Source organism: Podarcis cretensis (assembly GCF_951804945.1).
Source record: "Podarcis cretensis genome assembly, chromosome: 3".
Classification (NCBI taxonomy): Eukaryota; Metazoa; Chordata; class Lepidosauria; order Squamata; family Lacertidae; genus Podarcis; species Podarcis cretensis.
Genome location: NC_137172.1, coordinates 24027920 through 24316277, shown reverse-complemented (window position 1 = coordinate 24316277; position 288358 = coordinate 24027920). Strand labels below are relative to the sequence as shown.

Genomic DNA, 288358 nt, shown 5'->3' with positions numbered 1-288358 from the left:
GAAAGTACAAAGGGAGGGGTGTTTGCCTGCTGCTTGACTTCCCCCACTGCATCAGAAGTGACAGGTGTCTCTCAAGCACAACCGATGAGGTTTGAAGCCAGCAGCCTCTGCACAGGCATGAATATTTATAGTGGTGCCAGAAACATATAGCAATTCTACACCTGGCATGGAATGAGGTGGTAGACTGTGTTGATAAAATTCTGGTGTGGTGGGCATCATATTTTCTCTGGGTAGGAAAACTCCTGAATGTAATAAACAAGCATATCAGGAAGAAAGGTCCATTCTTCTTCCACTTGCATCCTGCCCATCATTAACTATTTCTCTGCTATTAAAAACGTAAGCACTCTGCTGAATCAGACCAAAGACCTCTCTAGTTCAGCCTTTTCTCTCACGGTGGGCAAACAGATGGACATAGGAAACCCTCCAACATTGGAGATGGTCAACGCATTCTCACTCAGATTCTCAGATAGCAAACTCGTTCTCAAGAGATTGGATATTCATATAATCAGTGAACAAGAGGAGAGTATCAGCAGGCTTCGAGGAACTCCAAGGTTTCCAAAACTGCAAAAAACAAAACAAAAAAACACCCTTTAGGAAAAACATTAAATGGTGGGTGTAGGGCTCAAACTGCCCACAGAGGACTGAGTATGCACAGTGGGTCCAGGAAGCTGACTGACTGGCAGGGAGGAGGAATGGAATGGAATGCTTGGAAAGAAGGCATGGCTGGCTGGCTGGCTGTTTGAAATACTGAACAGGAAGAATCCACACTGCAACGTTTTGTTGCAGCCGCCCCCTTTTTACTAGCATAGCCATCAAACAGAGAATAGCTTGGCAAAGTGGTCAGCCTTTCCTCCTCCCTGTAAATGCCCCACTTTGCTGGACAGCTGCCACTGCTGTTTTTTTTTTGGGGGGGGGTTGAGGGGGGTGGAGAGACATTAAAATTTTCATGAGCAAACCAAGATATTGTACATCTTACAGCTCATAACACTGGCTTGCAAGGAGAAGAATCTTTAAAGGAAAATTCCCTTTGGATTTCTTTTTTAATTAACCAAGTACTTCTAATGATAATGAATTTGTTTTCCAAAAACAGAACAAAAACAAACCCTAACGCCTCAACCAACAAATGTTTGCCTTCTCCAAACTGAGCAACAGAGTCCCCAGAGTTTCACAAATCAATGAGCATTAATGTTACATAACCCCAAGAGAAGGCACCTCTCAGCTAAGACAGCGCACAGCTGCTTCTGTTTAATTAAAACATATAGGTCTGGGATGAGTTGCTTTGATTTTCTACTTCAGCATTTTTTCCTCCAGCTTTAAAACCATGTATCTATCAAAGTGTGAGAAAGAATGGAATGTTTGTCTTAATAAAAGGCATTTACCGGAGATGTTTCCGCAGCTTGTGGAGGAGAAGACAAATTGGGAACAGACTGTTGGTGATAGGTTTCTATCTTAGCTTTAGAAAACATTTGTAGAGGCTACCAGTTATTTGCTTCCACACTGAGCCCTGTAGCTTAAGTGACATAAATGTCACGCCATGCCAAGTGTTTTGAATGTTACACACCTCCCAATTTCTTGAGGCCACATTATACTCCCATGGAAGTAGGGAAGGGAAAATGTGTCAATTTTGATTCCTCTCCATTTTCTCCATCTTCTGTTCCATTCTCCACATTTCCACACCAGTTTACAATTTTTGTTAAAGGCCTTGTGAAAATTCATCAGCGTTATACAGTGGTACCTCAAGTTACATACGCTTCAGGCTACAGACTCCGCTAACCCAGAAATAGTGCTTCAGGTTAAGAACTTTGCTTCAGGATGAGAACAGAAATCGGGCTCTGGCGGCACGGCAGCAGCAAGAGGCCCCATTACTAAAGTGGTGCTTCAGGTTAAGAACAGTTTCAAGTTAAGTACGGACCTCCGGAACAAATTAAGTACTTAACCTGAGGTACCACTGTAGTATGAATTTATCCTAAAAGACACATTTACTATGCATTTTCCCCAACATGCATGTCTTTGCAAAGCAATTTCCCCTAATAAAATGCATGTCAAATGTCATTTTCACCAATATATGCATTTGTAGGCACACTTTAGCCTAGTATGTATATTTTTGTACACATTACACAGCTGGAGAATTGCCCTGCAAAATTCGGAGAAAAATTCACATTTCAAAGGACTGCTGTATTTCGGTTCAGAAATCACAGAAAGTTCAGATTAAGTAAATGTGCCTCTAAATGCAAACTGAATTGAATTTATGCTCCATCCCTACATGAAGCTGCTTTTCAATGTAACCACGTGTGAGATGCCATGATGCAGTTCCATCTAGCTGTGGCTCTGTATCATGTGAATGATAAGACCATGTTGCATGTTGGAATTCATAGCCCACGTGCAGCTTGGCAAGTGAGCAATCAGTGTCTTAGCTACAGGCTAGGGAGACAGAGCATAGAAGGAATCTGCCTAGAGATAAAGAGGACCCGATAACAGCTCGGTGATTGGCTGAGGTCTCTCATATAGGCAGCATGACCTATGACACTCATTTAGGTTGCTAGTTAGTTGTATTGTGAGTGCTTGGAGAGTGAAGAAGTCGTGTCTGTATATAGTAACTTGTATATAGTTTGTGAGTTTACTGCCGTATATAATAAACTACAAAAATCAAGTTACTAGTCGTCAGTCTTTGTTCCTGGTCATCTTCCTGACTGAGCAGTCTCGAGCGTTGCCTAAGAAAAGCTGCAATATTCTGCTAAGCTGTGCAGCAGGCGAAAGCGCTTCAAAAGTTCACAGGCTTTAAAGTTTTAATGTGTCACACTGCCTGTCACACTGCAGAGGCCTTTTGGACACAGCACTCTCTCTCTCTTGAGAGGGAGCCAATCTCATGGAACAGACCCATGTAATTTATTTACTAGCAGATACACAAAACCAAAAGTATATACTGCACCACCAATATTAAGGGTAAAATAATACCATGGCAGTCAACACTAAAATTACATTCGGGGGGTGAAATACAAAGCACATCACAAATGAGTAGATCAGCTTAATATATCTCACATCAGGGAAAGTTTGGGAGAGCAGGTGGGTTTTAAGCAGGTGCCTAAATGCCAATATTGTTGATGCCTGCCTGATGTTTTTTGGGAGGGCATTCCAAAAGGCTGGTGCCACCACACTAAATGTCCCAATTTTAGTGACGGTTATCTTCAGGAGAAAGGATTGAAATGACCAGACAGGGATATGCAAGGTAAGGTGTTAGTGGAGGTAACCTGGTTCAGGGCTTTTTCTGCCCTAGAGGACACAATGATTGTGTTATTCACCTGCAGAACCCAAATAATAATAATAATAATAATAATAATAATAATAATAATAATATATTATTTATACCCCGCCCATCTGGCTGGGTCTCCCAGCCACTCTGGGTGGCTTCCAACAAAATATTAAAGAACAATAGTCTGTCAAACAATAAAAGCTTCCCTAAACAGGGCAGCCTTCAGATGTCTTCTAAAAGTCTGGTAGTTGTTGTTCTCTTTGACATCTGGTGGGAGGATGTTCTACAGGGGAGGTGCCACTACCAAGAAGGCCCTCTGCCTATTTCCCTGTAACTTGGCTTCTCGCAGTGAGGGAACCACCAGAAGGCCCTCGGAGCTGGACCTCAGTGTCCGGGAATAACAATGGGGGTGGAGACGCTCCTTCAGGTATACTGGACCGAGGCCTTTTATGATATCATGTGTCCATATGGCTCCCGCATGGCTTCACCTGAATTGCAAAGGGCATTTCAAATAGACTGGCATAATCTTTCACAAACACGAAACTGCCTGCTTCACACTAAATAAAGTCTACGTGTTTCAGGAGACACAGATGTGGTGTCCCTCCAGTTCGCAAACAGTGCGAGATCTATCCTGGTCATCTGCCGTTTCCACAACATTAGAATCATGTTAGAGGGTAACTGTGCCTCAATAATAAATCTACCTTTTCTCCATCCCCTCTCCCTTCTCTGCTTATTAGTGCGCAGTTGACAATTATCCTTCAAGGTTATTTTAACATTCTGCGCAACAAAACAAAATAAAATGGGGAAAATGCTCATTATAGCCCCAGCGCTGATTGCTGCCTTTGTTCTGTGATGTCTTCAGCGGAGTGAAAAGCAGGTCATGCTGGTTTTGCCTCTGCATGTAAAAGCCAAAAAACAAAACAAAAAAAGCACGAAGAAATACGCCTCTCACAATGGCACCTTGCAGTCTGAGTGGTAAAGTAGTGTGCAGCTTGGGAGTGTAATTTTGCTAGCTTGAATCCCTCCGTCCCATAGGGTTTCTGACCAGTGGAGACAGAAGGGGTCCGGCTGTTGGTTTCATGATCTAAACAATTGCTGGAAAAGAAAGTGAAAGTTAATGCCCCTGTTCCCTATCCAGGTTCCACCCCTGCATCATTTGCTTCCTTCTTTATTTAAATATTTTAATTGTGTTTGTTTTGAGCATGTGCGTGCAAGACCATGTTTCTGTGCACGACACCGACACATAATAATAATAATAATAATAATAATAATAATAATAATTTTTTATTTATTTATACCCCGCCCTTCCCAGTTCAGAAAACTGGGCTCAGAGCGTCTAACAACAAATTTAAAACACTTAATTGATGCAACAAAAACCAGCATAAAATACAGTATGCAACGTGAATAACAATAAATTCAGAATTCAAAAATTTAGGGGGGAAATCCATCCAATAAACATTAGATGATCACCAGGGCTAGCTGGCTAAATTAGTCCTATTTGGGCCAGCAAGGAGACCAGGGGAGAATTAGCTGTGGGGTTCCATGCAAAATTTGAACTCTAGAATATAGGAAGTTGCCTCATACAGGGTCAGACTATTAGACTTAGGAGTTGTGGTGGCCATGTGTCCGGCTTTACAGAGGCCAGTTCTGCATTTTGAGGACCAACTGCTTCAAGCCCATACCCTTTAGGAATACCATTAAAGCACACTACTTCCCCCTAAGACCTAAGAACTGAAGTTTACCATCACAGAGCTATAATTCCCAGCACCCTTAACAAACTACAGTTCCCAGCTTTTGAGGGGGGAAGTCATGTGCATGTACATTCTTATGCCTTATTCAAATTCAGGCACATAGCTAACCTGACTCCTCACTAACCATGAGCTGCAGCCATCACCTTCCCTTCCCTTTTTTGTTTTTAAAGTAAAGCAATCAGACATCTATAAACGAAGTTAGAAAGCAAAACATGGAGGCAAGGCTTATTAGGCAGATACAGCGATGCTGCTGTTGCTAAGGATACTTAGCCTCTTATTCAGGGTTGCTAAGCAATCAGAAGGAAGGAATTTGAGGGGTTTCCTGTGTCTCCCCTCCTGAACAGATTCACTGTCCTCTAACAGGAGCAGCTAGCAGCAAGATGCACAGGCACAGTAACAAAGCAGAAGATGTTGTGTGTCTTTAACTGCTGTGTGGCTGGAAGAAATTTAAAAAGTGGAAGACTTCTGGTCGGCGCCAGCGCTTAATGGCGGCTCTCTCCCCGATCTCCAGAGAGAGGGCTGCTTCACGAGTTCGGGTCTGACCGCTACGGCGAAGCGGGGACCCCTAAAATCACAGGCGCGGAAGCCTGTGAACAAGGAGACTCGGTGGGCACCATTTGCTTTTTTGCTCTTTTGCCTTTACTGCAAAAGAGCCTTTTTAAAGGCTCCGGAGGAGCATCGGGGGATCGTGCGGTGCTGAGAGTCGCTACCCAGCCCGTGAAGTGAAGCCGCATCGCCATAGGCGGAGAGCGCCGATTCCTTCCTGAAATCTGGACTGAAATTGAAATACCCATAAGTAGGATTGGGAAACCTACTGGGATTAAAAAAAACAACATTTGAAATTTGGCTGAAAACGGGGATGGTAAATAAAGGAAGTCTGCCTCCCCCGGACTGCATGGCTTTTAAAGCAACGGAACTGGAAAGCTGCAATTGAAGGAAAAGTAACTGAACTTTTGAATTATTTAACTTTGGCATTGAACTCTAACTACCCCCCCAGCAAGCAGGAGCGGGGGGGGGGAGAAAAGGGAACTTGGCTTAACCTGCATGAGAGGAAATTTAAGTGATTAATTCCTGCTGTCTCTGTCTCTGGGAACAGACTGCCTGGGTGAAGCGCTTTGACAGGAACTGTCTGACAGAACCTGCTGCAAAGCGGAGAGCTTAAATAGATACAATTTTTGGAACTGTACAGAAATAATATTGTTGCAATTAGAAGATTGAAAGTTTTTTTTGTCAAAAAAACTCTTCCCCAAGAGGGCTTTTGGTTTCTTTGTTTCTTCTGCTTATTGGACATAATGTACTGCTCCCTCTAGAGGGCTGAAAGGCTACAGTTGTAACATAGACTGTCAAATAAAAACAAGTCACTGGATTTTTCCACTCAAGAGCTGTTCCTGTGGGAACGACCTTGGGACATGAGTGGCTCCGCAGAAGATATAACAACAAGATCTAAGGCTAAAGCTGCACAAAAGAAAAGAGGCTCAATATCAGGCTTACTGCCAACAGGCACAGCTGGACAGGAGAAAGGAATAAACGCATTCATGGATTCAATGACTCAAGCATTACTCAAAATAAATGAATCTTTAGAAAATTTGACTAAGCAAAGCACGGAGAATACCAAACAACTGACAGAACTTACAACAAAATTGGACTTAAATACCAAAAGCATTACATCTAATACAGAAACCATAAATAAATTGGTTCAAGAAAACGCCACAATTCGAAAAATTGCAGAAGAAGCTAAATTTACTGCAGAAACCACACAGGAAAGTTTAATACCAGTCTGTAAGAAGCTGGACCAGCATGAGGCGGCCTTGTCTTTGTGGGAGATGCAGAGGAAAGAGAAGAATTTGAGACTTAGGTTGGTCCCTGAAAGTGAAGGGGACAACCTAGTGGACTTTCTCACAAAAGAATTATCAGAATTTTGGCAGGTAAATTCAGAGGAAGAAGAATTTTAAGATAACAACCGCCTTCAGACTGGGCAGAAGGCAAGGCAGGAAGATCCCAAGGGATTGTCTGATAACTCTGAGATCTAAAGAGGAAAGAGATAAAATTTTAAATTTGCATTACCAGAGAACCCTTCAGATTGGAAATGCTTCTGTTCAAATTTACAAGGACATCCCAAAATACATTCTGGAGGTAAGAACCCATTTTAAGAACCTGGTTGACCTGCTGAAGAAGAATAACATACCTTTTAGGTGGGAATTTCCACAAGGCCTGTCCTTTAACTTCAAAGGAAATAAAGTCAAAATAAGAACAGTGCAAGATAAAGAACAATTCCTGGACAGAAACGAGGAGGACCTTCTGAAAGGAGTGCTAGACTCGACCTCTGACACAGACCTTGGAAATTTGACATTTGGACTGAAGTCACCAATGGAAGAAGAACAGCTGCAGGGAGCAGCTGGAGGTAACTAATCAACAATGTCTCTGCAATTTTTAACCTGGAACTGTAATGGACTGAACCTTCCCAGAAAAAGGCGTGAGGTTTTTCACATCTTGAAAAGAGAACAATTGGATTTGATATGTCTACAAGAAACCCACGTGACAAGGGCACATAGAAGATTACTTATAAATAAAAGATTAGGACAGGAATTTATTTCATCAGATAAAGTCAAGAAAAGAGGAGTGGTGATTTATGCAAAGGAAAAATTGGCTCCAAAATTGATCTTTAAAGATGAACATGGAAGAATTTTGGCAATTGAGATACAAATCCAAGGAGAAAAATTCCTGATAGTTGGCATCTACGCACCAAATGAAGGGAAGGCAGAATTCTACAAGAAATTGCATGAGACATTAATGGATCATCTGGATTACAAGGTGATTTTATTAGGAGATATGAATGGCGTGGTCTCTACAAATATGGATAAAGCACAAAGACAGGTGGTCTCTAAGGACGGGAGACTACCTAAGACCTTTTTCGAAATGACTGAAAACATGGACCTGATTGATATCTGGAGAACAAGAAACCCTCTTGAGAGAGAGGGACCATTCTTTTCAGAGGCACAAATGACATGGACAAGAATAGATCAAATATGGACTACTAGTGGAATGGCTCCAAGGATAAAAAAGGTGGAAATCTGCCCAAAGACATGCTCCGACCATAACGCAGTGAAGATGGAAATGAAACTAACAACTGCTGGATCCTTCAGATGGAGAATGAATGACACCCTATTCAGAGATGTGGAGATTTACAAAAAGGCCCAAAAAACCTTGAAGGACTATTTTGAGATAAATCTGAGGACAGATGTTGAGAAAAGAGTGATCTGGGACGCAAGCAAGGCCGTGATGCGAGGTTTTCTGATACAACAGAACTCTTTAAAGAGAAAGAAACAAAATGAAAGGAAGGATAAGATTTTGGAAAAAATAAAAGAAGGAGAAAAGAAACTGAGGTCTAAACCAAAGTCTCATGAGACTCTGAGAGAAATTAAGTTTTACCAGATGCAATATATGGAATTGATGAACCAGGAGATAGAATGGAAAATTAAGCAAATGAGACAGAGGACATTTGAATCAGCGGACAAATGTGGGAAACTTCTAGCATGGCAATTGAAGAAGAGACAGAAATTAAATACAGTCACAAGCCTGGAGGTGGACGGAAAGAACATCTTTAAACCAAATGAGATCAGCAACTGCTTTCAGAGCTATTTCAGGAGATTATATGCACAAGGGCCGGAAAACGAAGGAGACATAGAAGATTTTCTTAAGAAATATGGACTACAAAAAATTTCGCAACAAAGTATGTTGATTTTAAATGAGAAGATAACAGATCAAGAAATGGAGGGTGCCATTCAAAACATGCAATTAGGGAAATCTCCAGGACCAGATGGACTAACCTCCAGATATTATAAAGCATTGAAAGAATGGTTAATACAGCCGCTTAAGGAGGTTTGTAACGAAATATTAGAGGGGGAAAAGGCACCTGAATCGTGGAAAGAAGCATTTATTACACTTATACCAAAGACTGATACTGAAAAAAACCAGATCAAGAACTACCGCCCTACATCATTACTTAATGTGGATTATAAAATATTTGCTGACATTTTAGCAAAAAGACTGAAGAGGGTGTTAATGGAGGAGATTCATAAGGACCAGGCAGGCTTTCTCCCAGGAAGACACTTATCAGATAATGTAAGGAACATAATTGACATTATGGAACTGCTAACTGTAAATATTAATACGAAGGCAGTCCTAATCTTTGTGGACGCGGAGAAAGCCTTTGATAATATTTCTTGGAACTTCATGAAGAAGAATCTCCATGGGATGGGGGTAGGCCAAAGGTTTGAAAATGGTATAAGTGCAATATATTCTGAACAAAAGGCAAAGCTAATTGTAAATAACGTGGTTACTGATGAACTCTCCATAGAAAAAGGGACACGGCAGGGGTGCCCAATATCCCCATTACTTTTTATATCAGTCCTGGAGGTTTTGCTGAATATGATCGGGGGGACCAGCTGGTAAAAGGAGTTCAGGTCGGAGCTAAACACTACAAATTGAAGGCATTTGCAGATGACCTAGTATTGACTTTACAAGAGCCAGACACTAGTATAAAAAGAGTTTTAGAGTTAATTCAATTTTTTGGTCAGGTGGCAGGATTTAAGTTGAACAAACAAAAAACTAAAGTTTTGGAAAAAAAACTTAACAAATGTTGAAAGAGAGAGATTCCAAAATGAAACTGGGTTAATGGTGGCAAAGAAAGTAAAATATTTGGGGATTAACATGACATCTAAAAATGTGAATTTATTTAAAGACAATTATGATAAATGCTGGACAGAGGTAAAGAAAGATCTAGAAATATGGTCGAACTTGAAGCTTTCCTTGTTAGGCCGAATCGCAGTGATCAAAATGAATGTATTGCCTAGAATGTTATTTTTGTTTCAGACACTACAAATTGTGGATAAACTAGATTGTTTCAAGAAGTGGCAGAAAGATATATCTAAATTTATCTGGCAGGGCAAAAAGCCCAGAATAAAATTTAAGATACTTACTGATGCAAAAGAAAGAGGGGGGTTTGCCCTGCCGGACTTAAGACTGTACTATGAATCGGCAGCTTTCTGCTGGTTGAAAGATTGGCTACTTCTTGAGAATGCAGACATTCTGGACCTGGAAGGATTTGATAACAGGTTTGGCTGGCATGCATATTTATGGTATGACAAGGTTAAAGTTCACAAGGGTTTTAAAAACCATATTGTTAGGAAAGCACTATATAATGTCTGGATTCGATACAAGGATTTGTTGGAAAATAAAACTCCTAGGTGGTTATCACCTATGGAGGCTAAGGAGGTGAAGAAACTTAATATAGAATCCAAATGGCCAAAATATTCTGAAATTTTAGAACAAGAAAGTGGTGAATTTAAACTACAGAGTTTTGAGAAATTAAAGTCTAAGGTACGAGATTGGCTCCATTACTATCAATTAATGGAAACTTTTAAACAGGACAGGAAAATTGGCTTCCAGGTGGAGAAATCGAAATTGGAAACAGAATTGTTAGAACCCAATACTAAGAATGTATCAAGAATGTATAATTTGTTGCTGAAGTGGAATACAATAGATGAGACAGTTAAATCAGCCATGATTAAATGGGCACAGGACATTGGTCATGACATTATGTTTGCTGACTGGGAACAGTTATGGACCACCGGTATTAAATTCACGGCATGTAATGCCTTACATTTGGGACGCAGGTGGCGCTGTGGGTTAAAGCCTCAGCGCCTAGGACTTGCCGATCGAAAGGTCGGCGGTTCGAATCCCTGCGGCGGGGTGCGCTCCCGCTGCTCGGTCCCAGCGCCTGCCAACCTAGCAGTTCCAAAGCACCTCTGGGTGCAAGTAGATAAATAGGGACCGCTTACCAGCGGGAAGGTAAACGGCGTTTCCGTGTGCGGCTCTGGCTCGCCAGAGCAGCGATGTCACGCTGGCCACGTGACCCGGAAGTGTCTCCGGACAGCGCTGGCCCCTGGCCTCTTAAGTGAGATGGGCGCACAACCCCAGAGTCTGTCAAGACTGGCCCGTACGGGCAGGGGTACCTTTACCTTTACCTTTAATGCCTTAAGAGAAAATATTATGAAAATGATTTATAGGTGGTACATGACCCCAGCCAAGCTTGCGAAGATTTATCATCTGCCCAATAATAAATGCTGGAAATGTAATGAGACTGAAGGTACCTTCTTTCACCTTTGGTGGACCTGCCCAAAGATTAAAGCCTTTTGGGAAATGATCTATAATGAAATTAAGAAGGTACTTAAATGTACCTTTTACAAGAAACCAGAGGCATTTCTCTTGGGCATGGTCGGCCAATTGGTGCCAAGGAAGGATAGGACTTTTTTTATGTACGCCACTACAGCAGCAAGGATCCTTCTAGCAAAGTATTGGAAGACACAAGAACTCCCCACACTGGAAGAATGGCAGACGAAAGTGATTGACTTTATGGGATTGGCAGAAATGACTGGCAGAATCCGTGACCAAGAGAAAGAGACGGTGGAGGAAGACTGGAAGAAGTTTAAAGTTTATCTTAAGAACTGTTATAATATTGATGAGTGCTAAAATGTCAAGGGAAAGGAAGATACAGAATTGCAGCGGAAAATGTTTGTTGAATTAAGATGAAATTGAGAAAGATAATAAGTTTTAATTAATTGGAGTAAAGGGTTGCTGAAAAACTGTAAAATAAGGATGCAAAAAGGATGAGGTATGGGGAAGTCCGAGAAAGAAGGCTTATGAAAATGAGGTTATGAAACTATATCAGTGTGTTTGTTTTTGTTTGTTGATGTGTGTATGTTGTTTTGTCTTAAAATTGGAAAATTAATAAAAAATTATTTTTTAAAAAAAATGGAAGAAATTTAAAAAGTGTACACCTTTTCTTGTAGGGAAATGCAATAATGAGGAAAGTTTCACCTGTTGCCATTGGGGGACTCCCTGGTCCTGAATGGGGTAACTGTGCCCTTGAAGGACCAGGTGTGCAGCCTGGGAGTCATTTTGGACTCACAGCTGTCCATGGAGGCACAGGTTAATTCTGTGTCCAGTGCTGACCTTTAAAGCCCTAAATGGCCTCGGTCCTGTATACCTGAAGGAGCGTCTCCACCCCCATCGTTCAGCCCAGACACTGAGATCCAGAACCGAGGGCCTTCTGGCGGTTCCCTCATTGCAAGAAGTAAGGTTACAGGGAACCAGACAGAGGGCCTTCTCAGTAGTGGCGCCCACCCTGTGGAACACCCTCCCTTCAGATGTGAAGGAAATAAGCAGCTATCCTATCTTTAAAAGACCTCTGAAGGCAGCCCTGTTTAGGGAAGTTTTTTAATATTTAATGCTGTACTGTTTTTAACACTTGATTGGGAGCCGCCCAGAGTGGCTGGGGAGACTCAGCCAGATGGGCGGAGTATAAATAATAAATTATTATTATTATTATTATTATTATTATTATTATTATTATTACTACTACTACTACTACTACTACTACTATTATTATGTCTGACAGGCAATTTATTACTCATGTGTAGCCCCTGAATTACATTTGGACCCAGCAGAGCAGCTGAATGCTGGAGGAAATTGCCGAGATGAACTAAAGAACTCCTTTAGATGAATGGAACTAGCTTGTTTTGTAAAAAGACAAACTTGAATTAGAAATAGTTACTTTGTAAAATAAACCTTCCAAGCACTGGTTGGAGCCCAACTCCATCTAGAGGGCCCAGGTTTTACACTCCTGACATAAATAGAGTTTCAACATTCAATTAAAAACAGCAGCAACATACCCGCAGTATTGTTGTGCCATGTAAGATGAGGCTGAGGCAGTTCTGAATAAGGGCATCAAGAAATAATTTACAGCAATAGAACCAATCTGGGTATTTCAGGGACAAGAAGGAGCTGTAGTTGCCTCGTCCCTAAAGGCTAAATGGAGGCGCATCATTAAAAATAAACATTAAGTGAATAGTTCCACAGTTGAACCATTTCCCAGTTAACACAGCAAGAGACTAATCACACACAGCCAGGCAAGAGTGGTTGGGGAAAATCCAGCATCATAAGCGAAGGAGACCAGGAGGCCTTGCATATTAGAGGATCTCCCCCCATTTAATATTCTTGCTTCATGAGCAGAGAGGATATTTACTTGATTGACGATCCGAAGATTATACAGTTCAAAAAAGGAACAGATATTTGACATTTTGCAGAATGCCTTTGCAAGGGGTGAGCCTGCAGCTCAAAACGATTAATTCTGACAAGGATCAGGGAGCGAGAGAGCTGGAAAATGTTCGTGTGGAAATTGGCTGTGTCATCGCAGAGTTTCTCCCCACGTCTAAAAGCAGTTTAGATCATTTTATAACTGCGTTCTGCATATGGAAGCCAAAGAGCGTGTTAGAAGACGGTCAGTGGGAGGGAGCAGAACAATTTTACAGCTGCAGAAAGCAACGGAGAATGTGAATAACTGGAGCCACACCCATACGATACATTTAAAGCAGTCCCCTGCATCCCAAAACATGGGAACTATAGTTTACCTCTCATGGAGCTACAAGTCCCAGCACCCGCAGTTCCCAGGATTATTTTGAGGAAAACCATGTGCTTCAAATGTATGGTGTGAATGTTACCTCCCTCGGCATGCCTTTATGACAGGGGTGGGAGATCTGTGGCCCTTGAGACATTGTTGGACTCCAACTCCCATCAGCCTCAGCCATCATGACCAAGAATGATGACCGATGTTAGACTAGGACCTCGGAGATGGCCAGTCACAATCTCTCCACCTAACCTCCCCTGCAAGGTTGTTGTGAAGATGAAATGGGGAAGGGGGTGATATAAATGTAATAATTCATAAACAAATTATGGGAACTGCAGTCCAACAACACCCAGATGGCCAGAGCTTCCCCAGGTCCAACATGGGATATCTGTACAGTGGTACCTTGGGTTACATACACTTCAGGTTACAGACGCTTCAGGTGACAGAGTCCGCTAACCCAGAAATAGTACCTCGGGTTAAGAACTTTGCTTCAGAATGCGAACAGAAATCGTGTGGCTGTGGCACAGCGGCAGTGGGAGGCCCCATTAGCTAAAGTGGTACCTCAGGTTAAGAACAGTTTCAGGTTAAGAACGGACCTCCAGAACGAATTAAGTTCCTAACCTGAGTTACCACTGTAGTTACAAAACTATAAAGGCAACCATGCTCTCCGCAGACCAACAAGGGAGGTGTTTGAATATCGACGCAGACTTCCCTACACACCGCAGATGTGGGCATACCTGCACATTTCCATCCTGAGGTTCTGTGAGCTGCTTGGCTGGACGCACCTTTGAATACCGATGTACTTACCTTGCACATCACTTTTAATTATTTAATTTTTCACATATTGCTTTGTGCATTATGGATACTTTTCCATTCCATTTGGAACGGTTCTACACACTTTGTCATTGCGATGGATTCATTTGCTTTTATAATTGTAGGTTCAGTTGCTGTAACTCACTCTGGAACCTTAAGATGAAGGGTGGGTAAGAAATCTAATAAAACAAATCCATTTTATTACTATTCTTCTCTAGTTGCTTTGAGGTGCTTGGGGAGGCAGTCTCAGCGATACCTCTGAACAGGTGGGGAAGGACGGTCACTCAGTGGTAGAGAGCATCTGCTTTGAATGCACAAGGTTCCAGGTTCCATCATCTCCAAGTAGGGTTGGGAACAAATGCTGCTCAAAACTCTGCCAGTCAGTCTAGAGAATATGGATGGACCAATGATCTGACTCTGCGGAAGACAGCTTTCTATGTTCTCACTTCCTGTTTCATAGCCTGTCTCTTAGCCAATCTTAGAACTTCCTTTTTACGGAGCAATTACAGCATCAAGAGAATCTCTATAGCTTCTTCTAGTCTCCAACCTCCCTTTACAAGCAGATCTTTTTAGATACAACCCCGCAACCCAAAAAACCTCTCAGAACATTAATTTTCTGTGACCAAGACAGGAAATTATGTATTTGATTGATAGTGGGCGTCCTTGGATAAAGCCTTTTGCTGCTGCCAATCAGTTGTTGGAATTTGATGGGAAAGATGCAGCTTCCCTCGCTAGACATTACGTCCATCTGGGAGTATTCAGCTTAATTACACAGAACATTTAAATGTTCCTACTTCCCTCATTTTCTCAGAGACGGTTAATATAAGGTTGACACGAAGTTTTAAAATAGACAATGGCTCATTTCTTAAAAATGAGCTGAAAGGCTTGTCGTCTTCGCAGCAAACCTCTTCTCTTCCCCTCTCCTGGTTGTATCTCCCCCTCCTCTATTTTTAGATTGCAAACTCCATGGAACATAGACCTGTCTTTTCAATTATGTAAACCACAATGCATATTAATGGGCCTGGATAAATAAGTAAGACTAAAACTCTAATTCACGTAGCAGGGAAGACAACAATTGCTCTTGCAAACGTTTCTCAGAACAGGTTGATAACTTGGAGACCAGAATATTTTTGAAGTGGGTACTTTTCCTTATTTTGTGATGCAGCACTCCAGCTAAATAATCTGTGTAAAATTGTACCTGTTAGAGGGAAGTGTACATAAAGATGCATGTGTCAGTGAAAATAGCATAGAGAGATGCATGATATTGAGGCATCTAATCATAGCCTGCATTTTTATTAAGGCTTGATCAGGGCCTGTATTTAAAATGAGCTTAAAGATTTTCAAATGTTCATGCCAGGCAGAAGACCAGCTGCCTAAGAACCTTGGCAAGATGTTTATTCTCCTGGACAAGGGGGCCCCCTGATTTATAGCAGAAAACAATTCTCAAAGTCGTAAAAAGGGAATTACAGGCTGACAGCCAAGGTTACACTGACCCTACATATTACAGAAGATAAAAAAGCAGAGATAAACATAATTAAGAGTTGATAAATAGTAAAATAAAACCATGTGCCTCCCATTAAACTTGAGCCATATTTTCCTAAGGTTGAAAGGTCAAGAGCAGTGAAAAAGACAACTGGCTTGGCTGGAGAAGATAGGTTTCTTCCTATCTTATTTTGAGGCTGGAAACTGTTCCTTCCTTTTTTACTTTGAAAAGGTTTATTCTTCTAAAAAGCTATCTATGTTATGTATTAAATATATTGGCTTAAATGTAATTATGCAAAGGAATTAGAAGCTAAGAAATGTTAAATCCTTATGCTAGATTCTTATTTCATATAGTTGGAAGAGATCACAGGGGCCATCAGCCACCAGCCCAGCCCCCCTGCCAAGCAGGAAACATCATTAGAGCACACATATGGTTGTCAGGCCTTTGTTTAAAAGACCTTCAAGAGAAGGAGATCTTTCAATGATGATGTGAACGCAAGATCCTTGACATCTGTTTAAGATAAAAATTTAAGATTAAACCATTTGTTTTGGAGGGCAATAGGGCGAGGTGAGCTGGTAATTAAGGTTCCTTGTTGAGACACATGTAAGATATATTACTACTTATTTGTCATTTATAGATAGAAGAATATATATCTTTTTGTTTCCCATAAAAGGACAAGAGGAAATGGGTGTATCTTTTGTGATTGGTTCTAGCAAACAGCCAATAGGAATTTCAACCAGGCTGATTGGACAGAGGCAGCCACAGGAGGAGCAAGGGGGCTGGATTAAGGAAATATAAGTGCTGGCCAGAATGGCAGGAGGCCAGGCCAGAGCTTGGTAACCATATACCACTGTGCCTCATATTTATTTGTCCGACAAATAAATTATTATTTTAATTTCTCTATTGCTGCGTTGAATATTTCATTCCAGCTAAGCGTTAACCACAAGCAGGGTGCTACAATATTGCTTGCAAAAATATTAGATAGTATTAGACAAATTGTATAAAAGTTCCCATTAGGGAACGCTGACAAAATTTTGTTTGCAAGGAAACTGTAAACTGATACAGAAATAGGGTGAATGGAACGTAAGATTGGACAAGTGCTTGTTTCATTTGCTCTTTCACACTGTGCCTTAAGGAGAAGCTGTCTGGGATTCTCTGAACTTAACTCACAAATCTATTTCCTAGACAGCATGTAGCAGTTTCTTTCCACTTAGCAGGTATTTCTTTTGGGTGGGGGGCATAAATCACTGGATTTTCTATGCCTCACTATTCTAAATTTATTTCCAGTTTGAACAACCATTCCCCCATCTATAATTAGGCAAAGTACAGGAAAGTCTTAAAACTTTCCCCTTTGGCCACATTATTTTTCATTAATTAGCTCCCTTCATGTCGGCAGCATTACTGATTTCATGGGTTTTGCCACCAAACTCTCTGACCTCTCTGAGCAAACCACTAAACCTAGCTGTGCCTCTAGTTCCCTCCTGTTAACGTGCTGCTAATGGTGTTCTGTTAAAATCAAGTAACTGCATGAAATGGAAACTATAACAACACAACCAAAGTAGCTGCAGAAATCTGGACTTTGACTGACGGTTGTAACTGTTCGTGAACAATGGTGAACAGTTCTTCACGAATATGTCCGAATTGGCTCAGACCTCAGCGGAATGTGCTATACATGAATCCAGCAAGAGCACTCGGTGGTTCTTAAGCCCTGAGAGTCATTCATTCTACTGGCTGGATAAGAAACCTAGAATAAACCATCAAGGACTGGAACTGGCTGAAATGGAAGAATAGATCTATTGCAAATATGAAGGGTGCCTCCAAATGGGGAGGTGAATATTGCAAATAGGTTATTGAGTTATTTCAAATGGGCTTTTGGCAACGGTTTTGATTTGGTTTATAATTACCAGATTCTGCCCTTGGAAAGGAAAAATCCAGATTAAGCAGAGAGAAAATACAGGTTGGCATTTTGAGCCCACACCATCTGGGAGTACATTAAAGCAATGTTCAACTATGGGAATACATTCACCATTAACACATATAGAACTTAGAGTACATTCAGATGGGGGGGGGGGGGATTGTGTTGGTTTTCATTATTATAATGCTAGTGCTTCTGTCCCACTGCCTAATGTTCTTTCCACACTGCAGTACCTGCTCGGTTATGGAACTGTGGCTTTCTGACATATATACCAGCAGGTCACACTAAATTTCATTCATGCCAATGGACATAGTGTAACAGAACAATAAATGTCATTGAAAAACGCCACTACTCCTCCACCCTTTCCACAAAGGCATGTTTCTGCTCCCCCATGAAAACACCAGGATAGAACTGTCCCCAAATTCTATCACTTCACTCCCACAATTTTCCATGTAAGGGGGCTGCAAAGAGATTTTTCCTGGAATCAAAGAACACAGAAATGAGTGGTAAACATGCCCTGTATTCCATTAGTGGCTTTTACAATGGGTGAATGCTGAACTATAATGTGGAAATTAACAATTAATGTTGGGGAAATGGAATAAACTGCTGTGTGGATGCAGCCATGCTGTTCCAACTGTTTCACATAGTAATATATAATTCTGCCTACAAGTAAAGTGGACAGACTGGAGGAACAAATGGATCAAGAGAGAAGGCCCAAACGTGTCCCTGCAGCCTGAGAGGAACTCAAGACTCAACTCTGTGAGGTAGTTTAGGCTGAAAGACAGTGACTGGCCCAAGGTCACGCAGTGAGTTTCACAGCTAGTCTCCCAAGTCCTAATCCACTTAATATCCCTCCACCTTATTCCACATTCTGGAAAAAAGATGTAGAAGTGATTAAGCTGGGGGAGGGAAAATAATCTTTTCCCATAGGGGTAGAAATTTGTGGAGGTCCCTTGTTAACAGTCCTGGGTGACACCTTTAACCAATTTAGGCTGCAGTCCTGTACATACTTAGGGAGCAATCCCCATGGAATTCAGTGGGGCTTACTTCTGAGTAACTTACAGCTTCTTGGGCATTAACCCACACAAACAATTGTGACAAAAGGGACCCCTTCTGAACCAAAGTAGGGCACTTTTCAGTTTAATTGATGCTATTTCTATAACAGCAACACTTAAATTGCCCACCATAGCTTTGCAAGGGAGAAGGATAGGGAGAAAACCAAAGCAACTTGGCCACGCCCCTTTCACCTTTCATTGGCCACGCCCTCGTGACCTCCGAGCTGTCCAACCAGGTCTAGTGGACACGAGTCACCACTGGTGCCATCTTCTTTTTCAATTGCATTTTCTCCTTATATCCTACTTCTCCATTCCAGGCACAGTTTGCGTTTCACATAGCCTTCGGGTATTCATCAAACTTATTTCTCTCTCTCCCTGTCTTTTGAACTACAAACTGTTCCCATCAACGTATCTGCTGGTGTCAATGTAATTTGTGTTAAATTAACATCAGGTATTTCTGAAATTCAAATGAAGCTCTTTCAGCCAGGCTTAAAAATTCAATAAGAAATGCATCACGTGCTGACTGAAGCAGAAATCACGGGTCACCAACAAGGGAAAGCGAGACCTGTCTCCCCTGCATGTGAAAATTCATTACACATGCTAGAACAGGAAGAGGTCAAGGAATTAAAACTTTCTAATTTGCTTTAATAGTTAGAAGTGGCAGTATGCTTTTTTATATATATGGGGGAGGGAGTTTCTCCTTCAACAGTTTAATAATCGTAGCTCTGAAAACCTGAGAGGTTTATTAATACATCCGACAGCTTCTGGTGTTCTAGTGCTTTATAGGCACAAATCAAATGGGAACAACTGCGATCAATTCAAAAGTTTGGTGTCGTATTATTTGAAAATGGGCCTCTGTATCTTTGACACACTGTCCTTTTAGGTAGCTGCTACCAATTCAAAATTACCTTTATTTCTGGTGCTCTTGCCACAGGAGGCTTTATGCAGTAGGCTGACTCCTAAAGGAAGGCTAACAGTTGTGAAGCCGGATGCTTGTGCAGTCAAGCGTTTGAGGGAACTCTTCCCTCTCCTTCAACCCACTGACTGAGACTTGTGGACCAGAAAGCCCTTGATTCAGTTCCTGGTCTCTCAGGCTTGGCCACCCCACCTGGAGAATAATAATAATAATAATAATAATAATAATAATAATAATAATAATAATTTATTTATATCCCGCCCATCTGGCTGGGCCTTCCCAGCCACTCTGGGCAGCTTCCATAAAAACCAAAAATACAGTAAAATCACACGTTAAAAACTTCCCTGAACAGGGCTGCCTTAAGATGTCTTCTGAATGTCAGGTAGTTGTTTATCGCTTTGACATCTGCTGGAAGGGCGTTCCACAGGGTGGGCGCCACTACCGAGAAGGCCCTCTGCCTGGTTCCCTGTAGCTTTGCTTCTCGCAATGAGGGAACCGCCAGAAGGCCCTCGGCGCTGGACCTCAGCGTCTGGGCAGAATGATGGGGGTGGAGACGCTCCTTCAGGTATACTGGACCGAGGCCGTTTAGGGCTTTAAAGGTCAGCACCAACACTTTGAATTGTGCTCGGAAACATACTGGGAGCCAATGTAGGTCTTTCAAGACCGGTGTTATATGGTCTCGGCGGCCGCTCCCAGTCACCAGTCTAGCTGCCGCATTCTGGATTAGTTGTAGTTTCCGAGTCACCTTCAAAGGTAGCCCCACGTAGAGTGCATTGCAGTAGTCCAAGCGGGAGATAACCAGAGCATGCACCACTCTGGCGAGACAGTCCGCAGGCAGATAGGGTCTCAGCCTACGTACCAGATGGAGCTGGTAAACAGCTGCCCTGGACACAGATTTGACCTGTGCCTCCATGGACAGCTGTGAGTCCAAAATGACTCCCAGGCTGCGCACCTGGTCCTTCAGGGGCACAGTTACCCCATTCAGGACCAGGGAATCCTCCACACCTGCCCGCCTCCTGTCCCCCAGAAACAGTACTTCTGTCTTGTCAGGATTCAACCTCAATCCGTTAGCCGCCATCCATCCTCCAACCGCCTCCAGACACTCACACAGGACCTTCACTGCCCTCACTGGTTCTGATTTAAAAGAGAGGTAGAGCTGGGTATCATCTGCATACTGATGAACACCCAGCCCAAACCTCCTGATGATCTCTCCCAGCGGCTGCATGTAGATGTTGAAAAGCATGGGGGAGAGGACAGAACCCTGAGGCACCCCACAAATGAGAGCCCAGGGGTCTGAACACTCATCCCCCACCACCACTTTCTGAACACGGCCCAGGAGGAAGGAGCGGAACCACTGTAGGACAGTGCCCCCAGCTCCCAGCCCCTCAAGACGGTCCAGAAGGATGTTATGGTCGATGGTATCAAACGCCGCTGAGAGATCCAGCAGAACTAGGAAACAGCTCTCACCTTTGTCCCTAGCCCGCCGGAGATCATCAACCAGTGCGACCAAGGCAGTTTCAGTCCCATGATGAGGCCTGAATCCCGACTGGAAGGGATCAAAATGGTCCGCTTCTTCCAGGCGTGCCTGGAGTTGTTCGGCAACCGCTCGCTCTATCACCTTGCCCAAGAATGGAAGATTTGAGACTGGGCGATAGTTGGCCATTGTGGCCGCATCTAAAGATGGTTTTTTAAGAAGCGGTTTAATAACTGCCTCTTTCAGCGGGTCTGGGAAGGCTCCCTCACGGAGGGAAGCATTCACCACCCCACGAAGCCCATCGCCCAGTCCTTCCCGGCTAGCTTTTATAAGCCAGGATGGGCAAGGATCCAGGAGACAGGTGGTTGGTTTCACTCGTCCAAGCAGCCTGTCCACATCCTCGGAGGTAACAGATTGGAATTGATCCCACTCAACTTGACTAGACAGAACTCTAGCACTCTCCCGCCCTGGCCCTGCTCCCATGGTGGAGTCTACTTCTTCCCGAATCTGAGCGATTTTATCTGCAAAAAACTTTGCAAAATCATTGCAGGAGAACATGTGGCCCATACTGGGCCCCGATGTTACAGGTGGTTCCGCTAAATTGTGAACCACCTGAAAAAGTCTCCTGCTGCTGTTTTCTGCAGAGGCAATAGAGGCGGTGAAGAAATTCTTCTTCGCCGTCGCTATCGCCACTTGGTAGGCTCGACGTTGAGCTTTAACCTGTGTCCAATCAGATTCGGAATGAGTTATCCGCCACCGGCGCTCTAGCCGTCTCAAAGATTGTTTCATTGCCCTCAGATCCGTGGAAAACCACGGGGCTCTCCGGGCTCCATGCAATCGGAGAGGACGCTTCGGAGCCAAACAGTCAATAGCCCTGGTTAACTCCGCATTCCAGCGGGCCACCAGGGAATCAGCTGAAAGGCCATCAACATGGGATAAAGCATCCCCTACCACTCTCTGGAAACCATTTGGATCCATTAAGTGGAGAAATAAGCATGAGTCCTGGGGAGGCCTACTGAGATAATGTGAACAGGCTTTGAGCACTCCAAAACGGAGACTTGGGCCCAGGCTACCTAAAGGACCATTGCCTCCTATGTCACCATGTCCACTCCCTAAGATCTATGTGTTATGACTATGGCAGAAGCTCAATTGGTTGGGACATATGAGATAAGCTTCTTGGTAGCATGACCCATACTGGAGAACTTCCTTTCAGAGGAGGCCCATTTAACTCCCTCATTACTTATCCTTCACTGCTAAGTTTATTATTAGTTCATTGATCATCATCATCATCTAGTTAAGTTTCAGATTGCATAGTTTGGTTTTAATGATAGACCCTGATAGTTTAGTTCAAGGGTAGCTAATGTGGTGCCTTCCAGATGTTTTTCGGCTCCCATCATCCCTGACCAAGGGCCATCCTGGCTGAGGCTGATTAGAGTTCTGAAGACATCTGAAGACATTGTCCACATTGACTAGCCATGATTTAGCTGGCTTTAATCTTCTGCTATTGTTTATTACCATATTTTTCGCCCAATAGGACGCACCTTTTCCCCTCCAAAAATGAAGGGGAAATGTGTGTGCGTCCTATGGGGCGAATGCAGGCTTTCGCTGAAGCCTGGAGAGCGAGAGGGGTCGGTGCGCACCGACCCCTCTCACTCTCCAGGCTTCAGGAAGCTATCCGCAAGCCTTGGGAGCCCGGCAAGAGTTCCCGCCGGGCTCCCAAGGCTTGCGGATAGCAGCCTGCATCCCGAAGCCCGGCAGGAACTCCTGCGCTCCGGGCTGGGCTGGCTTCAGTCGGCAGTGGGATGGAGAGCGGCGGATGTTGAGGTTCTCCTGGCTGATCCTTCGACAGAGACGCACAGTGTGTTTTGCACGGACAGTGTGTTTTGCTCCCACTTGTGTTCACTTTGGGTAGCGAGCGGCTCACAGCGCCGCCCCTCCTAGCCCTGAGCACCGGGACGAGGCATCCCGTCAGGCATGGAATGAAAGCTGGAGGCGTTTCCAGCTTCCTCCTTTCCTCCCTTCCTTTCCAGCTTCGTCTTTCCTCCCTCGCCTCCGTTTTTCCTGCAGCCGGCGGTGCTGCCTTCAGAGCGCAGGGCTCCCCCATCGCCACGGAACCTCACGCCGGATTGGAAAGCTGGCGCGGCGCTGCTGTGGCGGCTGCTCTTCTTCAATGGGGGATACCGGCAAGCAGCTGGCCGAGGCTCCCTCTCCGCCCTGCTGCCCCAGGAAGCGGGGCGCCGCTGCGCAATGAGGCGAGGGCTCCGCAGCGCACCCCGGGCTTCAGGCAGATGTCCACAAGCCTTGGGAGCCCGCAGTCTGCAGCCCAAAACCCTGGGGGGGGGGGGAATAATTTTTTTCTTTATTCCCCCCCAAAAAAACAACTAGGTGCGCCCTATAGGGTGAAAAATATGGTACTTGGTGTGTGTGTGTGTCAAACACACCAAGTGTTTGATGTTTTTAAATAATGCAAGCTGCTCTGAGCACCATCGTTAGAAAATTCCAGGGTAGTAGGGTTTTATTTTTACATACTACTTTGAACTAATCTTTGACTACATATCCTTACTAAATATTTATGGTACAGCAGTAAAAGAATTAGCACCTGGGTCACTCTGCTTCAACTTTCTTTGCAGGAAAGAAAAAGTAGCATCAATACATTTCTAACTGCTGCAATAAGCAGGTATGAGTCAAAGAAAACACAGAGCAACAGATCTCATGAATACTTAACATCATTTTACTATCATGACATTGTGGAGCAGTAATTTCCTTTAAGGAAGTACCATCTCCCTGTTAAACTAAATGTTCGGCTTCCCAACAGAGCACACAACTGGGGCATTGGCACTAAATGTGGAAATTAATTGATGCCAGAGCGAGCTTTAAAATATTTAAAACCAGCATGCAACTGTAGGACAAAATAGAATTCAGGAGTTCAAATGTGGAGGGTTGCTGTTAAGGTTATTGTTTTTTAGCCTTTCAGGGATGCTTTTAATGTTTGATGTATCATAGTATTTTAATATTCTTTTGGAAGCCGCCCAGAGTGGCTGGGGAGGCCCAGCCAGATGGGCGGGGTATAAATAAATTATTATTATTATTATTATTATTATTATTATTATTATTATTATTATTATTATATAGTCTACTTACTGCACTGGTGAGGCACAGCAAATACTACATCAAGGCACTAGTCATGAGCAAGTGTAGTCTTTTGACAGTTGTTTCTCCATCCCTTGCCTCTGTTGTCTCCAAAATGCTCCCTGCCTTACACAGCTGTGTTACGTAGACGAGGTGGGAAAGTCCTGGGAGAGCATTGCCAATAGCTGCTATTACAAAAATAGTTGGGGCTTGGGTTGCATCCCTGGACTGGAGTGGGAGGGGGGTCCCTCCCCCTTTCCGCCAATGTTACAGCTTCTTATGCACCTGATCCTTTGCAGAGCTCTATGTATTTTGCAAGTTGATCCTATGCAGCCAGGGAAGTCAACAGACCTTTCTCCTAGGAAACTACTACGCACAGGATGATAAGTCATGCTGATCTTAATAAACTGGATATTAAGATTATATAGAGTAAGCGCTGGGCTTTGGGAAGAAGGGAGGGCTCTGACAGGATCCTGGAGTCTTCCTCCTCCTCCTTCCCAAAGCCTAGTTAGCACTTGCTCAACTTTGGGAAGGAGACGGGAGGAGCCTGGGACCCTGCCAGAGTCTCATGCCTTCTTCCCCAAACCCAGCATCTCCTTTAACCAGCTTTTGGGAAGGTGGTGTTGTGCTGGGAGGGACGGGACATCAATAATAATAATAATAATAATAATAATAATAATAATAATAAATTTATTTATACCCTTCGTATCTGGCTGGGCTTCCCCAGCCACTCTGGGCTGCTTCCAACAAAATATTAAATTACAGTAATGCATCGAACATTAAAAGCTTCCCTAAACAGGGCAGCCTTCAGATGTCTTCTAAAAGTCTGGTGATAATTGTTCTCTTTGACATCTGGTGGGAGGGCATTCCACAGGGTGGGCGCCACTACCAAGAAGGCCCTCTGCCTGGTTCTTGTAACTTGGCTTTTTGCAGTGAGGGAACTGCCAGAAGGCCCTTGGTAGAATGATGGGGATGGAGACGCTCCTTCAGGTATACTGGACCAAGGCCGTTTAGGGCTTTAAAGGTCAGCACCAACACTTTGAATTGTGCTCATATCATACTACAATCATGCTACAGAAATAAATTTCAAAGCTAACTAAAGAGCTCCTGTGAGCACAAAATGATAGGTGAGTCTGAGACTTTTGTACATTAGATGAGGTACCAGATTAAAACCTCCTTGTCTCATAACTAGGTAACAGGAACAGGAAAGACCATGGATATCTGCAACCAATCAAAGCAGGCAGTACTGGATTGGAAGGATCTGTGATCTGAGTCCATATAAGGCAGATTCTTTTGTACATCTCCGACCTCATTTTGTATGATCATACTACTGTTGAGGCAAAGCGTTCACGGAACTACCCAGTGCCAAAGAACTACCCAGCATTATGTTGTACAATTAATCTCTCCCGTCACTTTCCAGAGAGGTAACCTTGCCTCCTTCCAATAAGGGGACATGTGGCAATCGGTGCCATTTGCAGAAACCCAAGTAGCAGTGAACCCAGAGAAGCTAGTTCAAAAACAAAACTCTTGGGGGTATAAGAGAGTGGAGTGTGTCAGATTTTAATCCAGAAGATATGTGCGCTTCACTCAGTCATAAATTTGTGTTTGTTATGTTCAAAGTAGTTCACTGGCTTTGTACCACTGCTGAAACAAAAAACAACAGTAAATCTTATTCCATATTACCCATAAAACAGACACATCATATAGAAGTGCAGCATTTGTACTGCTGTATTTATTCCTGGGTTAAAACAAACAGAATTTTATTTTAGAGAGATGGGGAGTGGGAGGGGGGAACCATGGTGGAGACAAGTGTTTCTACACAGAACCTGTCTTTGAACGCAACGCTCCGCTTCCAAGAGATGGGTCACAGAAATGGAATGAAGTTTACAGATCATCAGAAGAAAATGTCAGGAGCTAATCAAAACAACATAGCCCTGCTGAAACAACTCCACAGAAATCACAGTCAGGCTCGTAACATAATTTGAGAAGGGGCCTAAATGGTAAATTCCAGTGAGAATTATCAAGCCAAATCATTTCAGGTTGCCATTTTGAATCAGCCTAGAAGTTCAGTCCATAAACTTTTCTTCTGCAAGTCAAATGCACTTTCAACAAGATTTCCAAATGCCCTTGTCCCTAAAACGAGGTCATCAATCAACGTAACAACTTCATTTCTAGTTTGCACTGTCAACCTAGCCTGCCCTACTGTCAGGAATGCCTGCTGCATGACCCCTCTTATTTTCAAGTCAAGGGTGTGAAGACTAATCTGCAAAACTACACAGGAGATAATGGCTTTCTTCTCAACTTCTGGTATTAATTTTGCTCTTCTTCTCCTAAGCATTAGAAGGTCACCATTTCCCGAATTTTCTTAAACCCCAAATCGAATCTCTAGAATTTGCAACGTACAATCACATGATTGAAGTGTAACGGCAGAAGGTTAAGTGCAAGTCTTCCTTCCAGTGGATAACCATTAGTCTCTATTAATCAGGGATCATTCATTTCATCTTTTTTGGGTTGGCCGCCATGTAGAGCGCTATCAGACAGTAGATGGTCCCTCCTATTGTTAGTGCCATCGTGGTCCGGTAAAGAAGCTTATCAGGAAGGCCCCGTTTCAGGTGCACTGGCAAACCATCAGGCTTCTGTTATCAATAAAATATAAACATAAGAATTAATAAAAGCATGTACATTACCATCCCCCAAGCTAAAGTCTATTTGTACAAAATGTGAATGAAAGCTAAACCAAGATAGCAGCTAGCAGCGAGCAGAGACTATGGCTTTGGTGACCTGCGTAAGTTCCTGACCTTTCTCATGACAGCAATGAGAGATTACTCAAAGCAAATATGCACATTTGTATTATTTATACAAGTTCTCGAAAATTAAGTGTAGCCCACCCAAATCCATCCAGTTTAAGGGCAGAACACACCTACACACAGCCCAGCAAATGAGTTCCACAATAACGTCTAAAGCCCTGGGAACCTTTAGCAGAGGTCCATGCACGTTAGCTACGTATATTAGCCTGTGTCACAGGGCAGGTACATGCAGCTCAGTTGTGGCATGAATGGCCGGTGGAGGGAAACAGATCTGACTTCTATGGGCTGTGCTCAATATTTAAGCAGCTGCATATGTAGGTCCTTCCTCTCCTTTCTTAACACTTGGTCCTCCTGTCTTGACATCAGAGAGGGGACACAGCTCAGCCACAGAGCAAACAGCTGCAGGCAGGAAACTCCTGGTACAGTAACTGGCATCTTTAGCCAAAAGGGTATCTTTAGCCAAATGGGGTAACTGTGCCCCTGAAAGACCAAGTGCACAGCCTGGGAGTCATTTTGGACTCACAGCTGTCCATGGAGGCACAGGTCAAATCTGTGTCCAGGGCAGCTGTTTACCAGCTCCATCTGGTACGTAGGCTGAGACCCTATCTGCCTGCGGACTGCCTCGCCAGAGTGGTGCATGCTCTGGTAATCTCCCGCTTGGACTACTGCAATGCGCTCTACGTGGGGCTACCTTTGAAGGTGACCCAGAAACTACAACTAATCCAGAATGCGGCAGCTAGACTGGTGACTGGGAGCGGCCGCCAAGACCATATAACACCGATCTTGAAAGACCTACATTGGCTCCCAATACGTTTCCGAGCACAATTCAAAGTGTTGGTGCTGACCTTTAAAGCCCTAAACGCCCTCGGTCCAGTATATCTGAAGGAGCGTCTCCACCTCCATCGTTCTACCCTGACACTGAGGTCCAGCACCGAGGGCCTTCTGGCGGTTCCCTCACTGTGAGAACCCAAGTTACAGGGAACCAGGCAGAGGGCCTTCTTGGTAGTGGCGCCCTCCCTGTGGAATGCCCTCCCACCAGATGTCAAAGAGAACAACAACTACCAGACTATTAGAAGACATCTGAAGGCGGCCCTGTTTAGGGAGGCTTTTCATGTTTGATGTAGTACAGTATTTTAATATTTTTTTTTGGAAGCCGCCCAGAGTGGCTGGGGAAGCCCAGCCAGATGGGCGGGGTATAAATAATAAATTATTATTATTATTATTATTATTATTATTATTATTATTATTGGATCAAGTAAGGGATGATGGGAAAGACCTCTGCCTGAAACCCTGGAAAGCCTCTGCCCACTGCAGAAGGTGATGCTGGAACAGATGGACGCAGAGTCTGAGTTGTTAAATGGCAACTTCTTAGGTTTCTGACACTGTGACATTTCATGTTTCCTGTCATTGGTAGCCTATCAGGGAGCACAGCGTTGTGAAATCACAGGGAAGTTCACCACATCCAGACTTTATGGGAGGGGAAAGGGAAACTAAGGGAGGAACTCAATGTCACACTACTACAAACACTCCATCTGAGCAGACATATCAGATTGCCAGATGGAACGATCCCCCTCTCCCCAAGGATTGTTCTAGGGATTCTCCCAACCTCCACCTAGAGCCAATTTTGGGGGCGCACAGAGGGAGGAGATGGGGAAAAGGAAAGCCATATGGCACAAACAGAAGCCCACACATAGGGCTTACACTGATGAGGATCGTTACATGACTCCCACATCACATCTGCACTATTCACTTACACACAGTATAAAAGAATACGGCAGAATATTCCTTTAAGTGGCTAATCACACAAGATGCTTCCTGGCAAAGCATCACTAACTTGCGAGTCCTGAGGTTTCAAGGGAAAAGGAAATAACACCAATTAAGAGCAGGAGCGTTTTCCGAATAAAAACAGAATGCGAGAAAAAGTGAGCTTCTTAAAGAGCTGTTATCCCATCAGAACAAGGGAGTTTTGCAGATTCCATGCAAGGTGCTCCAGTGGTTTACTCTGATCTCAACTGCTAAACCCACTGCATTTATTAGTAGTTGCATAACGTTAATAGCAATGTTTAACTGTTGGGTTTTAACCTGACTGTGTAACTGCCCATGGGCAAGACTGACCTGAATATAGCAAGCATCTGCAACAGACTGGAGAAGCAAAAAAAAAGGATTAGCGCTGAGTTTATTCCTATCAGCAGATGTTGTCCGAAATGCTGCTGTTATAGAAGTGGAACACGTAACTTGCAAGCAGAACTCTGCATGTAGGACTCAAAAGCAAAAAATGGGCTGCCAAGTTTTGGGGGATGATTCTTAAATGTTCTCAACAGCTCCTTTTCTCCATAATCTCCACAGTTATCACTACTTGTGTACAAGCCTGTGTGCCCCCTTCAGATCTCCATGTCTTTTCCCAGGTTCCAGTCTTTACCCTCTCAGGGAGGAATTCAACGTTGCACCAAGGTGGCTGTTCTGTCACAGCAAGCATTTTGGCCTGCCAGACAGAACAATTCCCACTCTCCTCCTCCCATATGATGTTCTGGGGTCTCTCCCAAGCCAGTTTTTGGGGGGAGGCATGCAAAGAAGAGAAGGAACCAAAGCCCCAATACACAAGCGGAAGCCCTCACTCAGGGCTTCCATGGACAGAAATCATTAGTTGAATCCCACACTTGGTCTTTGTTCCTGCCAAAGACCTTCCATTTCATTGAAAGCTTCAACCTTGTTAAGAATAATCAAGCAAAGGACAAACAGGATAATTTTCAGATACGGCATGGTTGAAGATTGGGCAGGGGGAAAGAGAACAGGAGAGAGAGAGAGAGAGGTGAGGAGGAGGCAAAAATCATGCAGAGTGCACCTAGCGCTGAACTTACATTTAGCCTGCTGTAAAATTTGTTTCAAGGGACGCAGGTGGCGCTGTGGGTTAAAGCCTCAGCGCCTAGGACTTGCCGATCGAGAGGTCGGCGGTTCGAATCCCTGCGGCGGGGTGCGCTCCCGCTGCTCGGTCCCAGCGCCTGCCAACCTAGCAGTTCGAAAGCACCTCCGGGTGCAAGTAGATAAATAGGGACCGCTTACCAGCGGGAAGGTAAACGGCGTTTCCGTGTGCGGCTCTGGCTCGCCAGAGCAGCGATGTCACGCTGGCCACGTGACCCGGAAGTGTCTCTGGACAGCGCTGGCCCCTGGCCTCTTAAGTGAGATGGGCGCACAACCCCAGAGTCTGTCAAGACTGGCCCGTACGGGCAGGGGTACCTTTACCTTTACCTAAAATTTGTTTCAAGTTCTTTTTAAAATACTGTTGACCTCTAATGTAAACACAGAAACATAGATATTAGCAGCATTTTATCTACACTTCTGAAAGCCTCAAGCATTCAGCATCTCCAGCGATCAGACATAAATTCAACTAAGATTATTGACTGAATATTGTTTCTTCCCACCTGAAAAAACTTCTGCAGCTCCGGTACCCGGTTTTTACCAAAATACTCGATGGTGGACGGTCCTTCTGAGGCAATTTTAGTTGGCGTTGCAAATATTAGAGTTGGTGATTCTGTAGATACAACTGGCTTGAATCCCTGCATAAAATGAGACGATTAAAACTTTGTTTGCAGTGAGCAGAGTTACCAGATACATTATCAGCTATATAAACAAGTGACCAGACAGTAAGAGACTACAAAGCAAGAGCGTCTCTGGCTTAACCTTGAACACTGTACTCCACAGGACCATCCAGAAGAGACACTTAGAGAATTACGGTCAAGAGCATATTTACAGTCTGGAAGTTTGCCTGCAAATGGCAAGTCATGTGCCTGCTATAAAGGGAAAGGGGAGAAAACAGAATCTCCTCCATCAGCTCAGTTGGGTTCAAGTACCACTGACTTCTCTGCCCTCAGAATTAAATGGTGAGAACCTGAATTTATTTGTTCCATCCCTCCCTCCCTTGATACTTCTTTTGAATTGCATTAACTGTAAGCTGTTGCAGCATGGACCTGTGTATTTCAGAAATAGATTCCGTTTTGCAACCATTACAATGGTGGCCAATTCATTTCTGGGACCAAGTGCTGGATTTTATCTTTAAGCATTTCTTCCAAGGTCTGGTAGGAACCCATATAGCTCAGAGACAGCCTTTCCCACACAAGCTCCCCTGTTTATATTCTGCAGAGTGGGGGTAGTTGACTGTGTGCCCCATATCACATGAGGAGAGGACACATGGGATAGGAGACTGCCCCACAGTTGTGGAAGAACTGTCACAAAATGGTCTGCAGCTCTAATGTTTTGCAGCAATCCAGGGAGCAGGCAAAACCTTCCTCTGCTGCAAGACATTTAAGTGGGCATTTCTGCTTGTAAAATACTACCGCCATAGGATGCACAGTTTAGTGACTTTATGGGACTTTGGCTTTATTGCATTAGTGGACGCTTTGTTAGAAGCATCTTCACACATTGAAAAGGCAAGTTATAAATGTTTTAAATCAATAAATTGCCCTTTCTGTTTCACAATACAAGCTGAATCAAGTCTTTTTTCTTAAAATTTTCCAAATGAAGTCACCAGGACATATTGAAAAGAATCTGTCAAGAAGCCAACCCAAAGCAGCGAGAAAACCAAATTAGACTGGCAAAGTCTGCCTCTTCCAGATGCAGAAGCAAATGTTTCTCGACCAAGGGTAGCCAATGAGGTGCTCTCTACTAGCCATGGGGGCTATGTTCTCCCTCCACTGTTAGGAGGCAATGTGCCTCTGAATATCAGTTACTGGAATCACAAGTAAGGGAGAGTGCTATTGCACTCAGGTCCTGCTTGCAGGCATCCCCTGGGCATCTGGCAGGCCAATGCAAGAACAGCATGCTGGAGTAGATGGGCCTTCAGCAGGGCTCTTACGTTCCAACTCTCATCAGCCCCAGACAGAATGTGGAGAGATCATGGTTCAAATCTCCAGCAAATCATGAAGCTTAGCGAGTGACTTTGGGACAGCCACACTCTCCTGCCATAACCTAGCTCAGAGGTAATCCCTACCAGAGAGAAAGGACAAATCAAGCTGTCAGACTATGCTGAAATGGCTAAACTCAGAGACCAAGAAGAAAAGAAATTCAAAAAAGAATGGGGAAAGTTTATAATTTATTTAGGAGACCACTGTGAGCGGATGAAAACATTAGCAGGATTTTAATCCTACTTGTAATGTAACAAATACTACGGACAATATGGATAGATACAAACCATAACTATGAAATGATATGCAGTCGGAAACGTTAACAATAGGACCCATGGGGGAAGTCTTGGGATTCAGAGTTATCTCATTCTATAAAAATAAATAAATAACCTAGCTCAGAGGGCTGTTGTCAGATGGAGTTGGGTGGGGTAATCAATGAATGCTGCCCTGAGCTTTTTCCAGAAAGAGTAGTGTATAAATGAAATAAAATTTGGTAAATGACCCTAATCATCTTCTTTGGGAAGCAAAGAAGGCCTCTGGCTAGGAATGGGCTCTGGAAATTCGTAACTATTTTAACTCACTTTAAAAAAAAAACTACTCTCAAATTAATGGCAAAAAAAAATATGCTATTGGAAATGTATTGCTTTCTCAAAACAACAACCTTCCAACACCATGACCTCAGGGTGTCTACCAATGTCCATGAATAGGGGAGGGCAAACAGTCATTGCTTACTGCTTCTGTACAAATTTTCTTGGTTCTTACAACAAGAAGAAATGAGATACCAACAAGTGAGGAAGAGTAAAAGTTGGGTAGCTTCACAGTAGGGCACACTGCAAAGCTGGAGGGTGGCTGAATGCTACTCTTGTCCCACTGTCCTTCCCTGGGCTTTTCAGTATAACCCCCTGCAAGTCAGTCCCAGTATGTTAGAACATAAGGAATACATAAGATGAGCCCTGCTGGATCAGGCAAGTGGCTGACCTAATTGAGCATCCTGTTCCCATGGGGAGCCAACTAGATACCAACCATGAAGCCCACAAACAAGACCTGAGTGCAGCAGTATTGTCCCTTCTTGTGATTCCTTGCAACTGGTATTTAGAGGCATACCGCCTCTAACAATGGAGCCATCATGGATAAGAACCATTGTTCAGTCAGGCTTAGTTTCAGGATATGAGTGTATAGGATTGCAGCCTCAGTCTAGTCAGCTGAACAGATGTGGGAGCTGACCCCTCAATACCAAGAGGAATAGGAGTTACATTCATAACAAGTCATTCATTTAGTCTTTCTTCCCCTTGAGTTTTGAATGCATTCGTGAACACCCGTTTAAAAAGAAAGTCAATTAAGAGATGAGCGTGCCACCTTCACAATGCAGTGTGTGTTCATTTGGGCATTCAAGCATTGCTGATGAAGAACCAAAACGCAGCTAATTCTGGAATGCTTTGCTTCTTACATGCAAGCATTTAACAGAGCTACACTCAAGTAAAAAAGGCTGTGCAGCACAGCCAACAATTACCTACATACAGATTCCCTACTTTATTATTCCAGACAGTGAGTGTGAACACAATATGCTTGACATTAAATTTGCATTTTAACAAGGCTAATAAGTACATGATTGAAATGAATGTCTACTAATTAGTTTTTGTTTGTTCATCTATCAAGCTGTCTGCCAATCACATACATTTTCAGAAAATAATGTTCACTTGTCAGGTTAACTTTATGTAAAACTATTTATATTTGCTTTTAAAAAGCATGCATTAGGGAACTCACTCAGCTCTATGGAATGCATCAGAAATCTATCGAAAGACAGACCACACTGCTATTCTGCATATCTGTGAATGTATTCATAAAATACAAAAAATCTAAGAAATATAGCCTATCCTAAGCTACAGCTGAGAGGTATATTTCCGATATGCACAGTGTGATCCCCATCTGGCCATTTTGAAATATGACATGGTATCAAGGAATGACCATAAATATTCTCTTTGGTGAGGAGGAACAGAACATTGGTGAACAATGGTTTTTCTACAAGGGAAGTTAGCAGCTATTTTGGATGGGAGAAAACCCATGGCTTAGCAAAAGGGATGTGCTGTGCTGGCAGCAATAGGTAGGGAGAGTGCAGAGGATATAGGGCAAGAAGGACAAGTAGGAAGTGAGTCCAGGAGATAAGAGTAACTAGAAGGCTGGGATACCTGAGAAACAAGATTTTTAAAATAAGAGGAGCACAATCGCTGTCGGTGGAAAGGAAAGTAAGGAGAAAGGGTAACAGAGGCATGCGGACTGCTAGCAAGGAGACGAGAGAAAGGGAGCTGTATAGAGGTTAGTGTACTGTAGTCTAGGCAATCAAGGGTGCTGAATGTCACTTTGTAATATGAACTATTTGTCTAAAATATTCCAGGCTGCATTAATTAATTGATGGGTTAAAGTATTTACAGGCCGCCCCCTTACAAAAGAATGAATAAATTGTGCTGTCAACACATAAAACATCATAAAATGAACACCAAAAAAATCATTAAAACTGGCTCATCTAATAAGTTTGAACAGCGGAACAGGCCTGTCGGCATAAAAAAGACCCAGGAGATGCCTGAAATGCCGACACTAAATGCCATACTTCTAGTTGAAGCTACTCAGGCTTCTGGGAAACAGGCATTAAATAACAGCGCTCCGCAACATGTTTTCTAAATGTATGAAGTAGTAAGCCCCATTTTATTTTAAAAGATAAAGTTGTAAAACAAAAAGCAAGCTAAACCAATTATGATAAAAGTGGACAAAAGACAAATAAAAATGCCTGCTGAATCGACTAGTGCAGCAGCCTTTAGGGGGAAACAGCGGAGGTAAGTGGCTTCTCACATCTAAAGACAGGTTGTTCCAAAGCGGAGAAACCATCCAAGAAAGAGCCACGTGTCCCCCTGTCATTCTTCCAGCCTCTCCCTGTGAGGGTAGGCAGAGAAGAGCCTGATTGTGTGACTGCAGCAAGTTCACTGTCTGATTTCTGGTAGAGCAGGTTCCTTAGGAATCCAGGACCCAGGCCATAAAAGGCTGTATAGGTCAAAAACAGCCAGACAAACATCAGTGGACACTGCAATTTAAATCGAGGCTATAAATTGCTTGATGCATTCCCCAACCTCCCTGCCCATTGCATTTAAAGTACTGTACTGTACTTGACTTCCTCCCAAGAATCCTGGGAAATACTATAGAATCATAGAACAGTAGAGTTGGAAGAGACCCCAAGGTCATACAATCCAACTTCCTGTAATGCATGAATCTCAACAACAGCACCCACAACAGGCGGCCATCCAACCTCTGCTTAAAAGCCTCCTGTAGTTCACTAAAGGGCGCTAGGAACTGCAGCTCTGTGGAGAGTAAACTACAGCTTCTACAATTATTCAGAGCTGTCCAGGTGGTGCAAACGTGCTTCCAAAGGTGTGGTGCGGATGCAACCTCTGCTTTTGTTGCAATGGGTCATGCCCCCCGCCCCAACTAATTTCTCCCGATTTTTATTGCTCACTGTTCGTTTCATTTACCATATACTGCATTCTCTGTACAGTGAAGCCTTTTAATGTGTAATGTTTTATTATGATTTTATGTATCTTGGAAGCCGCGCAGGGTGACTGGGGCAACCCAGTCACATGGGCAGGGTACAAAGAACAACAACAACTATTATATTTCAAATATTCTGCTACAACGCTTATTGACAGCAGCTATTATACATATTTCAAATACTCTGCTGTGACGCTTATTGACAACAACTATATTTCAAATACTCTCTGCCGCAACGCTTATTGACAACAACTATTGTATTTCAAATACTCTGCTGCAACGCTTATTGACAACTACTATTATATTTCAAATACTCTGCTGCAACGCTTATTGGCAACTACTATTATATTTCAAATACTGTGCTGCAACGCTTATTGACAGCAACTATTATAACACTTATTGCTGACAACTACTATATTTCAAATACTCTCCCCAGGGAGGTTTGCCTGGCACCTTCATTATGCACCTGTAGGCGCCAGGCAAAAATGTTCCTCTTTAACCAGGCATTTGGTTGATCTTATATACAACCTATGCCCTTTTAAAATGTGTGTGGGTTTTGGGGGGGTATTGAGTTGCTGTTTTTATTTTTATTAGGTATTTTGTGGTTTTATATCTTGATTTTATTCTATGAACCACCCTGAGACCCCCAGGTATAGGGCAGTATAGAAATTCAATAAATTATCTTTCAAATCAGAACCAGTGAAGGCGGTGAAGGTCCTGTGTGAGTGTCTGGAGGCGGTTGAAGGATGGATGGCAGCTAGCAGATTGAGGCTGAATCCTGACAAGACAGAAGTACTGTTTTGGGGGGACAGGAGGCGGGCAGGTGTGGAGGACTCCCTGGTACTCACCAGGGGGAGGACTCACCAGGGGTAACTGTGCCCCTGAAGGACCAGGTGCACAGCCTGGGAGTCATTCTGGACTCACAGCTGTCCATGGAGGTGCAGGTCAATTCTGTGTCCAGGGCAGCTGTGTACCAGCTCCATCTGGTACGCAGGCTGAGACCCTATCTGCCTGCAGACTGTCTCGCCAGAGTGGTGCATGCTCTGGTTATCTCTCGCTTGGACTACTGCAATGCGCTCTATGTGAGGCTACCTTTGAAGGTGACCCGGAAAGTACAACTAATCCAGAATGTGGCAGCTAGACTAGTGACTGGAAGCAGCCGCCGAGACCAGCCTTGAAAGACCTACACTGGCTCCCAGTACATTTCCAAGCACAAGTCAAAGAGTTGGTCTGACCTTTAAAGCCCTAAACGGCCTCAGTCCACTATACCTGGCGGAGCGTATCCACCCCCATTGTTCTGCCCGGACACTGAGGTCCAGCGCCGAGGGCCTTCTGGCAGTTCCCTCACTGCAAGAAGGGAGGTTACAGGGAACCAGGCAGAGGGCCTTCTCGGTAGTAGCACCCGCCCTGTGGAACTTCCTCCCACCAGATGTCAAATAGAAAAACAACTACCAGACTTTTAGAAGACATCTGAAGGCAGCCCTGTTTAGGGAAGCTTTTAATGTTTAACTGACTATTGTATTTTAATATTCTATTGGAAGCCGCCAGACTGGCTGGGGAGACCCAGCCAATGGGCAGGGATTTATTTATTTATTTATTTACTTACTTACTTACTTATTTTTGACACCAACCATATTATATTTCAAATATTCTCTGCTGCAACGCTTCCTTGCAAGCCGCCCTAGGGAACACCTGGTGGGCAGCCACAGAAGCACGTGGAATACATGAAGCCCGCTTCTCCATTCCGCCTTCCCCGCTTCTCAATGAATAATAATAATAATAATAATAATTTATTTATACCCCGCCCATCTGGCTGGGCTTCCCCACTGGGGAGGGTTAGAGAGAGTTCTCTCTTTAGGCCATTGCGAGAACTGGACCTCATGGGGCCCCGTAGGGAAGTCTCTCCTCTACGTGAAGCGCAGCTGTGAAGGTCAAGCTCCCGGCGGCCCGAGAGCGCGGCTGCCTCCGTTACCTGCGGGGCGTAGGCGGCGGAAGCGCCGGCCCCCACCAGCCTCTGCGTGAAGCCGCTGAACTTGTAATACATCCCGGCGCCCGGGGGCGGCTGCCTCGCTCCGCCACGCGCGCAGCTCCGCTTCCCCAGCGTTACGAGCCGGCAGCTGCCCGCAGTGCTGCCCGCCGAGAGGAAGGGGTAGGCGAGAAAGGACCTCCTGTGCGACCGGGTCGTTCTTGGACCTCTTCCCCGAGAGGGGTGACCCGAGCGAGTGCCTGAGGAAGTCGGTCCGAACGACGAAAGCGCGAGCGCCATTTAAGCGCCATTGAAGACCCTAAGGCGACCCCGCCCTGGAGTGGATATTTTACTATTTTCGCGCTGTGGTTTCGTTTGGCCGGCTTCGGAAGGAAGTAGCTTTCTAATCGGGCAGTGAGATAGACAACCTCAAAGCCTACCTCGGTGTACTTCTTGGTCTTCACTGCCAAAGAGATGGGAAAGGGGTAGAGCCGCACTGCAGTTATCCGGAGGCGAAACTTCCTGGTTCCTTTCTGTAGTTTCCCCATCCACGCACCCTTTCCTCCCCCGGGACAAGAGTGACAGTGGAAGAAACCCGCCATCTGAGCAGCAGAACTCGAAAGGCAGGGTTTAAGTATTCCAGGCGGAAATATTCTGCACAATTTCCTGAAAGCGAGCCCCAACTGGCAGGCAGTTCTGAGTCAATAAAATAAATCCGTAATAAATTCAGATGTCATCTCAAAGCAGTAAATGCAGGTTAGTGTTTTTCTTTTTAAGTTTTCACCTTAAGACCTGGTGCAAAAATACCAGACCTTCCAGATGTTACGGGACTCCAAATCCCATCATCCCAGACCATTGGCCATGCTGACTGCAGCTGATGGGAGCTGGAGTCCACTAACAGCTGGAGGGCAACAGGCTCCTCGTTCTTTCTCCTTTTGCTTTAGTGTGGATGTGCTGATGCCCAATTGTGCATCTGTTCTAAAATGCTGGTCTCTTCCATTGCTTCCTAGGAGCATAAGAATATACTTAAGACTCTACCAAAAATACATAGCAATCATGCAGTCTTCTTCATATTTCTGTATATCATGATGGGATCCACATCCCTCCTAAGAACATAAAACGAAACTGCTTAATCAAGGCAACAGGTTACTGTATACATAGCACAAGAGCCCTGCGGGATCAGTCTAGCCCAGCTTCTAGCCGTGCCTGCCGTTTGAAGAGTGTGATCTACCTTTTGGAGAGTACCAAAAATTGCAGCTAAAATCAACCCGGAAGCTGGAGTCGAAGTGTAATTCTACCCTTTAAAAAAATGAAGTCTGTATGTTTATAGGTTGTTGGTGTTTTTTTAAAAAAGAAAGCCAAGAGCCCGAAATCTACCAATCCGCGGTAGGGAGGAGCATCACGTGTAGGACAGTCGCCGTGCAACCGTTGTTAGGGAGAGAAGCTTTTGATGCTCCTGCATCCAAGAGAAAGACGGTCAAGAGCTGGAGGAAGGTGATGTGCGAGAGGATGGAAGGCTGAAGAGGAGAGAGGCGGAGCAACAACAACAACAACAAATAGCCAGTGCTTGGAAACTTAGCTTTTAAAAAAGGGATTAGTTCCAGTTCATAATTTAAAAACTCACACTTAATAGTTTTGCTTTGTTTAATTTGTTTCATAAAAAATATATATGTCTTGATTGTAAAAAGAAGAAGCCTCAAAGCAGTTTACAAAAGAAAAACAATAAAAATCCAACAAAATTCACAGCCATTCTTTAAAACATACAAAATATATATCCTCTCCTAGCATCTGTATATACACTGTACATACACTGGGCAACCGGAAAACTATGAAATGGAGCAATTTTCTTTTGGGACACTGGGTAGCTTTGGATCTGGAGGTGCTGCAGCCAAAAAGGAAAGAAAAAACAACTGCCACATGCACCTTCCACCTTGGCTGGCATCAGGAGCAATGCTTGGGATGTGCTCATTGCTTTGTTCCTCTGGATTATTCTGGCTGTTTATAAAGTGCCATAAGACTCTCTTGCCTCCTCAAGCATGACATTTTAGGTAACACCTTATGGCATAAGTGTTAAACAGTCACACCACTGTACTTTTAATCAGCCTGCAAAGTTTTAATCAGCCTGCAAAGACAAAAATGTGTGGTAAAGAGCACACTTTGTACTGACAGATTAGCCCTCAAATGGCCCGAGGAAACCAACATCGCAAACAATGATGCTATGTCATTAACATAACCATGATTTTGAAAACTCTACAAGTTGAAATGAAACCATATGTTTAAAACAGCAGTTCATATGGTGGAGAGGAAATTAGCAAGAGTTATTTAAAGCAGGAACCGGAAGGACTCTGCTTGCAAAGTGGCATCTTGATAAATCATCAGCTCGAGTGGGTGATGACAGAATTAACGCCTCATTCCTAAACATTTAGCATTCACCACATCAGTCTGAAGTATTCCTGCCATGTTATACTACAATATGGCAGAATACCAGAGGTTGTTAACATTGCATTGACACAATTGTATAGGCAGTGAATTCTAACTTTTCATTTGTTGTTCACTGGGCTGTTGGGGGTGGGGATAAATGTAAGAATGCGACAGAATCGTATTCAGTCTAGATAATAGAATTCTAGACATAGAAGCATAGCCCTATGTATAGATACTCCAACTACTTTCAAGGGGCTTTACTCCCTACAAAGTGTCCAGACAATTCCACTAGTTAGCAATAACCCATCTCCAGTGCTCCCATGGCAGGGTATCTATCCAGATGTCCTTTTTATTGCACATTCATGATGATTTGTGCTCATGATGCTGTTGGGGCAGTCACACACAAACCTGCTATCAAGGCTGTTTCTACCTACAAAAGATTTGGAGTGTTCACATTGCCTTAATTCTGATCTGTACATATTGTTGCATGTCATTCCAGTCTCCAAGCAGTGCGAGGTTCTAGGCGCTTACCCAGAGTTTGTGTTTCCTTTTGGAAATGAGGCACAAAGGAGACTGTAGTGTCTTTATGATACATGGTGTATTTACATATATATATATATATATATATATATATATATATATACACACAAACAGCCTACAATGGGGGGCTTCACAGCATTGAAGAGGGTCTTTTGCTTCTCCCATAGGCACAGCCTTGGATTACAGCAGAAATCAGCCATAAAACACACACACACACACACAGGCTTTCTAGCCTACAGCTTTTCTTCCAACTTCTAGCTCATATAATTCTCCACTCCTAAACCCTGGTTTTTGTTCTTCTCACTATCTGTGAGTTGAGGGAGAGGCCTCACCCATTTTTAATCTGGCACAGAGCCCCCTTTCCTTTGTTCTCTTAATGGTCCATCACTCAGGCGATCAAATGAGCACAGGAAGCTAGTCTGGCTTGATTTTAAACACTTGCTGGATGCAGGGATTAAAGTGACTGGCACCCAGTTTAATACTCCAAGCCTTGATTAAATTCGAACCCTTACTGGATCCTGCTCTCTGACACCCCCAAACTCATAACAATATAATGTTGAAATCAAGGGTTGGGGAGACATCAAGGAAACGGAATAAACTGCCACGTGAATGCAGCCTTTGTTTATTTTGCGATGCTTCTCCAGTGCCACTACATGATTGCTATAGTGCAACAAAAGCGAGACAAAAATAAACCAGATCACCTGTGGTATTAAAAGTTGCAGGCTTTGAGCATGAAGAAAGTTGGTCCACATCCCCTTTCTAACCCAGCAATTCCAAAGCCGTCACTCTCTCTAGGTTGGTTAATGTTAATTGCAGGTAAGTCACAAGAAAACATGCCATTCAACCCTTTGCTCTGGCTTCCTGGGATCTGCAAAGCCTCATTAGAGCCAAGGGAAGTAGCAAATGGGCTTGAGAGAGTGATGAAAAGTTCAAGGAGCAAGCAGCATGATGTGAGGAGCAGACTGATGGTGCTTTCCCCTGAGGGTACAGAGAAATGCAAACTGGAGCCCTGGATTTGCATCCACCAATAACCTTGCCTCATAAATATATGAATAAGTAAACACACAAGAGACATTTCCCGGGGCCGATCTAAATGCAAACTACTCTTTGTTCTTTTGGGTGTACCATTGAGGCATGTTCGGGAGGAATAGGTGAGAGATGGTTCTGTGTTCGCTCTCATTAGGCAAAAATGACATTGAAACAGCAGCAGCAGCAGCAGCCTTCCAGGGCTCTGTGGCTTGTTCTTTCAGAAGAGCTTCATGTTCAGATTGTTTTTTAATGAAAGAAAAAGTACAGAATTCCTCTCCTCACACACACAAACACACAGTCTGCACAGCTGACAGCTCAAACGCCTTTGTATTTTCTTGCGGGGAATCATTTCTCAGTGCACCAAAACTTGCCTCGCAGGATCTTTTGTGCAGGACAGATGTCTGCTCCTCGAGCCCTGCGAATGTACCCAAGATGCAGTTCCATTCCCTCAGTCACAGAGAACAAGTGAGTGGGTGGATTTTGAATATGAAAATTGCTGTGTGTGTTCGTGGCTTGTTTATGCAGCAATCATTGGTAAAGAGCTTGAAATTGAAAGATGGGGTAGGAGGGCGGGAGGGAACCCACCTACCTGTGTTTGCTATTAATATGCGGAGCAAACAAATGGGGAGACACTGCTTACCTCGCTTCTGAAGCCTAAAGGAAGACTTTAGCAGCAAGGTGACACAATAAGTACAGTGGTACCTCAGGTTAAGTACTTAATTCGTTCTGGAGGTCCGTTCTTATCCTGAAACTGTTCTTAACCTGAAGCACCACTTTAGCTAATGGGGCCTCCTGCTGCTGCCGCGCTGCCGGAGCACGATTTCTGTTCTCATCCTGAAGCAAAGTTCTTAATCTGAGGTACTATTTCTGGGTTAGCGGAGTCTGTAACCTGAAGCGTACATAACCTGAGGTACCACTGTAGTTTGAAACCTTGCGGAAATTCTTTAAAAAGTGAGTTGTGTTGCTGGCATCCATCTGTCTCAAGTGACAATGGATTGTGCCTCTGGGAGTGTAGACGAACCGTCGCATTAGCAGCACTGAAGTGATCTCCCCAGGGCGCAAGCCTGGGCAGTGTGTATGGAGGTCGTAGGCTACTCAGATGGCAAGACACACACACACACACACACACACACACACACACACACACACACACACACTGCCTCACTGATGTGGTCCAAAGGAAAGCAGAGCAATGTGTTTGGCATCAGTTTGGCTGCAGGAATTGCCAGAAGGAAGCATACAACTGTCTTAGGGACTGCAGTCTGGATTTGTGTAGGGTTTACTCCTTAGCCTCCCCCCCCCCCCGAATATATCCCACAAGGCAGCCAAGGTTTAGTACAGTGGTACCTCTGGTTGCGAACGGGATCCATTCCAGAGCCCCGTTCGCAACATGAGCAGAATGCAACCCGTGTCTGCGTGGGTCATGATTCGCTGCTTCTGCGCATGCGTGTGACATCATTTTGCATGTCTGCGCATGTGCGAGTGGCAAAACCTGGAAGTAACCCTTTCCAGTACTTCTGGGTCACTGTGGGACATATCCTGAAACAATGTAACATGAAGCGGACGTAAGAAGAGGTATGACCGTACCAGAGTTTTCTTTCTCCTAGATCAGGCATCCCTAAACTCGGCCCTCCAGATGTTTTGGGACTACAGTTCCCATCATCCCTGACCACTGGTCCTGTTAGCTAGGGATGATGGGAGTTGTAGTCCCAAAACATCTGGAGGGCTGAGTTTGGGGATGCCTGTCCTAGATGGACTACCTTCCCAGGTTCATAAGCCCCATATACCCCTCGCTTCCCTCTACAGCACATGCAGAAACCCCCTCCTTGTCTATTGGACCCACTATTAGTCTCACCCAGAACCTGTCTTCACATGCAGAGGAAGTCCCTAACTCATCAAAGGTTTGAGATTCATCAGCTACCCTCACCTGGATTAGCCAGCCAATCTAAGCCGTTTCCTGGTGTGTGGCTGCTGTCACATGCTGACAGCTTCTAGGAGCCACAGGTGAGAGCTGAGTACAGGACGGGGACCAAACATGGGCAAACTAGCCCAGAAGGAGCATGACATGTCTCCCACCAGAGGTATCGTTCCACCCTTACCACCCCATACCTCCTCCTTCCAAATGAGTGTTTTTCTGGCATTTTAGGGCAAATTTGGTTTGTAGGTTGCTTGGCACCTGTTGTGATGGAAAAGCAAACTGAGAAGAGGTGATCTTCCTTGGGGTCGTGGGTTCGAGTCCCACATTGGGCAAAAGATTCCTGCACTGCAGGAGGTGGAAAAGACGGCCCTTGTGGCCCTTTATGATTCTACGATTCACCATCTTACATACTCCATTTTCCAATAATCAGTTCTTTCCATCTCAGGCTTCACCAATAGGATTTTGTGTAGGAATCACCTTAACTGAGTGGCTGAAGCATGTGCAGTGTTCCATTGTTTTCCTGGTTGAAATAAATCACTGGTTGAAATAAATCCATTTGTGTTTATTTTTAATCAGATTTGCGTTCCTCTAAGCAGTGCAAACCAGCATACAGGGAGCCCTCTCACGTTTATCATCGTAAGAATCCCAAGAGGTAGGTTAACCTGGGAATTAGTGACTAGCTCAAGGCCAGCCTGGGAAATTCATCCTCAGCTGAGGAAATGAAATGCACACATTCAGAGGAAATAACACACTGTGCTCCCACAAATATTTTCTTACCCAGGGATTGTTGTTAATCATTTCATTCTACAGATTTCAATAGTAAAGAATTATGCAAAGAGGAAATATAAATTTATATTCACAATAAAGTTACACAAGGTTAAATGCATGCATCTCTGTAATCAACTGCCCACCTGATGTTTACTTTAGAGAGAAACTAGCAGGGAATGTGTTTTGGCAGGCTTTGCACTCCAACACAGACACATGAAAAGAAACCCTAGGGTGAGACCCTTTTTGTTGAGACCCTGGTATCTGAAGAAGTGTGCATGCACACGAAAGCTAATACCAAGAACTGACTTAGTTGGTCTTTAAGGTGCTACTGGAAGGAATTTTTTTTGTTTTGACTATGGCAGACCAACACGGCTACCTATCTGTAACCCTTTTTGTTGGTTATGGGGAAATAAAAGGGACAGGAGAGCCATAGCTCAGCAGTAGTGCACATGCAAAAGACATGTTGTTGTTATTGCTGTTGCTGTTGTTTAGTTGTTTAGTCGTGTCCGACTCTTCGTGACCCCATGGACCAGAGCACGCCAGGCACTCCTCTCTTCCACTGCCTCCCGCAGTTTGGTCAGACTCATGTTTGTAGCTTCGAGAACACTGTCCAACCATCTTGTCCTCTGTCATCCCCTTCTCCTTGTGCCATCCATCTTTCCCAACATCAGGGTCTTTTCCAGGAAGTTTTCTCTTCTCATGAGGTGGCCAAAGTATTGGAGCCTCAGCTTCAGGATCTATTGTTTATTTATTATTTAAAGTTGTATGTCACCATCCCATATACGGTAGATGTGCTCAAAGCTAACAACAGCACAACCAAAATGCAAACCGACACATAATTCCAGTAGCAATCAGATACTAAATCACTTCAAAATATAACATGACAATCCAGTTTGATTATATGAACATTGTAACATTTTAAAGTCACAGCCTTCTGAATAGCTCAGTTGGTTATAGCGTGGTGCTGATAATGCCAAGGTTGCAGGTTCGATCCTGTATGGTGGCAGCTGCATATCCTGCACTGCAGGGGGTTGGACTAGATCAGGGGGGTCAGCAAACTTTTTCAGCAGGGGGCTGGTCCACTGTCCCTCAGACCTTGTGGGGGGCCTGGACTATATTGGGGGCGTGGAATGAACGAATTCCTATGCCCCACAAATAACCCAGAGATGATTTTAAATAAAAAGACGCATTCTACTCATGTAAAAACACACTGATTCCTGGGCTGTCTGCAGGCAGGATTTAGAAGACGATTGGGCCAGATCCGGCCTCCGGGCCTTAGTTTGCCTACCCATGGACTAGATTATCCTCAGGGTCCATTCCAACTCTACAATTCAATGATAAAACACACTATCAAACACCTAGGTCATGTGTGCAACAACAGAATAGCTAGGCATGCTTTTTTATAATAAGAATACAAAGCTGAAAATGAATGAACTGCAGCTAAAATATTATGTTCATTTTTCACATGGTCTAGTCCTTCCCCTCCCCACGCCCCTAATATTCTTAAGAGGGTCTCTTCTCCAATCTTCGGAGAGTAGCTGGAAATGGGGAGGCAGAAAAAGGTCCTCCTTTCCTTCCACTCTGCAGTTTTTTTTTAAAAAAAATTATTATTATTATTATTTTATTAATTTATTTACAACATAAATCCACAACAACTCATACATAGAAACAAACACACCACCACTGACAATTAAAACATATCAAAATTAAACTCCTATCCACTTACACAAAGAAAACATCACATAAAAATAAAATACTTCCTTTATCCTGTAAATGGCCTCCTTATTTACTTCTTGTATGCTGCTTCTTTTATATGTGATTATTACAATTTTTTCTAATTGTGACTTATAAAACTGCAAAATCTCCTGTAGAAATTAACCGAAACAAGTGCAGATGTATATTTTGGGGCACTGTTTGGTAAAGTATTCTCTGCATTTTTCCCATGCTTTTTGAAATTCTTCTCTAGGTTGTCTCCCAATTGTCTCTGTTAATCTGGCCAATTCAGTATAATCTAATAATTTATCCTGCCACTCCTTTTTTGTTGGCACTAATTCTTTTTTCCAATTTCTGGCAATTAAGGTCCTCGCCGTGCCTGTGGCATAAAGGAACATTTTCCGACCCTCTTTTGCTATACCTGTGTCTGCTATTCCTAATAGGAAAGCTTCTGTATTCTATTCTGCAGTTTTAATCTGAAATATTAGGTGCAGTAGTACTCACAGAGCTCAGAAACTGCTCACGCTAATGAAATTCCCTGTAGCAAAATGTCCCTAGAACAATGGGAGTTTCGAAAACTGGCATGTCCCCATGCTGCTGAATGCTGCTAGCTTGCCTGGCCACCTGTGAGGGAGTTAGAGCATTCTAGCTCTCAGGCAGGGTCAGTAGAGCAGAGTGGCCCTGAATGTATGGTGGTGGCCTATTCTTGTTGTAGATTGTCTTGTCACAACCCCATCAAGTTAGTTATCACCTGCAAGTCGTCCACCTATCTAGTGCTTGCCTATGAAAATTGTCTCCAAGGAAGCATGACTGTGACTAATACAGTGGTACCTCGGTTTACATATGCTTCAGGTTACATATGCTTCAGGTTACAGACTCTGCCAACCCAGAAATATTACCTCGGGTTAAGAACTTTGCTTCAGGATGAGAACAGAAATCGTGATCCGGCGGTGCGGCGGCAGCAGAAAGCCCCATTAGCTAAAGTGGTGCTTCAGGTTAAGAACAGTTTCAGGTTAAGTACGGACCACCGGAACGAATTAAGTACTTAACCTGAGGTACCACTGTGAGGGAACCGCCAGAAGGCCCTCGGTGCTGGACCTCAGTGTCCAGAACAATGGGAGTGGAGACGCTCCTTCAGGTATACTGGACCAAGACCGTTTAGGGCTTTAAAGGTCAGCACCAACATTATTGGTACCAATAACAGCACATTCAGACTGCCTCCTGAATGTACCAACAATATTTGCTTATCTGTTGTTGTTTAGTCGTTTAGTCGTGTCCGACTCTTCGTGACCCCGTGGACCAGAGCACGCCAGGCACTCCTGTCTTCCACTGCCTCCCGCAATTTGGTCAGACTCATGTTTGTAGCTTCGAGAACACTGTCCAACCATCTTGTCCTCTGTCGTCCCCTTCTCCTTGTGCCCTCAATCTTTCCCAACATCAGGGTCTTTTCCAGGGAGTCTTCTCTTCTCATGAGGTGGCCAAAGTATTGGAGCCTCAGCTTCAGGATCTGTCCTTCCAGTGAGCACTCAGGGCTGATTTCCTTAAGAATGGATGCGTTTGGGACTTCCGGGTTGGCGCCATCGCCGAATGGCGGACTCCCTCCGAGCTCCGGAGGGAGCCTGCTCGGCAGGGGCTGGGTCCTACCGCGCCGGCGACGCGGGGACCCTTAAAAACCATGGGCGCTGAAACCCATGGACATGGTGACTCGGCTGGCACCTTTTGCGCCCCCCCGACCCGCGAAGGAGCCTTTTTAAAGGCTGCGGAGCGGGTGACAGGGGGGGTTGGTGCTTTGAGTCCTTCGCTTCCCCTGCCGAGCGAAGCCGCATGCCATTCGACCGAGAGCGCTGACTTCTTCTATTGAAAATCTGGACTTAAAATAATAACCCGTGAGTAATCGGAACCTGGACTAAAAAGGGGGATAAAAATTTTTTAAAAAAATTCGGAGCGAGCGGGGGAGGCGCAAAAAGGAAGTCAGCCAGCCCCCCCCCCCGTTGTAGAAGAGTTAAAGCAAAGGATTTGACAACTAAGATCAAGTGCAACCCTACTTTGACAAAGTTATTAACTTTGCGAGGGAAAATCATAAGACTGAGCTGGAGGAGAAAGGTGGAATTGAATTGATTAAAAAGCAACCCCCCCCCCCCCCGGAACCCTGGGAGCGATTTGTGAGAGCACCGGGAGAAGAGAAATAGAGGTTTTGACAGCTGTCAAAGAGCTGTCAAAGCGGAAGAATAAAATAGAGAACTTTGTTACGAGGACTTTGCCGGTTACATTTGTTACAAATTGGATACAAATTGTTACAAACAAGGAATAACAAGTTATTTTGACTGGTGGACGTGATCTGGAAGGGAATTTAGTTATTGCAAACCACCTAGAGGAGCCGAGGGACATTACAAGTATTGTTGGCGTGGACTTTGACCAGAACTTTCTATCTCCTGGGAAACTGCAGAAATGGAATACTATTTTGTCTACAGAGGTCTACGCACTAAAGGAGACAATAGATTTATCTATTGAAGAATGAAAGGGACTTGACGTAATGTTTTGTTCTTGAATAACAAGCCTCTGCAGAGGAATTAGAAGCTTTTGGAATTGGAACATTTGTGCAGGAGAGCATGGAAAAAAAAAAAGGAGGAGTGAGATCAACAAGAACAACAAAAATAATAAGAACTGGACAAAGCTGGAAGTGGGAACATTTGGGACATCCAGATTTGACAGGTTTAAAGAAATAAAATTGGAGCTTTTACTCCCAGATATAAAAATCTGGATGGAAGAAATGGGCCTTTTTTGAGACAGACTCCTTCCAAGATTGGACATTCGAAACTAAAGAGGACTGGGAAAGGACTATGGTTTAGAGAGATGTGGGAACTCCAGGAAGACATCAGACGTCGAGGAACATTGGGAACGCAACCGGGAAAGGGGGGAGGGGAATTTGGAATCCAAAGGGTGTAAAATTATTTTTTTTATTTTTCTTCTATTTTAATCTGTATTGCATATTAAAGGGGGGAACTCGCGGAAGGGAACAGGTCGATTTTAGGGGATGGGAAAATATTTTTAAAATTGAGTCAATGATAATAAGTTTAAATTTGGGATAAGAACTTGTTGAATTTTTTTTGTTTATTTGTAAGAATTGGAATACAGGAGGGGGAGGGGAGGGGAAGTCCCGAAAAGATGTTATTTGGAAAAAGATTTTAAAATTGGATGTTTTGTTTTTTTTCTTTTTTTTCTTTTGTTGTAATTGGAAAATCTTAATAAATATCATTTTAAAAAAAAAAAGAATGGATGCGTTTGATCTTCTTGCAGTCCATGGGATTCTCAAGAGTCTCCTCCAGCACCATAATTCAAAAGCATAAATTCTCTACTTATTTGCTTATCTACTTAAAGCATTTTTACCCTGCTCTATAGCTGAAATAGCTCTTGGGGCTGCTTTAAAAAGTCTGTGGTCTGACAATCCCTACCCTTGTGGACAATCCACAAGGTAGTACACACAAGGAAATGGGGCTAGGAAGGAGGAGGAAAAGGAAAGCTCACTCACCAGCTCTTAAAATGGCACTGGGAGGAATTTCTGGCCTGTGGGCCAAACATTTTGGGGGAAGACATGCTCACCTGCTCTACAACTGGCATCATACAGGGCATCAAGTGTGGGACAGGGAATTGCTTCAAGCAAGATCCATATTGTTCCTTCACTGATGTGAGGCATGCTCCCAACCACCAATCAGCTCAAGGGCCATAGGAGCCCACCTTGCTCAAGGTGGGGGAAGAGGTTTTCATGTGTGAGTGAGGCTGAGAGGTGAGTGAGGCTGAGAGACTTCAGAGAAGTGTGACTAGCCCAAGGCCACCCAGCAGCTGCATGTGGAGGAGCGGGGAAGCGAACCCGGTTCACCAGACTATGAGTCCACCGCTCTTAACCACTAAACCACACTGGCATCCCAGTAGATAAGCAAATATTGTTGGTACATTCAGGAGGCAGTCACAGTCACCTCCAACATCATCATAATATTTGGCTGAGACATGGGTAGCCCTGCTTGCCTGTCTAAGTGGACCTATGAGTTGGGGCCAGATAAAGATCTGGTCACTAGAGCCAGAAAGCTTCCCACTCCTGTCTTAAAGTAGCAGTTCTCAACTTTGGTGACCAGCTGGGATGGAAATGGTCCAGGCAGCTGGTGTCTCAGTAGACCTGATAGAATAAGTCTGCTTCTCTTCCCTGTTCTAAGTGACAGTTTGGGGGGAAGCCCAAGTCTTTTTCTGCTGCAGTCTTGTGATTTATTTTTTTTGCTCCAAGCTGCCTGAAGAGGTATGATTTCTTTTCTAGGCACTCGCCAAACATTTGTGTCTGGTACGAAAGCCTGAAAAGGGCGGCTGGGGGTGGGTAGGTGGGAGGAATATGAATATAAATCCCCTTCATATCCATTTTTACATTCAGAACCTTTTCTTCTGTTTGTCTTTTATTCAAGGTACTTTTTCAAATTGTAGGTGCTCATTCCTCCCCATTTGCTTATGCCCATAGCAACACCCCCGTTAGACATAATGGTGAAGCATTATCATTCTTCTCAAGAACGGCAAAGTGCTGAGGAGCAAGAGAGAGCCAGGGATCCAACATGTTTTAAGGGAGGAAATATTGTGCCAGCGTTTTGCTTTGGGGGAATCCAGAACTTTTTCAAATTAGCTAAGATGAATCTGGGGAGGAAAATTAATGAAAGAAGGTGATCTTTTCATTTCATTAGTCTGTGTTCTAACAATCCAATAAAAGTCTCTTGAATTATAAAGAATACGCTTTCAGAAATTTCATTTTTCCGTAATTACATTGGCAAGGAATAAATAGTCTGTAATTGCACTGGATGAGTTATAAATTATAGCAAGTTTGCAGCAGAAAGTACTTTTGAAGTTCCACTTGTCTTTCTATACAGTGGCTTCCATGTGTGTTCAAGGAAGTGCCTACTGGTTCAATTAAAATTACCTTGTGCAAAAATGGAAGGGAACCAGAACATGTCCATGAATGCACACACTGACAATCCATCCCAACACCAAACCTCCTTGAGGTGGGAGACATTGATCCAACAGAAAACTGTGAAACACAGGCACACAAGTAATCTATATTTCTTCCTATATACATAAAAATGTAAGGTGCCATCATGCTGCAGTTCATATGGCCATCAGTAGGTGGCGACAACAACTCCAGTGTGACTAGAAAATGGCTGGCAGGCAAGCAAATAGTGTGGATGGCAGGAGTCCCAGACTAGCTAGTTAACCAAGAGGGGGAGACACTTCAGAGAGCAGTTTGGCAAACAATATTGTAGACATTATTGTACATAATAATATCTACATCATATTGTGATGAAGAGCAGGCTTAAAATGAATAAAATTAAACAGAAATGGCATGGAATCCACATACCCTCAGAAAACTCCTATGCATTATTACAACTTACTTGTGCCCACCAGCAGAACCCCAGTGGTTCAATTTAGGGTTCGAAGCACTTTTAGGCAGGGCACATTTGGAATTTTGAGGAAGTATCACAAAACAGCTGCTGTAGAGGGCATTACATTAACATAAAATGGTTGCTGTTATGTACAGCATTAACATAAAATGGTTGCTGTTATGTACAGCATTAACATAAAATGGTTGCTGTTATGAGTTGAATAGAATCCAAAAGGCAGAAGTCTGATTGGTCCTAGAACAATAGGATTCAGAATGCAGCAGTCTGATTGGTCCTAGAACAATAGGGTTCAGAATGCAGCAGTCTGATTGGTCCTAGAACAATAGGGTCCAGAATGCAGCAGTCTGTTTGCTCCACAGGAGCCACCCAATCCAGCTCCAGGTGGAAGTGAATCCACAACCTGATTGGCCTACAGGTGAATCCCGGAATTAGCCAATCACGTGGGGCCCATTGCGTAAATCACGTATATAAAGCAGACATTCTGGGGGAACTTCCATTCCTCCTCACCACTGTGAGCTGAATAAAGAGCATGAAATCCACTCTTGACTCCAAGTATATTTCAATTGCCACATCTGAAGGAAGAGGAAAAGAGACAGGACCACAAAACAGCTCAAGCATTCACTCACCCACCCTCAATCAATGCTGGGGAAGACCCTGCCAAGCTAACTCACAGAGAGATCTTTGCACATTTCCATTTGCAGAAAGGAACTGGGGGTGGGGGTGCAGTCCTGGCATCTAATGAAATGTGGCCATGTTGAAGGGGAGACATTCAATGAAGAAGCAACTGAACCAGTGCAATGAGGAACAGAGCAGGAAAGCAAAGTCTTTCTCATGCATTCTGGTTTCTTGAGGGGATTTTGCCGGCATCGTAGGACGGACTGGTGGTCACCATGTTGGTGACCCCTGCTGTAAGGTCCAGAAGTCCACTGTAAGTATCCTCATACCACATAGAATAATACAACTGTGTGAAAAGGAAAGGTGTATATTTTTCAACTAGAAAATGCTTTGCAGGCAAGGGAAGGAAGCCAGAGGAAATTGCCTCCAAGCAAATTAAGGCTCCCAAACATTGCAGATGACCTTTGTGTTTAGAAGTCATGCACAAGTGTGCTTTCAGTATAACATCCTTTCACAGCCATGTCCAAAGTACCTTAGAATAGAATATAGAAATAAAAGAGTGTTTAGAGAAGGCAACACTTGAAACTGCATAGGGAAGATTTGAAAATGCTACTCGTCAGAAAGCTGGATAAATCCAACCTGTTCAAGCAGGGATTGTCAAGAGAAGGAGAAGAAAGTCTCAAATACTACAGAGATGGAAGCTTTCTGCCTGAGTGCCTCAATAGTTCAGAAGGAAGAACAAAATTAATCCATTGCTGCCACATGCATTTATACCTCAGAACTCATAAATTACTCACAACCTCGAGCTTGTATTTCCTCCTTCTCCAGATGGAAATTACATTTCTTGAATATAGATTTCCACATCAACTCTGGGCACTCATTAGAGCTCGAAGGCTGCAGTGCCCTTCTCGCGTTGATACATGCGCACAGTTGCACACACTTTCGGCCTGACAAATCCCTGATTCGTCTAGCTAAGCCTTTTGAACCACTGATTGATCATGTCCATTCGGGTAAATTGAGTGAGCCATTACTTGTGTCAGGGAACTTTTGAGACCCGATTGATTCTGATGCCTTTTTTTATATATATAAAAAAAAATTATTAACCGGCCAATCAAATCAAATTAAATCACATCACATAAATTCCGAATTACAAAGCCGAATTTTAAATTTTGTTGGGGGGACCTATATTTCAAGATCCGAAAGGGGATTCTGATCATCTTCTTGCTACTGCATTAATGTCCAAATCAATCCAAATCAGTCCAAACAGAGTTCATAATTCTATCCAGTCTTATCTTGCTGTTTCCACATCACATCTTGTTCATATATTTTCTCTTTTTTCTTTATGATCTCTTCTGATAATCTCCTTAAGCCGATAAACACCAATAACAATCCTGTGTGAATTTTCCGTTCTTCCAATCCTCAAATCGAGATGGTTTCCATATATCATCACCTTCATAGATAACAGCGCTCTTTCCATCATTAATTACAGAACTGTCATTCTTAAGTCCCACTGAGGAGTTTCACCCACAATATAAAAACAGCTCTATTTCTCTATTTCTCCTCTCAGACTTAAGTCCTCCGACAGAACTTCCCAATATGGCGACAGCATTTTTAACTGCGTCATTCCAAAGCTCTTATACATTCCATGCTCTTCTTAAAACATGCTTTGGTTCAAAAGTTTATCTCCACACAGCCTTAAATCCACAGCTTAAGTCCTTAAAACGACAATTCTGACTCGTGAGGGGAGGGGATTCTTGTTTAATCACATAAGGAAAGAAAGGAAAGTTTTTCCCCCTCCCCCATCAGTCATTTGCCATACCGTATCTTGGCGTATCTTCTCATGTTTTATTCTTGTCTTGTTTTATCAGAGATCTCTTCTGTTAGCAGTCTTTACTCCCCCTCCTTCCTTGAGATATGTGCATTCCTTCATCCAAATTGTTTCTTTTGAAGTTCTTGCAGCTAGTGGCGCGGATCAGGGACGGCGTCCAGGAGTGCCGGAATCTCACAGGAGGGCTTTGTGCCTAGTGCCCCCATCCCCACAAATTTGGGGGTGGTATAGGGCACAGCAGGCAAAAGCAGCCCCCCCACCATCTGGGGGGGGGTAGGGAGGCTAATTACTCCCATCATAGCCTCCAAATTACCTCGTGTGGGTCGGAGAGATGTTATTGTCAGCCATCTTCCGATGCGCCCCCTAGTGACCCCCCGATTCTGATGCCTTGATGGAATGCAGATGATGCAAAAGCAGGACTTCCTAGGAAAGTCATACCTGCTCAGGCCTGAGACGAGGAAAAATGAGGTTGATTCCAGGTGTGAGAAATTATTGAGATGGATGAAGACTTATGGACATGGCAGGAATGTTCTGAGGAGCAGCACTGTGCATTAGGGGAAGGGTTGTAGCTTTGCATGTAGAAATCCCATGCTTAGGAACAGGCATGGCTGTCTCTTGTACAGGAGGAGAGAGCTAGGTTGGCAGGCAGCATGGACCAGGACCCAAGGAGGCAGAAGTGGGATGAGGAAAACCCTTACACAGGACTTAGAGCAGCAATAAAACTGGCTATATGCTGTTAGTTGGATGGAGTTTACCAAGAAAGGCTGAATGTGTCATATTGATCCAAAGCAACCAGCCATAATATCATAGCCTGAAGGTTTCTAATTAGAGCAGAACTCAAGAAGTAATAACACCAGAATGTTCTCCATTGTTTATGGGTGATGCAAGACTATTAGGAAACTTGAAAGAATGTCTCGGCAATGTTAGGAACAGCTCCCCACACATACAGACCCTCCCTGCGAATGAGACCAGGGCTTTCCTGCGAGCGAAGCTTGCTGGCCTTTTTCCTAATTTACTTCTGCCTGAAGCTCTAGCAGCTTTAGTCTATAATTTAGCATCTCTCAGAAAGGCACAGAGGAAAGAAATACATTAAAAGACTTGAACTTCCATTGCGTAGTGTAACTTTTGTGCCGCCGGGCAAATGCCACAGTAGGATGTATCGGCAGAAGTATTAAGGCGCAAGATAAAATTGTTTTGCTCCGTCCAAGGCTCAGCAAGACTGTTCCGTCCTGTTCTGTAGCATTCATATGTCCACTAAAGCAGAGATGAACTAGAAAGGATTGAGGGGGTAGGTATAAATATGACAAAAAGCCTCCATCTTGTGAGGCTGTGTTTGTGTGAGGGAGAACAAGAGCAAGAGACAGAAACAGACAGACAGACAGACAGACACACACACACACACAGAGAGAGAGAGAGAGAGAGAGAGAGAAGGGGGGGGGGGGTACAGTCGATTATGTAAAGGCAGCACTAACCTGAGTGTAGCAGGCTCCTCTTATTTTATTATGTCCAATCCTGGCATCCTATGAAATGTGGCCATACTTAAAGGAGGTTATTCAATGCAGGGGAGGCCAAGCAGGAACTGAGCAGAAAGAACAAGTAGTCTCTCACCTATTGTGGATTTTTGAAGGGATAATTATTGAAGTGTTGCTTAGCATACTGGCACCCATGAGTAATTGTTCATGAGCAGGACTCAACATAGTCTTCAGCAGATCACTCCCTCTCCTCTCCCATGAGTCCCCTAAATCGGTTACATGGGTTCTGTCAGCCCTCAGGAGCAGACTTGGGGATGGTGTGGGGCGCATGCAGGAGGATGGGGTAGGGGGTCACATTATGCTAGTGCTAATCCTTATCCTTACGCCACCATACTTATTTGGTTGAAAGCTGCCCTTTTTCAACATAAGAACTGCCGCAGGATCATATCCATGAATGAGTTCAGATGGGACTCAAGTAGATGGCTGGGCACTCTGGGAGTAAACCCAAATTCCATGTTATGTCAGTCTTCAGTTATCTGAGGTATGTTTGTCTTGCATTACGATATAATGTCTCCCTGTAGATTTGCTTGTAAATGCCATGTACCTTTTCCCTGGTTCAAAGTGATGTACTAATAATGTCCGGATGATCATCCCTATGAGGCCTAGGACCCACGTACCTACGGGACCGCCTCTCCTGGTATGCCCCGCGGAGGACCTTAAGGTCCACAAATTACAACACTTTGGAGGTCCCAAGTCGCAAGGTGGTTAAGTTGGTCTCAACTAGGGCCAGGGCCTTTTCAGTACTGGCCCCGACTTGGTGGAACACTCTGTCACAAGAGACTAGGGCCCTGCGGGACTTGACATCTTTCCGCAGGGCCTGCAAGACAGAGCTGTTCCGCCTGGCCTTTGGTTTGGACTCTTAGTCTGACCCTTATGTTGCCTTATGTTGCTCTCCCCTTACGGTCTTGATCTATTGGCTACTTTTAAAATGAGGCTGAATTTTAAATTGCATTTTAACCTGTATTTTAAATCCCCCCCCCATTATGTTTTTACTGTGATTTTATTGGTGTTAGCCGCCCTGAGCCCAGCTCTGGCCGGGGAGGGTGGGGTATAAACAAAATTTATTATTATTATTATAAAATTGCTCAAAACAATATACAAATCCCCTATCAAGATTTGGAGGGGGGAGCAGGGGGCATACTTCTGCACATGCTCTTTATCAAATGTGTTATATCCCACATTTAAGAACATAAGATAATTATCTGATGGATTCAAAATATATATATATATTGAAATAATTGTCCAGTAGCACCTTAGAGACCAAGTAAGTTCGTTCTGGGTATAAGCTTTCTGAAGTATAAGTTATCTGAAGAAGTGTGCATGCACATGAAAGCTTATACCCAGAACAAACTTACTTGGTCTCTAAGGTGCTACTGGACAATTTTTTAATTTTTTAATATATTTTGACTGTGTCAGACCAACACGACTACCTACCTGTATCTGATGGATTGTGAGGGCGATCTGGATGCAACATCTGCCACTCCATTAATCCCCAGGGTTGATTCGGCTTCCTCGCTCACTGCTCCATGTGCGTCCCTTCCCAAGCTGCGCATTCGGTGGAAGAGGATGAGCATCCCAGATAGAAGGAGTGTACCATTCTTCGGTCAAGGATAATGATCAATAATACATTTTATGGTGTCCAAAAATCACATTAAGGAAACATATTACAGAGCTGCAGAAGAAAGGAAGTTAGAATAGAACTCAAAGCTTGGGCAGCAGAAGCAGCAAAAATTTGGGCAGTCCCTACCTGAAGAAGAAGAAGAAGAAGAAGAAGAGTTTGGACTTGATATCCTGCCTTTGACTCCCCTTAAGGAGTCTCAAAGCAGCCAACAATCTCCTTTCCCTTCCTCCACCACAACACTCTGTGAGGTGAGTGGGGCTGAGAGACTTCAGAGAAGTGTGACTAGCCCAAGGTCACCCAGCAGCTGCATGTGGAGGAGTGGGGAAGCAAACCGGGTTCACCAGATTACGAGTCCACCGCTCTTAACCACTACACCACACTGAATACATGAAGTATTCAATCTGTCCTCTGCTCTGTTTCTTTCACTTAAGCGTTGGGTGCTGCTTTCTTACTGAAGGCAAACATCTAGAGGGGCTATAAATGTAAGCAGGAGTTACAGGGAGGCTCATAGTGGAGAAATCTTCTGTGATGACTGTGCCCTTAAAATTGAAGGTCCTCTAAAAACTCACAGAAGAACTTAAGAAGAAGCTGCTGGATCAGGTCAACAGTCCAGCTGGTCCAGCATCCTGTTCTCACACTGGCCAACCAGATGCCTGTGGGAACCTCGCAAGCAGGACCCCAAGCACAAGAACCCTCTCCTCTCCTGTGGCCTCCACAACTGGTAGAGTTGCCAGCATTTGGTGGTCCATCGAGCCAAGTACAGTCATGCTGGCCCATCAAAGGCTAACAAAATGCACCCAAAAACCTCCAGCTGGTTTTACCTGTCTGGAACGGCAAAACCAGGAGGGTCCTCAAGCACCTGGCAGGCAGCAATACATGGCTGGTGGGCTGTGAATGGCTGCTTGATTGCTCACAAGCTGTACAAGCCTGATGCAGGCAGATTACACTGTCCTAATCATGTCTCATTTAGTATTTCTAGTTAATCATTCAAAGGATGTTTTATTATTATTTAACTGCTGAATAAAATATTGAGGCGTTTGGGATTTCAACCCACTTCTTCTCTGAGCTCCAGAGTTGGTCTGTGCACCATTATCCAGCTGACATCATTCACTTGCAATTCTTTTTATTATTATTATTTGATAGCCTATCAAACATAGCATGAAAGTTTAAAGAGATAACATTACGATGCATCCATTATGCCTGTTTTGGAAATTGTTGCTGAAGTGCTGATGCGTGATCATAGGGAATGCGAACTCTCCATCACTAGCAATAATTGGCAGAGTCGAGATGTGTTTCTGTGGTCTAGAACAGCCTTTGTCAACCTGGTACCTTCTGGAGGTTTAGGACTCAAATTCCTTTCGGCCGCAGCCAGTTTTTCCAGTGTTCAGGGATGATGGCAGCTGGACTTCAACAATAGCTGGAGGGTAATAGGCTGCACAAGGCTGTTTCAGGGCAACCCAGATAAGCAAGAGACCCAGATACAAACAGAAACTGCACAACCAAGCACCATGCACACAGTCACATTCATATTTTTATTTCAGGTTTGTATGTATAGCTCTATGACAACTCCATTCTTCCCCAGTTGTAAAATATGTCTGGTTCTAGCTGTGAAAATGTCTGTGTAAAAATAGCTGTGTGGAGTTCATGAGTTATTACTTCAGTGGCTTCCAGATCAAATTCCCTTGCAACATTTCATTTTGGCAATTCGGGTCGGCAAGCTCACCATGGGACACAAAGCCGCAAGCAGCATCTAAGGATAATGACTTTTTCTTTTCTTCCATCCCTTGGCTTTATTTTCACTGAGGTTGTAAACCTCTGTCCACACTGGATCGTTTCAGACAAGGTGTAGGACTCAGTTACATTAGTAAAGAAACAGTGGTTTGAATGTGCTGTGGACATGCAGCACCGGATGGCGCCAGAGAGCAGGAAATTTTAAAACGCTGTTTCCCATAAATATTTTTTTCTTCTGTTAAAACAATCTAATTTCTGACATTTATAGTGTTTTTTCCTGTGTTTAGATCCACCCATAGTCTCATATAAGAAGACAGTTTCTCCATATGCAAAGTCCCCTCTGTATAGAGCCAGCGGTCAGGGAGAAGGATTCTAACTTAAATGTCTATCTATTATGCTACTTTTCCACTTGCAGGATTTTGGGGCTCTGTTTTTCTCTTGCATTTTAATTTGGAGAAAAGGTGAGTAAGAGGAAACACGATAGACGTGTATAAAACAGAGCATGTCATGGGAAAAGTGGGTAGAGAAAAGGGTTTTTTCGCTCACAGCACTAGAATGCTAAAGGAAAGAATGCAGCATTTGGGACTTCTTAGTTTAAAGGTAAGAAGTGACTTGGCGGAAGTTTATAAGACTAGGCATGGCATGGAGGAAAGGGATAGAGAGTTTTTCTGTCTCTCTCAAGGCCCTAGAACTCGTGGACATCCAGTGAATTAAATGAAGACTAGGCAAATTCGTGGACTGGTGCCTTCTAGCCATGATGACTATGCTCTGCCTCCACAGTGCTGCAATGATTCTGAATACCAGTTGGTAGGAACCACAGGAAGGGAGAGTGCTCTTGTGCAAATAATAATAATAATAATAATAATAATAATAATAATAATAATAATAATAATAATTTATTACTTATACCCTGCCCATCTGACTGGGCCTCCCCAGCCACTCTGGGCAGCTCCCAACAGAATATTGAAAACCTAATAAAACATCAAACATTAAAAATGTCCCTAAAAAGAGCTGCCTTCAGATGTCTTCTAAAAGTCAGATAGTTATTTATTTCCTTGCACTGGCAGAGGAAGAGGAGTGCGGAGGGAGCTCACTGCCCCCAGCAGCACAATCCTAGTGGGGTGCCATAGCAGCTGCTCCTCTGCTCGTGCTGGGTGCCATGCGCCCTCAGGCGGCACACCATGCCCCCGGGACATGCGCCACTCCCCTGTGGGTGGCGTGCCACGTCCCCGGGACGCGCGTCAGCCCCACCCCCGCCTGCTCTCTGCCCTCCGGTGCCAGAACATGAAGCTCCGCCACTGTTTCCTTGACATCTGATGGGAGGGCATTCCACAGGGCAGGTGCCACTACTGAGAAGGCCCTCTGCCTGGTTCCCTGTAGCTTCACTTCTTTGAGTGTGGGAACAGCCAAAAGGCCCTTGGTGATGGACATCAGTCTCCGGGCTGGACAATGGGGGTAGAGACACTCCTTCAGGTATTCTGGGCCGAGGTTGTTTAGGGTGTTAAAGGTCAGCACCAACACTCATATGCTGCTCCCAGGCAAGGAGTGTTTTTGGTGTTCTGTAAGTGGCCATCCTTGGAGCACTCTGTCTATCCTGCAGGCCCCCACCTGAAATCCAGACAGACAACTCAGGGGTGGAATTGGGTGATCTTTCATAATATGGCACCCTGTGAGAGGCCAAAATTTGGTGCCCCAAAATAGATCTTCTCAATTATGCCCCTTCTCAGTTTTGTGCCCCCTCAGCTCAACACCCTGTGCAGCAGAACCGCCTGCACTGCCCCTAAATCCAGTGCTGAGAGAACCATTCCCTCAGCAAGAAGCAGGCCTGCTGTTTAAAGCCTGGCGGCCTTACAGATTAACAAGGATCATTTGAGGACACAGCCTTTGACCTTTGCAACCATGCTGCTAGGCCAAAATAAAATCCAGCTCATTCCTAGCCTGGTTGGGGCTTTTGGAGGTTAAAAGAATTAAACATTTGTTTCCCAGTAAAGGGGATGCCTAACAAATATCAGCAGAGAATACATCTGTTACATAAAGAGGATTAGGATCAGTGCAAGAGTTTACATTCAGAACAGGAGTGTCCTTTGAAATGTAGTATGAAGACACATTTAGGAAAGTGCTATCTGTTTTGACTGACACAGCCTCTCTGGGCTCTTGAGTAGACTTACTTCCATGTACATGAGGCCCTTTGAGATGCTGGGGACTGAACCTGAGCTCTACTCTAAACTATTGCCCCTTCACAAACAATGGCAGTGCTTGGTCTGGTAGAGACACCACATCATCAAATTTTACCTGAGTGCCTGGGAATCCTATTTCTCTTTAAAGCTCTGCTCCTTAAATCTAACTCTGTGTGGGCTGGATGAGTAGTGCGGTTATATTTTGCATCTGTCTTGAGAGACAATACAGTGCGTCTCCACAGGTGAAATCAAACTGCTGCATTAGCAGTGCCAAAGTGACCTTCCTGGAACGTAAGCCTGGGCAGTGTGTATGGCTGCCCAGATGACAAGACCACCCCCTCAGCCTCATTGATGTGGTCCAAAGGAGAGCAGAGCAATATGTTGGGCACCAGTTTGGCTGCAGGAGTTGCCAGGAGGAGGCGTACAAGATGCCATCCAGCCGTCTTAGGGACTCCACTCCAGATTTGTGTAGGGTTTACTCCTTAGCCTTTTCTTCTCCTGAAGATATCCCATAAGGGAGCTGAGAATCAGTTTTTTTTCCTTCTCAATGGGCTACCTTCCCATGTTGATGAGACCCATCTGCCACTCACTTCCCTCTACAGCACATGCAGAAACTGCCTTACTGACCCTTGGACCCACTATTGGTCTTATCCGCTCAATCAGCCCATCTTCGCATGCAGGGCAAGTCCCTAATTCATGGAGGGTTTGAGACCCATCAGCTATCCTCACCTGGTTTAGCGCCGGCCAGGCAACCCTTTCCTGGGGTGTGGCCACTGTCGCATGTTGACAGGTTCTAGGAGAGCCGAGTGCAAGCTGAGCACCAAAAGTGGACAAACTACCCCAGAAGGAGCACATGTCTCTCATTATAGGTACTAACACTCCATATACCCCAGGGGGATATATATCTAAAGCAGTGAAGGGGACTCTTTACTTGCTCACAGGTTGTCTCTGGTGAAATTCCCCTGAAGGTTTTTGGGTTGTATACAGCTGTTTTATCGACCGGCTTCATAAGCAAAATTAAATCAAACTATGGTTTAGTGCAAATGATCAAACATGCTGGCTTCAAGCGAGAAGACCAGCTGCTTTGCTTAGCGTTACTTGCAAAATGGACCAATGTTTTGTTGCATTGGCTTTTAACTGTTGAACAGCTGCTGTTGGTATAACAGTTTTAATGCTTTAGTAATTAATATTTTAAGTTAAATTATGGTTTTGTTGTCAGTCTGCTTGGGCTTTATAAAAGAAAGGTGGCATATAATTATCTTGAATCGTCATTCTCATCAGCAAGACAGCTGAACTTGTAACACCATCCTCATAAGCAGTGTCCTGCTGGATCAGGTGAATGCAGAGGCATACCTAGGCTCCCTTGGTAAGATGTATTGGTGTGGGCAGGCATGCTTTTTGCACCCTCCTAGGCCTGCACCCTTTGCAGGGGCCAACGTGGCCAATCCCCAAGTACACCCCTGGGTGGATGACCCTCCTAGTTCAGCACTCTGGCTAACCAGATACCTGTGGGAAACCTGGAAGCAGGACATGAGTGCAACAGCACTCTCCCCACCTGATTTTGAGTAACCATTATTCAGAGACACACTGCCGCTGAGAGTATAGCATGGTCATTGTCGTTATTGTCCTCCTTGAATTTGTCTAATCCTCTTCGAAAGCCATTCAAGTTGGTGGCCATCACTGTCTTCAGTGGGAGCGTGTTCATATAGTCTCCCAACTCCCATCAGCCTCACCCACATGGGTGATAATTGGGGTCATGTCATCTGCATGGTTAGATTCCCGGTCTCTGTTATAAGGCATCGTGCTACCTCTAATATACAGCTCAGTTAGTTTTTGTTTCCAGGTAAAAGAACCACGGTTCCCGTACAGAGATATAACCATGTTACACTGGCATCTGTAGTTGGCTTGTGTGTGGATGAGCATACTTTGGCTGAAAACCTCTGAATAGCCATTGAAAAGCATCCTCTGTATCCTATTCAAAATAATAATTTATTGTAATACAAAAATGAAATATACATAAATAAGCAATTTTACATTCTGCAATGCAACTAAAGCTGTAAAACATTTTTTTAAAAACGTAACTTAATATATACTGGTGTTTCATAAACATTCCCTTGAGTAAATAGGTAACGATGCTCTTTTGGATTAGTAGAAATGGTGATGCATAATGACTGCTGCGCTGCTCTAATAGAAATGGCGGGGCTTGTGCCGAAGGTACTCTTGTGTGGATGCCATTAATCTCAGTGGAGATTCCATTGTGTTCTCTGTTTCAAGTGTCCTTCTGGAGAAAGACAGGCTTTCTCTGGCTCAAGCCCCCTTGCAATGATGGGGAGGGAAATCTGCTCCTTCGACCCTTTCCAGAGGACAAGACAATCATGTCATTATTACCAGATTTTGTCAACCTGCTCTTAAGGTATAGTATTCCTATTTCAGAATAACAGAATCATAGAATTGTAGAGTTGGTCATCCAGTCCATTCCCTTGCAATGAAGGATTCTGCATGATCAATCTGTAAGCCCGCACATGGACTTCTGCTAGTGCAATACAGCTTCCCCTTCTCCTGCCTCACCACCCAAAATTGGCTGGGGCGTAGGGCGGGAGAACCCCCAGAACAGGACATGGGTGGAGAAGACAGGGATTGCTCCATCTGGCAAGCTGACGGAATGATTGTCAAATGCTGAATTGCTCCCAGATTGACCTAGGCTGGAATTCTAACATCAGATACCTGGATGTAGGTCCCACTGAATTCACTGAATGTTTGATGTTTTATCCTGTTTTTACTATTCTGCTGGGAGCCGCCCAGAGTGGCTGGGGAAACCCAGCCAGGTGGGCAGGGTATAAATAATAAAATAATTATTAATATTTATTACCAGGACTTACTTCCGAGCATGCATGGTTAGAATTACGTTATTATTTCTGAACTGGATCAGCCAGTTGTGTGTTCTTGCACAATTTACTTTGGGGGGAGGGGGTTCATACAAGAAAAATTTCCAATGGATTATGAGCAACGTGTTCCATAAGATACATTTAAAGGTAAAGGTAAAGGTAAAGGTACCCCTGCCCGTACGGGCCAGTCTTGACAGACTCTGGGGTTGTGCGCACATCTCACTTAAGAGGCCAGGGGCCAGCGCTGTCCGGAGACACTTCCGGGTCACGTGGCCAGCGTGACATCGCTGCTCTGGCGAGCCAGAGCCGCACACGGAAACGCCGTTTACCTTCCTGCTGCAGCGGTACCTATTTATCTACTTGCACCCGGAGGTGCTTTCGAACTGCTAGGTTGGCAGGCGCTGGGACCGAGCAGCGGGAGCGCACCCCGCCGCAGGGATTCGAACCGCCGACCTTTCGATCGGCAAGTCCTAGGCGCTGAGGCTTTAACCCACAGCGCCACCTGCGTCCCTGTACATTTAGGATACATTTAGGACCCATCTTTTGAAGCATCAAGCTCATTCATTATGGAGTATCCCTCATCAAATGATGTCCCAGTGCAAATCAGTACATATAGGCCATATTGTGTATCAGGCAACACCCAATTTTTCCTTTGATGCACTAGATGTGAAATACATCAGTAATGCTACAATTATCATCAGATATCCCCTCCCAAAAGCCAAGAATCAATACTATACTGAATGAGTTGTATTAAAAAAATGTGGGAGTAGATACACTGAAATTACTGGCCTTAAGTTAGCCATGTCTATTAATTTTTGTGGGTCTGCTCCAATTACAACTTATATCAGATGCAATCCAATTTTTATGTATGCATTGATAATTGTTGACAATGCACTTTTTATTTATTCTATTATTTTATGCATTCCACTTGCATTATAAACACATGGCATGAATTAGTACAGTGTTTCCCAACCTTGGGCCTCCAGCTGTTTTTGAACTACAATTCCCATCATCCCTGACCACTGGTCTTGCTAGCTAGGGATGATGGGAGTTGTAGGCCAAAAACATCTGGAGGCCCAAAGTTGGGAAACACTGAATTAGTAGACCCAAGGCACAATATTCCCTAAACTTCACATGGAACTAAGACTCCAAACATCTACGTAGTGTAAAAAATGTGAGATAGTGCGGGAGGGCAGTAGTTAGAATCAAACCACTGGTCACATTTTTGGCCAATTTATCCATTAACATGGCATGTTTCTGTATTATAAATGTCCCATTGTGCCCACGTCCACGGGGCTAGGTCAGGTCAAGAAGGCTCTCATTATCAGGTGACCAACCATTTTGGGTTGGACTTGCTAGGCAAAGTACCATCTGTGGTCATTAGGACTCTTTCCATCCACTGGGCACTGACCTTGTGACTCTTGAGGTTCACAGGGCCCCAAAATAGTGACGATAGCTTGTCTTTCCGAACGGCTGGAGATATTCCTGTCAGTGTCATGAGCTGGCATGTGCTCTTCCTTTTTAAAAATGGCGGCAGTTTAGACGAAATTGTTGGCAGGGGGATACAAGCATATGACTACTCTAGCAGCCACTAGGCAGGCAAAAGGACCCCTGCCCTGAGATCATAGGAACAGAGGAAGCTGCTTTATACTGAGTCATTCATCCATCCATCTCAGCATTCTCTACAGCAAGGTTTCCCAAACTTGGGTCTCCAGCTGTTTTTGGACTACAACTCCCATTATCCATGACCACTGGTCCTGCCAGCTAGGGATGATGGGAGTTGTAGTCCAAAAACAGCTGGAGATCCAAGTTTGGGAAACTCTGCTCTACAGTGACTGGCAAAGGCTTTCCAGGGTTTTCCACCCTACCTGCAGATGCCATGAATTAAACCTGGTATTATCTGCATGCAAAACCAATGCCCTCTCACTGAGTTATGGTCCTTCCCTTAGATCAGTTTCTTTGGTGCTTGCAAACTGCTCACGCTCAAAAATTAGTATGATCTTATCTGTCTTTCTGGGCCCAACCAGTACCTGGCATACATTTAAAACCTTCCTAGGTTCTCTCTGACTGGTTGGAACCTCAGATCACATGCCACCTTGATTCTCCATGGGGAGGAAAGCAACTACCAGCTTGCTTACACACACACACACACACATACACACACACACCTTCTCCTCCTGGAGTTAATAGCATGGAGTATGCTGCTATGCTGAGGCTGGCACTATTGGCTGACCACATAAAAACTGTGCATGAAGTGATGGGAAGCCGGTTCAAGATTGAAATTAAACAATAATTTGAAACTGGTTTTCTGTCAAATTCCTAACGCTGTTAAATGGGAACACATGGCAACAGCAAGAGATGTTCCAAAACACACTCACAGTAAGCATTTCACAATGGCGTTGTTTTTAGGTGAACACACCAATTCAGATAAAAGACAGATTCTGAGACTCTGAATGAAACAAAGAAGTTCCATGTTGACGTTTCTCAGCAAACAGTCCTGGCTTGACTGTGCCTATATTTAATGTTCAAACAGCGTAGGTCTATTATGGCAGCTTTCCTAAGTCATATTAATAGCGCCATTAAGCAGCACTACAAAAGAACAAGAATTCCTTTATTTTGGTTCTACATTTACAAGAGAGTACATACTGCTTTTTACATAGCACAACTTATATTTAGCTCGAAAGCTTCTTTTCCGTATCAGCGGAGCTGCGTTTTATTTTTGACCTTTCAGTCAATAAACCATATTGAAGTATATCAGGTCTGAATGGCTTCCTTCTATAAAGATTGCTATCAAAGACAGGGGTAACAAATCCCCATTTGATTGCAATATATTTATATATAAATGAAGTCTGCAAATCTGCCAATGAGGCACAGCTGATGCCATGGTTCAACATGATCCAAAGAATCTCTCCTTTAAAAGAAAATCGTTTTATGGTTGGCAAAGAAAACAAAGGAGGCATGGACAGTTTTGGACAAAGGATTAAAAACTGGTGGGGGTGGTCTGAGGAGGTTTTTCCAGAGACTGGACTAGACCATGGACCAGGAAAGGGGAACCTATAAGCCTCCCAGGTGTTCTTGGACTCCAGCTCCCATCAGCCCCTGCCAGCAAGGACAATGGTTGGGGATGATGGGAACTGAAGTCCAACCGCATCTGGAAGCTCGTAGGTCAGAGGTTCCTGGGCCAGAACTCAGTATGCTGCATATCTGATTTCCCTTTGCCCTATTTCCCTGCCATTATAGTGTGGAGAACTAGTCCTTATCTCAGGTATGAAACTTCCAATTATTTTCTTGGGAGATCTGTGTGTCTTATTTTATTGCCACATTTGTTTTCTATACTTCTTCCAAGGAACTCACAAATGGCTAGAGATGGGAAAGCCAGGGGGAAAAACAGAAAAATTGGGGGGAAACCAGGTTTTTTTCCGGGTTTCTTTAAAAGCTGTTTCCCCCCGGAAAACTGAAAAAAGAGAGTTTGATATACCACACACTTTTTTTCATTTTTTTCTGGGAAAAAAAATGGCATTGGGGAAAAACGGGGGAACCTGGTCCCCCCCCCCCCCATTTTCCCAGTTTCCCCCCCCCCAGGCCTTGCTATCTCTACATATGGCATTATTTTATTCTCCCGTCAACCTATGAATGAACCTTGTAAGCAAGTCTAGGCTGAGAGACAGAAACGGGCCCAGAGCCACCAACGTAATTTCAGGGCTAGGCAGGGAGTTTTACTACTTTGCCCTCTCTCTTTATCTCCTCCACCACTCTGGCTACTGTACTGCAATTATTAATAAAAAGAGGAGGGAGGGGAAGAACAACAAACTGAAGGCTTTCAAACAAATGCTTTCATACTGATGGAACAGAGTTGGCAACATAACTCAGGCTCAGCAATAGCTCACACACGAGTCCCCTCTAAATACATCTATCACATTGTCAGCAACTGAATTTTTATAAAGTCCAATAGCAGCACTCTCCCGCTAATCACATTTGTCGCTGAACCTAAAGACACTGACTTGCAATGAAGTGCTTTGTTTCTGAGCAGAGATATTTAGGAATGGAATGCCAGAAAATCTTGCTTCACCGGAAAACATGTGGCACAACAGGGAGAAAAAAGGCCAGATTCTCATTTCAGTTTGTAAATCTGGAATCTGGTAATTTTGCCAACTCCACTTTCGCTAATGCAGATTTGCTCGGCTTTAGTGGATATCAGATTATTTCCTCAACTGTATGGGGTGCTTGTGAGGCAGGAGGGTGGTGTACAACAGACAACAGACCTTAAATGTTCAGGGAATAATAGGGCTCCAAATAAACGATCTTTCTGTATAGGATTCCCTTTTCTTACCATGCAAATTGATGATTAAATTAGGTGATGATTCAAGCATTTGGAACACAATGGTTTCCAAACTTTTCATATTATGCAAACCCTTTCTACGTTGACTCATCTGCAGAGGAAGCCCTGTGTGAGAGACAAACGTGTGTTCACTGACCCTTCTAAGGTGCTTTCTCACATCTGGGACTGTAGGCCTGCTGAGCTTTGCCATCAACTCAGCTGAAACCTCAAAACGCACCAAAATACCATCTGTATGCATTGCAGGGGGAGACTATTAGTAATGTCCTGGCTTGTCTTACCATTATGGAGCTCATCACTGGGGAAACCCTTGATAAGCTCTTAAGGGAACCCAAAGGTTCTTCTTAACACTGCCAGGCAACCACTGTTCTAAGCAGAGCCAATGTTAAGAGGAGATTATCACTTAAGTTTTACAATTGGTTAACCAAGTAAAAACAAACACCTTTCCAGGGGAGAAGAAGAGTTTGGATTTGATATCCCACTTTATCACTACCCTAAGGAGTCTCAAAGTGGCTAACATTCTCCTTTCCCTTTTTCCCCCACATCAAACACTCTGTGAGGTGAGTGGGGCTGAGAGACTTCAGAGAAGTGTGCCTGGCCCAAGGTCACCCAGCAGCTGCATGTGGAGGAGCGGAGACGCGAACCCAGTTCACCAGATTACAAGAGTACCGCTCTTAACCACTACACCACACTGGCTCCCAGAGCAGGAAGCAGTAGGGCAGAGAAATAATTTCTCATATCAGCCTTCCTCAACCAATTGCCTTCCAGATGTTGTTGCATTACAATTCCCACCATCCTTGATTATTGCCCAAGCTAGCAAGAATTGCTGGGAATTAAGAGACTGACAGCATTTGGAAGGCACCAGGTTGACATTCTCCATTTCTTTATCCATTATTGTCTCTGGTCAAAGAGGCTGCTGGAAAAAACCCCAATAAAGAGAGATGATTTCAGGATCCCAGTCATCACAACTTACAGCACAACATGGAAAGCTTCACTGAGATGCCCAGTGCGTTGTTCAGGAGAAACAAGACTGCTAACCTTCTCCCCCTGCAAAGAAGACCCTTCTCACCCCAAATCAAATCACAAATGGCTTTTGCAACACCCACAGCCAAGTTCAACAGCGGTTAGCCATATGATGCAAAAAGCTGCTGTTTTTTAAAAAAGAAATACCACCCACCCACTCTGGGTGCGCCAAGCTTGGTCACTTGAGTCTCTGGGCTGTGTGTGCTCCTGAAAACAGACCTTGAAATGAATGAGAACATCAAAATCAAAGACATATTTTAAATGCATGTGCTTCACTCTAAATAGTGCATACCGCCTGCAATGTCCAACAAGCTGGAGACACTCGTGTGCGATGAGACTAAGGAAATGAGTGCTTTGCTTTCATCCCTGCATTGAGAAAGTGGTCACCCTGCAGGTGGAGAGAGGGAAAGCATTCCTTTAAGGGCATAGGGCATTGCCCCTCCTGTCAGTCACCAGGAACAGGGAAGAAACAAGGAGGGTCCGGTTGATTCCTTCAACATAATAAGTGCTGCTACGAAATGCAGTTGTGCTATCCATTAATTGAGGAATTCGGCAGAGAGGCTCCTGCTGTACCTAGCAGACCGGAACTTGAGCTCATGGTAACACTGCACAAAGCTGTGGTAGATGAAAGTGATAGGCAGGGCCAGCAACACAATCCCGCTGACCACACAAATCCCTCCAAGAATCCTTCCGGGTACGGTGACGGGGCATACGTCGCCATAACCAACCGTGGTCATAGAGATGATCACCCACCAGCAAGCAGCCGGGATGCTGGCATAGCCTTCGTTGGGCTTCCCTAATTTCAGCCCGTGTTCAAGGAGCTGGGCGAGCGCACTGAAAATCGCCATAGCAACGCAGACGAAGACGAGCAGCATCACCATCTCCCTATAGCATCGTTTCAGGGTCAGGCCAAGTGTCTGAAGGCCAATGAAGTGGCGGGCGAGCTTAATCACCCAAAAAATCCTCATCATTCTCAGGACCCTCAAGGTGACTCCAGCCCTCTGGAGCTGAGAATTCTCCCCTGTAAAAACGGTCATCAGCACAGAGATGTAGTAGGGAGTTATTGCCAGCAAGTCGATGATGTTCAGGGGTCTCTTGACAAACTCACACTTGTTTTTGGAGACGATGAACCTCACAATGCACTCTGCAGTGAACCAGCCTATGCAGATTGCTTCAATTATCCTGTTGAAAGAAACACAAGCAAAACAATTCAATTCCTGTGAGTAACTTTGGTTGGTTGGTCAGTTGAACTTGGACGCTATTACACTGACACGGTCTCAGACTTTTAGCAGACAAGCATGCCAAATAAGTTTTTTACTGGATTTTGATTCAGCTCACAAATAATAGGTTTCTAGCGGCAGAGGCTGCCAGAAACACCTCTCACTTGATCTTGTTCTCTTAAAGCCTGGATTTTTACATACAGATGGCTTTTTGGGGGGAGAATAATAGAAACATATTTTTCTTAGTAAATGCACTATGCCTGATTTTATGTTTTCTGATTGTATGCATTTATTTAAACTCTTAAGACATGTCAAAAATGAACCTCTAATATCTAAGAAATTGAGGAACTGACGACATTAGATCAAGTACTGGCAAACAGCTTGGGACTCGAGTACCTTAAGGAGCACCTCTTCCAGTATCAGCAAACTTGGGCTCTACTTTCAACAAGAGAGGCTCTGTTGGTGCTGCCTGGTTGGCACTGACCCACCACAGGGCCTTTGAGGTGGTGGCTCCCCATTTGTGGAATGCCCTCTCTGGTGAGGTGTGTCTCCCTCTCTCATTCATTAACATTCAGGAGGCATTGGAACACATTCCTGTTCACATAGGCACTTGATAGCTGAAAGATACAGTTTCCGGCAACCTTGAAATTATTAGCCATGGGGCTGTTAGATACGTGGCTGTTTCTAAATGATTTTAGATGCCCTTAATGTTTGTTTTCCATTTTTTCCATTTTGTTTCTAATTGTATAATTTAGCAGCTTTGTTGTTTGCTGCCCTGGACTCCTTTGGGAGGAAGGGAAGGATGGAAAGCAAACCAATAATACTACCAAAAACTATTAGGTATCAGTAGTGGGCCATGGTACACTGGAGAAAAAGCTGACAAAATGTGTGCATGTGCGTGCACGGGATCAGCACTCCTGCATTTAGATCAAATTAGTCAGCACTTTTATTCCCCTCCAGGACTCTATTCTAGGCCCTTTTAAAATGATTTCCCAGATGAATAATTACCAGTCAACTGTAAAACAGCCTAAGCATTTCTCCAAGGTGGTTGAAGTCACTGAATTGAACTGAACGCTGTGTTACCAACATCCTTAAATCAGAGCACCAGATACAGTTATTACCAGGTGACGGGAAAGCAGGAACGGGGCCTTTAAAACAGCATTGGCTGTTCTGATTCAAACTGAATGCCCTGTTCAAACATGGTGGAAACTTTCTAATCGTACGCAGTCAGCATTGCACAGGCAGTAAAGCCAATTTGGGGGCTGATGGCTTAAGTTGTTTTTAATGATGCTGCTAACGACATGGGCTTTTTTTGTGTGTAGCTTCTGAAAATCATTTTAATGTTTTGCTTCATGTGCTTTATATTGCTTTTTGTAATATAAATTACAAAAGCAATACAGAACAGATAACTTACGAAATAAACATATCACGCCACGGGAGTTTCAAAGCCTGTCGAACACTGGCTCATGAACACAATCCTGCCTAACTTGTGGCAATGAGGGCTGTGAAGGTTGCTCATTCTGCAGCTTGCGTTGCAACCTCTGTTAGCTGAACCGGTGGATGTTCCAGAGATTGCTCACTCCCACTCTGGAGGAGGGGCCCCTGGAACATCCAAGGAGCGGTTGTGACCAACTGGCTGCCCACTCTGAGCATAAAGTCGCTTTGCTTCAGACTGACCTTGACTCTGCAGTTGCCGCAGTTACAGAAGAAGTACCCAATGCAATAGTCGCTGATGTTTTGTGGGATACGTTTCGGCTTCTGCAATCAGCTGATGTGGACGAAGTTGCTGGTGGCTATGCTCATGGCAATGCACACTCTTGACTCCCTCTCAGCTTATGAAATCTAGCAGAGAGGGTTCGCCTGGCTGGGGTCCAACACTTTGTTGTGTGAGGATGCGGTCCCTGCTACCTTGAAAGAGACGGTGGTACCACTCCTAAAGAAACCAGCCCCGGACTCCTTGGACTGGAATAACTTTTATGGGAAATCAGTGATGGAGAGCATTGTGCTGGGGCATCTGCAAGCATTTTTGGATGTTGAAGGTTATTTACATCCATTCTACTCTGGGTTCAGGCCTGTCCTTGGCTACCCAGATGGATGACCTTTTCAGAGAGTGGGTCAGGGGGGTTGCAACCTTGCTCCTTCTTCCTGATCTCTCTATGGGTTTCAATACCATTGCTCATGGCATTCCAGGACAGGCTTCAAGGAATGGAAATTTGGTGCATTCTGCTGCAGTGGATCTGATCCTACCTACAGGACCAAGTCCTGACAGCAGCACTGGAAGAGTGCTTTTCACCCCCATGGCAATTGTGCTGTGCCCCAGGGCACTACTTTATTCCCATCTATGTGAAGCTGCTAGGAGTTTGAGAGCAAGATGTCATCAGTATGCTGGTGATACTCAGCTCTGTTTCTCCACAACATCTGAATTGGGAATGGCTATGCGGGAATTGGATTGGGACCGGGACGTGGTGGTGGGATGCAGGAGGGAAATAAGCGGAGCTTGAATCGTGGCAAGACAGAGGCAGTGTGTGTGAGTGGTCCAAAAAATAGTCAATTGTCTGTCCTGGATGGGGTTGCACTCCCTCTGGAGGATCAGCTACACAGACTGGCAGAACACAGTTTGAACTAGAGAGCTTGACAACAGTTCAGGCACTGGTGACTGACTGGATTACTGCAATGCACTCTATGTGAGGCTTCCCTTGCACTTGATCCGGAAACTACAGTTAGTGCAGAATGCTGCAAAACAGTTGCGGGCAGGAGTGAGACCCTGCCAGCATGTAACTCCTCTGCTGAGAGATCTGTACTAGTTGCCAATTTGTTACTGGACTAAGTTCAAGGTGTTGCTATTAGAGCCCTCAACGTCTTGAGACCAGTTTATCTGTGAGATATCTCCTTACTCAACCTATGTGCCCAATCAAGTGCTTCGATGTTCAGCAAGGGCACATGCTGTATAATATCTGTCCCAGAGTTTTAAGAAATCAATCTTTGAGTGCAGCAGCACCTGCATTTTGGCGCTCTGACTACTGACATCAGACGAGCACTTTCGCTGTATTCTTTTCGCCGTAAAATGTTTCTGTTCAGGGAAGCTTATCCAGACACACAGATGTTGAAGTGATTTAATCTTTTGCTGTTCTTTTTAATTATCTTTTAGATGTTTTTAATTACTTGGTTTTAAAAAAAACTTTGTGTGTGTGTATTTCCTTGCAGAGAGATTTTATTACGATCAAACCGTGTTTAAATCTTGTTCAGTAAATAAACTGTGACCAGGCTTTGTTCAAAGGATGACCACTTACCTTAACAGCAACTCCTCTGCATCACCACCACATCCACTAGGCTATCATCGCCCCGTTTTCACCAGGTAACAAGATTCAGAAATAAAAGCAGAATCCACTGCCTATAGAGCAACTTGGTTGAACCAATGAAAGTCCTGATGCATGGTAAGAGAGATCTCCACTGCAAGTTTGCAAAATGTTCATAGGCAAGATGTGGATGTGGAGCAACGAAAGAAGCAGCTCCTGAAGAGAAGGACCATGGGTGGGGTATGCTGAAATCCTGAGGAGCTCTGGCCTGTGGCCAAAGTGGTACTCCACCGTCATGGATATAACATACAGTTGCCTGAGGATAAGCCTGCAGCCTTTGTTTTTGCTGTGTTCCAGGCTAGCAAAAGCAACATTAGGAAACACAGCGTGCTCCTATTTCCACACAATTTAGAGGCAAATGTAGCCCCGTAGTTTCACTTTGATCACAGCAGTGTTCAGCAACCAGACTGGCCTGCAAGCCATTCAGAGACATAGCACAAGTGGAATGAGAGGTCAAATCTATCTTCCCAGTGCCGCTTGTTCACTTTTTGTCATCCATGTGACATCTACTCTCACCTCAGGGGACTAAAAGGGAAATGTTTATATCATGTAAAGCATTTCCCAAGTGTTTTGCACAACTGGAATGCTTGCAAACAGGAACCACATATTTTGTATTTTTAAAGAAAAAAAATTTTTTAGCACTTTTTCTGGGTTCAGTAAAATATGTTGGCTTTGTAGCCTCCACAGACAAGAGTGCCTCGTGTGCTATTTTGCAACCTCACTCCACCCACTCTCATTCCTCTTTTGCCTTAAGGATTCCAATGCTCTTCAAAAGCTCATGTTTCCCATTGTTGACTTGTATGAATCACTGGGAGAATATAGCAAGTGCTCATGAATATATGAAGCATACAGCACCAAACTGGTGGTGTTGTGGGGAAGAGAGGCAATTGGCAACTGTGGCTCCATCAGGACTCTCTGCGGGACTGCAAAGAGAATCCATAGCTCTGAATCCAGAAGCAGAGATGCAACTGTGCTAAACAGTGTGATTGATACTGCTATGGTAATAAATGCCTTGAGATGGCAGCTGATTCCTACTCCTCCATGGCTGGTGCATCAGTGTAACTCGGACTGTGGGAACCTGGTGCCCCCACCTGTTTTAGGCTACAAATCCATCAGGCCAAGTTAGCACAACCAAAGGAAGTGCAGTCCAAAACTTCAGGAAGGTCCAAGTTGGTTGAAGATGGCAGCATGAACATTTTACAGTGCCACAAGCACTACATGCACCTTATCCTTCCTCCGCCCCCTCAAGAAACCTTATCCTTCCTCCGCCCCCTCAAGAAACCTCCTTTCCAACTCTGCAGTTTCCCCAAGGCCAATGCAGGATTATGCTTGCAAAAAAAATCAGAAGGAAGCCATGTGAAAAGGAGCTCTCGACCGTTCTACCTTTCTCTGCCGCACACAATTCCGCTGCACTTAAAGCATTTTTTATTTCCCCAGGCATTCGGTGGTTAATTGCACACTGCTGGCGAGAGAATGTACTGTTTGCTGCTCCTGCTTTAAAAGTTGTTGCGAATTTGTTGTAGCCTTAATTGCTGTTTTGTGCTTCTGTATATTGGTGCGGTTTTGCTTGCAGCTGCCCTGGGCTCTGATTAGGAAGAAGGGCGGGGCATAAGAACAATTAATGGATAATAAATAAATAAGCTGCTATGGTCAAGCACCGTCCAGGTTCTGATCCAAAACTATCAGTCGATGCACTACGTTGCCTGGCTAATGAAGCAGGGAAATAGGAGAAGCAAGCCTCACCCAGTTGTGACAACTGGCATTAACAGCACCTAATTTAAACTGAATATCATCCATTTTTTATGACAGCTTGCCCTGCCCAAATATACGCTCCTTACAATAAAAACAAATCCTGAATTCTCCTAAGCAAGTGGCAGGATGGTAGTTTCAAAATGCAGCTACATCATAAAATTAATCAATAGTTCCTAAACTTTCTTCCTCGTGGACCACTCACAAATTGCAAAGGGCCTCAGCAGATCACTTAATGCTTTTTGTGCCCGTTGTTGTAACAGCGCTAGATGCTGTGTGATTTTCAATTGTGTTTTTATGGACATGCTGCAGAACATCCTAGGTGAAGCTAATGGACCTCAGTTCTGGGAACTCCTGAAATAGATGAATGGTGCCAGAGAAAAATGCATTTTTTAAAAAGGCATCCCTGTTGTTTTGATACAGGCTCTGCTATGTGTAATGATGAAAACTGTGTGTGTGTGATTTTGTTCTGATATTGGAAATATCAGTATTGTGTGGTGCTCTCCTATAGTCAGAAACAAATCCTACTGAGTTTAGTAGGGCTTACTCCCAGATAAGTGGGTACAGGAGCAAGGCCACACTGAATTCTGTAAATCCCATACCCAGTTACCTGGGAGTAAACCCACTGAGTCCGGTGAGGATTCATTCTGAATAGACATGATTGTGCTATAAGGTTACAATCCTGCACACTTACCTAGAACTATGCTCCATTGGATGCTATGGTACTTATTTCTGAGTAGATGTGTGTAGGATTGTACTGTTAGTATATTTAATTCCAGTGAGGCTGTCTTTAAACAAAAAACTGGAATTCAGCATTTGTGAATGCTGTCATAGTTAAATTAAGAAAACCTGAGAAACTACATATTCCCAACATCTACATATTCCAACGCATATGGCCATTCAATTTTCTTTTGTGTTGATTGCACTTGAGTTGAATGTTAATTTAGTCCTTGTCTAAAACTCTCTAATTTGGAGTATTTATCAGCCTTTTAATAAAAGTTATTTTAATGCAATTCTTTGTCTGTTGATTCAAAATCTAGGGTTCTTCTTCTTCTTTACTATAAACCAATCATTTTGTTTAATTTTCTGCTCTGACTGATAAGACCCAAACAGAATAGCCTATTTTACATATAGACTGGTTCAGACAGCCTGAGAATTCTTTTAAAAATCACTAATAAGGCTAGTTTGTTGTACTCAAAAGTAATTACATTCCGAGCTGTCAAAGCATCTTTCAGTTGCAAATTGCACATTTTTCCCTTTGGAGGTTGTCTAAAATTCTCCAGTAAATTTGTTGAGCATTAAAACGGGGGGAAACAGAGGTTTGGCCTCATCGTCCACTAAATGTCTGAATAAAACACAGTATATGCAGGACAAGAAACACGAAGGGGGAAAACAGAAGACAAGACAGCACATGATTAAACTAGTCTACATCAGTTTGTGCAAGAATATGATTGTATTCCCAAATCAAGGAAACCCTAGAAAACACCAGTAAATTCCCCTCCAGCCTCCAGCTGTTACCTAGGCAAAATCTCATGGAAGTCAGTAAATGGCATTTTTCCAGCTGCTTACAAGTTAATGTGAATTTGAGCTTCAGTCCATTTGTTTGGAAGGAAGATCCAATTAGCACTTAACTTCCAAAGAAGTATGCCTAAGATGCTCATACTATCTAGCACAGCGATGCATCCATTTTGTAAAGAGGGGTCACTATCTCCCACAATCCATGACTGTTCCTCCTGAAATTCAGCTTGGGTAAGGATTGTTATGCAATATTAGGCCACTGGTTCATCTGCCTTAGTACTGTCCACTCTGCCTCCCAAGGCATCATCAGGAGATGTTTATTTTTCCCGTACCCCTACTATCTCAAATTATTTAGCTGGAGACGCAACCTGGAACCTTCTGTATGTGCTTTCGTGCTGAGCTATGGCCCCTCAACCCTACAAGAAACAAAGCATTTAGGTCGCATGGTAACACTACAGAGAGGAGGGAGAATAACAGAACCACATGGCTATTCCCCACTCCTGCATGGGACCCTAGCCTGAAGGCCATCTGGACTCTGATCACAGTTAACCAGGCGAGTGGCTAACTGCAAATCCATCAATTGCTTTAATATCTGAATCCCATCCTTCCCACAAGCAGTGGATTGTTTGGGGCTCACAAACCAGAATATAAAGCTTGAAGCTGGTTTGCAAACAGCAGTTTGTGCTAACTATGGTTTGCAGTTATGGATGAATTCACAGGCCATTAACAAACCACAAGTGGAAATGGGAGCAATCTTACAAATGAAGCAGATGGGAAACAAAAGCATACAAAAAGAAGTTCCCAAGGCTCAAACCATTGTATGAGTTCCTAACTATGATTAGCACAAACCATGGTTTTGCACAGTGCCTGAATCCAGCTGTAGAATCAAAACTGGAATCAACCAAATGGTACTCACAATGCTACATTGCTCATTCACTAGGTCTATCTCCAAAGCTGACAAGTTTGTACTGGGGTGACTAATCTTTCTTGACCTGAGGGCTGCACTTGCTATTGGCCTGGCCTCTGAGGGCCACTCGCCAGCAGTGCAAAAGACCAAAGTGAAAGAGGGTGTTGCCAATGGGAGCAATGGCACCCCATACTTACTCTCACACACAGCACACCCATACTTGCCACATACACAGCACTCATGCAGACACACACAGCAAACACCACAAAAATCTCTGTCTTGGCTCTTCAGAGAACTTTATTATTATTATTCTAGCTTTATATGTGTGTCATCTTACACCCAAAGGTGTCTTAAATAGGAAACATAAATATTATTTTTAAAAAAGTAAATTAAAAGTGATCGCACTGGCCTGGGAGGAGAGGTTCCTCTCTTCCCAGCACAATACTGTGATTGTCCTTACAGTCCAAAACATCTAGAAGGCACTATGTTGGCCAAGGCTGTGTCAGAGGGACAGAAGACCCAAAGCCCCATGACTCCCTAGTTGCTGATCTCTAATATATGTGCAAGGATGTTCTACTGGAGTCAGATAAAACAATGAGCAATATGGATTAAATTATGGACACAATTCGACCAAAACTGAAGCCCCAATCTGGTTAGCTCTCTCGTTCGAACAGGCCTTGATAGTTCTTCACTTTTGCCGGATTGTCTGGGACTTAATCACATAACTTACCACTTAAAACACACCAATTTCAATGTGGTGCAAGCCCAGTGTACCTTTTTCTGGTCAGTATGCAGTGTAAATAAAGGGGTAAATTACTCTGAGGAGCATCTTCTGAAATACACACAGCGTTGCAGAAGATAAGCTACAGTATATCCATATGTTTAAAGTTATGCCTATAGTTTTCATTAGCCACCCACAATCCTCTATTTAAAGAAGTTTAGAATGGAAGCCAGAAATAAAAGGGAGCTATAGAATAGGACTTGCCAAACTGGATATACGCCTAGAACAGTTTTATCTCTTTTTAAATTCACGTTTAAATGTTCTGCAGTCCTACCGCCTTCTGACATATTTTACTGGCGCTCATAGGAATTCAATATCTTTACAGAGATCAATTTTATAATGGGGGATAAATATTCTCCACAAATGATAATGTGTTGTGTTTCCAGTAGCAGCTCTTTGGGCTTTAGTTGAGATTAAGAACCCAGGGGTTTTATGGTTAGTAAACTGTGCCTTCGGTAAAACACATACCCTTAAAAAATCACAATCCCAGCATACAGAGTGAGGTGTTGGGTGAGACAGTCTGTTCTTGCTGCGCATGCACATCCTTGGGGAAAGTTTCCAAAAAAAACATGTACAAGACAGTTTTATTGGCATCACAGGAACGGTGTGTGTGTTTAAAGATGGCTTCATCGTGTCGAATTGCTCCAAATGACCTGTTATGGAAAAGCACTGAAAAAAGCTACCCTAAGATAGATTTTCCACAACATGCATTTCAGTAAGTCATGCCCTGGGTTAATTTATGGGAGAGAGCATAGATCAGAAAGGCTAAGGCACCCTCGTCAGCCATCTGCTATGTGGGAGCAAGAGGAATATGAACAGCGAATGTTAAATTTGCAAAAGCTAAAAGAAGGGAGAGGGCTCAAGCGAAACCAGTGGAGTACTACTCTTCAGAAAAGTTCTTCCTTGTGTTTGGTTGCAATCTCTTTTATTGCAAGGTTTGGCAAATGTTTGGTGTTCATCTGCTTGTTTTAGAGGGCAGTTTGCCCTATTAAATTATTTTACAGCAGAGGCTCCAGGAAATCACACAGGGATTAATGGAGCTATAAAGGTAGGTAGGTGGGTAGATAGATGATAGATCATTTCACACTCAGGTTATGTATCACAGTAAACCCAGTGAATTTAATGGAATTGTTAGTTACGTCCATTCATTTCACTGAGTCTACTCTGAGTAGGACTATTATTGGCAATTGTCCACAGTACCCCACTCCCTCCCCATTTATCTTACACTGTGCTTCCCTCTTAACCTGGCACCACACCTTCTCCACCTAAAGTTTTCTGGGCATCCTGAACTCTCCACTTAACCCTTCCATTCTCTTACACGGGCACACAAGAGAGCAGAGTATGATTACTGTCTTGGGGGGAGCGGGGGTTGTACTGCTTCTAGCAATGAGCTCAATATGGTTACCCATTATAGCTGTTTCCATGCTCGCTCGCTCGCTTGCTCTCTCTTACAGGGAGAAACTGCAGCTACTTCTTTTGAGAAGCCTGTCAGCTTTCCAGCTGGAAAGAACATCAGGTGGCTTTGGACTGGATACTGCCAGGTCTGCTTTACCAGCGACCTCTGAAAAGTGCGAGATGATCAGCTATTCTTATCTGTTCCTGCTGTAACCAAGTACTTATGGATATGCTTTGGCTGTGCTGATGACACTGAGCTCTCTGGAGAAGGAGGAGGGGGACAGTTCATGGAAAGGGGCTCATGTCTTTTGAGTTCTGAATACATACAGTATAGTTTTATACTGTATATTTTTTGTGTTTGTTCTGAAACTCAATAATTTATTTATTTTGTAAAGTTATCTACTCTTTTATTTGGTACTATGCGGTTTTATGTTCCGCTCCATTTCTTGCCAAATGTACGGCTTAACCATTCTGTTAACCTGCCAGTACCAAGAGTAATAAGCGAAATTTGGTAATAATTTCATTCAGAATCTCTGCTTTAAAAACAAAACTTCATACACATGCACACAGACTCTCCCACTCCCACAATTTTCTATCTTCACCCTGCAAATGGAAACGTTTCAAAATCTCCCAAATCCTGCCTGGAAGATTTATTTGTATGCATCAAAAACATATATTTGTATGCATCACGAACAGAGAAGCTATGAGCATGGAAACCTGCCACATACAGAGTCACACCCCACTGGTCCATGTAGTTCAGTATTATCTACACTGACAAGCAGTGTCTCCAGAATTTCAGAAAAGGTTGTCCCCTCGCCCTACATGCAGATGCCAGGGATTGAACAAAAAAACTCAGAATGGATATTTGTACTCCAGTGCTAGGGGGAATGAGGATGGGGTTGTGCAAAGAACTTGATAAAACTAAACCTCAAGCAACAAAAGAAGGACGACCAATGCTTGCTGTTTCAATTTTTTTTAAAAAAAGACGGAATAAGTAGTACTTGGGGAGGGTGTCACCTAGCCTCTGATGGAGTAAAACACTGATTTAATTACTCTGACATTGACTCTTTAAAGGCCAGAAAATGGTGCAGAGGTCAAAACCAGGAGTGATGTCATGGAGACTAGCCAATAAGGGCCTGCGGGTATCTGGATAGGAAGCTGTTGTAGAGGTGCCCCAAGATGCCCACCCTGTGTCCTCTGAGCTTGGTGCAAATGCCTGACCCCAATGGGGATGCAAGTCCTCACCTGGGGCCACTAGTCACCCACAAATCCAGCAGGGCTGAAGTTGAAACAGCACCAAGTTTTATGGGGAGCAGAGATGACAGTGCAGAAATGGCCTCTTGTTAATTATCTTTCTGTGTTCATTTGACTCCTAGGAATTGGTTGAAATAAACTGATAATTCAGAAATGCCCTGTGTTAGAATCGAGTCACATTAGTAATCATTGTTAACTGACTTGTGGAAAGGCTGTTAACACCTTATAAATGAAATTTGCAGAACTGTATGAACAGATGAGCAGAGATATGTGTGATTTTGGAAGACTGACCTTGGCACTAAGCAAATTAAAAACAAATTATTAGTGAGAGAAAATTAGGTCTGATCAGGAAAAAAGGATAATTAAAAGGTGGCCAAGTCCCCCCCCCCCCCCAGTTCCTTTTAAGCGTGACAACCTTCAATCAGCAAAGATTTGCTCAAGGTGAAGGCAAAGGACAGAAGAATATTAGTGTTTGTTGTTGTTGTTGTTTTTAAAAACCCTTTTCTTTCTGGATGGTAGTCATGTAGGTGTTACCCAGAATGACCCACTGAAATTAATGCACCTTAGTCTCCTGTATTGCAGGAGGTTAAACTAGAGCACTCTGGGGGTCCCATTCAACTCCACAGTTCTATGCGCATTAATTTCAATGGGTCTACTCTGAGTAAAATTTAGTTGAATGCTACCTTTTGTTTTGAAGTTCACTCTTAAAGATACTCATACACCTGTAACAGCTAACAGTCACTTCACACTAGGCATATGTCCAAAATCGGCTGTGTCGCCATCTATTTCTACATTGTCATCTCTGTGGCACCCACCATGTGGGTTGTTTTCAATTGCATGAATATAGTGGACATGTACCATATGTGGCTCTGTACAGAATGTTTCCGTGGTGCGCACAGTCCATTAATAAAGAGACAGTTAGTTGCCCCATATTTCATGCTCGTAGAAGAAGCTATCGACAATTTAATGTGTACCCCACTCCTATGGGACTTGGCCCTAGTTAATAATTTTCAGCTGAAGTCAAAAGTTCCCACTGTTCGGTTTTAAAGCTGCTTTCATTAATTCATGGCCAGAGTAAACCCATGGGATTTTTGAAGGTACAGCAAAAATAGGCTGCTTCACAAGTTCAGCCGAAATTAAGAGATATAGCTGAGGACACAGAGTCCGAGAATGAAAACTGATATTAAGAAGATGCCAGCTCAGGATCTGAAGTGGAAAATCCTGCCTTTGAGTAAAGGCCAAGGGTAAAAGATATCTCTCTCAGCCCAATTATTTCACCCCTAGTTTATCTTACTACTGCATATTATAATCATAATTCATTCTGATACGTTGTTTGTTGCATCTTTGTTATAAAAGACACCTGAAAATCATTCTCCCCTAAATCTGTCAATAGCACTGGTTTATATATCTATTTCAATTTCTATTAAGATTCTTCCCATCCCCACCCAGGCTGTATTATTTTTCCTCCTACAAAATATCTGGTTCAAATCTAGAAATAAACTAAAAATGTGTAGTAACCAGGACTTTTTGTGATAGTACTCACTAGCACAGAGTACTGGCACTTCTTATTTTGCTGCTGTCAGCAGCCATTTTGTGCTGGCACCCACGGCACTTTTATCAATACTGTATATGAGTACCACAAGAAGCTCTTTAAAAAAAAAAAATCCTCTAGGATCTGATTGATATTAAATACTAAAGAGGCTGCCCAGGTCTAAGGATATGAAGTTGTGCTCAATTTGAAGTACTTTGCTTGGGGTTTTTTGCAGCAGTTTCATTTGACTGTAGATTCATTCCAGTAATTCATTACGCCTTTAAAAATAATTACTTATCAAACCAGAACTATTTCTAGGAGGGGAAGCAAGAAGTTCTAAAGAAAGAGTAACGTGTACATAAAGCACTGGAACAAAGTCAGATAGTGGCAGTTTTCTCAGAAATATGACATCATGGACAGTTTTCTTCCAAACCCACATCGAAAACAAGTGTTCTCCCCACCCACCCAAACTAGCTTGCCAAAGTTTTGTTGTGGGAAAGTCATGCCTCTGTGAAGTTTTATCTAAAATGCCTAACTTCCCAGCTTACTAATTAGAGTGTATCTTTAGATGTGGGAGGATTATTTAAAATGAAAGACAGTTCTTTTATAAAGGTGCTTCAATGGCTCCCCGACTGTGAAGGAGGGAAGCAGCAGGAGACAAGTGAAATTAGCAATAAAGTCCCATAAACTTCAAAGGGAGCAGATATCATCCATATGGCAATGAGACCAAAGGTGCCACAATCCCTATTCAGTCTTGCTAGTGCCCAGCTTTTAAAACAGGACCTCAACAATGAGTGCAGCCATGGTTGGAGCGCTGCGAGATCAAAAGCTCAAAAGTTAAGAGATGCTTCAGGGCTAGGTCGTTATTTTCTATACAACAGCAAATTCCTGCAGTAGTAGATGATAATTTGAAACAAGCAAACCACACGTGCTTTCCTCTCTTATCTGGAACCAAAAATAATAATAATTTCAATAAGACTGTTATTGGATTAACGTAGGAGGAATGAAATTTCACAGAATTGTCCATTTTATCAGCCAAACGAAGAATTCTGCATCACTCTAAAGAATGTATATTCTTCTACTGACAGAAACTGGTTTAATAAAGTTACTACTTTACTTGCTTGGTGTAACATTACTTGGTACAAGCCCAGAAAAAAGTTTCTTTATGCTAAATGGGAGAAAGAGGTTGCTGTATAATAAGAGCTGGCAATTTTACAGGTGCCACATATACTTGTTCTGCATTTGTAAGGAATTGGTATTTTTGTTTGGCAGCACCCCTACTTTGGAACCCTCTCTGTATTGATGTCAAACAGGTGCCTTCCCTGTACTCTTTTTAGTGCCTGCTAAAAACTTCCTTTGTTTAGGCAAACCTACTCAGATACGTAGAATGTTGACATGTGTTTTGATCTGGTTCTTTAGTTTATCTTTGATTTTAATTATTCTTTCAATGTTTTAATAGCTGTTTTTAACTACCGTACTTTTGTGGATAATTTTACTGGGTTTTCTCCTCGTTGAAAACTGCTTTGAGGGTTTTTTTTCTTACACTCAAGATGTATATAAATTTTACGAAATAAATAAATGAAAGGAATATAATGCATTGTGTGGGTGAGAGGCGTTGGGAGAATCATTCCCCATTCCTGCAGAATTATTTATTTTTTGTCATTCTTGGAGAACCTTTACATATATAGGTCACCCTGTTTCATGTCCAAAGCATTTGCCCAAGGGCATGGATTAGGGCAGGGAAACATCTTCTAGCCACATCAGAATCACATAGTTTAACCTTTGAAGTATGGTTTTCAGGCTGCAACTTTAAATTCCCATGGTGCAATGAGAAATCAGGTATCCATGGCATTTCCTGCCCATTCCTTCCCTGCTCTTCTTCTGATAGCTGCCACAAGCAGGACTCCAGGTAGACAGGATGGATGAAAAGACAGGTGGAAGAAGGGGCTAGAAAAGCTGTGGCTACATGAGGCACCAGCAAAGTACCATACAGATCTCTGGGTTGCCACCAGGGAAAGCTTGTAAGAGTTGATGAACTCATTCTAAACCCTGGAGAGCTGTTGCCAATCAGTGTAGAGAATACTGAGCTTGATTGACCAATGGTCTGACTCAGGGCAAAGCAGTTTCATACATATATTCCAAATCAAGACCCCCCACTGTGAGGGGAGAAAGGGTTAGGCTCTAGGCTTGAGGAGACACTAGCCAAAGTGCCCTCTGGTGGGTGGAGCCGCCATTTTAATTTCCCACAAGCTGTCACTACAGGGCATCGCGGGAAATTAAGATGGTAGCTCACAGGTTCGGTTAGCTAGCAGGAGGTGCGGAGGCAAGATGGGAGTCAGTGCTGGTGGGCTTTGCAAGGGGACGGGGGCAGAATGTGCAAACAACCAAGGTTAAAATAACCCTTAACAGAATTCAAGCATTTGTGTGTGTGTGTGTTAGTTTTTTAATTTGTTCAGTGCATATATTTCAATGAAGAGGTATATCCTCATGTGGGCAGTGGTAAATTAAAAGTCAAAACCTGTGGATGAGCTGGAATTTTGTACTTCCCCACCCTATTTGTTTCTGTTTCCTTCATTAATGCCAATATTTAATTGTTTGCCTTTATTATTTGCAATAAGCTTTCAAGTCCACTGAGGAAGATGAGTCTGAAAGACAGGTCTGACCTTTTTGTAGTGTGTCTATGTTTAAATTTTTCTGATTCATTTACTTATTTGAAATAAATTTCTGTTGCATGTTTTACCTTAACTCCCTTTTCAGCTGCCTGTCTTAAGACACCAAATGCCTGGAGGGAGAGTTCCTTATGCACCTCAAGCACCGTTTTTCAAACTTTCCCCCTCAGTGAAAGTCCCCCACCCCCAAAAAAGCTATTTATTTGCTGCTAAGGACCCTTGCACTTCCTCTGCCATGGAACTTCAGCTGCATCTACAGAGGATTGCAGAGTATGTTCTGGGCTAGAGCACACACGCAGTTCGTCCATTGCAATGGCCAGGCATTGGGTATCGGCATTGCCTCATATAAACTGAACCAGGAACACACCCCTATAGCTGCACATGGCAGAGAAATATTAGCAGTGATGGGCAATGGGAAACCTTGCCTGCCATTCCTGATTTTCACCCTGAATAATCCCTGATAAGCCCTGAAGGAATCACAGGCTCCTCAAGACACAGTTTGAAAGCAAGTGAACTGAAACACCCTGCAAGAGATGCTTATCTAGCCATTTTATGGGGAGGAGGAAAAACACCTTCCGTGGAAAGACAGAGCATATTTCTCCCTCTGTGAAACTGAAGCGCCGCTTCTTACTTCAGAAGCTGCCTCTCAGGTCCATAAAATCCAGCCAGTTTAGTTTTCCAAAACTACTGTTATACCATTTTCCCGATGTCTCGAGGAAGGGCTGTGCAAGACTCTTAATGAAGGCGTTGGGGTAGGAACTATGCTGCCCTGCTATATTTCCTATGAAAGTGCAATTTATAAACATTTTAATGTTATTGTTATGATTAATAATAATAAATACAAATCCCAGATCACTCACTGGCACCCAGAAACTTTGCTGCTGTAGTCTTGGAATGTTGACTCCCCCTTATCCAAAATGTTACAGTGAGGTCCTAAATCTAAAGGCGTATGAGGGCACCCTCTTGCTGAAGCTAAGCAGTTCTGAGGGGGCAATCCTATGGCAAGATCTGCCATGGCTCAGCCCAAAATATACGAGTGTAATCCTGAATCAGCTGGCTGAGCTGAATCCACAGTAAGGTGTCCCCCCCCCCAAAAAAAAAGTGTGTGTGAGGGCTGGACCAGAATGGAGGCGAATTAGGCTGAATCCTAAGCCTGTTCAGTTTGGTCACATGACCAGGAAACCTATTTTAAAGGCTTATTTCCCCTCTGCCAGGCTTAGGCAGAGCAGCAGCCCTGCTGCTGACCAGGGTTTGGTTCTGGCATAACTTTACATTCTCTGAACTTGCACCAGCTGGCATTATGGCAATTTCTCATGCAGGGGATTGCTCCCTGGCTCTGGTTAGTGCTTGGATGGGGTAATCCCCCCAAGAAGCATCTTTGCTGTCCCACCTTGGGAACCCCACCATAGCTGTCAACCTTCCCTTTTTTTGCGGGAAATTCCCTTATTCCAGCACCATTTCCTGCTGCTTCCCGCTGCTATCCCAGATTGTTAGATATCCCGTAGACTGTCCCCGGGACAGGTAAGGCTGCTGATCCCTTATTTTCACATATGTAAGTTGACAGCTATGTACCCCACACACCTTGCCTTGGGACTTCCTGGCAGACGAAAAGGCAACACAGTACTGCAAGAAAGTAAATGAGCTGAGCAATCATTTCCGCTCTGTAGGAGTTTCTGAGAAATAGCTACCCCTGCCCTATCCCCACCTTTTTCTTTCTTTCTTTCTTTCTTTTTGCAAGGGGGGAAGGTGAGGTGAACTTTGACCGATGGTTGTTTCCAGCGTGACACCAGCACTTGGGAGAAACTGGTGGCAAGGCAACCATCGCGGTGATGAAGATGGCGAGGAGGAAGGAGACAGGGAGCATTGCAGAGAGGAGGACAGAGACGGGACACACTCGGACGGGACACCGTCGAAGAAGGGGGGGGGGGGTTAAGAATAAGATTTCCTCCTACCCTGAAGGCTCCCTGAGTGAGTCTGCTGTGTACCTGCTTTGCTCCTCCATGCTTCGGTTCTCGGCCGCCCGCCACTCGGGCATGGTGCTGGCGCAGAGCACCACCATGGAGACGATGACGAAGAGGATGGAGACGGTGGCCAGGATCTGCGCGGCCAAGGAAGAGGTGGGCTCCTCGAAAGTCCTCCTCATCCTCTCCAGCCACTTCTTCTCGGCGCCGGGCGGGGGCGCTGCGCGGCCGCTGCCCTCCCCGGCTTCGGCGCCGGCGCCGGCTCGGCTGCTGCTGCTGGCGGTGGTGCTGCCGCTGCCCCAGGCCGCCCCGGCGGCGGGCTCGGCGGCCTGCAGGTCGTCGGCCGAGTAGGAGGTGTAGGTGTCGGACATGCGGTCGTCGAGGCGTCGCTGGCAGCAGTAGTCGAGGTGCGACGCCTCGAGGCCCCAGTAGACCATCTCGTTGTAGAAGGAGAGCTCGCACATGTGGGGCACGAAGCGCAGGTGGCCGTAGCGCACGTAGAGCATGATGAAGCCGAAGGCTTCCGAGTGGCGGTCGAAGAAGTACTCGTTGCGCTCGCGGTCGTAGTCGTCGCAGACCTCCAGCACGTCCTGCTCCGACAGGCAGCCGTGCAGGCGGCTCAGGCGGCGCAGGGGGAAGTCCTTCAGCACCTCCCGGGAGAACGAGTAGCGGGTGCCCCCCACGTTCAACACCACCATCGACGGGCCCCCCCGGCCAAAGTTCATGGCTCGGGGGGCGGGCGCGGGGGAGGGCGGAGACGGCGAGCGGGGGAGGACGGGCGCCTCGCGCGGCCCCTCAGCAGCCCCGAGGTGCGCGCCGGGGAAGGGCGGGGTCCTCCTCCTCCTCCTCCTCGCTCAGCCTCGAAGCGGCGCCGTCTAGAGCGCGCGCTTCAATGCCTCTGCCCTCCGGCTCTTTCTTTTCGGAGGGGCGGCGTCCCGTTCCCAAGCGGAGCGCGCGCCGCCCGGCCCCCCTCGGAGGGGAAAGCGAGCGCGCGGAGTCCCTCGGAAGGGAAAGCGAGCGAGGCGCCCGAAGGAAGAGCGCGGCGGCGAGTGAGGTGGGGGCTTCACCGAGGGGCGGCGGGCCACTCCGTGCGCCCCTGTCGCGCGTCGCCCGGCGCTGGCTGTGGCGAGGCACCGCCGCCGCCGCGCCGCGAGAGAGCCCAGACGGGCTTCGCGAAGGGCATGGCTTGGCAAGGCAGGCGAGGCAAAGTCCCGCGAAGTTTGGACAGCTCCGGGCTGCGCCGCGCAGCCTTCGAGGCGCCGCGCCGCTCCCTGCTTCTGTGGCGCGAGGCTGAGAGACACGGCGGCGCGTCTCCTCGGAGTGAGGGCAGAGGCGGCGGGGAAGGGACACGCCTCCTCCCTCCCGCCTCCCCTCCCGGGCGGAGAGCGAGCCGAGCTGCCTCTCTTTCCCGCTCGGCGCCGCGCGGAGAGGAAGACGGAGGCACCTGAGCAGAAGCTGCTCTTTTACTTTCCTCGAGGAATCAAGGACCTGGAGCGCGAGGGGGGGGGCAGGTTTCACCGCCCGCCTTAACCGTGTTCTAGATATTTATTCCATACAATATTTACATTCGCATTCCCCCTGTCTGCTATTCCCAGATGGCTTTTATAGGAACTGCAACTTAAAAAACCAAAACAAGTGGTCCTCGAGTTCGCAGTTTTCCTTACCTGTGCCCCTTCCTTTCCCCTTTTGAGTCACGTCTGAAGGCAGTCACTCTTTATTGACCTGTTGTCGGCTGCTGTCTGTGGGCGCCCTTTGGGGCGACAGAGCTTTCCATAAACATTTATTTCAAGTTATTTTTCGGCAGCCACCTCCCCAATTGTCTCCCTAAAGTGGCTTTACTATAATTGACTAAAAAGTTTCTCTTTTTTCCAGGCCGAGCGTGTTACAAAGGGCAAAGCAGGGCTGAGTGCCTGTAAGAATCGAGGGAACACTTAAGCTGGCATAGCAGCAGGGTTGTTGCTGTTTTTTTTTAGCATAATATGCCCACTATAAGTGGTGATTACAGGGCTGAATACAATTTCCTCCTTTTCCTGTCCATGATCATGGGACCGAGTGGAGAAGTGGAATAGTCAAGAGAAGGCAGCAAATGATTCTTGCAAAAAAATGAAGCTGTCAGGTCCTTCCCACGGCTCCTGGCTGGAAAGGGAGGGGGATAAGCATCTTAAACAAAACCGTTATTTTCTCCTAGAGTGAGAGGATGTCAGTGGGGAAGGGTGAAAAGCACACATTCATCTATCAAGGGCATGCTTGAAAAGTCCTGAAGCAGAAACATTTGATCACTACCTTTCCTGCTGCTTGTTTAAAGCACCTGGAAATCAAATGGGTTTGGATACACACACAGTTTTTCCATATTTGTATTAGATCTACAGTGCATACAACTAAGTGAAAACAGAGACTCTCTGCCCTTTCTCTCTGCTGCATGTAATCCCTTTGGTGTTTTATTATTTTCTAAGAGTTCCCCCCTCCCATTTTAGGGCAACCCATATCTACTCAGAAGTAAGCCCTATTGAATTCAATGGGGCTTACTCCCAGGGGGGTTAGGATTGCAGCCTTAGATGACAGTATCTCCAGTATCTTTTAAAAGTGCACGCAGTGGAGAAAGAATGGAGTTCAAAAGGCTTCTTTCTATCTCTGATTTATATTTATAGCCCTTGCAGCATCATATCTCTCTGCTTTTTAATCCTTGCTTTTTCTCGGCACCTACAGTGTTATTTCTTGCTTGTCTTGTCTTCACAGCCCTTTTATAGCATTGCTTGTTGTAAATTATAACAGTACTTCTTTTGATGAAATCGGGGTTCCCTGTTGGGTAGAAAGAAAATCATCTTCTACTGAATATGAGCTGCTGTTTGAGGACCAGTATGGTAATAGGACAGCGATAGCATATTGGATAGGAGACCTGCGCTTAGATTTGACAGTCACTTAACTTTCAGCCTGACATGCCTGACAGAGTTGTTGCAGGAGCAAAAGAAGGGACCCTGGGCAGCTTGGAGGAAGGATTGGATAAAGACGGAATAAACTCTTCCCTGGTGTGATAACTGCCTCTTTAACAAGAAGGATGCCTCCTACAAACTGATGCCAGGCTTTTGTGGATGATTTCCTTGTAAGCTTTGCACCAACAGAAAACGAGGGGGAGAAATCTATGAACTGATTTATATGATTTCTAAGTAGCTGTTTTTATATACGTGATGTGATCGTTGTGCCTCTGTTCTCTTTTGAGAAGCACATCATGCATGTGTAGGAGGAACAAATGAGGGGTGCAATGTTTTTATTTATTCATTTATGTATTTATTATTTGTTTATTAAGAAACATAACTGAAGTCAGCTGTCTGAGGAAAGAATAGGGTGCTAGTACCTGCCCTGTCCCTCCTGGCCTGGACATTGTCTCCTGCTCTGTTTCTGGATCTCATCTTGGGGGGAGGGTAGTGATGGGAGAGAGCTTCCGGGGCAGGGGCTGCTCTATATCAAGGGTGAGACTGCAAGAATCTAGATGACAGCATTCTAAGAACAGTTAACTTGAGCAAATTGTGCTTCAGCTTGCTTTATCCTTCCTCCTTCCATTCCATTTTCCTTGTGTGTCTTTGGTTTTCTTTAGATTTTTAACCTGAACGCAGGGACTGTCTTAGCAATGATTTTTTCTCAATGTGAGAGCCTTTTGTGAGAGTTGTATACATGCCATAAATAGATAATAAATTTGTATCCCGCCTTTCCACTCCATGACACTTACAGTAACTAACAGCAATAATACAAATACAACTGAAAATGTATTGAAATACAGTAAAGCAGCATTGCAATGCAAAGTAATGCAGGGAGGGAGAACCAAAGGTAAAACACCAATAAAAACAATCAAAATCAGTTAAAAGAGCAATGGAAGATATTTGGAAGTCAAGCTTACAGGCTAAAGACCTGTCCAAATAAAAGCTGTATTTGTCTGTTGGCCAAAAGGTTACCAGAGATGGGGCTGGCCAGGCCTCACTTGGCAAGAGTACCTGAGAGAAGGCACCAGGGCCTTCAGAATCAAAGCAGTTGAAGAAGAAAGCATCCTACCGAGACTGACTCAGAGTGAGATTCAAAGTTCTAATCAGGGATGGGTAACCTGCAGCCCTGCACTTGTTGCTGCACTCCTACTCCCATCATCCCTAGCTGGAGCCAGTGGGAGATGGGAGTCTAACACCTAGAAGACCACAGCTCCATCCCTCTACTCAACAAGAGAGTACATGGAATTACAAGTTCAAAAGGAACAAAAAATCTAGCTTGGTCTCGAGAAAGGCATTCATATTTATCAAAGCAGTGAAGGCATGATTCCTGCTCCAGGTGGGTACACTTAGCCTGTTAATGCCTCTGGTCAAACAGTTTTCTCAAGTTTTTGTATTGTTTCAGAAACCTGTTGTGGACTTATTCTGGGTCAGATCTTTGGTCCATGTAGTTCACCACTGGCTACAATGACTGGTTGCTTTCCAGCAGCCTTTCTCAACCTGTGGGTCCCCAGTTGTTGTTGAACTACAACTCCCATCACCTCTAGCTAGCAAGGCCAGAGCTCAGGGATGATGGGAGTTGTAGTCCAACAACATCTGGGGACCCACAGGTTGAGAACCACTGTGTGAGTTTCCAAGGTTTCAGGCAGGAGTCTGTCTGTCTCAGCCTTACCTGGAGAAACTGGGGATTGATCCTGGGACCGCAGCTCATCCCCAAAGGAGAATGCAGACTTGCTTTGCCAAAGGAGATAGTGGAAGGACAACAACAAACAAAAAGTTTCTATCATAGACAACTCACTGAAACAACTTTATTCATTCATATCCCACCTTTCTCAGTAGAACTCAGGGCAGTATGCATAGTGTTCCTGGAAAACACCCCATCCTGGAAGTAAGAAGACCCTGACCCAGCTTCCAGGGCTGGACCACGGGGTTTTCTTGACTGAGGAAAATGGGAAGGTGATGCCCCCTTTCCAGTCCACATGCAGAAATGGGTTTGACTGGTAGCAGAAGCTCATGTTGACACTGTGATGAAACACCACCCATCACCATCAAGTTGCAGGCTAATTTAGGAGGCACAGAGCAGGCTGCATGGCACACATGTTTCTGTCTTCCAGCAGGCTGCATGGCACACATGTTTCTGTCTTCCAGCAGAGGGGGATGGCTGCTACGCCCAATCCTCAGCATCTGTTGCCAGAGGTAGCCACTTGACCCTGACTAATGACAGAGCCAGTCCTCTTAGCTTCATCAGGGTTGCTGCAGCTTGTGTCTTCACACCACAGACCTGATCTCTTAAAAACAGGTCTGTCTCCTGCTTTGGTGAAGTAAGGCACTAGGTGGAGTCCAAATGATGCCTTTGCACTTGTAGAAGGGCATCCACTTATGGAAGAGGAGGGTGGGTTGGTTTTTTTTGCCAATCTACCCACCCCACTACAGTCCACAGTGATATCTTCCACGCCCTGTTTGGGAGCATCACCCAACTCTGCTGCAAGGGGAGAAAACTCAGGTTTGAGGGGGAAATGTGGCCCTCCATGGTTTTCTTTCTGGTCCTTGGGACCCTCTCCAAGTCATGTTCTTCACCAGCCCTGCTTTGCATTCTCCTTGAGTGTTTTTCCTGGGCTAGATTGTGCCCTTGAATGATGATATTGCTTCATACTTGTCTGGATGGAGGATAGAAATGGTGTGGGGGTGTGGGGGTGCAGAAAGTAGCCTACCGCTAGCTGACCACCACTGACATGAGGCTCCAGAAGGTGGTCCAGAAGGGAAGGTGGCCCTCAGGCTGTAAATGGTTCCCATCCCTTACACTTGTGGTTGCCACTGCTGGGTCAAAAGCCATTCTTTGAGCCTAAGGACTCCAGTTGGAGCCCACACATGATCTGTTTATTCACAATGCACAATATGCCCCTCCCTGCTCCAAGAGTAGCCCATCTAATCCAGACCACAGCAAACACGGTGCAGTGTGCCAGATGATGTGAAGCCTTCTGGCAAAACTTGAGTACTCTCTTTCATGCCTCATTACGTTATGTCCACTAGAGGTCACAGTTAGAGCCATTTTCATCTGTTAATTTAAGAGTGGTGAGTGGTTTGCATGTGTACTTTTGTGTGTGTGTGTGCCGATGGGACGGGGAACCCTGTGCTCAAGGTTTCCAATTTTATTTTATTTCCTGATCCAGATTCTGAGCAGATAGCAAGTCTTGCCCGCTGCATTCAGGAGATTGAAAAGCACATTATAATGTTGTTGGTAGTTTAGCTCTGTGCATTATGGGGTGTTGATGCTTTCTTTCATTCAAGGTTACGGCCGGCACAAGACATTTTGCTGCATTAATGCCTCAGGGTTCTGTAATCAGGCTGAAGAATGACAGATGGACAGTCACTGTGGAGTCGAACGAGCGTAACAGTATTTCCCCCCCATCTCGTAAGATTCAAAACTGTTAAAACAGCCAGTTAATGAACAATTTCAAAAATTGGCAAACGATTAAAACACCCCCTAATGACCCAATTCAGGTTTTAAAAAATATTTTTTATTTGATTTTACTTATACAAAGTTATAACAATACAACCATACAAATCAATAGCTAAGAGATTCCTCTGGACTGCCCACCTCCCCCCCCCTGTATGGGTCCCATTATCAAACTTTTCCTGCTGCATCTTTTTCAATAATCCATGTTTTATATAACTCAATTGTCTCCATAGTTCTTGCTATGTTACAAGTGTTATTGCAATCCTACTAGTGTTTTCATCTGCTTACAATGGTCTCCAAGATAAATTATAAATTTTCCAAATTCTTTCTTGAATTTTTGGTCTTCTTGGTTCCTGGGCTTTCCAGTCAGTTTTAGCGTTTCAGCATAATCCAACAGTTTAACTTGCTATTCCTCTCTGGTAGGGGCTTTGTCTTCTTTCCATCTCTGGGCTAATAGCATCCTTGTGGTTGTTGTTGCATACATAAAAAGTCCTTTCTGCTCTGTTGGAATATCTGCACCTACAATTCCTAGTAAAAAAAGCCTCTGGTTTTTTTAAAAAATAAAGGTTAATTTAAACATTTTTTCCATTCATTATATATCATTTTCCAGAATGCTTTTATTACCTTACAAGACCACCACATGTGATAAAAGGTGCCGTCTTTTTCTTTGCATTTCCAGCAGGTATTTAATAATAATAATAATTTATTATTTGTACCCCGCCCATCTGGCTGGGTTTCCCCAGCCACTCTGGGCGGCTTCCACAGAAACAAAAAATACAGTAAAATCACACATTAAAAACTTCCCTGAACAGGGCTGCCTTAAGATGTCTTCTGAATGTCAGGTAGTTGTTTATCGCTTTGACATCTGATGGGAGGGCGTTCCACAGGGCAGGCGCCACTACCGAGAAGGCCCTCTGCCTGGTTCCCTGTAGCTTTGCTTCTCGCAATGAGGGAACCGCCAGAAGGCCCTCGGCGCTGGATCTCAGTGTCCGGGCAGAACGATGGGGGTGGAGACGCTCCTTCGGGTATACTGGACCGAGGCCGTTTAGGGCTGTAAAGGTCAACACCATCACTTTGAATTGTGCTCGGAAACGTACTGGGAGCCAATGTATGTCTTTCAAGACCGGTGTTATGTGGTCTCGGCGGCTGCCCCCAGTCACCAGTCTAGCTGCCACATTCTGGATTAGTTGTAGTTTCCGGGTCACCTTCAAAGGTAGCCCCACGTAGAGCGCATTGCAGTAGTCCAAGCGGGAGATAACAACAGCATGCACCACTCTGGCGAGACAGTCCGCGGGCAGGTAGGGTCTCAGTCTGCATACCAGGTGGAGTTGGTAGACAGCTGCCCTGGATACAGAATTGACCTGTGCCTCCATGGACAGCTGTGAGTCCAAAATGACTCCCAGGCTGTGCACCTGGTTCTTCAGGGGCACAGTTACCCCATTCAGGACCAGGGAATCCTCAACACTTCTGTCTTGTCAGGATTAAACCTCAATCCATTAGCCACCATCCATCCTCCAACCGCCTCCAGGCACTCACACAGGACCTTCACCGCCTTCACTGGTTCTGATTTGAAAGAAAAGTAGAGCTGGGTATCATCTGCATATTGATGGACACCCAGTCCAAACCCCCTGATGATCTCTCCCAGCGGCTTCATATAGATGTTAAAAAGCATGGGGGAGAGGACGGACCCCTGAGGTACCCCATAAGTGAGGGCCCAGGGGTCCGAACACTCATCCCCCATCACCACTTTCTGAACACGGCCAAGGAGGAAGGAGTGAAACCACTGTATAACAGTGCCCCCAGCTCCCAGCCCCTCTAGACGGTCCAGAAGGATGTTATGGTTGATTGTATCAAAGGCCGCTGAGAGATCCAGCAGAACTAGGAAACAGCTCTTGCCTTTGTCCCTAGCTTGCCGGAGATCATCAACCAGCGCGACCAAGGCAGTTTCAGTCCCATGATGAGGCCTGAATCCCGATTGGAAGGGATCCAAATGGTCCACATCCTCCAGGCGTGCCTGGAGTTGTTCAGCAACCACTCGCTCAATCACCTTGCCCAAGAATGGAAGATTTGAGACTGGGCGATAGCTGGCCATACTGGCTGGGTCTAAAGATGGTTTTTTAAGAAGCGGTTTAATGACTGCCTCTTTCAGCGGATCTGGGAATGTACCCTCACAGAGGGAAGCATTCACCACCCCGCAGAGCCCATCGCCCAGCCCTTTCCGGCTTGCTTTTATTAGCCAGGATGGGCAAGGATCAAGGAGACAGGTGGTTGGTTTCACACGTCCAAGCAGCCTGTCCACATCCTCGGGGGTAACGGATTGAAATTGATTCCATGCAACTTGACCAGACAGGGCTCTAGCACTCTCCCGCCCCAGCCCTGCTCCCACGGTGGTGTCTAGCTCGTTCCGAATATGAGTGATTTTATCTGCAAAAAACTTTGCAAAATCGTTGCAGGAGATCTTGGGGTCTTTACAAGGCCCCGGTGGTAAAGGTGGTTCCGTTAAATTGCAGACCACCTGAAAGAGTCTCCTGCTACTATTTTCTGCAGATGCAATAGAGGCGGTGAAAAAAGTCTTCTTCGCCGTCACTATCGCCACTTGGTAGGCTCGACGTTGAGCTCTAACCTGTGTCCAGTCAGATTCGGAATGAGTTTTCTGCCACTGACGCTCTAGCCGTCTCAGCGATTGTTTCATCGCCCTCAGCTCCGAAGAAAACCACGGGGCTGTCCGGGCTCAATGCAATCGGAGAGGGCGCTTCGGAGCCAGACAGTCCATAGCCCTGGTTAACTCCGCATTCCAGTGGGCCACCAGGGAATCAGCTGAAAGGCCATCAACATGGGATAAAGCATGCCGTACCACTCTCTGGAAACCATTTGGATCCATTAAGTGGCGGGGGCGGACCATCCGAATTGGTCCCACCTCCCTGCAGAGGGGAAGGGTCGCGGAGAAGTCCAGTTGCACCAGGAAGTGATCTGACCATGGCACTTCTTTTGTTTCACTTTTACTTAGTGTCAGATCACCCACATCACTAGAGGTGAACACCAGGTCTAAGGCATGTCCATGACTATGAGTTGGGCCAAACTTATTCAGGGACAGCCCCATGGAGGCCATGCTTTCCACGAAGTCCCGAGCGGCCCCTTGTAAGGTCGTGTCAGCGTGGATGTTAAAATCCCCTAGGACAACCAAACTAGGTGTCTCCAGGAGAACACCTGCCACGACCTGAAGCAGCTCGGACAGGGAATCCTTGGTGCAGTGGGGAGGTTGGTACACCAAAAGGAATCCTGTACTGCCCCTATTGCCCAACTTCCAGAACATGCACTCAGAAAACTGGGTCTTCCCAGTAGGACGCCTGATGCAAGCTAGTGACTTCCTAAAAATCACTGCAACCCCCCCTCCCTGCCCACATGACCTGGGTTGCTGTGCGTAAGAGAAACCTGGTGGGCAAGCAGCGGCAAGGACAGGCCCATCTGCTTCCTCCAGCCAGGTCTCTGTCACACATGCCAGGTCAAATCCTCCATCCACAATCAGATCGTGGATGGCAGTCGTTTTATTCATCATTGACCTGGCATTACACAGCAACACCTACAGGTCATGTGGGTTTCCCCTGCTGATTCCAGTATCCATCCGGTCAAGGCCAGACCCGGAGGCAGGGATAGTCTTCAAACAACGACTAAATCTGCCTCCTTGGTAATGACTGTTGGTTTCTGCTCTCTTCACTGTGCAGCGAAGTGCTTGTCACGAGGCAATGTTTACATTCCACAGTCTGTACTGTTGGGTTTTCCCACGGGAAAGGAGACTGGATGTGACGTGCACTGGTTTCCTGTTTTTCACTGTTCTCACAGAGTGTTGTTTCTCTCCGTACTTCAGAGGAGAGAGGATGCATTCTCTGCTCCGGCAGAGGCAAGATGTTTTTCTGTAATCTACCAGCTTTGAAATGTAAATAAAGCAATTAAGAGTATGTGCACGTATTCCTCATCATTCCGCTGTGCACGGGACGCTGCTAAATCAACATTTTTGGTTATCGGCCCAGAACAACGCAGTCATCTGAATGCCGGCAAAAGGATCGGAATACAGAGGGATGGATCGGACGCTATCTCTGCGCGTCAAGATGATTGATGAGGTATGGCCTTGGAGACAAGGGGGAAGGGGAGCTTGTTGCAGTAGGAGAGACAGACTCTTGGGATTCTTCTGCAGTCTCTCCCCCCCCCCTCTGCTTCAGCCTCGGAGTCTGAACTACTTCCTGCCACAGGCTCTCCTTGCTCACTGAATCCCGTTGCCTCTTCAGCATCCAACAACTCCCACTACTCTTCTCCCTCTAACCTCTCTGGTATCTCGCCACCAATCCCCTGGCTCTGAGCCTTCCTCCCCTGGGGTGTCCCTCGGGGGTTCTCCAGCTGCTGCCTCCCATCCACTCCTCATCATCCAACAAAGGGGAATCAGTGGGGGGACACTCAGGAGGAACACCTAGAGCAGGGCTGCTGATCCTCTTACACGCCATCCAATTCTGCCAAAGGGTAGGGCTGGCCCTGTTCAAGGTAATGTGCATGTGTGCTTCGCACATTCAGCAACAAATACCATGTGGGTTAAAGCTCATTTTCAAAAAGCTATAAATCGCACCTGCTGTCACTCATGACAGTTGATCATCCAGCTATCTCTAACTCAATGTTCAGCTATTTATCTTGATTTTTTCCATTTAGTCCATCTCTACTGATTCATAAATCTCACAGATAGCATGGCAATCTTCGCATTCGGCTGCCTGTGCAGGGGGCCCTTGAGGAGAGCCTTGGCAGGACTTTTTGTACAGTCATTGCACTCACCAACCCTGTATATTGTATATTTCAGGTACACACTGTCCGGAGCTGCAGGTCTTAAAAATGTGATTATGGCAATACCTTCATCAGGCCAGCCAAAATATCACAAAATAGCTTTTGAGTTCTCCAGAACTCTCCATGAGACGAGAAAGTAAACACTGTAATGGGGAGCAGGAAGGGAAAATGCTGCCTGACAACGATCCTTCCACTTCAGGGAACAGAACAATAATGAAAGGAAATGCTTATCACAGAGCTGAGGAGTCTCAGACCCAGGGGCCATATGCAGTTCTCCAGCCTTCTCCATATGGCCCTCAGAACCCTCTCTAGGCCACACCTCCTCCCTGTAGGCCACACCCGCCCTGCTTTGTGTTTTTGCCTGTCTGGAATGCATATTTGAACTCTGATAATGCCTATTACTTTTCTGCATGGAGGACACGGGGGTGTGCAGATGTGTGTAGAAGCCAGCCTACTGCATGAAGGTAAGATTTGCATTAATTACAATAGCTCAGTTGGTAGGAGCATGGTGCTGATTGCGCCAAGGTTGCAGGTTCAATCCCCGGATGGGGCAGCTGCATATTCCTGCCCTGCAGGGAATTAGACTAGATGATCCTCAGGGTCTCTTCCCATTCTATTATTTTATTATTCTGCCCACTTTTGCCTCTGGCCCTCACACAACTCTGGCATGTGGCCCTTGGGGTGGAAAAGGTTTCCCTGCTCCTGGCCTAATGGATATAGTGCTAATGATGGATGGCATTTAGGATTCGCTTTGATTTTCAGTGGGGGGGGGCAGCGGTTAATGACTCTCCTCCTGCACTTCTAGGGAGGAAAGTATTAGAATGTGTGAATGAAAAGCACATTGCTTGCCAGGTAAATCAAGGGATGTGCTCGGGTCTCCTAACACAGAGATCTTAAGATAGAACTGCAGCTCTTTTAGATTGCTCATTATTATGCTGTTTAGCCTACACATACAGTGGACGCTTGGGTTGTGAAGATGATCCATGTCGGATGCACATTCGCAACCCGCAGCATTTGCAACCTGTGTCTGCGATTTGGCACTTCTGCGCATGCACAACCGTCAAAACACAGAAGTAACCTGTTCTGGTACTTCCGGGTTTCAGCGGTCCACAAGCCGAAAAAACGCAACCTGAAGCGGCTGTAACCTGAGGTATGACTGTAAAGGTTTTTCATTACCCAGTCGGTTGCATTCTCTTTAAACTGTAACAAACTGCAGCCAATGTAAATGCCACAATACAGTGGTACCTCGGGTTACATACACTTCAGGTTACATACGCTTCAGGTTACAGACTCCACTAACCCAGAAATAGTGCTTCTGGTTAATAACTTTGCTTCAGGATAAGAACAGAAATCGTGCTCTGGCAGCGCGGCGGCAGCAGGAGGCCCCATTAGCTAAAGTGGTGCTTCAGGTTAAGAACGGACCTCCGGAACGAATTAAGTACTTAACCCGAGGTACCACTGTACCCAATATATTGTGGTGAGTGCCAACAGCTTTGTAGGCAAAAAACAGTTCCACTGAGAAACAAAAGAGGTGTCAGTATGCTGGGGGAACCCCAAAGTTTGCAGAAGGACAAAAAAAAAATACATAAAAAGGGAACAAAGAGCAGCCTAATAAAGAATGAGCATGCTTGAGCCACAGGATATAAGCTAAGGAAGAAAACCAGAGGTTGGAGGTTGGAATGGAGTCTCCTGGAAAATGGAATGGCTGGCTGACTGGCTGGAACCCTGAACGGGACGCTTCTGATAAGAAGCAAGGATACATGTTGTTGTCCATCTACTTCCAATATTTTAATATATTTCTCATTTAACAAGATTTATTTAATTTAAAAAGCAGAGAGAACTCCAAGCTGCTTATGTGAAACAATATAAAGTATTCACAAGAAAATACTGATAAAATCAGCAGACTTTAAAAATAAGGCATTAAAAATTATAAAAAATATTGTTAAAATCTAGAGTTTTAAAAACACACACAATAAAATTACTTATCTCGGAAGGGTTGCCTGGACAAATAAGTTTTAGTAGGCATCAAAACCAATAAAATGAAGATTCCTGCCTAATAGTGAGAGGCTTGCTACCTAACAGAACTGCTAGAATGTTTGAGAATTTCAGAAAAATCTTTGCCTCTTCGGGAAATAAAAGTTTGGTTCAGTTTGTTCAGACAGGGATATATGCAATCATGTTATATGTTTGGGCACTCATAATAACCCCCAAAATCAGTAAAAGTTAGAACTAATAAAGGTTTGACTAAAACTGTGCCAAATACTTCTGGATTAAGTTTAGGACAGGGGTCAGCAAACTTTTTCTGCAGGGGGCCGGTCCACTGTCCCTCAGACCTTGTGGGTGGGCAGACTATTTTTTTTTTGGGGGGGGGAATGAATTCCTATGCCCCACAAATAACCCAGAGATGCATTTTAAATAAAAGCACACATTCTACTCATGTAAAAACATGCTGATTCCCAGACCATCCTTGGGCTGGATTTAAAAGGCGATTGGGTCAGATCCGGTCCCCAGGCCTTAGTTTGCCTACCTATGGTTTAGGATAACAAGTCATTCCAGTTTGACATAGATAGTCAGGGATAAGCCAGTTAACAGACAAAGGCTGAAATGGCCAGACATTAACCCAACAGTGGGAGCCATCAGCCAGGCAGAAGACACAGAGGGGGAAATTGCCAGAATTCCAGTGGGTGACTATGTAACCAGAATGGGGAGTTGCATTTGGCAAAGGTTTGAGGGAAGGAGGAGGAGGAAGTAGTAGGGATTCCGTGAAGGCTGGTGAGGAGAATGGCTGGCTTCTGCCTTTCTCTTCTTGTTGTTATTATTCTTAACTGATATTATCTCTATGCCTTAAACTTATGAGTAAGGAAAATAATGATCCAGGGTGACGCCCTGTTCCTCAATGCTAATGTGAGAGGAATTTTTGAACGGGTACAGGTCATCCCTATGGTGACCCGCCTACTTAGCGGGATGCCTGGGTGTTTTGACCTGCCCGACCCTTCCCTACTGAAATGGTTGAAAAAAAGTTGCTTTCTTTTAATATTTTAGTTGGGTTTCATAGAAGTTAACTCATATACACCCCATACAAAATACAAATTATGTTGTATTCTGTGCGGCTTCCATTGGAAGCAATAAGTTTAGGATATAGCTGCTGCATTTTGTATCAATGGATGTTGGGTTGAGGTGCCCACAGGTACAAATAGCTGCTGAAGACATTATGCATGTTGTTCAAGCACACTCTTAGTGCCTTTAGAACTGTTTAAGAGGTACCAAATTTAAAAAAACACACACAAAAACCCCCTGATAATCTCCAATTTTTCATAAACTCTGCAACTCTGTTTTAACTGTTGGAATTCAGAATTTGGATTTAGTATGATTAGACCAACTGGCATTGATATGAATGGCTGGTTTATGTAGTTATTTATGCCTCTTTTGTAAACAAACAAACAAACAAACAACCCCAAATCCACACACCCAAACCCCCCCCCCCAGCTTTCAGGGCATAGTGTTCTGCACCCCATAAATTGAAGGATTCAGCTTGTAAACATGTCAATAAACCATTTTTCATAAAGACACTGTAGCCTCCATTGTGTCTTAATTTTCCAAAAGGAATACAAACCCTTGTAAGTGCCAAGACCCCTGGAATCTCTCACACAGCTCTGCAGAGATTGAGGTGGCCCAGTAACGATATATTAACAGGTATCTTTGTGCTCTTTTGGAGTATAAGAAATAATGATATAAGTATAAGAAAAATGTATAAGTATAAGAAAAATGAAGTTTTAAGGCCAGCATGGCATCAGTAACATTTTGTTCCACGTTTGGCTGTTTCTCATGCCACTCCCTTAATGGATGTGGAAATTCACAGCATCACTGAGTGGAATAAATCCATCTGAAGGAAAGGTATTCATTATATCTGGTTCTGAGATCAGCCTTAGCCAAATTCCAAATGGTATTTCCAAGACTTTCTAATTCCAGCAAACGCCTCAAGGCTGGTACTAGGTGAAGGGTAGGTGGGAACCTATTGCTTTTCTTACAGCAAACTGAGACCCTGCAGCTTACGTTATGCTGTCATAAAAAAGGAAGCTCTCGCAATAAAATGGGTTGTTGAATCTTTCTGCTGGCTCACAATCCACACCAACAGAGGGGAAGGGAGAATAAAGCAATACAATAAAAAAGCTAGATTGCTTTCTACCCTGAGGAGATTTATTTTACTTTTACCCTGTACTTATTCCAAGAAACTCAGGACCCCTGAAATATGTGTTTGTAGTACGTCCCCAGCCCCCTTATTTTGATTGTAAAATTGTAAACTGAATTTTGTACCTTATGGTGATAGGGGAAGAGGAGAGGGAATCAAATACAAATAATAATAACTTTATCATCACAACAAGCCTTTGAGGTAGTTTCAGCTGGAAGGTGGGGAGTAGCCTAAAGTTATCTATTAAACTGAGTGAGAATTTGAACCTGGATTTCCTCAGGCCCTTGCCCTGCAGTTCCCAACATGTCACCCAAAACAAGGATTTATGAGCTGTCTTCCACAGAGTCTCTGAGATTTCTGTAGGAATATTATTACTGACATCCTGCACCCATTTTTTTATCATATAATCTCTAACATGTTCAGATTTGCAACCATATTTCAGTAACAGATGATAAATTCTAGATAATCTGCGCTTTGCTTTTTTAAAAAAAAACACACCAAATAATGTTAATTAAGGTTCAATTTCATGCTGTCTCTCCTTGCTTCTTCCCCTCCTTTCCATTTTCTTCCACTTGCTTCCCCACTCACGCGTTCTTGCCTTCCTTTCCTTTGTTTATTTTTACCAGCCTCCCACTGGTCCTGACCCAGCTGAGTTGTGCATGCAGCTGCCAGAGTGGTGCATGCTCTGGTTATCTCCCGCTTGGACTACCGCAATGCGCTCTACGTGGGGCTACCTTTGAAGGTGACCCAGAAACTACAACTAATCCAGAATGCGGCAGCTAGACTGGTGATTGGGAGTGGCCGCCGAGACCACATAACACCGGTCTTGAAAGACCTACATTAGCTCCCAGTACGTTTCCAAGCACAATTCAAAGTGTTGGTGCTGACCTTTAAAGCCCTAAACGGCCTCGGTCCAGTATATCTGAAGGAGCGTCTCCACCCCTATCGTTCTACCCGGACACTGAGGTTCAGCACCGAGGGCCTTCTGGCGGTTCCCTCACTGCGAGAAGCCAAGTTACAGGGAACCAGGCAGAGGGCCTTCTCGGTAGTGGCGCCCTCCCTGTGGAATGCCCTCCCACCAGATGTCAAAGAGAACAACAACTACCAGACTTTTAGAAGAAGACATCTGAAGACATCTGAAGGCAGCCCTGTTTAGGGAAGCTTTTAATGTTTGATGTATTACAGTATTTAAATATATATTTTTTGGAAGCTGCCCAGAGTGGCTGGGGAAGCCCAGCCAGATGGACGGGGTATAAATAATAAATAAATTATTATTATTATTATTAATTATTAATTATTATTATTATTATTATTATTATTATTATTATTATTATTCTCTGTCTACGTGTGACTTGAGGCTTCTGCAGCTTCATCCCGCCTCCCTGTTTCCAGGCTGTCAGGCTCAACTTCCGCTCAGGCCATAGTAAAAAGAAAATGCAGAGTGGTATAGAAAACGACACCTCTGCCTCCCACTATTTCCGTGTTTACTGGCATATGCAGTCCATGGGATCCCAAGGCAGGTTATAGACAGCTCCACACTATTCAGCCATGCAATACATAAACATTGAACTGGAGGGGTATTCTGATCTCACCTTTGACCCCTCCCCAAAGACATGTTCAGAAAGGTGTGTTGACCTGATGTATGCAGTGATGAAACCAGGTGCATCTCAGAGGGGATGCGTTCCACCATCTGGGAACCAACACAGAAAAGGTCCTCTCATCTACTGCCATCCCACAAAATTCATAGGGCAGCGGAACTGCCAGCAGTTCCCTTCCCCAGAGGACTCAATGGACACCCAGGCAGGACTGTATGGAAGGAGATGCTCCTTCAGATATTTGGAGCACAAGTCATTTAGGGCTTTGCATATCAATATAAGCGCCTTGAACTGGGCTAGGAGGCACAATGAGCACCACAGCAGGTCTTGGGTATAATATTTGTCTGGCCACTAGTGCCTGCCAGCCCTGTGGCTGCCACATTCTGCACTAATTGCAGCCTCCAAACCGTCTTCAAGGGCAGCCCCACATAGAGCATACTACAGTAGCCCAGTCTTGAATGGATCACTGCATTCCGGCTATCTTGGTCCTGGATTGTGGCCATTACTACCATCATAAACAAAACAAACACATTGTCAAGAGATAAGTAGCATGATAGGAAGAATCTCTAAAATATAAATACAGTAATTAAGATCAAATTGCTTTCCCTCAAATTAAAAAAATAGCTATAAAGAAAAAGAGCTGTAAACTAAAAATAACATCATTAATCTTCGCCAGGTTTCCCTCTGCAAATTTTTCCTTTAGCGTTTGGGCAGTCATTGCAAACCTGGTTAGGCTGTTGCAAATGAGACATTTGAAACATGATTCTGGCCTGATCGTTGGCATCAGGCATATTCCTTACCTTGAGTAAAATAAATGTGTTTCTTGTTTCAGAATATAAAGGACAATGCAATCAATAAAGACTCAAGTCTTCTACTATGAGGGTAGAAGAGTTGCTGTTCTGCTGGGATTTTAACAGTAACGCACCTCCAAATACAGCATAGTTTGAAATCTCAGTGCCATAAATTCCTTGAAAAGAACACGCTGCTCACTCATATATAGTTGTCAGAACCACGTGATACCTTTAGAAGGCACAAACACAGCACACACACACACAAAAACCTGCTGACTTGTCTCAAGTCAATATCTCGTTAAGGATACAGATCCCACAATGTAACAACATATTTACAAGCCTGATCAGGAATCCGCACCTTAAGGACTTGAGGGTATTAAACCCAATACTAACACTTTTTCTTTCTTTTTTTTTTGCAGTGGTGGAAATGTGAGCATGAGCATCCAAATCCAGATTTCTGGAAGGGCAGATATGATCCACTGCCTTAACATTCACATGAAGAAATGGCGCTGTGCTGAGGTTTTTTTGTTCTTACTTGACCCACTGTCTCATTATTGATTCTGTAGAGTTTTAAGTGCATTAAGGAGTTTAATTTAAGAACGTAAGAGCCTACTGGGTCACGCCAACGGCCCAGCTAATCCAGCATATTGTTCTCACAGTGGCCAAACAGATACATGTGGGAAGCGCTCAAGGATGCCAAGGTCCCTGAGTGAGTTCTGTGATGGAGTGGGGAATTGAACCCTGCTCTCCCAGGTCATAGTCCATCACTCTAACCATTACACCAGCCTGGCTCCCTTGAGAGAAGCTTAAAATATGCTAATTTTAAAAATAAGATAAAAATCAATTAATGTGACATAGTTATTTGAATGAATATAGCCTGTCAGCTTCCCTCCCTCCTTTCTTCTTTAATGCACATTGAGCTTGTAAAACATCTGGGCGGCTGGATAGGTTTCAACAGAGCCAAGCAACATCGTTACATCTTTAGTGCAATGTGTTCCTGCCAAAATCAATTCACTATATTGCATTTCTGGCTTCCTTTGATCTTCCTTTGATGTAACATTTTTCCCATCAGCTCTACTCTCGTTCCAGAAGAAACAAACTTCCGATTAACAACAATAACAGGAGAATGGTTATTAATTAATTAATTAATTAAAAACCTGCTTTTGGCAAAACCCTCCTTATAGAAAGCATCCGAGCTTCTTCTTCCTCCTGGACACCAACCTTCATACTATTCGGCACTTCAAGTTATGCAGCAGGTGAAAACTGCTGCAGGCATTATGTGTGACATCCACCTCCTTCAAATGTCTCATCTGCATCAATATCAAAGGCAAATAACTCAAGAGACCAGTCTATTTACATAGTCGGCCTGTACTTGTGGATGAAAGTTTCATACAATACGAACCTGTAGGTGCAGTGGTGCCCTTCAGAACTTTCCCTGACCCTGCCCTTTCTGTATGAGGAGGCAAGGATGGTCACCCCTTTCTCTTGAAAAGTACATAGAGTTGAAGGAAGAAGTTGGAAGAGTGACAGTCTCTCCCACTTCCTCTTAATGTGCTTCTCAAGGCAGCTGGATCTGACTTCCACCCAAACTGTCTGGAAAAGCGAAATGTGGATGTACACCCTGTCAGTATGCCTTTCAGCCTATGTGCAGCGACTGGGCTGAATAACTGGTTCTGCCCTGACTGGGCTAGACGACTGGAGCACTTTCAGAGACCTTCCAACCCTGGAAAACAGTAAAACTGGGCCCACAACTGTGCATTGTGAGCACCAGACTCATGCAGAGTATAAATAACGGAGAAGCTAGCTGTGAAGCATAACTCCTTTTATTTCTAATAGCTACTACAAACTAAAGAACTACTGGCTTGCTTGAGTGTTACATCTCCCCCTCAGCCATCTAGTCACTACATAGATAAGACTTCACGCACAGAGTCAGGTGGTCAGTCAGGAGCGGAAGAGTAGAAGAGCAGTCCCCCCCCCCTTCTTTCTCAAAACATCAGATCAGGAGATTCTTGCACTGGGTGGGAGTGAAAATATCAACACACCCTTTCTCTCTCCCTGTCTCTTGGTTGGGGTGGGGAAGGAGCTGATCCAGGGGAGTTTGTGGGCAGAGGGAGCCAACTCTTTGGCTGCTAGCTTCTGAATACAGTGGTACCTCGGGTTACGAACTTAATTCGTTCCGGAGGTCTGTTCTTAACCCGAAACTGTTCTTAACCTGAGGTGCGCTTTCGCTAATGGGGCCTCCCACTGCTGCCACGCCGAGGCCGCACGATTTCCATTCTCGTCCTTGGGCAAAGTTTGTAACCGGAGGTACTACTTCCGGGTTAGCAGAGTTTGTAACCCAAAGCGTTTGTAACCCGAGGTACCACTGCACAGCTTTAAAAATTGCTTGGGATTACTCTTTTCAAACACTCCCCACTGCCACTGAAGTAAAAGATCCATGGTCCTGATGAGAGAGTAAATTTCCTCCTCTTGGTTCAAACATACCCTCCAACATTTATCCAATGAAAATAGGGATGTTCTGTTGAGGAGGAGTGGGACATTCTGGGATCAAATCAGAAACCAAGATGGCTTCTGAAAACCCAGGACTGTCCCTGGAAAATGGGGACACTTGGAGGGTCTGTAAAAAGTGAAAGCACACACATGCGCTTTCTGCCCTAGGTGCATCAAACCAGGAAGTGGTAGTAGCTCTGCCACTGGAAGGCATGGTAGGAGTTTTCATGATATTATGCATAACCCCCTAACATAAATCCTGGCTGTGCACATGGCTAAAGAATCCCTGGCAGATGGCCATCCAACCTCTGTTTAAAATTCTCCAGTGAAGGAGAGTCCACCACCTTCCAAAGGAGAGACTGTTCCACTGTCCAACAGCTTTTAATGTCAAAAAGTTCTTCTTAATACAGTATTTAGTCAGAATCTCCATTCTTGTCATTTGAATCCACTGGTTTGGGTTCTAGCCTCTTGAACAGAAGAAAACAAGCTTGCTCAATCATCCATATGACAGCTGTTCAGATATTTGAAGATAGTATTATCTCTCCTTTCAGTCTTCTCCAGGCTAAGCATATTTTTCACCACTCTTGGTTTTCCCCAATCAGCTGAGCAGCACAAGGGTGGGGTTCATAAGGAGATGAAAGTTTTAACCCTGTTGGAGAATATGCAAGGCATGCTGAGGATTATGCAAAATGTCTGGACAGTACAAAATTCAGCATGCATATCTATCTATCTATCATCTATCTATCTATATCTATCTATCTCCCAAAGCTGATTGGAGAATCTGTATATTGCCTGGGAAATATGCACAATTCCCACTTCATAGAAGGATTATGTGCACATTCTCTATGAAGCCCTGTGAATAGGCACAATGGCTGGTTATTATGTACATTAACTACTCAATTTGCATACCCCTGAACATGAGAATGCATTGCTCCTCAGTTATATCCTTGCCTCCACATCCATCCCAAGTATGATATTCATGAATGTGAATGTACTCTTTCCAGGTAAGTTTTGATATGGATGCAAAGCGGTTCAATTAATTGGTAATCAGTAAACTACCTTTACTGTGTTGATGAACTATGCAAGAGTTTCAGAATTAGGATCTCTTTGATAATTAATTCTGTAACAAATGTTTCTTCCTGATCTTCTTTCTTAGTATTTTTTTAATACACCAAATTTAAAGGTTAATGAGAAATCTGTTCATTAATCTGATTTCTTTTACAAAAGAGTAACTGGAATGATAGTTAAATATTTTGTTAATTTTCCCTTTCACAGTTTGGTTTGAAATGCCATGTGGGGGAGAACATTATCACATGATAATAAATATATTCTTTGCAATGGTGAATACCAAACAGATGTCATTGTGGAGCGCCACTCACCAAAGGGAAATTTAAGTAATCTTACATCATCCTAAAGTATTTCTCCTTCAAGGCCTGAGCTTCCCTAAGATTGAACTGCATTTAGAATTCATTTGAGCCACTTTTTATTTTATTGATTTAAAAAGAGATGGGAAACCTATGGCCCTCCAGACACTGGTGCTGCTGAATTGTTTGTTTGTTTGTTTGTACCCCACCCATCTGACTGGGTTGCCCCAGCCACAATTGGTCATACTGGCTAGAGCTAGAAATCATCCAATTGGTAAATTGATTAGTGTCACCTTGTTTAAAAGAAGATTGCCTTCGAAAACGTCGTCTTACAAAGATTCCCTTCACAGACCTACAGTTCCCAGAGTCCCCAGGAAAAGGGACTCATAGTTCAATCACTCTGGGAACTGTAGCTGAGGGCAGGGAATAGGGGTCTCCTAAAAAATCAATGCCCCTAACAAACTGCAGCTCCCAGAATTCTTTGGAGGAAGCCATGGCAGTTTAAAGTGTTATGATACTGCTTTAAATGTGTGTTTTGAAAGTGCCCTCGTATTGGAGGGACCCAATTTCAAAGGCCAACTCATTGGCCGATTTGGGGGCAGGCCCTTGGCCTAACCCACATGACAGGCTTGTTGTGATGATAAAATATGGGAGTGTGGGAGAAGCTATGTGCACTGCCTTGAACTCAGTAGAAAGTTGAGATATAAATGTAAGAAATAGTTAGATCATGTACTTCCCTTTAGTGCAGGTATGGTGCTAACTGTAGTGATAACTGTAGTTCTGCAACATCTGGAGGGTCAAAGGCTCCTCATGGTCGCTTTAGGACAGGCTTCCTCAACCTCGGCCCTCCAGGTGTTTTTGGCCTACAACTCCCATGATCCCTAGCTAGCAGGACCAGTGGTCAGGGATGATGGAAATTGTAGTCTCAAATCATCTGGAGCACTGAGTTTGAGGAAGCCTGCTTTAGGACTTAGCCACAAAGAGAGACAGACAGACAGACAGAGAGAGAGCAAGAGAGAGAGAGAGGCTTGAATGCAGCGCCATTTTGAGGGGTGACTCACAACTTACTGTAGCACCCTGCTTGTGGTTAACGCTTAGCTGGAATGAAATATTCAACGCAGCAATAGAGAAATTAAAATAATAATTTATTATTTCAGACAAATAAATATGAGGCACAGTGGTATATGGTTACCAAGCTCTGGCCTGCCCTCCTGCCATTCTGGCCAGCACTTATATTTCCTTAATCCAGCCCCCTTGCTCCTCCTGTGGCTGCCTCTGTCCAATCAGCCTGGTTGAAATTCCTATTGGCTGTTTGCTAGAACCAATCACAAAAGATATACCCATTTCCTCTTGTCCTTTTATGGGAAACAAAAAGCTATATATTCTTCTATCTATAAATGACAAATAAGTAGTAATATATCTTACATGTGTCTCAACAAGGAACCTTAATTACCAGCTCACCTCGCCCTATTGCCCTCCAAAACAAATGGTTTAATCTTAAATTTTTATCTTAAACAGATGTCAAGGATCTTGAGTTCACATCATCATTGAAAGATCTCCTTCTCTTGGAGGTCTTTAAACAAAGGCCTAACAACCATATGTGTGCTCTAATGATGTTTCCTGCTTGGCAGGGGGGCTGGGCTGGTGGCTGATGGCCCCTGTGATCTCTTCCAACTATATGAAATAAGAATCTAGCATAAGGATTTAACATTTCTTAGCTTCTAATTCCTTTGCATAATTACATTTAAGCCAATATATTTAATACATAACATAGATAGCCTTTTAGAAGAATAAACCTTCTCAAAGTAAAAAAGGAAGGAACATTTTACAGCCTCAAAATAAAATAGGAAGAAACCTATCTTCTCCAGCCAAGCCAGTTGCCTTTTTCACTGCTCTTGACCTTTCAACCTTAGGAAAATATGGCTCAAGTTTAATGGGAGGCACATGGTTTTATTTTACTATTTACCCACTCTTAATTATGTTTTTCTCTGCTTTTTTATCTTCTGTAATATGTAGGGTCAGTGTAACCTTGGCTGTCAGCCTGTAATTCCCTTTTTATGACTTTGAGAATTGTTTTCTGCTATAAATCAGGGGGCCCCCTTGTCCAGGAGAATAAACATCTTGCCAAGGTTCTTAGGCAGCTGGTCTTCTGCCTGGCATGAACATTTGAAAATCTTTAAGCTCATTTTAAAATGCAGGCCCTGATCAAGCCTTAATAAAAATGCAGGCTATGATTAGATGCCTCATTACCACCTTCTCCCCCTACACAGGCTTGGTTTTCCAGGCACCGTGCCTGAAAATGTGAAATTGCAGCACCACAATAGATTGTCGCCTTGAAGAAAAAAGTTTTCTTCAGGGGGGGGAATTGTGCTGCAAGATTGCGTGAGATCATGGCAACCAAAATGGCCGCCGCTCTCTCACGATAAAAAACAGGATGTCCCGGTTTTTCTGGGACACTTGTGGGGTATGGGTTAAGCTCTTCCCTCACTGACCACAAGCTTTCTGGAAAGAGCTTAGCTCAGAATGTGCAAACTGCCGCCACAGCAAAGATAACCAACAAGAAGCAAAGTGGTTGCAAGTATCTCTTCAAAAGCCTGCGTACTCCTGTGGTCATAAGTCATAGTGTGGTTTAGTGTGGAATGCGGACCCCCCTATCTAGGGGGAACATTTAACAAAACAGCAGGCAGGTGAGATTAATATGTGCACCGCTCACATATTTTCAGCATATATTTCAGCTGGTTTGTAGATAGAAAAGGCAAACATTTGCTGTAGACATAATACCATTGATTATGACAGGGTGATACCTGTTTATGACAGTGATAAATGAGGCTTCAAAAGCCACCCAACCTTGTCTGGCTAAAAGGTCTCCTATAATGAAGGGATAATTTGCTGTTGTCATGACACCAAACGGGCTTTGAAAATTACCAGCGGCATAATTAAGCAAACTTTTACTTGTAGGTCAATTTTTTTAATTAAATGAAAATAAAAATCTCCCTACAGATAAAAGTGCTTTAAAGTTATTCTTTCTTCTTTTGAGGACAGGGGAGATAAACTCCGCAGCTGAGATAATAATCAGCATTTATCGTCGGCAGGCCGGGAGATGTACTGTTTGACAGATGTGGCAAGTCTCCTGGTATATGAGCCAGCAGCTGCACGCTTGATCAACAAAATACACATTAATTTTGCACTTGTGGAACTGGAAAAAGTAAACTAAACAGGTTAGTAATTTTTCTTGCATCAGCACAGTGTACTTAGATGTGTGTTCAAAAGCACTTTTTTTGCAGATGTTGGACAGGAAAAAAGGAAAGTTTAACTAATTCTCCCAAAATTAAAAAATAAGCAAAGCTTCTCCACTTATCATTCTCTGTACAGTCAGATACACTAGAGGACAGGGTTCATATACATGCTAGTATCAGCATACTGCATCCTCTACAAAATGCAGAGTACTTTGCTGTGACAATGCCTACAGACAGACAGACAGACAGACACACACACAGAGAGAGAGAGAGAGAGAGAGAGAGAGAGAGAGAGAGAGCAGGAACATCGAGCTGCCAGTTAAATTTCCCACAAGGATGGTGTGTATAAAGTTAAAAAGGTAAAGGACCCCGGATGGTTAAGTCCAGTCAAAGGTGACTATGGGGTGCGGCACTCATCTTGCTCCAGGCCGAGGGACAGCTTTCCAGGTCATGTGGCCAGCATGACTAAACCGCTTCTGGCGCAACAGGGTACCGTGACGAGTGCCAGAGTGCAAGCAAACGCTGTTTACATTCCTGCCGCCGCAGCACCTATTTATCTACTTGCACTGGTGTGCTTTCAAACTGCTAGGTTCTATAGCAGTTTGCATTTTAAAAAACAATCTAAGCAAATAAGTGAATTATTTTAAATCTCTTATAGGTAAGATTATTCAATTTATAGGATATATATCATTGTATTAAGCCCAAGAACCACATATATATGTTTCTCTATCTCTTTAGGCTTACATACCTATTTTATCCATTCTTAAGGATATTTTATCCATTCTTAAGGAAATCAGTCCTGAGTGCTCACTGGAAGGACAGATCGTGAAGCTGAGGCTCCAATACTTTGGCCACCTCATGAGAAGAGAAGACTCCCTGGAAAAGACTCTGATGTTGGGAAAGATGGAGGGCACAAGGAGAAGGGGACGACAGAGGGCGAGATGGTTGGATAATGTTCTCGAAGCTACCAGCATGAGTTTGACCAAACTGCGGGAGGCAGTGGAAGACAGATGTGCCTGGTGTGCTCTGGTCCATGGGGTCACGAAGAGTCGGACACGACTAAACGACTAAACAACAACAACAACAACACCTATTTTAAAGCATCAGCTAGAACACTTATATTATATATAATGAAAATAAATACAAAATAGAACCAAAATCCACATTTAAAACAGCAAAATTAACAGAATAACTCTCACTCTTATTCTCTTGAGCATTCTCTTAAATATTAGAAAGACATTTCAAATGCAAATCGACACATCCAAAGCATCATTAGCTTAACTGAGATGGCTGCACCCATGTTCTCTCCCCCACAGAAACATCTCCCAAACACATCCTTAGCAATCTTTCATGTACACATTTTTTTCTGCCCGTAACACAACTCATCGCCAACCATTTGTCTCTAATTAATTAATACCCATGGGACTAGTAAGTAGACCCAGCAGTTGGGCATTTGCAAACCATGCCCCCCTCCCCACTCTCCAGAATTACTCTTGGGATCCATGCCCAAAATTCAGCCCATGGGAATTGTGTAGGAAAGGTGGTTACTCAGATAGCAAGCACAAGCCTGCGGTATCTAGAACAGGCTTGACCAGAAAAAAATATTACAAGACTAATTCACAATTTAGGCTAGGTAGGAGCTTCGTCAAAGGAGTCTGGCGATGACAGGCCAAAGAACAAGTTGTGAAAGGGTGTGGCAGGAATTGGAAGCTGTGCTTGGAAGGGCTGGATCCGGCGTTTTCTTTGTAGCTTCCGCCTTCTCACTCAACATGTGGGCTCCCAATTTTCCCAGGTTCAGAAGGAATAACACCAGCTGGCTGCTTTTTTGCCAGCCTAAAACACAGGAAGGTGCCTCACTCAGACCGTTGGTCCATCTAGCTCAATGTTGTCTATACAAACTGGAAGCAGATCTCTACGGTTTCAGAACAGGGGTTTGTCCCAGCCACACCTGGAGGTTGAATGTGGGAGTATCGCATGCAGAACATGTCCCCAAATGGCACTACTTTTCAAAGCAAACAGCAGCACTCAGGGCTGGTCAGTGTATTTATTGTGGCACCTGGGGCCGAAAACCTCATGCCTTTCCCCATCCCTGGGAATAAAAAATTAATAATAAGCAACTTAACTATTTCCAGCCTTTTCCTGACAGCAGCCTGAGAGGGCCACTCATTCTGCCCAATGGTAGGGTTGGCCTGATCTCTCCATATGGTCTACTAGTTTCAGGAGTTTAGTAGTTTCTAGCACAAAGGTCCATATAGTTAAAGCTATGGTTTTCCCAGTAGTGATGTATGGAAGTGAGAGCTGGACCATCAAGAAGGCTGATCGCCGAAGAATTGATGCTTTTGAATTATGGTGCTGGAGGAGACTCTTGAGAGTCCCATGGACTGCAAGAAGATCAAACCTCTCCATTCTGAAGGAAATCAGCCCTGAGTGCTCACTGGAAGGACAGATTGTGAAGCTGAGGCTCCAGTACTTTGGCCACCTCATGAGAAGAGAAGACTCCCTGGAGAAGACCCTGATGTTGGGAAAGATGGAGGGCACAAGGAGAAGGGGGCGACAGAGGACGAGATGGTTGGATAGTGTTTTCGAGGTTACCAGCATGAGTCTGACCAAGCTGCGGGGGGCAGTGGAGGACAGGAGTGCCTGGCGTTCTCTGGTCCATGGGGTCACGAAGAGTCGGACACGACTAAACGACTAAACCTCAACAACAACAAAGCACCCACAAACTCATAATACTGCTTTCTCTTGCCTGTCCTGAAACTTCCAGCACCCAGCTTCTTTGCATGACCTAGAGCAGTAGGAGAGAGGGAGAAAAACCACTCCCTATCCACCTTCTCCACACCTTGCCTAAGATTATATACAGATTATATACAGATTATATACACATACTCAGGACAAAAGGGAGAAATGAGCTAAGGAAGGCACGTTTGGCAAATCTTCACCCTGATAAAATCCCGCCCAGAAACCTATGTCCCCAGAGTGAAAGGATCTGCGAATCTAGAATTGGCCTCCACAGTCAGTTACAGACACACCATTGATACCATATTCATGCAAGGCAATCTTACTCGGCTATGAGTGATCGCAGAAGAAGAAAGTAATATTTCCTTTGTTTGTAAAATCACAATCTGAGTTTAAGAGGATGCGAGGCAGCAGATCCACCAGATGCTCAGAGGAACCAAAATACTGCTTTCAGCCTGTCTTTCTCTTCCCATTACAGCCTGCTTAAACTGCCATTTGTTACAAGCTCACGTCCCCTGACCTCATCTCTGCAGGTGAATGGCCCATTCAGAAAGCATCAGTACCCATTAAGGAACATTAAGGCTCTTTTGTGTCCTAGCCCTGACTCCCATCTGGAATCACTTAAGGTAAAACCATAGTAATACAGAGCCATTCACTGTAATTAGATAGCAAACTTGCAACAATACCTAGAGGAGGAGAGGAGGGGAGAAGGTGGCTTGTTCTGCAAGTATATTATCATGGATTTGAAAACAATGCTCCTCTGGAACATGTCCAAAGTGCACTTACTAAAAATAGGGATTCAGGAGATTTCCCCAGTCCCCTCACATTATGGTACCCAAAGTAGACACCTCAGAGCTCTTGGTATTTTTGCTGTCATGTTCTTTAATGCTGCGATGTACAGAGGTTGGTATACCACTGTTGTTGTTTAGTCGTTTAGTCGTGTCTGACTCTTCATGACCCCATGGACCAGAGCACGGCAGGCACTCCTGTCTTCCACTGCCTCCCACAGTTTGGTCAAACTCATGCTGGTAGCTTCGAGAACACTGTCCAACCATCTCGTCCTCTGTCGTCCCCTTCTCCTTGTGCCCTCAATCTTTCCCAACATCAGGGTCTTTTTCCAGGGAGTCTTCTCTTCTCATGAGGTGGCCAAAGTATTGGAGCCTCAGCTTCACGATCTGTCCTTCCAGGGAGCACTCAGGGCTGATTTCCTTAAGAATGGATAGGTTTGATCTTCTTGCAGTCCATGGGACTCTCAAGAGTCTCCTCCAACACCATATACCACTACTTTTGGTATAAATGGCTCCTGGAGTGGAGATGTGAGAACGTGTAATTTTACAAGTACTGTATGCTGGTTTCTTTCTTTCTTTTTCATGGATGTTGCTATTATTATAATATTAGCTAGTTATTTAAAGCCTAGACATAATTCAACATATATTTGTAAACTGCGCAATTATAGTTTACTTGTTTCCATTTTCAATATATTAATGTGTGTGTGTAAATTTTTGACTGAGGTATGTTATTGAACCTTGTTACTGAACTCTTTCAACAGAAGGAATCTATTGATTTAATGTATGTGAAAATTGTATTATGTGTGTTGTAAGGAAAAAAAAACTGCTCCTTTTCCCTTATGGGGTACCCAAGAGCCCACTCTTTTTAGGTTCTCTATTGGTAGGAGAAAATAGCAGAGGTTAACCAGAGAATATTGAGAAGCAAGGCAGTTAGTAAGCCTGATCTTTATTAAAGCTGTTGCAATAGGGTGCTCCCTCACACGCAGGAGAGAGGAGGAGGACCCAGAGCCATGCATGCAAGGCCTTAAATAGACATATTAAATTGCCCACCCTGGAGTCCAAGACCACCCCCAGAAACATCATACATACATCACAGAAGGGGTGTAGCCCAAGACCACGCCCCAGATACATCATACCTACATCACAGAAGAGGCGATCTACAACAGAAATCTAAGTGCGTTGTTTATCTCCTGTCTGGCAAGTTACCTGATTGCATTATCTGGGTTTTGGCCACTCTTTTGTTATTATAACTACTTAATTTCTGAATCTAGGTCACAGGTCACAGGCTCACACCCTGTTCATATCTTGAATGTGCCCTTAAGACAGGATTTGTGATGACACGATTTGTGAGGAAAGAGACAATGGGGAGGTTTCCCACTTTGACCTTGCAAAGAAATATTTGAGGTCATTTGTTCAGGACTTTTTCTATGGGGTTTCAGACATGTGGTTTATATACACAGTTATGAACATTTTATATACAGTGTGTGTGTGTGTGTGTGTGTGTGTGTGTGTGTGACCTTAAAATTCTTATAACATGTGCATTAATTCCACATCCTGGTTTTGACCAATAAAGCTTTATGCGGCTTGGGACCCGAATACCTCAAGGACTGTTTCTCTCCATGCAAACTTACCTGGGTGTTGTATTCGTCATCAGAGGCCTATCTCCGTGTGCCTTGTCTGAAGGATGTGCAAAGTGTAGCAACATGAGGTCATGCCTTCTCAGTGGGTAGCTCTCTGCTCTTCCTGCTGTTTGCTTCCAGTTCCCAGGCCAAAGCATTTCTATTTACCAAGGCCTTTGACTGTTAATTGGGATGGAATTTGGTTGTGGTTATTTGGCATATTTTGTACTCATCTTTTAGTGATGATTATTGGGATTTGTCATTTTATATATATTTTTGGATGAACGTGGAGTCTAAATGTATTTCATGCTGTAAGCTGTTTTGGGACACTCTTCTCTGTGTGAAAAGCAACATGATGATGATGATGATGATGATGGAATTATTGTCATCAGGGAAGAGCTTACATGCATTGCATTTGTTATATTACTAGCTGTTTTGGGCTTCCTTTTGGAAGGAAAAGCAAAGTATAAAACTCAAATGAGATGTACAGTTGGCATGTATGTGTGTGTTTGTATAATATTTTTATTAAATATTTATTACTTTACAAAAATACATGCATTGTCTCTTTTTTCAAGTTGCGTTTTCTACAGATCAGTTTCATTTGTTGTGAAAAATGAACAATTTTTACATAGGAAGCTGCTGGTATTCCATTTAGCTTTGTATTATCTCTGCTAGCGATGCTGAACTTACCACCCTCTAGACATGCTTCCACCCCAGTTCCCATCTGCCCAGCCAGCATAGCCAATGATCAGGGATGAGGGGATCTGGAGTCAGTCACAACATCTGTCACTGATCATTGACCAGCTCCCTGTCCCTTCTCTATGCTCACTGGCCAATTGGAACTTCAGAATTCCAGACATAGGTCTTGTCCAGCTCTTCTGGGAGGTGCCCAGGGTAGAACCTGGATCTTCTACATGCAAAGCATTGTACCACTACTGAGATATAGCTCTTCCCCTATTTTATCAAATAGTCACTGCAGGTAAACAAAAACAGCAGAACCTACAGACTCATTGTGGTTCTTTAAAAAGTGTTAACTACAACAGCACTTAGAAAGAAGAACATTGCTGGAGTGGTAGAGACGGCCGTCAGCAAAAACCACACTTGAGGTTGGGTCCCTATTTGCTTTTTTGGTGTCCAAATTTCTAAGCATATAAATTTGAGCAATGGACAGGCTCTAGCCATTGCAGTGCCCTTTTATTTCCTAGTCACACTGCAGGGAGACAGAAGGGGTGGGCTCAACATGCTCCTGCCATTGTTTAAACTTAACCCTATTAACAGTGAAATATGTTTGGAGGACAACATCTAATCCAAGTTCCAGCATACCTAATTAAAATTAATCTTCCACCACTTACTGCACTGATTTTTATTACCATCATTTGGAACTTCCAAATTAAATAAGGTGAGCAATGTCTGTGCCATTCATTCTCCAAATTAGTATTTATGGTTTAACTGTGAAGCATTATTTTGCAAATGACCGTTTTACAGTATCTGCTGTTATTGCAATGGACAGCGATCATATTTATCTTGCGTCTGTTCCCCAGAAGGTCTCTATTTGCAAGCTTATATTTGGGATAATAAAGCTACAATTATTTCTTTCGAAGCCGCCCGGCTGTTTCTTTAATGCTAGATTTGTTCTCCTCCTGCTTCCAATCAATAATTGCTCTCCTGCTTCCATTTAGCCTTGCGATTAGTGGAAAACCACACACACGGCAAGAACAAAACAAATGCATAAACAAGCAAACTCCTCGTGTACTTCTAGTTTGCTTCTCGTTTAATTAGCATAGGTGGTAGAACACATTTTTCATCCAGTGTTCTATAAATTCAATACAGATTATACTCTTCTTTCAATGTCAAGGCTGAGAATGCAATCTGCCAGGAAGTTTTCGTATACAAGGCGAACGGAAATGAGCAGGAGTTGTGCAAAAACTACTACTATAATATTGTGCAATACCTGTTCATTTCTGTGGGAGCTGTGCAGGAGGCTTTTTCAATGGATGGAGGTCTTTGCATCGCTTGCCCACAGGGTATATCTTTTTAAAGGCACAAGCTAAATCAGTGGCAATCAGTGGGGAAACTCCAGAATTCTTAGGAAATGTAACGGAGGCTCTTTAACCAGTAAAGGTGGATGGCCTTCTCTGTATGCCCTCTACTTCATGTGGATTATGGAGGGTAGCCACAACACAAGAACGGGCCTTTTCAGTGGTGGCTCCACATTTGTTTTCTGCTCACCCCAGGGATGCTCGCCTGGTGCCATCATTACTTATCTTTAAGCACCACGCAAAAACATATATTTTCCTTCGCTTTTTAATTACAGTGGTACCCAGGGTTACAGACACTTCTTGTTACAGACTCCGCTAACCCAGAAACAGTACCTCGGGTTAAGAACTTTACTTCAGGATGAGAACAGAAATTCCATGACGGGAGGCCCCATTAGCTAAAGTGGTACCTCAGGTTAAGAACAGTTTCAGGTTAAGAACAGACCTCCAGAACGAATTAAGTTCTTAACCTGAGGTACCACTGTATCTGTGGCTTTTAGCCCTGCCTATGAAAAGTATTAATTTTTTATTGTCCTCTGTTGTTTATTTATTGTTGCAAATTGCTTTGAGCTACGTTGTTGTTGTTGTTTTTGCGGGGTGGGGGAAAGGCAATGAAGAAGTTAAATGAATAATACATAAAGAGTAAGATTTTCTTGAAAGACAGCTTGCCCACCATTACTAATGATTTTCTGAAGTGCACAATCAGAGGGACATGTTAGGTGCTCCAGAATACTGCGTGTTAAGTTCATGGAGGACAATAAAGACATCTGAAGACAGCCCTGTTTAGGGAAGTTTTTATTTTGTTCTAAGTGTTCTGTTGGGAGCTGCCCAGAATGGCTGGGGAAACCCAGCCAGATGGGTGGGGTATCATCATCATCATCATCATCATAAGTCCAAGAGACCCAATCTGTGTCCTCCAGCATGAGCTCAGTATGTGAGTTCCTTGAACAGATCTCAGAAGCCTCTAGAACACAACAGGGCCACCAAGGAGAGGGCACACTGGTTTTCCCCAGTGTTTTCCTCGATGCTGGAGAATTTGAAAACAATTGTGCTAAAGAGCTATTTCCTCTATAACCAGCAGTATTTACGCTGCTGTTGGATGGTGGTTAATGGGTTTGGTTTCAAAATTTTCCTGGGAAGTTTTATTTCTTGCACTATGTAGAATGAGTTGTATTTGGCATTGTTTTATTCTTCCTAGCTAGTTCTTTCTCTTAAGACTCCAGACTTGGAGAACCAGGCCTTCCTATTCTTAGTTACGGTAGCTCTTTATTGTCTCCATTTTACAGATAACGAACTGAGGTTGAGAGAAAGTGATATGCTCAAGGACACGGAAGACAATAGGAAAAGGAGACCACAGAATATAAAAGATCTTCTGATTGCCCTTTATTAGCAAGCTTTCCTTTCAGCCGATAAAGGTTTCAGGCTGTGAAATCTTTTTTTAAAGGACAGAAATTGGACTTTTTGTTAAAGCAGGAAAGGAGAAATATGTGGCATTTGCGATTTCACACATTCATTCATTTTAGTGCTGGGACCAGCATGCTCATTTCCCATTAAGACAGGAAATGAAAAAGGCAGTGCTGAATGGCTTATAAGAAATATTAACCTAATAGTAATCTTCTCATTTAAAGCAAGGGAGGTAGACATGAGACGAGATGAAATGTATGCTGTAGAAAAGTAACATTGCAATAGTTGTCATAACTTTTAAGCACTATGCAAGTTCCTAATTCTGCAGTACCTTTAGCTACAGAAGATGAGCTGAAAAATCAGTCAAATAGGTATATTCAGAGGAGACGTTTTCTGAAAATGAAATTAATGGGTTGTCATCATCTATGAGCCAGAAAAGCAGAAGGCATCCCGTGAGGAAATGCTCCAACTCAAAGTAGCATCATTAAAATGATAGATTTTTTCATTAATCAGACTCATACACAGAAGTTTTTCACATAATCGTGTCTTAGGAGCAATCTCCAATCATTTCATCTGCAAATAAAATTGAGATTTGATATTTATTGATGCTGGAACTTGAAGCTAATTTCATCTTTAAAACAAATTTCAGACACAAGAACCCATTTTTCTCTGATTCAGTTTTGAAAAGTATTTGCGGTTTATAAACTCAACACTACATCAGTTCTGGCTGCAACTGTCAAATACAATTATATTGTCCTACAGCTTGACTCTTGGTGGGAACTAATTTTATATTGTGAATGAAATATAAACAGTAGCTTCAGGATGGATTTTTACAACTGGGAATGAATCATTACCTGAGGCATACTTAACACTACAGACTTACAGTTCATGCACATTTACTTGGAAGTAAGGCCCAATGAGATCAGTGAGACTTGCTCCTAAGAAAATATGCACTGCAGCTACAAACTGGTTTAATAAGCATTTCTTTTCTCCAGGGAGCTGCAGTTCTTTGACTTATGGATGGCTAAGAGAATTCTCAGCACTCTTAACAAACTCTGCTTCCCATGATTCTTTGGGAGAATACCAGACACTTAAACTGCCATAGAACCATGTTATTTTGACGTGCTCTTAAAAGCAAACCACATGGAGTTTTTCATATTGCATATGACTGTGAGATTAAACATAAATCTATCAGCTTTCCACACCCACTTGGAAATCTGGGGAAGCACAGCAGTTGCAGTGTTTTGTTTAGTCATGTGAACAGAGACTATTGCTTTCCCAAGAGTAGCATTCTGAATGTGGAAAGCTTTTAACATATTTTTTGCAGACCCAATCTCTGAGCAGTGTGAGATTCCAGAAGTTCCAGGTGTGCTTACCCAGGGTCTGTGTTTACTTTTGGAAATGAGGCATAGCGGAGACTGTAGTGTCTTTATGACATATGGTTTATTTACATTTATATACAACCTGAGCCTAGGAAGGAGACTTTTTGTCTTAATGGCCCAACAACCAGGCTATCACCGCAACACAGGAGACTTAGCCTAGCTTAATTAGCTTTTGACATTTGCTAACTCCCGGGGATTAGAAGTGTCTAGTACCCTACTTAATACACAGAGGTCCAGCATCCAGTTTTAACACTCCCCGTCTTTCTAACACACCCAAATAGAATATGTCAAATTAGCAAGTATGAAGGCCAAAATAAGAACTATAGATGGAAAGACAGGAACAAGCGAGTAGGAACAATTTGAAGGGTATTTAAAACAAAGTGGCATTAAGATAAATCTACAAGCAGGGATAAAGCTGTGATCAGCAGCAGACAAAAGAAAGGATCGTGAATACAAGGAAAAAAGAACAGAAAACCAATGGAGATGTAGCAAACTAAAGAATTTGTAATAGGATGTTAACGAAAGATAGGTTAGGAAGTCTACATTAGATTTGATAGGATGGGAAAATGTATGCCTAATATATACTGAAGCGAAAGGAAAGTCCAATGCTGTAAAGAAAAATATTGCATAGGAACCTGGAATGTAAGAACCATGAACATGGGTAAGTTGGAGGTGGTCAAAAATGAGATGGCAAGAATAAATATTGACATCCTGGGCATCAGTGAACTAAAATGGACGGGAATGGGTGAATTCAGTTCGGATGACCATCATATCTACTACTGTGGGCAAGAAACCCGTAAAAGAAATGGAGTGGCCCTCATAGTCAACAAAAGAGTGGCAAAAGCTGTACTGGGATGCAATCTCAAAAATGATAGAATGATCTCAATACGAATCCAAGGCAGACCTTTTAACATCACAGTAATCCAAGTTTATGCACCAACTACTGGTGCTGAAGAAACTGAAATTGACCAATTCTATGAAGACTTACAACACCTTATAGAAGTGACACCAAAGAAGGATGTTCTTCTCATTATAGGGGATTGGAATGCTAAAGTAGGGAGTCAAGAGATAAAAGGAACAACTGGCAAGTTTGGCCTTGGAGATCAAAACGAAGCAGGGCAAAGGCTAATAGAGTTCTGTCAAGAGAACAAGCTGGTCATCACAAACACGCTTTTCCAACAACACAAGAGACGACTCTACACATGGACATCACCAGATGGGCAGCATCGAAATCAGATTGATTATATTCTCTGCAGCCAAAGAAGGAGAAGCTCTATACAGTCAGCAAAAACAAGACCTGGAGCTGACTGTGGCTCAGATCATCAGCTTCTTATAGCAAAATTCAAGCTTAAACTGAAGAAAGTAGGAAAAACCACTGGGCCGGTAAGATACAATCTAAGTCAAATCCCTTATGAATACACAGTGGAAGTGAGGAACAGGTTTAAGGATTTAGATTTGGTGGACAGAGTGCCTGAAGAACTATGGATGGAGGCTCGTAACATTATACAGGAGGCAGCAACGAAAACCATCCCAATGAAAAGGAAATGCAAGAAAGCAAAGTGGCTGTCCAATGAGGCCTTACAAATAGCGGGGGAGAGAAGGCAAGCAAAATGCAAGGGAGATCGTGAAACATACAGGAAATTGAATGCAGATTTCCAAAGAATAGCAAGGAGAGACAAGAAGACCTTCTTAAACAAGCAATGCAAAGAAATAGAGGAAAGCAATAGAATGGGAAGAACCAGAGATCTGTTCAAGAAAATTGGAGATATGAAAGGAACATTTCGTACAAAGATTTCCATAATAAAGGACAAAAGTGGAAAGGACCTAACAGAAGCAGAAGACATCAAGAAGAGGTGACAAGAATACACAGAGGAATTATACCAGAAAGAAACGGATGTCTCATATACCCCAGGTAGTGTGGTTGCTGACCTTGAGCCAGACATCCTGGAGAGTGAAGTCAAATGGGCCTTAGAAAGAACTGCAAATAACAAGGCCAGTGGAAGTGATGGTATTCCAGCTGAACTATTTAAAATTTTAAAAGATGATGCTGTTAAGGTGCTACACTCAATATGCCAGCAAGTTTGGAAAACTCAGCAGTGGCCAGAAGATTGGAGAAGATCAGTCTACATCCCAATCCCAAAGAAGGGCAGTGCCAAAGAATGCTCCAACTATCGCACAATTGCACTAATTTCTCACGCTAGCAAGGTTATGCTTAAAATTCTACAAGGAAGGCTCAAGCAGTATGTGGACCGAGAACTCCCAGAAGTGCAAGCTGGATTTAGAAGAGGCAGAGGAACCAGAGACCAAATTGCAAACATGCGCTGGATTATGGAGAAAGCTAGAGAGTTCCAGAAAGACATTTACTTCTGCTTCATTGACTATGCAAAAGCCTTTGACTGTGTCGACCATGGCAAACTATGGCAAGTTCTTAAAGAAATGGGAGTGCCTGATCACCTCATCTGTCTCCTGAGAAATCTCTATGTGGGACAAGAAGCTACAGTTAGAACTGGATATGGAACAACTGACTGGTTCAAAATTGGGAAAGGAGTACGACAAGGCTGCATTTTGTCTCCCTGCTTATTTAACTTATATGCAGAATTCATCATGCGAAAGGCTGGGCTGGATGAATCCCTAGCCGGAATTAAGATTGCCGGAAGAAATATCAACAACCTCAGATATGCAGATGACACAACCTTGATGGCAGAAAGTGAGGAGGAATTAAAGAACCTTTTATTGAGGGTGAAAGAGGAGAGTGCAAAATATGGTCTGAAGCTCAACATCAAAAAAACGAAGATCATGGCTACTGGTCCCATCACCTCCTGGCAAATAGAAGGGGAAGAAATGGAGGCAGTGAGAGATTTTACTTTCTTGGGCTCCATGATCACTGCAGATGGTGACAGCAGCCACGAAATTAAAAGACGCCTGCTTCTTGGGAGAAGGGCAATGACAGGCCTAGACAGCATCTTGAGAAGTAGAGACATCACCTTGCCAACAAAGGTCCGTATAGTTAAAGCTATGGTTTTCCCAGTAGTGATGTATGGAACTGAGAGCTGGACCATAAAGAAGGCTGATCGCCGAAGAATTGATGCTTTTGAATTATGGTGCTGGAGGAGACTCTTGAGAGTCCCATGGACTGCAAGAAGATCAAACCTCTCCATTCTGAAGGAAATCAGCCCTGAGTGCTCACTGGAAGGACAGATTGTGAAGCTGAGGCTCCAGTACTTTGGCCATCTCATGAGAAGAGAAGACTCCCTGGAGAAGACCCTGATGTTGGGAAAGATGGAGGGCACAAGGAGAAGGGGGCGACAGAGGACGAGATGGTTGGATAGTGTTTTCGAGGTTACCAGCATGAGTCTGACCAAGCTGCGGGGGGCAGTGGAGGACAGGAGTGCCTGGCGTGCTCTGGTCCATGGGGTCACGAAGAGTCGGACACGACTAAACGACTAAACAACAACAATATATACTGAACAATGAATTTTTTAAAAAAATACTAACACCCACTTGTTTATAGAGGTCTAGCACTCACAAACTCATAATAGTAGGGTGTGGACCTGCTCTATGGCAAACAACAGCTTAACACCAATGTGGGCTTGGTAAACACAATTATGGTGCAAACTCGTGCATTTATTTATATATTTGCAATCGCATGTATTGAGCGAGGTATGATGGCCAACATGAAAATCTGAAGCAGGAACTCCCACCCCACGCTCTCCTAAACACTGCACCCCAATGCCAGCGCCCTGCGCCCCATTTTGCAGAATGCACCTGAGTATCCCCCCCCCCCCCCGCGCAGGGTAAACATCCACCTGTCCCTGCTAGGCGCGCGCGCGCGCAAAAGGACCACGTACCCAAAAGGGGACCTACTCCTGAGCCACCCCCAAGTGGATCCCTTCCTCCCCCAGCCCCGAAGAGATATCCACCCGAGGGAACTTTTTAACCCTTCCTCTCCCGGGCCTTGGGCGCACACGCACGTCGGCGTGGACTGTGCGCTCTCGGCGTCGCCGGCGCGCAGCCAACTGCGCTCTCCGCCCTGCCCAGCAAGGCGGGCCCGGATGCTCGGCCTTAACCCTTCAGCTTCCCGCGGCTTCCTCCCTCCGCTCCCTTCCCCCACCGCCGAGCGAGAGGGCCGAGGAAGCGGCGGAGCCGCCTGGCACCCTGTTGTGGTGCCCGGCGTAGGTGGCGTCAAGGGCAGCGGCAGCAGCGCCGGCGGCGGCAGCAGCGGAGAGGGCTGGGCGCTCCTCCCCTTCCCCAGCCCGGCGTCGGCGGCAGCAGAGGAGGAGGAGGAGGAGGAGGAGGGCGCAGAGAGAGCGCAGACATGGCGGCCAACATGTACCGAGTGGGAGGTATGTGGGGCTGGCGCGGGGGGTCCTCAGCGCAGCGCGCCCCTCGGCTCGCGGGTTTGCCCTTGGACGCCGAGGAGGAGCAGGAGGGAGGGCCTGGCGCCGGGGTCCCGTGGGGCGAAGGAGTGCGGCCTCGCGGGGAGAAGGAGCCGGAGCGAAGGGGCGTGTTGAGCGGAGCCGAGCCTGGTGCAGCACCCGCCCCCCGCGGGGAACCCAGCCTCCTCCTCCGGATGCCTTCCCACGAGGGAGGCCACGGACCACCTGGCCAGGGAGGTGGAATTTGGGGAGAAGCCCCCCCCGCGCCGCGCTCCCCGGGAGTGGCAGTCTCTGCGCTTCCCCAAGGGGAGCCGGCCCAACTCTCCCTCCCTTCCCCATTAATGGAGGGGGGGGAAAGCTTCCGAGGCCTCCCCGACCCCCTCTGGCTAGAAGAAAGCTCTCCCTTCGCCCCTGGTGTGTGGGAACTCTTTCAGGGGCGAGGGAGACGCAGGGCGCACCCCCTATTCTGACATCACGTGTTCTGGGGTTCACCCCCCCAGCCAATTCAGCGTGGTCCTCAGCGCCCCCCCCCCCCGCAATATTTGCTCTCATGTGAAAATTGGCACAAGGTCGCAGGCCTCTTTTGTCTCATGGGATCCAGTGGGGTTGCTCCAAAGCAAGTGGAGTGGATAGGAAAAAAGGATAACTGGTTTGTAAAAGGATGGAGACTGGATAGGGAGAGAATTCTCCTTTTCGTGATAACTGAAACTGGGGAGGCGGTGGCCCCGTCCCCAGTTAAATTAGATGGCGGTAGCAAGTGCTTTTTCCGCACAGAGTTTAGTTAACCTCTGGGATTTGCTGCAGCAGGAGGTGGCGAAGGCCAGGGCTGGTGTCAGGGGTTGGCATCACACCAGTTTGGGAGTGGGCAGATGAATGGGCAGTATTGGAAGTGGTGAGAGCATGAGGTGAGCCCTCAGAGAGGCACTCCCCCCCTAGGGTATCCCCAAACCTGAAGCTGGCCTGACACTGGTTTAGAAAGGGTTCAGTATAAATGGTCATTGATCATAATGTACAGAAGTTGCATATCAGTAACAGTGTATTTGTGGGTTTCGTAGGAGCATCTAGGTGGCCTTTTTCTAGAAGTGGGATGCTGGACTTGATGCAATTTTGATAAGATTTTGAACCCCAAAGGGTAATACTAGAGGAATCTCTGCTTCTTAAGTGCCAATTCATTCAAAATGGCAGCACTTATTTTCTCTGTGTGATTGGCAACTTGGGTGTGGAGAAACTCTAATCTGAAATGGCCATTTAAATGGGAGGGCCACTTTCCTCTACATAGCTGTGCACACACAGCTGTGTGTGAGAGAATAATGTCTGCTTGGGTGAACCAACTTTTAAGGCCTGGTTCTCAGAATTTGCTCATTGAGGAGCATTTTGTTGCTGTGAGGTGGAAATGGGCAGGAGGAGAAAAACCATGTACACCACCTTCTGATCCTTGGAAGAAAAAGGTGGTATATAAATGTGATAAATAATACTTTTGAAGTGCAGATTTGGGCACAAGTGATGGGAATAGAACACCAGAGTGGTCCCCCACACAGAAAGCTAACATGTCAGGGAGACAGCATGCCAGACTGTCACCATTTTGTAAGTACACTTCTGGCAAATCTAGATACCAATAAGTAAGTACTGGCAAATTTAGGCTGTGCAATTAAAGTGGATTTGGTGCTTATGGCCAAGAAAATACAAATAATAATAATAATAATAATTGCAAGTATTTTAATGGAAAGAATAGTGTTGGGGAAAATGCACTGGAAATAGTGGCATTGTATCATAGGGTTGCCATTCGTCCAGAATTTCCCAGACATAATCTGGAATACTACAGTCGGAAGCAGTGTCTGTGCGGAAATCACTAAAAGTGTCTGGGAAAATCCAAACGTATGTTGTCAGCAGTGTCGTTTTTGGTGATTTCTCTTTAAAAAAGTTCAACATCTTTGCCAAAAAAGAGCTCAACAGTGATGTATAACCTCCACATGGATTTTGTGCAAACAAATCTGGATGAATGCTCAATAAACAGGTTGTCTGGAAGACCCCCTAGAACCTTTCTCCCTAACACTATTTATTTAAAACAGAAGTGAGGAACCTGTGGCCGTTAGTAATGCCAACTCCCATCCGCATCAGCCAGCATGGCCAGTGGTCAGAGATGATGGGAGTTGTAGTCAAGAAATACCTGGCAGGCCACAGGTTTCCTCTTCATGATTTAAGGTCTCAGCAAAAAGATCATTCCAATAATAAAGGTTAATAACATGGATAAGATGACTGTTTGTCTGGAAGAAGGTGCATAGCAGTTGAGTGGAAACTTTGGCCCTTTAGATCAGGGTTTCTCAGACTTGAGTTGCTGGCAATTGTGCATAGAAATAGAACTGTGCTGAGGGAGAACAGATACTGGAGAAGGACAGGCAGCTTGTGCTTGAAGGTTGGAGTGCTGAAGTCCAGCAGAGAAGACAGGAACAAAGAGACAAGACTTTTCCTTCTTCCAAGGAAGAAAAATAAGGGAGTGGAGGGCTATGAGGAAGTTTAGGGTCAGGTTGAAGGGAACTACAGTGGTACCTCTGGTTAAGTACTTAATTCGCTCCGGAGGTCCGTTCTTAACCTGAAACTGTTTTTAACCTGAAACACCACTTTAGCTAATGGGGCCTCCTGCTGCCGGAGCATGATTTCTGTTCTCATCCTGAAGCAAAGTTTTTAATCCAAGGTACTATTTCTGGGTTAGTGGAGTGTGTAACCTGAAGCGTATGTAACCCGAGGTACCACTGTACATCCTCATAGCACTTGACCCTCTGCTTCTTCTTCCAGAAGGGAAAATCCATGGATACTTTTGATATTTTTGTTGGCCTTTCTAGCATTCAGTCATTGGAGTCCCACCTGCAGCCTGAAGTGGTACATCCTGGATTCTGATTTAGTACATCATCAGTGCTTAATGAAGACTAAGCATGTCCCCAATAATAATAATAATAATAATAATAATAATAATAAGAAGTAAATAATTCAGAGAAGCCTGGCACACATGATTCCAAGGATGAGCCGAAACATACATAGCTTGAGTGGTGTGCCTTTGCACTCCTCTTTTTGTTTTGGATGTGCAGTCTTCCTAGGAAAACTACACTGAGGAACAACGAGTTTTTCCTGTTTCCCGTGGAAGCAGGCAGTGCCGGTTGGCAGCCTCTTGTGACACTATGGAGTCACCCTGCCCACTCCACCCACTCTGTTTATGGATTTTTTTAAAGAAGGCAAAAAGACTCTGGATAAGTGCACCAGGTTCCTGAACCCTGCTGAAAATCAGAGAAACAGACAAAAAATACCTGGAGCGCAATAGGGGGATGGAAGGGCAAAACTAGGAATTAGGTGTTTTAGGCTTGAGATTCCACCAGCTAAGAAATTAACTGTTGGCTTGAGTTGCACAGATATTTTATATTTTTGTACAAATGCCCCCTTATTCATGAATCGCAGAAAAACTACCCTGTCTTTACGGCATCATTGCTCTTTAAAGATTCAGTTTGGCCCAGTGACATCTTACCATATGAGGTAGGTTAGGCTGAGAAAGACAGCGAATGGTCCAAGGTCACGCAGTAAGCTTCATGGCTTAAGTCAGGATTTGAACCCTGGTCTCCCAGGTCCTAGTCAAACACTCTAACCACTACACCACATTAGCTCTCCTTAGCCACAGGTGCCTTAGATAATGTTAGGAATGCCCTGCCTCTTAATTCTCAGTCTGAGGGGTTGAGTGAGGTAAGGGAAGATGCTACCTGTTCACATGTATTATTTTAGTTGCTTTTGACTTGGCAAAGCATATCCTGTCTTTCCTGGCCCTTTCACGTAAGGAGAAATTGGATGGGTGGTTGCAGTATTTCTGTGAGGCTCTTTCCAATAGAGGTAATATAATAATCTGGATGCCCTTTCTCCTGTGTTGTAAGAAAACTTGCAATACTATTGCAGCTGCATTTTTCATGTTTTCTAGTGCCAGGAGACCTGCAATCATGCTACAATCTTCTTTATGGTGTGGGAAAGTGAAATCTTAGAGAAAGGCGGAGGCATGGCCACTTACCAGCTCACCTGTGGGGTAATTTTATCTTGCTCTGGGCAATTGCTTAATTGCACCTTTGCATTCCTCGCCAGCAGGAGCAAGGAACTGGAGTTGTTACCCTGACCTAATTGTGAGCATCTCAGCCGTTCTCTTAACAATTAATGAACTTCCTCAGCAAGCAAACTTGTTTCCTTACTTTCATCCTTGCAAAAGTGTATTGTCTTCTCTGTCCCATAAGCCTGAAATGGCAAATGATCCTTAACTTTCAAAGGGGAGCATTTATTCAGCGAAGTGAGTCAGATACTTCAGGTTTCTACACAAGGGCTAGGTAATCTGTGGCCCTCCAGATGTTGGATGTTGACTCTTCATCATTGGCCATGCTGTTTGGAGCTTATGGGCGTTTGAGCTTGGCAACATCTGCAGAATTGCCCTGTTCCCTACCTGTGCTCTACACGCTTCACCTGAAAACAAGTGGGACTTAACACACATACAATAAACACATTGTCAATCTAGGAAGTAGATGGATCTTTAGGGGATGCACAATTATACTTCCATGTAAATAATAGTATGTGTGAAGAAACGGGTCAGGTTTGAAAACATCTGCAAGTAGGATGGTGTGCAATTGTTTCAGTATTTCAAGACAGGTATGGAAGGGTTTGTAGGTAGTTCAGCGTAGGGGTTAGAGGTTGAACTAGAACCTTGGGAACCAGGTTTCAAGTCTTCACTCAGTCACTGGATAACCTTGGGCCAGCCACTGACTCTTGGTTTAACCTACCTGGCATAGTTGTTGTGATGCAGGGGCAAACCATGTATGCCCCCTTGAGCTCTTTGGCAGAAAGGTGGGATATAAATGTAATAATAAGAATGATAAGGCTGCCTTTCAATTTAGAGATGGACTTGTTGAACATATATTTCTATCTTACACAGATAGAGCGATACGGAGATATATAGGTAAAAGGTAAAGGTACCCCTGCCCGTACGGGCCAGTCTTGACAGACTCTGGGGTTGTGCGCCCATCTCACTTAAGAGGCCAGGGGCCAGCGCTGTCCGGAGACACTTCCGGGTCACGTGGCCAGCGTGACATCGCTGCTCTGGCCAGAGCCAGAGCCAGAGCCAGAGCCACACACAGAAACGCCGTTTACCTTCCCGCTGGTAAGCGGTCCCTATTTATCTACTTGCACCCGGAGGTGCTTTCGAACTGCTAGGTTGGCAGGCGCTGGGACCGAGCAGCGGGAGCGCACCCCGCCGCAGGGATTCGAACCGCCGACCTTTCGATCGGCAAGCCCTAGGCGCTGAGGCTTTAACCCACAGCGCCACCTGCGTCCACGGAGATATATATCTTAAATAAAATACTTTAAAAGCTGCAGATTGTCAGTACCGTCTTCTAAGAAGCAGTCTCCCTTTTCTCTTATGCAGGAAGGAATGCCTCTCTTAAGTTAATACACCTGCTACAGCAAATGCATGCATCATCTTGAAACAAAGTTGTCTTGTTTCAGAACCATTGTTTTTACGTGCATGCATATGAAACCAAAATCTTGTACTTTTAATCAGCTAAGATTCCTTTAGTTTAGTCCTATATTTTAAATCTCATCAGTCCTGTTTTCTTCATCTCATCGTTGAGCTGCCATAGCATAGTACAGGGTTAGCCAATGTGGTTCCCTCTGTTGGTTGGACTCCAGTTCCTATCATTCCTGGCCCAATGGCCATGCTGGCTGAGACTAATGAGAGCTGTTGTCTGAACGACACCTGCAGAGCAAAATGTTGGTTACCCCGGCAATGGTCTTTGAAAACATCTGCGCTTAGCCACGAACTCACTAGACGGCCTTGAGCGAGAACTCTCTTTAATCTCAGCCCTTCTACTCTTGACTTTTCAAACCGTAATATGGGACTGATGATGTTCACGCTGGCTTTGTTTAAATAATATTCGTCCGTTACTCATCCTCTCCTGTGCCTTGTATCTGTCCTCTCTCTTGTAGGAAGAAAGTGTAAAATGCTTCATGTGTTTCAAGCTACGGTTGTGATTTTTTTTTAAAGTGAAAGTATTATTGTTTTTTCTTTTTTGTGTGTGAACCGCTTTGAGGTTTTTATCTACAATCAAATGGCATATAAATCTTAAGAAAGAAATAAAATTGAAAGGAGATGTAGACTGCTGCTCAGCCTTGTAGGTCTATGACTGACCACCCTGTAATCCTTGGATAAAGGGTGGTATATAAACATAATAAACAAATAAAATAAATAAATATCTAGGAGGACAGTGATGGGGAACCTTTTTCTACAGGGAATAGTTGACTCATAAGGGAAGTCGTTTTGGTGCTGCAGCCACTGACGGGTGAAGCTTGGAACAAAGGGAGGGTGGAGGTTGCAATTTTTAGGGTTGCATAGTGCACTTTCCGTCTTTCTCTGCCACAGTAATTCCTCAAGGGCTACTGCATTAGGTGATTGGGTGTATCAACAACTCTCTTCTCTAATTTATTTAGGTTCTGCTTTCCTATAAGTGCAGTGCTGTGTACGCTTAACTCAGGAATGAGTTTTACTGGATATAATTGGATATACTTCTGAATGAACATTCATAGAATCAGTAGTTTAGTGGGGCCAAGCCACACTCCCAACATCAGTGCTGCTATAGTTTACCCAGATGGCATTTGGCAAGGTTACACAAATGCACCAGTGGAGCCAGCACTTTTCTGGTCTACCTGCATGGCTCCCTATCCAGGCCAATGCCATCCAGATAAGCTGCAGTGGCACTGCTCCATCACACAGCTTGGGGTGTGGGCTGTGAGCTGTCCCCACTGCCTACATCAGGCAGGCCGGATGTTTGGGACTACAATTCCCATCATCCCTAGCTAACAGGACCAGTGGTCAGGGATGATGGGAATTGTAGTCCCAGATATCTGGAGGGCTGGAGTTTGCCTATGCCTGGCCTACATTCCTGCTGAAGTCTAGTTAAAGTCTTACACAACCTGATTATTATTATTCAGATTATGAGTTGTCCAATCAGCGTGATGTTCCTCCTAGGGGGTCATGACCATTTCTTAAAAATTCAGACCTAAAAGTCTTCCCTGGTCCAATGCAGGAAGTTCCTTGCAACGGCCATGGCTAAGCCTACTTCCTTCAGACATCTTGCATGAGTCACGATGGATAAGGAAATTGTTTCTTGTTTCGGTTCTCAACTCTCCCTTGCTGTCCTGCACACTCCTTTGTTGACACTGCTAGTAACTGACCAGGTTAAACATTGCATTTGCTTTCCACTCTTTGGGGTTCAATCTCTTGAATATTACTTTTTATTGTCTGTGTTGGTCCTACAGAAACAGTGTTCATTTTCCCACTGTCTAACTACTTAAAGATTATTTAGAAACACATGGGGTGTGACCAGAAATTGAGAAATTGTTCTTCTTGTGTGAGCTGTCATTTCCTAATTCTAGCAGAACACAAGGTGTTTGATTTTAGCTTCTTTCTCTCTTTTCAGTCTGGTAATCTAGAATTATACATTACGTGCAGCGTGTATAATCTAGAAGTAAAACTTTGCATAGGATTGAAGCTTTAAATGTAGTAAGCTTTGGCTCCATGACTCTTTGGACATCTTGGTGCATCTAGTTATGCATGGATGCTTCTTGCATGAATTTTAGTATTTGGATTGTTTTTAATCAGCTCTGTTGGTGGTTTTCTGCAATGTTCCTTGTTCACCAGAGCACCAGATGTTGTGCATAGGAATGTCAGAAGCTATCTTATTATGCTGAGTCAGACCATTTGGTCCATCAAGCTCAGTACTGTTTACACTGGCTGATGGTGGCTCTTCTGGGTTTCTGGCAGGGAGCCTTTCCAACTCTAGCTGGAGATACTGGGGATTGAACCTGAGACCTTCTGCATGCAAAGCAGATGCTCTACCACTGAGCTATGGTCCTTCCCTCTAAACCTGGCCATGCCTCATGCTGGGATATTACGGAACAGATGCTGCAGTGAGATAAAGGCTTTGGTTGGGATCAACACAGTCCCTTGTTCTGGAGCTCTACAGAATTCTCTCAGTTGGTAGAACACGAGGCTCTTAATCTCAGGGTTATGGGTTTGAGCCCCACATTGGGCAAAAGATTCCTGCATTGCAGGATGTTGGACTAGATGACCCTTGTGGTCCCTTCAGGCTCTACAATTCTGTGATTTTAGACACAAGTGGAGTCTCATTTGACTTGGGATGGGTGAATGCAGACTGTGCAAGAAGCAGAAGAATATTGGTATATGGATGTATTGTGTTAATATTTCAGACAATAGTGCTGACTAAAAGAAGCTGTGTTATGGAAGGATAGTATTGCAGAAATGTTAACTCTTTAAATGATGGTTTGTAATAAGCATTACACAGATTAATTGAGTGGTTCCTTATTCTTATGGTTGTCTTCTATCTCCACTGCCAAGAGGCAACATACCTTTGAATGACAGCTGCTGGGAATCACAGGTGGGGAGAGGGCTGTTGCACTCGGGTCTTGATTACATTCTAGTTCGCAATCCCCCCCCCAAAAAAAAAAACAACAACAACAGAGCAAGCAAGAGAGAGAGAACATGAGAATGAACCATGAGACTGTTGTTTTTGCTTCCGCAGACTATCATGGCTGCTATCCCTCTAGTAATAAGTTCATGCTGCCTTAACTTTAATTTTTTGGGTTGCTAACTTTCCAGGGTGGGCTGGTTAGGAAAAGGGTCCCATCTGGTGGAAAGTTTTATACATCATCTTAACTTTGTAGCTGTGATTCACAAATGGTTTTCTAGCACCAGATTAATTCATTTCAATTGCACAAAACAAATTCTTCTAGTACTGGTGTTGTATGTGAATCTCCCACTGTGTAAAATATAAGCCATTGTATAAATCTTTGCGGGGCTGAATCGTTAGTGAGGTTCCACTTGGTTCATCCTAGGAGAGGCAGAAGAGAATTTATTCATGAGCTATAAGCATCTAAAAGCAATGGATCCAAACTACAAGAAAGAAGATTCCACCTAAACATTAGGAAGAACTTCCTGATAGTAAGAGCTGTTCGACAGTGGAATTTGCTGCCAAGGAGTGTGGTGGAGTCTCCTTCTTTGGAGGTCTTTAAGCAGAGGCTTGACAACCATATGTCAGGAGTGCTCTGATGGTGTTTCCTGCTTGGCAGGGGGTTGGACTCGATGGCCCTTGTGGTCTCTTCCAACTCTATGATTCTATGATTCTATGAAAACATAATAAGCTCACATATTTTGTTAGCCTTGATTTAAGGCTCTGTGATCATAGAAATAATGGCAATGTATGCTTGGATTTTAAGCATGAAGCTCTCGGGTTTATTTTTCAGATTTATTCTCATACTGTTTTCTGCAGAACTTTAAATATATTTTCGCCTTTTCATTACAGATTATGTTTATTTTGAAAACTCTTCAAGCAATCCATATCTGATCAGGCGAATAGAAGAACTTAATAAGGTACTTGAATATGCAATCTTTTGTGCCACTTGACAAAGAGTTGAAGCCCTCCACAGTAAAACGCAGAGATGTAATTCTTTTATAAAATAGGGAAGTTATTCTCCCCCCCCCCCAGCGCTTGAGTGAAGTTTGTCAAGAAATGCTTTTTTTTCAGGGCTGCGTTTTAGAAAATGAAATATACTTCAATCTGTGCCACAGCTGAAAAAAAAAAAATAAGCCCATGCCACCTAATAGATCATTTGGGTTTGTTTAAATGAACTGTGATTTAGTACTTGTATTCTCCTCCCCTGGCTGCTGGAATCCGGGGGGGGGGGGGGGTGCAGGATCCAACCTGCTGGAGACAGTCTGGAAGTGTGTAGAGAGTATAGCACTCAATGGGAATCCATAGCTAGGTGATTATAGGGGGAGCCTGCAAAGGACAGATGCCAAGAGAACGAATGTCAGAGTGGAGCAGGACAAGGATTAGCTAAGCACACGGGTCACAGATAGAGCAGGTGACTGCCTTGCACCTAGTAACTGCCTGAGCTGAGCCTTGCATATTGATTGGCACATGCCCGGGAGTCTGAACCAAGCCACTTTTGCTTTGGTGAGGAGTGACTCTTTGATGGGGTTGCAGTCTGACTTGGAGCCCAGCAAACATTAGGAACCAGGGAAGCTTCCTAACAACAACAACAACAACAACAACAACAACAGTAGTAGTAGTAGTAGTAGTAGTAATTTATATGCCACCCATGTGACTGGGCTGCCCCGACTACTCTGGGTGGCTTCCACAAATCAAACACATTAAGCACAGTAAAAACATCAAACATTTAAAAACTTCCCTATTCAGGGCTACCTTCAGATGTCTTCTAAAAATCAGATTGTTGTTTTATTTCCTTGACAACTGACTCATACCAAGTCAGGCCATTGACATGCACTGGAATGTGCATCTTACTGCAGATGCTGTTTATCCGTGCTGCATTGCTTTTGATGGGATGCACATTCTGAAGTTTAGTATTGTCTCCTCTTACTGGTAGTGACCAGGGTGGATTTGATTTAAATAAAATTGATTTAAATCACTAGTCAGTAAGACTTGATTTAAATTGCTAGTCAGTAAGACTTGATTTAAATCATTTTTTTTTTTACAGAAAGACTCATTGTTGCTGGTGTAATCTTAATATTTACAACCAGAGGAAGGTTTCATTTTTGGAATAATGACTTTTCAGAGTAGTTTTTACAGTTATATCAAAAATTACTGATTTGGTTATACCATTAGAAATACAGAGACAGATAATTATGAAATTATTGTGAGGCTTAATAAGTTAACTGTTTATATTTGGACAACTTTTCTGCTGTATTTTATTGGAAGGAGAAAAATAATCATTTCCTTAATAACAATTTAAACAATTTATTTAACTAAAGCAATAACATTATAGTATATTTATCCATGTTTGTTAACTGATGTGGTTAAACGTTGTTTTTTTTAAAAAAGACTTAGACTGAGTTTTAGCACACATGAAAACTTAAAACAAATCCTTATTTCCTGATGAATATCCTTTGGACGCAGGTGGCGCTGTGGGTTAAAGCCTCAGCGCCTAGGACTTGCCGATTGAAAGGTCGGCGGTTCGAATCCCTGCGGCGGGGTGCGCTCCCGCTGCTCGGTCCAGCGCCTGCCAACCTAGCAGTTCGAAAGCACCTCCGGGTGCAAGTAGATAAATAGGGACCGCTTACCAGCGGGAAGGTAAACGGCGTTTCCGTGTGTGGCTCTGGCTCGCCAGAGCAGCGATGTCACGCTGGCCATGTGACTCCGGACAGCGCTGGCCCCTGGCCTCTTAAGTGAGATGGGCGCACAACCCCAGAGTCTGTCAAGACTGGCCCGTACGGGCAGGGGTACTGTCAGAGCTGCCTCCAGGTCCCAGCTCACAGAGGACCAACGCTAGGCTGTAGTTATGTACAAAAGTCTTTATTGAGATTCAGTTTCCATTTTAAAGCCGCAGCGTGCAGCTCTACGTCCCGAAGTCCCGTCTGAGTCTCCTCCCCTTCCACACCAGTTTAAGACTCTCGCTTTGCTCCACCTCTTTCTAAGTTCCTTTCTCCTCTGGGCCCTCCTGCCCGCTAGGGTCTCATCCTTCCTGGACTCCTCTGACGCTGACCCTGACGATTCTTGCCCCTCCTTCCGGCGGGCTTTAGGACCTGGTTCCCTATCCGGGCTACCTTCTGTGCCGCTCGCCTGTACCTTTGAACTTGGCGCGCGCGCCCAGCCTGCAACTTTCCTCTTGACCGTTAACTCGCTCTCCGATTGAGGCGTGGTCAACCCTGACTCATCTTCTCTCGCTGGTGGTGCATATGTGGGCTCTGACACCTGGAACTCCTCCCCCCCACTGCGCTCTGGTGGGGAAGCTGGTCCTGATTTCCAACTGCTGCTCTGGGAGTCCCCGCTGGCCCCTTGCTTCTGGGGTGTCCCCCTTGGCTCGCCCCTTGCCCTGCCCATCGGCGCCCCCTTCTGTGAATCTTCCGATTCGCTGGAGAGGCTCATGGAATCTCTCGGGCTGCTGTCATATTCTCCTACGCTGCCCTCGGATTGCTCCCCCTCGCTCTCCATCTCTTCTCCTCCCTGCGCTCCCACTGAGTCCCTGACAGGTACCTTTACCTTTACCTTTATCCTTTGGATTATAATGTAACTTAAATAGAAAACTGTCTTTAAAAAGATTTTTCCTTCAAAAGCACTTTATTTTAAAAAACTGATTTAAATAAAAAAAATCTGAGTTTTTAATTTATTTATTTTTAAATCACTGATTTTTATCCACCCTTGTAGCAACTCTCCAGGGTTTCAGGCAGGGGTCTCTTCTAACCCAAGGGTGGAAAAAGTGCTGCACTGATGACTCCCCAACAGGAGCAGCCACCTTGGAAGAGCAGTAGCGTGGCATCTCCTTCCCACACTGGCTGTTCCTGCTCCCCAGTCAGAGGATGCAGCAATTTGGGAGGCAGGGAAACGTTCAGCTCTTCAGATGTTGTGGGATTACAACTCCCCTTATTCCTAGCCAGGATGGCCAGTGGTCAGGGATGATGGGAGTTGTAGTCTTAACAGCATCTAGAGCAGCGGTTCTCAACCTATGGGTCCCCAGATGTTGTTGGACTACAACTCCCATCATCCCTGAGCTCTGGCCTTGCTAGTTACGGGTGATGGGAGTTGTAGTTCAACAACATCTGGGGACCCACAGGTTGAGAAAGGCTGATCTAGAGGGTGCCAGGATTCCTATCCCAGGATTAAGGGATGGGAATGGTTGGCCTGATAATCTGCCACATGGTCAACCATAAAAAAAAGATGGAGATAAACTTTGGCTGGGGGGAATGGGACGGACGGACTAATGAGGTGGAGGTTTACTAAACAATTAGTGCTTTCCCATAGCCAACTTTTGCTGGCCATGTGTTCCACAATTGTGATACATTGATTTGTTAATGGGTTGTGTTGTTTTTGCAGACTGCCAATGGCAACGTCGAAGCAAAAGTGGTGTGCTTTTACAGACGCCGTGACATCTCGAATAGCCTCATCATGCTTGCAGACAAGCATGCAAGTAAGTAGATTGTTTCCTTCAGAAACAAACTGCATGGATTCTGCAGTTGTTTTCTGTGTGCGTGTACTGGAATGTGCATCTTCATGTAGATGCAGTTTATCCACAGTCTGTTGCATTTTAAGTGCACACCCGCCTGCATTCACGCACAGCTTCACTCACACCCCTAGGGTGGAATTCAGCTTTTACCCTTTGCTTTGTTGCTTCTGGAAAGAAGGCTGCTGATAGCGATTTGTGCCAATACTTCTTTACTCTGCAGCCCTCAGCAAAATCTGCTCTGAAGTGTTGAGGGACCCTGTAGAATGGATTTCTTAGGATGAAATGCTGGTTGCTGAGAGCTGTGCAGGGTCAGAGAAAAATCCCCCCTTTTGTTAGTGAACTGCTATGCTGAATTGATAGCCCTTCCATTTGAAAAGTATTATTTCCTCCTTTTTATCGGTGACATAGTTGACGGCTGAATATCTGTGTGGCTTTGCTCAGCAATATTGTATGTTTCTTTTGTATTTATCTACGCAGTGACAGAATTCACGATTTGGTAACCAGGCCTCGCCGTGTCTACGCCTGGAAGGCCGTAGTTTCTTGTTGCCCGTGTGAACTCTGTTTTTGTATATGCCATTGAAGAGATTGTTTTCGTTCAGTTCTAATTGGTAACGATAGGAGCAAGATATTTAGCTGAGGCAGAACTGAAAGTTTAGAACTTGACCCTCTGCCAATATATATATATATATATATCTTGATATTCTGCCAAAGAGGGATAGCTTTAATGTAGTTTGCGGTTTCTTTATCTTTCGCAACAAGGCTTCATTATTTCATGCATAAATAATGTGCTAAGTTTTTGGAAATTATCATGGCAAAATGCCGTATTGATTTCCGCCCTTTCCTTACTCTTCCTTTCTTATTCTTCCTTTTTCATTGCTTTGTAACACCCATCCAAGCATATCAAGCTATTTCCCAGTTTTTATATTATTTAGTTAGTTTATATTATGTTTATATTTAATATAAATATAATATAATATTTAGTTTATATTTAGATATTTATATTATTTATTACATTTCTATACCACCCTTCATCCAAGGCTAACAAGGCAGTTTACAATATTAAAAACACAGAAATACATACCATAGTAACAAACACAAATAATACCCCCCCCCCCAGTTTAAAAGGCCATAGATTATTTAATGAGATCATGGGTAAAAAGACAGTTAACACAGTGTATTCATTGTAGAGTAGAGACCAACAGACTTCTGTCTTGTGGGATCCATTTAGTTTTTTATTACAACCTTTAGATCTTCCAACTTGACCTGGTGCAAAAGGCATACACTTAGAATTCTGAGCCAAGGAGTCAAGCAAAAGAATTGAATGGAGTTCACTGGTCTTGCACATAAATATCCTTTCTTGGTTCACCCCAGATTCCTTCATTTTGACAGTATAATTTAGAGCAAGAGCTTAGTTATTTTGTTGCTATTACTAAACAACTGAGAGTCAGAAATAATATCAGATCTACCCAGAGATCTCCCAGCAGATATTTTGCCCATCTCTTGTGTAGAGACCTAACACAGATTGTTCTTTCTATGGTTATAGATTATTTCGATGCTGCTTTTCGGCCAAAAAGACTTCAAACGTGGCTCACAAAGGTTTTTGTTTAAAGTGCAATTTAATACAACAAAATCCAAGCTTTAAACAACAACTAAAACCCCAATTTTGACCAAACTGCGGGAGGCAGTGGAGGACAGAAGTGCCTGGCGTGCTCTGGTCCATGGGGTCATGAAGAGTCGGACACGACTAAACAACAACAACAAAAGCCCAATGGATACATGTACTGGCCCAAAACCAAAGGAATCAAGGGGTGGGGTTGTTAGAATTCCTGCTCCATGGCTGCAGTCATGGGATTGTTGTCTATCACATGATGGTGTATGTTTTGACTCCACAAAGTTGCGCAAACCTCAGGATCTGGCTGGACCTCCAGAACGGATCCTGTTCGCAGCTGGAGGTACCACTGTGTAATCTTTGTACACAACAGCTGAGCTGTACAAATCAGCAAGTGTACACTCTTCCACACAAACACTTGTACATGCATAGAAATAGGGATATTGTTACAGATAGGTAGCCGTGTTGGTCTGCCATAGTCAAAACAAAATAAAAAAATTCCTTCCAGTAGCACTTTAAAGACCAACTAAGTTAGTTCTTGGTATGAGCTTTCGTGTGCATGCACACTTCTTCAGATAGGGATATTGTGTTCAGTGTAACATGTGAATAAGCCTATTGTTAAAGCAGAGTGGATGTTAGCCTGCTCAGTGCTTTGGATTTGATTGGTATCTCTGAGAAGTTTGGGGGACAACTGAGAAGTAAACAAATAATGGAATGGAATGTCATAAGTTCCTTGTGAGCTGCTTAAAAGTGTTGGACATTTCGTTAAGCTCTGAATAACAAGGAATTAACAGCACAGAGTGCCTGAACACAAGACGAGACCAAAAGTCCATTGAGTTCAGCATCCTCTTTTTGACTTTGGCCATGGCCTTGCAGATGCCTCTAGGAAGCTGAAGAGCAGAGCTTAAATGCAATAGCTGTTTGTCATAGTTATGTCCTATCATCTGTTATTCAGAGATAGAGTGGAGGGAAGCCTGCCTAGCAGTTTAATGTGAGCTTCTCTGAACTTCTTGAAACAAATAAGCAGAAGATTGAACAAACAAACTTTCTGTAGTATTTCTTTAACGGTGGTCATCTAATAATTCTGCTTTATTTGGTTTTATTTTGAGGAAGACATGCTGTGCCTCTCCCACCCTGGGGGCGAGGACATAAAGGAACACTAATAATGAGTTCCTTTCCTTGACATAATAGCCATTTCTCCCTTTTGTGAATGACAGTGTATAATTAGTAGTTGACTCCTGTTCATGAGCGTCTCATTAACCAGATTAGTGTCAACTCTTTAAGTACAGAGCAAAAGTTTTATATTGTCATAAGCACACAATAGGCTTATTTTAATGAATGGCTTGTTAATATATTAATGAGATTTGGGAAAGCAAAGCTCTTGTAAAGGGGATTTTATTCTGCAGACCTCCATCCTGTGTAAATACATCTGTTTACCAGCTTTGTCTCATTTCATACCTAGAATTTTGCATGCTCCAGTAGAAGTGCTTTGTATTTATGTATCATGTCTGCATTCAGAGTTTTAAGGCATGGGAGAACTCTTAGTATCTTCCTACAAAATGCATACAGGAAAGTAGGGATATTACAGGCAAGTCATTGCCTTTCAGCTGAATTCATCTCATGGGGTTGGAGATCCTGTGTTCCTCCAGAGGTCCTGTCAGTCCCAGCTAGAATCCCTGATGGTCAGGGGTGATGAGAATTGTAAACTATCAATGTCTCATGTATGTTGCCTTCAGCTCCTTGGAGGAGGGGAATGACACTTATAAGGTAGATAAAGAGACTGAAAGCTTTTCTAAACCAACTTGGGAATCCTTTAATATTTTGTTGGCATTCTGTGTGTCTTAGGAGACAGTGGAGGAGTGCACCTTTGGGGGTGAAGTCAAACTGTTAGAGAGGTATGGCACCTGCTGTAGCTGTAGAGACTGATACAGGAGAGACCTGTTTTGTTTCAGCTGAGGCAGACAGCTGAGTCTGCCTCAGCTGAAAAGGCGTCCAGTTGTGCTGCTGCAGATGGACCATTGTGTGTCTTCTCTCTGTATTCTTCCCAGCAGCCATTCTTCCTACGAAGAATGGATCTTCCTATAGACGCATGACCTGACCCTGTCTCCAGGCATTCAGGTGGTCCGCAAGGGATTCCCACATGGCGAGGTTAATGTTGCCAGCCTTCATGTCTTATTTGCATGTCTCATTCTTTGTAGCAAAGAGTTGGACTGCCGATGGGCCTGGTGCCTGAAGCCCGCTCCCCATAGAGCACGTCCTTGGGGATTTCCATTTCCATGACATTGAGCCAACTTTCTGGAGGAGGAAAGAGGACAATCTTAAAAATAAACACATACTTTCAACAGTAAGGCTTTTAGGGGAGTGACCAGTAAAAATAGTAATAACAATGATTCAAATAAGGAAGCAATGTAAGGGGAGGGGGACAGTGAAAAGCAAGCTTATACAAGCAGCTGAAGCAGGAAACACACCAAGGGCATAAAACAGGGGCAGGGAACATAATGCAGCTGGTACAGGATCCTGAGCTCCCCTATCCTAAGCAGGCTTGTCTGGCAGATGAGTGGTTGATGAGTTACCAGTGGTAACCAGGTCTCAAGATGTAAACCACCCCTTGTGCCCAATCAGTCATATCTTGCTCGCAAGAGAGGCACGTAGTTGTGTGTCACTTCAAGCACTTTGTATCATCAGGCCACGTTGGCTGAAATTGATCCCACTAATAGTGTTGGACACCTCATTAGAAGCTGCTGTAACTATCCCATCAATATGGTGCTGAAGGAGAGTTACTTCATTCTCAAACAGTTGTGCAAACATGTCACAATGGGCCTCTGAGGGGTGTAGCAAAGTGTTCTCCAGGCGCAACAGCCCTCTTATGTGAAAATCAAGAGATCATGTAGCTGCTTCCCACCAAATATCTTCAGTCCCTGGTGGAACTGAATAGAGGGAATGAGGTTCAGGGAATCATGTGTGGCATGGCTGCATCTAGGATACAGTTTCTTGCTGCATAGAGAACACTCAGCTATATATTGTACCTGGTCCTGCATAGGACCAGGTACAATATATAGTTGGCTGGCTTTGGCTTTTCTCCCTCTGATAGATACCACCGGTTCCCAGCAATGATAACTGTAGCTGGGAGGAGGAGGAGAACTATTGATCTGGAGAAAGTCTAGGAATGATGGGCACCTGCCTGGTGGCCTCCTTGGCTTTTGGTGGATTAGATACATAGAGTTAATCAGTGTTGTTTTATGGTGAACAGGAGGGGACAGAAGTTGGTAAGTGGGGAGTAGAGCTAATTAACAGTGGATGAGAGCTGAAAGCTGGGAGGCGGGAGCAGGTTCAAGCATGCCACAGTAATGAAGTTCATGTTTATAGGCTGCAGATAATGCCCAGTCCATGGCTGACCTTACCTAGGCAATTTAGATATAATGCTCACAGGAAGCTAATGAGCTCATGAAGAAGTAAGGGAAGGTGGCAGCATTTTAAGAACACACAGGCGTTTTGCACTTGCTGAATGGTTGAAGTTTTCAGCCTAATGGAATTCAGCTGAAAATTAGAAATTTGCCTCTGTTTAACTGGGAGGAATGGCTTAGATTGGCCGGCTGAACAAGATGAAGATAGCCAATGGATTTCAAACTCTTGGTGAGTTAGAGACTTCCCCTGCATGTGAAGACCAACTCTGATGGATTACACAGACAAGACCAATAGTGGGTCCAACAGTCAAGAAAGTGGTTTCTGCATGTGCTATAGAGGGGCAGATGGGGTTCGTCAAACTGGAAAGATAGCCTATCAAGGAGAAGGAAAACTTTGATCCTAAACTCTTCACTGCTTTGTGGGATATCTTTGGGAGAAGAAAAAGCTAAGGTGTAAACCCTACACAAGTCCAGAGTGGAGTCCCAAAAATGGTTCAATGGCACTTATACGCCACCTCCTGGCAACTCCTGCAGCTAAGCTGGTGCCAGACATATTACTCTGCTTTCCTTTGGATGACATCAGTGAGGCCGAGATGGAGTCTTGTCTTCTGGGCAGCTGAAGACCTCCATACACGCTGCCCAGGCTTGTGCTCTGGGAAGGTCACTTCAGTGCTGCTCACGCAGTGGCTTGACTCCACCCCAGAGGTGCACTCCCTTCTCTCTTGAGACAGACGGATGCCAACAATAACACTGAAACGTTTAAAAAGATTTTTACTATAAAAGCCTCCCCGCCCCCCGGCCACTCCCAAGTGTGTCACCATTGTTGATAGAGGGCATGCAGTTGTAAGGGTGGTATCGAACTAACATGGCCCATGAGTGCAAGGATTTACACTTGTGCTATGGAATGTCCACCCTCTCCTCTGCCCATACATATCTCTTAAAAAAGAGGGGGGGGGACACAAAATATGATTGTGCAAAGAAAAAAATGCTAAGAGGGGATAATTTGCCTTCTATCCAGTCTGCATAAGCTTCTGAGAAATTCTACCGAATAATTTTGAAATGTACTGATTTCATTAGCACTTACTTCCATCTAAGTCTCGTGATAAAGACAAGCATATGCTTCCAAGTATGAAGACTCTATAAACTGTGTTGGAAATGGTTGTAATACATATTCACAGAAAACTGGGACAGGAAGGGAAGGGAACATTCTTCGAATGCAGAGGGTTGTTGTTTTTAATTCCTGGCATCTCCAGGTAGGCCTGGCAAGGGGGCAGGGGCTGTCTGAAACCTCAGGGTATTATTTTTGATTTGTTGATTTAAGCTACTTAGCAGACTTAAGCAATTTTAAGCTTGACTTAAGTCCCAAGGTGTTCAGTAATTCAGGTTGATCCAGCTTAGTATTTTTCTTTGGTTTCTCATAAAAGCAAACACAGCCTGCTATCAATCCACCCCAGAAAATGCCTGAACAGAGTAGGCTATATATTTTCCCCCTGCATTTACACACTTGTTTGGCAGTTAGGAAAAAAAGTAGTAAGTTTATGATAACATTCTAGCCGCATTCAAAGGCTTGTTAACCGTTATCAGCATAAAAGAAAGCATACGCACAGCATTTCCTTTTTCCTTTATCTTTACTGGCTGACTCCACCTGGAACTTTCATCCCTTTATAGATTTTGAATTGGCTGTTATGTTGGTACTGGAGAGCGAGGGCTGAGTCAGATGTTCTTGCCATGCAGAAGTATCTGGTCCATATGGGTTGGCGATCCAGACTGCTCTCCCAGACAATGCACAGGCTCTGCTGTGGCACTTTGAGGGACTTCCCTGAATTTCATGGTTGTGTGTATAGTACAGTGGTGCCTCGCAAGACGAAAAGAATCCATTCCGCGATTCTCTTCGTCTAGCGGTTTTTTCGTCTTGCGAAGCAAGCCCATTGACGGATTAGCGCTATTAGCGGCTTTTAGCGGCTTAGTGGATAAGCGGCTTAGCGGCTTAGAAAAGGGGGGGGGGGAGGAAAAAAAAACCCGCAGGAACTCGCAAGCCCATAGGAAATTTGTTTTGCGAAGCACCTCCAAAACGGAAAACTCTTTCGTCTAGCGAGTTTTCCGTCTTGCGAGGCATTCGTCTTGCGGGGCACCACTGTAAATAGATTAGAGGGAAATTAAATGCGGAAAGTTCAGAGGCGGTGATAAAATTGCATAGTTGACAGTGGTAATTCACAGAACAGCTGTTTGATAATACAGGCATCCTGGCATCGGTATGGCAATTCATACATGTAGCATGATTAAACCCCCACCCGCCCAAAAACCTTTGTCCCAATTGCCTACGATTAATAGTGTTAAACCTCTTAATGAATTGTAATATATTGGTGTGGTGTTGCTTTCCTTTTGAAGTTAAACAGAGGAGTTTCGAAAGGAAAGCCACTTTAAGGGCAGTTATAAAATATCCCGGGTGCTGAAATTTAAAGTGCATTTGAAGCACATGGCACCCCACAAAGCATCGTGGGAACTGTAGTTTGCAAAGGGTGCTGGGAATAGCAACCCTGTGAGGGGTAAGCTATAGTCCCCAGGATTCTTTGAGGGGGGAGCTGTGTGTTTTAAAGGTGCTTAAAATATATGTGTGGATTGGACCAATTTTATCATAAAAGCGGTGCCTAAAACAAAACGTTTGCAGTGTATCCTTATCTCCTAGCAGCGGGGTTCCTGCCAGTCAGAAATGCTGTCATCTAGGATACTATAAGCTATGGGTGTTCAACCAGGTGTTCTGCTCCCCACTCCCACACTCCATTCCCATTTCCAACTGATATTCAATATTCCACCGCCACTGAACTTTTCTCACTCTTCATTGGGCTGTTTTGGGGGAGGCGGGTGGGGTAGTTACCGCTTTAGATGTTTTAAAATATTTTTTTTGCTACTTCTGCCAAGGTCAAGAGTTTCCCCAACCATAGCGGTTCCTCTCCTTCAGTGACCTTATTTCGGCACCATTTATGTTGGCACTCATCACCTGAGTTTTGCATTAGAGGGAGCTGCTTTCTTGGTTTTTTTATTATTAGTTTTACTTTGTATTTTATTGTTTATACCACCCTGATTACATTTATGTTGATGGCAGAAGCATTTTAAAACTGCAGGAGCCGTGCCATTCCTTGGCATCTCAGTATTCCTCCCTTCTCACACCCATTCTATGGCTGCTGTTGTGCAACCTACCTTCTCGGTTGCTCTCCTGCCGCACCCTGACATCATGCAAATCCGGTATTGTGACGAGGCACGGCACATCTTCCAGTTTTCTAGATTTATGGTCTACACCTAATTAGTTGCAGCGTTATTGCAACCTTTCTCCTCTTCAGCAGTTACTCTTGCTATACAGTATTTTTTATGGTGCTTGGCAGGTTCTCGCTGTATCTCTTTGTAGAAATTGCCACTTTCCCACTAACAGTCACACAGAAAAATTCGAAGCTTCTCCCAGTTGTTATTTGTAAGTAACCTTGTATATGCTCCACTGCCAGGAGTTGATGTATATATTGAGGGATACAGTGGACGCTCCATATGGGATGCACGTTCGCAACCCACAGCGTTCGCAACCTGCGCATGCGCAAAGTGACATCTAGCACTTCTGCACATGCGCGACCGCCAAAACCCAGAAGTAACCCGTTCCAGTACTTCTGGGTTTCGGCGGTCCGTAACACGAAAAAACGCAACCTGAAGTATGACTGTACTACAAAATAAATAACTTTGTCATAGTTCAGTATTGAACTCTGATAACTGATTTGTTAAACGGTGAGATGGCTGTCCCATAATGCTTGTGTGATTTATTATTTCTTTATCTTCCTGTGATCCTGCATGTAACTTGCAGAATACGATTGTGTATTTCTGTTTTCTTTTTTTTAAAAAAGTATACATTCAACTTAACTTTCAGCTTGCACTTTTGAGTTCCTGTTCTTTAAGGTTCCCCTTTTCTTCTGTTTACCAGTTGGAAATGTATCAAATGTAAAAGAGAAAGCAAGGTGGCTTGGTTTTAAATAACTTTGATCTATATATCTGATTGAAACAAACAAGCACAAACAGTTGATTAAAATCAGAAAGTGAAGCAGAAATCCTTGATTAAAATTGTTGTCTGTTTGCCAGGGCATTAAGATTGTGACTTTGGGTTTCATGGTGAGTTACAATTAAAGCAGGAAGCCTCTTAATTAACCAGAGTTTCGCATTATGATCAAACTGGGAAGCCATGGTTACCAGAGATGGAACCAGACAAGGTATTAAGATGTAATTTGAAGTTGTCTTAATATACTGGCTTGTTTTAGTCAGGTAATGGTGTGGCAGGGTGGTGCTATCCCACACGTCTTCTGATGGTGGTGTTTCTGTTGTTTACCGGGGCAGGGGCAGAGTGAATCTGGCAATGTTGACAGTGTGCCCACATAGGCCTGACTTGGTCATCGCCTTGTTGCAGTGAGTAGGTGAGACCCAGTAAAAGCTACTTGACAGTGGAACAGACTGTCCACTGTAGGGAGATGTTGGACTCTCCTTCCTTGTTGGTTTTAAAGCAGAGGTTGGATGGCCACCTGTCATGGAAGCTTTAATTGAGATTCCTGCATCGCAAGGGGGTTAAACTTAGATGATCCTCAGGATTCCTTCCAACCCTATGATCCCATGATTCTACGCTGTTGCTCCTGAAGGTGCACTCATACAAAGAGATGCAGATGCCCTGACTATTCCTGCAGGAAACAGTGTCTAGTAATAAGCATTCGGATTTACTTGCAGCTCACACAAATGGTGAAGCAAAGGGACTTATTGTGAACAAAAAGCTTTTGCATGTTTTGGCTTAGAATTTAAGAAGATATTGTCACCTGTTTTGGGTTTTAATGTATAAACGGGCTTCTAAAAAGTTGTTGACAGGTTTATCAATGGAATAAGCTGGGATAGTTTGGAAGTATGTACATCAAGGGGATGTGTGTGAATGGCCTCTGGTGCCTTACAATTCTGAGACTCGCCTTAAAATGCCAGGTGGAATTGCCCCCTTCAAAATATAACTGATTTCCTTTATAATATGATAAATTTATTTATACCCCACCCTCCCCAGCCAAGACCGGGCTCAGGGCGGCTAACACCAAATATGAAACAAATTGATTGAAATACAACTTAAAAACAAGATTAAAACACGACATTAAAATGCAGCCTCATTTCAGCAGAAATTTTTTTTGGGGTGAAAACGTCAAGTCTTCACCAAGGCTAACTATCCAGACTGGTCCTGGGCCAGAAAAAAAAGCCAGGGAAGTCCCCAAGTAGGAGTTCCGTCACAGAAGGAAAAAGGAAAAAAGAAGAAAGAGGGGGAGGGGATCAAGTTAATTCCAGGCCAAAAGCCAGGCGGAACAACTCTGTCTTTACAGGTCCTGTGGAAAGAAATCAGGTCCTGTGGAAAGAAATCAGATCCTGCAGGGCCCTGGTCTCATGAGAGAGAGCGTTCCACCAGGCCAGAACCAGTGTTGAAAAGGCCCTGGCTCTGGTTGAGGCTAATCTGACCTCCTTAGTGCCCGGGACCACTAGGGTGTTGCTATTTATGGACCTTAAGGTCCTCCATGGGGCATGCCAGGAGAGGTGATCCCGTAGGTACAAGGGTCCTAGACCATGATGCACAACTGTGGTCAGAACTAATTCTAGCCTTCCACATGGACAGATTTCTGTGGCACTCATTCACTCAGCAGCATGAATTTAAATTCCCGGTGAATATCCATCTTGCTGCTTTCATTTTTTTTTTCATAGCTCCAGCTTTCTGTTCCTTGATGACAGCACACCGATTTTGGATTCCTAAAACGATTAAATATTTATCACATGCTGCTGCATTTTCCTGGTATGAATGTGAGGCAGATTCTTTGGCGGAGACTTTTCTTAAAGTCCTGCTCGCTGCTGGGAGGTGCCCTGCCACCCAGACGCTGTGGGTGGATTTAATGTTTGTTCCTTGTTTGAGCAAAAGGGGCGCAGCAAGTCTTTCATTCTTCATTAGAGTTTAATAGTTGGTCTAATTAAACAAGCGGGGAGACTAATGAATAGAAAATCTATGCGTCTTGTTAAATGTGAAATATAAAATAACCAAGGAATTTGTGATCTCGGGAAAAAGTGTGCTTTGGTTCACTTGAAAAGCCAGTAAATGAGCTAGGGAAACAGTTTTGAGCAATTATATAAATTTGTAAGGTAGTATTTCTGAAAGGAAAGTCCAATGCTGTAAAGAAAAATATTGCATAGGAACCTGGAATGTAAGAACCATGAACATGGGTAAGTTGGAGGTGGTCAAAAATGAGATGGCAAGAATAAATATTGACATCCTGGGCATCAGTGAACTAAAATGGACGGGAATGGGTGAATTCAGTTCGGATGACCATCATATCTACTACTGTGGGCAAGAAACCCGTAAAAGAAATGGAGTGGCCCTCATAGTCAACAAAAGAGTGGCAAAAGCTGTACTGGGATGCAATCTCAAAAATGATAGAATGATCTTGATACGAATCCAAGGCAGACCTTTTAACATCACAGTAATCCAAGTTTATGCACCAACTACTGGTGCTGAAGAAACTGAAATTGACCAATTCTATGAAGACTTACAACACCTTATAGAAGTGACACCAAAGAAGGATGTTCTTCTCATTATAGGGGATTGGAATGCTAAAGTAGGGAGTCAAGAGATAAAAGGAACAACTGGCAAGTTTGGCCTTGGAGATCAAAACGAAGCAGGGCAAAGGCTAATAGAGTTCTGTCAAGAGAACAAGCTGGTCATCACAAACACGCTTTTCCAACAACACAAGAGGCGACTCTACACATGGACATCACCAGATGGGCAGCATCGAAATCAGATTGATTATATTCTCTGCAGCCAAAGATGGAGAAGCTCTATACAGTCAGCAAAAACAAGACCTGGAGCTGACTGTGGCTCAGATCATCAGCTTCTTATAGCAAAATTCAAGCTTAAACTGAAGAAAGTAGGAAAAACCACTGGGCCGGTAAGATACAATCTAAGTCAAATCCCTTATGAATACACAGTGGAAGTGAGGAACAGGTTTAAGGATTTAGATTTGGTGGACAGAGTGCCTGAAGAACTATGGATGGAGGCTCGTAACATTATACAGGAGGCAGCAACGAAAACCACCCCAATGAAAAGGAAATGCAAGAAAGCAAAGTGGCTGTCCAATGAGGCCTTACAAATAGCGGGGGAGAGAAGGCAAGCAAAATGCAAGGGAGATCGTGAAACATACAGGAAATTGAATGCAGATTTCCAAAGAACAGCAAGGAGAGACAAGAAGACCTTCTTAAACAAGCAATGCAAAGAAATAGAGGAAAGCAATAGAATGGGAAGAACCAGAGATCTGTTCAAGAAAATTGGAGATATGAAAGGAACATTTCGTACAAAGATTTCCATAATAAAGGACAAAAGTGGAAAGGACCTAACAGAAGCAGAAGACATCAAGAAGAGGTGGCAAGAATACACAGAGGAATTATACCAGAAAGAAACGGATGTCTCATATACCCCAGGTAGTGTGGTTGCTGACCTTGAGCCAGACATCCTGGAGAGTGAAGTCAAATGGGCCTTAGAAAGCACTGCAAATAACAAGGCCAGTGGAAGTGATGGTATTCCAGCTGAACTATTTAAAATTTTAAAAGATGATGCTGTTAAGTTGCTACACTCAATATGCCAGCAAGTTTGGAAAACTCAGCAGTGGCCAGAAGATTGGAGAAGATCAGTCTACATCCCAATCCCAAAGAAGGGCAGTGCCAAAGAATGCTCCAACTATCGCACAATTGCACTAATTTCTCACGCTAGCAAGGTTATGCTTAAAATTCTACAAGGAAGGCTCAAGCAGTATGTGGACCGAGAACTCCCAGAAGTGCAAGCTGGATTTAGAAGAGGCAGAGGAACCAGAGACCAAATTGCAAACATGCGCTGGATTATGGAGAAAGCTAGAGAGTTCCAGAAAGACATTTACTTCTGCTTCATTGACTATGCAAAAGCCTTTGACTGTGTCGACCATGGCAAACTATGGCAAGTTCTTAAAGAAATGGGAGTGCCTGATCACCTCATCTGTCTCCTGAGAAATCTCTATGTGGGACAAGAAGCTACAGTTAGAACTGGATATGGAACAACTGACTGGTTCCAAATTGGGAAAGGAGTACGACAAGGCTGCATTTTGTCTCCCTGCTTATTTAACTTATATGCAGAATTCATCATGCGAAAGGCTGGGCTGGATGAATCCCTAGCCGGAATTAAGATTGCCGGAAGAAATATCAACAACCTCAGATATGCAGATGACACAACCTTGATGGCAGAAAGTGAGGAGGAATTAAAGAACCTTTTATTGAGGGTGAAAGAGGAGAGTGCAAAATATGGTCTGAAGCTCAACATCAAAAAAACGAAGATCATGGCTACTGGTCCCATCACCTCCTGGCAAATAGAAGGGGAAGAAATGGAGGCAGTGAGAGATTTTACTTTCTTGGGCTCCATGATCACTGCAGATGGTGACAGCAGCCACGAAATTAAAAGACGCCTGCTTCTTGGGAGAAGGGCAATGACAGGCCTAGACAACATCTTGAGAAGTAGAGACATCACCTTGCCAACAAAGGTCCGTATAGTTAAAGCTATGGTTTTCCCAGTAGTGATGTATGGAACTGAGAGCTGGACCATAAAGAAGGCTGATCGCCGAAGAATTGATGCTTTTGAATTATGGTGCTGGAGGAGACTCTTGAGAGTCCCATGGACTGCAAGAAGATCAAACCTCTCCATTCTGAAGGAAATCAGCCCTGAGTGCTCACTGGAAGGACAGATTGTGAAGCTGAGGCTCCAGTACTTTGGCCACCTCATGAGAAGAGAAGACTCCCTGGAGAAGACCCTGATGTTGGGAAAGATGGAGGGCACAAGGAGAAGGGGGCGACAGAGGACGAGATGGTTGGATAGTGTTTTCGAGGTTACCAGCATGAGTCTGACCAAGCTGCGGGGGGCAGTGGAGGACAGGAGTGCCTGGCGTTCTCTGGTCCATGGGGGTCACGAAGAGTCGGACATGACTAAACGACTAAACAACAACAAAATTTCTGAATTGGAAGCATGGTTGGTTAGAAGCACTAGAAAGTAAAGGATAGTGTGCATTTAAAAGTCACTGCAAGGAATGAAAAACTTGAGGCAGATATGTTTGTGTGTGTGTGTGTGTGTGTGTGTGTGTAGACATCTGAAGGCAGCCCTATTTAGGGAAGTTTTTAATGTTTGAAATTTTATTCTGTTTTTAGTGTTCTGTTGGGAGCCACCCAGAGTAGCTGGGGAAACCCAGCCAGATGGGTGGGGTATAAATAATAAAATTATATGTATATGTATGTGTGTGTGTATGTTTATGTGTGTGTGTGTGTGTGTGTGTGTGTGTGTGTGTATATATATATATATATGTTGGATGTAAAAGTGACACAGGGAGGTGAGGGCCATGTTGCACCTTGTGCTACAATATTGAATGGGGAAGGTGGATCTAAATCCAAAGTTACTCTCCCATTTGTGCAGGAATTTATCAGTGCTCTTGTAGAGCCATGTGTCTGCTGTTTATTTTAGTAAGCGGTTTGTCAGTTCTTTTTGCGCTTGCCTGTTTCTTAAGATACTGTGACCAGATTTTGCATGTTGGTTCCAGAGATCAAGGAGCAGGTTTTGTTCTTATGTTTGGATACAGCTGAATGCCATTTTGAATCAAGATGGCGGCATGAACCTGCATTGATTTTTTGGTTTGTTAGAATTCCCGGGCAACATTGGGTATATGAGATGGCTGGTTTTTCCATAATACAACTGCACTGAGTATTCTGATAGTAGAATCCGATTTGTTGAAGGGCAGGCTGTAAATATACAAATCAAATAAACATGTGAATTCTTCCAATAGCGCTTGCAGAATAACACAAGTGATAATTTAAGTTTTGCTCATGGTACTATATAGTTCTAGTGGTGTGAGTGAAAGTTCTGAATCTTGCCTGTCAGTTACAAACTTTCTTTCTTTACTTCATGTATATGAAGCTATTATCCATTTAGGCCAGGGGTCAGCAAGGTATATCTTGCCTGGACTGGATCGGTCCTGTGCGATTTCCGGTGCGTGCGCAGACGCGATTCCCGGCACTGCGGAAGTGAGACGCCACAATGTGTGGTTTAGTGCAGCGTGCAAGTGGGCAACTCAGTTCGGGGGCGGCTTGTGGGCCGGTCAAACGACCTGTGGGCCTTAGGTTGGTGACCCTTGATTAAGGCACATTGCTGGTCCATCGTTCTAAGGATAGCCAACACGGTGCCTCTAGATGTTGTTAGACATTATCTCCCATCAGCTTCAGCCAGCATGGCTAGTAGTCCCTGATGGTGAGAATTGGAGTCCAGCAACAAGTTCCCTACCTCTGCCCCAACATATTAGTTTTCTATGTAAAGCAATTTTTTTTGTATTAAGAAAAAAAAAAAAAACATTCACCTTTAGCCTGAAGGGGCACAGCCCTGAAGCAGGTTAATCAACCTGGATGACAATTAGATGAAAGGTTGTAGGGTTACTTGCCTCCTTTTCATTCTCCTCTTTACAGGATTTCTCTGTTTATTCATTGGTCACATTCAAATGATTATACTTTGGTAAAGTGTATCAGTTTGAAGATTCATTTAATATCCTGGTTCCTGGGCTATGATTAATTAGATGTTCCTTGGTTTAACTGAGGCTCATGCAAAGTGTGTAGAGCAAAGGGGCTCTCTGCTCAAGCAAATGGTTTGTGAGTATCTCAGCTTAATCAGCTGTGAAATGATTGTACAAACTGGCTCATAAACTTCTTTTCATGATGAGGAAGTAGGAGAAGCAGATCATGAGACTGAAGTCATACTCTGGATCTTGGCAAAAGTATCGTTTTTGGAATCAAGGGTGGCATTCAATGTAGGTACTACTCAAATTTTATCTATTGAAATTAATGGACCCGACTAATTAGACTTATTAATTTTAATTGATCTACTCCGAGTTGGACTTAGTTGAATACCACCCCATTCAGTATTTGAACAGAGGCCCTAAGGGACCACAGGTAGGCATGTTCAGGAAAACTGAACATGCTTAGAGTTTTAAATTTCATGCATAGTATGGTGGCAAATTTAAAACTGAGTGTATATGGTTACAGATTCAAAAAATGTACAGAAAAGGATAGGCTATTTTTATAATAATCAAGGTCACGGCCAAAGACAATTGCCGGTTATGTTTTAATGCAAGTTACTGTGAGTAGCTTGGCAGAAAGATGATATATATCTACCAAGGTATTGAAAACTACTTGCAGTAAATCTGTGTACATCAATATACTGGAAACCTGATTTTAATAAAAGACTGGTCTTTCAGATGAGGTCCTTCTTTTGCCGTGTTCAAGAAGCAAGGCATGCCTTTAAATTGATTATTTCTCCCCCCAGCCCTGAAAAGTTACTTTCTATGCAGAGCACATTTGGTTGCTTCCAGGTTGTTCTGCAGAAATGAAAGGAGCAAGGTGTATGGGTTGAAAAATTTGCCCGAAAGTGTGGAGGTGAAGGTAACACCAGTCTCCTCTTTTCCTCCTTTGTGTAGAAGAAGTTGAAGAAGAATGTGAAATTCCCAAAGAAGTAGATTTGACTGATAAACAGAAACATCAACTGAAACACAGAGAGCTGTTTCTGTCTCGCCAATATGAGTCTCTTCCTGCAACACACATCAGGTAAGAAGCTGCTGGGAAAAGCGATTAGAGTCATGAACAATCTACCTCCTGGCCATAGCTCCTGCTGCTAACTCAGTGGGCAGAAATGAAAGGCTCTTGTCTCCATCACTACATCTGCCCAGCAGGTTTTCAGCAGCTGTTTCCCTCGTTTCTTTTCCATCTCTATACAATTGTTGAATTGCATTTTGGGTTGCATTCAGTGTTTTCTTTTGCCATTAGCTGAGCACAATAGCTCAGCAAAAACATTCCTAGAAAAATTAGTATGATTGCATAGAGGATTCTGATGAGCGATTTAAAAATATGTGTATGCAAAGTATATTAATTGACTGGTAGGTATTGTTTTTTGCTGAACAGTGCATTAAAATGTTGGCTTTGGGCCTGATGCAGTATTCTGCTTTATGCATGTTTGTGGGTTTGTGTGCCCATGAGCTTTTCACAGTACCTTTGAGCAGCAGCTCCTCTGTACTGTTGCGACTTCCAGAATGTTGAAAACGACCTTTTTATGTGGCTCGGGGGAGTGTGGTGTTTGGAAAACAAAGTTGGAAGTCCTGCTCTATGGGATGCCCAAGAATTATTATTTTTTAATTATGCCTAGTATTGGGACATTGAATGGCTAATTAAAAATTCTGTATCATTGATGCTTGGGGCTCTTTGGCTTGTCGCATGGGGAGAAGCTGATTGAAAGAAAGCTTGCAGAAAGGCATTAATTGTTACTTGTAGTTCCTGGCATGGTATCAGGGAACTCTAGTTAGACAGATCCATTCTGGGTATGGCTGTGCCCATTGGATGTTGAAAGATTGTGCTGCTATCCTAGCCTATCTAGGCTAATTGTGTATCTGAAGAAGTGTGCATGCACACAAATGCTTATACCCAGAACAAACTTAGTTGGTCTCTAAGGGATGCGGGTGGCACTGTGGGTTAAACCACAGAGCCTAGGACTTGCCGATCAGAATGTCGGCGGTTCGAATCCCTGCGACGGGGTGAGCTCCCGTTGCTCGGTCCCTGCTCCTGCCAACCTAGCAGTTCGAAAGCACGTCAAAGTGCAAGTAGATAAATAGGTACCGCTCTGGCGGGAAAGTAAACGGTGTTTCCATGTGCAGCTCTGGTTTGCCAGAAGCGGCTTAGTCATGCTGGCCACATGACCCGGAAGCTGTATGCTAGCTCCCTCGGCCAGTGGAGCGAGATGAGCGCTGCAACCCCAGAGTCGGTCACGACTGGACCTAATGGTCAGGGGTCCCTTTACCTTTACTAAGGTGCTACTGGACAATTTTTTTATATATTTCAGACCAACACAACTACCTACCTGAATCTAGGCTAAGTGTGTGTGTGTGTGTGTGTGTGTGTGTGTGTGTAAAAGTTATTTTGTGGTTTGGAATGGGACACAAGGTAAAGTCTTTATGAATTCTTAGTACTGGTGTGGGCTCATGAAACTTTACTATGAAAACAAATAGGCAGTCATTTATTAAGGATACACACACGTATATTTAATAGGAATACAAAACATTAGTTTTCATTGCTACTTGATTGGGGCTTGGAATATAACAGCCTCTCTCTCTTTTCTTCCCTGAGACTGAGAATAAAAATTAGTTCCCATTCCAAAATTCAATGCAATAAGTAAAGGGTGGGTGGGTGGGTGGCAAAATACTCCTATTTTGCCACTTTAAAAGCATCTTCGGCCCCGGCTACTCTTCCCCAGGAGGATAACTGTACTTTCTCACTGTTTGTTTCAGCATCCTAAGTGGGAGAGCCAGCTGCATCTGCCACCAGTAATTCTAGCTGATCCAACTGTGAATCCTATTGTGGCAGAAGCGCATGAGAGCTAAACTGACAGTGTGAATTCAATTAAATAGGAAAGGGGCGCTGTAACTTTTAAACAGAAAAAGATGAAAGATCCTGAAAGATGGAAATACTGAAAGGTGCCAAGTGGAAATCTTATTTATTTATCTGTTGCATTTGAAGTGTAATTAGTTTTAGTTAGTTATTGCAGGGGCTTATCTATTATTAAGTGGATTTCTTACTGTGATTCCTTTCTTTCCATGAGTTTTAATTATATTGTACCCCACCCTGGGATTGGTTATGATAGGAGCGGGATAGGAATATTCTAAATAATAATTAAAAATAACCAATTCTAGAGTTGGAAGGGACCATGAGGGTCATCTAGCGCAGTGCCCTCTGCAATGCAGGAATCTTCCGCACAGTATGGAAGAGGAAGTTCTGATGGGTGTGCGTAAACATCTGCCAATATTTTTTTTGTATCCCAGCCTGGCAGAATATATCGTACCATGAGCTTGCAAGCAATCAGAGTACACTGCAATTTAAAGGCCAGGCTAAGTGCTACTTTGTTCAGAGGAACTAGTAAGGAGGGAGAATAGAACCCCTTTCCACCTGCATTTGGCCATCTGAGATCTCTCTCTCTCTCTCTCTCTCTCTCTCTCTCTCTCTCTCACACACACACACACACACACACACACACACCACACCCTGATCTGGGAAATAGCTATAGATTTTAACTGGGAAAATAACATGGGGACAAATGACATGTTTGCATTATTTTATATATAACTAAAATATCTTTCTATGCCTTTTGTAAAGTTTCATTTCCAATAATGTAGAAGTAAAAGCACACAAGATTCTTCTGGAGAAAGGTATAAATTGCAGTCCATCCAGGACATGGGATGTATTTTCCAGACAATGATTTGCCATGCTGCAGTTAAACACTACAGGGAGAAAATGCTGTACCAGTTGGAAAGACATACAAGTGAGAGAGTAAGCTTGCCAGTCATGAAATAAGGTCCTCCTATGGATCAGAAACTAATTGAGGAGCAGGAAGAAGAGAGTAAGAATAAAAGGACAAGAATGCAGAAAGCGGATTACCGCAAGGATCAGTGCTGGGACAATAAGTTGCTCATTAAGGATCTATAGTTAAGGGGTAGCAAGATGTGCTGATCGTACCAAATTGTTCAAGGCAGCTAAAACAAAAACAGATTGCAAGGAGCTCTGAAAGGATCTCTCCAAAGTAGGAGAGCGGGCAGTAAAATAGCAGATTCACTTTAAGCAAGTACCAAGTGGGGCTTATAAATAACTAAATCCTAATATTATGTATATGCTCCTGGGGAGCCTTACCAGTCAGTGGCGATGACTAACCGGGAGTGATGCTGTGCTTGTGCTGGATAGATGAAGATGCTCAGCCAGTGTGTGGCAGCTGTGAAAAAGGCGAATTCTCTGTGTTAGGGATCATTAGGAAAGGAATTGAAAATAAAACTGCCCGTTGTCATAAGATCACTATAGAAATCTGTAGTGAAGCCATACTTTAAATACTGTGCACGATTCTGCTTGCTTCACCTCAAAAAGAATATTGTAGAGCTGGAAATTTTTAGAAAAGGGCAACCGAAATCACCCAGGGAATGGAGCAGCTCCCCAGTGACAAACGTCACAACATTTGGGACATTTTTTAGTTTACAAAGAAGTAAAGTAAGGAGGTGGGACAAAGCAGAAGTCTATAAATTTATGCGTGGTGTGGAGAAGGGGGGGGGGAATACTAGAACCCAAAATCATGCAGTGAAGCTGAGTGTTGGACGATTCAGAACAGAAAAAAATGAAGTACCTATTTATCTACTTGTACTTTGACATGCTTTCGAACTGCTAGGTTGGCAGGAGCAGGGACCGAGCAACAGGAGCTAACCCCGTCGCGGGGATTCGAACCGCCGACCTTCTGATCGGCAAGTCCTAGGCTCTGTGGTTTAACCCACAGCACCACCCGCGTCCCTCTTCTAACGTAAGGTTAAAATAAAAAAGTTTATAGAAATCAGTTCAATTACCTTCGGTAGCTGTAGCAAAAGTTGTGGGCAACCTCTGGCCATCATCTGCAGCTATTTATCATTGCAGTATAAATTCTGGAGTTTGGGAACAGGAGCACACATTGGGTGGGCATTGGGCGTGGCCCTCTTTATCTCTCCTCGCTTTCTCGAAACCAGAACCTTAGCAACCGCGGGAGTACAGAAGTTGGCTTTCCTTGGTCTAGTATTTGTTTGATCTCTTTAATCTGTCCTCTTTTTTTAAATCCAGGGCGTTAACAAGGAAGTTGAAATCCCATTCGTTTTAAGGCAGTATTATTGATTTAAAACATCAGCGTTCTCTTGCTTTCTCAGCCTAAAATGCCCAGAGCAAAGTACAGTCCTGAAGTGCTTCTAAGCCCCATTAATTTTTCCGTAGGAAAGTCAGACGCGTTCTAGGTACTGCTCCTTTGATTCAAATGGCCCCGAAGCTTGCACCATTTTGCATGCGCAGCCTTCTGTTTGACTAATGTTTCTATTGCCATTACTTTAAGGCCAATATCCCTTGGTATAATGGATGTTTGCGTTTCTGTTCCATTAATCCTCAAACATTCTGGTTTAAAATAAGATTTGAATCTCTCAGGTGGTCGTGTTAACGAAAAAGAAGAATAAGGAGGTTAAAAGCTGCAGGAACTGCCTTGAGCAAAGAGCCTTTATGTAATCTTGAGGATGGAACTGGTTTTTAAAAAGCAAACAGGTTTTCAAACTAACAAGCTTATTGAGCTAAATTTAAATAATGTTAAATGCATTTATTGCGAAACGTCAATAATCCTAGTCGGACCATTTAATTGTTTTCATTTACAAAAATCAATCCTGATGACCAAGTAATAGCAGTGATATTTTTAATTGCAACTGTGTGAGACAGAATATCAGATGGAGATCTAGCAATTAGCTTAATGATCATTACAGTATCCTTCTAAGTCAATTCGGTGGGGGAGGTTAGAATGCAGCCTTGATGGTTAAGATTTTACCAGCCAAGCCCACATACAGAATAGCAAATGCTCTACTCCCCACCCCCTTGGCTCAATTTCATTGATTTTTAAGACCACAAGGGACTCTTGTGATTATTTTTGTCTTAGCTGCTGCTTGCTTTTAGGTGCAGAACACATGTACTTAGGCCAATAATGTTAATTAACTAAAACACAGATTTCAGATGGAAGTGGTTTATTTAAAACAACCTTACCCCCCCCCCAAAATAATTCATTTTTGGAGGCTTCATAGGTAAACACAATATTACCTGTGCTGTGGAGAATTTTCAGACTTTGCAACTGGTATGTGATGCTTTTAAAGCTCCTTTTAATTGTTTTTTAAAAAATACCACAGCAGACCAGTGCCCTTATTAGGACTAACTACAGTATTTTTCTGTCTATAAGATGCCTCCGTGTATAAGACGACCCCTATTTTTGGGAACTCGATTTAAGAAAATGGGGGGAGAGGTCCCCCGCGTATAAGACGCCCCCAAATTTTAGGCATTATTTTTTAGGAAAAAAACCTAGTCTTATACATGGAAAAATATGGTAAATGTCACAAGGTAACGAGCCAGTATTTGAGAATTCTCCAGAATTCTTTTTCTCTTCTTTTGTGGGATGCAAAACAGATTTCAGGTCGCAAAGCGAAAACCATGGTTGCACCTACATTTTGTTGGGGGGTTCAGGAATACAAAATCCAGCAGGTTCTAAGATCTGTCTGTGTCCCAAGCCAAAAAGAGCAGAGGAAAAGAAAATGTGATAATATGGAGGTTAATCTTACAGTAGCTGCTTCACTCCTCCCCTGGTCCTGCTGCCGGTGTGAACCTGCACTTGTGATTTGTTCTCCCAAACAGTATCTGAAGTTACTGTAATGAAGTTTTTACCTTTTTTATATTTGGGGGGAAATTGCCAAAAAAAATCAGACTTCCGATATGGGCTGCCAAATGCCTGGATGCCATTTGCGACCCGATGAATCCCGGCTATGTCTGGAAAATACTGGACGTATGGCAGCCCTATTGTAATTCCTAAATAATTTAATTTAATATTAGCATTTAAAGCCCCAAACGGCCCAGCTGGTTTTTCTGTCCCCCCTCCCCCTCCCCAAGACCCAACCAAGTTGGACAGCAGTGGCATTGTTTGTTTGTTTGTTTGTTTAAAGTACAAAGTAGAGCACCTTGAGGGGTACACAAACCTTCTCATTCCCCAGTCAGCAGATTAAGTGTTTTATGAGCAGAGCAATGGCAGCAACTAATTTGTGCCGCATTTATGGAATGCTCTCCCCAGGGAGGTTCAGTTGGTCCCAGGCGAAAATGTTCCTATTTAACCAGGCCTTTGGCTGATTGACATCCGATGATCTTTAAAATACGTTGTGGAAGGGGCGGGGGGAGGGATTCTTAACTTGTTTCTGTTCTTATTTTTATCATGTATTTTGCGATTCTTATACTGCAGTTTTATGTTGTGAACTGCCCTGAGATCTATAGGTATAGGGCGCTATACAAATTTAATCAGTAAATAATACTTGAATGGGTCAGATCAGTTGAGGAGGAGAAGCTGTGTTAGGATTCCTTGCAAGAAAAGGGAAAAGTTGACAGCTATGACTGTGTGCGCGCGCGTGTGCTTGTGCATGTGCATATGAGAGAGTGTGTGGTGAGGCTTATCCAGTTTTGGTCACACACACTATTGTCACATGGCACCTGGGAGATAGCGAAGGGCGAATGAAGCCCTTGGGTCAAAAAAGGTAGCTACCCAAGCTTGTACAACAGGGTTTTGTTTGTTTGCTTGTTTAAAGTTGCTGCTAATATTAATACTTCCAAGGCCTTTTCGATAGTGACCCCCCCATAGTTGTGTGATTCCCTTTTCTACAGTATGAACTTTGTAATCTTGCATTTGCTTTATAAATCTGTTGTGAGCTGCCTTGAAAAAAACGGTGTGATATAAATAAACGAAAGTTATTAATCTGAAAATAATAATTGAGTGGCATATATTTTGCTGTACACCTTCAGTGAACAATATCTCTGATGTCTTCTAACTAATTATCAAGACACCAGATGAATGGGAGAAATTTGTCAATATTCCAGTGTTTTTAATAGATTTATTTAATGTTCACAATAGGTGATCTGTTCCCAGCCAGCTTTAATTATTTGAATATAGTCTTATTGAAATTTTCCAAGAGTAAGAGTACAACCCTGGATTTATATTTTAAACAGATTTTCAATGCATCACTTGACATTCAAATTAGATCTGAAACAGCAGTGTTTTGTTGAACAAAATCCACTTACAAATGGGCATTCAGTTTTAGATTGCTAGTGAAGTTTCATAATAGTAAGAATAACTGAATCAAAAGAAGATACTGAAAGAATTTTTGGAGCGGCTAAGCACTGCAGATGTTATTCCCTTGAATAATAATAAAGACATTCTAAAAATCCAGTAGGCCAGACAACATCTGGTCAGCAACAAGCACAGAAAAACTAGTAGAGAGTCACTTACTTGGAATGCTAATGATATAAGCAGAGGGGCAGGAAATCTAAAAATCTCAGCGCTGTCCATTTGAAAGCTCTTCTTTTGACTTCTCCTCTTTCAAGTGCTGTAAGCCATACTCCTAAGAAGCTGTTTTTCACATTTACATAAAAATAGCCTGTTGGGTCATGCCAATGGCCCATCTGGTCTAGCATCCTGTTCTCACAGTGGCCTACCAGATGTCTGTGGGAAACCAGCGAGCAGAACATGAGCACAAGATCTCTCTTTCCTCCTGTAGCTTCCAGCCGCTGGCATTTGGAAGCCTTGCTTGCCTCCAACTGTGGAGGTAGAGAGCATAGCCATCATGGTTGGTAGTTTTCTCCTCCTTGAAACTGTGCAGTCCTCTTTTAATGCCATCCAAGTTGGAGGCCATAACTGCCTCCTGCAGGGAGCAAGTTCCATAGTTGTGACTCTGCTTTGTGTGATGAAGTGCTTTCTTTCATCTGCCCCAAATCTTCTAACAGTCAGTTTCATTGGCTGTCCACAAGTTTTGGGTCATGAGGGAGGGATAAAAACTTTTCTCTATCCACGTCATGCATAAATCTGCAAACTTCTGTCATGTTGCCTCTTACTTGCTTTTTCTGCAAGCTAACAAGTCCCCAATACTGCAGCGTTCCTTCGCAGAGGAACGTTCCTCCATCCCATCGATCATTTTTGGCTTCCCTTTTCTGAACCCTTTCCAACTCAACAATATCCTTTTTGAGGTGAGGCACCCAGAATTGTACACAGTACTCCAAATTATAGATTTGTATAATGGCATTTTGATATTGGGGAGTTTTGTTTTCAATTCCTTTCCTAATGATCCCTAGCATAGAATTGGCCTTTTTCATATCCACAACACACTGGGCTGAGTGGTAGACTCGTAATCTGGTGAACCGGGTTCGCGTCTCCGCTCCTGGGTGACCTTGGGCTAGTCACACTTCTCTGAAGTCTCTCAGCCTCACTCACCTCACAGGGTGTCTGTTGTGGGGGAGGAAGGGAAAGGAGATTGTGAGCCACTTTGAGACTCCTTAAGGGGAGTGATAAAGCGGGATATCAAATCCAAACTACTACTACTACTCTTCTTCTTCTTCTTCTTCTTCTTCTTCTTCTTCTTCTTCTTCTTCTTCTTCGCTAACACCTTAATCAAGCTATCTGCTATGACCCCAAGGTTTTGCTCCTGGCTTGCCACCTCCAGTTCAGACCCCATGAGCATGTATGTGAAATTAATATTTTTTTGCTCCTTACACGCAACACTTTACAGTTGCTTGCATTGAATCACATTTGCCATGTTACTGCCCATTCCTTCAATTTGCAGAGGTCCTTTTGGAGTTTTTGCAATCTCTTGTTTTAACCATACTGGTGCCACGTGGCCACCCTGTTACCCACCTAATAGTCAGTTCTTTTTACTGCTTCTTGCAGTGGTGGACAGATGCTCTGGCCAAGGAAAAAATGACTTAGCACTTTACAATGTGAGTTCTCTGCTTGTTTCGGCTTTGAACATGCACACACATGCATCAGTCGTGATCCACTAGACCTGGGGCGTTTTGTGCACATTTTCCGCCGCAGACATCTTTATTGAAATTTAAAAAGTACCGTATTTTTTGTACCATAACACTCACTTTTTTCCTCCTAGAAAGTAAGGGGAAATGTCTGTGTGTGTTATGGAGGGTATGCCTACGGGTGGCATGCCTACGGATTTTCCTCCTCTAAAAATTACGTGCGTGTTATGGTTGGGTGCGTGTTATAGAGCGAAAAATACGGTACATAATTATATGTGCACTAAACCTGAGGAGATGTAAATAAAAGAGAGAGATATAAAAAGAAACAGCACCCATGTAGCAAGGCAAGTAAAGGGGTAAGGGGAATAAAACCCCAAACTGTATACTTTACAAAGTTGTTATTGTACTTCACCAGATCTTAACCTATTACAGTACAGTGGTACCTTGGTTCTCTAATTTAATCTGTTCTGGGAGTCCATTTGACTCCTGAAATGGTTCAAAAACCAAGGCGCAGCTTCCGATTGACTGCAGGAGCTTTCTGCAGTCACTTGGAAGCCACACCAGACGTTTGGCTTCTGAAAAACGTTCGCAAACTGGAACACTCATTTCCAGGTTTGCAGTGTTCAGGAGCCAAGCCGTTCGACTACCAAGGTACCACTGTATTTGTAAGAATGGATTCCAAATATGTGCACATTTAATGGATGGAGATTTCTGTGGAGGCTTGTTTCCCTTTCCCAGAAGCTCTGTAACTATCTGGGCCAGTTTCTGGCCAATCTGCAGTCTTTATTCGATTAAAATAGTTTGCCTCTCAGTGATGTTCAGCTCAAGGGGCTGGGCTCCCAGGCTTCAGTTCCGAAATGGATAGAGGCTATGTTAGCTTTGCTCCATGGCCCGGAGAAACACACTAATCTGGGGTGTTCAGTGGTCTACTGCCCTTGGAGACAACCTGTATTTTTGTTTCTGCTCTGTTGGATGGAAAACTTATCCTCATCCTTTCCAGCAAAGCTTTCTGATCTCCTCCTCCTGGGGGGTCGAAAGGGATGTATCTCAGTGGTACAGCGTCTGCTTTCCATGCAGAAGAATGTCCCCGGTGCAATGCCCAGTACGGCTGGGAGAGACTTTCTGCCTTAAACCACGGAGAGCTATTGCTACTTAGCATGGACAATACTGAGCAAGGTGGAATGATGATCTCACTCAGTAGAAGGCAGCTTCCTATTCAGAATGCTGTTGTCTAGCTTGCAGGCTTCCCTCAGGCATCTGATCAGCCGCTGTGAAGACAGGATGCTGAACAAGATGGGCTATTGGCCTGATCCAGCAGCCTCTTCTTATGTCCCCCCACCTTTGTAATCTTTCTTATTTTAAAAAATCATTTTTATTAAGTTTTCCGTTTTAACAATCCAATCAAATCACATTAAATATTCTAAATTATACATATAAAAGGTACCCCTGCCCGTACGGGCCAGTCGTGTCCGACTCTAGGGTTGTGCGCTCATCTAACTCTAGAGGCCGGGAGCCAGCGCTGTCCGAAGACACTTCTGGGTCACGTGGCCAGCGTGACGAAGCTGCTCTGGCGAGCCAGCACCAGCGCAGCACATGGAAACGCCGTTTACCTTCCCGCTATAAAGCAGTACCTATTTATCTACTTGCACTTAGGGGTGCTTTCGAACTACTAGGTGGGCAGGAGCTGGGACCGAGAGACGGGAGCTCATCCCGCCACGGGGATTCAAACCGCCAACCATACGATCGGCAAGTCCTAGGCACAGAGGTTTTACCCACAGCGCCACCCGCGTCCCAATTATACATATAGGTAAAGGTAAAGGTACCCCTGCCCGTACGGGCCAGTCTTGACAGACTCTGGGGTTGTGCGCCCATCTCACTTAAGAGGCCAGGGGCCAGTGCTGTCCGGAGACACTTCCGGGTCACGTGGCCAGCGTGACATCGCTGCTCTGGCCAGAGCCAGAGCCAGAGCCAGAGCTGCACACGGAAACGCCGTTTACCTTCCCGCTGGTAAGCAGTCCCTATTTACCTACTTGCACCCGGGGGTGCTTTCGAACTGCTAGGTTGGCAGGCGCTGGGACCGAACGACGGGAGTGCACCCTGCCGCAGGGATTCGAACTGCCAACCTTTCGATCGGTAAGCCCTAGGCGCTGAGGCTTTTACCCACAGCGCCACCTGCGTCCCAATTATACATATACATATCAATAAATCCAAATATTCTTCCGAATTATAAATTTTTTGTTGGGGCTTCCCATGCTTCAAGTTCGGGGGGGGGGGGGGGCTCTGATCATCTCATATCTCTGCTTCTTTTGATAGTCATTTCTAATAGTTCCTTTAAATCTTCCTGTTGTTTTCCTTCTTTCACTGCCTCTGAGTTGTTTTCACAAGCGAGTTGAAGAAAATGATGTGTTTCTATGTGGATTTTATGTGTATGATACCCCTCTGTCCATGCAGCATCTCCTCGCACGCTGGTATTTTTGCCGAATCAATCCAAAATTCTTTTTGCTGCTTTGTAATCTTTGTAATCTTTCAGCCTGTGAGGCTACATATGGCATAGAGAGCTACGCAGCCAGGATCCCAAGCTGGGCTTTACATGAACCTGTTATTTGTATGATATTAAGATAACTTTAGTTTTGAATAAACTTCACTACAGCCAGTTTTGAAAGCATGCATTTAAGTGGGGTGTACTTCAAATGAAGATGGTACCGTTTTAAAGGTCTCTGTCCTTTTCCTTAAATGTTTCCTTTCCATTGAGTTTTATGCAGAAATAATGTGTTTAGTTCTTTTGTATTTGCGATGATACTGAAATTTCTTACTTTCTTCACATGTATTCCCTTTCCTGAAGCCTGTTTACTCATGGTGCATTCATGGCCATTTCCTGTTTAAAAATCATTGATTTAACTGAAATTTCTAAATTCTGAACTTGGTTGACTAATCTGTTGTCATTTGCTGCTTGAAAAAAATGGCGTTATAAATCATTAATGTGTTGTTGATTTTTGTGTGTGCCTATATAGGGGGAAATGCAGTGTTGCACTTCTGAACGAGACAGAGTCTGTATTGTCGTATCTCATTAAAGAGGTAATGCCACATTTTTCATAACTTTCAGCATCCTTTTTATATGTAGTTTCCTTTAGTATTGTGATTTTTCCTGCGGATTGTTAGGAAAAGCAAACAATCCTTTTGCTAAGTAGCATAATATGAATAGCTAAAGTTGAAAATGATTTGTGTCTGTGTTTATTGTTTGGAATGTTTAGTTTCTTGAATTATTGATGCTTTATTGTAACAATACTGAAACAGTTCATTTTGACTTTCAGCCAGAATTTTGCAAATGAAAACGGGCTATCTCTTTCTGACTGCCTAATTCTTTTCCCAGTGATATGTGATTAAATTTTAATATGATTAACTCAAGATTTGGGAGGGAAGGGCAATTTGATCCACCAACAAACAGATAATATATTTTTATACACAACAACGGCAGCACGAATATTAAACGCATGAAAATGGTGCAGTGAGGTGGTATCTACCAAAGAAGAATGACAGCTGAAATTGATAGAATATGTAGAATTGATGTGTAAAATTAGAGATCAGAATGAGACTGATTTTAAAGAAGATGGGAAAATGTTTGCAGAATACTTAACAACTCAGTGTAAATATGTTAAAACGCAAACAGGAGTTGAGTAAGAACAGCAGTAAGGGTGAACTTTCTTTTGTGATAAGTTGAAGGTATAGAGTAACTATAATATGCAGCATAAATTGAAATTTTATGGGGGAACCATGGAGGGAGAGAGAGGGGGGGGAAGTCGTAGGTGGAATGATTGATTGCTAAATTTGAAATATTGTTGATTTTTTATTTATTAAAAATATATAAATAACATTATTTTTAAAACAGAAATTTGTTCTATCCACATTTCGTAGCAACCAGCCTGATCTGCCCTGGATTTATTCACAGATGGAATGCTGTCAGCATTTGGATTATCCCATTCTTTAAATTTGCATTGAATTGTGTATGTTTAGGTACATCATAATGAATGTTCCATGGTAAAAATGCATTGAAAAGTATATGAAATGTGTATTTTAGGGGAAATAAATGCTTACTTTAGGGGAAAGTGCCCAAAATGTAAATGCATTTTTCCCATGCTTTTTTAAAAAAAAAAATCTTCCGAAAATAGGATGTAATCGACCTATGCAAAACTTGCCAGGGAAAAGAAATGGGCTGATCTATCCAAGCATTTTTTCGGTGCATGTGAGTTAAAATGCAGAAATATGTATTGTTGTTTTATCTGTCATGATCTAATAGTACTTTGGAAAATACATGTCTTCTTTTTTTAGGATACTTTCTTCTATTCACTGGTATACGATCCATCGCTGAAAACACTTCTAGCAGACAAAGGAGAAATCAGAGTAGGTCCCAGATATCAAGCAGATGTTCCAGATATGCTTGCAGAAGGTAAAACTCATTATAGTTTTGACTTGGTGTACCAGTTTCTTTTTAAGTCTGATGTGCTTTGATGCAGCTTTGAATGTGCAGACTATTTTTATTATTTTTTATAAAAGTAGATGTATACCGTTTTCTTGCAAAACTTCAGGGTGGTGTACAGCAAGTTAAGAAGCAATGAAAACCATTAAAACAGAACCAATAATTAGAATGGCTGGCTACTCAAGAAGAAATGCAGAGAATTGCACAGGCCTGCTGACATTAAAAAAGCTTCAAGACACCTGAATTGATGGAAGACCTCCTGGTTTGTTTACTTGGTCACACAAGGGGAGGCGTGCCGAGGCTGCATGCACAACCAAAAGACCCATTCATATGTTGGTTATTAAGCTGAGATTCAGTTGTCCAAACTTGGTCTGTGCACATGAATGTTGAGGCCAATCCAGGAGAAGTAGAATTGCCTCTATCCCTTGCTGTCACAAAAATGGTGGCACTGGCTTGGACGACGAAGGGTTGTGGACGTTGGGTGCCTCATTAGGAAAGATGGAGACAGCCATTCCCTATTTGTGAGAATATGATGATGATGATGACATTTCAGTCTATGTGGACATTATGAATTATAAAAAGTGGCCATAACAAACATACGTCAAATAAGCTGTTTCTGTTGTGATTTAATCTTCAAAATACAGCCAGTAGCAGATCCTAGCTGTGAATCTTGTCTGAAAGTGGCAGTCTTGGGGAAGTGGGTATGTAGCTGTAGGAGCCTGGTTCATTCACACCCTTGCTTTTGCACCCCTTCATCCCAAACTACAACTACCATTGGAAAAATGCGAGTGCACTTTCCATGGATTGTAGTGACGACTACAGTGTAATTCACCAACTGAGAAGTTTCCCTACCTTGACTTGGTAGCTGCTGTTAGGTCTCCATTCAGAATTGCCTTCACCCAGGAGAAATGAAATCAGTGTGAATTGACACAACTTCTGTGGAATGCATGTCAGTGTTTCAAGAAGTAATGTGACAGCTTTATGAACAAACAAGACTTCCACGTCTTTTTTAAAGGTTTTTGCAAACTGTGTAGCTGACCTGCTCTTTATAAATAACCTTAAGCATCAAAGGGAAAAAATGTTTTATTTATAGCACCTAGTCTATTTGATGGGGTTCTTGCTATAAAACAGTTCCTGGTCATGAGACATGGTGAAAACAACCGCTTGCTTATCTCTCAGATGTAATTGACTTTTAAATAAATTCAATAAGACCTTTATTACATAGTAACATCCTCTGTGATTTATGGCACAAGACCCTTTCATTTCTTCTTTTAACATATATTTGAAGAATGAATACACTGTTTTTCTTATGAAAGTGGTGGCCTAGGGCACATGTTGTTGGCAGTATGCTCAAGTAGACCCTTTGAAGTCAATGGCCATGAGCAATATATTCTACCCATTTTTTTTAGTGGGTCCTCTCTAAGTAAGAGTCATGTTGGGTACAGCCCATTGCTCCATACAAGCTTGTAAATCAGTGGCACATAAGAATACTTACTTTCAGTGACCAGGAAGAGAAGTTATGCCAACATTTATACTGTTGTTTGCTTTTAAGCCAGGCAGTCTGCAATCCTAAATCTGCTTACCTGGGAGCAGGGCTGGGCAATATCTGGTTTTCAACATCATGATATATAACCAGCTAAATATCACGACATAAATCTGCGGTGGCGGAGGGCCTTGCTGTGCCTTCCCAAAGCAGCAGAGGAAGCCCCAATAGCCAAAGTGTTGCTTCAGGTTAAGAACAGTTACAGGTTAAGAACGGACCTCCGGAACGAATTAAGTACTTAACCTGAGGTACCACTGTGTTGATATATTGGCCAGCCCTACTAGAGACTGTTACATCTCTGTGATCCATACCTTCCTGCTCTAGTCTTCACGAAGTTCCTCCATGCTTTTTTCATCCATTGCCACACTCCACCCTCTTAAGACTTCCTATGCATGCTTATTTAGAAGTAAGTCTAACCGAGTTCGGTGTAGCTTACTCCCAAGCACATGTGCGCAGGAACACATAGGATTCCTGACAAATAACAGATGCAATGCTCACTTCTGCTCTGTTTCTCCACTTGTGGCTGCGTCACTCTGCTCCCTCCTGCCTTTGCTTCTTCTCTTTTCTTGACTATATATAGAAAACACATTAGTCGATGCATCATAGTCCTGGATCATTGGGAGATGCAAGTTTATACTTTTAGACACATTTCAAATGTGCAGGGCGATGTTGCTGTCATCCCGGAAACCAAGACTTTCACATTTAAAAAGTCAATAAATCCTTGAGCATGGAAATTTAGCATGTCAGGGTGAAGGATTTCAGCCTAGATTTCTTCTTGCTTCATGAAGAAGGAATGTCCCTAGTATATATGACAGCCCTTCTACCTGTGGTTTAAAATACATGCAGGTCCTACTATCTGAACATAATACGTTCCCTGGAAATAGTTCTTTAGTTCCCTCCCTCCATGGTTTCGGCCTGAAATGGTTGCTGCCAACCAGAAAAATGCAGAGAACTGCTCAAATATCTGAATCAGTCATTCATGTAGTGAGGTTTGGGTATAATTATTTATGTTTGGATAACTGAGATTTTGGATAATTAGCATTCCCATAGTGAGACCTGCATGTGGTATATTTCAAGGAGGAATACACTTTGGGTGCTCTCTCTTTTGGCACACTTCAATCTACTGTTCAGATTATATATAACTGAATATAAAATGGGAGGGGAAGGCCCTGTTTGTATGTATTGAATCCACAAAAATGTTAAAACATATGCATTTCTTAACACTTCCAAAATATGGGATGGTATTCAGTGCTAGTGCTACTTAGAGTAGACCCACTGAAGTTAATTTTACTAATTTTAGTGCTAGTGCTACTCAGAGTAGACCCACTGAAGTTAATGGGCATGGCTAACTTAGGTTTACTAATTTTAATGGTTCTGCTCTGAATAGGACTTCATTGAAGGCAACCCATAATTTTCTTTCCCCAGAAGCTGTTAGTATGGCGACTACATAATGGTCCCAAAGCCCATTCTTGATTTATTTTACTTATTGCAATGGGCAATGTGTGTCTGTGTTTTATATTGTTATGAGTATGTGCCCAAATCTGTGCAGCTGAACTATAATAATAGCAGCCTGACAGTTAGTTGTGAGGTGGGTGGTGTGAAATGAATAGGGATGTTGGATACAAGATCAAACATCACTGTTCTTTGGTCCAGCATGCAAAGCCTACTCAGAGAAGAAGGGTCTCATGTAGAAAGGGCTGGTTGGTCTCACATGGAGATGGTGAACTCAGCTCCAGTGAGGCAATGGGAGAGTATGGGTATTAAGATTGGTCCAACCCTGATGCAGCATGTGATCTGGGACGCAGCTATTATAGACAGATGCATAATTGGCTGGGATCTGGCGCCTGGAACTCCTGGAATCTCGCACTGCTCAGAAATTGAGGTGGCTTGCAACAGTATATTAACACCTTCCACAAGATGGAAATCTGAACACATGCAGACATGCTTAGGAAAGATGGTGTGATTTACCTTGAAAGTTACTATGAAATACTGTTATATCGGAAAAGGCTCATTTTAAGGCAGAGTTAGAAACTGTGAATTATTCATCAGTTCAGCTTGGATAAGTGAAGGTTAAGAGTATGAGACCTTGCATATCATGTCCCATTTCTAGCTGTAGAATTGGGAGACACAGACAATTAATGCTGCTTCGTGGTTTTTTACTGCAAAAGAAATTAGTGGAAATAAAGAGGGGAGACGAGCAGTCTAGCCACAATCTAGCTACAGAAATGAAGATATGGATTCATGAACTGCACAAATAAAGGGGCTAATTGCTTTTTGTTTGAAGGGCAGATGACAATGCATTTAGGGAAAGGTATTTAAGAGTCTGTTGAAAGCAATTTGTGTGTTGAGTCAGTGATTATGAAGCAGGCATCTGTAAGCAATTAAGTTGGAGTCTATCTGCGAAGTGTATTTTTAAGGACTGTTCTGACTGGTGCTGAAACACAAACAAATTGATTGTAGCTGCATGGTCACAGACTTGACGGTGGCATCATAGATGCAGCTCAAATGTCACCACCATTGTGGTTTTGCTGCCAGGACCAGCTTCAGGTTTGCAAGCCTTCCTTCCTTCCTGTACGCCACTTTCCTCCATCATTTGCTGGCTTACAATGAGGTTGTTGAATAATTAAGCGTGACTAATTGGTTTACGACCCCAATTAGGTGCAGTTTATAGCGGTCCGGCACGCTTCCCTCTCAGCTGCGCCGATCTGCTTCGCTCCGTCACGCCTTGCAGAGTAAAAACACAGCGGAAAAAACTGTTGCTTCAGATCCTTGCAAACACACCAGGCATTTGTGTGCTTATTTAGTAACCTTTATTACAGCAGAATATTTACAGATCAACATTTCTCAGATTCTCCTGGGCTGCTAGCACTCATGGCTGCCTTCTCCTCCAGAGAACAAAGAAGAACTCCTCCCTTCTTCCAAACCTGACGTCAGAATGTGAGGCGTCACTCAGAACATCTTAACCCTGTAAGTTCTGAATCTCCACACCCCCTCTCGCCTTGCATTCTGACGAGACCTGTGGATGTACCTTTACAAGCTTCTGTGAGATCAATCCCTTCCCAAATGCCTTGCACCTTTTCCTGGCGTCTCTGTCAGGCACCTGTGAAACCTCCTCACAACTCTCAGATTCGCATTGTACGAAACCAACCCACACACCTGTGGCCTGATACCTTTCAGGTGGAATACCCTTCGTTGTGCGACTGGACCACCTGGGCACAAACTCAGGTATTTCCTCTGACTCACTGCGGTCAGCAGGTGTGTCCTCTGCATCACGGGATTCCCCCTCTGACTTAAAGCGTCTTCGAATCATTTGCATCACGCTAACAGGAGAACTAGGCTCACTCTTTGGCTCTCTTTTTACAACTTGTGGAGATGCCCCATCCTGTTCTTGACCTTCGTCAGTGACCTGATCTTCATCAACAGATTCAGCCCCTGGCTCTTCTCTCTCCTCATCAGAACCTTCCTGCTCTGAATCAGAAAGACATTCTGAGAGAACATCATGCCTTGCAGGAGTCTTTGGCCTTTCATCCTGCTCATAGAATTCAGCGTGTTTACTGATCAGCAGCTTACTCTGATCACCTGCTGGGTACGCAAACCTCCATGCTTTAAAAGACGGTTCATACCCACAGAAGATCATTTTCTGGAACTTGGGTCCACCTGGCCCTCGCAAAGCTTTAGGCACCGGCACAGACGCAGCCGACCCAAAAGGACGCAGAAAATGAATCTGGGGTTTCCTGCCGTGCAACATGAAAAAAGGTGTGTCGCCTACCACTGAATTGTAGGTCAGATTCCAGGTGAAATTCACACTCCTAATTGCCTCCATCCAAAAACTTGGAGGTAATCCAGAGTCTGACAGCAACACCTGTGCAGCCTTGACCAGAGCTTCACTTCTGAGCTCTGCCACCCCCCTCTCTTGAGGAGAAGTCACCTTGTGACGTATCCCTTTCTGGTGAAAGAACTTCTGCAAAGCAGACCCAGTAAACTTTGCACCTCTGTCACTAGTGACTGCTTGCACCTTGGTGGAGAACCTTAGTTCCACCTCCTCAACCCAACTTTAATCAGTTGCGCTGCATCTTCCCTAGACTTCAGAGCATGAGTCCAGGAGTTCTGGGTATGGTCATCCTGCATCGTTAGCAGAAACCTGGCCCCTCCCAGACTTGGTTCCTCCATGGGACCCAACAGATCTATGTGAACAAGCTCAAAAGGTTTTGTGGTTACCCTCTCCACCCTAGGATAACTGCACCCTTTTACCTTTGCCTTTCTGCAAGCCTTACAATTTATGGCTCTTCCACAGTCCTGAATTTTACAGCCTTTGGTACATTCCTGTAACACCTGAATTTCTTCAAGAGAACTATGAGCTGTCTTCCTGTGCCAAGCACATGCACATGAAACATGAGTGGGAACTGTAGCACGCAGGGCTTGTGCTCTCTCAACCTTCCCCTCACCCTCCAGAGGCGTTTTAAGAATAAAGAGATCATTCTGCCCCTTTGCAACTCTGACTAGTTGCTTTCCTGCTTTGGAAATTGTACAAGCATCATGTTCAAAGCAAACTTTAAACCCCTTCTGCAACAAATAAGGTACAGATAAAAGACAGTGACGCATCCCAGGTACAGTGTAAACCTCCACCTGCTCCTGCAAAACAGAAAGAAAGATATTTGCAACATTAGTTACATTTTTCTTTTGCCCATTTGCAAACTGAACAGTTTTTCCAGCTGGAATTGCCTTGCAATTCCACATCTCGACAGCAGGGGTCTCTGGAATCAAGTTGCGGTTCGCTGCTGAGTCGATGACAAAGCAGAGTTCATTGTCTCTCTCAGAGCTGTCCTCAAACATTGCCATACTGGCTGTCGGCTGATAAGCGTCCTCATTGTCTTTTGCGCATCCGCCTTGCGCATTCCCACGCCTGGCTGCCTTGCCGGGCTGGTTACCATGGAAACCTGGCTGGTTCCCATGAGAAGCGACCTTGACAACATCCTGCCTCGTCTCTCTGCTCCTGTGGGGGCAAAAGCGACGCAGATGTTCAGTAGAATTACAGATAAAACAACGACGAATTGTGGAAAAAGCCTGAACCGTGCATTCCGCTGGCTTGGCTCCGCCCTTAAAACCAGAGCTCCCGGTGCCAGCTCTGCCCTCTCTGATACGGCGTTCTTCTTCATCAGATAAGCGTCCTGTGACGTAATTAAGCGTCAACGTTTAGGGATCCATCGATTCCAGAGTTAGACACAAATTGTCATAACTCTTGTCAGAGAGCTGAGCAAAATGTACACTTTCAGCTCCTCAGTAAAGTTCACTTGTAACAGTCTCAGCTGGTTAAACACAGCCAGCAGCTCAGTTACATGCTTCCTGATGCTATCCCCAGGACGTAGCTTCATCTCAAACAAGCGTCTGGTGGTGTGGATCTTTGCACCAGCCGTGGTTCTGTGGTGCACCCTTTCCAACGCTTGATAGGCCTCAAAAGCAGTCTCCAGCCCCTCTACCAAAGGCAGCTGTGAGCCATCCAAACTAAGCACAATAGCTCCTAGAGCTTTGTGATTTTTTCTCTGTGAAGCGTGGGCATTTGCAATTTCTGCCGCTGAAGCACCTGCCGCCGGTGGGGGTAGTGGAGGTCCCTGAACAGCCTCCCACAGCCCCTTCGCTACCAGCCATGCCTTCAGCCTTCTGCTCCATTCTTGCCAATTTTTGCCGTCCAATTTTTCAAATGGGACTACATATGAATCGTGGCCGTCCGCCATGTTCCTCCCAGGGCCCCAAGCTGTACTCACGTATCAACAGCTCTCCGGCACCTGTCTCTGGAGAAGCGATTTCCTCAGCAAGCTCCTCTGCCTCTCAGCTCTCAGCTCCTTCCAGCCAGCTGCTCTGCCTCAGAACGTAGACCTCCACTCTCGGTAGCGTCTTCCCAGCTGACCCAGCTGACTTCAAAGCACTCCGGCAGACTTCGCAACAGTTTTATAACGGTAATTAGTCCATAACCTGTTGCGAAGTCTGCCGGAGTGCTTTGAAGTCAGCTGGGTCAGCTGGGAAGACGCTACCGAGAGCGGAGGTCTACGTTCTGAGGCAGAGCAGCTGGCTGGAAGGAGCTGAGAGCTGAGAGGCAGAGGGCAAATCTTGAGTGGGCAAACTGTGCTTACTGCAAAGCATAACTGGCTTCCAAATTAGAACTGGAAAACCATTTCAAACTACATATTTATTTATTTTTGATCCAGAGGCAAACTATAGCTCTTTTTTGGCATTCTGTCTGGATATGTGAAGGCAAAGGTTTGTAGAGAGACTGGGAGTGTGTCTTGGCCATGCCCCAATGTCTCCAGGTATACCCGCACCACCCCCAGTCCTTCACATGATTAGCCATGGTCATTTTTAATGATTACTTTGCATTGTTTTTATGGTTTTGTATGTTTTGTTGTATATATTGTTGTACACCACCTTGATATTTTATATGCATTTATAAAACATATTATGCAATTCTTTTAACACGAGAAGCTGTTTGATATTCAGCAGCTGATTTCCATACGTATTTTTTAATTTCTTACCGCATTGCAAAATTCAGTGCAGCATTTGAACTGTGCTGAACTGACCATTGTGTATAACTGTTGGATACATATTCTATTTAAGCATGATACAAGATAAGTAGAAAGAAAAATTATTTTTATATGCGCTACTTCTTCTTTTTTTGCCAGGAGAAACAGATGACCGGGAACAGGCAAAGCTTGAAGTAAAAGTATGGGATCCAGACAGCCATCTCACTGATCATCAGATCGACCAGTTTTTAGTAGTAGCCCGGTAAGATTAACACCTTCATTCTCTCCCCCTCTTAATAATAAAGGGCATGATCCGAACCAGGGGTGGGGAAGCCATGCGCCCCCCCAATGCATAATCTTTCCTCCGTGGAACAAATGTTATAAGGAGTCTATTCTGTTTTCCCTGGAGAAGAGAAGAATGAAGGTAGATTCGCTGGCACCCTTTAAATATATGAAGAATTGTCATGCAGAAGATGAAACAAAGCAGTAACCGTCAGAAGGCATGGGGAGGGTGCCAGAGGCTTTGAACCCAAAGCTGCCTAGGTCCCCCTAAGGTGCTTGTTTCCCCACCTTCTGACCTTGGGAGGGGAGTTTCTGCATCTCCCAGGCTATCCAGCAGAGCTACAGATGTAGCAGCAAGTATACCACTCAGTGCCTCCCCAGACCCTGTTGTTGTTGTTGTTAAAATTTATTACCTGCCCTTCATGCTAAGGTCCCAGGGCAGGATTACAACAATGAAAGCACAACATTAATGATGTAACACAACATCGCACAATATTAAAAAAGATTAAAGAATTTAAAATTACAGAAGTTGCTTTTCCTGAAAGAGAAGCGAATTCTCTGTTTTCTCTCTTTATTTTATTTCTCTGCTTACCTACAATCTTAAGTTTTCCACAATCAGTAAGGGGCTAAGAGGTAGTCGTGTGTGTGTATTCAGTGGCGGAGCTTCATGGGGGGTGGGGGTGGAGAGCAGGTGGGGGTGGGGCTGGCGTGCGTCCTGGGGGTGGGGCGCCCAGTGCTGTTGGGGGGACAGCCGCAATGGCACTCCACTGGGATCGCACTGCCGGGGGCGGTGCACTTCCTCCGCACTCCTCTTCCTCCACCAGTGTGTATAAGAAAAATCTTATCATTTACTGTGACTTGACTCTTATGTGAGCTTTTAAGTCCTGGTTATCTCAGTAGCTCTTTTTGTTCTATCTGCCCTCATTGGAAAATCTCAAGTTGAATGTTTCGTCTAGTGCAAATAAAGCCCCTCTCCCTTATTCATTTCTGTTTTTTTTAAAAAATACATTTATTTCCAACATGCTACATGGAAGGGTCTTCAGTGTGAGAAGTTCTGGTTCTTATAATTTCTTTTTTCTTTTGGCCTCAGCATTGCCAAAAAATATTCCTTAGCAAGTTATTTGAGATTCTCCCCTGCCAACAGTTTTCTCTTGCTGTTTCCTGAGATTGAATTGGAAGTAGATATGCTGTTGTATTTGTAGTGTAGGAGAACTTAATTTCCAATAAATAATTGTCTTTTTTTGTAACTTTGTGGTTGCACTCCCACTGTGCTGAAAAATGTGGAAGAAACCAACATGGCTCCATCAATTTTAGTAATTTTCCTTTGTGCAGTGAATCAGAAGAAAAGTAAACAATGCACTCAGTATATTAAGTATTATTTGTGTTTGTTTTGCTTGCCTAAGGCCACCTTGTGATTTAATGACAGAGGTGAGATTCCAGTTGGACACTTCCTGATTTGTAGCTCAGTCAGCACAATTTTTATTTCTTTTTGCAAAAAGAAAATTAGTCTTTAAAAATGCAGCTATTGATCTGCCCCAGCCACTGAATTCTTGCTCACCAAAGACTGTGTTTCTCCTGGGCTTTGTCAAAGCTCCTGGGATCCTGCACAGAGAATGACTTTCTGATGACTTGCCATTGTGAATTATTTCCATATACTGTACTATTACCATAATAGTGGTCTCATGCACAGGAGGCCTGTGTGTGTCCTGCTTTAGACAGGTAAACAAGTAAAGGTAAAGAACCAAGCGGCACAGTGGTTTAGACCACAGCGCCACCCGCGTCCCCGTACTAACCATTGGGTAAAGGTAAAGGGACCCCTGACCATTAGGTCCAGTCGTGACCGACTCTGGGGTTGCGGCGCTCAGCTCGCTTTATTGGCCGAGGGAGCCGGCGTACACCTTCCGGGTCATGTGGCCAGCATGACTAAGCCGCTTCTGGCGAACCAGAGCAAGGCACGGAAACGCCGTTTACCTTCCCGCCGGAGTGGTACCTATTTATCTACTTGCACTTTGACGTGCTTTTGAACTGCTAGGTTGGCAGGAGCAGGGACCGAGCAACGGGAGCTTACCCCATCGTGGGGATTCAAACCGCCGACCTTCTGATCAGCAAGTCCTAACCATTACATCCCTGCAATTGATGCAAAAAACCCCTTGATAGATACCACCATGCATCTTCCACTCTTGTGCATGATTTGACTAGGGAATAATGCCATTCCACAAGAAGAGGGCCTTGAAGTGGCTTTGTCTTTAGGCTGATGAGCTGGATAGGGTAGGACACCTCAGCATGGTCAAGCCAAGACTATATAGGCAGTCTCGTCTCCTGTCTAGGAGCATCACAAAACTCCATTGCCTGTGCCACATGTGACCTCCATGTTGGAGGCTAGACACTGGGTAGAGAAAGCCCGAGGACCACATTCCTCCTGGACAGCCTCAAGCAGGCCACATGCAAGTAATTGATGGAACTAGAGATAAAAAATGGCTGAAGCAATGAATGTGAATATGACATTTATACAATGGGCTAGTTTCTACACAAACCCTCACATCTCGCTCCATCCTTCTGGTCATGCAAGAAGCATTATCAGATGCAAGAGGGGAGACTCTTCAGGGTCAGACAAAGAGACCACAGGTGCCCCCCCCCAAGTTTGATGTCCCCAACCCCTGCTTTATCAACCGTAGCTTTGTATGGCAGCACAATATTGGCTGCTCAGTATTTTCTAACAGTAGGAAGCCATCGCCTTTTCCAGTGCTTGACTTGTTATTAAAGCAGTGCCCCATTCCACCAAGGATCCTGCTTAGGGGTGGAGTAGTCTGTCTCTTCAATACCACTGACAAAAACATTCTAAAGGCCAGTTAAGATTTTTTTTAACTAAAAACACCAAGCCGCAGACCCTCCGTGTCAACAGCTCACAGATAATTACAGCTGGAAATTGACCCAAGGGACTTGCAGCCATCAGACAGTGAGAATGTGACATATTGGATATATTATCAACTCTAGCCTGCTGCATTATTTCAGAGAAGAAATGTTCTTCGGATCAGGAACTCATCCTTTAGAGAAAGCAGTGCTTATTATTACCGATGTTGGTGTTCTCTCTACCTTAAAGAAAACAGAACCAAAAAACCTCAGTGTGGGGAAATGTGATAATGAAACACAAACAAGTTAAATTCTGGCCTCTGCTTTTATTCTTCTTTTTTTAAAGGTGCAAGTGTGGTAGATGTGGGACAAACAACAAATATCTCAGGCTGCATTTGCACTGACAATTTGTTGCCTATGCTCCAATAGTCTCTCTTTTTTATTATTTGGGCTTCCCAAATTACTGCCTCTATTTTTGTTCTTGACTTTTCTTTCCAGAAGCTGTACACCCCTGAGTAAGGAGAGTCGACACAAAGCTTTGTTCAGATGAGCAAGTTCTAGTATTGCAACACAAGAAGAAACTGCTGTAGAAAAGCACTAGATAACACCTGGCTAAGTCCCGCCAGATTATTTTGTGCTGGTGAAAGCAGCAGAGCTGGCTCTGAACAAGCTTACCTGCCTGCAATACATTTCTTGTGCAGCTCAATGGGGAGCAGATGTGGGGCATCAGTGGAAAGTGCAAATATAAGTGCAGATACTGGCTCTGAGAGCCAGTGTGGTGTAGTGGTTAAGAGACTCGCAGTCTGGGGAACTGGGTTCACGTCTCCATTCCTCCACATGCAGCTGCTGGGTGACCTTGGGCTAGTCACACTTCTCTGAAGTCTCTCAGCTCCACTCACCCCATAGAGTGTTTGTTGTGGGGGAGGAAGGGAAAGGAGAATGTTAGCCGCTTTGAGACTCCTTCATGTAGTGATAAAGGTAAAGGTAAAGGTACCCCTGCCCGTACGGGCCAGTCTTGACAGACTCTGGGGTTGTGCGCCCATCTCACTTAAGAGGCCAGGGGCCAGCGCTGTCCGGAGACACTTCCGGGTCACGTGGCCAGCGTGACATCGCTGCTCTGGCGAGCCAGAGCCGCACACGGAAACGCCGTTTACCTTCCCGCTGGTAAGCGGTCCCTATTTATCTACTTGCACCCGGAGGTGCTTTCGAACTGCTAGGTTGGCAGGCGCTGGGACCGAGCAGCAGGAGCGCACCCCGCCGCAGGGATAAAGCGGGATATAAAAACCAAACTCCTCCTCCTCCTCCTCCTCCTCCTCTTCTTCTTCTTCTTCTTCTTCTTCTTCTTCTTCTTCTGGGCAAGACTGGAGAAACAGAAAACGTTTGTGTGTATTGGCATGTTTGTATTAGCAAAAAATGATAGTCTTCAAGCCCCTGCTAATTTGGCCACTGTGACCAAGGCATTCCAGATACCTTGGCTGCACAAAAACTAAATATGCCCCCTACAACCTCAGAAACACTGTTTAGCTAAGTTGTTTTGAATACCTTGGTCACATGGCAGATATACAGCCCCTAGTCTTCTCCCAACCTTGGATTTGGGGAGGGAATTGGGATCACTGTGCAGCAGTCAGATCGATCCCTTTCTAATGGTGCAGCTTCAGAGTTAAGAATTAGGCTGGGACTTGTCATGGTCGCCAGAGGATGTTGTCACACTAGCCACAGGGGAGTGAAAATATGGAAGACTGTACTTTGGGGATTGGATACCCTTCGGGATCATTTCTGATCCTTGGAGGGGAAGCACTGTGCACATTTGCAAGCACATTTCTTTCTTAGGAGTCCTTGAGCATGTTTCCTTCTCTGCACTTATGTATTATGTTGGAATAGTTACAGTTTGTAGCAACGTTATAAGGGCTGGCATCATGCAATTTTTTAACACCCCCTCATCTTTAATTTTGTTGCTTCTCAGTTTCTGATGACCCACCACTATTGAGAAAAATAAACTGAAATGTAAATGTCAAACTAAAAAAACCTCTCTTAACAGCTTGAATAACACAGCGGTCCTCTCTCAGTCAGGCTAAGGTGGAGGTGGTCATCCAATTTAAAGCCAAAAGAAATCCTTTTAAAATAATGATGGTTGAGGAAAATAAATAGCTGATTGCCTCATTTACTTGTGTAAATTGCTAAAAAACATGGAATATTAATGGCCTTGGTAATCTTGTTTTTTTGCAGTTCACTTTAAAGTACAAACCAGCAGCTGTAAAGTCCTGTAGTAGTCCAACTGTTGACAGAGTTTTATTGTGATTTTTATGAAAGGAAATGTAATTTGAAATTTCAAGTTTTCTCCAATTATGCCTTCAAGTTAAAAGGAAAATTGACATATTGGAACAGGAGTCACAGTGGGTTGATTCATAAGTGTACTTAATATGCCCTATTCTTTTGGTTGCTCTTGTGTTGGAAGCCCCTATCCAATTGGTAGAATGTTTAAATAACCCAAGTATGGAGGTGGGTCTGGGCCATTTAAATGATCTCTGGTTCTCAGAGGAGCTGCTCATAGATAAATGGTTGGGAGAGCATTTTAAGGGTACTGAAAACACTGTTTTTTCCTGGGTGTTTGGGTGGTGTGTGAGATACTGAGCCTCGACACAGGGTGTGTTTTTTAAAAATGTGTTTCAGTAACACTAATAACCCCTGGAAATCAACTTAATTTGTCTTTGTAGGTTAGCATTACTCTGGGTGTGTTTGTGTCAAGGCATGGTTGAGGCCAGAAGTATCTCTCCAAAAGGCATGCCCTCAGCCTCTGGCATAGAAATGCAGCTTACTAACCATTTAGCAAGCTTACAGTAAAGGGGAAAAAAGCCTTCCACAAAGGGGTTGACAGCTCCACCCCTCCTATACAAGTTTGCTTACTTAACCTGTGTACAATTTCTGGTCACCTATGGCTACCGTGTGCATATAGTTTAAGACAAAGTTGCAGTCATTAGCCTAGAGGTACTTACAGCTTTCTCTCTCTGTGTAATAGAGCTCTCTGCTTGTCTCACAGTGTCTTCCTGCATTTATTTGATCCACTCATGCCCCCACTTGCACAGAAGTTTTATTGGCACACCATATATGAAAGCTATAGATATAGATATAGCCTGTGGTGGACAGTTGCCCCTATTAATACAGATTCACCTTCGGTATTCACGCTAAACATCTGAGTTTGCTTTGAAGTCTTTCCATTCACAGGTGAATCCTAACATGCCTGCCAATAAACTATGGAGCGCATGTGAAAGAGCGGGCATGCATATGATGCCTTTAATGTATATCTGGTTTTCATTGTTTTCATGGGTATTTTTTAATTTTTAATTTTTGCAATTCTTTTGTATGTTTTTCAGTGCTGTTGGTACATTTGCCCGAGCTCTGGACTGCAGTAGTTCTGTAAGACAACCTAGTTTACACATGAGCGCTGCTGCTGCTTCCCGTGACATCACTCTGGTGAGATGCTTCCTTGAAATCCTGTTTTTGCGCATTAATGCATACTGCGTGGGATTTAAGAGGCCGACTTCCTCCTGGTCCTCTGTGCTGCTGATCAGGGTGTGAAGGATTTTGAATACCTGCATGTGAATGTTCTGAGTACTTCCTTCAGCTGCCTCTTGTTCAAGCCAAACTGCTGGGAACCTTCTTACAGAATCACAGAACTGTAGTGTTGGAAGGGACTTTGAGGGTCTTCGAGTCCAACCCCCTACAATGCAGGAATCTCAGCTAAAGCATCCATGACAGATGGCCACCCAACCTCTGCTTAAAAACTCCCATGAATGAGGTTTTCTTTCTCGGAGGTAGGGGCTGGAGGAGGAAGAAATACATCACATGGAAGGTGTTTTAGGTAGCATTCAGGGGTAGGGTAGGGATTGCAAATTGTCTCCCTTTAGGCTAGCAGATACTTCCACAGGACTTAAAGCTGTTCTGTAAATGGAACAGCAACATTGGATTTCACCCACAGAACTTATTAATAGTGTGTTATACTGTTTCAATATATTAAAGAGCTAAGACTATGATCCTATTCAGTAAGTGATATTCAACTAAGTTTTACTCGGAGTCGACTCACTTAAAATAATGAACATAACTAAGTTAGGCCCATTAATTTCAGTGGGTGTACTCTGAGTAGATGAATACCACTGTGCAGTAAGCCCAGTTGAACACAAGAGAACTTTTAAGTCGGCATGTTTAAGACTGTGCTGCAAAAGACCCAGATGTTTCAGGGTACAGTAGGTTCATGTCGTCCATCCCTGGACACCTGACAGGCCTGTACAAACATTATTTTAGTGCTGGATTTTGGCATCTCTCAGTGTTTGGAAATGGCTGCTCTTTGTTCCTGAAACTAATAATAAAATGCATTTTTTGAAAGTGGAAGAACGATACCATTGAAGCATAATATGAGAGCATCTTTTAGATAACCATTTGCTGTCATAAGAGAATAAGCACAAAAACGTATGAAAATATGGTATTCATCTTTCAGTGTCTCTGGATATGGCAATTGATAGGTTAGTCCAAAAAGAGTGATAAAACTTGACTGAAAATAACTTGATACTGTTACATATGGAAATCTGAAACACAAATCTTTACAATCCAGGCCAGTGGTTCCCAATTGGTGGTCCATTGACCCACTGGGTCTGTCTAATGCACCCAGGGGTCTGTGGCACATACCCCTCAACTGTCTGGGACATCCCGTTTTTGGTCGCCATACTCTCATGTGGGTCATGTGACTCACATGGGCGCATGTCCCGGTTTTGCCCTGGGACATGTTGGCGGGTACGGTGGCGCCATTCACATAATGAAAACTACCACAGAGATAGCAACATTTTCAAAAGTAGGGGGACCATAGCTCGGCTTTTGAAAAACGGGGGGTCTGCAGAACTTGGCTAATTGGGAACTGCTCAGCAAGTTCAAAATAGTCATCTTCAGGAGTTACTTAAAAGACTTGAGTTATCATGGGGGAAGGAGGTGGAGCGGGCGAACACGCAGGCTGGGGCCCCATCACCAATCTCATTGCCCTTCAACTCACGGGCAGCCTCTTGTACCTGGTGGAGGAGCCCTGTATGCTTTAAAGCCCTGGGAAATTAGTGGAAAATGAATGGGGAGCTTCCATGATGAGGATAATGAGGACAGTGGTGAGGCACAGCTCATCCCCAGTGCGCCTCTCGTATGATAACTTACCCTTCTTCAGTAACACCTAAAATGGCTAAACCTGTCCCCCATTTGCTGTTGCAAATTCAAGAAGAAGCCATGAGCTTCTCAGGAGGAGGGCCGGGCTGGCACTGAGGCAGCTCTTAACTGCGTTCGCACTAGTAGCTATGTGGAACTGCATTGAGAGGCAGTAGTGCAATGGCGAGAGGATCAGACCAGAGACAGAGGATATCCAGGCTCAAGTCCTTACTTCATTGTTGAAGCTCACTGGGCAATCTTGATCTCGTCTCTCTCTCTCTCTCTCTCAATGTACCTCAGAGGGTTATTGTAAAGCTATAATGGAAGGAGGGACCATGGAGGAACAGCGGGAAGTTATATAAATATGCATGGCATTTGGGTATCTGGCAGTGTATTTCCCCTCCTTCACACTGTTCCGAGGCTGTTCTGTCCTCAAAAGTACACACTGGGTACACTGACTGACTGATACATTTAGTTTTTGGACAGTTGTGCGAAAGTTTTATCCTTGCTAATGATTAACTTCGTTAACCAGAAGAGCCAAGCCAGATTTAATTACCATTTTGTGCTCTTGTTCATTATCTCAACCGCTTCTTGCCTGCTTCCTTGGCATTATTTAAAACTTCTGTTCTCTTTTTCATTCTCAAGCTAAGGAGGATGTTTCCCCCCTTCAAATAGCACTTTTACTCTTAATTGGTATCATATTTGGAGCCGACGTGCTCTCTGAGGGTTTTGATATATTTCATTACCATCCTGAAAGTACTTGGTTGTTAAAACACAGTATTCTAACCCTCTTTTTTTTAAAAGCAGCTAGCCCTTGCTTTCTGTTCTATTCTTTTACTGAATTGAAAGTCCTTTGTTGCTGTGTCTCTTAAAGGCTGTATGTTCAGCGGTAGAGCACATGCATTTTATTCAAAAGGTCTCAGCTTTGATCCCCAGCATTTCCAGAGGGAATCTTAGAGCCAGTGCTAGTCAGTGTCAGCAGCACAGACCTATATGGACCAATATTCTGGTATAAGGCAGCTTCATACGATTCTGTGTTCCTCCCTTGTTCCTAATGCCCTTTTCAAATTATTTCTAAAATGCGTTGCATGCTTTGGGCATCCTCCCTTAAGATGGGACTAAGTCGTAGGTTTAAGGGACTCTCCTGGAGGTTTTATACAGCATTGTACAGACAATAAAAATTCAGGATTAAGCAACACACAAAAGGGTAAATAGGATCACGCTGACTTGTCCTAAACCCACACAGATTAGGTGTTCTTTGCAGACTATGCAGGCATATGTGCCCACAAAAGGCTGTAAACAGAAGACCCAATTGATGCATGGGTGTTTGGGATGTGCAAACGTGATTTCGTTCCCCTCCACCGTGTCTCATTGTATTGCTCTACCGTGGATGTTTTGCTCTTCCTTGGATGGTCTTCTGAACAGGTCTTACGAGACTCAGGTTTGCTCACTTAACCTGTGCTGTTTCTTGCCTGTTTTCATAGTCAAGAATGGGAAGCATGAGGGTAACAGAAAGCAGTAACTGCAGTTGAATTAAAATCTATCATGGGAAGGGTGCAACAGAAGAGAAAGGGTTCTCGGCTCTTGTTTACTGCAATTAGGATGTAGAGAATTGTGGAGCCCATTTAATTTAGTGGGTTGCTTTTGTGTTTTTCGTCCAGTTTCATGCCATGGATACATTGCATAAGCATAACTATGACCTGAGTAGTGCTATTAGTGTCCTGGTTCCACTTGGAGGGCCTGTCCTTTGCAGAGATGAAATGGAAGAATGGTCTGCTTCAGAGGCTAGTTTGTTTGAAGAAGCCCTAGAGAAATATGGCAAAGACTTCAACGACATACGACAAGACTTTGTAAGTAGAAGTATACCCCCTTTCTATCCATTATTGGGTTGTTTTCCACCGACAGCTGGATTTTAGTGTTAGAAACTCAGATGTATAAGCTAGGCACCAAATGGCTCCTTAAACCAAGGTGGCAGTTGCCAAAACAGAATGTCGAGTTGCCATTCTTGGGCAAGATGGCTCTAGAGCCTTATTTTCCAAATAAGTGATTGATTATCCAGTTAAACATCCAGATAATTCAGATGACAACCTTGAGCCAAGTTAAGAAGTTTGAGAACTTAAAGAAGAAAAGTCACTTGATCCAGGGACAGCCCACATACATATTGGACTATTCCTACCTCTTTTTCTTAATGGTGACATGGACCAGTCATAATGTAACACAACTGTGAGCAGGGCAGTGGGGTGGGTTAAGTGAAGACAGGCGACAACTATGACGTTGTTCACTGCTCCTGCTCAGGCTGCACAGAAAAAGCATTTTGGTTCCTGCAGTTCTTTCTGATTGTGCAGATAAAATATAGCCGATAGAATTCTACAGGATGAAGTATTAGCGTGTGAAAACAGTCCAGATCCAAGGATCCCCAGGCATGCACCTCCAGATGGTGGAGATGTCAGGCACCATTCTGGCACCCAGGCATCTTCACTTGGTTGCAAGAAGTCCATACGTGTGCATGTAAATATCAGAGGAAGGCCCATACTTCAGTAGTAGAGCCTGCAAATGGTCCCAGCTCAAAGCCTGTTAAGTCTGCATTAAAAAGGTGGCAGTGCTGGTGAGTTCCTCTGCCTGGAGACCTTGGAGAGCTGCTAGCAGACAGAATAAACAATACTGGATAAGTGGACTGGCTCTTTATAAGGCATCTTTATATGTGGAGCGGAAATAATGTAGACAGTTCACTGAGGGAAAAGCACCTGAGTGCTCTTTTCCCCCCTTCATGGCATCATTTAACAATAATGGCTGTTCCTAAAAAAATAATTGGCACCTGTTTGCCTAATCGTAGCTGCTAGGATTGCCATTAAATCAGAGGTTTTGTATCATAGTTTGTAAGTTGCATTTAAAGTGCAGTATCCTAATTTCAGATGCTCTGGTTTAGCCAGTCAGGGCAACACTAGGAGCACAAGGAGGGGGAGAAGGAGAAGCCCCTGAGGGGGTGCAGGGCTCATTCTCAGCCTGATAGAAGGGGTCAAATTATTCTCTAATACTATCAGAAATTGGAGCTAAACAAAATTTTAGCAGTTTGCAAAAGAAAAGAAGTTTAGATTTGAAATTGTTTCCAGTTTTTTTCCGTTTGAAAAGGTACATAAATGGCACGAGAGCTTGAAGTCCAATGAAGTGTGTTTACATATTAATGAAGTTCATTCTGTGTTCCCAATTTTAAACACTGATGGATGTTGTTAACACGGTTGGAATAGAACAAAGGTGGAAAGATTGCAAACTATAGGGTAAAGTATGCTGGTGTAACTTAACCTGTTCCAAACTCTGTTCCAGAGCCGAGCTGCTTCCTGCTGAGCCAGCCCAAGCCTTCAAAAGTAGAGTTTTTCTTACATTGCCCTATTTGACAGTGTAACTTCCGCTGGATTGTTAAGTCCGAACAGAGTTTGGAATGGGGGTATGTCTCCACTATCCCACCCCTGCTTTAGGCCTTGCCTAAGCTTAGCCATCGTGTGGGACACAGGTGGCACTGTGGGCTAAACCACAGAGTCTAGGACTTGCCGATCAGAAGGTCGGCGGTTCGAATCCCCGTGATGGGGTGAGCTCGCGTTGCTCAGTCCCTGCTCCTGCCAACCTAGCAGTTCAAAAGCACGTCAAAGAGCAAGTAGATAAATAGGTACTGCTATGGCGGGAAGGTAAACGGCATTTCCATGTGCTGCTCTGGTTCACCAGAAGCGGCTTAGTCATGCTGGCCCCATGACCTGGAAGTTGTATGCCGGCTCCCTCGGCCAATAAAGCGAGATGAGTGCTGCAACCCCAGAGTTGGTCACGACTGGACCTAATGGTCAGGGGTCCCTTTACCTTTAAGCTTAGCCATCACCAGCTGAGCCAGATTGGTGTATTTATGCCCTTGTATTTCCAACTGAACTGGGCTGAGGGTCCTCAGTTGGCTTAGCCAGAGTTCCTCTTATTCCAGACTTTGATCATCCCTGCAGATCTTGAGTTTGGGTTGTTCCCAAAGTCAGCTTCAAGAACATAGTTTGCAACCTTGGAAAGGTCAGAGATCTCCACAAATTCTCTAAACTTGGAATAAAGAAGTCTGCCACTTAAAAAAAAAATGTACTCTGTTTCATCTTATGTATCATTTTTATAGTTTAAGTGATTTAATCCCTGCCTGATTAAAATAAAGGTTTGGAATATACACATCTTATCTTCAAGGCACCAAGATAAAAAAAAGCATGCTGTTTTATTCGAGGTTGACCCTACTGAGCAGTTGAAAGAACTCTGGAAGTACAAAGACCTGCTGCTAATGTGGCACAAGTACCGTATTTTTCGCTCTATGACACGCACCTGACCATAACACGCACATCGTTTTTAGAGGAGAAAAACAAGGGAAAAAACATTCTGAATGAAACAGTGGATGTATCATTTTTGTGCTTCATGCTGTGGCCACAGACATGTGATCTGATGGTGAATTTGGAGTGACCCAATGCAAAAATCCTGAGAATCCCTGTGGATCCATGCTTTGTAACCACGTTTTTGCACCATTGCAGCCCCAGGCAACAGTGGGTGCGTGATTTTTGGGGGGCAGGCTGTAGCCATGGACATGCTATGTGATCTGATGGTGAATTTGGGGTGACTGAATGCAAAGATCCTGAGGATCCATGTAGATCCATGCTTTTTAACCACGTTTTTGCACCATTGCAGCCCCAGGCAACAGTGGGTGCGTGATTTTTGGGGGGCAGGCTGTAACCATGGACATGCTATGTGATCTGATGGTGAATTTGGGCTGACCCAATGCAAAGATCCTGAGGATCCATGTAGATCCATGCTTTTTAACCACGTTTTTGCACCATTGCAGCCCCAGGCAACAGTGGGTGTGTGGTTTTTGGGGGGCAGGCTGTAGCCATGGACATGCCATTTGATCTGATGGTGAATTTGGGCTGACCCAATGCAAAGATCCTGAGGATCCATGTAGATCCATGCTTTTTAACCACGTTTTTGCACCATTGCAGCCCCAGGCAACAGTGGGTGCGTGATTTTTGGGGGGCAGGCTGTAGCCATGGACATGCCATTTGATCTGATGGTGAATTTGGGCTGACCCAATGCAAAGATCCTTAGGATCCATGTGGATCCATGCTTTTTAACCACATTTTTGCACCATTGCAGCCCCAGGCAACAGTGGGTGCGTGATTTTTGGGGGGCAGGCTGTAGCCATGGACATGCTATGTGATCTGATGGTGAATTTGGGCTGACCCAATGCAAAGATCCTGAGGATCCATGTAGATCCATGCTTTTTAACCACGTTTTTGCACCATTGCAGCCCCAGGCAACAGTGGGTGCGTGATTTTTGGGGGGCAGGCTGTAGCCATGGACATGCCATTTGATCTGATGGTGAATTTGGGCTGACCCAATGCAAAGATCCTTAGGATCCATGTGGATCCATGCTTTTTAACCACATTTTTGCACCATTGCAGCCCCAGGCAACAGTGGGTGCGTGATTTTTGGGGGGCAGGCTGTAGCCATGGACATGCTATGTGATATGATGGTGAATTTGGGCTGACCCAATGCAAAGATCCTGAGGATCCATGTAGATCCATGCTTTTTAACCACGTTTTTGCACCATTGCAGCCCCAGGCAACAGTGGGTGCGTGATTTTTGGGGGGCAGGCTGTAGCCATGGACATGCCATTTGATCTGATGGTGAATTTGGGCTGACCCAATGCAAAGATCCTGAGGATCCATGTGGATCCATGCTTTTTAACCACATTTTAAGTGGGGAGGGAAGGAAAAACACAGAAGGGACAAGGAGCAGGAGAGGGGTGTGCAGAGAAGCAGCTGGCTAAGAATGCAGGAGAGGGGTAGGGAGGAAAGGAAGGCAAAAGTTTTCCCTCACCTACCCTCCCAAGCCAGCCAGCTCGCGCTCTCTGTCTCTCTCTCTCTCACACTCCTGCATGTTTTCAGCTTTCCCCTCTGCTTGCCTGGAGGGGAGGGGCTTTCCCTGCTCTTTGTTCCCTTTGAGCAAACACAGCAAGGAAACAGAGGTGGGTGGGCAGTAAGACCCTGAGGCAGAATGCCGGAAAGCAGCCGCTTCCTCTTTTCAAGTTTCCCTTCTAGGAGACGCGCGGTTTGATTTTTGCCTGCTTTTTTTTGCCTCCCCTTGCACTATTTGGCTCCAGGGACCACACATTCGGTCAATAACACGCACAGACATTTCCCCTTCCTTTTTAGGAGAAAAAATCTGCGTGTTATAGAAGGAAAAATACGGTAAATACTAGCTATCTGCTAAGATGCAGTGTTACTGGTAGGGACCATAAACTAGAATAATTAAAGTAATGATATATCAGTTCATGAAAACTATGTGCTGTTTTTGAGGAGATGCTGTCTTGCTCGGTCATCCGCAGTTGCCATCGCTGCCCCCCTGGCTTCTCTGATCTTGCGAATTAATTCTATTGTGACATTAAGTAATCATTTGATAACAGAATGCCTACTTCTTAGGGAAGAGGGTTGATCCGCAGTGGGATACAGCTGACTCATTTTGGCACACTCTTCCTACTAACTGTATGTCGATGTGTGAAAAGCTCAGTGCAGAAGGGTTCCATCTCTTTTGTAACACTTAGGGCATGGAATGGAACAAACGGGATGAGGGTAAGGCTTGTAATACGTCTCTCCTGGAGGCGTGCTAACTTGAAAACAACTTGTGCCAAGATTTCTTCATAATATAGGAAGCTGACATGTAGAAAGCGAACAGTATTTTTACCAGCTAGCCCTCACTTTTTATAAAAAAGAAAACACTTAATGAAATCACTGTGTCGCTTTGTCTCAAAGGTTCACAGTGCAGTGGTAGAGTCCATAGTATGCATGCAAAAGGTCTGAGGCATAGCTGTCAACTTTTTCCTTTTTTTAAGGGAAATTCCCTTATACTGAATAGGATTTCTCGCAAGAAAAGGGAAAAGTTGACAGCTATGGCCTGAGGCTCAATCCGTAGCATCACCAGATAAGAAAGCCAAAAACCCGGAGAGTCAGCATTGAAAATACTGAAGGAACAATGGTTTGACTTGGTATAAGGCAGCTTCATAGAAACATAGTTATAGGGCTAGAACTCTGAGGGTCTTTGAGTCCCTTGTTCCTAGTCCTCTTCCCCTACCCATGGAGATTATTAAAAAAACAACAACCCCAGACAGTACAATTGATAAACAATGGCAAGACAAACAAAGTTAAAAGTATCAAACTGATGTCAGCATTTGAAAAGGTCCGTAATAGAAGAATTCATGTCGTCTTAAGATATTAATTATTTCTTAAATAGATTTTAACGGAATTTTTAAGGCCTTTCTCAACCTGTGGGTCCCCAGATGTTCCTGGACTACAACTCCCATCAACCCTAGCTAGCAAGGTCAGAGCTCAGGGATGATGGGAGTTGTAGTCCAGCAACATCTGGGGACCCACAGGTTGAGAACCGCTGCTCTAAGGCATGGGTAGGCAAACTAAGGCCCACATTTTACATGAGTAGAATGTGTCCTTTTATTTAAAATGCATCTCTGGGTTATTTGTGGGGCATAGGAATTCGTTCATCCCCCCCCCAAAAAAAATAGTCCGCCCCCCCCCAAGTTCTGAGGGACAGTGGACCAGCCCCCTGCTGAAAAAGTTTGCTGACCCCTGCTCTAAGGACTAGTACAAAAGCCCAGTGACTTTCCCAGATCCTAAGCCACCAGAATTTGTCTAACCAAACTCTTGAGTGTGTTTCCTTACCCATTTCCCAGAGAGAAGCAGGTAGTTTTATTACGAGTGGCAAACCTCTGGGCCTCCAAATGTTGTTAGACTTCAGCTCCTAGCAGCCCCAACCAGCAAGACCGGTGGTCAGGGATTATGGAAGTTGTATTCCAAAAAACAAAAACAAAAAAACATGGTGAGCCCACCCCTCTTATTACCTATGCTAATGTAGACTATGCTTCCTTGACCTCTAAATTGCCGTGAGATTTTTTTGAAAGTCTTTTTTCTTGGGTCTAAATTACATTGTGCTGAGTTTGCTGCAACATTGCAGCAAAGTGAAGTTTACCAGACATTGTAATTAAGTGTTTTTGTTTTTGTTTTGTTTTTTCAGCTTCCTTGGAAGTCTCTGACTAGCATCATTGAATATTATTATATGTGGAAAACTACAGACAGATACATCCAGCAGGTAATTTTTCTATACTTGGCCATGGGTTCACCAAGTAAATGAACACGCAGTTCTGTAGCACCTGGGTTGCTTTTGGACCTCCCTCTCTGAGGGTGGTCTGCTCTGGGAGAAGGAGATCTGACCTCACAGGACCCCTTCTCACTGCAGCTCTTGCCTTTCTCTGGTTGGCAAGGGTGTGTGTGTGTGGCAGGAGTGGCTCCCATTCACCTTGAGGACCTCATGTCATATTCCTTCAATTGTTTCCAATGGAAGCAATACAAGAAACAAGTCGGGTCGGGGGATAATGACCCAGAAACACCCCCCCACCCCTGCCTGTCCCATTTTGGTCTCAAAAGGGCTTTGGATTTTTCAGCATGATTACGTTTGGTTCTCTCTTCCCCAACCCAGTTGGATTGCCCAGTAAACAGATATTGTATAGATTCCAGAAAATGGGATTTAGAAAGTTAAATCTCGGCAGTAATCTAATTTAGGGAGGCTTTAAACGTGTCAAAATGCCTACATGGAAGACACATCTGAGGACTGGCACGTAGCCATAGATCAGATTATCATGTGTGATGATCTCACACACAACTCGACAGTGACACACACAGAGAGAGAGAGAGAGAGTGCGCAAGCTAATTCCTGGAATTTCTCTGTGTAGGAAATTAACAGCATTTGAAGTGACCTTTCATTTCTTTGAAGGATATAATTAAACATGATGAAGAAATCCAGGAATTACGTATATTTAGATACTTTGGCTTGGATCCAGAGCAGCCATTTCCTGAACAGGAAAGCTATTTGTGCCCAAAATTGAACAGAAGCAGATACTCACAGAAAGGGAAGGGAGAGGCAGTTGATTTGTCTGATTTTTTTAAAAGCTAATTAATACAGTATGATTCCACAATGGCTGTTGTAAATAAAGATTCAACAGCATCATTACCCCTCCAGTAAGAATTCTTTTTTCTAACTCAATACTTGGTCTTAACTTTATTCCTTATTTTCCTCAAGTGGTTCCCATTATTTGGGAATACGTCCATCGCTCACTGTTTCAACTCGGGGCTGTGTGTGTTCCAGCAGAGCCCAGGACAGAGTTGTTGTAACAAATCAGTGTCAGCCTATTGATGACAGTCATTTTGGTGTTAGTTTATCCAAGTAGTAAGTAATTTAGGAGAAGATTGGTCCGTATTGTTGTCATATACATAGTCATTGGCTTTGTGGAAAAGCATGTGAGCGCGAGAAACAGGCGCTTGTGCACAGCTTAGCTTTGCAGCATATGTCTGCGTGTGATCACACCTTCCAACAAGCTGCCCATTTGATTTAGCTATTACAAAGTGTCATGAATTACTCTCCTTTATTTTAGGGTATATATATATTTAACAAATCAGTTTTTGAGGATGACATTGTAACGCTTAAAAACAAGTATTTAAAAATCAACCAGAATTGCAACAACTTCCAAGTTAAGGTCACCCTGAAGTTGAACAACCTTCAGCGGAATCCTGTGCTTAAATAAATGTGAGATCAACATTGAGTCTTTACTTATCCCTGTGTTGAGCAGGCAGGTTTAACTTGATGCCACATGAATATCCCTTGGCCTTCACCAACATGGTACCTTCCAGATGTTTTCGACCACAATACCCATCAGCTCCAGTGATGGGTTTTGTAGTACAAAACTCCTGGAGGGCACCAGGTTAGCGAAGCCTGCTACAAGTTGTAAAGCCCTTATCTGTCACCACCCATCCAACCACCAGAAGTAGGGGAACCTGGATCTGGGGCCTCTGGGCTGGATCATAAAGACCAAGAAAGTCCATCTGGTCACCTGACAGGAACTGAAATGTTGTAGTTCTGTGAGATATTAAATTTGTTCCATCTTTTCTATTAGAAACGCCTAAAAGCTGCTGAAGCAGAAAGCAAATTGAAACAAGTTTACATACCAACCTAGTAAGTATCACAAATATTAATGCTTCCTTTGAAAGAATAATAATAATAATAATAATGCAAAATGTGTACAGAACAAATCCTTGTTTTTTATTGGACAAGCGAAGAAGCAGCTTCCATAAAACCTAAATTGCTTTGAAGATTTTGCATAGCCTAGCAAGGTCCAGTTATGCCCATTTAAAAAAATGGCATTTAAAAAAAACAATTTTCAAATTATTTCCTTACGTAGCAGTGCTAATGCAAAATCACAGACCTGTTCAGCAGCAATCCTATCCACGCTTACCTGGGATTAAGCCCGACTGAACACTGAATATGAAATATGTGTAGGACTGCATGTTAATGGTACTCATGCCTGAGAAATAAAGTGTATGTTTACAATCTGAGACTATTTCCTCAATATGAACAGGTGACTCACATTAGGCAATATTGTTAAGTGTACCTGCAACAATTACAAGAGGCGCTTTTGTATTGGACAAAATTTTACATCCTTGTGTTTGGTAGGCTATAAAAGTGATTTCTGCAAATGTTCCTTTTGGTGCTGATGTCACAGTTTTGGGGGAGCGTCTGGGCCCAGGGTTAGTAAATCTTCCAACGCCTCAAAATTAATAGAAGACCAAATGCATTTAACAAGTGAGGCACAGAGTCTCTGCTGCCCCCTCCCCAATTTCTGTACAAATACTCACCCAGCTGGATCTTTGCAGACCTTCTGGACGGATCTTCCATGCCATAGATATATTTGTTTGTTTTCAGCAGTTCCATCTCACCTTCCTAAAAAAATAATGAAGGTGGCTAATGAACTGATTAAAAAAAATCTGAAACAGTACTCAAAATCTAATCAAAGTCTAAGTAGAACTGTGATTATGTCTCAGAGACTTTCACATCCTCAAAAGCTTCAAGTGTTGGAAGCAGAAGCAGCCATCCTGTTTTTGCATTTTTACCTTAAATGCTACAATGATTGTTAGAATGCTGTGCATATATTGCTTGCAGTGACGCAGTCTGGGGTATGATTAGGTGGGGGACGAAATCCTGTCAACTCCAAGATATTGGTAGACTCTAAATCTGGGCTAGCTGCAAGAGTATGCACCATAAGAAAGCAGAATTCTCTAAAACAGGGACAGGGAACCTCTGGCCCGCCATTCAGACACATTTCTGAGAATGATTTGGTAGCTGCTATGTGTTGATGCTGCATAAGATATTGTTGTCAGTCTTTCAGCATTTGTATTCATATCTCTGTTAAGATTTTGCATTAAAGGGAAAAGTGCATAAGTAAGATTCCAGGAGTTTATTTGACCCGAGAGGAATAAATATGGGAAGCGAGCAGCATTAAGAATCCCATATGTAATCTTTTACTAATTGAACACTAAGTGTAACAATAATTCCTAATAATATTCTATAGCAAAAACGTTCTGGTTAGCTTAACACATTTACACACACACACCGTATTTTCCCGTGTATAAGACTATATTTTTTCTTAAATTTTTGAAGTTTAAAATAAGGGGTCGTCTTATACACAGATAGTGCATATCACATTTTCTTAATTTTGAGTCCCAAAAAATAGGGGGCGTCTTATACACGGAGGCATCTTATACCCCCCGAAAATACGGTATATATCTTAACACAGTATATTATATTATATTATATTATATTATATTATATTATATTATATTATATTATATATATTATATTGGAATTGTTTCTTAGAGAATCATGACTAAAACTGAGATCTGTTTGACCCCCAGTATTTGATTAGTAATGTGCTTTTTGCACAAAGTTTTAACGCCAAGCACAGGAATTCTCATTTAGTGACCCTGGACTGAAAAACGGATTGCTAGGTGCTGCAGGCTGCCTTTGGTTCTCATTACTGCTAGCTGCTGCTTTGAGGAAGACATTTAGCTTCCTAGTGGCATGTGCAGCATTTATATGCAAGTATGCACAGGACCTGGATGTAATAAACTGAGTTCAGTAATGGCGCATGTGGCGGATTCCAAGCCTTTGAGAGCATCGTGAGCTCTCAAAATATTTTTTGCTTTCATTTTTGCATAAAGTATTTGAGAAGTTAGTAGCGTTCTTGCTAATGATGTGGGTAACCACAGAGGATTCTGTCATTTAACTCATGTTGTTAATGTGCTTGTGTGTGTGTGTTTGTGATCACTTTAAAGCAACAAACCAAATCCCAGTCAGATATCCAGCAGTAACGGAAAACCAAGTGCCGTGAACGGAGCGGTTGGAGCACCACACCAGGCCCAGAATGCACTAATAGGCCGTGCTTGTGAAAGCTGCTACGGTAAGTAGAATGGTCACTCTGTGGGTGTGGGTGTGGCTGTGTGGGTGTCTCATGCCTATGATGTTAAGCAGTTGAATAGCTCCGTTTGTACTCACATGAGCGCATCATGCATGTAGGGCTCTGGAGTAGTGCTTACATAAATTCTATGCTGACCTCAGTGCTTTTCTTTTAGCAAGCCTGCATGATTGCATACCACCAACCTAAACAGCTGAATATTGAGGTTTACTAGGTGTTTACAACACCCTCCATTTTTGCACAGGCTGGCAAGCAATAGAAATGGGTGGTTTATGGTGTCCCTGGTGGGCCACCTTAGCTAAGTTTATCTTAGTGAATAAGCAGTTGTGTCGCTCTGGGAATTTGGTGAATGCCCTGAATTTTCAAACTGTTAAAATGAATAAAATATATAAAGCTTCTTGTTCAAATGTGTGGCATTTGTTGTTGTGGTATACATCTATAATAAATAATAATAATAATAATAATAATAATAATAATAATAATAATAATAATAATTTATTATTTGTACCCCGCCCATCTGGCTGGGTTTCCCCAGCCACTCTGGGCGGCTTCCATAAAAACCAAAAATATACTAAAATACCACAGATTAAAAACTTCCCTGAACAGGGCTGCCTTAAGATGTCTTCTGAATGTCAGGTAGTTATTTATCGCTTTGACATCTGATGGGAGGGCGTTCCACAGGGCAGGCGCCACTACCGAGAAGGCCCTCTGCCTGGTTCCCTGTAGCTTTGCTTCTCGCAATGAGGGAACCGCCAGAAGGCCCTCGGCGCTGGACCTCAGCGTTCGGGCAGAACGATGGGGGTGGAGACGCTCCTTCAGGTATAAATAGGTGTGTGTGTGTGTGTGTTTACGTATGCAGATAAGTATTTTATGCTGAATGGATCAACATAATTTTATTTTCTTCTTTTAGTCACACAGTCTCATCAGTGGTATTCTTGGGGTCCACCCAACATGCAGTGCAGGTTATGTGCACCGTGTTGGATTTATTGGAAGAAATATGGTGGCCTGAAAATGCCAACACTAACAAATGAAGACAGATTTTCTCCTACTCAAACCACAGAGGTAGGATTTCATTATTCTGTAGTGATGATGATGATGATGATAAGTGCAACCTAGTCCTTTTAACGTTTACTTGGAGTAAGTCCCATCATGTTCAGTGGGGCCTGCTCCCTGTTGCATGTGCTTCTGTAGTGCTTATTTTTAAAATTTCAATTTATGATTAGGAATAATTTCATAATTATAATTCACAATTAATTGTTACATTGTCCACTGTGTTTTATCATGGAAATTTAACTCCTTTCCATATTTCCTGTTTATTTGTAAAGTTGTGTTGGACAACCTTGGGTTACCCTGGTCAGAGAAACCATTGTATGAGTTACACACCTTTATACAATGCATTTTGAAAAGTTGTTTGTGCTTTAAAGACTGGAAAGAAGTTCTTTGTAGATTGTGTGTTCGGGTGTGTACGCCAAAAAATAATAATATTGTTTTCCCACTATGAGAACTTAATCCGTTCTCAAATGGGCAAGTTTTCCATTGCTCATCTCAGATTAAATTGAAAAGAAGCATGGATCATTTTTTTGACCTGATCCTGTGCTAAGGAAAATGACCCTTGTCTCAGCACTCCTCACTGCTCAAACACTGCCCTACCAACTCCAACCCCCCACTTTCCCTTTCCTTCCTTGCCAAGTGGTGATGATTTGGGAGAAACGATGAGAGGGAAGAGGAGGGAGGTTTGTCCAGGAGGCTGATGGGAAATGTAGAATTCCCAAGATTTACTGTGTTGCAATTCAGTGGGCGAGGAGCACTTGTGGGGGTGGAGGGAAAGGAGATTGGAATTCTTCCCTAGCTTGGATTTTGCAAAGTTAGGTGTAAGAGCATCTGCTTTCCATGCAGCAAGTTCTGGCTTCTGTCCTCAGCATCTCCAATGGGGGCAAAAATGCCCCATGTCTGAAATCCTGGAGAGCCATTGCCAGTCAGTGTGCTACCCCCTAGATGGACCAATGGCCTGACTCAGAATAAGCCATGTTATATTATAGCCACATATAAGAAAACAGTACATTTATGAAAGGGAAGATCTCAGAAGTAAGACTTTTAGTTTGCATTTTGATTCTCCCCCCCCCCCTTACAGGAAGCATGTGTTAGAACACACATGTCTCGACAAGCAACGCAGGGAATACCAGTCCGGAACACAGGCAGTCCAAAATCTGCCGTGAAGACACGCCAGTCGTTCTTCCTCCATACGACATACTTGACTAAACTTGCCCGCCAGGTCTGCAGAAACACTCTACAGTTGAAGCGAGCTGCAAGAAGACCGTTTGTCCTTATTAACTGTGCTGCCATTAGGGCAGAATGTAAGATGTTTCTAAATTCTTAGTTCAATGTGTCATTATTCCAACCACTTTCTGTCGTCTTTTTTTCGTTTGTTTGTTTCTTTTGCAATAAACACATTTCTGTCTATAGCCCCTTTGTGTTATTTTATTTAAAGGAAACTTTATTTTCATTTGTCTTGCTTGTCACCAAAGAACAAAGAAAATACTGTAAGTTTATAGAAAGCTTAGTACTTACTGAATAATAAAGGAGGTGTCAAATGCAGACATTGACCCAATTATAGCTTTGTGTGCTATCATACATGCTTCCTTTAACCTCTCCACATTTTAATGTATCTGGTGGAAAACAGGCGCCCAGTCTCATAAAACATGAACCATATTTTTGCTATAACGTGAACCAATATGGTGCATAGATAGTGAAATAATGAAGGGGTCACAGGTTTGAAAGCAAAGGCTTGTTTAAAGGTGCAGCATCCCAGTTCATGGCAGCATTTCACTGGGGCAGCATAGTGGTCATGCACAAAACAAACTTTTATAGAGAGACTTCAGTGTAAATGAGGTTTCTATTGGGACAAACTTAAGGAGGACTCAATTATAAGCTGTCCTAAATGCATATTAGCCACGACAAAGCCAGTGATATCAGTGCAACCACAGGCAATTGACCTATGCAAGGATGGAGCTGAAAGAGACATGGGACTGCAGCCAACAATGGTATCCCAATGTTGGCTCCATCCTTGTTTCCCTTGTAATGTGTAGGACCACTGTTTTGACATCTGCTTTGTCTCCCTATTCCCGAAGTCCAAATCATTGGCTGGGTTAAAATGATGTCAAGATATGATAAAATTGAGAGCACACACTACTGTGTAAGAGAGACCAAGGGGTGCTGTTTTCAGCAGCAAATGCCTAGTCTGTAATTTTGCCCTAACCAGATATGATTCACCACCAGGCAGAGCTGTAGGTCTACGGTCCTCAATTTATCTCACCAGATAAAAATGATTCAGAACTTATTTTTCACAACCAAAGAGGAAGATTTCTGCTTCTTGCAAAGTTGAGGAGGAGACTTGATTCAAGCAAAGTAAATCAGCAGTGTTGTTTTGCTTATTGAACATTTCCTTTGAAAGGAAACATTTTTATTGCTGTTTTCTGCATTGTTTTACCACTTCTCCCTTGTTTTCATCTGAATTGAGCTTTTGTTTTCACAATGCATTCCTTCCACACTTTCACCTGTTTGCATATTCATCTTATGTCAAAATGAGAAGTGCATCTCTGTAGGGGGAAAAAGTACATCTCATCAATGTTGGATTTTACTATTGCTCTAAAAATGAAAGAGGTATATTTTAGAATAGGAGAGTGTCTTCCAGCACACAGATACAGCTCCCAGCTAAGCCTTCCTGTTGATTGGCTTTGGTGGAAGGGGATGCTGTGATCAGCAGGGTTAAGCACTGCAGCACAGTGGCTCCTTGAGCATACAAAACACAAGACGCATTGCAGGGGCAGAAGGTGAACACATTCATTTTAAGGGAGCTCCACATTATGAATGTGAGTATGGAGCGCCCTCCTCCCTTGCTATGAATAGGGTTCAGTTTTTTCATACAGCAGTCTCTCTCCCCCCCCTTTTTTTCTTTTTCTTTTGCATGGTCAAAGATCCCCTGGACCTGAATGCTCGGCACAGCAGAAGTTGTTTCAGTACATGTTAGTGGACAGAGATCCACAGTAAAAAGATTCAGACCACAAACGCTGCTAACAATACAGCTTGCGTTCATTTCAGGGGAGCTGGCACAGTGGTGGGGCACCTCTGGCCTGCAAGCCTCATTAGACCCCCCCCCCAGAGCCCATATTTGGCCCATGAAGTCATTTCCCCCAAAATCATGCCCACCAGCGACACACCTGGTGCCATATGCAACCTCAGGTCTGTCCCAGGAAAGATGTGGCTTAATAGTGTGCTCCCAATTCTTCCTTGGCAAGTGGGGCTCACGGATAGCCCCACCAGGTTCAGCTGCACTAGGAAGTTCCCCATTGGGGTTGCTCTCAGCGTCAATTACTGATTGGCGTTTGGTGCATACCCCTTTGGAGGTGTTGGGTAAGCGCCAGTCAGCCTGCTGATGCTATCAGTAGGTCACTTTGGTCAGCTGCTTGGCACTTCATGCAAACCCTTTTGCAGTCTGTTTGCTTGCATGATTTGCATTCCGAGTACCTGCAAAAGGGGATTTTTCCTCTGCCAGTCCATAGCTGCGAAGGATATACCAAGAGCTCTGGCCAAAAGCTTCAATACAAGGAATAATTCCTACTCGAGAGTTGAAAAGAAAAACGTGTATATTCTGCTAAGAATAACAGTTTTAAACTAATAGTAAATTTAAACACAACGTATAAGTGTGACAGTTTTAAAATAATAGTAAATTTAAACACAACGTTTAAGTGCAGAAATAATGTAGTTTCAAATATGCAGTGATATAGTATAAAGGTACATAAAATACCAGTATACAACAATTGTTTTATACAAGTCTCAATGGCAGTCAAAAAGAGTCCATGTTATATAAAGTCAGAATAAAGAATCAAATAGGGCCAAAAAGAAGTATCCGGAGTATGGATTAGATGTACGACTCAGTAGTGGTGACCAGCACAGGGCCCTGTTTCGGAGTAAATGCCTTCTTCAGCTCGGTTTTTTAAGGAATATAAATCTGTTGGAAGTCTGTATCATTCAATTCTTTTGTGTTTCTTTTTCAACATGCGTCTTAGATAAATGAACCCAAATTTTCTTGCGTTTCTTGAGTCGTACATCTAATCCATACTCCGGATACCTCTTTTTGGCCCTATTTGATTCTTTATTCTGACTTTATATAATATGGACTCTTTTTGACTGCCATTGAGACTTGTATAAAACAATTGTTGTATACTGGTATTTTATGCACCTTTATACTATATCACTGCATATTTGAAACTACATTATTTCTGCACTTAAACGTTGTGTTTAAATTTACTATTATTCTAAAACTGTCGCACTTATACGTTGTGTTTAAATTTACTATTAGTTTAAAACTGTTATTCTTAGCAGAATATACACGTTTTTCTTTTCAACTCTTGAGTAGGAATTATTCCTTGTATTGAAGCTTTTGGCCAGAGCTCTTGGTATATCCTTTTCAGTGTACTTCCAACAAGAACTCCAAGTCCATAGCTGCGAGCACATTAACCCTGCATAAGCTATATTGAAATCAAATGATTGCTTGATGGACTGTACTCTAAGCATAATCCGGAGCCGGTCAGTGCTTGGAGCTGGAGACTGTTAATATAATAGAAAATCGTATCACCTTTGAGAATAGCCTATTTATATATTTAAATATAAGAAGAGCCCTGCTGGGTTTGATCCAAGAGCAATATCTAGTCCAGCATCCTGTTTCACATAGTGGCCTCTGGTATGTTTCCAGGTGAGACAGAAGGGCCCCCAGGCCTCTCCTCCTGTTGTTCCCCAGCTTCTGGTAATGCACAGACATATTGCCACTGAAGCTGGTGGTAGAATATAGCAGCCATGATTTGGCAGGAACATTAGAACAGTACTGCTAGGTATCACCAAAAAATACCACCTACGGTAATATTATTAGATAAATTGCTACCAACAGTAGTGTGTCTAAAAACAAAATGTGTACTGTGTGCATCTGTGACTCACAGTTTCTGCTAGCTAATTCCACAAGGGGAAAATGTGTATTTTAGCAGAATTGTAATGGTATCCATTTCTCCGCAGGCTTGACGTAGTGGCACCTAACAAGCTCATGCCCTAATTTTTCATACAGTGGATGCACAAATGAATGTGCATTGCAACAACACTTTGAAATCACTGTCAAGCATTGAGAGGCTTGATGATGCATGCTAAGCTGTTGTGTTTTATTATACAATATTAATTCATCCTGTTACAACTTGCTTTTGTTTTAGACCTCAAATCTCCAGTTGGAGATAAAAGATGAACATCATTTCCCTTTCATTTTTATTATGCTTCCTTGTACACAAAATAGATAACACATAATATAGTTTCATGAATGTTCCATTCAGATTTGTATGATTAAAAAACACAGATTACATTAAGAGAAGCAAACTTAACGCCAAGATACTGGATTGTGTGGCTATTCCCTCCCCCCCACAGGTGGAATAAATGAAGACAACGGACACAGAGTTTTAGGTTAATGGGCGAAAAATGGCCACAACTTTATTGATTACAGGAAAGAAGGGTATTGGCTTTAGGCATTGGCCCTAACCGACTATCCGGTCTGACCGGGAAGGGTTAAACACCAACAGGGGGAGCCACCCGAGATGCATATCCCTAGGCGCTCCCCAAGGGGTTACCGCTCGGGGGCGCGCTTTAGGCCCTAGCCTCCGTAGGTTTCGGACGAGGCGTCGCCCCTCGGAGTCCTTTAACGAACTACCCTTCAAGCATTGGGGGAGGTGATGGCGTTCCTCCCCCCCCAACCTCATCTGCATGATAATACCCCGGCCAATGCCTACCGCCAAAACCGAGGGAGTTGTGACGATTTGCTACGAGGTAGGCGAAAAAACCAAGTGGCTCACAAAAACGTCGTCTCCAGGGAAGAAAGGGGGTGAGCCAGGGGCTGCCCTGACCTTAAGTGGCCCTAGGAAGGCCCGCCCCTGCCGCCAGCCAATTGGCTGGCGCCACAGGGTATGCTAATTGGGTGAATCCCTGTCTCCTGCGAGGCTGACGCCAGCCTCGCAGAGTGTGGGCGGGGTCGTGATCCCACAACCCCCCCTCCTCCTGAAGGTCGGAAGGGGCATTCTGTGAAAGTGAACTGTGTGCTTGTTTTGCATACATGAGTTCAATTTGCATGCTTTGTTATTGTACCAACTTATTGTGCAGCTCCCATCATTTCATTGAGGTTTGTATGCAGAGACGTTCAGTGGACTCTGCCCAGCAGTGGTGATGGTAACAATGTTCATTTATCTATTATTTGCAGGATTTTGAAATTTTAGGAACCAAGTAGTGTGCTGCTGGGGCAGGCATAAAAACCTATATTATTCGCAAACCTAGTTTGCTGCCATGTGACTCAACTTTTAGCATGAGACCAGTGAAATAAGTGGTATAACTTCAGGCTAATGCTCCATGTAGCCTAGTAATGTCTCTGTTATCAATGTTTCCTGCAGATGTCTTTCACATCACCTGCCTTTTTCAGAAATTCCCAATATTTGAGCCTGAGAAGCTTTGTAGTTGAGGTACTTGTGGTACCACTGAGCTGAGATTCCTGGATTGCAGGGGGTTGTACTAGATAACCCTTGTGGTCCCAAATATTATTTGATTCTGTTATCTTCTGTAGATCTTGGAGCAATCACAGTGCAAAGATGCTCTCTTAAGAAATGGACAATGAACATGATCTCTCAGGCCTGGTGGCAGAAAGAAACTTTTCAAGCCCACGAGTAATGCCATCACCTTTATTTACACACCAGTGTCCCTTCAATTCACTAGGGAGCTTCCCAGAGACTATTAATAGGTGTGTCATGCTGAGGAATGAACTTGAGAGTGATGCTAAAGAACAGTAATCTTCTTAGCAGAATAAGATGGAAAGCACAGGGAGATAAATAAAAGGAATGTGAACAAATTAAAGGGCTGGGACTAGCGAGGGAAGAAGCTCCCAGTGGAAATAATTACACATACACACAAGAGCTGGATGTAAAGCTGTTACACGGTGTAACATGTTGCTGCAGCTTTTTAAAAAGGGTGTAGAAAAAGGATTGTCATTTTGAGGCCTGAGCAATGGAGGTGAATGGAAAAGGGGCAGTGATGCCGCCTCCAAAACTGCTGCTCACACTGGCAAGGGTGGAAGGGGTGTGTGTGTGTTAGCCATGATTTTTGCCACTCCAGCTCCAGGCCAGTGCAATGAAGAGACCCATTACTGATAGCTGACTGCTTTAGTGCATTCCTGACTAGCCCAGCTGCATCCTCTCCTTGCTTATGTTGGCTTTGAGACCCCTCAACCGGTACATCCCAGCAGAGTCCAGTGGAGGGAGACCTCTTCCACATCCTGTACCCCTATAACAAAGGTCAAGGATTAGGACTGATCTGCCCATTCCCTGTGTCCTGGTTAAGTATATAGGGGTTGTAGCTAATGATAGCTTTGCACTAATATAAAATGCTTCCATTCATGTAAGCCCAAGCACCTAAATTTTGCCCATCTTTGTGCTCTACTGCAACCTATCCCATATTGTTCAAAAGGCTCCCTCAAGTCTCAGAAGGGCTTTTTGCAAAGCCAGGTGATGCTAGGCATTTGCAATGAGTAGGAGATTGGTGAAAACTAGGTACCCCTGTGTTGTGTGAGCAGAAGTAGACAACGCATGCCTTGGGTAGGAGGTTGGTAACTACTTTTATAAAAATACATGAAAGTAAGAAATTCAGTGTGGAGACTGATGTAGTACAAATGTGAAGTGAAGACAGACATAATGCAAAAAAAATTTCACCTGCCAATTATTCAGCTGTGGTGCAAGCCCAGCTTCCTCTTTGCTTCTTAAATAAAGTGGCAATTCTGTATGCCAGAAATACCTTCAGCAGGTTGTCCATTAAGCATTGTATGAAACATTTGCTCATTGCATTAGATTTAAATGTAATTTTTTTAAAGTGCAAGCCTGCCTCCACAGATAGTGTGTGGAGTCTTTTGATGACATCACAGAAGGTCCAGCCAATCAGCACTCTGCCCAGCTGCTTGTTCTTCCAAATTGCACAGCAATTCACACCCACTCCCTTCCATCCTCAGCTAGGGGAAGAAAAGGTATGTTGGGACCGAGCATGGTGGACAGAGTTTCCAGCGGGGCCCCTTCTCTTTAAAAATCATTGCATGTCTCTTCATCCTACATTGAAACTGAAGGCAAGTGTTATTAGGACCAGGGCTTAGTTAGATTTAAGGAAAGTTTCATAATTCTGAACATGGTTCTAGGGAGTTCTTTCTGCCATGTTTGTTTTCTGTTGCTGGGCTCTAACTTTAATCGCTGGTAGAAATGAACAATGGCATTTCAAAAGAAAATAATGGAGGGAAAACGCATGTGGCTAGATTAGAATTGCCAGAGCAAGCTCACCATTGTTCTGCTGGAGAAAGTTCATTTTAGTATTCAACGATTAGGGGTTAGAACTTTTAAAATTAGTTATACATTTCCAGGGAAACTACAGTCGTGCTGGGCTATTTCATTTCTGACTCAACAATAACTCTCAATGATTTGCCACACCCACATCTTGCATGCTCCAAGTGGTTACAAGAGCAATTCCCTCTCCATAAAAAATAATCTTAATGGAACCCCACTTAGTGTGAGACTGGAAATGGAACAGAATGGAAAAAAGTGCAGGAGTTAGGTAAAAGGAAGAACATGTGAAAGACGTGGTAAGCTTTATAATAAAACGTACTGAGGGTTGGCACCTGCTCACAGCCTGACTCCCTCCTTTGGCAATCTTCGCGGAGCTCTGGCCCAATGGTGGCCAGTGGCTTGAATTTAATTAATTTTATAATGAATGATTTTAGAGTGTTGTTTGTGCTGTACTTTTGTACTGTTTTATTGTTGTTAGCTGCCCTGAGCCCGGCTTCGGCTGGGGAGGGCGGGATATAAATAAAATTTATTATTATTATTATTATTATTATTATTATTATTATTATTATAGTTTTTATGGGTTGAATGCATTTCAGGAGCTCCAGCCATTATAAGCGGAGAACTTAAGAGCAAAGTTTGTGTTTTTTGGTGAAGGTTTTGTGAATTTGAACTAACTTCAATCAGTCCTGAATTTGGGCTGAAGTGTCAGTCTGGGATTACTTCTAAAAGAATGGGAAGAGAAAGAGCAGAGACTGCAAGCATACAGCTAGCCAGGTATCCCCGCTCATTTGGAATTAATTTGTCTCACATTCTGTGTGTGCGCACACACACCCTGGATTGCACATTCCTCATATTTGTTTTATGATGTATATTTTATTGCAAAACATGTATAAAATTCTAAGTGCTACAAAAATACAACCCAAAACCAACCAACAGCAGTATATTAACAAGGAGTAGCATATCGGAGAAAAGCAAAGCAAACAAAATATCGGGATTCAAGCATAGAAAACAGGGTCTTGTCTTAAGGATCAGAGGTATAATAAGTGGTATAACTTCAGGCTAATGCTCCATGTAGCCTAGTAATGTCTCTGTTATCAATGTTTCCTGCAGATGTCTTAAGGATCAGAGGGAGCTGGGCAAAAAAGCTTTCCATTTTTACAATATGTCTGAAGCAACTGATGGCTGCTGCTTCATGAACAGCAGAGGGCGGAATAGTCCATTGTCTAAGAGTGGTTCTCTAATTTGGGTCTCCAGCTGTTGTAGGACTACAAATACCATCTTCCTTAGCTACCAGGGATGATGGAAATTGTAGTCCAACCACAACTGGAGGCCCAAGTTACAGAAACACTGATTCAGGGGCAAAAGCAGAAAATGCCCATTTTCGGGTCACTGTCCTGTGATATTCTGTGGTGCCATCCATAGAATTTCCCCAGGTGATCGAAATGGGTTAGGCGATATTTCATGTGACATTGCAGTCCTTGGCAAAAATTAAAAACTCCATATTCATGCCAGTTTTATTTGTGTGTCAGTACGTTTTAGTATAAAAACTCACCCATAATAACCATATGAATGCATGCAAGCATTCTTTTTGTAATAGAAACTTTTATTTCTCATATTGACTTGCACCATGCCCTATAAAATTACACCTTTGGAAGTTGTGCAGGTTCAGATAAGCCATTATTTCTTCCAGCATATTTTTGGCCTCTGCTATTGTTTTCCATGCTGGATTAATGAAATAGGGAATTTATATCTTGCACTTCGGCTTTAATGTTTCTGCTGAGGCAAAGCCAGATGAATTTTTGGTCTTTGTGATGCTATGGCATTAAGTTGTATTTTAAAAGGGTTAGTGGATTTGTGTGGGAAGTGTGTGGAGATAGGATTACATAAAATAAAATATGTGAGCAAAGTTTAAAATGCTTAGTTGGTTTTGAATTCTTCTGTTCACTGAAAGCATAATAAAAGGGGCTGTTCCTGAAAATTAAACTAATAAATCTTGCAATATACACATTCCTTATACAGCAACATCCTCCATTGTTTCATTGCATAGTTATTTGAATTAGAAATGTTCTCAGGTTCAATTTTGGTTCTTTTGAAAGAACTCAGTATTTTGGAATTTTATTCAAGCTCTTCTGCTGTAGTCTGACTTGTTGAGGTGTTGATTCTCCAGTGCTATAAAGTATTATCTTCTGTTTAACATACACTTCTAACGGGGAGAAAGAGAGAATGAAGCTTCTACAGTACTTTCATACTTACAGTTTGGACTGAGCAAAGGGGAAAGGATTGGATTTTGAAACTCCTCTAGGATGGCTTCTGGGATTTTAAAGGGCCAAATGATCTTTGCTCAAGTTTTGAAAGACAGAGGGTTATCTCGTTCCATTGAAGCCATATAGTTGATCTTGAAAGTTCAGACCTGAAGAACTTTCACATCTGATCTAATCTGAATACACTCTATTACACATGCAGTACCTAAAATGCTCTGTCAGCACAAGGATTTCTCTTTGCATAATGGAACATTATATCCCTCTCCTTCCCCCTGTTCCACCCTAAATCTGTCTGAGGTTCCCCTCAACCCTCAGAAAAAATTAGGGGATGGAGTTGGGAAAAGGGAAGGAAGTCCCATTGTACAAGGGGAGATATTTGCGGGAATGGGCTCCTGTGCAGAGATTATGCATGAGAGGCATAAAAAACAGGCATGCCTTCCTTACTAATCCCTATCCAATGCCGTTCAAACAAATGCAGCCTTTATTTCAGCCTTTCAACCTGAGGTAACTTGGTTTGTGTGGAATTTAGGGCAGTGCAAGGCTGGTGCCTTTTTCTACACAGACAGCAGAATAACTAGGTCAGGAAAGGCTGCAATCCTACGCACACTCACTTGAGAATTGAATTTGATAGGATTTTCTGCTGAGTCAACATGCACAGTAAGCCAGTGTGGTCCAATGGTTAGAAAGTGTCAGATGAGGAGCCAGGAAACCCCCGTTTCTAATTTTCACTCAGACATGAAGTGGCTTGGGCCAGTCATCATTTCCCAGTCTAGCCTACCTCACAAGTTTGTTGTGAGACTAAAACGGCGGGGGTCCGAACCATCCATGCCATATTTAGCTAACCTGGAGGAAAGGTGGGATATAAGTGTATCAAATAAATAAGTGTGAGTTGTAAAAATAGCATCATGATGAATTCTTCCTGTTTTGGTTCCATGACAGATCCTCATTAATGAGAGTATGATGAGATTCAAACACCATTGTTTTTCAATTCAGGTGACAGCTAATTATGGAGCACTGGAGATAATTGCTTGCCTTTTTGCTTTGTTTTCTTTTATTCCACCTGAACCTTTTCTCAGGAGGCTGTGAATCAGCTGATGAGCACTTTTATGAGGTACAGTTCTGGTTGATCACCTCAAAACAAATAACGTAGAGCTGGGAAACCTTCAGAAAAGCACAGCCAAAATAATCAAGGGATGGAGCAACTCCCCTGTGGTGAAAGCTTGCAGACATTTGGTACTTTTTAGTGTAGAAGTCATGTGTTGAGAGTGTAGAACATTACATGTGGTGTGGATAAAGTGAACAGGGAGAGGTTTTCCCCCCTCACAGCACTAGAAAACGTGGACTTCCATTGAAGCTGAATGCTGGACGATTCAGGACAGTCAAAAGTACTGCACACAGCCTGGCAACCAATACAGTTGCCACAGCTTTCACTTTCAGTAGCAGCAGTGCATGCATACATAGACACACACTTTGGGGGCAGGGGAGGTGGGCTACTGCAATGAGTCCTACCTCTGAGAAGTTGTTGGAGAATTTCTCCTCATGGGAGAAAAAATCAGTGAAAAGGTCCACCATTTTCTCTGTCCGCAAACGGAGGACAACACCTATTCATGTGCCTGGGTTTGGGTGGTTTGTTGTTGTTGTTTAGTCGTTTAGTCGTGTCCGACTCCTCGTGACCCCATGGACCAGAGCGCGCCAGGCACTTCTGTCTTCCACTGCCTCCCGCAGTTTGGTCAAACTCATGCTTGGTTGGTTACTCCCTCACTTTAACCCGGGGGTGAGGAATCCTTGAATGACAACTCCCATCATCCATTGCCATTGGCCATGCTTGCTGGGGCTGATGGGAGTTGTAGTTCAGCAACATCTGGCAGGCCAAAGGTTCCCTACCCCTGCTATAGCCAACACACCATGACGGCTCTTATGAGAGAACTGTAGGCAAGTAAAATGGTAACTTACTGTAGAGGAAAATCAGGTCACATTTGTGCAACTCTCTGAGTAAGGACTTGTGAACAGGCCTGCCCCATTCTACAAAGACCCTTGAATGGTGCAGCTTTTCCACATAGGCTGGGCTTGGATTCCAATGCTGCTGAGCCAGAGAGGACTTCAATGGATGTATCTGCTCCTTCACTCCATTGCCCCAGTCTTGCATCCAACAGACTTCCAGTTTATTGGTACATATGCTGTGCTTTATGCTTGCTATAACATTATACATTTTATTTTTATTTCCAAATCGTCTTTACAGTTTGTCTTTGTTATGCAGTCATTGTCCTACAAGGTGTTTTTAGTTTTGTTTTCAAGTAGTACAATGTGACAGGTTTAATTTTAAAAATAGCAACTACTAGAGCTCAATGCTCACATGGATCACGGGAGGGCGTAAGTTTGTAGAGTGAGGAGTGGCGCTGTTTCTTTTTCTTTTACTAACCAGTTGGTAAGAGCACTAGACTCTTAATTTCAGGGTCGTGGGTTTGAGCCCCACACTGGGCGAATGATTCCTGAGTTGCAGAGTGCTGGACTAAAGGACCCTTGTGGTCCTTTCCAACTCTACAATTCTGCAAATCTGTGAAAGCCCCAAATGTGAACTCCTGATCATGAGTAGGTCTGGGTGCTCTGGTCACTTGATTAAATGGATGTCCTGACCACACTGAACCCCTGATTGCTGACGTGTCTGCTGAGATACCCATGAACCTCTGCTACTGAACTGCAGGATTCTAAATTATGGTCCAGAGCAGTGTTCTCCAACCTTGGATGTCCATATGTTCTTGGACTATACCCTCCACCTTCCCCAAAGAGTTTAGCCAATGGTTGCAGATGATGGGAGTTGTAGTCCTCCAACACCTGGGGATCTAAGGTCAAAGAACACTGGTCTAGAGCAGAATGGGCAGTTTTGTCTGCTGAGGGACACATTCTCTCAGAGCCAACAATGGGTAGAGCCACAGACAAGAGTATTCTGAATTAACTAATCCTGGAATAAAGATCACCTTACTTCAATTTTCACCATAGCTACCTCAGTCCTATGTATGTCTTCTCAAAAACAAGCTCTACTGAGTTTGATGGGATTATTCTCAGAGAATTTTAAAAGACATAATAAATCAATACAGCTACAGTTCTGGAGAGCAAGTGAAATTAATTCCTTTCTGGTTTAGTGTGCTACAAACACATAGCAGAAGCCTTCCAATTCCCTGTTCGTTCTGGTTCTCTCAGTGTCTCTCTCAACAATGGTGTCCTTCTGGATAACCCATTTGAGCCCAGCTCAGGAAGTACATTTATTCCAGACCACCTTGCATGGGTGTCTTCAGAACCCTAACCAGAGTTCCCTGGAAAAGAGGTTTGATTGTTAAACCACTCTGAGAATTGTAGCTTTGTGAGGAGGAGAATAAGGGTCTCCAACAACTCTCAGCACCCTCAACAAACGATAGCTCCCAGCTTTCTTTGAGGGAATCTGTGACATGGTATCATAGTGCTTTAAATGTATAGTGCAGATGTCTGGCTGCCTATCATGCAGATGCACATAGGAGAGTGAAATCCTTGCAATGGCACCAGTGCTGTCTTCTTCCAGGAAAACCTGTCAGCCGTTATTGATCTCCTCATCAATGGGACCCTTGACAAGCTTCGGAAAGCTGTGGCTGTCATTGGTTCTTCATCCTACCCTACTCCGTCTTAAAATAACATTCTGTTTTCGATCCCTAGATGCTGACAGACATTGTGAATTTGTTGGAAATCCTTTGAAGATTAAAAGCACTCGGAAATCATTATCATGTATCATTGGATACTTGGGTGAGTTCTTGTTTAGCGAAATGAGTCGTAAGTCATAAAATGAGTGTTTAAATGTCCTATCCAGGACCAGCCCACCCATAAGGCAGACTGAAGCAGCCGCCTTGGGTGGTAGAATGCCAAGGGTTGGTGCCTCCATGGGCACCTCTCCTGCCACAGCCAGAGAAGTGGCAGTGGCTTCCAGGGAGATCTCTTGAGATCTTGTGGAGCTCGCCTGAGAACTTATACCTGCCACTGCTTCTCCTCACTTACCCCAGGGCCAGGGGTGTCCTGCCCACCGCCACCAGAGAAGCAAGGAGAAGTGGATGTGGCTTCTGGGTTCTGGTGAGATCTTTCAGATCCCTCGCACGATCTTGCTGGAACCTGTAATGTGCAGCTGCACAATCCTGGTAAGGCAACACCTTTCCATTTCACCTCAGGCAGGCAACAAAATGGGACGGGCTGCCCCATGTCCTATCAAAAGTCCTGTCAGAGGTCTTTCAAACATAATAGGCATGCTTCAGTGTGCAGTTGAGATTAATTGAATAGCATGTTGGTGGCATGTTGATAGCAAGGACATAAGGAATAATTTTTTTAACGGAACCTTTCTTCTCAGGGCCAGTTTATAGACATGATAGTTCATTGTGTGTTGTTTGTTGCTGAATCATTGGTATTTCAAAAATAAATAGCTGACTGACTGTGGCATAGGGGATGAGGGCTTTAACACACACACACCAATCTTGAATAGAATTTCCCTTTTCTGTATCTGCTATGTGAAATAACAGAAAAACTTTCATTTGCCACAGGTGTGGGGAGTGGGATGATGATTATATTTCTTACCTGCCTTCCACCACCAGGTCTCAACAATTTAAAATTTAATATTAAAAATGGTTTAAAGCAAATGGCCGTCACGGGAATAGGGTGGGTGAAGAAAACATATCTCAGGTGTCAAAGGCTAGGGAAAAGTGCTTCTTCTTCAGCATACATTGGAAATTGTTTAAGGAAGCTGCCAGACACAACACACTGATTGGAAAAGTGGAAGAGGCAAAGAACTAAACAATATACCCTGTGCTGTATATACACACACACATATAAACACATGCTCTGTTGCTTATCTGGCTTATCTCATCCCAGCTATTCCCATCCCCACCCCTCAGTTAAGTTAAGCACACTAGGCCAAATTATGTGACAAATATCACATCTATTTTTTTGCCCCAAATGTGCTTATTTACTACATGCATACCTGTGTTCAACGTAACAGGTAAGCAAGCCTTGTGCTGTTGAACAATGAGGTGATCAATGCAGTTAATTCTACCATCAGTGTGCCAGGCTGTTAAAGGGAAATCCTGTAAACATCTATTTAAAGCTGGTGCACATTTTCCAAAATATCTGCATGCTGGGAAGCAATATGCTTTTTAAAAAAGCTTTTAAACAGCAGCAACCCCAGATTGTCAGTGGTGTGCTATTTCAACTAGATTTTACACAGCTTAAATCACTTTTCTCTCCTGCTCCCTTCACAGCAACAGTTAAGGTCAGGTTACTGAAGGAGCATTTTCCTGTTCTTTTTTATGTGGGGTAGTGTGATAACATCTCTAAGGTTTTAGATCCTGAAGTAGGAAAATCGGAAGCATACCACTGAGATGATGATGATTTGAAATAATTTCAGCAATATATTTTTTGTTGTGTCCCCCCCCCCCCCGCCAAATCACAGAGATTCATCCTGCCATGAAGCCTAATATAATCAAGTCAACACCAAGCCTTCAGAGTTCAATGGCAAAGAGGTTGCTCGCTCCCCCTGGCCACTCATCGTTAAGTATTTTGGGGAAGAGAAACTACAGCCACCATCACAACGGCCTGGATGGTATGTGTAAATAAACTGACATCTGAAATAACTATTCTTTTTTGCAATGTGTGTATAATCTAAAGGCAGCATCTTTGCTTCTTTCAATCTGGGCATTGGTATCTTCTACAACAGGCTTCCTCAACCTTGGCCCTCCAGATGTTTTGAGACTACAATTCCCACCATCCCTGACCACTGGTCCTGCTAGCTAGGGATCATGGGAGTTGTAGGCCAAAAACATCTGGAGGGCCAAGGGTGAGGAAGCCTGTTCTACAATAATAGTCAGCTTAATCCCTCTTTGACGATAGGATTGGAGTTAACATAGGACCATTGGAAAACAAAGCCCAGTTGCTAGGTTGCAAGTGAGGCCAGTGGTTCTAGGGGAGAAGAAAGCAGGCAGCCATGGGCCCTGATGTGCAGGTAGGCCTTGGCAGTTGCTATGGCAACAGAGCCTTGGGACCAAGATACAAGGCAGCCTGGCAGTGAGGTATTTAGGGAGGGGCGGCTGGTCTGGTGAAGGAAGGAAGGAATTTGTGAAGGAATTCCCTGCAGCTGCCACCTGTCACATTGAATCTTCCTGGTCTTTGTCAGGTGGAGGAGAGGAGATGCTATCGTGCTGGAAGCCATGGATAAAATGTGGCCAACACTTTTTAATTAATTACTAGAATGTGCCCGGGAGATGTGGGTTGTGTCGCTGTCCCTTTTCTCCTGTCCATCATCCTATTTCAGGGAAGACCAGTGGCTGTACTTGCTGGAAAGACTCATTTAGAAGCACCTGTCAGTGGAAAAGCATTTGGCTGCTGAGTGGCTGAGCTACTAATCAGGCAGCATCCAGTTCAAATATTAGTGACATTGCCTTGGCTCCAGATCCCTATCTGCAATATGCCGAGGGAGGGAGGGTGATAATAATTACTGACCTTACAGGGATAGCAACAAGGTAATGTATGTGATGTATTTTGAGCATTCTATGTAGGTGGTCAATAATCCTGAATATTAACCATGTTAGCATTGGAAATGGCAAGCCAGTTTGTGTGTACGCAAAATACACCATGCTTGAATTTATTTATTTTTTGGCTTGAATTAATGCAAAGTACCCCAAGAGGAAGAGCCATTAGGCAATTTTTGCTTCTGTGTTACACTGCTGTGAGATAAGTGGGCTTTTTTTGTTGGTTATTTTTGCTTAATTTTGGGTTGTGAAGCCTAGACCTAAGCAATGGATTACCACTTTCCAAGCAATGTATTTGATTTGGTAATCTGGTACAGAGATATGCTTTAAACTTTTTATATTGATCCGCTGTGTACCCGCTATTGAATCTAGTAATAGCTTAAAACTGTTTTGGGAAGATCAGCACAAGATTTTCATTCATAGCTCTGTTTTGATTTCAGTTGTTAACTTGTGCTGAACATGTGCACAATATGTTTGTTTTGTCAGCCGAGGGGTAATGTGCTGAAACTGGCTAGAGTGTAAAATCTCTCTCAAGGAATTATTCAGATTTTACAGCCCTAAACTGATACAACCCCACTTTCCATCAATCTGTTTGCATGACTGATTGCATAAAAAAGGACATCATATTCCACCCCTTCTTCAAAAACCTGGTTCCTGGTTCCTGGTTGAAAAGATTACTGAAGCATTGCCATTTTGAGCACTCAAAGCACTGTATAAATGGCAACGCTTACAATGACAATATTTGTAATGGAACCACCTATACAAGGCCCAAAGTGGGTATTAGGAGACATTTGTTTGGTTCACATTAACCAAATGTTCACTTCCTGAACCAAAACCAAAGCCGAAACAGCTAACATTTGAATTTTGTACTTCTCTGAATTTTGCATATGTGTACATATTAAAATGCACATACAGTGGTACCTCAGGTTACAAACACCTTGGGTTACAAACACTTCAGGTTACAGATTTCTATACAGACTTGAGCAGTTCCAATCCAGTTGAGCTTTGCCTGCATTAGACAACCTCTTGCCCATTGAGGTCTAAGCTGCTTATGCATTGGTGGTGATGTTGTTTTTTTAAAAAAGTCTGATTAATCATGTGCAGATAATATACAATTATTTCTATACAGTGGTACCTTGGGTTAAGAACTTAATTCGTTCTGGAGGTCTGTTCTTAACCTGAAATTGTTCTTAACCTGAGACACCACTTTAGCTAATGGGGCCTCCCACTGCCGCTGTGCCGCCGCCGTGCGATTTCTGTTCTCATCCTGAAGCAAAGTTCTTAACCTGAGGTACTATTTCTGGGTTAGCAAAGTCTGTAACCTGAAGCATCTGTAACCCGAGGTACCACTGTATTGTGTATAAAAGAACAGTACTGCATGTGGGTATATTTCTGCAGGCTCATTTTGTATATATTAATATGTAAGTATTTTTATAAAGTCATGTGCATTGTTGAATATATGTGATTATTTTAGGAAACCTGGAGTATATATGTATATAATATTTATTTAATATTATACATAAAGTAACAATTATAATAAAATAAATTTCATGTGAGAATTGTTTTTAATTTTAGTGGGACCATTAAAAAAAAAAAAACCTCTTCTCATCATTTTCACTTGGCAAGACAGGAATTTTAAAAAATAAATCCATACAGATAAACTCAACAATGAGATTTTTTTGAAAATACCGTATCTAATTCAGTTATGCATCTGGATCAGTTGTGTGCCTGTTTCTGCGTATGGGCCCTCTTTACTGGACTGAAGCACCCATCTTTTGTGGAGAAAATAGGTGCTGAGACTGGAAAATATTTAGGTGTTGGCATTTTCCTCCAACATCACTCTTAGTTTGCTTCAGTGAATGGTAAAGGTAATCAGCAATCCAGGTTCTCAGCAAACATGTCAGGATGCATAGTTTTTTCAATAACTCTTGCTGGATGGCGAAAGTTCTCAAGTTAGCAGAGTGAACACCTCCATCTCCGTGTGCTAAGAAAAACTCAATGAATCATTATTATTTTTTGTCTCAAGTTACAAAATCATGGGAAGCAAAAATGTCATTGTTGCCTTCACTTTCTGGCCAACACTTTGCTTTTAAACAGGAAAGATTCACACAATGACAAGAGAATGGAAGCTTCACTTCTCTCCACATTTGGAAGTAATTGAATTATATATCTTTGCGGTGACAGATTTCATAGAATGCCAAAGTAGGCTAGCTCAGTGCAACTGACAAAGCGCTTGTTTGCAGTATTACCTGAATATAGCTTGTTTTATTTTATGTTATTTAGATTTATTGCCAAATCAGGGCAGGTAAATAAAAGTAAAGGCCCTCCAGCAAAATAAAATGCAATCAAATCAACAAAATCACCCTGCCATTTCCCAAATGAGCCCTAAACACTTCTGAAAAGTGCTCAGTCTTAGACTTTGATGCGTCTGTACATATGGAAGGGTATTCCATAATTCCAAATCAGTAGCAGTGATGGGGTTTTCAGTGGGCAGGTGTAGGGGATTCTCTGGGGTAACTGTGCCCCTGAAGGACCAGGTGCGCAGTCTGGGAGTCATTTTGCTCTCCATGGAGGTGCAGGTTAATGCTGTGTCCAGGGCAGCTGCCTACCAGCTCCATTTGGTATGCTGGCTGAGACCTTGCCTGCCTGTGTACAGTCTCATGAGAATGGTACATGCGCTGGTTATCTCCCGCTTGGTCTACTGCAATGAATTCTACGTGGGGTTACCTTTGAAGGTGACTTGGAAACTACAACTAATCCAGAATGCAGCAGCTAGACTGGTGACTGGGAACAGCTGCCGGGACCATATAGCACCAGTCCTACACTGGCTCCCAGTACATTTCCAAGCACAATTCAAATTGTTGGTGCTGACCTTTAAAGCCATAAATGGCCCTGGCCCAGTATACCTGAAGGAGCACCTCCACCCCCAATGTTCAACCCTAAGATCTAGATCTGAGAACTTTCTGACATTCCCCTCAATTTAGAAGTGCTGGGGTATATTTTTGGAGACAGGAAGGAAATGAATTTAAACAATCTTTAAAAGCAGTATTTGATTTGTTCTCTCTTTGCCCCGTCTCTTCTTTTTTTCTTCATTGACATACGGAGAAGCACCTGACATTTCTGTCTGAAATCTGTTTTCAGTTCCTAGCTCATCTCCTTGGAAAACAAAATTCCAATATGCAACCCTGAGTCACCTTAATGTTTTAGCAATGACATAAACACTCATTCCAAGAGTTGCTGGAAGAAGCCTCACTTGTTATTACATCTTATAGCTTTGGGGGCTCTCAAATTATATTTCTGCATAACATTAATTTTACATGGAAGCATATGCGTGTTGGGTATTTGCAGTATGGTAGCGCTGCAGAGAGCTTGCTGGGGAGACCATGCATTAAAAAGGGACTCAAAAATAACTTAAACAAGGTTTTAATAACAAAAGCAAAAACTCCTTTTACACTAAATACATCAACAACAAACCAGACCCAACCACCAACTCATCCCCCAGGGTAATGGGAGAGCTAGGTGCTGCTCCTTATATACTACACCCAATTGCTGACACAGCTTAATCAACACAACTCAGCAGCACCTGTAAAGCTGGGTCTCGTTAGTTTGCTCTGGCCCTTGCTCTGACCCCTTAAAGACATACACATCAGGTGGAACAATGATGAGCCTTTACATTTAAAGAAACCATTCAACAATGCGATCTTAATTTAGTAAGCTTGCTGGTTCCTAGTATACTTACTATAACACACACCCCAGTGCTACATTAGAGTTTCTCCTTGTGAAAGAATAAAAGTAAGATATAAATATGAAAAAAGAATAAATAATACAATGCAGACTGTAGAAAACAGTAATGTGGAGCAAAGCCCCTATTTCTCAGGTGTGGGGCCCTACAAATAAATACCTAAACTTAATTCTCTGTGTCTAGCCAGGGTGAAAGCCATTGTGGTGTAATGGTTAGAGTGTCAGACTAGGACCTAGCAGACTCTGGCTTCAAATTTCCCCTAAGCTGTGAAACCCACTTGACTGCCCCAGCATCAGTAGACTAAAGTCCAACTGCAAATGTTCCATTAGGTTACAGTTTTCAGTATGACATGCACTCCATTCTGCTTTAGACCACTTTCTCTGAATGCTAGGGATTTATAGGTTCCTGCAAAACGTTAATCTCTGACTGCACCGCAATTATTTTTTCTTGTTTGCATCTAGGAACTTTGTCTTAATTGTCTAGCTGAAATTGTCAGACTTGTTTCCTCAAGTGATTGTTCTGCTTTTAGCAACATTGATTAGCTAAGCTCAGATTTTCACTTGACGCAGCACTGCCAAAGTAGCTTCACCTGTGGGTACGAAAGGAAATTGCAACCAGGTTAGTTTGACTTCAAAGCCCTTAGAAAGCATAATAAAAACAAATCATGTGTAAACATCTTGGGGAGCGGGGACTGATTGCTGGCAACCAATCTAGATCTGTTCAAAACTAATTGTGGTAGGACAACCTGGTTTTCCCTAGTGACGAGGAAGTGATTTAGTAGGCCAAGGGGGACCTTTCTGGTGAGCTTGGGAATAGAGGCCAAGAGACTGTTCTCATGGGTATGTGATGCAATTTTTACTCCTGAATGTATTAATTTTGAATCTGTGTGGTGCTTGGATGGGACACTTATCAGGGAACCATATATAACAGGGCTGGATAAATGTTTTCAAGTCTGAGGGTCGCAAGCCAGTTGTGGAACGGGCCAGAGGCAAAAATGTGTGAGATTTTTGTCAAAGGACAAGAGAGTGGGCCAAAGGTATGCAAATCTTACCCTCTAACAAACAGCTGTCCAGCCTCTACTTAACTAATCTCCGGTGAAGGACAGTCCACTGCCTCTCAAAGCAATTTGTCAAATAGCTGTTAGGAAGTTTCTTCAAACATATAGCAGAAAACAACTTCTTTGCATTTTCCACCCATTAGTTCTTGTCCTGCCATCTAGAGCAACAGCAAATAAATCTGCTCCATTTTCTATGTGCCAGGCATTCCTATATTTGAAGATTGTTATCAATGCCATCTGCTGTGGTGGGCCCTGTAATTGCAAGGCTGCCTCTGTAGTTGGAGCTCTCTGTTTGGCATTCTGTATCTTTCAGTATTACGGTTGCTCTTGAGGAAGCGGCATTGAAAATAATTTGTTGTAAAGGGATGTGTGTAAGCCAATCTAGGTCTAATCTGTGGTGTTGTGTGTGGTTTTGTTTTAGGACTCTCCAGTCATACACATGGGACTAAAATGGTAAGTTCTAACATTTTTCTATCTGATTTTACTGGATTTGGACTTAAAGAATGTGCAGTACAATCCTATGCATGGTTACTCAGAAGCTAATGTGTCCGTTAGGATTTGCTCTCAAGTAAACGTGCATAGGAAGGATTGCAGCCTTAGTACCAGAAGTGACTCATAGGACAGGGAGGGGTGACAATGCTTGCAGCCTGGGAGCTGGGTTGCTGATGTTTACTGGGAGAGATGGGGAAAATGGAGTGGTGAGGTTGTTGTGGTACTAACACACCAGCAGGAACACCACATAGGTTCCACACTGATGCCTTTGCACTGAACCAACCTCTCTATTGCCTTTTCCCTCTCCCTCCTGGTAAACAACAGCAACATGCCTGCCAGGATGCTCCTTCTTACCCAATGAGACACCTGGTGGCATCTTCTTCTGAAATCTATTGTGCGTGGGGAGCCAATGTGAAACAGTGGCAAACAAGTGTTGGATTTGGAGACACAGAGGGCCAAGTCCCCATCCTCAATTTTCCACAAAGTTTATATATACCATGTGGTCCTGGCCAAACGAATCTAAGCAATATTGTTATTGCTCCTGTGCAATAATATTTCATGTATTGTGAGATGGATATTCTCATGATGTGTGTTCATCTTCAAGAGAGATACTGTTATTTTGATTTAAAAATTATGTTACAAATCAGGAAAACCCCAATAAATTCCTAAAGCAAATACTTAACAGTTGTCTGTTTTCGTTTAAAGAAATGAAAAGATGATTAGCAGCTGAAGCTCTGTTAGCAAACATTGGAATGGCAGTCATAGTTCCAGTTCTTTTCTGCTCTTAAAAACATATAAAGAAATAGTAAGACCCCCACAATCACTTGAAAACTGGGAAGATTAGCGGGCTGAATTATTAGGATCATAAATATACCTTATAGAAAAGTCATACATGAAATCTACATTTCATCTCATCAGCCAAGGAACTCATAGGAATATTTTAGGTTGGAGTGAAAGGTTCAAGTACCAAAGTATTCTGTCCTGGGCCATATGCCAGGGATGGGTGGGAATGATCCCAACAAGTGGTCCCATCTCCCTTCTCTTCCATTTCTTTCTCCCTCTTCTACTCACCCCCACCCATCCCTCAATGAGAGGAGAGAGACATCACAGTTGCAAGACGTCTGAAATGATTGCTTGAAGAAGGTTTTCCCCTTCCTTCTATCCCCCTACCCATAGTTTGGTCCATTTACCTGGTAGATTATGTCTCCCTGCCTGGGTGATAAGATTCTTGGGTGAGCACCTTCCTTCGGTTCCATCAAGATCAGAGGCACAGATGGTGGTGACACAAGAGAGAGCCTTTCATATGTCTGCGGCAAGATTGTGGAATTCCTTCCCAAAAGGGATTAGACTTGCTCCCTCCTTGTTATCTTTCAACTGGCAGGTTTCTTATTTAAACAGGCCTTTGAAAACGAAGGAGCAGACAATGTTGGCAGCTATCAGGGCAATCAAGAGTTCAGTACTGGTTCTAAATGTCCTTTATTGTATTTTAACAATTGTTTTTAGTTTGTTTTTTAATTATTTTGTATTTTAAAGTGGTGTTTTTAAAAGGTTGTAAGCTGTCTGGAATCCCAGCTTGGGGAAAAGGCAGGCCATAAATACATTAAATATACATTAATAACAACAATAACAAATAATATTTGTTATTAATAATAATAAACCGTCCATTTTGACTTTGTCCCACCACATTTTTCTTGGTCTGCTAGCCATATCCTTCTTTTCTTATGGGCTTCCCCCTCCCACCATGAATTTAACCTGATGGCTACATGAAATTAGTCACAAAGGCCACAGGTTATCCACTCTTACGTGACAGTAGCATCATGCCTTTCTCACCAACTTGTACCCACCTGCTCATACAGAATTTGAGTCATTTAGTGACTCATAGCTCCAATCAAATCTCCTGTTGTGAGTCTGGTCTTCACTGTACCCTGAGTACAAATCTGAATGTTTGATGCAAAATGACAGAATAACTTGGTGACATAAACAGTCCAGAGCAGAATACCAGATGCTAACATTGTGATTCAATCAAGATCGCTGCTCATATCCATGTTTCCTGATTAATCAGGAGATCTGCTCACATTAGTGTCATCATAGTATCATTGCAATATCTTCCCTCAGTTTTCTAAAGAGAATTAACTGGATTTCCAAAACCTGTCATTCACAACTGGTGCTTGTATTAAATTCAAATTTGTTATTATTAATTGTTTTATGCCAGAGGTTACTTTTGTTCTCAATAGACTTTGACATAGTGTATTTTGGCTATATGTTTTGTCTTTCAGACACTGCTTCCTTGAATGGTTTCCAGCTCTGTTCTTAAGTTACAAATTCAAAATCTTATGTTACATAGATTATTTTTACTTTCAAAAGCTGTTTAATAAAACGTTGCAATGCAACTTCTTTAAAAATCAGCTAAATAAAACATTTCTATCACCTAAAAAGGAGCCCTGATTACAGATTTTAGAACAATTATTTTGCAGATGGCAAGAAACTTTGAAGAAGTAGTTTGGGAAACTCGTCGTATGTCTGGAATCAGGAGTATATTAAAAGATGACCTAATAAAATGTTCCAGACAGATTGAAGAGGAGACAGGCAGAACAGAAACTCATTTATTCCTATATTTAAAAATTGGACACATTATAAATAATTTGAGCACAAAGTATGTATGGCCCACTAAGGGATCGTACTAATTCAGTTATTAAGTATGACTTATTGTACTAATTTTGGCAAAGTAATCTCAAATAATTATTTTAAAGGAACTTTAAAACAGATTAATAAAATTATGGTAAATCAAATTAACTGGGGAAAGGATCTTAATACAAGCATCCCACAGGAAATGTGAAGGCGGTTGTGGCAGAATATTCCACAGTCCACTTTGTGTATGAACCACAAGGAAAACTTTTATAAATTTGTATTTGATGGTATTTGACATCATATAAGCTAAATCAAATATGCATACTGGCTGTTACATATTTTTTGAACCTGCCATATGATTATAATATACTGGGCCTCTGAATTAGAGATAAGAAATGTGACAAGTTGTGTGTGGTCAATGGACTCACTGGTTAGTTACTCTTTTGGGAAATGTGTAAGTCATAATACTCCAGAATGATACAGAAATGATAATACAATTTATTGAAGGCAGCATGACTGACCATTAAATGAAAAAATGTCAACTCACTGCTTATCAATCAATGGCTTTCAAGAATATGGGAAGATTGCAAATATAAACATAGAGATAAGACAGCAAAATAATCAGTTTTTAGAGAAATGGAGTTTGTTTATCCACTACTACTATTTCTTAATTTATATGAAATATTCAGTTGCATATAATTCACAGTAGGTATTTTTATGACCAAGTGTGTTGGCTCCTGGGGGCCGAGGCACTATGGCCCACACTATGGTTTTTTTTTTCTCTAGAGGGCAGGGCCCCCTCAATATTCAGGGGGCCCTACGTCAGAATATCGTGTTGGGCCCCCTTAATTGTCCAGAGAAGCTGGCACCTCTGTTTATGATGAATTTGAAATGATAGTAGTTTCCTTCAGTGTCTACTAAACCATTTTTTGTTACTATAATGCATAAGGTGTTGGTGGTATATCTGTTACTGAATAGTTTAATGTAAGCATGCTTGAGTAATGGCAAGGTATAAATGTAATGAATCCATAAGATGACTTTGTGTATCAAATGTGGGCAGGAGCAATTATGTAAAGGCAAGATGAAGTGCTGCCATGTTCTTTCATAATTTCCCTTGCCTTTCCTGGAGTGTACTGGATGTTCAGAATTTGAGACAAGATGGAGTTTCTGTTGGTGTTCTGCTGTTAAGAGTCTGAGATAGGATAGAGTTTCTGTTGGTGTACTACCCACCTGATGGAGGCAGTCTCAGATGTGGCACTGGAACCCTAAACTTTTTATTCTTAAACTATGGGCTGGGACTCATTACTGGGATGGCCATGCTAATTCATGCTCTTGTAGTCGCTGGACAAGATTACTGCAACATGCTGCCCTTTGAAAAGGGACAAGAAACTTCAACTGATGCAAAATGCTGTTTCAGCGGCTGGTTGATTAGAGCACAGCATTCTAGCATTGTTCAATCTATACTAGATTGGCTATACTATTGCCAGTTCATTACAGCATAATGGAAAGAGTTGGTTCTTGCCTTGAAAGCTCTAAATAACTTAGGATCTGAGTACCTTAAGGAATACCTTTTCCCCTCACACATTTCCACGTGTACTCTATTCAGCATGTGAGGTCCTGCTCTGTGTCCTCCTACCAACAGAAGTTCCGTGAGTCTACTAAGAGCAGGGCCTTCTCAATAATGGCACCAATTTTATTGAATGCCCTCCCAAAGGAAGCCCACTCGGGTCCAACAAAATAAAAATCCAAATCTTTGAGAAGGACTTGAACATTGGTTAATTTCAATGGTCTCCTGTGCGGGTATAGATGTACCATTTTGCTGAGTTTGTTGGGGAGTTTTAAAGTTATTGTTGAATTTGTTTATATTCTTATATTTGTTTCCAGTCTGCTGCAGTGTTTCTTTTTTGCTATGGGGTTATTTAATGTTGATGGCTTGTAATGTTTTTATAGTAAAATGATATCTAATTATAAAAAATAAATAATGCATAGGTTTCTATCCTAAAGTATACCTTATTTTTATACAAGGAAATATAAAGTGAGTCACAGCCCTGAAGATCCTCAAGAGCTTGATTTTAGGTTAGTCAAGTGAAGATATGAGCATTAGAAGAAATAAATAAATACTTTGCTCGTGTCACTTGTACTGCCATGAGGGATAAAGACTCAGGTTGCATTCTTGAATGTTTTCTGACATCCTGTTAGTAGTGCTTAGAATATTTCAGTTCTTGCATTGATGTGTTTGGCCAGTTCTTGAGGGGACATATGAATATACCCAGTGCTGGATCAAGATTTCAGGAGTCCTAGCAAAAAAACACCCCATGTGTTGTACCCCTAAAATTTTGAGAGAATGTGGAGAGGCCTGCTATTATTGAGCTCACCCAGTCCCTCTCAGAGTCTTAGGATGAGATTAGAGATCCTTGCTTATCTGGGTTCTTTGCAAGGCTCAGAGAGCTTGGGGCAGTGGGTGAGCAGCGGAATATTTATGCTTCATGGCGTCCGATACAATGTGAGAAACAACCACACGCTCTATGTGTTCCACAAAGAAGTCTAGAATGGGAGGAGGTCTCTTACTTACAGAGGGATGAGAACTTTTGCTTTGTGTAGGGCATTCAGGAAGGTCAGAAGCTATGTGATTTTACCTTTGACTGCTTCATAAACTTCCAGGCCACCATTTGCAAAGACAGTCAAATGAAACTAATAGTGGAGTTGGCCTGGTTTCTGTGCCCTGGTATTTTCCTGACCCTGATTGTTTTCCATAGTGTCTCTCATATTGTCTATCAGTAGGCAATAGGACATTTAGGAACAGAGGAAGTGCCTTATACCAAGTCTGCGTGGGAGGAATTAAAATATATGAATCCCTGTAGACCCGTGTGTGGAGGTGAACAACAAAAAGAAATGGCTAGGTGCCTGGATTCAAATTGTGGGGCTTGCACACAGAGAACCCTAGTAGCAGAGTATTAATCTTACAAAAATAAGTAGCACTGTAAAGTGTTAAGAATATAGGTTGTTCAACCTTTCTTATCCCATTCAGCTGCACACAACAGCTGACCTTTTCCTACCCCTCTTGCAATGAGCAGACCACACTGTTAAGTAAGTTTAAAATGAATTACTTACAGATTCAAAGTCTCAGTCATGCATTGTTCCATGCAGCAGCAAGGATAACACAGGCAAAATACTCTTAGGTAGAAAGTACAGGATAGAGATCCAAACATGTGCTGTAAGCCTGGGAGCAAGCTAACTCATGTCTGTCTCATTACATGATGCAGAGAGAGAGAAAGAGAGAGAGAGAGAAGAAGAAAAAGTAGAAGAAGAATTAGAAAGGCTTCCAGAGAAGAAGGGGCATGACCTAGTTGAGTCTATCTAGCAATACAACTCCTTTAGCTCTTCATGCACTAACTAGCCCTTTGCTTCTTAGTTGTATTTGACCACAACCTCCTGCAGTCCTTCTAGCTCACTATTGCCTACGCTGACTATCAGGTCTGTCCAGGGTTTCAGGCAGGTGACATTCCCAACGCTACCTGGAGATGCCAAGGACTGAACCAGGAATCTTCTGCATGCAAAACAGATGCTCTGAGCTGAATAGCACTTATGCACAGCTGAAGCAAGCATGCCTTAAATGCAATGCCAGTTGGAAAGTAAACAGGTGGCAAAACTCACTTTGGATTTGCCCCTACTGATTTCAACCCTGTTTATATTTGGTTTCGGTTTCGGCTAAACATTTGTGACACACATGCTGAACTTGCTTAGGATTGGCCAGGTTAAATTTTTAGTGACACATGAATATGTCTCTTTTCAGCCAGCTGTTTTCTGTAAATAAATTAGCAAACTTGCTTCAGGGAAACATTGCAACGGCTCATCTTTTCAGGCTGAGGTTGCAGTGATATAGAACTGCTCCTAATGGGCTCAGGAATTGAGAGGGCAGGGGCGGTTCCCAGGCTTTCAGGGCACAAGCCGTGTGGTGAATATTTCAGTGGTTTGGCATCAATAAGGCAGAAGTGCTGTTAAAGTAGTAAATGGGAGCACTATATCTGACATCGTCTTCAAAGAGTTTGTGCCTGAAAGTTTATTGATCGTGTTCTTCTGCAGCAGTGGATGTGCTTTCCAATGGCTTTAGAGGGAGCATTAAGTATTTGAGTAATGCCCAGGTTAAAAAGCAAATAGCTCTATTCCTTCTGACTTCCTATGTCATGCATTCTTCACTGCTTTGTCCACAGGACTGCATACTGAGATCTATCAGGCCACCCTGGACTGAGTTTGAATTTTAAACCCAGATTAGGCTAAACTTCAGCAAATGCATTCAGCACCCCAGTCTGCCTTTTGGTGGGTAGCCTAATATTTCTTGAAATAGTACTACAGGCAAAACAGGCACCTTATATCCCATCGGTACTCATTAAAGGCTAATCTATGCTAGGACTAGGAGAATAATTTAATGGCTAATATAAGGAGGAGGAGCAACAGCCACAGGAGTTGCTCTTAGTAGAAGGAGCAACAGTAAATGAGCACATTTCTCACTGTAATGGGTTCTACTGGGACTTTATCATTCCCTTTCAGTGTCTACAGCTGAGTGTCGCAGAGAATCAGCAGTGCCTACGGCAACAATATCCAATGTCAGAAACCTTCAGCGTGCTATTGGGCACCAGATTGCTAGAGGGGCCACTGGGGATATTGTGGCCCAAGGAATTGCAGGTCTGAGGCAGCAAAAATGAGAAAAAGTATCTTGGTCTCCTTGGTGTTCAACCAAGGTAGCTCTACAAGGTTCTTGTGACACATGCCTGCCATGTGGCAGACACAGCTAATTACTGGCTCCCAACTTGGAACATTACTTTTAGTTTGAGTTAAGGGCATGAATATGGAGAGCCCCCAAGTACTCTCATATGGATTAATCTCAGAGGACCTGGTCTTTCAAAAGTGTGCTGTGATTAGGGATGTTCATTCTGTGTGAATTTATGTGAATGAACTTAATCCTGGCCACCTCCTAGGCTAATTTCATGGATCGGACTGCAGTTATCCTTTGGACTACACACTTCTGATTTTATGATTCAGGTTGTGGGTCAAAGATGCCTACAAATTGCATATGTCAGGGAGAAATCCATACAAAAATAAACACTTCGGAGGAAAAGTATATTTTAGAGCTGAAATGTGTGCAATTTAAAAAACTGATGCATTAAAAATGGGGCAGAACGGATTTATGATTAAACATATGTGAAACTGACACCGGAGAGACTAACCCAGGCATAGGCAAACCTCAGCCCTCCAGATGTTTTGAGACTACAGTTCCCATCATCCCTGACCATTGGTCCTGTTAGCTAGGGATGATGGGAGTTGTAGGCCAAAAACATCTGGAGGGCCGAGTTTGCCTCTGCCTGGACTATCCTGTCTATCCTTTGTTGTGTTGTGATGTGGTGGGGAGCTTATAAACAAGGACAAAATAACACTCTCCATTGGATTGTAGTCCATGTTTCTAAAACATTTCCTGATTTTTTTTATTTTTTTATTTTTTTGGCAATGATTTCAGCAAGCGGCACATGATTTCTATACAACTAATGGTAAAACTTTACAAGTCGGCACAAGTGACCTTATGCCAAGTGTTACGCCGTTGCTCAAGAGGCAGAGACAAAACTGGCTCAATGCTCCTGATGATGGTTTCTTTATTGCTACAGAAGAGACCAGGTAAGATAAAGTGGGGAGATAAGAGCCTGCAAGAATCAAGAGTGTAGAAAGCTCGTTTGCCCTCTCATTGCTAGGTAACATTCTGAGAACGCCGAAATGTATTCTTATGCATATGATGGATCCAGCTAGTCAATTCCCACAGGTGTCAAACATACTGAAACAGTCTCCATCAAGTGCTACAGTAATATTTATAGGCACATTTAAATCCGTAGAAAGGCTGTAATCAGTGATCCAATATCAGTATCTTAAACAGGCAAAAGATCCTTCATGCATTTATTCTGTGCTAGAAAGAGAGGCTATTGTAAATAACCGTTCCTCACTTTCCATCATATGACCGAAGAATAAACATTTCCCCACAATTTAGCACTTAGGAAATGGTTTTTTGTACTCCAGCTGAGAGGTAGATATAAAAGCTGTGGGTTTTTCAGAGAGTGAACATGGTTTGTTCATAGATTATTGTGTGGGGTTTTGATTCTTCCCGACATCTTTTCTTCATCATCTGACCATTATTTATCTCTGTATAAAGAACCAAAGGCAGCCTGTTCCTGCAGTGCTACCCTTGCTTAGTCCTTTTATTAAAACATCTTTCCATTCTTATTTACAAGCACAAAGATTTCTGAGTGCAAATGCTTCCAGTGCACTGATTGCCATGGAAATCCCTCAATTATAGCTTATTCAGTGATGGCTTGATGATGCAACGCAATCCCTTTAAAACACAGGGGAAACTGGCAAATTTATTTTAGATTGCGATGCATCTCTCTCTCTCTCTGTGTGTGATTATACATAGGTACATGGATGAATATTTACAGAACAGCTTCATTTATCCAAATAGCTTAAAAACAGTTGGAAAATAAGGAATAACTTCTTGAATATTTCCATATGCCGTTGCTTGGAAGAATAGAGAGCTTCAAACATACTGATTGCTCCAGGAGAAATTTGTTATGCTGGTATTTCCAGCAGCAAGCTACTAAACATGGATGTCGAACACACGACTTTATAAATAACTGTGTGGAAATGTTGGGGACACCTATGGCAATCAACCTATTTTATTAACCTGTTGCACGTTTGCTATGAGAAACACCAGTGTGCCCTGAAGTTACTGTAATGCAGAGCTTTCCAAACTGTGTGTCGCGACGTGTTAGTGTGACGGCTGCCGTGTGCAGGTGTATTGCGCAAACGCTGCCTGTGCTTCTCGCTGGGCTGGAAAGGGGTTAGTTTAACCTCTGGTTTGCTAGTAAAATTGAATTACTGTGTTGTGAAATGATGCATGTCTAAAAAGTATGTTGCCAGTATGAAAAGTTACCAAAGGTTTAATTTACTTAGCTTTTAGGTTTAATTTACTTAGCTTTGCATGGACATGGACTGGAAAATATTCACAGTACATTGGGATGCTTCAGAATTTGAATAATGGCAGCTCAGCTTGAATCTCTCTTCCACATGACCTTGATCACAGGTTACTATCAATGATGTAATGTGTTTTATGAAGCAGAGTGTTTTTACGAAGTTTTCCTAAATCCTGGAGGTGCTCAAATTAGCAACATGCAAAAGGATGGCTTAGGGAACAGACACTGGTTTATATAGGTTACTTTTTCTGATCAAGTTGAGTTTAGCAGCCCTTGAAAATCACTGTCTTTTGAAGACAGTGCCCTGCATAAATAGTTCTGTACCTAACCTTGGCATGGAAAATATCTCCACCATAAAATTTCATATTCAGTTGCCTGATGTGTTTGGGCTCACATACCCAGCTACATATTTAAGGGCATTTTTGGAACAGTCGCCCCAGCCCCACTGGTGAAATGTTAATTGTTGCACTGTTGGAAATTATTAAGCTGGAAAAGGAGCCTTATCTAATGCTGGGACTATATTGTTAGTAATTCGCAATTATTTATTTGTTTTCATTGTCTGCATCTTGCCTATTTATGGACACTTTATGCTGCTGACAGTCAACAATAAATGGGATGCAGCTTTGTGTCCTACAAGGGACTAACAGTAGGAGTTTTGGCCTTTTTCTTCTTCTTTGAAGACTTGACCCTGGTGTCAGGTACAGGCAGTTGTGAGAGGTGATCCAAGAGGCAGTGCAGAGCTGGGGAGTTAGAGTTGAGGGACCAAGCCCTGAGGCCGAGCTGAGGGATGCACAGAAACACAACCGAGGCAGGAAGATGGTTGTAGCTCAGACAAGATCACTGTAGACAAATGCCTTTGACTTGTCTAGAAGGGATCAGCCTGGGTAAGTGGAGCCAGTCCAGAGCCTAAGACTACTCCACAGTTGGAAGATGTCAGGAAGAGCTATGACTCAGTGGTAGAACATAGAGTCATTCCCCAGAATCTTTAGGTAGCACTCGGGAAGAGCTCTGTCTGACTAAAAGTCATAGTAGATAATACCAAGGTCAGTGTACCAATGGATTGATTTTACATCAGGCAGCTTCCTCTCTTTGTGTGTTCCAAGATGCAATTCTCCCTGGGTTCTGTGTACAGCTGCAAACAGAACTAGAAGCACCCACATACCCTGCAACACGTTGCAATGAAAAACCAGGATGCCACCTTCCACGTCCGCACTCTGAGATGAGTCACATGACCCGCTTGAGATAAGGACTCTAAAAAGTGCTTTTTTTCAGGCATGGCACCCAAAAACACTTGTTTTGGGATGCTGCACAAGGTCTTCCTGTCCCCCAAAAGTGCTCTTTGGGGGCAAGATTGTGGCATGAGATTGTGGTGGGCAAAAAGATCACCACAATCATGGGGGACGGGGATGGTAACTGGGACAATTGGGTATGTAGCCAGTTCTAGCCTCTGCAGCTTCTGACACTATTGGCCCATTTGGGCAGCCTGCTCCATGTTGTTACTATTTATTAAGTTATATACAACTTAATGCCAAAATAGAATTCCATTGTGTGGTATTGTAAAAAAAACAAAGAAAAAAGTGTGATATTGTGAGGTTGTTGTTGTGTGTTTTTTTAAAAAAAGAAGGATTAACTTCAAACTGTTTATTAGTGAACAAAACAAAAACATGATAATCTGTCTATTGTGGACTTCCAGAAGTGTGGTCTGATCAGAGATTCTCACTTGGGGAGGGTGGGTACTTTATATCAGAATATAGGATTTCAATATTGTTAGCATTGTCCATCATGAGTTCTCTAATCTCTAAAGTCCTTTATGAATACACCCAAGATAAATGAAAATATTTTGTGTGTGGAAACATTACATAAAAATAGCAATGTTACAACATTCTCTTGATAACACTAAACTCCTATGGACAATTTTTCTAGGCACTTTACTTTTGTACTGCAGAAACCATTATTTATCAGCATATTGGTACATTTTTCAGGCTTGCTTGCTCCAGCCTCCCTGTTCTAATATTGCACCCAGGTATCTAGGGTGGAATTATTTTAGAAATTCTGGCTTTTTCCGCAGTTAAATAGAAGCAAGGAAGGACTGTGGAAAAAAGGTAGATCATTTACTCTACTGGTGGTTTCCCACAACCCTGCCCTTAGTGAAAAGAAAATCAGGATGTTCTGAATCGATATTAAGTCCTCTGCAGACTAAATTATTTCCTCAGTCTCTTCAATCTTCATTTCTATCGGCTCGTGTGTGTGTGTTATTGCTGCATTTGTACAAGACAAAAGATCTGAGTGAATGCACACACACATAGATTTTAAGGCACGCTCTCAACCCCTGATGAACTGCAACACTGAGTGATGATTGAGCAATTGCAGCTCTTGCAGCCCATATTTAGGAAACACTGGCTCTTCACAGACTATCTACATCTGTGTGCAATCACTATGTGCAAGAGAAGAGGTATTGCAGCAGAAAAACTCATCAAGCGTTTCCATGCACTGGTCTGGTGAAAAGCTACAATCGACAAATGTGGTTGCTAGTGGAGCCATTCCTTCCTCCATGCATTGACTGAACATACACATTGTCTTCACAGTGAAAATGCAATATTTTTTTTCCTGGATTCAGTTTACACATTTAGCTGCTAGATCTGTAGTATTGTGTAATATTGCAGTGAGAAATTATGTGTGAATAATCTCTTGGAATCCTGGACCCTACAAGGGAATGGAGCGGGTGGAGGTGTAATAACTTGTGAATATTTTTCAATAGTTAGCCTGTGATTCATCTCCCCAATAAACTGCTCATGCAGAGAAACTTTGCAGTTGCTTGTTAATCTCTCTATATTTTCAAGAACTTCAAGGTGCTATGAGCCTATATAATACGTCTTAATTTAGCTGTGTTTTGCTAACCCAGGCTCATTTTAGGCTTTCTTGTCCTCAAACGAAATAGCTGTAATATAGGTTCTTTTGTAAATGTCTTTTTTTAGCTTAATGCAGGGAATGACTATGTTTTTAAAATTGTCTTCATTGTGCTAAATTGCCACTCTTGGTTTTTATATAACCAAAGAATATAGAAAAAATCATATTGCATTAGCCAGAACTTCAGGAGCAATGTGACTCTGAGTGACAGCTTGGATTTGTTTAAACTTCATAATGCAAGGACCATTACCATGAAAATGAATGATGAAGCCGGTTGCATGATTGAACCATATTATGCCTTTTAAAAAATGCCATAAATTTGTAATTTGTATGTATAAAATAAATATCATACATACAGAATAAACGTAGTAAATTTGGACTAGCAGAACTGGTAGCGATTGAAGAGTTATAGCTTAGTAACTTCGTAATATGTAGTAGGGCATCTACTTTCATGCAGAAGATCCCAGGTTCAATCCTTGGCATGTTCAGGTAGGGTTGAGAATGTTTCCTTCTATCAGTCAGTCTGTGTAGATAATATTGAGTAAGATGGACCCAAAGGCAGCTTCCTCTCTTCCTCTGTTAAGGTCATCTGCTGCCAACACCATATGTATGATGTACTCTTTGCATGAAGGATGTTTGGCCAAAACACTGAAATTCTGGAATTCAACACTGGAATTCAGCATTGTGCTATGGCAAACATCCAATCAGGGAAAGCATTGCAGCTTGCCAGATAGAACAACCCCCCTCCTGAACCACCTCCATCACTGCTCTGAGGGTTCTCCTGAACCCTCCATGACCCCATTTTGGGGACACTGTTGGGGCATGGGAGGAAGCCCTGTCATGCAGGCTGCAGTTCTTGTGCATGGCTTGTGTTGATGGGATTTGTTAGGTGACTCTTGCCTTACATTTAGAACGAATTCAAATCAACATTATGCACAAGGAAGCCCGTCATACATCAGTGTCCTTCAGCTGCTTTTGGGCCTAGTATCTGGAGCTTTGGGTAAGATCTAGACTGGAAAATTGCTCCAGATCTTGGTGATTTGAAACATGTAAAATATGGACTGGACTTCCCGACATGACAACATTATTTTAAGGCAGTTATGAGCCATCATCATAGTCTTTCACAGAGTTACCCACTTAAAGCAGACTTTAGTGTCCCATGAGGTTAAATCGAAGAGTATTACATTTAGGCTGCAATGGTCCTATACCATAATTCGTTTGGCTACTGTTCAAAACATATTTGTTTAGGCAAGTTAATCCAGACATGTTGACATGTGTTTTAATCTGGTTTTTAGCTTATTGATGATTTAAAACATTTTTTTTAATGTTTTAAATAGTTTTTCAAATGTATTTTTCTGATAATATTGTTCTTTTATATTTTTGGAAGCTCTGTTGAGCTTTTATTACAGTCGAGCAGAATATAAATCTTGTGAAATAAATAAATATACCCACTTACCTGTTAAGGCCATTAAACTCAATGTGACTTAACTTCTAAGTAGATGTGTATAGGAAATGACAGAAGTGAACCCTCAAATATCCTTGTAGGTGATCCTAAAAGCTCCGATTGGTCTTGCCTCTTGGACCTAGGACATGCACCTTACGTGTTTGCTTTCAGAAACAATGACGTCCCTTTGGCAGGGATGGCCCCAAGGCATTTTGGCACCTGAGGTGAACCACAAAATGCTCTGCTCCTTCTAGGGAAGAAGGAGTGAGTGAAGATCTACTTCAAGAACAAGGGCCAAAAAAAAGAAAAAAAAAGAAAATCTGCATTGGAGGAGGAGACCAGCAGTACCCTCTTTTTCACCAGGAGACCACTGTAGAGGCAGCACTGGGGACAGGGGGGCTGCCAAGGAAGTAGCAGATCTGGCCTCCAAGGAGCTGTGACAACAAAGCCATGGACTCTGCATTACTTGAAGGCTGGATCTGCTGCCCCTGTGGATTCTGCTGCCTGAGGCAGTTGCCTCATCTTGCCTCATGGATTGGCCAGCCCTGACCATTGGTGTGCTCCCAGAAATGTGCTTGCCCTGTGAAGCATGCAGCCAGTCTAAGTATTGCACTACTTCTGATTACTAGCAATGGAATCCCATATGTGTCTACTTGCACATCCTATTAACTTCAAGGGAATTTACTCTTCCGGAAATGGGTACAGGATTACAGCCTAAATCCCACATTTTTTCAGTTATGATTGAGACAGGCTTATTATGTTGGACATGGGCTATTATTAATGCCAAGGTCTCATTGGTAGTTACCACCTGAGTCAATTTGTTGACTCAGGTGATAACTACCCATCATTCCAGAAAATATCTTATTATATCTTAACTTAAAAAGCAGCCAAAGGATTTAAGTAGTTATTTTTAAAATAAATAAATTAAATAGATAGTGTTGCTGGGAATCTGGGTGGATGGCGAGAGAAGACACACACACACACACACACACACACAAACGAGGCAGAATAGTTACCCACCTTTCAGAGCTTTAGGGAAAAGGCAATAAGAGCATAGCTACAGAGCAGTGAAATGCAGTGACTGTCATTTAAAGGACATCTTTACATATATTTTGGTGAAAATTTAAGTGCTCTGGAACAGGGAGAATGGACTTATGTGTACAGAATGCAAACAAGGACAAACAAATAAAAGTTAGTCATTTGCCTCTTGTCCAGTCCAGATGAACAGTTTGACCCCAGCTCTGCTGAAGATTCCTCTCAGGGTCTACAAAACCATAGCTGGTGTTCATAAGTTGTTAAGACCATGCAGAATATTTCATTGATCATTGTTAAAAAGCATTGAACAGTTCATGTGCTGGAAAAAGTGGGATTCAGATATATATATATATATATATGTGTGTATGTATATATATATATATATATATATATATATATATATATATATATATATCCCGTTGCTCGGTCCCTGCTCCTGCCAACCTAGCAGTTCGAAAGCACGTCAAAGTGCAAGTAGATAAATAGGAACCGCTCCGGCGGGAAGGTAAACGGCGTTTCTGTGCGCTGCTCTGGTTTGCCAGAAGCGGCTTAGTCATGCTGGCCACATGACCCAGAAGCTGTCTGTGGACAAACGCCGGCTCCCTCAGCCCATAGAGCGAGATGAGCGCTGCAACCCCAGAGTTGGTCACCCCCTGGTCAGGGGTCCCTTTACCTTTACTATATATATATATATATATATATATATATATATATATAATGTTTCCCCTGCTTTAGTAACCTTCAGTACAAGACTGTTCATGTTTGCTCTGAAGTAAGTCCCACTGTGTTAGGTTTGGCTCCCTAGCAAATGAGTTTAGGATTGAAACATTTACCATTCTTCTATGTTAAATATACTACTACTAGATTCATCATTCTTAACATTTTCCGGTTTGAGCAACATGTGAAAATGATTGGCTGCGCAGTGTATAAATCAGCTAGTTGTTTCTGTAGATCAGGGATGGGGGACCTGTATTCCTACAGATGCTGTTGGACTCCAACTCCCATCAGGTTCATTCAGCATGACCAGTGGCCAACAAATATGGAAACTGTGGCCCTTTAGTTGTTGTTGAAATGTACCTCCCATTATTCCTGACCATTGGCCATGCTGGCTGGGGCTGATGAGATGGGAGTCCAATAGCACCTTGAAGGTTACAGGTTCCCCATTCCTGCTGAAGACTTTCCTTCAGTGGGCCAATAAGCATATTTGTGTCTAGAACGACTCTTGAATGACTCAATGCTTGTTTCATTTCAGTGCGGAAGCAGTTAGAAACCTTCTCACGGTAAGTGCCTACTCCACTGGGAGCATATTCACTAAAACAGCAACATGACCTTCCATTTTATAAGTCTGCACAACTTTACCTTTTGATGCTAGTAATTCACTTAAGAGGGCTCACAGTAGTCTCACCACACTGCAGAAACCATTTGTAATTCTCAAGGTACTTTTTATCCCCAAACAATTGGCTTCCCGGGTCTGTAATATTGCTTTGTGCTAATAATTTTCCTGCTTTTATTTGAGATATCTGGAACCCTCTAGAAAGTGGGGGCGAGGAAATAGGTCTTAAGTACCACTTCATCCTCTTCTGCTTCTCTTTAATTGACCCAGTGGAAAAAGGGAGGATATTGCAAGTGTTTTAGCAATTATCCCAAGAAATAAGAGATTCAGTGGGTTTGCGTTTATGAAGTTTAAACAGCAGCTTTGACACCTTTTCCTATTGCTCCAGATCAGGATCTTAATGATTCAACCCTGTACCCACTTGCATGGGAGCAGGCCCCTTTGAACTCAGTGGGGCTTACTTCCGAGTAGACATATATAGAGAATTGCATTGTTCCAAACTGTATCATCCAGACCGGGCTGGGTTCATTTCTTTGGGTTGCAAAGCCTCCTGACTCTTAGTCAATGAAATGTTCACAGGGCTGGTTCCCCAGCTCCCCAGCTAAGTAATTCAGTAGCATACCCCCCAACATTCCTCAGGTAAAAATAGGGACATTATATTCTACATCATCATCACGGCTGCCCCCTTTCTTTTGCACATTAATTTTTTTATTAACATTTTTGATGATACAGACAACCCTCTGAAGCCCATCTAGCTCCAGCACCCACCCCAACCCCCATAACCTCCTTGTCCCCCACAACCCTCAGCCAGCTATATCTTTCCCCATCACCCCCAGGGCCTGTTCTTGCCCATCCAGCTGCCCCCTTCTCTTCAAGCCTGACCTCCTTCCTGTTTTTTATCTGGCATGACTGGCTGGATCAGCAATATCAAAAGCAACACGATGGCCAGAAACAATAACAATGTGAACAACTTTATGGAATAATTCAAAACAACAAAACTAACAAACTAAAGTCTCTGAAAGTCCTTAAATGAATAACGGTGCCAGACTTTACCCAGCGCAGAGCAAGATGTGAAGCTTTGTATAATCAGCAAATGTCCAATTCTGATGTCCAACTCTGAACTCTGCTGAAAAGTGTTTCTGGATAACAACTACTGTTTCGCTGAATTCTTCATCAGCCAATTAGTTCAACACTTGTAAGCAGAAAAGAGACTTTAGTTTGTTTGTTTTGATGTTTTGAATTATTCCATAAAGTTATTCACATTGTTATTGTTTCTGGCCATCGTGTTGCTTTTGGTATTGCTTACTCATATTTTGCAACACAGGGGTTGGTTTGTTTACTCATTATGACTGGCTGAATGGCTAGCTGGGCTCCCCTCCAGGCCGGACAGTTGCAGCCTCCCTTGGTGGGAACAGCAACGTTGGTGGGGTCCCTGTCGCCTTCCTCTCCCTTCCTCCTCTTGCTGTTTCTGCTACTGCTGCTGCTACACCAGCCAGCTGGCCTGTCTGCCTGGCTCCCTCCCTCTTCCCCCAACCCCACCTTCTCTGACTCCCAGGAGCAGCAGCAATGGAGGTGGCGGTGGAGGAGGAGAAGGCAGTCTCAGTCACCAAGTTTCTCTTCCTTCCACTTCTCCCAAAGTGGAGTCATTTCTGGTTAGCGTACCTTAACAAAGATGGGAATTCGAGGCTCTACATGACAAACTGAGAAGCCATGATGCCTTAAGGGTTTTCATGACACGCTGATGTTGGTGAGAATTTCTTGGGATTGATTATGAGGGCATGTTTGGGATTTGGGGCTATATCAGAGTCTAGGCAGCCAACAGCAGAGAAGGGATTCCAACCAGGAAAGAGAATTGTGGGGCAAAGAAGAGGAAACAAATACTACAGAAACTACATTTTTAGTCTAACAGGGTCAGTTTGATATTAGAAGGTCCCAGGTTCAATCCAGGAGGGCTTTTGTGGTATTGTCTCATAATCTATACCAATATCTATATAGTTGCTTAGTCACAGAGGTTCAGCTACTTAACCTGGTGTGGAAAACCGCAGATGACTTAACTTAGTGCTTGAAACACTGCAAAATATTTTGAAAAAAAAGTTTCCAAGCTGTGTCTGCAATTTTGTGCAACTTGAAGGGATTAGAATTACTTTGTTTTGCAGCCAGGCAAACTTCACTGTACAAGAAATCAGGAAGGGGAAACCCTTCAGACGTATACACTAAGCTATAATAAAGAACCAAGAGGCTAGATAATAAGCAGTGTCACAGTGAACCAAGAGAAAGTCCAGTAGCTTTGAACACTGCCGTGTTTAAATTCAAGATTAAAATATGGCACATATGTAATGATTTTAATTTAAAAGTACCTGCTCCCTTATTGGATTCTTCTGTTAGAAATTGAAGCTGCAAATCTTAATTCTAGGCTGTCTCTTTGACTTCAGTATCTGAACTTGCTTTTCTTCTTCCCTTCCTCCATGGTTTTTATAATTCTAGGTGCTTTCTCTGTGCAGAAGGCAATGGGGATAATGAAAACTGGGACTAAAATAGCTAATAGAGCCATGCATCCATTTTTCTAAATGACTAAGCAATGGGATACACAGGATGAACTGCCTCCTCAAAGTCGGCTTCTCTGTTGACCCTGCCAACTTTTAATCAAGGTCCGCTAAAAAGCTTACCCACAGCTTCACATGTAAAGAAAATAAAGTCAAGTTGGGAGAGAGAGGCATAATCTGACCACTGTGTCTCTCTAGTGACCTGGCACAATTCCCATCTGGATGCTAGATTAAGAATAAAATAAGAAACAGGACCTGAGTGCAGCAGCAAGTGATGGCGTTCCCCAGCAATTGCCATTCAGAGGATACTGGAAGTAATAAATAGTCAGTGTGAAAAGTAGTCATTGATAGCCTTCTTCACCTTGTCTAATCCTCTTTTAATAAAACTATCTAAATCGGTGGGCATCCCCATATCTTTTGGTGAGAAATAACATAGTTTAACTATGTGCTGTGTTGTGTACCTTTATACTCCCATTAAATGGCTATAGTCCAGCGCTAAATCAAATAGCTGAACAATACAATTTTTAACTTTTAAAAAATAAAAGCAAATTAAATAATTTTTTCATGAAATCAACTTTGCATTGTTTTCAAATACTTCATGAAGGACCTCCAGCAGCGATAACCACAAGCTCTGGTGCTGTATTTTGCAGTTTCCGGACAGTCCCAAGCAAAAGCTCAGTCGGTAAATTAATCACGATGCATTACAGTAATCTAATCAGGAGGTTGCTTTATAAAATTCTTACGTTTGATATCCACGGAGCTCAAAGCTGATTGCGTGGTTCTTCCTTCCATGTTATCACAGCAAGAACCTGTGAGTTAGGTTATTCTGAGAATCGGTGGCTGGCCTGCGGGAGATTTGACAATCTAACCATTACACCTCATTGATTACCAGAATTATCATATGCAGGTGCTCTGTGCCACAGATGCCACAAGTAATAACAGTGCTCCAGTATTTTAAAATGAAGCTGGTTTGAAGTTCCCAGAAATACTTGATAGTTTACAGAGAGTAGTTTCCTTGCATAAATATTGATGCTGGGTCTGCAGAATATTATTGGGAGGGAAAATGAGCTTCCCCGATGCTGGCAAAGCAGCATCTCATTTATGCAACAGCCTCTTGCCATGATGCTCTGGCTTTCCTGCAGCACCTTGGGGCATTTGATTTAGAATATCATAAATTGTAAGCCACTCAGACTGTCATCCATGAGAGCCTTTGCAGTGAGACCAATCATGCCTCATAGGACATTTCCTTGCAGTTTCCACTTCCCCACTGCCTGACCCCCGTCATGTGAAATCTCTGATTATGGCACTCCATAAGGCTCTGAACAAAGAGACACTGGGGAAATAGTTTCTTGAGTAGATGTTGATGGGATTTGCTCCAGATTGTGGGCTTCTTTCCAGACTTGATGGTACTACAGCCATCATCAGAGCATGTCACGCTGGTGTTAAATAGACGGTTCTGAGACCAATCTCAATAAAACTTAAATTTTATAGAATTGTACATGTTCTAGCTGTGGGTTAAACCACAGAGTCTAGTACTTGCCGTTCAGAAGGTCAGCGGTTCGAATCCCCGTGATGGGGTGAGCTCCCGTTGCTCGGCCCCTGCTCCTGCCAACCTAGCAGTTCGAAAGCACGTCAAAGTGCAAGTAGATAAATAGGTACCGCTCTGGCGGGAAGGTAAACGGCATTTCTGTGCGCTGCTCTGGTTCACCAGAAGAGGCTTAGTCATGCTCGCCACATGACCCGGAAGCTGTACGCCGGCTCCCTCGGCCAATAAAGCGAGATGAGCGCCACAACCCCAGAGTTGGTCACAACTGGACCTAATGGTCAGGGGTCCCTTTATCTTTACATGTTCTAGAGTTGGAAAGGGCTCCAGCTTAGTGGTAGGATGCATGGTTTCATGCAAAATGCTCCTGGCATCTCCAAGAAGAGTTGGACTAGACCCTTGTCTGGAACACTGAAGAGCTGCTATCAGTCAATACTATCAGGCAATACTGAGCTTTATAGACCATTAGCCTGATTTAGTGTAAGAGCAGCTTCTTTAAAAAAAAAACCCATCTTTTTCAAGCACTACCATAAGGATTTTCTACAATCATAATACAGAACTGTCAGTTCAGTTTCTCCCAGTTTCTACATTTCCCAGCCTTAAATTCAGTTTGCCACATTTCTGCAACAATTCACAGAAGTTTTAGCAAATCCTTATTAAAATTTATCCATGTTGCAGGGCAGACTTCTCACAATGAACACATTTTAGTGTGCAGTTTTGATTAATATGCAGATTTGTGGAAATATCCTTGTCTAATATAATGCATTTTGTATGTTATTTTTTACTGATGTTTGCATTTTTGTGCACTTTGCTTGTCTGGAGAACTGCACCACAAAATTCAGAACAATGCGCCTTCCAAAGGATAATTTTGTTTTGGTCTCCATATTGTTTTGAGAAGTGCAAATTTAGGTAGTTTCTCATTAGAATGCAAGTGAAATTATCCCCGGTCCCTCTGATAGTGATGAATGCAAATGTCATGAATATTTCCCCCAAAAAAGTAATTTCAAATACAAGTATTTAATTATTTGCACTTAATCGCTGTCTCAAACAGATCACAAACATTTTAAAACAAATGTTCCCAAACTGAGCAAGCTCTGGCCATTTTGTTTGAAATTATTAAAACTCATCAAGCCAAACAAACACATTGTTGACCTGCTTCTGATTTGCATGTGATGGTGAACATCAAGATGAGTTCCTCAGCTGTCTCTTGGGCAACCTTTCTTTAGCGGCCAAGGTATTCAGTTCACAAGGGAATGTGGTTCTGATTAGGGAGTCTATTTAGGAAAGTGTGTGGTGAAAATGCAGAATGGCAATTCAGTACAGGAAAATGATAATTAACATAATCAACATAGTCTCTTACAAGTTATTCCGAATTCATTATTATGTTTATTTCATAATAGGAAAGCTAATCCTTCTATAAATATTCAGAAGCCAGTCTTCTGCTTACTAACAGCAGCAAGATTGATGTTTGCTAAACATTGCAAAAGGCAGCAGAGAGCTAAGAAAGGGAATTGGTTGAGCGGGCTGTGGGAGGTGATTAATTTGGTGAAAGTTTCCAAAAACTTAGTATTACATGCAAAAATGTATGGGAGAGTTGGAGACTGGTTGTTTCACTAATGCAGTTATAGCTCTTGGGTTGTTCCCAATGAAGTCATACACAGAGTTGAGTTCAGTGGGTCAACTCTTGAGTATAGTTTCAATTACATTACAGCTGTCAATTTCAAATGTCAAATATCTGAAGCTGATTTAAAAGTGTGGGGGTGGGTGCTTAGAAATGATTTCTTTTATATACAGTAATTGTACCATGCTTTTTCTGTATGTATCGTTCCTTCATGCAGTGTGTGTGTGCGCGTGTGTGTGTGTGTCTAATAATTTACAGTGCATTCCTAGCCATGCCTACTCAGAAATGTCCTATTGAATTCAATGGGACTTACTCCCAGGTTAGTGGGGTTAAGATTGCAGCCTTCATGATCATTTGATGATCGATGCATAATTGCAGTGTTCTGAATACAGAAATTTTAATTTTGAGTTTCTTTCTTATGCAAACTGTTCAAAAATGAAGCTGGACTTAATGACAGAAGTGCAACACCAACATTATTTTTCAACCAAATATCTCCTCATAGATTTGCTTACACATATGGGAAGGTGCATGCCGGAAGTCCTGCCGTCATTAGATGGTGCTTAGCATAGAAAAAAGACACAATGAGGCAGCGAGTATTTTCATGATGGTAAAAGCAGCTCCTTCGGCCACTCTCCTTCGATTTTATTATCCTTTGTTCCCCTCTGCCTGCATGGCCGGTCTGCCAGTGTCTCACGTTACCTCCTAGTAATGGCTTTACACTCCCATCACCATATAAGGTAATCACTGCCCAGAGGAAACACAACTCCATATAGGGTCAATACATTCTAATACATTGTAAGGCACAGAGGTGCTGGTCAACAGGTACAATACAAGCCTCTATCATGGCTTTATGACTCCCACAGGTGCATATTCTACTCCATCAGGTTTTCTGTTCCAGCAGTGACTGTCTGCAAGCACAAATACTTCTCCACCTTACCATTCAAAACATGCTTGTGGTTCGAGGACCCGACCCCCGCAATGTGGAAAGAATACACACGGACACGTGATATAAGGTTAATGGGCAAGGAAAGGCCACAACTTTATTGATTACAGCAGTGAAAAGGTATTGGCTTAGGCATTGGATTTGAACAAGTGGGTTTATTCACCAGTAGGTGGAGCCAGTTGATGCCGATCCAACTATAGGCTCACCCCTAATGTCACCGAGGGTCGTGCCATGGCCTCCCGCCAAGCAGGCATCGGACAGAATACACAACCGCCAGATTCCTTTAACGGAATACCCCTAAAAATTGAAGGCATAGGCGATGGCCACACCTAGCTCTTCGACACAGCACAACACATTATTCCAATGCCTAACCTACCCACCAATACCACAAAAAGTTGTGACGATTGCTACGAGGTAGGCGAAAAAACCAAAAAGGCCTAATGCCAAATGGAAAAACTCCTACCAGGCCCCCTAGTCAACCAGGGCGACCAACCTAAGGTCCATAGCAAGGCCAGTGACCTAAGCCCTAACTAAAAGGGAGTGGAGGGTGGGTGACTCGTGGTGAGAGGACGAAGAATGAGGCCGGGCGAAGGCTGCCGCCGCAGCAAAAGGCTGCTGAACACCCCCCCCTCAGGCACCTGGTTGGATGCCCGCTGAGGGGCGTGGGCGCCAGCCAGGTGAGGTGATGGCAGGGGGCTAACGCCCCCTGCTAGGGGCGGAGCTCAGGCTCCCGCCCACAACCACTCCCCTCTCTTGCAGGGAGGAGAGTCTTTGCTCAGATTGTGTTTATAGCACACTCATCCTCTGCATGTCTGTTCAGAAGTAATTCCCACTTGTTCAGTGGAGCTTATTCCTAGGTAAGTGCACAGAGGACTGGAGTCTTAGAGCCCTTAGTGAGTTGATATTCCTATCATCCATCTATCTATCTATCTATCATCTATCTATCTATCTATCTATCTATCTATCTATCTATCTATCTATCTATCTATATCATCATCATCTATCATCTATCATCTATCATCTATCATCTATCATCTATCATCTATCTATCTATCTTACATGCGCATCATACTGTGAATTTAACTCAGGCTATCTTTGTCATGTCAAATATGAGTCAGAAATGGTCCTGAATAACACTTTGTTAACCTCTGTGTCTCTTTAGAAAAAATTATCATTTTTCTTTATCTTAAAGATCTTCTTTATGAAGATCTTCCCATAAGTAGTGTAATATGAAGGTTCCTAAGCGGCTCTCTTTCATTAAGAGGTTTTTTTTTTACTGTTATAACTAACTTCTCACAGAAGAGATACAAGCCTTCCCCCACTCATTGTCACTGCTCATAGTAGTAATTTGGATGAACCATTCACAACTGCTTTTACACCCCACCATTATTCTGTCCCCTTCCACACTATCAAAACACTGTCCTTTTTCAAATTAGAAAAACCCAGTTTTATGCACAAATGTGTAGTAACCACTCTGAAAGACTCTCCCCTCCTCCGGTCTGTTACATCTGCTATATCTCACTTTTCTCTCACATGATGTAGCTCAACACAGCATGCAGAGGGGTGGGAAGCAAAATGTTAAGGCTTGCAATTGAGATATACTAGAGTAAAAATAGATTTACATTTCTGGAAATAACACTGTGCTGCATTTACATCGAAACAGAGAGCTGTAAAGGTTGCACCAGCCATTTTTGGGCTCAGCTTTGGCATTTTTAGGCTGCAGTCCTATGCACACTGGGAATAAACTCCATTGGATACAGCCCGTCTTACTTTTGAGTAAACATGTTAACTGTCGATGACTAGCGATGCAATTTGGGTTGGAAGGATCAACTTATTTCTGGTCTGTGTCAGTGTCACATGAGTTCTTTCATAAGTCCATTCCATCCCATTACTGCCTTATTTTTATTTTAAAAATCCACATGAAAATTCATAAATGTATTTCAATTCCTATTTGTGCTTTATCTTAGTGTTTGCATTTCTAAATTTAATGTAAGCACATTTTAGTCTTTTTTGAACTGTGTTTCAAAATTCAGGCAAATGCAAAATCCTCAGCGCCTTAGGCTGGGAGAAGCAGCTCAGGTCATTTTGCGTTGGAATTTGCAGAAATCGAATTCTTCAAGCACTCCTAAATACAACACAGTATCTTGTTAGTCACCTAGACACTGAAACCCTTTCACCTGTGTGGTAGGCCCATTGTGGGAAACAAATTTATCTGTCCTAGTTTATGCATGTGGGAACTTGCACTACAAAAGGGGAATGAAGAAGTCCTCTCTGTGGGGCAGGTATATAGGTGTGTGTTTCTGCAGTCACAACTGCAGAAAGTTGTGAGATGTGGCTCACTGAGCCAAAGAGATGTGGCGCAAATAGCTTGTCTCTTTTTGCAGATTAGCTTTCTGCATCTTAAAGCAGGGACATCTGTGTGACCACATCTTCATGCACAGGCAAATGCACCTCTGCATCAAAATGTGAAGTGGGTGCGATGAATCGCATCCACGGAGCATTTCATTAGAATGTCAAAGGCAGTTCCTCTGCTCCTCACTCCTCAGGCATGTTTGCAAAAGAACCAAGGGGGCAAACCACAGTTAGAATAGGTGGTCTCTCATAACAATGCGAGATGGTATCTCTTTTTAGGCATATTGAATTCATTTAGCAAACATAAAGAATTCTTGCTTTAGAAAAAGGCACACTGTGACAAAACCACAGGAAATTGAACTTTAAAGATGGCTGTCTCCCTCCTCATCCTTTGTGTTTATATATATATGTATATATATATATATATATAGAGAGAGAGAGAGAGAGAGAGAGATAATGGGTTACATCTTTATCCTCTCCCTTGCTATTAAAGGCTACAACCAGGTTCTCTTAAGCTTTTTTAAAAAAACAAACAAACAAACAATGAACAAATAATGTGTTGAGTGTAAGGGAAGGCTATGCAACTCCCATTTTCCATGTTTACAGCTGTTTCCTGTGAACACCTTTGTTGTATTCTGTCATTATATGTTTGTATTTAAGAAGTTTGTCCTGAGCAGGACCCAGTAGTCGAGGGAGGTGTTGAGAGTCTCAGAGCAAAATAGGCAGTAGGCAGGGGAAAAATCAGGCAGAGAATGTATGTGCCTTTATGTGATTAATGAAGATCTCTTTAAGAATCACTAAGATCTATTTCTCATGGATATAGGGATAATTACCAGAACCTTATAGTGAGAAGGAGCATGATAATGCCCAGGACTTTTCTTCAGCTGCTACTCAATGGAACTCAGTTCCGGCCCCTCTCAGGTGGGTGCCGTTGCCATTATAAGAGAACAAAGGAGATGTTCATGATTAGTTCTGGCACCATTTTAAAAAATAAAAACAGTACTGATAAGGCCAGTGCAGTAGATCCTGATCTACTCAGTGCTGACTGTCCCTAAAACTGGAGTGACCCTTGTTGTTTCCATACTCTGCTGATAGCATGGCTTGGCATGGAAAGTGATTCTGGTGGCACTGGATGTTCAGGGCTGTTGTATGCATTGTGTGTCTGTGCATGCATGTGTGCAGAAACCTCTTGAGTTGTGTATCTCAGGAATGCAACCTACTGCACAAAGGTAAGGGTCACATCCATAGATCCACCTATTTTTGCATCTGGTCTCGCCCACTGCTGGTATGCGGCCTCCAGAAGGTTGCCCATGAGAAAATGCAAGAAGTTTACAGCCATATTGGTTTCCCAATGCAAGTCAACGAGATTTACAAAGATGGGTTGTTGTTTTTTCTGGATCATAATCCAGATCTGGGTGTCAGGTCAGGTCTGCATCATCCCTAGATGGGACTGATCTAAAACCTGAATTGTGCCCTGAATCTGATCAGGGGACCATGCACAGCCCTATCAGCAATGCTTGCCCATCTACAGCAAATCACCCACTACCAGCAGATCTCAATCTACTTCCTGCTTTATTCACTTTTCTCCATTTTTGTGTGTGCTTATAAATATGTTTAAATATTTTTAAAATAAATACACAAAAAAATAATATGAAGCAGAGCATACTATGTGTGATGGTCCTGTAACAATGTACCACAATACATTGCTTCATCTCTTTAGTCATATCTAGGCATACTCTTCATTTATGGAAAGTCTAAGATTTTATCCATTAGCACAAGGGATAATGGAAGCACAAGGGCTTCCTTCTGTGTAACCAGAACTCCTCCTCCTCTCCTCTTTCCTCATGCCCTCCAAATCTGTTCTAGGTTTCTCCCCAATATTCTGGGACAGATTTTGGGGTGTGTGGAAGATGCACGCAGAGAGGGAATAGAAGTCCATGCAACCCTTAACTCACAGTGCATTGATCTGCACTCCACCTTAATAATGAATCCCTTTTTTCTTGGGCTTGTAAAGAATCTTACAAACTAGATCACATTTGGGGTGCAAAACATTAAAGATTGCAATTCAGAGGTGCTATTGTAATGTGGAAACAGGTAACACTGTGTTGCATTTATACATATTAAACAATTATTTACAAAAGAACAGCAGAGAATATCAACTCAGGCTGTGCAATCCTTTAAGAAATAAAATAATGCAAAACGGCCCCATTTGTATTTAATTTGGACTGAATAGAATAAATTAAAAATTCAATGAAAATTATTCAATCCAAATTAAATAATTATGAAGTGAAAAAATAGTGGATCTTTCTTTCTTTGACAAGGTGTTGTCTTTTATTATTTTTTAATATCTTTGATCCTCCCTTCCTTCAAATAACATGAATTAAATGTGTAAAGTTATTAATTCCAGAAAAGCATAATATTTCAAGTGAGATGCTTAAGGGAGATGTAAGGGAAGGAGGGCGGAAAGGACCTGGAGATTAAGATAATGTTTCATAAATATTAAGATAATGTTTCATAAATAAAAGAGGATTTTTCATCTGTTCATGTAGCCTATTTTTTCACATAATTCCCCACTTATGTGCTATTAAAATTTGCGTGAGAAAAACTGTTCTGCTTGAAGGCAGAAGGGAATGGAATTTTAAACATTTGGTTCTCTCTCTCTCTCTGGTACAGATAGGCTATTTCTCCTTAGATATTGAACATCTCAAACTACTAGTCCTGAAAATGATAACAAATTTGCAGCCTTGTAACATATACTATATTGACTGATTTATAATCAGAATTTTGTGTGTAGAACTTTTCTTTTATACTCCCTTCATTAAAGTGAAAATGTTTTCCTTTCAAACTACATTTTATTCTGCCACTAGAAAACGTGTTGCTTTCTGTAGACAGTGTAGACAGGCTTACATATTTTTTACTGTTAGAATTTTGTACCAATTTCAGATATTCCCATTTATGCCATTTATTCCCATTTATGTACCAATATTCCCAGCGGGTGGCGCTGTGGGTAAAACCTCAGTGCCTAGGATTTGCCGTATGGTTGGCGGTTCGAATCCCCGCGGCGGGGTGAGCTCCCGTCGTTCGGTCCCAGCTCCTGCCCACCTAGCAGTTCGAAAGCACTCTTAAGTGCAAGTAGATAAATAGGTACTGCTTTATAGTGGGAAGGTAAACGGCGTTTCTGTGTGCTGCGCTGGTGCAGGCTCGCCAGAGCAGCTTCGTCATGCTGGCCATGTGACCCAGAAGTGTCTTCGGACAGCACTGGCCCCCAGCCTCTTAAGCGAGATGGGCGCGCAACCCCAGAGTCGGTCACGACTGGCCCGTACGGGCAGGGGTACCTTTACCTTTACCTTTATTCCCATTTATGCAGAGGGAAGCCTAACTGAACTCTGTGATACTTTTGCAGACATATATAAGTGTGTACAGGATTGTAGGCTAACAGTGCAATACATATAACATTGCACTGTTAGCCCACAACCCTGTACACACTTATTTTGGGAGTAAGCCTCACATCCCTAGCTGCTTCATCCAGACACAGAAATCCAGCTAATATGTTAAAGACTAAAATGCTCTTTTTTAAAAAAGCACCCTTAGAAGCAAAGGTGTTTATATGCAACTTAATACAGCTATGTGTGGATAGCGTGCACATTTGAATCTGCACTCAGATGTGCATTCCACTGAAAGCAATGCACAGAGACCATAGATGGCATCTGCATTCAGATGAGCATTTAAATGTGCTCAACACCTAGGGTTCCTCATCCAGCAACTGCAAAGCATGCAAAACCTCGCCCAAGTGGATTTCCTTAGCTGGATTGGAGTGATAACTTCTATGGCAAATGATCCTCTGGCTCAGGTTTCCGTTCCTGGTAGCTGCTGACAACTATGTCAGTTTGTTTCTGGTACCCAGCTAGGAATGTCAAGAGCAGTGCTTGAGATAGGGCAGGGGCAGAGGGGGCCTGACCCCTTATCTTCTGTGATGGCCCCCTTAAGATTCTTGTGAGGAGCAGGACTTGGCTAAATCCACAGTGGTACCTCGGGTTACAGACGCTTCAGGTTACGCGATTTCAGGTTGCGCACCGCGCCAAACCTGAAAGTACTGGAACGGGTTACTTCTGGGTTTCGGCACTCACATGTGCACAGAAGCACTAAATTGTGCTTTGCACATGCACAAACGTACCAAATTGCAACCTGCGAGTGCACAGACGCGGCGCTGCAGGTTGCGAACACTGCAGGTTGCGAACGTGCCTCCCGCACGAATCACATTCACAACCCGAGCTTCCACTGTATAGGGCAGGCTTCCTCAACCTTGGCCCTCCAGATGTCTTGAGACTACAGTTCCCATCATCCCTGACCACTGGTCCTGCTAGCTAGGGATCATGGGAGTTGTAGGCCAAAAACATCTGGAGGGCGGAGGTTGAGGAAGCCTGCTATAGGGAGTCAGCAGTTGAGGCTAACAAATTTCACTAAGGACCGCCACATTTTGAGCACAGCTCATTTAAAATCAAAACAAATCTGTGGTGGTGCTCCTGTTCTGGATTTTGTGTTCCGTATCTCCTTCAAGAGGTGCAAACCACTTTGCAATATTGATCACACCCTTGTGCTTAGGAAAGAGGCAGAGAAGCCTTCAGACGTTGTTGAACTTCGCCTCTTCCCAGCCCCAGCAAGCGTGGCCAGTAATTAGAAATGATAGGGGCTATAACCCAACAACACCGTGATGATCTCAGTTTTCTTGCACCAGCCTAGTGGAACATGCAAATGGAGATAGTCCACTCCACTTAGACCTTTAGTCAATTACCAGTGTTTCTCATTCTTGGGTCCCCAGCTGTTATTGGCCTACAACTCCCACCATCCCCAACCACTGCTCCTGCTAGCTAGGGATGATAAGAGCTGTACTCCAACAATAGCTGGGGACCCAAGGTTGAGAAACACTGAATTAGGTCATCCATATTAGTCACGTGGATGCATCCCACTCTGCTCTGGCAATGGATAGAATTGTGAAATTCTGTGGGAAGCTTAAATGACTTGGGAAGTTTTCACAGCAACTTCCCACCTGAGTTGCCCTTCCTGTGCAGTTTTGTCATTTCAAATACTGCTGAAGCAACCATGAAGTGGCAACCATGCTGTTCCAATAACATTCTCAGGGATAGCTCAGTTGGTAGAGCACGAGACTCTTGATCTCAAGGTTGTGGGTTTGAGCCCCATGTGGGGCAAAAGATTCCTGCATTGCAGGGGGTTGAACTATATAATCCTCATGGTCCCTTCCAACTCTATGATTCTATGATCAGGCTAAATATATAGGATTGCATTGTCAGTCAATTTCTAACCAGGTGAATTTCTTTTGTTTCCCAAACCCGGGTTGGTATTCAACTAAGTTTTACACAGAACAGATCTATTGGAATGAATGGACCAAATGTAGTCATGTATTTTATTTCCCAGGGATCTACTCTGAGTAAATCTTAGTTGACTTCCATCCTTTTCTCCATTAATGATCCTCAGTTCTCTGATTGGTTTAATAACTAGTTTGTATTTATAATAAAAATAATATATAAATCCCTGTTGAGAAATTGCTTACCTCTGCATCTCTCTGCTTTTTCTCCCCATATAGAAAACGCCGTAAGCAGTTTACTCGATCACAGCTGAAAAGAGCTTGTAGGACCCCGTGCACTTTAATTCTGAGGAAGGTGAAGTCCCTTCTGACTCACAAAGAGACTCAAGAGAATTTGAGCAATCATTCACAGCTGAAGATGCAACAGTGAAAAAATTGTTTTGTTGCTATTTTGAAAGCATCACCCTATAAAGAAGAATTTTCAGAAATTGGACAGGAGAAGGTTCTTTCTGTGTCTTTATACAGTGATGACAGTTAAAGGCTGCATCTTGTTTTATTAAAGAGTAAAACACAGTTTTGAACTTTTCCATGCCTTGACGTAAGGCAACCGGGATATAAGGAGAATATGTCAAAAAAGTCAGAAGATGGATAATATACAGAACCAGACAACCCGTTAACCCACCATCAACTTTCCGTTGCTGCTTCCCCTGGCACATCATATAAACTTCCATCAATAACATGAACTCTCTGAATGCAACTGTATGCATTCATACTATAGCATACTTCTGGTTCTGCCCTTTGAGGCTCCAGATATATTGCACTATCCCACCCTAAGCATGGAGATATATCTGTTGAAGCACAAATGCCAAGTTACATTGTCTTAACTTGATTTTGGGGTGCCCTGATTGAGGCATGTTGTTTTTCAGAAGTACTGAGAATCTTAGGTAAAGAAAGAACACATGTACACAGAAGAGTCTGAATGCAGACTGACGTTGGCTGAATTAGGTAACCAGCAATCCTCAGTAACCATCTCTGAAAGTGATTTTCTATCAAATCTTGGAAAGAAGCAGTACTTCTTACGCAGTGGTTTTTATGAGTAGCAACCGCTGGGCTGACAGTTATTTCTTTAATGTAACATTAAATCTGTCTCTCTCATTATTTATTGATATTGTTACAGAACCTTGAGTAGCTCAGACAGGCAGGCCCTTTCTTGATGGATGACGGTGTCCAAGTTTTGATAAACAGAAGAAATAATTATTGTCAAACAGGGACAAAGGCATGCAACAATCACTCAACACTCAGGCCGTGGCACGTCAAACATTTATATCACACACGCACACACCCATCCTGCAAAGAATCGTGGGAACTGTAGTTTAGCTACTACTAAGCTACCATTTCCAGCTCCACAAAAAAACTAGTGTTCCCGGGTTTTGGAGTGTGTGTGTGTTGTATCTGATTTAAATGTATTTTGTGTGTGCTGACTTATTACGGTTGATGATCCCAGAAACTCCATAGGAATAGCCAAGCACCATCACCCCCTCTGATGTCAAACACAGGACATGACCGCTGAGAAAGAGGAGGGAGGTGCCAGCATGCTTGGATGAATCTGAGATTTGCAGAAGTAGAGAAAAAACCCACCTTTTAAAAAACTACGAAGGGGCAAAACAGCAACAATCAATCAAATTGAGCATGCTCTTTGACAGCTAGAAAAAAGAGGATAACTTGGGGTTGGTGGAACAGGGAGTGAAATGTCCTGATTTGAGCCCTTGGTGGTGGGCATGAAACCCTGAACCATCGCACTGCAGGATATACAATGCTTCATTGTGAGTCCTACCAATAGTCTATAAACCCATTCTGCCAGAGGAGGAACTAATCCTCTGAGATGCAGCTGAGACTCTCATTACTCATTCCAGATCCCCTATACTAACTGTGCACCCTGATCTGACTTGGATCTGTGCCCCAAACTCATTCGGGGACCTTACCCAATTTCCTCCCAGACCACCAGCCCTTTTGAAAGACCTGGATTGCTCCAGGTTAGACCTGATCTGACCTGGGCTGATCTAGGGCTGCATGAACCCCATCTGGCCAAATTCCAAGGCAAACTGAATCAACCTGATTTAGTTCTGGATCTGATGTACAGTCCTAGTATTAACCACACACTTTAAATATATCCCAATGTCTATACTTTTTGTATTCCATGATATGAGTTCCTACTATGGTTGAACTTGATCACAGTTCCTCCCAAAAAGATGTTTAAAAAGGCTGTCTAGAGCACAACAGCTCCAACAATTGTCATTATGTTCCAATCTATAAAATGCTAACTATAATTGGTATTGGGTTGTTTTTATTTTAAAAAACATCAATTGTGGCAGATAATTATTACATAAGGAAATGTGTTGCAAATTCTCAGTTACCCGAACTGCTTTGTTGGGTCCTCCACTGCCTGTTTTTATGCCTACAAATGTGAATGTATATTTTTCAATAAAATAGAAAGGCCATGGAGTGTATTGTACCCATTTGGGAAATGCAGAAAGAGGGGGTTGGGGGTTGGGGGGCAAATATCTTCTTCAAAAAATCTTGGTTGTACTTCTGAGTGCACCTGATGATCGGATTCCAATGGATTCCAAAACCATTAGAGCAATGACTCTGGATTTACACATTTTGCTTTGTAGCCTGATTGTTTGGGATTGGGTAACAATTTATATACAGGTATCGACTTCTGATTTAGCCCCATGTACAGAAAGCACTGCAAAATGAAATGTACAAGACTGTTGTGTAGTAGTGGGAAGTGAGAGATGAGAGTTTGGAAAGTCTGGTAATGTGTGTATCTGCATACAACTGTTGGGCACTCGTGTAAATATATTTCTGTACAATAAAGCTTCATTGTTACACAAATGTTTGATTCCCTCTGCACTCTGCAAGAAGAACCCCGAATCAACTGAATGCTTGAAAAGAAGATGCCATGTGAACCCCCTTTCTCCATATGAGCCAACCTGGACGCATCGTGATCTGATCATGTTCTGAGGCCATTCTTCATGTCCCTCCTCCACGAGATGTCTGGAGGGTAGCCACTCAAGAATGGTGTGGCTTTCTGCAGTGGCTCTCTCCTTGCGCAATGCTCTCCCCAGGGGGGCTCGCCTGGCACCTTCATTACATATTCTTAGGAACAAGGCAAAAGCACCCCTCTTCTCCCAGGCTTTTGGTTAATTAAATAATCTATGGCCTTTAAAATGGTTGGGGGAGTTTGTTTGTTACTATGTTACGCATTTTTCTGTTTTTATAGTTTAAACTGCCCCGTGAAGGGTGGTATAGATCATGGTAGGCAAACAAAGCCCTGCGGGCTGGATCTGGCTCAATCACCTTCTAAATCTGGCCCATGGACGGTCTGGGAATCAGCATGTTTTTACATGAGTAGAATGTGTCCTTTTATTTAAAATGCATCTCTGGGTTATTTGTGGGCATAGGAATTCATTCATTCCCCCCCCCCAAAAAAAAATATAGTCCAGCTCCCCGCAAGGTCTGAGGGACTGGCCCTCTGCTGAAAAAGTTTGCTTACCCCTGGTTTAGATATTTTATAAATTTAATAAATAAACGTGGAATATTTTCAAGGCCACAAAAAGGCCAGCCAGACATATGTGAAGTAAGGGAAACCTACTGAATGCATTAGCATTTAGATGGAAAAATAGTATACACGAAGCCCCAAGGTTAATGCCTTTCCTCAAATCCTTGAGGATCTAAATGGGAACTTTACGCAGAAACTCTTTATGAGAATAATCGAATGTTGGCCTTGTCAACAATTGTTCAGTCAAAAGGCATCACATTCTTTTTCTAGCCGTAGACAAGGGAGTTCAGAAGAGTTGATCACATGAACTGGATTGCTGGCTTCTAAACTTGTCTTTCCAAAGGTTCTATGTACTCATTCTGACTCTTACCTCTGCCAAGTTTATTTGGACAGAACTCATTTTGAAACACAGCCTTCCTTCAAAATCTGCACTTCTCTGAATTTTGTAGTGTGTTTCACTAGCCAAGCAGCGCATATACCCTGTGCATATACTGGGGTAAAGTGTGCATCAAATAGCTTATATTAGTGAAAATCGTGGACAAAAATGCATTGTACAAGGGAAATTTGCTTTGCAAAAACATGTTTATTAGGCAAAATTGCATACGAAAATATGTATATTAGAGGAAATTTGCACTAGAATATGCCTGAATTTTCATAAAGATTTGTTTTTGGTTTTAAATCACAAACTGATGTGGAAATGGGCAGAACTGAACATAATTCTGGAATAGTGAGAAACTGAGCAAAACCAAAATTGGAGGAGAATAATTCAGAATAATTCAGGAAAACTTATGAGAATTTTAAAGAAACTAGAAGACATATTCAAGTACAGAATATGTCTGTGGGGAATACAATATGTCACAATTGCATTTAGGTCTTCCTCCCCGCATTCAGCAAACTGTTTGGGGGCCTCCCACTTCACCTTTAGGCATCTGAATACCATCTACCTTGAACAGCCTGGCTCTGCTTTCCTAATTGTTATTATTATTTAATTAATTTATGTATCACATTTTACATTCAAGGGACTTTACAAACACACAGTGAGAACAGCTACAGTTTTAAGTACAAAAAATACACATAAAGCTGATTTAGAAACAGTACCAAATGAACATCTAAGTCAGAGATCTTGGTTATACTTCTTAGTTATGGCTGTCCTCATGAAGGAACAGTGCCATGAGTCACGCCTGCAGGGTGAAAATGTGATCGGTGAGGATGGCTAAATGCACAAGAACATTTCTGGCCAGTATTGAGGGTCTTGAGAAGAAGGTAATTGCCACCAGTTGGTTGGCCATGGGGCCTTCTGACGGTTCCTTCACTGTGAGAAGCCAAGTTACAGAGAACCAGGCAGAGGGCCTTCTGAGTAGTGGCACCCGCCCTGTGGAACGCCCTCCCACCAGATGTCAAAGAGAACAACAACTACTGACTTTTAGAAGACTTCTGAAAGCAGCCCTGTTTAGGGAAGCTTTTAATGTTTGATGCATTACTCTATTTTAATATTTTGTTGGAAGCCGCCCAGAGTGGCTGGAGAAGCCCAGCCAGATGGGTGTGGTATAAATAATAAATTATTACAAAGGAATTTCAGAAATAGACTGGAAAGAGAAGCTGCTGAATTGCAACTTATTACCAAACTTAAAACCATGGAGAGACCTGGTCTGAACATGACAAAGCCATTTTTCACCTTCTCACCCCTTGCTTTTTCCTGTAAGACCTATTGCAGTCGTTAAGAGTCGTCAACAGGCTCATCACAGCTATCTGCCAATCACCCAATCCCACCACCCTTCTATATAGAAGGGTCTGGTGACTTCTGTTTCAGTGTATCTGAAGAAGTGTGCATGCACACGAAAGCTCATACCAAGAACTAACTTAGTTGGTCTTTAAGGTGCTACTGGAAGGAATTTTTTTATTTTGTTTTGACCAACACGGCTACCTATCTGTAATAAATTATTGTTATTGTTATTATTGTTATTATATATTTGACTACACACAACAGCCTTTTTATCTATGAACATGAGTCCCATCCACACAATGCATTTAAAACATTCTTAAACCACTTTAACAGTTATGGCTTCCCTCAAAGAATTGTTGGAACTTGGGTTTGTTAAGGGTGCTGGAAATGGCAGTTCTCTGAGGGGCTCTTCTATCAACTCTTAGCACCCGTAACAAACTACAGTTCCCACGATACTTTATAGAAAACCATGACCCTTAAATATATTGTGTGAATGTGACCTTACCCTTGGCATCTATGACTGCTTGGAGTACCATGCTCTATAGACATTTTCAATTTTGTTTATGTAATTCAGGGTCCACAATACAGAACTGAGAATAATCCAGAGGCCCCTTTCCCCAGCCAGAGAAACTCATACATAGAAAATTTTATGTGCATGTTGCCTTTCCATAGTTTGAACCATGCTCAAGGTGGCTTATAACATGGGGGGGGGGGACATAATTTCAACATAACTAAAGTCATCCTAGACAATAAAGAAAATATCAAAAATACACAGCTTCACTGAACAATTTCCACATAAATAATAATAAGATCTAAAATAATGATACAAAAATTAATATCCATAACAGCAACAACACTTGTCCCCAAAGCAAATCCCGCTAAACAACACCCCAGCCCAACTCCAGTTTCTGAAATCTAGGATCGCTTCCTATCAACCATCTCTTTGAAGATTTCTCAGGGCACTAATTGTCCAACTCAAATATACTCATTATTTTACACTAGGCATTGAATAGTTTTTTGTTTTGTTAATCTCCAGCTATGCTTTCTTGAGCTGGCAACTCTTTCTATACACTTGAGTACCATCTAGTGTGCATTGCAGGAATTATATGGTTTGTATAAAAAAGATTCCTTATTACAGCACTTCTATACTGGAAGAAAAATGTCCACATTGAAAAAAACAGCCACAACACCCCACATTTCTGCTTAATATTCTAGCCTTCACTAAATAGTTTAATCTGAATTGCTTGCAAGCGGGGAAATGTAAAAATTATGGAAGGGAAATGCAAGAGTGAATAATTCCCCCCTAGTGTGTACCAAGAACTCCTCTGACTTCCCACTGTTGAGTTACCGTAATTTTAATCTGTTTCAGTATTTTAACTTTTACATAACTTTTGTTTTTAAAATAGGTTTGTAATTTTTTTCTTTTACTATTTTATCTTTTGTAAATCACTGTGAGGGGTTTTTTAAACAATCAAGCAGTGTTCAAAGTTTATGAAATAAACAAATTAATGCTTTCTAATTGCTTGGGAAGGGCAAGGCTGGAGATAGGGGAAACCAGATGTACAACCAAAATGAAGGATAGAGGATCAAATATTTTTGCTGCAAACAATTTCCTTATTAGTAAAAAGGATGCAAACTTCTAGCCCTCCAGATGTTGTTGGACTCATCAGCCCCAGCATGGCTGGCCAAGTGTTATAATCCAACAACATCTGGCTGGCCGCAGGTTCCCCAACCTCGCCCTATAAGGTGATTTCTCCCCCCCCCACCCAAGACAATATAAGTTTGTTAGCATTGAATCATTCATAATGCATGCAATTGTTCTTTTTGAAAAAGACTTCTGGAGAACAGATGTTCCCGCTGGATTGAGTTATCCCAAGAAAAGTGAATTATACCTGCATAACAGAGGAATGACATCCCCGAGGCATGCTTATAAAAAACCTCCCAGTTGTCCACTTTCTACTCCTTTCCAGGCCAGAAAGTTGTGAAAGTTATTTTGTTCTTAAATGCTGTATGTCAACACAAATCTTAGCCATTGCTAGTTCAGCACTACAGGATCCCCTATCAGGCTGAGACCATTGTTCTGGGTGGAAATGGACCTTTCAAGGGTAAAAAATGCAGCTGAATCTGAAACAGTGCTCTGTGAGCATGGTGAAATTTGCTGTCCTGTGACTGCCATTAATGTTTGAAAAATATTATCATTTACAGTGGTACATTGGTTCTCGAACTTAATCCGTTCTGGGAGTCCAACTCCCAAAACCATCTGGAAACCAAGGCACGGCTTCCGATTGGCTGCAAGAATTTCCTGCACTCAAGCGGAAGCCCCATCGGATGTGGCTTCCGAAAAACGTTCGCAAACTGGAGCACTTAACTTCCGGGTTTGCGATGTTCGGGAGCCGATTTGTTTGACAACTTCGAGAACCAAGGTACCACTGTACTAATTGTTTATATTTATTAAATGCCCTTCCTCAGTCTCACCTTTATAAACCCAAGTTCGGGTATCTGCACTTCTTTCATTTTCCATCACCACCAATTCACTTTCGAAACCTCCGAGCAGCTGGTATATTTGGCTGGTGTTTAAAGTCAGAGCAAAAGTGCATGGAGCAACCAAGGTGATTTTACCATTGTATGTTAGTTTCTCCAAGCATCTCTACCCTCCCTCCAGGCAAGCAGAAGTCATTATCAGAATCCCAGGACACATTTCAGTGAGGCAAAAGCACTTGAGGAGGGGTGTGGTCTGAGGAGAAAGAAGAGGAGGAGTTTGCATTTGATATCACTACCCTAAGGAGTCTCAAAGCAGCTAACAATCTCCTTTCCCTTCCTCCCCCCACAACAAACACTCTGTGAGGTGAGTGAGGCTGAGAGACTTTAGAGATTGTGACTAGCCCAAGGTCACCCAGCAGCTGCATGTGGAGGAGCGGGGAAGCGAACCCGGTTCACCAGATTATGAGTCTACTGCTCTTAACCACTACACCACACTGTCTCCCAGTGTGTAGCTGAGAACGGTGTAGCTGAGAAGGGGGTGTTGCATGGGGAAAGTCCTGGGGCCCAGATAAAGAGACTTGATGGGAAGCATTTGTCCCCCATTAATGATGAAATTTGCATCCATGCAAGTGCCCTTTGGACCAGACTTTTAAGATGAATATAGACTTGGAAACTTTGTTGATAAGCCAGTAAACGGCAGCATTTTAAGAACCATCCCCTCCATGCATTCTAGCACCGCTTTTCGTGAAACAGATCTTGAACGGATCACACAAAACTGAAGCTAATATGCATGCTGCTTGCCTCCATGGAAGAATCTGTTTCCTGCAGTTGCATCTATGACGTACCAACAGGTTTAGCAATAATTAACACTTCCTTCCTTGATGCTCCTCGCAAACACCTACTAATAAGTTATTTGTGCTGGGAAAGCAATGAATCACTTGTCTAAAGGTGTCAGGTGCATATCTCTCTGGAGCTTCAGTTCTGTTACCTGCAATGCACAGTTTGCAGATCTTTATGGATTTTTCTGCTTAGAATTGGAAAGTTGGGGTGCCTTGCCTCACCTGCCTTGTTAAACAAAGGTGGTTATTATGGGCCGGGGTTGCTGTAGCTTGATAAGTACTCTCAGGGCTGGCCCAAGACATTTTGGCACCTGAGGCAAACCACAAAATGATGCCTCCCACCAGGGAAGAAGGGGCAAGTGAAGATCTACACCAGGAACAAGGGTGTAAGTGAAGATTTACGCCGGGGAGAGAGGTGAGGGAATCAAAGACCATCATGGAGGGGGAAAATAACAAACAAACAAACAAACAAACAAACAAACACAAACAAACAAACACACACACACACAAACAAATGATGAAGGCCTACCAATCTTGCACCAGGAGCAACTCCTCAATGCCTTCCACATGCATTGCATCAGAAAGATTTTGGATATCACATGGCAGGACAGAGTCTCAAACAAAAGATGTATGCTCCTAAGCCCACATTCCTAGCATGTTCACACTCCTGTCTCAGTGACATCTACACTGGCTTGGTCCCCAATGAAGTGCTCTTCCAGCACCAGGCCTGTTGGCAACTTTGTGTTGCAGTGATGTCTTCAAACATAAGTCTGGCAACATCAACTCTGCCATGTGGGAATCCCTTGCAGATGACCACAATGCATGGAGACAAACAGTCAGGCCATTCATCCATAACAGTGACTAGTGGAGGAATAACCTCTGGGAGGAGCACAGAGAGAAGAAACTCCATGGTGCATTTGAAGCAGCACAACCAGGTGCCTTCTTTTGCCTCAGCTGCAGCAAAACATGTCTCTCTTGTATCGGTCTCTACAGCCACAGCAGGCACTGTAACTCTTTCCTTTTTTAAAAAAATAATATTTATTAAAGTTTCAAAAATGTTACAAAAAAGAAAAAGAAAAAGAAAATAAGAAAAATACAAAATACAGAAAAATAAAAACAATTAAAAACATTTCAATCTTTCCATGTCTTGTCTTTCATTTACTTGTTTCCCTGACCTCCTCACACCTCCCTTTTTTGTATTCTAGTTCAATTAGCAGTTTCAGCAAATCCTTTCCATTTTTGCTTTTATCTTAATAATTTATCTTAATATATTGTAACTTTACATTCTCACCTATTCATAATCCAATTTTACCTTATTCTATAACTTTACTACTAAAAATTTGCGTTACTTTGTTTAACCTTATCTTGCCGTAAAACACCTTGAAACTTAAAACTTAATGCTTATTTATACATAACTCCTTATATCATTTCTACTAAAGCCAGACAGTTTCATTCCAACATTTTCCCTAATATTCATTAATTTTACACTAATTCCCCAAATTAAAAAAATTTCTTTATAGACTTTCCAATTTTCATCCAATGTCCCCTTTTCCTGGTCTCGGGTTATGTCCTTACTGTCCATTCCATTTAGTCCATCAACCTGGTAGTCTTATGTCCGAGGCTCTTAAATCTCTTCCATGCCCCGGGGGGCCACTAGGTGGCGCATCGGAAGATGGCTGACAATAACATCTCTCCGACCCACACGAGGTAATTTGGAGGCTATGATGGGGGTAATTAGCCTCCTTAACCCCCCCAGGATTATGGGGGGGACGGCCCTTGCCTGCTGTGCCCTATACCACCCCCGAATTTGTGGGGGTGGGGGCACTAGGCACAAAGCCCTCCTGTGGGATTATCAGCACTCCTCGACGCCATCCCCGATTCGCACCGCTGGTTGCAATGATCTTTAAAAGAAATAATTTGGACATGATTAATTGCACATACATCAAGGGAAAAGGGGAGTAAATACTGCTGACAGAAGAGATCTCTGATAACAAGACAACAATAAAATACGAGAAGAACGTCAAGATACGGTAATGACTGAGGGGGGAGGGGGGAAAAAACCTGCCTCTACCTTTTTATGTGATTTAACAAGAATCCCCCTCCCCTAATGAGTCAGAAATTAAGGACTTAAGCTGTGGATTTAAGGCTGTGTGGAGATAAACTTTCGATCCCAAGCAATGTTTCAAGATGAAGCTGGAAAGCTAAGAGTTTTGGAGTGACGCAGTCAGGAAAAAATGCCGTTCGCCATTTTGTGAGGCATTGTGGGAGCTCTTGGGTCTGGGAGGAGAAAGAGAGAAATAGAGTTGTTTACATATCGTGAATCAACTCCTCGGTGGGACTTAAGAGCGACAAATGCCAAAATTTACGATGGATAAAGTGATGTTATCTACGAAGGAGATATATGGAAACCATCTGGACTTAGTGGAGGAACGGGAAATCCACACAGGATTATTACACTTGCTATCGGCTTAAGGAGACTAACAGAAGAGATCGTAAAGGAAAAAGAGAAATTACACGAACAAGATATGATGTGGCAACACCAAGATAAGACTGGATAGAATTATGAACTTTGTTTGGACTGATTGGGACTGATTTGGACATTAACGCAGTAATAAGAAGATGATCTGAATTCCCCTTTGGATCTTGAAGTATGGGTTCCCCCAACAAAATTTAAAAATTTGGCTTTGTAATTCGGAATTTATATGATGTGATTTAATTTGATGTGATTGGCCAGTTAATAAAAATTATTTTTTTTAAAAAAAAAATCTCTTCCACGCCCCTTCTGCAGATCTTCTTCTTCTTGCTTATACTCATTGAGGAGTAGGTCTCTGGGTGATTTCAGCCCATAATTATCTCCATCTCCCCTCATCAAACCAGCCCATTCCCCACAGTCCCACTCCCCACAGTCATCAATATAATCCAAAAAATATTTAACAACATATTTCAAAGTCCCTCCAAGTTTAAGAGCCTCCTCAGCTCCAGACTCCCACAGGCTCATTCCAAATTCAATCTTCCAAAACAACGGCTTATGCTCCTGCAGGGCCTCAGATCTCTCCATTTGTATTGCTTGAGGTACCATCGCAACCTCTTCCATTATCATCTGCCCTTGCATTTGCACAGTCGAACTAGTTTCCTGAGTTGGTCTCTGTATAGTTTCTGCGTCAATATTCCCTATTTGTTCACATTCCCTGACTGCAACAGTCATCAAATCCAACTTCTCATTCATCAAATCCATCTTCTTGTGCAGCTGCTCCAACAAAGCGCTCGTCTTGCAGAAAGCAAGCACCAAAACTTCCTCCAAACACATTTTTATTCAAGGTCGCTGTCTGCTTCCATGATCTTAATCTCGCAGCTGTGAAGTCCCAAGTAAACTGCAGCAACAATTTGACAAGCTCCCTCTAGAGGAGACAGTTTCTATTTGTAACCGTCTTTTTAAAGCATATCCAACAAAAGAAAGTTACTTTCAATTTTCGAGTATTTTGTTTCTTTAGAATGCAAAAGGCAACATTGGAATCAATTTGTTTCTCTTTTTTTAGCTATCTGTCAAAATGTTCCATTCACAGTCAATAGACGTCTCAAACAATTTCTGTCTCTGACCCCTGTTCCCAGGTTTGAGACGGTGGAAACTTATTTTTCTTTACTCCCTCTCCTGCAGACTTAAACAGTCAAGTTGGGGATTTTAGTGGTTATAAATGAAGGAAATTTCGACCTCTACAAAACAATTTTCCAGGCTATTAGCTTACAAGGTTTTTGCTTCAGTCTATTTACCAAAAGCGGAAGGCGGACTTCCTGTTTTGAACCTTCCCGCTTCGATGCCAAATTAGGATGTTTCTTGAGCCAATTTTCCGTTTCTACTCACGGGTACTTGTTTAGAGTCCAATTGTCAACAGAAAAAAGTCAGCGCTCTCCGGCGATGGCTATGCGGCTTCCCTCCGTGAAAGTAGCAATCAGTTCGCAGCACCGCGCCGCTCACCCTACTTCGCTCCGGAGCCCCAAAATGGGGTTCCCCGCGAGTAGGGGAGGCACTCCTGGTGCTCTGCCGAACCCCACGTTCCCAGGCTTCCTCCACCTGGGATTTCTAGCGGGTCCCCGCCTTCGCCGCGGCGGGAAGACCCAGTTTCCACGGAGCCCGTTCCTCCGGTCGCAGGAACTCCGCCATTCGCCGATGGCGCTAACCCAGAAGTCCAGCACTGTAACTCTTTCCAAAGGGGCACCCTTCCATTGTCTCCTGAGACAGATGGATGCCAATAACAACCTAATCAACTTGAAAAGACAGGTGGTCACTTCCATAGGTTTTATACTTAAATGAGCTTGAGGAAGTCAAGTCACCCTTCAGCTTCAAAATAAGTCATTTCTTCAGGTTCTCTTTTGGATACTGATCAGCACACAAGTGTGCAGGCTCAGAAGGTGATTGGCAAGGTGAAAGCTCGGTGGAGCAAGCAAGCATGCAGAACTGAATGCACTTGCATTGTATTTGCAGTCATTCATAGAAGGCAAATCCCTCCCAGTTGTAATTTATGACAAGCTACAATTGAAATTGCTTTCAGAAGCTGTTAGGTTACTCCACTATACAAAAATGCAAAAGCTAAATGTGTGTCCCTTTGAGAGATATTTGCATTCTTCAGCATGGCTAAAGGGAATGGTCTTGGAACTCTGGCTAGTGTTCATAGAGACCTCTGTGTTCTACCTCAATACAGTCAATGTCTTAGAGAATTAACTCTAAGAAGTTTTCATAAGTGTAATGGGGGGGAAACCTCTGCAGTAGTGACTGTCCATCAAAAGCCAGCCCTTTTCATGAGACTCTGTGAGCTGGCTATAATATCTCATGGCTGACCCATAGCTTGACCATTGGGAACATGCTGCTCCAGCACGTGTTCTTCTCCTGCACAAGTTGATCCCCTATGTTACTTCCTGGTTTCTAATAACCAGCATTGACAATAGTGAACTGAGAAAACCACAGTTACTGCTCAAATTCTTATTGTCGGCTTCCATGGGTGTCTGGTTGGCCAATGTGAGAACAGATTGCAGGACTAGATGGGCTTTTAGTCTGATCCTGTGGTCTTCCAGAAGATGTTGGAGTCCACAAGCCTTAGCTGAAATGGAAAATCACCAGGGATGGTGCAGACATCTGGAAGACCACAGGTTCTCCAAGTCTGCAATAGTCTCTCCTTATATTCCAGAGAAATGTCAATATCTGGGTTCAAAATCCCACTCAGCCATTAAGCTACTGGGCTAGTTGATATCTCACAACCCTTCCTACCTCAGAAAGATATGAAAAGGATCAAATGGGAGATGAAAATAATCCACACTTTTTTGCATATCTATCTATCATCTATATCTATCTATCTATCTATCTATCTATCTATCTATCTATCTATCTGCCATCTATATCATCTATCTATCTATCTATCTATCTATCTATCTATCTATCTATCTATCTATCATCTATCTATCATCTATCTATATCTATCTATCTATCATCTATATCTATCTATCATCTATCTATCTATCTATCTATCTATCTATCTATCTATCTATCATCTATCTATCTATCTATCTATCTATCTATCTATCTATCTCATCTATCTATCATCTATCTATCTATCTATCTATCATCTATCTATCTATCTATCTATCTATCTATCTATCATCTATCTATCTCTATCTATCATCTATCTATCTATCTATCTATCTATCTATCTATCTATCTATCTATCATCTATCTATCTATCTATCTATCTATCTATCTATCTATCATCTATCATCTATCTATCTCATCTATCTATCTATCATCTATCTATCTCTATCTATCATCTATCTATCTATCTATATCTATCTATCTATCTATCTATCTATCTATCTATCTATCATCTATCTATCTATCTATCTATCTAATCTATCATCTATCTATCTATCTATCTATCATCTATCTATCATCTATATCTATCTATCTATCTATCTATCATCTATCATCTATCTATCTCTATCTATCTATCATCTATCTATCTATCTATCATCTATCTATCTATCTATCTATCTATCTATCTATCTATCTATCTATCTATCTATCATCTATATCTATTTATCTATCTATCATCTATCTATCTATCTATCTATCTATCTATCTATCTATCTATCTATCTATCTATCTATCTATCTATCTATCTATCTATCTATCTATCTATCTATCTATCATCTATCATCATCATCTATCTATCTATTATCTCAACAGTTGAAGCTGTTATGGCATTGTTATAAGAACTACCATCTAGATACACCTGAAGATTAATATGCTACTACATTCAGAAGGGATGCGGGTGGCGCTGTGGGTTAAAGCCTCAGCGCCTAGGGCTTGCCGATCGGAAGGTCGGCGGTTCGAATCCCCGCGGTGGGGTGCGCTCCCGCTGCTCGGTCCCAGCGCCTGCCAACCTAGCAGTTCGAAAGCACCCCCGGGTGCAAGTAGATAAATAGGGACCGCTTACTGGCGGGAAGGTAAACGGCGTTTCCGTGTGCTGCGCTGGCTCGCCAGATGCAGCTTTGTCATGCTGGCCACGTGACCCGGAAGTGTCTCCGGACAGCGCTGGCCCCCGGCCTCTTGAGTGAGATGGGCGCACCAACCCCAGAGTCTGTCAAGACTGGCCCGTACGGGCAGGGGTACCTTTACCTTTACCTTTACATTCAGAAGAGCAGGCATTGGTACCAAATCTGACAATTCTACATGTCAAGTAGGAAAGATTTGTGCTCATAACGTTTGGCATGTACTTCCCTAAAACATTTGGAAGTATGCCTGAATCCTTGCTTGCTTGCTTGCTACTCCGAAATGTTTTAAAGGCACAACAGCCAAATCTTAAACATGTGCATCCTTCAGACTTGGTGGGAAAACTTTATTGACCTTCCCTGGGATTCTATGAATCCATAAGCTTTCGGCGGATGTTTGTACCAGAGTGTTTACAACCAAGAGTGCTTTAAAACTTGCTTGCTTCCTGGGCTTCCTGTTAAAACTACAGTTAAAAAAAAAGATTAGGCACTCTGTTATGTTTTAAAACATCAAGATATTTCCCGTAGATACAAAATAGCACAAAGTTGCTAGTCTTTCTTGTAAATATAAAAAGCAAACGCAATGTAGTCAGTGTATGATATAAGGCTTCTGTCCCCTGTCTCAATATTCTGACCAGGAAGTGGTTTTTAAAAGCTTTCCCTTAATAAAATAAAATGTGTGAGAGTAGATTTATTTTGCTATATATTTCTGAGTCTCACAGCACAAACATGGTTATTCAAAAGAATCACTGTATCCAAAGAAGACATGTTGAAACTTGTGGATTCAATATTTTGTCTTACATTTCAAGTCTTTTTCGATGCAATAAATAAATAAAAGGAATTTGACCCTTGGAGCTTTGAAAACAGTGTTGGCTTGACATGGTGCTGACAAGATCATTCTGTCCAGCTCTGGGGAACCCATGCTCCCCCAGATGTTGCTGGACTCCAGCTCCCATCATCCTTGACCACTGGCCATGCTAGTTGGGAAAAACATCTGGAGGTTACAGGTTCTCCACCTCCTTTCAAGATATATCACACCCAGAAAACTTTCTGTTTTATAATTTGCATAGTGTCAATACAGCTTTGTTGTTGTTGTTTAGTCATTAAGCCGTGTCCGACTCTTCATGATCCCATGGACCAGAGCACGCCAGGCACTTCTGTCTTCCACTGCCTCCCGCAGTTTGGTCAAACTCATGCTGGTAGCTTCGAGAACACTGTCCAACCATCTCGTCCTCTGTCATCCCCTTCTCCTTGTGCCCTCCTTCTTTCCCAACATCAGGGTCTTTTCCAGGGAGTCTTCTCTTCTCATGAGGTGGCCAAAGTATTGGAGCCTCAGCTTCAGGATCTGTCCTTCCAGTGAGCACTCAGGGCTGATTTCCTTCAGAATGGATAGGTTTTATCTTCTTGCAGTCCATGGGACTCTCAAGAGTCTCCTCCAGCACCATAATTCAATACAGCTTGGGCATATATAAATAACAGTAGTTCTCCTCCCCTAATATACATCTCAGGGTATTTTTTTGATAGTTCCACCCACCTGACACATCATCTTAAGATGCCTAACGGGAAAATGGCTGACATCTTGTGCAAAAATAAGGCACGAGCATCCATATACATGCAGCCTAGCCAAAAGCATATTTTCTCAGATTATTAAGCCCCATTTTCCTCAGTGGGACTTGCTTCCTAGCAAGACTGGATTGCAGTCTTCAAGCGCTGATGTAGCACAGTGGCTCAGAGGGTGAGCCACAAACCAGGGCAGTTCTCAGAATTTTATCTTAGACGCAATGAACCCAATCGGAGCTGTAGACACCAAGGTAGCTCAGATGTTATATGCCTCAAAACCAGGAAGAAGGAATGCTTTTTTAGCCTGAGGGCCATGTGTCCTTTCTGGAGGCCACATACCATAGCCCTTTTTCTCCATTCTCTCTTCGAGCAAGTGAGAGGCATTATCAACAGTTCAAGGAAACGTTTCAGCCAGCCAAGATACCCAGAGAAGGATGCAGGGCAGGGGCAGTGAGGAATGTGGCCTCATGGAGCATGGTTTTGGAAGAGTTCCAAGATCCAGATAGAGAAGGGCAGCATTCAGCATACCCATCAACTGTCGTACTTTAAGCGGGACATCCTGGATTTTACCACCCTGGCTTCTGATTAGTTTCTGGGATGCCCGGCTTTGACTCCTGCAAGAGCACGGCCCTGAAAGACATGCTTTGTGTGTGTGTGTGTGTGTGTGTGTGTGTGTGGTGTTCTCGTGTAAGTCACCTGGCTCCTGTGGGACTTTGGTCCCAGAAAACGCATGTCCCACCGCCAAGTTTCACTTGGCAGCATGTTGGATGGTATGAATTCAGTCCCCAGGCCTGAGGTTTTCTGCCCCCGTGCAAAAATATGTTTAAACTTTAGACAAGGGGGCGGGAAGTCCTGCAGACTTGCATGCTTGCACTCATGTGCTTCTCTGTATGTTTCCCTTAAGAAAATGCATTTGTCAAATTGAAGAGAATGGCAGTGAGAATTGTGCGGCCTGTAAGGTGTCTGCTACTCAGCTCCCAGAGATATAGAGAGTTTATGGGGCTCACTGCAGGGAAATGGAGGGGGAAGAGTATGCCACAATATAAGGGATGCAGTTAATATATCATCTTCAGACCTGGCCATTCACTGCAACAGAGGCCCTTCTCCAGGTGTCCCTGCCTTCTGAAGGCAGGTAGGTTGCAATCCATGAGAAGATCTTCTCTGTTGTATATTCCCTTCCTAACAGGAAGTTGCTTTCTTCCAAGTAAAACCATTGGTCCATCTAGGTCATTACTGCTGACGATGACTGGCAAACACTCTCCAGGGTTTCAGGCGCAAGTCTTTCCCAACCCTACCTGGAAATTCCAGAATTTGAACATGTGATCTTTTCCATGCAAAGTGTGCTCTCTGGAGGTGCAGCTGTTATCCCTGACTGAATCCTAGACAGGCTCTTTTGATGCCTGGGCATTTTAGCACAAATATAATACTTTAAAAAAGAATAATAATAAATCCACTTCTTTTAAAATATTATTATTAAAAATTATTCCTGGTATCTAGCATCAGTGTTGCTACTATTAATTTCATGGTCTCGTCCCGATTTTTATAATGCTGTTTCTATCCTCAAGCCTTTTATTGTCATTCTCTTGCTGTCTTCTACTGTTGCTATTACTTGCCCTGAAAGCTGTGCTGAGAGAGGCGGGTATCATTCACTAAACGAACAAACCTTTTCACTTCCAATAAGGCAACCCAGATCTCTCTCTTTTTTTCTGGGAACGATACCTTCCGAGGATGAAATATGATGGTATGCATGTCTAAAAAAGTGCACCCCCTAAACCACACACAACATGTGTCTAGGTCTTATCTGAAAAGTGATTAACAAACCCACAGATATTATTTCCAGATTAAGGAGTGAAAGTTATGGTGTGGTTGGCTTTTTTATGGTTTTTTATTGCAGTGTCAGGATGATCAATGAGTTGTTTTTACACTCTTGTCAGCTGGGCTCTTTTTCAATGTGTTCCAGTCTTGAATCAACATGTTCCAGTCCTTGAGAACTACGACTGATGAGGAGGAATGTTGTTAGCACTGCAGTAACATCTAATACCATTTCCTGACTGATGGAAATTTAATTATTATTACATTCAAGCATAGCTGTCAACTTTCCTCTTTTCTTGCAAGGAATCCTATTCGGAATAAGGGAATTTCCCTTGAAAAAAGGGAAACATTGGCAGCTATGCATTCAAGTCCCTGGGTTTTCGTGGTCGTGGGACACTTTGTGTATGGCAGCTGCCTTTTGTCCAATTCTTGTGAAGAAACACATAATGAACTGAAATCCTAGAACAAGAAGGTGGTGAATTTAAACTACAAAGTTTTGAGAAAATAAAGTCCAAGGTACGGGATTGGCTCCATTATTTTCAAATAATGGAGGCCTACAAACAAGACAGGAAAATTGGTTTCCAGGTGGAGAAATCGAAATTAGAAACAGAACTGTTAGAACCCAATACTAAGAATCTATCAAGAATGTATAACTTGCTGTTGAAGTGGAATACAATAGATGAGACAGTGAAGCCAGCTATGATTAGATGGGCACAGGACATAGGTCATGACATTATGTTTGCTGACTGGGAGCAGTTATGGACCACAGGTATTAAATTCACGGCATGTAATGCCTTACGAGAAAACATTATGAAAATGATTTACAGGTGGTACATGACTCCAGTCAAGCTTGCGAAGATTTATCATTTGCCCAATAACAAATGTTGGAAATGTAAAGAGACTGAGGGTACCTTCTTCCACCTTTGGTGGACCTGCCCAAAGATTAAGGCCTTCTGGGAAATGATTTATAATGAGATTAAGAAAGTACTTAAATGCACCTTTCATAAGAAACCAGAGGCATTTCTCTTGGGTATGGTCGGCCAGCTGGTGCCGAAGAAGGATAAAAATTTCTTTTTGTACGCTACTACGGCAGCAAGGATTCTTCTAGCAAAGTATTGGAAGACACAAGAGCTACCCACGCTGGAGGAATGGCAGGCGAAAGTGATCGACTTTATGGGACTGGCAGAAATGACTGGCAGAATCCGTGACCAAGAGAAAGAGACTGTGGAAGAAGATTGGAAGAAGTTTAAAATATATCTTAAGAGCTACTATAAAATTGAGGAGTGCTAAAATGCTAAGGGAGAGGAAGACGTAGAATTACAGCGGTAAATTGTGTTTAGTTTAGGGTGAAATTGAAAAGGAGAATGAATTTATATTTAATTGGCTAAAAGGGTTGTTGAACAATTGTTAAAAATAAAGGATGCAAAAAGGGGAAGGTATGGGGAAGTCCGAGAAAAGAAGCTTATGGAAATAAGGTTAAGAAATTATGACTTTTTTGTGTTTGTTTTCATGTTGTTTTTGTGTTTGTTAAAAATTGGAAATTAATAAAAATTTTATTAAAAAAAAAAGAAACACATAATGAAGACAGCCATTCAACTTGATCCTTTACCTCTATACCTGTTGCCTGTAGCCTAGTGCAAAATATAACGAGGTATTAGACGCAGAGTGGGCAGAGTTAGATTGGGATCCGCTGGAGGTTCTCTGAGTGATAGGAAATAGGATGGCTAGGATCTTCAGCTCCCAATTGTTTAACAATGTTAACAACAAAATGACTGCACCCCTTGGGTTCTGAATGAATTCCTCGTGGGATGTAAAATTGCAGTCAAGTACAACATACCTACAGTGACATTTTAGGGGATGTTTTGTACCACTCAGGAGAAGACTTCCTGTTTCCTCCTGATCTGGGACAGACTTCCACTACATGTGACTTGAAGAGGGTGTAGTCTGTTGTACTAGCATGGAGAAGCACATGGCCTCCATGTTTTGATCAGTGTGTGTTCTCCATTTTGTATGTTGCTGTGTGTTTGGAGAAGTGACTGCTTAATCGCGGTCACTTGGGACTAACTTCTTTATGGAATAGTTCTAGTTGTTATGTAACCTAAGCCTGCCTTCAGGGATATGTCTGAATGAATCTGTGAGTAATCTACTTTTATATTAACGTCAATCAGATTCTTGTGTTTATTCTTTTTAAGAGGAATTGGAAGGGATTTTACCAGAAGGAATCTTTAATAGTAAGACTCAGATGAGTCAGCAACAAGCTGATTGCTGTGTAATTTAAAAAGAGTGATGTTTGGAACTCTGCTAGAATATGGAACTTGCTAGCGCAAGTTAGGAAAGATATCATTAAATAATATATCCTCTCCTGCCTCCCTAATCATCCCACATTCCTGGGTGCAGAATTTTTGAAGTATGTACCTTTAGCAATAGGCACTTTGCAAAAAAAGCAGATCCCACCATTCTGAGGTCTACCCAATCCTGTATTGGGAAGTTTAGAATATCTAAAAAAGAGCTAATGGTATAAATGATGTCAGGGAATGGTCTGAAGATGAGGACTGGGGAATGCATTCTATGGCAGACTAACTTCTCTCTGATGGAGAGCTGGAGGGAGAAGAGTCCACAGCATGTTCAGAAACAGAGAGAGAGAGACAGAAGCTGAACAGCTTAGGGTGGAGTTACCCAGTTATGAGATAATGACAGCAGAACCAGAAGGGAGGGGTAGCTAGTTGAGATGTCACTTGAGAGCGTTGAGGACCCGCCCCCACCATGGAATCAGAGGTCTGAATGTATCAGAGAACAGAGGAGTCAGAGGGAGGGAGGAACTTCCCGTTGGCACCGAAAATGCTGCGGATGCCAGAAGGAGAATTAGACTAGCCAACTGCCCTCCTTGAGGAGAGCTGTGTATTTGCACTTGCAACATGATGCTGTAATAAAAGGACTAAAAATCTATCAACTGCTTGTTAATTCTTATCTGTGAAGTCACCGAAGGGAGGGGAGGACTCTCCACACCTGACACTATGTAATCTTTATGGAAGGAATTATGACAATTGTTGTGATTCCCACAAACAACAATCAACCTTCCCTGAAAAGTCACCTGTGGTTTTGCTCAGGGCTTCCATAGCACCCTGGAGCCTTTAAAAACCAGCACTTCTAGACTTTTGCATTGTCACTTAAGCTGTGGTTGGTGTCTAATATTTGGACAGAGTGCAGTTAAAATCCTGAGGGAATGTTTCAAAGCAATGCGGGAAATGTTACCTATGGGCCATGTGTGTGTGTGTCTAAAAATGGGGTTGTCCCCCTGTCCAACAGGTGATGTAATGGCAAAAGAGTCATGTACAATGATGAAATTAGAGACCGTGACAGTTATATCTTCTGTAAATTTCAAGCTTAATACTAGACATTGTCATTGTATCATGGTAAGAATCCACACAGATTTTCCATTTACATTCTCATCTTTTCCAGTTCATTAGACTTTGAAACTCTTGAGCAAAAAACCTGTCACTACAAAGCCAGGATGGGAAAGTATCTGGGTTTAAGGCCAAAGTGCCATCTGTAGACACAGCTGCTTATGCATAATCTGGAGCGGGTGTCAAAAACTACAAGTCCCGGGTGGTAGATTAGGGAAACCATATGGGAGAAAATGAAACAACTTGATGGGCAAGCATTGCAAATTCTCTAATATAAATGTCAGGGAGACAGTTGGGCACAAAATTCAAAGCCTGCAGCCTGCCAGGAGGAAAGCCGCTGAAATCTCTTCTGGAAATGTGTGTTTGGAAACAAGCCGTTTGGGGAGAACAGAAAGTTTACACAGTGTAATCAAAGCCCTTTCAAAAGGGCAGAGGGAAATGAAGAGAAGAAGGATCCCTCAATAATTCTCTGTTCTGAAAGTAGAAGAACTTTTTGATCATATGATCCCTCCCATAATACATTGGATAGTCCTAGGAGCTCAGTGTATGCCAGTTTTTGCCATTACTGGTACTTGAGGAACTTTGTAACATCACTAATGGCCTATGCATTTACCCTTAATATTCTTTTACACCTCAGTTGTTGGGTGAATGAGCCGTGGAAAGCTGAGTCAAGCGATTAAACTTACCATAGAAAACAGCCATTTAGCAGAGTTTGTCTTTACTTGGACAACACCGACATATGCCACTATATACACACACACCATTTACAGGTGTTAGAAGTAGTCTTTTCTCTCTGAGTCCAAAGAGGGTTATTCGCCTCAAAGTCCTTGCTGTGTTAAATTCCGTAATCAAGTCCTTGGTTCAGTTGCTTGCAAAGTCCTGCAACTGATAGAGTTCTCTGAGTTCTGAAGTCTGACAATTTCCTACTTTCTTCCTTAGACAATCTCTTCAAAAAGTCTTCACGCAAACCCACAGTTGAAACAGATAGTCTTCAACACCTTCTGCAATCTACCACCACGACCTCACACAGTATGCTGTAACAGGACCCCTTTTATACACAAAGTTACTTGCCAAATCTGCCCAGTAAAACAGATAAGAGAGTCACAAGATGCCTGCAGGTGCATTGTGGGGAATGAGACCTGTCTGTGGACTCACGGAGTAACCACGTTTTCCTTCTCCTTCTCTCATCATGCTAGAATACTATCCAATGAAGCTGAATCTTGGAAGATATGGACAAAAGAGTGTACTTCAGGCAGCACATGGGAATATTATCCTTCAAGATATAGTGATGGCCACCCACCTTAATGGCTTTAAAATAGTCATGATGACTAAATTCTGTCTACACTGTTGGGTGTAACATGCCTTTGGCATAGCGGTCAACTTACAGATTTGAAAATAAGGGACCAGCAGCCTCAGAAATAAGGGATCAGCAGCCAAAATAAGGGATTTTGCTTAGCTTATACATAAATCCGGCACTGATGGAGCCATGCTGCTTTTGCTGCGACTGACTGTGTTTTGCAGGGGGTTGGACTAGATGATCCTAAGGGTCTACAACTCCAACCAAAGAAGAGTGGCAGACAAAACTGATGAATGACATCGAGATGGCAAAGCTTACAGGCAGAATTAGAAACCAGGAAGAGGACCTTTTTAATAAAGAATGGGAAAATTTTATAATTTATTCGAAAAGTTATTGTAAAGAGTCACATACATTGGTAGGATTGACAGAAAACTTGTAGTAAAAATTTGAACTATGGATGGACAAATGATTTATAAAAATAGAGTTATGAAAGGGATGCAGAGGGGGAAATCACTACATTAAGATGCTACACTGGTTGGAGGGGATGCTAAGCAGCACGTTGGGGCTGCTGTCGTCCTGGTGCGAGGAGTTCCATCAGTCCTTCCCCGCCCGAGAGAGAGGGAGGGAGGGAGGGAGGGAGAGAGACTCTCGCTCACGCCGCCCGTGAGCCCGGCATGAGGTGCTTGTGGCGCCGCGGCAGCCGCTGAAGCACCGCCCTTCTGTGTCCCTCCCCATCCCCTCCTCTTCCTCCTCCCTCAGGCCGCCCCCTGGCAGTGCGGCAGAAGTCTTGCAAGAGAGGGGCTGCCTGCCCGCCCGCCGCCACCCATCTCCTCACAACACACCCCTGAGGGGGAAAAGGGAGAGACAGAGACGCGGCAGCTCGTTCTCTCTCTCTCTCTCTCTCTCTCTCTCGGCGGAGGACCCCGAGCCACTGCTTCCCTCCCAAGCCCAGCGAGCATGAAACCCGGGAAATTTAAGGGACATCATCAATAAGGGACAGCGGCGGGACATGGCTCTGGGATAAGGGAGTTTCCCGCCAAATAAGGGACAGTTGACAGCTATGGCCTTTGGATATCCATTGCTGAGCGTCACAAGTGGGGAGAGCACTGCTGTACTCAGGTCCTGTTCATGCACTTCCCATAGTTGACCATTGTGAGAACCTTTGTCCTGACCCACCAGGACTCCCATGTTCTTATGTTCCCATCGGAAGGGTACCTGGTACAATACAAAGTACATGTGCACGTATTGAAACTTAGCAAATGCCCTTGTTAATTGGACAAAAAATCTGTAACTTCAAAAAAGAGAAAGTACTTGAACAGAAAGAATCAAACTCTTACACATCATTTAGAGTTGGATAGCCTCTGAATCTAATTTTGTCAATGCTACCGTTACCACAAGGCATGGCATTTTCCTAAAGGGAAGGATAAAGAATGAGGTCATGCTCTAATTTATTGGAGTTATGAATAAACAGTTCAATATGTGTGTGTGTTTCAGTGTGAGGCTAATCTTCTTCTCAAAACTCTCCCATCTGAATTCCCCTTGTAATGTTAGAAGAATGAGTCCATCCTAACCCAGGAAATTGTTATTTAATGAGAGGTCAGGCATATGTACTAAAATGCCCATACAGTGGTACCTAATTCGTTCTGGAGGTCTGTTCTTAACCTGAAACTGTTCTTTTAGCTAATGGGGCGTCCTGCTTCCACCGCACGATTTCTGTTCTCATCCTGAAGCAAAGTTCTTAACCCGAGGTACTATTTCTGGGTTAGCGGAGTCTGTAACCTGAAGCGTATGTAACCTGAAGCGTATGTAACTCGAGGTACCACTGTACTATGGTAAAGTGTGCATCAAATGCATGCATTATTGAAAACAATGCATTATATCAGGGGCAATCACACACAATGTTTCCTCTTAGGAAAAACCTGCACTAAAATACTGGTAAATTTTCATGAGGCCTTCAAAGAAAACAATCAACAACTTATGTGGAGACCAGGAGAACTGAAGTTAAGATGGGAAAAATGAGGAGCTGAGAAAATGGATTGCTTCCCCAGCCCTAAGGGCAAACAAACAAACAAACAAACAAACAAGGCAACACAGACAAATTGCAAAGCTGTGATTGATTTGCTTATACATACTTACCAGAGCTGGCCCATACATGAGGCAAGGTGAGGTAACTGCCTTGGGTGGCAGGATCTATAAGTGCAGCAGGTCCAGTCTCCAAGGAATGCATCCCCTACTGCCATGGCAGTATGTGCAAACAACTTGTAAAAATGGTTCTGTCCATCATACCTGCCAGACACTTTCCTTCTAATGTAAGCAATCAAGGATAGTTGAATTGAATCTTAAACCCAACAAAAAATTAACTGCTAACTTTGTAATGGGATGCTCAGCCAAACACAGACCTTGCACTCATTGCACGAAATGCCCAAGGTTGTAATCAGTGCAGATGGGGTTATTGGTGCAGGGGATAAATCTAATAATAATAATAATAATAATAATAATAATAATAATAATAGTAATAATAATAATAATTTATTTATACCCCACCCATCTGGCTGGGTTTCCCCAGCCACTCTGGGCAGCTCCCAATATTAAAATAATAATAATAATAATAATAATAATAATAATAATAATAATACAGCATTAAACATTAAAAACTTCCCTAAACTGGGCTGCCTTCAGATGTCTTTTAAAAGGAAGATAGTTTCTTATTGCCTTGACATCTGATGGGAGGGTGTTCCATAGTACAGGCACTACTACCGAGAAGGCCCTCTGTCTGGTTCCCTGTAACCTCACTTCTCGGAGTGTGGGAACCATCAGAAGGCTCTTGGTGCTGGACCTCAGTGTCTGGGTTGAATGATGGGGGTGGAGAGGCTCCTTCAGGTATACAGGACAGAGGCTGTTTGGGCTTTAAAGGTCAGCACCAGCACCAAGCCATGCATATAGCTTACTCAAAGGGCATATTTCACAATGAAAGCAAGCAGAGGGGATCTCAGAAGAAGCTGTGTTAAAAATGGCACATTTCCATTTTCCACCAATGATCTGAAATTAGGAGGACGCTAAATGCACATTGTACATAGTGTGAAGATAACTAAAAGGTACAGTGTATGCACAGTTCAGCCTGTCCCAAGTAACTGAAATAATGTTCCTACTCCTGCTCATAATAATGCACTTTCATATATAATTAATTTTGATGAACTCCAGGAAGTGCACTATATGAATGCATAGGTTTCCAAGACTCACTCTCCCTCATTCACATTGTAATCTCATGTTTATGTAGCCAGTTTATGACTTCTCCTCCTTACAAGGGCAGAGTGTCCTTGAAAGGGCTTCTGCATGCATGTCATCAAGGGAGGAAAAGGAACTGGTCTACCCTATCAGTGGGGATAGGGTAGACCAGTTCCTTTTCCTCCCTTGATGCCATGCACCAGTGTTTCTTCCTCTGTCAGGGCTTTGCTTTGATGGAATACAAGAATCCACCACACGAGGCTGCTGGAGAAAAGAAGACTGTGATGGTGAAGGCCTGCATGGTCGCCATCTCATTGTTCAATGCTGTAGTGACAGAGACTTGTGCAATGAATATATATATAGAAAGGACTTAAGGCCACCTGACTTAAAGCATGCATGTGCCCTTACTCTTTGGGCTGGCTCTCGCTTTTTCTTCTTAATTAGGATCAGTTCTGGATAAGATTCAGTTAATTTTTAATTAATTAAATAATTAATTAATTCAGTTTAATTTCTAAAAGCATTCATGAGTTAATCAATACTATGTATGGTTAATGATTATAATTGTAGGGTTGTATTCAACATGCTGCTTATTTGGTCTATGAGTGGGCCAATTATGATTTCTCGGCTCACCCAAGATGCTCTCTTGGGTTCTTGTTGAGATGCATCATCATGGAGAAGAAAAGAAAGCACATGCTCCAGTTTGCTAAAGGCCAATGCTCTTGTTCCTTTTCGTGCATGAGTGGGCCAGTTATGATTTCTTGGTCCACTCCCTTTCCTCTTTGATCCCTGTAATAGGAAATGATGGTCTTGTTCAGATGTGTCACAATATTGTTGTTTTTTTAATGAAAAATGGGCATTATTTACAAATGTTACTAGGATCAGTTCTGGATTAGATATCAACTGTTATAATTTATTCAAAAATTAATGGATACTATGATAGGGTTAATGACTGTAATTGTATTTCATTGGCCTAGCCCCTTTCTCTTTGATCTTCTGAAGGGGACATGGTATTCTCTTGGGTTCTTTTTGAAACATATCATCATGGAGATAAAAGGAAACTCTTGCTGCAGAGTGCTGAAGACCAGTGTGACTTGGGTTTTGCTTTGTCCCATTAACCTCCAGATTCCAAGATGATCTCAAAGGAACGGCTTCTGCTTCTTGCAATTATGAAATAATGTGTTCACTAACTCATGTGGCAATTTCACAAGAAGCATGAAGAATGAACAAGAGACATGTGATTCTATAACTGTTTTCTTAAATAAGCAATTATAACCACCCCATGGGCCCTCTTAAAACTTTTGAGAAGCTAAATCCTTGCTCATGCTTGCAACTCTCTCTGTGCTGGTTCAGAGCTCAGCAGTTCTTCACAGGATACCCATGGAACTATGGCTTAGAAAAATGGGACATCAATTTGAGCTAATCTGTAAGATGGGTATAATAGTAGAGCCACTTCTGACATAAGGAGGAGGTGGTGTTGCGGGCTTCATGCCCCCAGCACGTGCACGGAGGCTGGTTTTCAGCCCCGCGCGATTAGGGGAATTCTTGGGGCCGCGTCATCCCATGAGCCAGCCAATCGACTGGCTCGGGGTGTGTGGCTTGCCTCATTTAAGGCAAGCACGGCCTCTGGGATCTCCCTCTTTGGTCCACACAGTTTCTCTCTGTTTTCTATTTCCCAATCTTAAATTTACTTCTGCACATTTCCAAATCAGTTTGTGACTTTTATCTTTTTTTACAGAAAGAAGTCCTCATAAAAAATCATCAGTATTTTTTGTGTGATTTTTCACCTACTGTAATCTATCTTGAGTTTTCATTATATGCATACTTTACCCAAGCAAGTTTTGAAGAAATAATTGTGTTTCTGTTCATGTATTATTTCCAAGGCACTGGCTCTGAGGGGCAAGCTCTGGGCAGGAAAAGGGGGGAAGTGGAGTAGAGGGCAAAGAGTCTTGATTTTTTTTTAATGCCTTGTGTGCATCTAATCTTACCCTTTCCTAAAATTTATTTACTGGTGTGTGTTTCTCTTTTTGTAAATGTACCAAAGACTTTTGAACCACCCTGAGACCCCCGGGTATAGGGTGATATATAAATTCAATAAATAAAAATAAAATCAGGATTTCTCAGGACAGGGGAGGGTGTGTGTGTTGTGTCCCGTTGGTGTAAAGATGGTGGCACTTGTCTTTTTTGGATTGGAAGTGCTCTGTGGTGGGTGGGAACAAAAAAATGGAGAGTCAAGGAGGGTCAGTTGGGGAGAGTGAGAAATGTGCCTATTTTCATCTGAGCAATGTTGGAGGTTGTGGGGAATGTAGCTTATCCAAGGGGTAATATTTCACATTGAAAGGAGGCAGGGGTCTCTCAGAAGAATCTGTGTTAAGATTGGCACATTTCTCCTTTCCATCAATTATCTGTGATTAGGAGGACACTACATGCACATTGTACGCAGGGTGAATGCTCAGTTGATGCACAGCTCAGTCTGTCCCAAGAAACTGAAATATCACTGATCATAATGATCCAACTCCTGTCCATAAATATTTACTTGCACTATTAGGTATAGTTGATTTCAATGAATTCAATGAAGTGTAATTTATGAGTGCACCCAGAAGCTATCAAAGAACATTTAGAGAACAAAAGAACAAACAATAAAGCTTTCAAAGCTCTCTCTCTCTCCTGCTTTCATATCTCATATTTCATATCTCATATTCATGTGGCCAGGTTATGGTCCACTGCCCTTTCATTTCCCCATCTTATAAAGACAGGGTATCTTCTAGTGGGTTGTGCATGCATGTTATCAGAGGGGTTAAAGGGAACTGCCTACTCCACAGGGCAGGGAACGGAGATCAGTTTTTTTACCTCTATGAGCTAGGGCTTTGCTTTGACCCAGAACCCTTCTGATTCCAAGATGAGCATAAAGGATCAGATCCTGCTCCTTGCACTCTGTGCTCTCCTCACACCTGGAGGTAAGTCCCATTGGCAAGGCACAGGATAAAGACTTTTCAGCAAGTGTGTAATACATAAACAGCAACTCCTCTTTTTGAAATAGAACCAAAATTTTCATAGCCTGGAGAGAAATTGGATTCCCCTCATATGATTTATTTAATCTCATCAACAATAAAGAAAGAGATATACAGTCGTACCTTGGCTGATGAATGCCTTGCGACTCAAATGTTTTGGCTCCTGAACACCACAAGCCCTGAAGTGGGTGTTCTGGTTTGCGAACGTTCTTTGGAACCTGAACATCCAACGAGGTTTCTGTGGCTTCTTGCAGCCAATCGGAAGCCGTGCCTTGGTTTCCAAACATTTTGGAAGTCGAACGGACTTCTGGAATGAATTCCGTTTGACTTCCGAGGTACCACTGTATATGAATTATGTGCAGGTACAATATATATATCTAGAGAGAGAGAGAGAGAAGGTAGAGAACAAGGAGGAAATCATAACATGTAAGGTCATAACAATAAGTATACAATAATCAAATCAAATAAATATATTGTACAGAGTTTGAATCAATAAGCTCTTCAAACCAACAAAGAATTCCAAAGTTTTACTGCAACCTGCCTTTAAATTTGTTACAAAAATGTTGAAAATACAAATCAACTCATTGCTCTTAAACAACTAGCAATGTAGTCCAGTTTTAAGTTCTTACTTCTTAATATCATCCAATAACTATTCTCTCTCTGGTCCCATAGATAGGAAAATTGCTTCTTCAATATGCTAGCAACTTCAGAGAGAGATCCAAACTCTAAGCGATGAGTAACTGATTAACATAAACACTGCAAGTCTTTGGGAGTAATCCCCAAGAAAAGAAAAATTAGTACCTGCCACCTTGCAGGACATATTTGAGAGAAGAAAAGGCTAAGGGGTAAACCCTGCAAAAATCCAGACTGGAGACCCTAAGATGGTTGGATCTGATATCCTTCCGGCAACTCCTGCAGCCAAGCTGGTGCCAAATATATATTGTTTTGCTTTCCTTTGGACCACATCAGCGAGGCCGAAAGGGGGTGTCTTGTCATCTGGGCAGCGCATGACCTCTATACACAATACACACAAACATAGCATTTTATGCACATTAAACTTTTACATGCTTTGCCTGTTAATATAGCTGCCCATTTGTGCTCTTGTTCTAACTCTATGGCTAATTATTGAGAATCTTTATTTGGAAGATCAGTTAAAGAATTTCATTTCTGCTCTTTGTAGGGAAAACTGCAAGAAATGTGGTTGTGTGGCATGTGTATTTCATTCTCAGCTGAAGCTTTGTTTTGGAATAGCTATTATTATAGACACGTGTCTTTTAGATACTCTGCTGTGTCGACAATGTCAGTCTGTGACACCAGATCTAACGTGTCAAAAATACAATGGCTTTGAAACCTGCAAAGCTGACCCTGACACCAAAAACTGCAATGTAGCCAGAATCTACAAAGGTAGGTTATCCTAAGCCCACTGATATCACCTTCAACAGAGAGGCCTCATTCCAACAAGATGGGTTACACCTGTCCGATGAGGGAACTAATGTGTAGTTGGCTGACCTGGTGGGAGGTTTAAGGTCTTGGCTTCCGATGTGAGCCGTTTAGTGGTGAGCATTTGCTCAAGTGGCAGTTTAGGCATTGTAGTCTCTCTCTCTCTCAAGCATCAGACAGCAAAGAGAAAGAACAAAGGACAATAGTCCCACTTCACAGAACGATTCCCGGCTGGTTGCCCAGGAATGAATGTACAAAGACAGGGGAATACTTCTTACGATCCTCTTTTTATCCAGTATTTACAGAGAGAGCCTATAGAATCCAGCCTCTTGGATAATGCCATTGTCCTGAGTGAATCTCCACCCCTCGTCTCTTCCTCATTTGTCAATTTCATTGTCTCTGTCCTCTTTGCTCTCCTACTTTCAAGGCTTGCTGGGTTCAGGGAGGATCTGGAATGCTTTCTAAAGACACAGTGTCCATCAGCTGTTGACCCCTGATGCTTCCTCCTTCTCCTCTCCCATTATTTCCCAACTTTCCCCCTCATCTGACTCTGAGCTGCTATCTCCCTCAAACCCTTGTTATAATTCTGAACTGTCTTCTTCCTCCTCCCTGGAAGAGTCAAGCTGGGGAGGCAGTCTCCACCATTCCTCCTAGGCCCAGTCCCTGACAATTAGTAGCCCAGTGCAGGTGTATATGGCGACTAGACATATAATAGGAATAATTAATTATTATGGTAAAAATAGCATGGCTCACTCTTTTTCCATGTCCCCCCTCTTTAGGTGGAAACCTATATTCCATTGTACGTGGATGCTGGAGAAATGAAGACTGCAATGCTGAAGGAAGCTTTGATGACACCAAAGTCATCCTAAAATGTTGCAGTGACAGTGACTTGTGCAATAAAGATATATAGAAAAGTCTTAAAGTCACCTGAAGTACTTCAACATAGACCAGCATATATATATTCTTACATCTTTGGCTGCCCTTCACAATTTCCTTTCTCAAGAAGATCAAGTTGAACTTGTGGCTATCTCTGTAATTCCATGAACTGATAAGAATGAAAGCTACTATGTTATTCTGGTGTCTTGGTTTTATTTTTATTCCCCCCCCCCCAATAAGGTTGCAGACGAAAACCTGGAAAATAAGTGGCAAAATCAGTAATGGCTGAATCTGCCGATTTTGATTTCTCTCAGTTTCTCATTTTCCTAATTTCACATCATCAAATTAGTTGGCACTTTTTTTTGTTCAGAAAGGAAGTTCTAATGAAAATTCATTGACATCTTAATATGATTTTTCTCCTAATATAAACATATTTGTAAAACAGACTATACCCAAGCATATTCCGCAAGCAGGGCATCCTTTTCTTTGCATGAGAGCCTGCTAGCTATTTTGGGCACCTCAATTTCACACCAAAATCTCGCCTCTATAAAACCCACTTTTTCCAGTGACACAATCTTGTGTGGTCACATGACTCACATTGGAGTATGGCTGGGAAGATGCGTGTCCCAATTTTGGGACTCAGCATGTTGGAAAGCATGCCTAAGTCTACACATTTACTTGTATTGCAAAATTCAGAGACAAGTGAATTTTGAAGGAGGACCCTGAATCTGGTCGCGTATTATTTCCCAAAGTGTAAATTTGGTATATTCACCTTTAAATGCAAACTGAATCAAGTTTCTCCCCCACCCCTAGGCACAAACCTCACAGGTGTTACAGATATACTTAAGAAGACTTCTGTGTGTTTATTTTTAGTTAATTTCATACTACTTATATGCCACTTTATTATTAAAACCCCCCTCAAATCAGTCTATAAAACTTCTTTGTAACATTAATCTAACTTTTCAAACCAACAAACCAACAAACAAACCACCATTCCCCAAACCTAAAATTGTGCTGAATGAAGGAGAGAGGGAATGTGAAGATAGGCTCTACTTGCTTTTATGTGTTGAACTTAAAGGCTAGGACCATATAATCTTTTATATGGGCAGGGCCAGACCAGGGTGGAATGACTTTAAATGACAGGTGTCTAGTCTACACAAGCCATATATCTCATTCCTCTGTCCTGGGAGGAAGAAGCATGACCAGAGCTGTAGGACACATTCCAAAAGGGAAAATGGACTGAGAGAGGATGCAGAGCAAAGACAGGTGAGATGGTGGCATGGCCTGGTGAGAAGGACTGGCCAAGAAGAATCTGGGAGGCCATATAGAGAGGACCACATTCAGCACCCAGCCTCCTGCTACAATGTGGCTATAAGCAGTGAGAGATGAAGGCTTAGAATCCAGAAATGGGCTTGGCAATCTCTCACTTCTGTGGAGATGTGCTTTTTAATTCAGTGTCCTCGCTTCCTTGCTTCACTGACCATCTGCACATTAGTCTAAATGTTTCCCTGACATGTCTCCATCATTCTTCACCAGGATGTTCAGAATTCTTTGAAAAGGTTCATGCCCACCTCACAGTTCTATTGCTCTTTGGGGGCTCAGAATGTGCAGGTGGCAGCCTTCAGGGAGGAGAAGTGTTTACCTGACTTTCCAGCAGTGGAGATGCTGCAAATTACTCAGAGGATGAGTCGGAGCTAGGAGGCCAGTGCTATGTAAATGCTCTGGTGGAGTCAAATACAGCACACTCTGCCATGCTTACTCTCTCACTGACCCTCCAGGGAAACTGTGGGATAACCAGCCTCACATAACCAACATGCTTATGTCTAATTAAAGCATGAAGGGCACCATCATCATCATCATTTATTTATTTATACCCCACCCACCTGGCTGAGTTTCCCCAGCCACTCTGGGTGTCTCCCAACAGAATATTAAAAACACAATAAAATATCTATCCTTAAAAACTTCCCTAAACAGGGCTGCCTTCATTTTTTTTAAAAATAATATTTATTGAAATTTCCAAGAAAAAAGAGAAAAAAGAAAAAAGAAAAAAAAGAAATTACATAGTCCATAAAAAAGAAAAAAGTACAAAATACAGGAAAAAAAAGAAAAGGAAAAATATGAACAAGTTAAAAACAAATCCCTCTTTCTCTGTCTTATAATTCATTTACTTATTTCCATGACTTCCCCACACCTCCCTCCTTTGTATTCCAATTCAAATAATTAGTTCAGCAAATTTTCCCCTCTTTGTTTTATCTTAGTTCTTTATCTTAAACATATTATATCATTCTATTTTTCATCTAGTTATCCAACCATTTTTTGCATATTCCCTTTTAACCTTATTGTTAGAAATCACTTCGTTTCATTCCTACTTCATTTTGACATCCATTGATTTTACACTGTTTCTGCAAATAGTCCTTAAATTTCTTCCCACAAAGTTTCAAAATTTAAACCATATTTATGCCTAACTTCTTCAAACCTTTCTACTAATGCCAATTTTTCCCCTTTCCAACAAATTCCCTGTTATTTCATTTATATCAAACTAATTCCAAAAATAAATAGAAGTTCTCCTCAAATTTTTATCCAACGTCCCTTCTTCCTGGTTTTGGGTTATGTCAGTCCTTTTAAGTCTCACGTCCAGTCCATCAATCTGGTGTTCTGATATCCGAGGCTCTTAAGTCTCTTCCATGCCCCCTCTGCAGATTTTCTTGTTCCTGTTTATTCTTACACCCTTCCCTGTCCCTTGTTGGTTTCTTTCATAATTTCTTCCCTTTCTCCTTGGGAGGTGGGCCTCCGGGGAACTCCAACTGGTAATAATCTCCCTTTTCTTTCATCAGGCTAGCCAATTCCTCAGAGTCCCACTCCCCCAGGTTAATTTTGTAATCCAAAAAGTAGTTGTTAAAGAAGCAGTTGTCAACCCGTTCCAGAGTCCCGCCAGAGCTGAGAGCTTCCTTAACTCCAAACACTTCCAGAAACACACCATATTCAGTCTTGCAGTACTGCGGCTTTTTGTCGTGCAGGACTTTAGGTTTCTCCATCTGTGTCTTTTGAAGTGCAATCACAACCTCTTCCGTCATCATCTGCCCTTGAGCTTGCCCTGTCAAGCCAGTTTTCTGAATTAATTGTTGTGGAGCTTCTTTATCCTTATTTTCTGTTAGTTCATATTTACTGGCTACAACAGACATAAAATCTAGCTTTTCATTCATCAAGTTCATTTTCTCATGCAGCTGCTGTAGCATAGCATTTATTCTGCCAAGGTCAGACGACAAGATTTCTTCCTGGCACATTGCTGTTCAAGGTCAGGCAGCTGGTCCCACGGTCTAAATCCCAGAGTTGTAGAGTTTCACTATAAACTGCAGCAACAAATTGAGAAGCTCCCTCTAGGGGACACAATCTCAGTTCACATCCATCTTTAAAATGTATCCAACAAAGGAAAATTTACTTTCGGTTTTCAAATACTTTGTTTCCTTAACATGCAAAATGCAGAAAGCAGCATTAAAGATAATTTGTTTCTCTTCTTTTTGCTATCTGTCAAAAGTAAACCACTTTCACTCGATGGGCATCTCCAAAAATTTCTGTTCTGACACCCCGTCCCCATGGAGACTTATGTTCCTTTACTCTCTCTCAGCAGGCTTAAGAAATCAGAGATTTTTCCCCCCTTTCCCCTGCTGTCAAGGGGGGTTTTGTTGTTTATGAATGCAGGAAATTTCAGTCTTTAAATCAATTTTCCAGGCTGTTTAGCTTATAAAGTCTTTGCTTCAGTCTATTTACAAAGCAGAAGGCGGACTCCCTGTTTAGACCTTCCCGCTTCGTGCCTAATTCATAAATTTTGTAATTTTCTTAGTCGAATCTTCCGTTTTTACTCACGGGTATTTTTTGAGTCCAATTATCATCAGGAAAAAGTCAGCGCTCTCTGGTGATGGCTGCGCGGCTTCCCTCCGTGAAAGTAGCACTCGGTTCGATGCACCGCGCTGCTCACCCCACTTTGCTCCGGAGCCCCGAAAAGGGGTTTCCCGGTGAGTAGGGGAGGTGCTCTTGGCGCTCTGCTGAAC

The 288358-nt window shown here is 43.1% G+C and overlaps 3 protein-coding genes and 1 long non-coding RNA gene across 9 annotated transcripts; 2 read left to right on the top strand and 2 right to left on the bottom strand.

The window, feature by feature from the left end:
- Positions 1-25957: 25957 nt before the first annotated feature.
- COX7A2L (cytochrome c oxidase subunit 7A2 like) lies at positions 25958-37655 on the bottom strand. The gene is made up of 3 exons (XM_079969062.1): positions 37465-37655; positions 30480-30614; positions 25958-26889 (listed from the first exon to the last, which is right to left on the bottom strand). The coding sequence occupies exons 1-3, from the start codon at positions 37534-37536 to the stop codon at positions 26746-26748; spliced, it is 351 nt and encodes a 116-aa protein (XP_079825188.1). The 5' UTR covers positions 37537-37655; the 3' UTR covers positions 25958-26745.
- Positions 37656-66255: 28600 nt separating this feature from the next.
- KCNG3 (potassium voltage-gated channel modifier subfamily G member 3) lies at positions 66256-88281 on the bottom strand. Of its 2 annotated transcripts, none has more exons than XM_079968837.1 (2): positions 87357-88281; positions 66256-70206 (listed from the first exon to the last, which is right to left on the bottom strand). In XM_079968837.1, exons 1-2 carry the CDS (start codon positions 88088-88090, stop codon positions 69561-69563), a joined length of 1380 nt encoding a protein of 459 aa, XP_079824963.1. In that variant the 5' UTR covers positions 88091-88281; the 3' UTR covers positions 66256-69560. The 2 variants fall into 2 exon arrangements, with proteins under 2 accessions (XP_079824963.1, XP_079824964.1); XM_079968838.1 differs by having other exon boundaries at positions 87390-88281.
- Positions 88282-126337: 38056 nt separating this feature from the next.
- MTA3 (metastasis associated 1 family member 3) lies at positions 126338-253321 on the top strand. Of its 5 annotated transcripts, XM_079968657.1 has the most exons (20): positions 126339-126591; positions 136014-136081; positions 139542-139635; positions 156243-156369; positions 168180-168243; positions 169495-169612; positions 177860-177962; positions 184204-184303; positions 187672-187860; positions 194096-194170; positions 196029-196087; positions 198244-198368; positions 199294-199445; positions 200515-200737; positions 213724-213810; positions 215498-215647; positions 221793-221824; positions 230004-230158; positions 238140-238167; positions 252825-252962. In XM_079968657.1, exons 1-20 carry the CDS (start codon positions 126564-126566, stop codon positions 252834-252836), a joined length of 1989 nt encoding a protein of 662 aa, XP_079824783.1. In that variant the 5' UTR covers positions 126339-126563; the 3' UTR covers positions 252837-252962. The 5 variants fall into 5 exon arrangements, with proteins under 5 accessions (XP_079824782.1, XP_079824783.1, XP_079824784.1 ...); XM_079968656.1 differs by lacking the exon at positions 238140-238167 and having other exon boundaries at positions 126338-126591; positions 252825-253321; XM_079968658.1 differs by lacking the exon at positions 230004-230158 and having other exon boundaries at positions 126342-126591; positions 252825-252963.
- On the top strand, positions 184310-186806 carry LOC307212117. Its single transcript, XR_013836842.1, has 2 exons — positions 184310-184822; positions 184857-186806. It is a non-coding gene; the product is annotated as an uncharacterized lncRNA (long non-coding RNA).
- Positions 253322-288358: the final 35037 nt, after the last annotated feature.

Excerpts from the sequence above, each read along its gene's own strand:
- KCNG3 (XM_079968837.1), bottom strand. The coding sequence starts at position 88,090 with ATGAACTTTGGCCGGGGGGGCCCGTCGATGGTGGTGTTGAACGTGGGG. Across the intron at positions 70,207-87,356 it reads TCACTCAGGGAGCCTTCAGG|GATAATTGAAGCAATCTGCA; the intron begins GTAGGAGGAAAT and ends TTCTTTCAACAG.
- MTA3 (XM_079968656.1), top strand. The coding sequence starts at position 126,564 with ATGGCGGCCAACATGTACCGAGTGGGAG. Across the intron at positions 126,592-136,013 it reads CAACATGTACCGAGTGGGAG|ATTATGTTTATTTTGAAAAC; the intron begins GTATGTGGGGCT and ends TTTTCATTACAG. Across the intron at positions 199,446-200,514 it reads CTCCTACTCAAACCACAGAG|GAAGCATGTGTTAGAACACA; the intron begins GTAGGATTTCAT and ends CCCCCCTTACAG.
- COX7A2L (XM_079969062.1), bottom strand. The coding sequence starts at position 37,536 with ATGTATTACAAGTTCAGCGGCTTCACGCAGAGGCTGGTGGGGGCCGGC. Across the intron at positions 30,615-37,464 it reads CCGCCGCCTACGCCCCGCAG|GGATTCAAGCCAGTTGTATC; the intron begins GTAACGGAGGCA and ends CATTTTATGCAG. Across the intron at positions 26,890-30,479 it reads AGCTGCAGAAGTTTTTTCAG|AAGCCTGATGGTTTGCCAGT; the intron begins GTGGGAAGAAAC and ends TATTGATAACAG.